General features: G+C 43.7%; 4 protein-coding genes across 4 annotated transcripts; 2 read left to right on the plus strand and 2 right to left on the minus strand.

The window, feature by feature from the left end:
- Positions 1–80,110: 80,110 nt before the first annotated feature.
- On the plus strand, positions 80,111–145,301 carry srrm3 (serine/arginine repetitive matrix 3). The gene is made up of 12 exons (XM_038988520.1): positions 80,111–80,245; positions 80,593–80,697; positions 88,163–88,464; positions 110,220–110,321; positions 119,918–120,034; positions 125,751–125,819; positions 131,958–132,068; positions 132,403–132,580; positions 141,925–142,241; positions 142,901–143,170; positions 143,352–143,474; positions 145,094–145,301. Exons 1-12 carry the CDS (start codon positions 80,111–80,113, stop codon positions 145,299–145,301), a joined length of 2,037 nt encoding a protein of 678 aa, XP_038844448.1.
- Positions 145,302–153,536: 8,235 nt separating this feature from the next.
- LOC120032670 (heat shock protein beta-1-like) lies at positions 153,537–159,348 on the plus strand. The gene is made up of 3 exons (XM_038978871.1): positions 153,537–154,088; positions 157,324–157,387; positions 158,329–159,348. Exons 1-3 carry the CDS (start codon positions 153,626–153,628, stop codon positions 158,546–158,548), a joined length of 747 nt encoding a protein of 248 aa, XP_038834799.1. The 5' UTR covers positions 153,537–153,625; the 3' UTR covers positions 158,549–159,348.
- A 7,182-nt stretch (positions 159,349–166,530) lies between these two features.
- Positions 166,531–184,293, minus strand: LOC120032681 (14-3-3 protein gamma-1). The gene is made up of 2 exons (XM_038978881.1): positions 184,094–184,293; positions 166,531–169,660 (listed from the first exon to the last, which is right to left on the minus strand). Exons 1-2 carry the CDS (start codon positions 184,178–184,180, stop codon positions 169,004–169,006), a joined length of 744 nt encoding a protein of 247 aa, XP_038834809.1. The 5' UTR covers positions 184,181–184,293; the 3' UTR covers positions 166,531–169,003.
- Positions 184,294–191,905: 7,612 nt separating this feature from the next.
- LOC120043920 (scavenger receptor cysteine-rich domain-containing group B protein) lies at positions 191,906–201,240 on the minus strand. Its single transcript, XM_038988521.1, has 7 exons — positions 201,114–201,240; positions 196,465–196,830; positions 194,847–195,161; positions 194,619–194,696; positions 193,670–193,984; positions 192,440–192,514; positions 191,906–192,222 (listed from the first exon to the last, which is right to left on the minus strand). Exons 1-7 carry the CDS (start codon positions 201,238–201,240, stop codon positions 191,906–191,908), a joined length of 1,593 nt encoding a protein of 530 aa, XP_038844449.1.
- Between the last annotated feature and the right edge of the window lie 87,118 nt (positions 201,241–288,358).

Below are 288,358 nucleotides of genomic sequence, written 5' to 3' on the forward strand. Positions count from 1 at the left end.
AGATGAGTAGAGAGGACAAGAGAGGAGACGAGTAGAGAGTAGAGAGGACAAGAGAGGAGATGAGAGAGGAGGAGAGATGAGTAGAGAGGAGATGAGAGAGGAGGAGAGATGAGTAGAGAGGAGAGGAGACGAGTAGAGAGGAGAGAAGAGATGAGTAGAGATGACAGGAGAGGAGATGAGTAGAGAGCAGAGAGGACAAGAGATGAGTAGAGAGGACAAGAGAGGAGAAGAGTAGAGAGGAGAGATGAGTAGAGAGGACAAGAGAGGAGACGGGTAGAGAGGAGAGAGGACAAAAGAGGAAAGAAAAGATGAGTAGAGAGGACAAGAGAGGAGAGGAGACGAGTAGAGAGGAGAGATGAGTAGAGAGGACAATAGAGGAGACGGGAAGAGAGGAGAGAAGAGATGAGTAGAGAGGACAAGAGAGGAGACGAGTAGAGAGTAGAGAGGACAAGAGAGGAGATGAGAGAGGAGGAGAGATGAGTAGAGAGGAGAGGAGACGAGTAGAGAGGAGAGAAGAGATGAGTAGAGGACAAGAGAGGAGACGAGTAGAGAGGAGAGAGGACAAGAGAGGAGATGAGGAGAGATGAGTAGAGAGGACAAGAGAGGAGATGAGTATAGGAGAGAAGAGATGAGTAGAGAGGAGACGAGTAGAGAGAAGAGATGAGTAGAGACGAGTAGAGAGGAGAGGAGACGAGTAGAGAGGAGAGATGAGTAGAGAGGAGACGAGATGAGTAGAGAGGACAAGAGAGGAGACGGGTAGAGAGGACAGAGGACAAGAGAGGAGAGAAGAGATGAGTAGAGAGGACAAGAGAGGAGATGAGTAGAGAGGAGAGATGAGTAGAGAGGACAAGAGAGGAGACGGGTAGAGAGGAGAGAAGAGATGAGTAGAGAGGACTGGAGAGGAGACGAGTAGAGAGGAGAGACGAGATGAGATGAGTAGAGAGGACAAGAGAGGAGACGAGTAGAGAGGTGAGAGGAGAGGACAAGAGAGAGGAGGAGAGCTGAGTAGAGAGGAGAGGAGACAAGTAGAGAGGAGAGAAGAGACGAGTAGAGAGGACAGGAGAGGAGACGAGTAGAGAGGAGAGACGAGATGAGTAGAGAGGACAGGAGAGGAGAGAAGACTGAGGGGAAAAAGAGTGTTTGACTTTGGAGCGTGGTGGAGCACAGTGCACCTCCCCTCAGTGAGCCTCTGAATAATAGAGGAGAGGAGTGTCTGGTTCCAGAGCTCACAAAGCAGGATCAGATGATGACTTTCCTCTCCTGGCTTGGGTTACAGGGAGGGGAGGTACATGATATGAACAGCTGCCGCTCAACTAAACTGTTGAACAACTGATCATCTGTTGTGTTGTATTGAACCATACACGCACACACATACCCTGACCTATTCACACACTGAGTACCTGGAGTACCTGTGAGACGTCACACTCTCATCATCTCCTCGAAGGAGCCATCTACCTGAGAGAGAAAGAGAGGGGGAAAAGAGTGAGAGGAGAAGTCGAGCTTTTATTTACTGTTACGACAAAACTCACACTGAGAAAGCAGCTCAGTCACACAGTGATAATGCTATCATTTTCTATAGTTTGGTGTTGAAGGTATCAGTGTCTTATCCTACGCAGACATAACAGCCATCATGTGGGGTTGCAGTGCCTATTATCAGCTTCTCTACTGACTCTTTACACTCATACCTGTAACCAAGTTGAAAATGGCAGATTTTGGCACTGATAAACGCCTGAATTGGAACGCAGTGGCTGTACCGTGACATGCTTATACATGATGTCAGAGCTCTGGCTCTGCGTTTCACAGCTGTGTGGGGGTTTTGACTGACAGACGCTCTGAACTTGAGCACCTTGTGCGACAAGAAGTTCCCCCATCCCTCCTGCTGATTGGGCAACTTTAGCAAACGTTTTGTTGTCTGAGTGAGGGAAATGCTGTAAAATACGACGACTCGGTGTATTTTGAAAGATGAAACGTTGAGGATTACAATAAATACCGCGCTGATGTCATTAAAGCAATCCAAACACGTGTGAGTCCAAATGTGCACTTCACATTTGCACTTCCCTTCCATATCATACAACCCGTGTAATATACAGTGTCAACATTTATGAACACTATGTTTGACGAACAGTTACAGGGTGACTTTGGCGTCATACCCTGGGTTTGTTCTGAACTGAATTAACTTGTGTTTGTCTATTGTGGAGAAAATTTGACACGGCACACACACCTGAATGCGCTCCTGCATGACTCCTTCCTATGCACACCGAACATTGCATTGTGAAAGCCTAACACTGTAATATCGTATTTTATAACTTGGCTAGTTATGTTGTCAATAGGTCAGGCTTTCAAATGATGCCCGACTGACCCAGATTGTGATCTATAATGGACCGTTTTTTTGGATTGCGTAAACAACAACAGTAATTGTGTGAGGGCGGGGATGCAGGGCTGTGTTCCAAACAAAACAACTACAAGTGTGCTTTGTTCTAGCTCCTCAACGACATAGCTAGGAGAGCGCAAAAAAAGCACCTTATATTTGAAGTCTCTTCTTTGAGTCATAAAAAGTGCATTGATATTACTTAGGAAATGTGCACACTTTGGAGAGGTGTGAGGTCACTTGGAGACTCCAGTAAGTCTCCTCACTCAAACCGTTGTCCATTTTTTTGTCTTACGTTGCACCAACACCACATTTTACAGGAATATGCTTATCATGTTACTGAATGTATTCAGAGTATTTTAAGATTTGGTTATCAACAAATGGACCCAAAAGTACAGTAAATGTAAAATACACATAAAATCAACGGTGTAATGTTTGGATTTAGTCTTGTGTCAGGTGAACGGTTGTGTCCTCACCTTTTGGTTGTGTCCTCACCCATTGTCTCAAAACTGTTCCCTTTCAATTGCGACCATAGTTAGGTATATGCTTTTCATATTTCTTCTGTAAGAAACATTTCACTTTAGCTCCAACCATATAGGCCAATTCTCATGAGTGCAAAGGTTTAATGGCCTGTTTCCAATGGCCTGTTTTGGGAAATTACAAATATAAACGCAACATGCGTTTTCAAAGATTTTACTGAGTTACAGTTCATATAAGGAAATCATTCAATTGAAATATATAAATGAGGCCCTAATCTATGGATTACACTTGACTGGTAATACAGATATATATTTGTTGGTTACAGATAGCTTTAAAAAAAAAAAAAAAGTAGGGGTGTGTATCAGTAAACCAGTCAGTATCTGGTGTGACCACCATTTGCCTCATTCAGCATGACACCTCTCCTTTGCATAGAGTTGATCAGGCTGTTGATTGTGGCCTGTGCAATGTTGTCCCCCTCCTTTTCAATGGCTGTGCGAAGTTACTGGATATTGTCGGGAACTGAAACACTCTGTTGTACATGTCGATCCAGAGCATCCCAAACATGATCAATGGGTAACATATCTGGTAAGTATGCAGGCCATGGAAGAACTGGGACATTTTTAGCTTTCAGGAATTGTGTATACATCCTTGCCACATCGGGCCATGCATTATCATGCTGAAACATGAGGTGATGGCAGCGGATGAATGGCACGGCAATGGGCCTCAGGAGCTCCTCACGGTAGCTCTGTGCATTCAAATTGCCATCGGTAAAATGCAATTGTCTTCATTGTCTGCCATTTGCCCGGTGCAGTTGAAACCAGGATTTATACGTGAAGAGCACACTTCTCCAGCGTGCCAGTTGCCATTGAAAGTGAGCATTTGCCCACCGAAGTCGGTTCCGATGCCAAAATACGGTCAGGTGAAGAACTTGGTGAGGACGACGAGCACGCAGATGAGCATCCCTGAGACGGTTTCTGACCGCAGAAATTATTTGGTTGTGAAAACACAGTTTCATCAGCTATCGGGATGGCTGGTCTTAGACGATCCCGCATGTGAAAAAGCCGGATGTGGAGGGCTGGCGTGGTTGCACGTGGTCTGCGGTTGTGAGGCCGGTTGGACGTACTGATAGAAATAAGCTTGTTGTACATATGGAACATTTTTGGGATCTATTATTTCAGCTCATGAAACATGGGACTAACACTTTACATCAGGGTTCCCCAACTGGTGGCCCGCGGACCGAATGTGGCCCGCGGGTGGTTTTATTTTGCCCCACAAGCTTTCTGAGACAAACAACACGTTTAAAATAAAAAATATGATTATATATTTTTTTATTGACATAAAAGACTGTAAAAATAACAGGAAATCAGATCCAAGTGATTTTTATTTAAGACATCTGTTCCGAAGTACACATAAGAGAGACACGTGATCGTATACAAATATAAGTAAGGTTTGAAATGATTATCTTTAGTCAAACATTAGATCTGTTAGGGCTTCTTGCGGTCAATCAATTTGCAGTCTACAATTTGCGGTCTTGTAATTATGTTCTGGCCCCCCGACCATCCGATCCAGAACATATCGGCCGGCTGCTGAATCTAGTTGATGATCCCTGCTTTACATGTTGGATTTATATTTTTGTTCAGTGTAGTCAAATTAGACCATACACCTCAAGTTGCATAGAACCAACTAACAGTCATTTGTGTGTGATTAGCTAGCCGTTTAACTCAAGTCAGATTAGTGACTAACCAGTTGGCAGTAAGTTTCAGTAACTCGTCCAACATAAAAAATGATATCTGTTGCACCACCTGGGCATAAGTCCTTCTATGAGATACGACTGGGCGTATATTCTACGCAAAGTAGTGAGCAGGCGTAGGGGTGTTAAATTGTGATGAAATAACCAAATGTAGCCTACAGACGGAGATTCAGTGAAACCAAATTATGATTAATTATCAGACAAGTCAAGGGATTTTAGTCGGGATATAGGCTTCTATAATCCACTTGAAAAATAATCCACTAGGCTACATAACATGCTAGCAAAATATTCTGATCAGTGCTAGATGAGCAAACTAGACTAAATATGATATACCGGCCCCTTGAAAATAATGTCTCCACTGACCTTTTCACTCTTTTCTTTCCGGAACAGTCTGGGAATTCATATCAGACCTCTCCTGCTGATCCGCTGTCCTTTCAGACACAGCCAGGATTCAGACTGACATTCTTGGGCTGGATTTCAAACGATCTCATTTTCTGCCCAGAGACTGATAGCCCCACAGTGCAGAGATGAGGGGGGTCCTCGATTGTCTTGTAAATGTCTTCTAAAAACACAATACACCAGCATTCTCATCATCATTCTATCATAGAGCGGTATGTGTGTGTGTTTTGGGGGAGGGATGTTGCAGTTATGCACACACACACAGAGAGACACAGGTTTATAACTGCAACATGTGCGTGTGCGTGTGCACACACGTGTGTGTGTTTTGGCGGAAAGGTGTGGTAGCTGTATGTTCACTCAAGTCTGTCTATAGGTCTGTGTGTCTTGGTTTGTCTGTCTATAGGTCTGTTTGTCTATAGGTCTGTGTGTCTTGGTTTGTCTGTCTATAGGTCTGTGTCTATAGGTCTGTTTGTCTATAGGTCTGTGTGTCTTGGTTTGTCTGTCTATAGGTCTGTGTCTATAGGTCTGTTTGTCTATAGGTCTGTGTGTCTTGGTTTGTCTGTCTATAGGTCTGTGTCTATAGGTCTGTTTGTCTATAGGTCTGTGTGTCTTGGTTTGTCTGTCTATAGGTCTGTGTCTATAGGTCTGTTTGTCTATAGGTCTGTGTGTCTTGGTTTGTCTGTCTATAGGTCTGTGTGTTTATAGCTCTGTGTGTTTATAGCTCTGTGTGTCTATAGGTCTGTGTGTCTATAGGTCTGTCTGTCTATAGGTCTGTGTCTATATGTCTGTTTGTCTATAGGTCTGTGTGTCTTGGTTTGTCTGTCTATAGATCTGTGTCTATAGGTCTGCGTGTCTTTAGAGCTGTGTGTCTCTATGTCTGTGTGTCTATAGGTATGTGTGTCTGAAGGTCTGTGTGCCTATTGGTCTGTATGTCTATTGGTCTATCTATAGGTCTGTGTGTCTATTGGTCTGTGTGTCTAGGTCTGTCTGTCTATAGGTCTGTGTGTCTAAAGGTCCGTGTGTCTATTGGTCTGTGTGGGTGTAGTGTTCAGGTCTTGGCTGGATGGTTCAAACATCCATGGTCCTCTACCATCCGGCCATGCTGAGAGAACTCTGTAAATAATGTATAACTCACTTACCACACAAAAAGAGAAAGATGGGGAATGGTCAGACATGCTAAACATGTACACGCCTTTACACACAGACACATTGTTAGAACCATGAAAGTCCAGGAAAAGCAGCAATATTCATTCCACCCATTGACAATCTCTCTGACTGTGTAAATAGATCGTAATTGGGTGTCATAAATGTCTAAATTGCTCATTGACACTATTAGCCTATATAATGCTAACACAATGGGTAACATGCAATGTATTTATTATGTTGAGTGTATAATGACTAGTGTCTATTGTATACAGCAGTGATGTGTGTCTAAGACAATTTCCCCCAGACAGACTCTGTAGCTGAACCTAGTTCTAGTACTTGGCCTCTTGAGAGGGATCCACAGGTAAAGGACATTGATAGTGAATAGTGAATAATTTAGAGGCTCAGTCAGTATCAGACATTGTCACACAGTGAGCTGGTTGTTTTATCCTCACTGTGGATACATCCTGAACTGTTATGGAAGAAGAGAGGGTTATGATTGCACGCCCTTAGTCGAAATGCTCTATCTCCTGCTTACACTAGATAGTGTTACAGTTGAAGTCAGAAGTTTACATACACCTTAGCCTAATACATTTAAACTCAGTTTTTCATAATTCCTGACATTTAATCCAAGTAAAAATTCCCTGTTTTAGGTCAGTTAGGATCACCAGTTTATTTTAAGAATGTGAAATGTCAGAATAAAAGTAGAGAATTATTTATTTCAGCTTTTATTTCTTTCATCACATTCCCAGTGGGTCAGAAGTTTACATACACTCAATTAGTGCTTGGTAGCATTGCCTTTAAATTGTTTAACTTGGGTGAAACGTTTCGGGTAGCCTTCCACAAGCTTCCCACAATAAGTTGAGTGAATTTTGGCCCATATTCACATAATTGTCCTGCCTCATGATGCCATCTATTTTGTGAAGTGCACCAGTCCCTCCTGCAGCAAAGCACCCCCACAACATGATGCTGCCACCCCAGTGCTTCACGGTTGGGATGGTGTTCTTCGGCTTGCAAGCCTCCCCCTTTTTCCTCCAAACATAACGATGGTCATTATGGCCAAACAGTTCTATTTTTGTTTCATCAGACCAGAGGACATTTCTCCAAAAAATATGATCTTTGTCCCCATGTGCAGTTGCAAACCGTAGTCTGGCTTTTTTATGGCGGTTTTAGAGCAATGGCTTCTTCCTTGCTGAACGGCCTTTCAGGTTATGTCGATATAGGACTCATTTTACTGTGGATATAGATACTTTTGTACCGGTTTCCTCCAGCATCTTCACAAGGTCCTTTGCAGTTGTTCTGGGATTAATTTGCACTTTTCGCACCAAAGCACGTTCATCTGTAGGAGACAGAACGCGTCTCCTTCCTGAGCGGTATGACGGCTGCTTGGTCCCATGGTGTTTATACTTGCGTACTATTGTTTGTACAGATGAACGTGGTACCTTCAGGCGTTTGGAAATTGCTCCCAAGGATGAACCAGACTTGTGGAGGTCTACAATTTTTTTTCTGAGGTCTCGGCTGATTTCTTTTGATTTTCCCATGATGTCAAGCAAAGAGGCACTGAGTTTGAAGGTAGGCCTTGAAATAGATCCACAGGTATACCTCCAATTGACTCAAATGATGTCAATTAGTCTATCAGAAGCTTCTAAAGCCATGACATAATTTTCTGGAATTTTCCAAGCTGTTTAAAGGCATGGTCAATTTAGTGTATGTAAACTTCTGACCCACTGGAATTGTGATACAGTGAATTATAAGTGAAATAATCTGTCTGTAAACAATTGTTGGAAAAATGACTTGTGTCATGTGTAACAGTATAGCTTCTGTCCCTCTCCTCGCCCCTACCTGGGCTCGAACCAGGGACCCTCTGCACTCATAGACAACAGCCACCCTCGAAGCATCGTTACCCATCGCTCCACAAAAGCCGCGGCCCTTGCAGAGCAAGGGGAACAACTACTTCAAGGTCTCAGAGCGAGTGACGTCACCGATTTAAACGCTATTAGCGCGCACCCCGCTAACTAGCTAGCCATTTCACATCGGTTACACATGCACAAAGTAGATGTCCTAACCGACTTGCCAAAACTATAGTTTGTTATTAACAAGAAATTTGTGGAGTGGTTGAAAAACAAGTTTTAATGACTCCAACCTAAGTGTATGTAAACTTCCGACTTCAACTGTACATGCCTTAGATGCACACTGTCAGGTGTGCTTGCAAAACCCAGAGTACTACATCAATCTATGCTCCAAAGAAATAGCTACATAGCTACATAGTTACAGACATAACTGCATTTTGAGTGAGCGAGGTGGATTGGATGTCAGCCTGATTGGTTGTCCTGCTGGCTGGCTGTGTGTGTGTGTGTGTGTGTGTGTGTGTGTGTGTGTGTGTGTGTGTGTGTGTGTGTGTGTGTGTGTGTGTGTGTGTGTGTGTGTGTGTGTGTGTGTGTGTGTGTGTGTGTGTGTGTGTGTGTGTGTGTGTGTTGTATGTGCTACGTGTCATTGGGAGGATTAGTGTAAGTCTACAGACATGCAAAGACAGGCTTCTATTAGTCTGACAGGCAGGCTGCAACACAATCGGTAGCTTGTGTCTAAAGACATTTTAGGGTCTGTGTCACCCAACATCCGTCCCGTTGTGACAGGGCAGGTGTCAGCAGTTCCTTCCCCAACACAATTTCTTAAGTGTTTATCAGTGTTTATCAGTCGTGGTGGCCTGCCCTCCTGATCCGCCTTCTGAGAGGGAAATGACCATCGTCGTAAAACATTACATTCCCAACAGCTATTTTACAGAATACATTTTTTTCTCTGATGTTTGACTGTGCCGATGTTCTAGGGCTGCATTAATCTAATTCGAAATTGTGATATTGACGCGTGCAATATCCATATCGCAAGACGTTCCGATTTTCTCCTTTCTTTGACACTCCATTAATACAACAAAAACTAAACTACGGTACCTCCTCCAATGAGATGCGCTAGAAAAGGAACTTACAGTCATGCATGCATACTTTTATATTTTTACTTATTTGTGGTCCTGGAACTCAAACCAACTATCCTGGCTTTGCAAGCGACATCCTCTACCAACTGTGCTATAGAGGACCACTGTATAATTAAGCAATACGGCCCGAGGAGGTGTGGTGTATGGCCAATATACCACGGCTAAGGGCTGTTAGGCACGACGCAAAGCGGAGTCTTTAAAAGCTCTAATACTAACTAACATTAATTTGTAACATCAACTACGGCAACAGTAATTGCTGTGTGATTGAGCTGTGTAGGCATCCTCTGCTTTCAGCAAGAGAGGGACTATGTGGGGCAGAGAATCAGCAGCATGCAGCAGTACAAACAACCCACTAAAGAAAGAGAAAGCATGATCCATGTGAATGCTGCTTGTGGCCCCTGGCTGCCCCTCTCTATCCAATCTCTTTACCAGGGAATGTTTCTCTTCATTGCTCCCTATGGCTCCCTCCTTGCTCAGAGAATTGGAAATTGGAACACACACATACATAGAGAATTGGAAAAATGTAGGTGGTTGGAGGGGGTGGGCAGGGAGTAGCGTCGGTGGCAGTATGAGGCGAGAGCCCTGTTTATTTTCCTGCGCTCTTCGTCACGGGGCCTAATGACACGCACACGCGCAGGGAGGGCCTGCATGCAGGCGCAGTGAGGGAAGATGGGGATAAAGCTGGACGTTTTAGTATTTCAATTGTATTGAAGTCAGAGCATTTGTCGGCAGGCAATATAGAACTGCTATTTACCAACCGACCTTGGTTATATTACCAGTCTGATAAGAAGAGTCAGCGTGCAGAGACTGAGAACGGCGCCTTCACTTTGCTTTGTGAGGCTCCCAATGTTGTTAAACCACTGATGGCTCTTTTCACCTACAAGGGATGAGATTTGAAGACTTGCTTTCTCAGCAAGACGGGATAGGAGGATAGGCCTATTTTATTTTTCATGGTGTTTTATACCTTCTCCTAGCATCAGCAGTGTTTTGGTTTGAAGTCTTTTATGATATTCCACAGACATTCTATTGGTTTTGTAATCGATTAGAGGCATGAAGAAGGCGTTTTATAATGCTTCTTTGGTTCCCACAGAGACCATGAGCTCACGACTGCATCATTAAGTAATGTAAGTTACTGCAATCAGTGATGCTTCATCTCTGCACGCAGCTGGCTGAATCATGACTCCAAGAATGGTGAGAGAGAAAGAGAGAGAAGAGAGGGAAAGAGTAGGGAGAAGGAATAGAGGGAGAAAGAAGGAGAAGACTGAGGTGAAGGGATAGACAGAGAAGAGAGAAAGATTGAGAGATCGAGAAGAAGAGAAAGCAAGATATGCTACTGTAGCTTAACACCAGGTGTTAACTGCCTCCCTGTCTGCTGTAAGTGTGTGAACGTTTAAACGTTTCAATAAAATTGGGATTAATGTTAAGAAAAATCCCTATCCGAAAAACTATGTTTTTTTGACGTACAGTGAGCTCCAAAAGTATTGGGACAGTGACAATTTTGTAGTTGTTTTGGCTCTACTCCAGCACTTTGGATTTGAAATGCTAAAATGACTATGATATAATGACTACGAGGTTCGGGTGAACCATTTAGAAATTACAGCACTTTTTGTACATAGGGGACAAAAAGTATTGGGACAAAATCATTTATTATATGTGTATTGAAATAGTAAAAAGGTAATTATTTGGTCCCATATTCATAGCACACAATGACAACATCAAGCTTGTGACTCAACAAAGTCGTTGGATGCATTTTCTGTTTGTTTTGGTTGTGTTTCAGATTATTTTGTGCTCAATAGAAATGAATGGGAAATAATGTATTGTGTCATTTTGGAGACACTTTTATTGTAAAGAAGAATATAATATGTTTTTAAACACTTCTACATGAATGTGGATGCTACCGTGGTTACAGATAATCCAGAATGAATTGTGAATAATGATGAGTGAGAAAGTTACAGATGCACAAATATCATACCCCCAAGACAATCTAACCTGTCACCATTACAATAACAGGGGAGGTTAGCATTACTGTTGAGAGTTAGAATAGTAGAATAAACAAGGTGCAATTTTGAAATATAATTTATAGATAATTACAGCCAAAATGACGTTGCTTTCATCCCTGCTATGTAAACAAAGCTGATTTCCACGACAAGTTCACTTCTTAAACTAGTTTTGTTTAGCTAATAAGATGAAAACATTACTTTGAACTACTTTTGGGTACCTTGTTAACATTTCAACAACACGAAATACATGTTTTAAGCGTTGCTACATTTCCAAATAGCAAAGAAAACCTGTAATCTGCTTGGCAAATCCATGTTACGTACCTTACAGATCACAAAGTCAGCTAATTTCCATTCCATTCAAACCCGTTTGATTCATACACTGGCTTGTCTGGCTGTCATGTTTTTATTTTAACCTGCCCTTCCCTTATATACACTGAAATAATATAAATTCAGTAGTCCTCTATTATGATAAATAAATTATATCTCACATAGCTCATTAATACACCCTTGAATACATATGTATCTATTGTAGGTCTTAGGATACAATTAATACTATTGAACTAACTGCCACTTTGTTCTGAGTGTTTGCAGTGCTAGTGTATCTGTGTATCTCACATATTATTTTCCCAGTATAATACAGCAAGCTAACTTTCTTAGGGTGGTTGGTAATGGAGGACATCAGGTGGATCCACGTCTGGTTGTTGGGCAGAACCCCTAGATCCTGGAGAACAGGAGCAGAGTTAAATGGAACAGGGGCGAGACAAAGACATAAACAAGCAAACACACAGGTTACACGTATAATTTTACTGCAAGAAATGCATAAATCGCCTGGAGTTTATATTCTTTTACTCTACATGTAGAAGGTTTTAGGCCGACAGTCAGTGTCCATATTTCAGTTATTATTCCATTTAACCCATATGAACTTAAATTAGGATTTTCTGTTTATTCATGGTTACATGGATACTCGTAAGTGGGATATCAAAGGTGCTTGTAAACAGCTTAAGACCTAAAGCAGGATATGAGTTACTATCCGGAATACTGTGTGCATGTAAACGTGATCAGTGTTTGACCATATGGGGCTGATTCCACCCTACTGTGTAATGGGCTCCGGGACACTTCTGCCGTATTACTCAAATATAGGACCTCCAGATATACAAACACTAACTAGAGACCAATGTCCATTTCCAAGCAACCCTGGCCTAAAGTTTGATTTGGAAATGGACACAAAAGATTAATGGCTAGGGAGAAGAGGACCCGGAAGGAACTGGGCAACTGAACAGTCAATTGAACATTTCAATTTCAATAAATACACTGAACAAAAAATATCAACACACCATGTAAAGTGTTGGTCTCATGTTTATTGAGCTGAAATAAAAGATCACTGAAATTTTCCATATGCACAAAAAGCTTATTTCTCTCAAATTTTGTGCAAACATTTGTTTACATCCCTGTTAGTGAGCATTTCTCCATCCACCTGACAGGTGTGGAATATCAAGAAGCTGATTAAACAGCATGATCATTACACAGGTGCACCTTGTGCTTGAGACAATAAAAGGCCACTTCAAAACATGCAGTTTTGTCACACGACACAATGCCACAGATGTCTACATTTTTGAGGGAGTGTGCAATTGGCATGCTGACTGCAGGAATGTCCACCAGAGCTCTTGCCAGAGAATTAATTTCCTAATTTCCTAATTTCTCGACCATAAGCCGCCTCCAACATCGTTTTACATCCAACCGGCCTCACAAATGCAGACCACGTGTAACCACACCAGCCCAGTTCCTCCACATCTGTCTTCTTCACCCTTCGGGATCATCTGAGACCAGCCACCTGGACAGCTGATGAAACTGTGGGTTTGCACAACCGAAGAATGTCTGCACAAACTGTCAGAAACCGTCTGAGGCAAGCTCATCTGCATACTCGTTGTCCTCACCAGGGTTTTGACCTGACTGCAGTTCGGTGTCATTGCTGAATTCAGTGGACAAATACTCACCTTCAATTGCCACTGGCACACAGGAGAGGTGTGCTCTTCATGGATGAGTCCTGGTTTCAAGTGTACCGGGATGATAGCAAAACTGAGGATGGATCAACAACATTGTAGTTACTCCACAATACTAACCTAATTGACAGAGTGAAAAGAGGGAAGCATGTACAGAATAAAAATATTCCAAAAGATGCATCCGGATTGCAACAAGGCACTAAAGTAATACTGCAAAGCAATTCATTGTCCTGAATACAAAGTATTATGTTTGGGTTAGTCTGCTTTCCACCAGACACTGGGAGATGAATTCACCTTTCAGCAGGACAATGACCTAAAACACAATGCCAAATCTACACTGGAGTTACTTTCCAAGAAGACAATGAATGTTCCGGGGTGACAAAGTTACAGTTTTGACTTAAATCTACTTGAAAATCTATGGCAACAAACAATTTGACAGAGCTTGAAGAATTTTGAAAAGAATAATGGACAAATGTTGCACAATCCAGGTGTGGAAAGCTCTTCGAGACTTACCCAGAAAGACTCACAGCTGTAATCGCTGCCAAAAGTGCTTCTACAATATGTTGACTCAGGGGTGTGAATACTTATGTAAATGAGATAATTCTGTATTTCATTTTTATTCATTTGCATACATTTCTAAAAACATGTTTTCTCTGTCATTATAGGGTATTGTGTTTAAATGTTGAGATAAAAATTATGTATTTAATACATTTTGAATTCAGGCTGTAACACAACAAAATGTGGAATAATTCAAGGGGTAAGAATACTTTCTGAAGGCACTGTAGATGGCTAAATGCTGAAAAATTGTTAAATAAATCCTTCCAGCCATCTAATAGAAGTTAACTATTTAGCTAGCTACTTAACCTGAATAGTGAATTTCTCTGCCCTCCCTACGAATGTTGCGCCTCTTGTCAGGATCAATGGTGCCTTCATGGTACTTCGCCTGGTTGGAAAGATACATAAAATCTCTGAGTGATGCCATTAAAGTGCAAGCTACATAAAAACAGAAAGCCAGCTTCAATAACAGTTAGCTAGTTGAGCATTTCTCCTTTGCCAAGATAATCCATCCACTTGACAGGTGTGGCATATCAAGAACCTGATTAAACAGCATGATCATGACACAGGTGCACCTTGTGCTGGGTACAATAAAGGGTGGCGGTGGGGTTATGGTATGGGCAGGCATAAGCTACGGACAACAAACACAATTACATTTTATTGATGGAATTTGAATGCACAGAGATACCGTGACGAGATCCTAAGACCCATTGTCGTGCCATTCATCCGCCGCCATCACCTCAATGTTTCAGCATGATAATGCACGGCCCCATGTCACAAGGTTCTGCACCAAATTCCTGGAAGCTGAAAATGTTCCAGTTCTTGCATGCTCACAAGACATGTCACCCACTGAGCATGTTTGGGATGCTCTGGATCGACATTTACGACAGCGTATTCCAGTTCACGCCGATATCAAGCAATTTCGCACAGCCATTGAAGAGGAGTGGGACCACATTCCACAGGCCACAATCAACAGCTTGATCAACTCTATGCGAAGGAGATGTGTCACGCTGCATGAGGCAAATGGTGGTCACACCAGATACTGACTGGTTTTCTGATCCACGTCCCTACCTTTTTTTAGGTATCTGTGACCAACAGATGTATATCTGTATTCCCAGTCAAATCAAATTGTATTTGTCACATGTGCCGAATACAACAGGTGTAGACCTTACAGTGAAATGCTTACTAACAAGCCCTTAACCAACAATGATTTAAGAAGTTTTAAGAAAAATAAGTGTTAAGTAAAAAATAGAAAATTAAAGTAAGAAATAATTAAACGGCAGCAGTAAAATAACAATAGCGAGGCTATATACAGGGGGTACCGATACAGACTCAATGTGTGGGAGCACCAGTTAGTCGAGGTAATTGAGGTAATAGGTACATGTAGGTAGAGTTAAAGTGACTATGTATAGATAATAAACAGAGAGTAGCAGCAACGTAAAAGAGGGGTCTGGGTAGCCCTTTGATTAGCTGTTCAGGAGTCTTATGGCTTGGGGTTAGAAGCTGTTAAGAAGCCTTTTGGACCTAGACTTTACGCTCTGGTACCACTTGCCGTGCAGTAGCAGAGAGAACAGTCTATGACTAGGGTGGCTGGAGTTTTTGACAATTTTTTGGGCCTTCCTCTGACACAGCCTGGTATAGAGGTCCTGGATGGCAGGAAGTTTGGCCCCAGTGATGCACTCTGTAGTGCCTTTCGGTCAGAGGCCCGAGCAGTTGCCAAACCAGACAGCGATGAAACCAGTCAGGATGCTCTCAATGGTGCAGCCGTATAACTTTTTGAGGATCTGAGGACCCATACCGAATCTTTTCAGTCTCCTGAGGGGGAATAGGCTTTGTTGTGCCCCCTTCATGACTGTCTTAGTGTGTTTGGAGTATGATAGTTTGTTGGTGATGTGGACACCAAGGAACTTGAAGATCTCAACCTGCTCCACTACAGCCCTGTCGATGAGAATGGGGGCATGCTGGATCCTCCTTTTCCTGTAGTCCACAATCATTTATTTTGTCTTGATCACGTTGAGGGAGAGGTTATTGTCCTGGCACCACACAGCCAGGTCTCTGACCTCCTACCTATAGGCTGTCTCGTTGTTGTCGGTGATCAGGCCTACCACTGTTGTGTCATCGGCAAACTTAATGATGGTGTTGGAGTCGTGCCTGGCCGTGCAGTCATGAGTGAACAGGGAGTACAGGAGGGGACTATGCACGCACCCCTGAGGTGCCCCCGTGTTGAGGATCAGCGTGGCAGATGTGTTGTTACCTACCCTTACCACCTGGGGGCGGCCCGTCAGGAAGTCCAGGATCCAGTTGCAGAGGGAGGTGTTTAGTCCCAGGGTCCTTAGCGTAGTGATGAGCTTTGAGGGCACTATGGTATTGAACGCTGAGCTGTAGTCAATGAATAACATTCTCACATAGGTGTTCCTTTTGTCCAGGTGGGAAAGGGCAGTGTTGAGTGCAATAGAGATTGCTTCATCTGTGGATCTGTTGGGGCGGTATGCAGATTGGAGTGGGTCTAGGGTTTCTGGGATAATGGTGTTGATGTGAGCCATGACCAGCCTTTCAAAGCACTTCATGGCTACAGAAGGGTCGGTAGTCATTTAGGCAGGTTACCTTAGTGTTCTTGGGCACAGGGACTATGGTGGTCTGCTTGAAACATGTTGGTGTTACAGACTCGGTCAGGCACAGGTTGAAAATGTCAGTGAAGACACTTTCCAGTTGGTCAGCGCATGCTCGGAGTACATGTCCTGGTAATCCGTCTGGCCCTGCGGCCTTCTGAATTTTGACGTGTTTAAAGGTCTTACTCACATCAGCTACGGAGAGTGTGATCACACAGTCGTCCGGTCATGTGGAATCCATAGGTTATGGCCTAATAAAATTGCTGAAGATTTGAAAATGTTCTCTAGGCTAAGACCGGCCCTACATGACAGCATTGGCGTTTTTTCTTTATGTTTGGATCAACACGTGATTACAGCTTATCTCACATGAATGCTGCCCTGACTTCCTATCTGCCAAATTATTCTGTTCTTTCACAATAAAAAAGTGATTGTTATGTTAAAAAGAAAAGGTGTAAGATCGGAAAGAATGAAATGAAATAGACATAGAACAGAATGGGATGCTGGTAAACTGAGATATGCCATAAAAGGTGTTCTATGTGTAAATAACAACAAAATATGAAGCTATGTATGTAAAACAGACAGGAAACCAGAACTTTTATTAATGTGATGCAGGTCAACTGTGTTATAAGTAGAAATGTATTCCATTATTTAAAAAGTTGACACACTGAACTAGGCTACTCTTGATGCACTGAATTAGTAATTGATGCACTTAAAATGAACTATTAGCAATTTTTCATTTTAATAAAAGTACTTTATAAGATTGCATTGTTTTTTATACCGGTCTTATGTAGAACATGTCTGGCCCACCCTGTAAATAACCTTTTTCAAATCTGGACCCTGTAAGAATATCGTTGAATAGCTCTGGCATAGTGGGTCAATTTCCGTAAGAGTGAGGCTCAACTCCTCTGCTGTCTTGGTGCCCTGGCACCACGCTGTAAACAGCTGAAGCAAACACGTGCACATGCGTAGATACTGTGTGAAAGGGGAAGTGTTGCATCTCACTCATCTCATTATCCTAACCTATTCATTGATGAGAGGGCCTGCTTTACTGAAGTTGCGTAACATTGCAAGCCAAGAAATTGCGAGATACATCTTTTGATAGCCAATAGATAGGACTATTGCACGGCTATGACTGTCTACCTGGTGGCTGACCTGCCTATACTGTGCCCCTCCCCTCTCTCTCCGTCCCTCGCTAGCTCGCTATGAAAGATGCAAGTGGTCTCAAAAGTACAACAACTAATCAGTCTCTTCCGTTCCAAACATACTGAATTTTAGGACACTCAGAAATGAGAGTTGACACCGGGAGTCGACATGCAAGGAGTCGAGGAATCAATCATTTTTGAGTCAACTCTCCACCACCACATCATCGTTAACAGTTGGAAAAATTGCAGAGAAAGGCAAGTGACAGCAGCAAAGTCCTGTATGATAATGCTTTGAGAAGTTAAATGAGAAGGAAATGCAAACTTTGCGAGGTATAAAGACTCTGTAACCTGTACGCTGTGAGTCGGGAAGCAAGTTCAGGGAGTGTATTTAATAATTAAATTAACATAGAACAGAACAAGAAACATGGGTAGCGTACAGACATGAACACTGGAACAGAAACAATAACGCCTAGGGAAGGAACCAAAGGGAGTGACATATATAGGGAAGGTAATCAGACAGGTGATGGAGTCTGATGAGGCGCTGGTGCGCGTAACGATGGTGACAGGTGTGCGTAATAATTAGCAGCCTGGTGACCTCGAGCACTAGAGAGGGAGGTTACGGGACAGACCCAAACAGTTGCTGGCAGGTGCATTGTGAATTCACATGGAATTTTATGAATTGTTCTTATCGTTTTAACAGATTTTTTTCAGTTTAAACATTAATGTTTCCATTTGTCACATCCCTAGTCTGCCCCACTATCTGCTGAAGCGCACAGTCAGGGTAAATGAGCGTGAAGGGAAGGGCGACCTGGCGGCCATGTTCTCCAGGTGACCTCCGTTCAGAGTGACTGAGTGGGGCGGAGGGGGCCGCATGACCTTTTCCAGCCCAGTGGAGATGGTTGCCCTTGGGCCACGGATGATCTGAGCCCAGCCTCCAGGCCTGGTTATTAACACGGTGGCTTCAATGGGCCGCTCAGCTCGCCTAGCCTTTTGTGTCTGATCCGCTACACAATGCTAGCTGTACGTCAGGAGCTCTGAGCTCTAACAAGGACAGGATGGATGGTAGGCAGAGGGAGAGAGAGAGGAGAGATATAGAGAAGGGGAAGACAGAGAGAGAGGGGGGGGGGAGAAAGAGAGCGAGAGAGACTGAGAGCAGGTTTAATCTCCACAGGATTTCAAAAACAGAAAGAGACAAAGAGGGATGAGAAAGAGAGAAGCAATTTTAGAGGTGTTTATCTCTCCGTCTCTTCTCTCAACTCTCCTCTGTCTGATCAGTATTCTGCCTCTGTCACCCCCAGCCCATCGATTAACCCCACAGTGTATAGTATAGCATCAGATCCTCTGGTGGGTTTAGGAGAGATGGGTGTCGGGGGAAATTTCATGCCGACTGCCCTTTTCCATTAAGGAGGCAGGAGCAGTGGAGTCCACCTCCCTCCTCTAGGGCCCAGCACTGTGACAATTTGTGAAGCGTGAACCCTATAGAGGAAGAGGAGGAGGAGAGAATGAAAGAGAGAGATGGAGAGAAAGAGGGAGGAGGTAGAGAGAGCTTGGGGAGATGGAGGGAGAGAGGTAGTAAGAAACAAAAGGGAGAGAGAGATGGCGGGAGAGCTGTTTGGTGTAGTTAGCTGCAGGCCTCTGGAGAAAGAGGATGAGGAAAGGAGGAAAGGTCAGGGAGAAGGAGGCCGAGTGTTTTTGGATTCTGTAACCATACAGTATTTTATTGACTGATGGGATGGTGCCAGTTTGAGATGACCTTTCCAAAACTCTTCAAAGAAACAGCTACCACAAAACCTTGAGAAACCCTTACAGTAGGAGGCTTACTGCACACTACCTAGGCCAGTGAATCAAAGGATCCATGAGAGGATTGCATGCTGCTACAATATCCCAGTACATTCTCCAGATATTTATCCAGATATGTAGCGAGTAAGTACCTGACATTCTCCTCAATAGTGCATGCTCTGTCTCAGGGATTGGAGGTAGAAGAAGTCAGAGTAAAATTCATTATAAAATAGATCACCTCAAGCTTTCTCAATACTATTATTAATTCATTAATAATCAAAGAACCCATGTGTGTCTATTGCAGCCGTGTACTGTAGTAAGTAGTCAGTCACTAGCCTAACTAGTATAAAACCCTTGTCTTTAGCATTACACTCACTCGCCAAACTGCAACCTGCTTTGTGGGTGTCCATGTTAAAGTGTGGGTCAGGTGGGGCAACTTTCTCTTTTATTTATTTATTTTATTTATTGAACCTTTATTTAAATAGGCAAGTCAGTTAAGAACAAATTCTTATTTACAATGAATGCCTACCAAAAGGCAAAAGGCCTCCTGCGGGGACGGGGGATTAAAAAAATATATATAGGAAAAAACACACATCACTACAAGAGCGACACCACAGCACCACATAAAGAGAGACCTAAGACAACAACATAGCATGGCAGCAACACATGACAACACAGCATGGTAGCAAAACATGACAACAACATGGTAGCAACACAACATGGCAGCAGCACAACATGGTAGCAGCACACAACAAGGGTACAAACATTGGGCACAGACAACAGCACAAAGGGCAAGAAGGTAGAGACAACAATACATCATGCAAATCAGCCACAACTGTCAGTAATAGTGTCCATGACTGAGTCTTTGAATGAAGAGATGGAGATAAAACTGTCCAGTTTGAGTATTCTTTGTAGCTCGTTCTGGTCTCTAGCTGCAGCAAACTGAAAAAAGGAGCGACCCAGGGACATGTGTGCTTTGGGGAACTTTAACATAATGTGACTGGCAGAACGGGTGTTGTATTTGGAGGATGAGGGCTGCAGTAAGTATCTCAGATAGGGGGGAGTGAGGCCTAAGAGGGTTTTATAAATAAGCATCAACCAGTGGGTCGTGTGACGGGTATACAGAGATGACCAGTTTACAGAGGAGTATAGAGTGTAGTGATGTGTCCTATAAGGAGCATTGGTAGCAAATCTGATGGCTGAATGGTAGAGGAACATCTAGCCACTCCAGGGCACCCTCATCTGCCAATCTATAAATTACATCTCCGTAACCTAGCATGGGTAGGACGGTCACCTGAATCAGGGTTCGTTTGGCAGCTGGGGTGAAATAGGAGCGATTACGATAGAGGAAACCAAGTCTAGATTTAACTTTAGCCTGCAGCTTTGATATGTGCTGAGAGAAGGACAGTGTACCATCTAGCCATACTCCCAAGTACTTGTAGGAGGTAACTACTTCACGCTCTAAATCATCTGTGGGGAGAGGGGGATTCTTCTTACCAAACCACATGACCTTTGTTTTGGAGGTGTTCAGAACAAGGTTAAGGGCAGAGAAAGCTTGTTGGACACTAAGAAAGCTTTGTTGTAGAGCGTTTCACAGCCTCTCCACTCAGAGTGGTGTTTCAGTATGATGCTCTCGAGGTCAGAAATGCTGAGCACTGCAATTTTATAAATGAGCCGGAAAAGCAGGGAGCACCATTCACAACTGACTTTGGCCTGAGCGGAGGCAGGAAACAGACGCACACACACACATACACACCCTGCCTGGACAGATTGCTTATTTCAGCAAGCAGCGACAAAGTTTTGTCACGTTGTAATCACGGCCGGGCATTCGTGCGGTTGAATCCGTGTCTGCTGTAAAAGGGAATATGTTACAGCAGAAACGGACTCAACCGCACGAATGCCCGGCCTTTCTGTGTTGTCAGCTGTTCGTTCCAAAGATGAAGATGATTTTATTTTCATGACGGTCTTCATTCATAACCGTCAGTTACACGGTTATATAGCAATTGTTCCAGCATTAACTCTAACTAACTAAAGCACAGTTTAGATGCCAAACTTATGGCAAGTCGAACTGAATAGATATTAAGAGTGGGCTGGCACGGTTGAGAGCTTTTCTTGATGTCCCGATTGGTTTCATACAACCGTTCTCAGCACTGCAGACTTTCTCATTGATTTTAGGTCGCATTCAGGCATCAAAGTACGACCTCTTTTATGTTATAGAAACCACAAAGTTTATTGCACTAAAAAGGCAAAGAAAGACGATTCACACACCTGTGCAGTGCTGAAGTTAATGTTTGAAACATGATCGGTTTAATATATCTCGGTTAATGTAACGTGTCTTCAGATTTCATCACTCCCTTCTAAGGAACCACGAGTGTCCCCCCTAAAATAAACCCTGATATATGTTAGCAATAGCGATGTTACTGTGCAATGTAGACGTTCTATTTTCTCCCGAGATTGCAAAACAATTCGTATGTTGAGAAGTCATGTTTTTACCGTCAGTTGCTGGTTTCCTGGGTCTGTTCTAACGCATCCACCTGCAAATCCATGATTGTGCTTCCGTTGTGGGTGTGGTAGCAAAGCGACATTTATTTACATGCAATTAACATATATTAATATGCATGACCATTTCTCCTGGCAGTGGAAAAACTGCTCCGGTGCGCTGCATGAAACAGAGGCGTGCTTCACCCGCACAGCGCAGAAAAAGCGCCAGAGGCTGCCAAACTATCGGCAAAAGTCCAGCGAGGCGCACCTCGTGGTTTCAGACGGCACTTTATCCAAGCCAAAGAGAAAGTGAAGTATTTTTTAGTTTGGTGCGGCGATGGTGCAGTGTTTGAACTAGGGCTAACGCTACCCTGGACTGGAGGATGGCTGCTGCTGCTGCTCTCCTCACAGCCATTCTGTCACATGATACAGTCTCCTTCAGTGACCCCTGACCTCTGCAGTATAGAGGGGTCAGGACTGCGAGGCTCCAGGAACTTCTACTCTATCCCCTATGCTTGGCTAAAGAGAGCCGGAGAGAGAGAGAGAGAGAGAAAGAGGGAGTGACAGAGAGAGACGGTGGTGGTGGAGAGGTGTGTCCTCTTCCCCCAGTGAGACCACTTTCCAGGTGCAGCTAGCACTATTTTTAGCTGAAGCAGGTGTCCTCATTCAGCTCAGCATGCATATTAAATGACTGGAATATTCTCTCTCTTCTCCTTCTCTCCAACTCCCTCTCTCCTCCTCACCTGCTCCCTCCCTCCCTCCCTCCCTCCCTCCCTCCCTCCCTCCCTCCCTCGCCTCGTCTATTCATCTCACTTGGCTGGGTGGAATATTCTCCATCCCCTCTCTCCCCCTCTTCCTCTCTCTCCCCCTCCCTCCTCTCCCTCTTTCCCTCCCTTTTCCTCTCACCTGGTCTCTGTAGAGGCATCGGGTGATTTTGTCCCCCCCCACCTTTTGCCAAATGTATTTCTTTAAATAAGGGCTGTCTTAGAAGATAGTGTTAGGTTGTAACGGCAGCATCAGCCTAAGTATTGACTTTCTCTGCTGTTTTATTGCATCCCGTGATAATTCTGGCCCCTCTGGTGCTGCAAGGGAAAAGTCCAAACGGAATCTTTGGGATGTCCCAAAGTTGAAATTTCAATGGGGTGACATTAAAGTGGAACTTACAGCGTTTTACCAACATTACATCTTATTAAACTCTGTTCATATACACTCCCAGGAAGAATAAAACATTTTTTTTTTTTTAAGTGAGCACTTAGACATCGTCATTTTCACGTTTTCATAAATTCATAGAATGTTTGGGAATGAAGTAGAGTAAGGCATTTGTGAAATTCTATAGGAATATAGAGTTGGAAAACGGCCATGCGTTTGGACAATTAATAGACACTGCAGCAAATAAAACCTAATAAAAACATGTCTCGTCTATGACCAAGTCTACGCAGTCCGTTGCGCCTTAGCCAATCAGAGCTACAGTAGGCCTTTATGCAAATAAGCCATTTGCCACACGGGCCTGCCATCATTCACTTTGAACTGGAGTGTGTGTTCACAGGCTGTAGCAAAAGCACAACTTTAGATCATTAGATCAATTCTAAACATTCGCCAAAAGCCACAAAATACACCTGAATGGAATTCTGCAAATATGTAAATACCACAGGAGTCCTCTTACATTTGGCAACTTTACAGTCCTATTGATCAAACAACCATGAAAAGGTAGTCTATCTCGCCCTCAACTATGCACATTAACAACAACAAGATCAACAACTAATGCTAGCCAGAGCGAGATGAGATGAACTAAAGTCTAACGAGGGAACATTAGATAAACTTTCTCAAACTTTTTCAGATAGTTGGTCGTCAAAATTGCACTGATAAATAATGGGGAATAGTAGCCTCATCCTTCTGCAGCTTGCCTGCCAATGCATGCTTGTCCCAACCCACCTATTGACAACTGAATTGGAACTTGCCTGCCCGCCCATTTGATCAATGCCAAATACATTTGATTGACAACTAAGGGTGCGTTCATTATTTGCCTCCAGTGTGTCAGAGTGCGCTCTGGATAGTTCGTAAATTCATAGTGTTGTCAGATTGTCTGTTTGTAAATTCAGAGCGTTTCGCTCTCCAAGCGTTCAGAGCGCACACTGCACTATTGACACTGGATGCTCTGGCTGAGGATTAGGGTTGATCCAAGCATTCCTCACAACGGCAGTCAAGAACCCAAGCTAACTGGCTAGAATTGGCTAGCTTGCTAGCTACTTCCAGACGCAAATGAGAGAACACCTCACTCTGGCCATTTTACTTGCCCTAGCAGAGCTGGTTAGGCTGTTTAGATGTTATTTAGAGCATTAGTAACTAACTGTACTGCTTGCAACAATTTAATAACTTTTTTTGCCGACGTTTACTGACACTGATCATATTCAGTGGGTGTTGCGTGTTTGTAAATTCTTCAGTTATTCTGCACTCTGGCACACTCAGACGAGAGTGCTCTGAAATCGGAATAGATAGCAAGAGGGAATTTACGAACGCAAGAGATATGCTAACTGGATAACAGTCGTTCAAGTTCAGCATAGCTAGCTAGCTAGAGCGATTCACATTTTTTGCTAGCTAACCAAATGACACCTGCATCTCTAGCTGTATGAGGGGGAAAAAGTAGGTCACTCAACCACTCCTCCAATGACATGACATCCTCCTAGCTAGCTAACGTTATGCTCCGTGTTGTATCTTGATAAATAAATAGCTACATAAATAGATATACTAGCCTACGTTATGACTGACTTGTGATCATTGCCCTTGCTAGTTTGATTGTATTGACATTCCCAGCCTTAGTTACATTCGTCCGTCTATGTCCACAATATTGTGTCATTGAAACTGAAACAGTGCATCCCAAATGGAGGCAGCAAACAATGTAGCAGGCCAGCTGGGATTTACAACCTGTTAGCAGTATTTTTGGGACTGCCAAGAAATGCATTGGTGAATTATATGAATCATCCATCTTTTCTGCCAACAATTCCTTAGTGTACGTCATGGAATGTTGAGTCACATATAACCTATTTTTAAAACCTCTTATAAAGTTGATTTTGTCGCATAAACTGGGAACTTGATATTGTTGACTGATATTATGATTGTCTGTGTGTTTCATATCTGCAAAGTAGTTAAAACGCTGTCAGTTCCACTTTAAGGCTTACACGGTTAAGGTAAGGGTTAGCGTTAGGGCTAGGGTAAGGGTAGGTTAGGGAAGGATCGTCCCAAGGATTCCGGATAGCAATAATGGTGCCGCAAGGAGCTGGGGATAACCTTTGAGGTGCCAAACTGATAGCTCTTCTAAAAAGAGCAAGCTGCTCAACTGACCTTTAGGAGCCCTCTGTCTGTCCCCTCTCCCCATCCTCACATCTCTGTCTCTCTGTCTCTCTGTCTGTCTGTCTGTCTGTCTGTCTGTCTGTCTGTCTGTCTGTCTGTCTGTCTGTCTGTCTGTCTCTCTGTCTGTCTGTCTGTCTGTCTGTCTGTCTGTCTCAGTGTTGTAACGATGTGCAAATAGTACAAAAAGGAAAAGACAAAACATAAATATGGGTTGTATTTACAATGGTGTTTGTTCTTGACAGGTTGCCCTTTTCTTGTGGCAACAGGTCACAAATCTTGCTGCTGTAATGGTACACTGTGGTATTTCACCCAATAGATATGGGAGGTGATCAAAATGTGATTGTTTTAGAATTTTTGGGGGGGTCTGTGTTATCTGTGGGAAACATGTGTCTCGAATAATGTCATACATTTGGCAGGGGGTTAGAAAGTGCATCTCAGTTTCCACCTAATTTTGTGGGCAGTGTACACACAGCCTGTTTTCTCTTGAGAGCCAGATCTCCCCAGGGCGGGCCTCTCTCAGTAGTACATAGTCTCTCTCTCTCTCTCGCTCCTTCTCTCTCTCTCTCTCTCTCTCTCTCTCTCTCTCTCTCTCTCTCTCTCTCTCTCTCTCTCTCTACTGGCTCCACTATAGCCCCCCCACCCACCATCCTGCCCAGACAGTCCTCTCCTGCCCCTGGCAGCCAGGCTGAAACTGCTGTTGCTGTCCCCAGCTCCCCTGAGTTCTGCCTGACCACCATAGCCTGTCTGTCTGGCTCTGCATTGAAATCCAAATCCACACACATGGATGTGACATTAGAGGGCGACCCACTGGCAGACAGACAGAGTGGATATCTATCTATATTCTAGTGAATTCAGGACTCCGGAGTGTCGCCACTGACTGGTATAGTAGTGTGTAGTAGTGTAGTGTGCAGTAGTGTTACCTAGCCACTGATACCATTGAGCTGTCATAGCACTTTCAGCTCAAGGTCACCTCCAAGGACACCAAAGATTCCAGCAGTTTAACACAAATCCAATCCACTCCCCCTCCTCTCCTCTCTGTCATTGACTCCAGTAGTTAGATCATCCTCAGGCAAGTCACCGGACTAAAAACGACAAGGACTTGATTGACCCATCTGATCCATTAGCATTGTAAAGGAAAGTGAATTTCCACAACAGGATCATTCTAGAATCCCCCTCAAACCAGCTCCAAATGACCCTGCTGCTAAAAAATTGTCTTTATGATGCTCCTGTCTTTTAAATTACTTCTATCTAGTAAATTATGGCTCATAGGGAACCACTGGGAACCACTTAGTATAAGGGTTGAATTACACACAGCAGCTGTGAGTCACTAAAATAATGGATGTAGACTTACATCCTCTATCTATCCTATTTGTTGATCCTGATCATTAAAATATCAAATCAAATCAAATGTATTTATATAGCCCTTCGTACATCAGCTGATATCTCAAAGTGCTGTACAGAAACCGAGCCTAAAACCCCAAACAGCAAGCAATGCAGGTGAAGAAGCACGGTGGCTAGGAAAAACTCCCTAGAAAGGCCAAAACCTAGGAAGAAACCTAGAGAGGAACCAGGCTATGAGGGGTGGCCAGTCCTCTTCTGGCTGTGCCGGGTGGAGATTATAACAGAACATGGCCAAGATGTTCAAATGTTCATAAATGACCAGCATGGTCAAATAATAATAATCACAGTAGTTGTCGAGGGTGCAGCACCTCAGGAGTAAATGTCAGTTGGCTTTTCATAGCCGATCATTAAGAGTATCTCTACCGCTCCTGCTGTCTCTAGAGAGTTGACAACAGCAGGTCTGGGACAGGTAGCACGTCCGGTGAACAGGTCAGGGTTCCATAGCCGCAGGCAGAACAGGTGGACTGGGGACAGGTGGACTGGGGACAGCAAGGAGTCATCATGTCAGGTCGTCCTGAGGCATGGTCCTAGGGCTCAGGTCCTCCGAGAGAGAGAAAGAAAGAGAGAATTAGAGAGAGCATACTTAAATTCACACAGGACACCGGATAAGACAGGACAAGTACTCCACATATAACAAACTAACCCTAGCCCCCCGACACATAAACTAATGCAGCATAAATACTGGAGGCTGAGACAGGAGCCTACAGAAATACAGAATAGGATATTTTCTTCTCTTCCCCTTGGGAATATTCCTGTGGTTTCTATTGACATAGAGGAGTACAGGAAACAGACACACGCACACACATACACATGTATGGCGCTGGAATGTATAGCAGCTGTTTTATGGGCTACTGACCAATTCTGCTCTTTTGTGTGTTTTTTTGCACTGATCTTCACCTTTTTTTGTGCATAATGTTTCCGCCATCATTTCCTATGACCGAAAAGAGCTTCTGGTCATTAGAACAGTCAGTGGAGCTGGACATACTGCTGACCCCAGACCAGGCCCTAATCCCCGAAACTAGGAAGAGAAAGAGACGGCGATATAGAGGCTGACGTGTTCTATTGGCGAATATACAATCGCTGGAGAATAAACTGGACGAGCGCTGTTCGAGACTGTAATATCCTATGCTTCTCGGAGTTGTGGCTGAACAAGGACATGGATAATATGCATCTAGTTGGATTTTCTATGCATCGGCAGGACAGAACGGCAGAGTTGGGTAAACTCAAGGGGGAGGTGTGTGTCTCTTTGTTAACAACAGCTGGTGCACAATCTCTACTATTAAGGACGTCTCGAGGTTCTGCTCGCCTGAGTTAGACTACCTCATGATAAGTTGTATACCATACTATTTACCAAGAGAGTTTTCATCTATATGTTGGCACTAAGACTGCACTCAATGAGCTGTGTAGGGCCATAAGCAAACAAGAAAATTATCATCCAGAGGTGGCACTCCTAGTGGCCTGTAGTGGAGCAGGATGAGAGCTTCAAGTTCCTCGGTGTCCACATCACGAAGAATCTATCATGGTCCAAACACACCAACACAGTCGTGAAGAGATACCAGGCTTTTTTTGCACTCATCACATACGCTGCTGCTACTGTTGACTATCTGTTACTTTATTCCTAGTATATCTTCTTATGGCTGCAAGGGGCAGTATTGAGTAGCCAGTTAAATCGTGCCCATTTCAAACGGCCTCGTACTCAATTCTTGCTCGTACAATATGCATATTATTATTACTATTGGATAGAAAACACTCTCTAGTTTCTAAAACCGTTTGAATTATTTCTCTGAGTGAAACAGAACTCATTCTGCAGCACATTTCCTGACCAGGAAGTGGAATGTCAGAAATCGATGCTCTGTTCAACTTCCTGCCTATACATGGGCATGACACGTAAGAGTCTACGTACACTTCATACACCTTCCCCTGGTTGTCAAGAGGCGGTGAGAGAAGAAATTTCGTGTTTATCTTGGTCTGAGGTGGAATTAAAGCTCTTTGTATGACGTGACCGTCCATTTCCTGTTTCTGGAGCGCGCGAAAGGGGACATGGATTTGCCTTCTGTTTAGCTGTCGTTATGGACGACTAACATCTCCGGTTTAGATTTTATTTGATACATGTGATCATATCATCGTAAAGTATGTTTTTTCAATATAGTTTAATCAGATTATTGAAATTTTTTCGGGAGTTTTGCCATGTTCCGTTCTCTGACTTTGTTGACGTTGGAGAGATCCGTGCCACTTGGCAAGTGCCCATGCTAAATCAAGAGGGAAATTTGCCGTTCCAGATCCAAACAACGACTGTTCTGGACAAAGGACACCTTGTCCAACATTCTGACGGAAGATCACCAAAAGTAAGAAACATTTTATGATGCTATTTCTAATATCTGTCGTGCATGTGAACTGGTCGTGGGCGCCCAAGTGTTTCTGGCTATTGTGGCTACGCTAATATAACGCTATATTGTGTTTTCGCTGTAAAACACTTGATAAATCGGAAATATTGTCTGGAATCACAAGATGCCTGTCTTTCAATTGCTGTACACTATGTATTTTTCAGAAATGTTTTATGATGAGTAATTAGGTATTTGACGTTGGTGTCTGTAAATATTATGGCTGCTTTCGGTGCAATTTCTGATTGTAGCTGAAATGTAAACTATGATTTATACCTGAAATATGCAAATTTTTCGAACAAAACATATGCTATACAATAAATATGTTATCAGACTGTCATCTGATGAAGTTGTTTCTTGGTTAGTGGCTATTTATATCTTTATTTTGTCGAATTTGTGATAGCTACTGATGGAGTAAAAAACTGATGGAGTAAGAAAAGTGGTGTCTTTTGCTAACGTGGTTAGCTAATAGATTTACATATTGTGTCTTCCCTGTAAAACATTTTAAAAATCGGACATGTTGGCTGGATTCACAAGATGTGTACCTTTCATATGCTGTATTGGACTTGTTAATGTGTGAAAGTTAAATATTTAAAAAATATATATTTCGAATTTCGCGCCCTGCACTTGAGCTGGATGTTGTCATAAGTGTACCGGTGTCAGGCTGCACCCCAAACAGGATATGTACATATCTACCTCAGTTACCTCGTACCCCTGCACATAGACTCAGTACTGGTACCCTTGTATATATCCAAGTTATCATTACTCAATGACTCAGTACTGGTACCCGTGTATATAGCCAAGTTATCCTTACTCATTGACTCAGTACTGGTACCCTTGTATATAGCCAAGTTATCATTACTCATTGACTCAGTGCTGGTACCCCTGTATATAGCCAAGTTATCATTACTCATTGACTCAGTACTGGTACCCTTGTATATAGCCAAGTTATCCTTACTCATTGACTCAGTACTGGTACCCTTGTATATAGCCAAGTTATCATTAAAAATCCTGTTAAAAATCCTTCTTTAACCTGTCTCGTCCCCTTCATCTACACTGATTGAAGTGGATTTAACATGTAACATTAATATTCACCTGGTCAGTCTATGTCATGGAAAGAGCAAGTGTTCTTAATGTTTTGTATACTCAGTATATATATATATATATATATATATATATATATATATACACTGCTCAAAAAAATAAAGGGAACACTTAAACAACACAATGTAACTCCAAGTCAATCACACTTCTGTGAAATCAAACTGTCCACTTAGGAAGCAACACTGATTGACAATAAATTTCACATGCTGTTGTGCAAATGGAATAGACAAAAGGTGGAAATTATAGGCAATTAGCAAGACACCCCCAATAAAGGAGTGATTCTGCAGGTGGTGACCACAGACCACTTCTCAGTTCCTATGCTTCCTGGCTGATGTTTTGGTCACTTTTGAATGCTGGCGGTGCTTTCACTCTAGTGGTAGCATGAGACGGAGTCTACAACCCACACAAGTGGCTCAGGTAGTGCAGCTCATCCAGGATGGCACATCAATGCGAGCTGTGGCAAGAAGGTTTGCTGTGTCTGTCAGCGTAGTGTCCAGAGCATGGAGGCGCTACCAGGAGACAGGCCAGTACATCAGGAGACGTGGAGGAGGCCGTAGGAGGGCAACAACCCAGCAGCAGGACCGCTACCTCCGCCCTTGTGCAAGGGGGAGCACTGCCAGAGCCCTGCAAAATGACTCCAGCAGGCCACAAATGTGCATGTGTCAGCATATGGTCTCACAAGGGCTCTCAGGATCTCATCTCGGTACCTAATGGCAGTCAGGCTACCTCTGGCGAGCACATGGAGGGCTGTGCGGCTCCACAAAGAAATGCCACCCCACACCATGACTGACCCACCGCCAAACCGGTCACGCTGGAGGATGTTGCAGGCAGCAGAACGTTCTCCACGGCGTCTCCAGACTCTGTCACGTCTGTCACATGTGCTCATGTGCTCAGTGTGAACCTGCTTTCATCTGTGAAGAGCACAGGGCGCCAGTGGCGAATTTGCCAATCTTGGTGTTCTCTGGCAAATGCCAAACGTCCTGCACGGTGTTGGGCTGTAAGCACAACCCCCACCTGTGGACGTGGGGCCCTCATACCACCCTCATGGAGTCTGTTTCTGACCGTTTGAGCAGACACATGCACATTTGTGGCCTGCTGGAGGTCATTTTGCAGGGCTCTGGCAGTGCTCCCCCTTGCACAAGGGCGGAGGTAGCGGTCCTGCTGCTGGGTTGTTGCCCTCCTACGGCCTCCTCCACGTCTCCTGATGTACTGGCCTGTCTCCTGGTAGCGCCTCCATGCTCTGGACACTACGCTGACAGACACAGCAAACCTTCTTGCCACAGCTCGCATTGATATGCCATCCTGGATGAGCTGCACTACCTGAGCCACTTGTGTGGGTTGTAGACTCCGTCTCATGCTACCACTAGAGTGAAAGCACCGCCAGCATTCAAAAGTGACCAAAACATCAGCCAGGAAGCATAGGAACTGAGAAGTGGTCTGTGGTCACCACCTGCAGAATCACTCCTTTATTGGGGGTGTCTTGCTAATTGCCTATAATTTCCACCTTTTGTCTATTCCATTTGCACAACAGCATGTGACATTTATTGTCAATCAGTGTTGCTTCCTAAGTGGACAGTTTGATTTCACAGAAGTGTGATTGACTTGGAGTTACATTGTGTTGTTTAAGTGTTCCCTTTATTTTTTTGAGCAGTGTACATAAGTATTCCCTTTGGCTATGAGACCCGAAATTGAGCTCCGTTGCATCCTGTTCCCATTGATCATCCTTGAGATGTTTCTATAACTTGATTGGAGTCCACCTGACGTCAATTCGATTGATTGGACATGATTTCGAAAGGCACACACCTGTCTATATAAGGTCCCACAGTTGACAGTGCATGTCAAAAACCAAGCCATGGGGTTGAAGGAATTGTATGTAGAGCTCCGAGACAGGATTGTGTCAAGGCACAGATCTTGGGAAGGGTACCAAAAAATGTGTGCAGCATTGAAGGTCCCCAAGAACACAGTGGCCTCCATCATTCTTACATGTAAGAAGTTTGGAACCACCAAGAATCTAAAATCAAAAATATATTTTGATCTGTTTAACACTTTTTTGGTTATTACATGATTCCATGTGTTATTTCATAGTGTTGTTGTCGTCACTATTATTCTACAATGTAGAAAATAGTAAAAAATTTGAAAAACCCTTGAAGGACTAGGGGTCATAACTTTTGACTGGTACTGTATATATATTTTTTGTTATGCACATTTTCACATTTTGTTCGCATGTGCTGCATAGAAATATAATGAATAGAACAGGCGTCCCCATTCAAGTTAAGGATGGTTGGACGGGCGGCCATTGCGAGTGTACACATAGGAGGAAAGCAGAAAGTAAAAGCAGGAAGTGTATCCATTAATAAGTGCTGTGATTTGTTGATTCACTTCAACTGAAACTACAAAAACGACATTCCATTGCATGAACCATTGCACACCAGTTACCATCATTTGAATGAACATTCTAAATTACCATGGAAACGATGCATCACAATACCAGGCAGCCATTGCGAGTGTACCCATGAGTTTACCAATCAAATTGTAAGGGTTAGAGGTTCCCAGCCCATTCTATTCATAATTTGTCACAATACCTTGCTTGTTTCAGGCAAGAGGCAACAAAGTTTCTTCACGTTGTTCAGAGTCCATGTTATCGCAGAAACGGACTTAACCGCACGATTGCCTGGCCATCCTGTCTTTAGTCAGCTGTTGTCAGATGTTGTTCCCCAAAATTAAAATTAAACGGTTATGACAGTTATTTTATTTTCACAGCAGTCTTCATCCATAACCGTCGGTTGCACGGTTATACGGTAATTGTAATTGTGCCAGCCCTAGTGTCACCGCTCCACTGCTCCTGTGAAGTGTGTATTCCTCTGCGTCTTATCTGTTATTGCTGTTGTCAGAGAGAGAAGGGTGGGTGTCGGGGAAAGACAGAAAGAGGTGTGTCTTGACTACAGACATCACCGTCTGACTCGCCCTCTAATTCCAGTTTGATTTGATAATCTCTCCGTTTATCCAGATACTAAATGCTCCCCATCCAAAACCAGTCATCTGTGAATCTGTGAAATGGGTGCCTTTAATGATACAAGGGCACAATGAAACTGACTTGAGGTGACCCAAGGAGAGCTAAGATGGACAATCTTACCTTGATATGTTGACCTTTTTAAACAAATCAAATCAAATCAAATGTATTCATATAGCCCTTCTTACATCAGCTGATATCTCAAAGTGCTGTATAGAAACCCAGCCTAAAACCCCAAACAGCAAGCAATGCAGGTGTAGAAGCACGGTGGCTAGGAAAAACTCCCTAGAAAGGCCAAAACCTAGGAAGAAACCTAGAGAGGAACCAGGCTATGAGGGGTGGCCAGTCCTCTTCTGGCTGTGCCGGGTGGAGATTATAACAGAACATGGCCAAGATGTTCAAATGTTCATAAATGACCAGCATGGTCAAATAATAATAATCACAATAGTTGTCGAGGGTGCAGCAAGTCAGCACCTCAGGAGTAAATGTCAGTTGGCTTTTCATAGCCGATCATTAAGAGTATCTCTACCGCTCCTGCTGTCTCTAGAGAGTTGAAAACAGCAGGTCTACTTGATATCATCTATTTTACTGTACCTGTGTAAGATATTCAACATGGATTACCCAAATTAAGAAGTAAAACGCCATTTTAAAGATCACTACAATTAAAGGATGATTGATGACTCAATACCCAGTCATTCTTCCTCATTTGATAATAAGCTTCTCCTTAATTCAAAGGAAGCACAGAAAGCAGATACATCTTTTGTACATTTCTTTGCTTAGACAGAGTGACATTTTGCACTTCTTTCTCTATGTTAAATGGAATGTAGCTAGTGTCTGCTGTCGACCTACGTATCGGCTTAATTTGAAATGGAATGTCAGGGTTGCCTTGGAGACATGGTGAAGTGAATCCTTTCCTCCCTGTGTGATGTACTTGTATTGGATGTCTGTCAGGGAGAGAACGGGCATGGGAAGGATGTTAAGGCTACAGAATCAAGAAATTAATTTGTGAGGGTTGGGTGAGTGAGTGAGGGGCTGGGAAAGTCTCTCATTGAAGATGATATTGTAACGACCCTGGTTTTATAAGCGCGGAAATCGACTCTGCCGCACGAGCATGCTTTTGCGGCACAGTCGATAGCGCGCCGGACCTCGGGCTAGAAGGTCGAGGGTTCGAGACCTGCTCCCTGCTGTTTCATTACAATATAGAAGAATGGAGTTGAGAAAGTCATATTCCATTACAAATAGGGTTCAGTCAGGTCATTCATATTTGCCTTCTCAAGGCCAGCACACATTTCATATACCATATTCCATTAAAACAACACATATAGCATACTGCTAAAAATAAATTGTTATATAGAACCTAAAAGGTTTCAATGGCTAACTTCACACATGGCCTTTACAAAGGGTTCTATATCCACCGCATTTTTTAACTCTTTAAAACACGGAAGCACGAAAACTATGGATACAATTTCCAACGCGCTCGTGCATTATCATAATTCATATGCGCGAACTAGAAATCCCTGCATTAGCATGTTTATGTTAGTCGAAACATCCTGACAAAATACTGGTCTTATGTGCCTGGACCTTGTTGACTAAATTGCCGCGAAAAAACACATAACTGATCCAAGTGGTTGCTCAATCAGGCAGGCTAGATGCAGTTATTTCGAAAAGTATACCGAGATGCTTTCATAACGCCAGGCTTTTGAGCGGTTATTCAAATGAGATAGGCTATTCACTTCGGTTTACAGGCGAGACTAAAGTTGTGTACTCACTTGAAAACAATAATGACATTCTTCATTACATTGTGTTGTTGTAGCCTAGGGTAGGATGCATGTCTTGTCTGTAAGAAACTGAAACGTATGGTTGCTTTTCCAACTGCACACCCAGGGACTGGGAGGGAGGGCGCGCACTCAACGCAGCCTCGGGAGCGCAAATAGTGTAGCTACCTATGATTTCGTTATCTGATCAACTTTCCTTCTTTCACTGTGTACATTGACTGGATATATTCACTGCATTATTAATCCTAACATTGACCTTATGAATTATGGTCTAATATGCATAAACTTCAACATATGCTATAGGCTGCATCTCGAGCCTATCTGTCTTTGTTCTGTTGCGCACCTGGCCTCTCCACTGACACAACTATTCCTCATAAATCTTGTGGAGTCTGCGGAAAAAACAGACTACAAAAGCTTTTTGGATACTTCAACCTTTTTTCTTTAGCCTACTAACAGCCTATTGGTGGACAGATGCACGCTTGCTCTTGCCTGCTGAATTTAAAACAGGCTACAGCATTAAGAACGGGCCAGGAATTGGAAAGCAGAAGCCCATATTTTCCTATAGTAGGCCTATATTAAGGCTGCATCCTGACAAAATATATCATATGAGTGGCCTGCTAATGTACCTTCTGGATCTTATAAAATGTTGAGAATAGACCTAAACTGATCCAAAGGGTTGCATAATCAGGCCTAGGTTGTAGGTTCTGATAACATTGTTGCACTGATGCATTGCAAATAGTTACACAGCATGTAGCCTAGATGAATGAGCACAGTGAAAAATAAAGACCCAAAGGAATTGACAACCATTCGAAAAATGGAAATCACTTGCAAGCCACTTGAGCAACGAGGCAATGAAATGCTGTAAAAGATGCACTGGCTCTGCGTTTGTTGTTGAAATGCCTCATTTAAGTTTCTATTTTTTTTTTTAGGCCTACATGTACAGTACATTGAAGTATTATTTACAGTTGTCACTATAACAATGAACACACCCTGAAAGCACTGAATGGTCTGAAGATGTTGACCATCTGTGTGTTAGAGACCTCAGGAATGGTCTTGAGTTACCGCCTTATTAATAGGCAGTGTGCAGTAGGATGCGTCAACCAGTTGATTAACAGGTGCTGGACTGTAGGACGATAAACGGTAAACTTCCCTTTAGTGTGGATTAGAGGTCGACCGATTAATCGGAATGGCCAATTAATTAGGGCCGATTTCAAGTTTTCATAACAATCGGAAATCGTTAATTTTGGACGCCGATTTTGCCTTCTTTTTTTTTACACCTTTATTTAACTAGGCAAGTCAGTTAAGAACACATTCTTATTTTCAATGACGGCCTAGGAACGGTGGGTTAACTGCCTTGTTCAGGGGCAGAACGACAGATTTTTACCTTGTCAGCTCAGGGATTCAATCTTGCAACCTTACAGTTAACTAGTCCAACGCTCTAACCACCTGCCTCACGAGGAGCCCGCCTGTTACGCGAATGCAGTAAGAAGCCAAGGTAAGTTGCTAGCTAGCATTAAACTTATCTTATAAAAAACAATCAATCAATCATAATCACTAGTTATAACTACACATGGTTGAAGATATAACTAGTTTTTCTAGCGTGTCCTGCGTTGCATATAATCGATGCGGTGCGCATTCGCGAAAAAGGACTGTCGTTGCTCCAACGTGTACCTAACCATAAACATCAATGCCTTTCTTAAAATCAATACACAGAAGTATATATTTTTAAACCTGCATATTTAGCTAAAAGAAATCCAAGTTAGCAGGCAATATTAACCAGGTGAAATTGTGTCACTTCTCTTGCGTTCATTGCACGCAGAGTTAGGGTATATGCAACAGTTTGGGTCGCCTGGCTCATTGCGAACTAATTTGCCAGAATTTTACGTAATTATGACATAACATTGAAGGTTGTGCAATGTAACAGGAATATTTAGACTTATGGATGCCACCCGGAACGGTTCTGTATTTCACTGAAAGAATAATGTAACGGCTTTCTTCCTGGGATGAAGGAGAGGACCAAAACGCAGCGCGGCTAGTGTTCAACATGATTTAATAAAGATAATAACGTGAACACTACAAGCAACAAAACAATGAATGTGAAAACCGAAAACAGTCCTATCTGGTGCAGAACACAAAGACAGGAAACAACTACCCACAAATCCCAACACAAAACAGGCTACCTTAATATGGTTCCCAATCAGAGACAATGACAAACACCTGCCTCTGATTGAGAACCACATCAGGCCAATTGACAATCCCCGCATAGAAACACAAAACATAGAATGCCCACCCAGCTCACGTCCTGACCAACACAAAACAAGGAAAACACACACGAACCATGGTCAGAACGTGACAAATAAACGTTTGTTTCCGAGATGATAGTTTCCGGATTCGACCATATTAATGACGTAAGGCTCGTATTTCTGTGTGTTATTATGTTATAATTAAGTCTATGATTTGATAGAGCAGTCTGACTGAGCGATGGTAGGCACCAGCAGGCTCGTAAGCATTCATTCAAACAGCACTTTCGTGCATTTTGCCAGCAGCTCTTCGCAATGCTTCAAGCATTGCGCTGTTTATGACTTCAAGCCTATCAACTCCCGAGATTAGGCTGGTGTAACCGATGTGAAATGGCTAGCTAGTTAGCGGGGTGCGCGCTAATAACGTTTCAAACGTCACTCGCTCTGAGACTTGGAGTAGTTGTTCCCCTTGCTCTGCATGGGTAATGCTGCTTCGAGGGTGGCTGTTGTCGATGTGTTCCTGGTTCGAGCCCAGGTAGTGGCGAGGAGAGGGATGGAAGCTATACTGTTACACTGGCAATACTAAAGTGCCTATAAGAACATCAAATAGTCAAAGGTATATGAAATACAAATCGTATAGAGAGAAATAGTCCTATAATTCCTATAATAACGACAACCTAAAACTTCTTACCTGGGAATATTGAAGACTAATGTTAAAAGGAACCACCAGCTTTCATATGTTCTCATGTTCTGAGCATGGAACTTAAACGTTAGCTTTCTTACATGGCACATATTGCACTTTTACTTTCTACTCGAACACTTAGTTTTTGCATTATTTAAACCAAATGTAACATGTTTCATTATTTATTTGAGGCTAAATTGATTTTATTGACATATTGTATTAAGTTAAAATAAGTGTTCATTCAGTATTGTTGTAATTGTCATTATTACAAATAAATAAAATAAAAAAATCGGACGATTAATCAGTATTGGCTTTTTTTGGCCCTCCAATAATCGGTATCGGTATCGGCGTTGAAAAATCATAATCGGTCGACCTCTAGTGTGGATGCTCACCAACTTTTGGTAGTTATGTAGCCTATAGTTTATCATTATAGTAATCGTTATAGTTATTTGCTGGGTGGAGGCCCTGAACTCTTACACGACATAATTAAAGGAATCATCACAACATTACTACTAGTAAGTCTAGCCAAGTTGGCGAACTTGAATGAAATACATCTAAAATTACATTTACACTTGTTTACTTGACTTTTATAGTCTATAAATTGACTCCTAATAATTTACTCGATCAACTTTGCCACCGGCACACTGCAGTAGGTAAGTAAAGCATAAATTTAATCCATCACTTCTGTTGTTTAGCTCTGCAAATAGCAACGTTCGAAAATGAGATGGATGACTAACAAGATGGCGCCGAAGAACATGGCTGATGTTTTACATTCTCCCAACCAATTGTGCTATTTTGTTATTTTTTTTGCATTTTGTGTAACTTCTTTTTTTAACTTATTGTGTACATAATGTTGCTGCTACCGTCTCTTATGACCGAAAATAACTTCTGGACATCAGAAAAGCGATTACTCACTGCGGACTGGAAGAAACGTTTTCCTTTAACGAGTCCGGCGAGAAGGATATCCTGCTTTCACTGGAACAAGCCCAGATCCACGCCTTTTGCGTGAAGAAAAGACGCCGCAAAAGGGGCCGCAGATCGGGCATCCTTCTGAGAATCCGCAGGCGAGCTAGTAAACTCCCACTGCCTTCCATTCTTCTTGCTAACGTGCAGTCATTGGAAAATAAAATTGATGACCTACGATTAAGATTATCCTACCAACGGGACATTAAAAACTGTAACATATTGTGTTTCACTGAGGCGTGGCTGCCTTTTATGGTCGCTTTGAGGCAAGCAACACTGAAGCATGCACGAGAGCACAAGCTGTATTGGATGACTGTGTGATAATGCTCTCGGTAGCCGATGTGAACAAAACTTTTAAACAGGTCAACATTCACAACATGTACTCAAAGCATGTGTGGACCAACTGTCAGGTGTCTTCACTGACATTTTCAACCTCTCCCGGACCAAGTCTGTAATACCTACATGTTTCAAGCAGACCACCATAGTTCCCTGTGCCCAAGGAAGTGAAGGTAACCTACCTTAATGATTACCGCCCCGTGGCACTCACTTTGGTTGTCATGAAGTGCTTTGAAAGGCTGGTCATGGCTCACATCAACAGTATCCTCCTGGACACTCTAGACCCACTCCAATTCGCATACTGCCCCAACAGATCCATAGATGACACAATCTCAAATGCACTCCACACTGCCCTTTCTCACCTGGTAAAAAGGAACACCAATGTGAAAATGCTGTTCATTGACAACAGCTCAGTGTTCAACACCGTAGTGCCCACGAAGCTCATCGCTAAGCTAAGGACTCTGGGACTAAACACCTCCCTCTGCAACTGGATCCTGGACTTCCTGACAGGCCGTCCCCAGGTGGTAAGAGTAGGCAGCAACACGTCTGCCACGCTGATCCTTAACACTGGGGCTCCTCAGGGGTGTGTACTTAGTCCCCTCCTGTATTCCCTGTTCACCCACGACTGCGTGGCCAAACACGACTCCAACACCATCATTAAGTTTGCTGACGACACAACAGTGGTCACCGACAACGATGGGACGGCCTATAGGAGGAGGTCAGAGAACTGTGTGATGCCAGGACAACAACCTCTTCCTCAATGTGAGCAAGACAAAGGAGCTGATCGTGGACTACAGGAAAAGGCGGGCCGAACATTAACATCGACGGGGCTGTAGTAGAGCGAGTCGAGAGTTTCAAGTTCCTTGGTGTCCACATCACCAACGATCTATCATGGTCCAAACATACCAAGACAGTCGTGAAGAGGGCACGACAAAACCTTTTCCCACTCAGGAGACTGAAAAGATTTGTCATGGGTCCCTAGATCCTCAAAAGGTTCTACAGCTGCACCATTGAGAGCATCCTGACCAGTTGCATCACCGCTTGATATGGCAACTGCTCGGCATCTGACCGTAAGGTGCTACAGAGGGTAGTGCGAACGGCGCAGTACATCACTGGGGCCAAGCTTCCTGCCATCCAGGACCTATATAATAGGCAGTGTCAGAGGAAGGCCCATAAAATTGTCAGACTCCAGTCACCCAAGTTATTGACTGTTTTCTCTGCTACCGCACAGCAAGCAGTACCGGAGTGCCAAGTCTCGGACCAAAAGGCTCCTCAACAGCTTCTGCCCCCAAGCTATAAGACTGCTGAACAATTCATAAAATCCTCACCGGACAATTTTCATTGACCTCCACACCCCTTTTGTACACTGCTGCTACTCGCTGTTTGTTACCTATGCATAATCACTTCGCCCCCACCTACATGTACAGATTACCTCAAATAGCCTGTACCCACGCACACTGACTCGGTACAGGTGCCCCCTGTATATAGCCTCGTTATTCTTATTCTTATTGTGTTACTTTTTAATATTACTTTTTATTTTAGTCTACTTAGTAAATATTTTCTTCTTCTTGAACTGCACTGTTGGTTAAGGGCTTGTAAGTAAGCATTTCACGGTGAAGTCTACACTTGTATTTGGCGCATGTGACAAATAAAGTTTGATTTGATTGATTTGATAAAATCGCAAAGCACCCTTAATTTTAACAGTGAATTACAGTGTAACTGCCAGAAATATTCTGAAGTGTTAATTTTTCCTCATAATTCTCACCCAAAAAGGTAGCAAAAGTAATTTACACGTCCTGTCAGATGTGCTGATGAGGCTAATGAAGGAAGTTTGCTTAATGAATCGTCAGCTCACACTTAAAGAACCGCACTAACGAGCTGCACTTCGTTGTTGTGTTCTATTTCAGTACATCATCATCATTCTGTCTCTAAGGCTTCTTTCTCTTCTACTCCTCTATTCCCATCTTTTCTCATAACTGAACACATTCTCCTCATTAACAGAACATGTAAATTCAGCTTGTTTAGAAAGCAGATGGATGATGCTTAAAGAGTTTTTCTTCTTCTCCTAACTTCCAGATGTCAGAGTAGGCTACCTCTCTCTCTCTCTCTCTCTCTCTCTCTCTCTCTCTCTCTCTCTCTCTCTCTCTCTCTCTCTCTCTCTCTCTCTCTCTCTCTCTCTCTCTCTATGCCTTGCTCTCCCTCGCTCTCCCTCACTCGCTCTCTCTCACTCTCACTGTCTCTCGCTCTCTCCCTCCAGGCAATCATAGCAGTGCTGTAGGGATATCATATGCGGCATATCCCAGTATCTAAGCCTACCTACTTACCTGATTCCCCTCTCTCTGTCACACCTAGTTATCCCATTAACAAGCTGTCTCCCTCCTGCAGCAGGAGTGTTTTGTTCACATTCTTTGGCAGACAGTGTTGATTTGTGTTGATTTTAAATCAGATTTTAAATGGCCTGCTTGGTGTAGTCTAACCGATCAAATATTAAAAAAATTATACATCTTGTTTTCAAAGCGTTTTTTAAATGGAAAATTGACTGCCTCGCGGCTCTCCAATACCCTCCCCCCTCTTTGCCCTCCTCTGCTGTCTGTCTCCCTTTTTCTCATCCCCCTCTCCCTCTCTCTTGCTCTCTTTCTTTCTTTCTCTCTCTCTCTCTGTCATGGCCATCTCACTAAACACCCTCTTCTCTCGCTCCCAATTTTCTAAAAGATGGGCTCAGTCTTTTCTTTATCTCTCTGCCTCGTTGACTGGTTGTAATCCTGAGAGAGACAGAGAGTCTGTAAACTGTCCAGTTTTTTCCACTCTGCTGCGCAGGGAGCCCCTGATACCAGCCCACAATTGCCTGATCTTGTTTGTCTTTGCTTTCATTTTATTTTTCTCATATCCCCTCTCTCTCTCTCTCTCTCTCTCTCTCTCTCTCTCTCTCTCTCTCTCTCTCTCTCTCTCTCTCTCTCTCTCTCTCTCTCTCTCTCTCTCTCTCTCTCTCTCTCTCTCTCTCTCTCTCTCTCTCTCATTTGTTGGGTCTCTTTCTCTGCGTAGCAGCACTCAGTGTTGAGGAATTGGCTGGTTAAGCTCTCTCCGTTGCTCTCTGTCTGTCTTTTTTCCTGTCTGACTGTATTTCCCTCCCCCCCTCTCTCTCTCTCTGTCGTTCTCCCAGTGTGTCCCACTCTCTCTCTCTGTGCCAGCACTCAAATTGAGGAATGGGAGAATGGTTGCTGGTTGGTTTCTCTCTTTCTTGTTGAGCTGTCTGTTGGTTCAGGAAGCCAGGTGGCAGGAGACTGTGTGTGACAGCGGGGCTGTGGATGCCAATAGGGATGGCTGAGTCAGAGTAGCCCCCATAGCTCAGCCTGCTTCATACGAGCTCTGACTCTGGCTGCCTCCCAAATGTTGTCCTATATGTAGGGAATAGGGTGCCATCTGAGACTCAGCCTCTGACTCATGTTCAGTGCTGCAGCAGACTGACTTTAGCAGATGCCTGGGCACAATAGCCAGAGGAGGATGTGGTAAACTGGATGTCATTTCCATAATTACGGTCTGATTAACTTCATCTTCTGAGTGTTTGTTCACTTTGCCTGGCTAGACATACTGTATATTCAGAAGGCATTATGCTCATACACATGCTCATGACACTAAAAGGCTTGCATTGCCAAGGCTAGCCTATACCATACTCGTTTTCCTTGTCGTCTCCATAAGCAGAAGATGTTTACTTGGCATAGGCATTTAGCAGGTGCTTTTATCCAAACCGACTTACAGTTCATACATTTTACGTACGGTGGTCCTGGGAATCGTACCCATTATCCTGGCGTTGCAAACACCATGCTCTACCAGCAGAGCTACAGAGGACCAGATTCTTCTAATCTACAGGGATTGTTGTACCTTCTGGTCATGTCTTTAACCACTATACCACAGAGAGCAAAGAGGGGTGTACATTACCATGCAATCTGAGGACACATCCTGTGGTGTGTGTGTGTCTCTCTCTCTGTGGTTTAGTGTCCAACTGTGACTTATCACTGAGGAATCATCTTCTGCTCCGCTCCTTCCAGCTCCAAGGATTGCTCTAATACCTTCTCCTCCCTCTCTCTACCATCTTTGTGTACAGTTTTCTACTTTCTTAAAATGTCTCCCTGCCCTCTTTCTTCTCTGCCTCTTCCCACCAAAATAAAGTTAGGCTAATTCTGTGACCTAAATCTGAGAGACTCTTTGAACTGAACTGTGGCTGGTAGAGTGTGTGGTAGGCTGACGTGTGAAAGCCTTTTTAGAGATGCAGCCTTGTCTTGTAACGAGAGACTGTATTAGAGGGAACATTTAGTCAGTGAAGTGAAGTGAAGAAGGCCAAGGCCCCAGACTCTTGATCATTACTGGCACAGATACATCTTAGAGTGGACTCAGTGAAGCTCTGGAGAACTAATATGAACCGCCTCATGAGTCCGTCCGTCCGTCCGTATGTCCGTCTGTCCGTCTGTCTGTGTCTGTCAGGCCCTTCAATATGCAGGAGTAAAAATCCACAAAAGAAAAACTGTCTGGTTGACAAGGTTGACAACATTAGCAAAACATCCATATTAAATCTCTTCCTCAAGTCCTTGTAAAAGTTGTTTCACAACCGTTTTGTGGAATAAGATGTGTTATATATTTCCTTGATATCCTTGAGATACAGCCCTCGAAAGAAAATTAAGAGACCACTACAAAATTCTGTTTCTCTGGTTTTACTATTTATAGGTATGTGTTTGGGTAAAATTTACACTTTTGTTTTATTCTATAAACTACTGACAACATTTCTCCCAAATTCCAAATAAAAATATTGTCATTTAGAGCATTTATTTGCATAAAATGTCAAATGGTCAAAAGAACAAAAAAGATGCAGTGTTGTCAGACCTCGAATAATGCAAAGAAAATACGTCATCAGTGTTGTCAGACCTCGAATAATGCAAACGCAACATCCATGGCTGTACTAAATTCTACAGGGACTTCAGGTTATGAAAAAAAGAAAGTATGGGAACTATAAAAAATATCTGAACACTATGAAGTGGATATGAACACACACGTACTCAATTACGTGCTGGCTTACACATACGGACTTATACATACACACACACCTGATCTCGCTCTCTTCTCTCACTCTCTCTTTTCTCTTCTCTCCCTCTCTCTCTATTGTTGAGAACTGTTTTATAATTTAATATGTTTCTTGTTTGTCTATCTTTTTATGTATTTGTCTACAAGTTTATATATGTTTACAACAAGCAAGGGGAAGATATCAGAATAGGGGCATTGGGGAATAATAACATATTGTACGGAATACATTTGTACTGTAGTGAAGCCGTCTCTAGAGTAATGCAAGGTCTCTTTCATGATCACGTGAAACGTCAATTGCTATGGAAATGCAGGGAGGTGTTTTTCAATTATGTTAAAGGTAAATATGATGCAACTATGACGGCGATACGATATGAATTACAATTGTCATCATTAATATTAAGGCTATACGCACTACATGTTACACACACAGACACTCAACCATGCAAATTGGCAGAGTTATTATTTATTTGGACAGCACACATTATAGTGTTACTCTTATACAGACAACGTACACACTCTCACTAAATCATATCCAATGTCATACACATCAACCTACTCAGATTTACTACACACATAATATCTTGTCTCAATTTTCTAACATCTGTGGCATTGGCTCACAGGCAAACAGGCAAGGGAATAAACAAAATATTGCTAGAACCTATTTCTTGAATTCTAAATATCAGACATTTGATAGCTCTAATTTTGACCATCATAATACCTCTGATGGCAGTAACTTTGCAAGCACAAATTATGGTCAATTTTGACTGAGAATAGTGTCTAGTTATGGTAAGGGGTGAACTAAGTATAGCCAGTTATAATTGTAACGGTTTACCAGATTATAAAAAAAGAGTCTTTACGTGGGTAAAAGAAAAGGAATATAACATATAATATTTACTAGGAAACTCACTCTTCACCCTTAGATGAAGTTGCGTGGGAAAAGGAATGGGGTGGTGAAATTATTTTCTGTCATGGAAAAAGGAACTCAACAGGTGTGATGATATTAATTAACAAAAATGTCGATATGAATGTGCAAGTAGTCAGGAATGATTCGCAAGGAAGGTGGATATTTTTTAATATGTAAGTGAACGAAAAAGAGATTTGGCTTATTAATCTATATGGTCCAAATCAGGATGATCCATAATTCTTCGAAAACATTTATACCAATTTATTGAACTTACAGGCAACAAATGACCATATCATCATGGTAGGAGACTATAACACAGTGTTAAGTACCTCAGTGGACTGTAAAGGTAATCACTCTACAAATTATCATCACCGTGCCCTTAAGGTTATCACAAATATTATGGACACATTAGAAATAGTGAATATTTGGAGACTAAAAAACCCCGACCTAGTGAGATATACATGGAGGAGACTTAATCAAGCTAGTCGTCTTGACTACTTTCTTGTCTCTTTCTCTCTTGCATCAAAGGTTAAAAAAGTTTTAATAGGAGACAGAATGCGATCGGATCATCATTGAATTGGCATTCACATAACTCTTATAGATTTTCCACGTGTACGGGGATAATGGAAATGTATTTTTAACTAGGACAAAATAATTTATAACTGAATTTTTCCAGTATAATATAGGTTCAGCAAATCCCCTTGTTGTTTGGGATACCTTCAGAGGTCATTCATTTCAATATTCATCAATAATAAAAAAGCAGTTTCTGGCTAAAGAGACAAGACTAACAAGGGAAATCCATCAACTAGTACAGGTAGATAGCAATAAAAATTATACTACAGAGATGCAAAATAAGTTAGAGGAAAAACAAAAAGAAGTTGAGGAACTTATTCAAGAACGATCTAATGTAATCTATTACAAAAATAAAGCAAACTGGATGGAATATGGAGAAAAATGCACACAATTATTCCTGAATCTCCAATACAGAAACGCTAACAAAAATAATTTGCAGAAACTCTTTACTGAAGACAGAGTCATCTATGATTCTCTGAATAATATTTTAAAAGTGGAAGCTAAATATTTTAGGCAGATGTTCTCTTTTCCGTCTCATCCTCTCCCACTAAATCCTCTCCCACTGAAGATTACGGTAAGGAATTATTTCCAAATAATATAAAAAATGGAAAATTAACTAATGTACAGAAAGATCAGTGCGAAGGCCAAATTACAGAGGAAGAACTTTTTGAGGCTATTAAATTCTTTCAGTCTGGAAAAACCCCAGGGCTTGATGGCATACCGGTAGAGGTATATCAAGCCTTTTTTTATATACTAAAAGCTCCATTGTTAGATTGTTTTAACTACTCCTATAGAAATGGTAGTCTGTCAGGTACTCAGCAGGAAGGTCTGATTTCTCTATTACTAAAACAAGACCCAGATGGCAAATATAAAAACCCAGTCTAAAAAACTGGAGGCCCCTTACACTTCAATGTTGTGATGCAAAAATACTAGTGAAATGCATAGCACTCAGAATTAAAAGGGTTTTACCAGGTATTGTTCATCCTGATCAGACAGGTTTATTACATGGACGATACATTGGAGATAATATATGACAACTACTAGAAATAATAGAACATCATGAAACATCAAAGAAGCCAGGCCTGGTATTTATAGCAGATTTTGAAAAGGCATTTGATAAAGTAAGACTGGATTTCATTTATAAATGCCTGGATTTTTTTCAATTTCGGTGAATCTCTTATAAAATGGGTAAAAAAATTATTTATAGCAACCCCAGGTGTAAAATAGTACATTTCGGCTACTTCTCAGAGAGTTTTGAAATGTCAAGAGGAGTTTAACAAGAGTGTCCGCTGTCACCATATAAATTCATTATGGCCATCGAAATGCTAGCTATTAAAATCGAATCCATATAACAACATTAGAGGATTAGAAATCCAAGGCTTAAAACAAAGGTGTCCATGTATGCCGATGACTCAAGTTTTATATTAAGTCGGCAAGCTAGATCCCTGCAATGTCTCATTGAAGATCTACAGTCGTGGCCAAAAGTTTTGAGAATGACACAAATATTAATTTTCACAAAATGTGCTGCTTCAGTGTCTTTAGATATTTTTGTCAGATGTTACTACTTTTATTGACAAGTACATGAAGTTGATGCAAAGAGTCATTATTTGCAGTGTTGACCCTTCTTTTTCAAGACCTCTGCAATCCGCCCTGGCATGCTGTCAATTAACTTCTGGGCCACATCCTGACTGATGGCAGCCCATTCTTGCATAATCAATGATTGGAGCTTGTCAGAATTTGTGTATTTTTGTTTGTCCACCTGCCTCTTGAGGATTGACCACAAGTTCTCAATTGGATTAAGGTCTGGGGAGTTTCCTGGCCATGGACCCAAAATACCAATGTTTTGTTCCCCGAGCCACTTAGTTATCACTTATGGCAAGGTGCTCCATCATGCTGGAAAAGGCAATGTTCGTCACCAAACTGTTCCTGGATGGTTGGGAGAAGTTGCTCTCGGAGGATGTGTTGGTACCATTCTTTATTCATGGTTGTGTTCTTAGGCAAAATTGTGAGTGAGCCCACTCCCTTGGCTGAGAAGCAACCCCACACATGAATGTTCTCAGGATGCTTTACTGTTGGCATGACACAGGACTGATGGTAGTGCTCACCTTGTCTTCTCCGGACAAGCTATTTTCCGGATGCCCCAAACAATCGGAAAGGGGATTCATCAGAGAAAATTACTTTACCCCAGTCCTCAGCAGTCCAATCCCTGTACCTTTTGCAGAATATCAGTCTGCCCCTGATGTTTTTCCTGGAGAGAAGTGGCTTCTTTGCTGCCCTTCTTGACACCAGACCATCCTCCAAAAGTCTTCACCTCACTGTGCATGCAGATGCACTCACACCTGCCTGCTGCCATTCCTGAGCAAGCTCTGTACTGGTGGTGACCCGATCCCACAGCTGAATCAACTTTAGGAGACGGTCCTGGCGCTTGCTGGACTTTCTTGGGCACCCTGAAGCCTTCTTCACAACAATTGAACCGCCCTCCTTGAAGTTCTTGATGATCCGATAAATGGTTGATTTAGGCGCAATCTTACTGGCAGAAATATCCTTGCCTGTGAAGCCCTTTTTGTGCAAAGCAATGATGACGGCACGTGTTTTCTTGCAGGTAACCATGATTGACAGAGGAAGAACAATGATTCCAAGCACCACCCTCCTTTTTAAGCTTCCAGTCTGTTATTCAAACTCAATCAGCATGACAGAGTGATCTCCAGCCTTGTCCTCATCAACACTCACACCTGTGTTAATGAGAGAGTCACTGACATGATGTCAGCTGGTCCTTTTGTGGCAGGGCTGAAATGCAGTGGACATGTTTTTGGGGGATTCAGTTCATTTGCATGGCAAAGAGGGACTTTGCAATTAATTGCAATTCATCTGATCACTCTTCATAACATTCTGGAGTATATGCAAATTGCCATCATACAAACTGAGGCAGCAGACTTTGTGAAAATTTATATTTGTGTCATTCTCAAAACTTTTGGCCACAACTGTAGATAGCTTTTCTGTACTCTCTGGACTAAAACCTAATTGTGATAAGTGTGCAGTATTACGCTTTGGATCTTTAAAAAAATACAACTTTTACATTACCCTGCAGTTAACCTATAAAATGGGCTGATGGTGAAGTAGTCATACTTGGTGTTCATATCACAAAAGATATAAATAAGCTCTCCACAATGAATTTTAATAGAAAACTTGTAAAAATAGACAAGATCCTGCAACCATGGAGAGGTTAATACCTGTCTATTTATGGACACATTGCCCTGATTAACTCCTTAGTCATATCTCAGTTTACTCACTTATGGCGCTGCCTACTCCTGATGATTTGTTTTTCAAATCATAAGAGCAAAAAATATTTTGCTTTATATGCGACGCTAAACTAGACAAAATAAAGCGTGGCTATCTATATAATGAATATGAATTGGGTGGGGTGAGATTATTAAATATAAAAAACTACCTCTCTCTAAAAGCTTCACATATTAAACCTCTCTCTAAAAGCTTCACATATTCAAAAGTTTTACTTGAACCCTAAATGGTTCTCAAGTAGATTACTATGAAAAGCTCATCCATTGTTTAAAAATTGCCTTTTTGCCTTTGTGCAGATTGCCATGTCTCATTTTCGATTAAACAAGCATTGCAGAGCTGGCTACAATTTCAATTTCATCCCCCTGAAAAGATAGAACAAATATTACAACAAATATTATGGCTGAACTCAAATGTGCTGGTTGATAAAATACCTGTATTTATGGCAAAGATGTTTGAAAATTGTGTTTTGTTGTTAAATGATATTGTAAATTGGAATGGTAGAGTTATGTCCTTCGTGGAGTTATCAGAATTGTTACAGAATTGTTATTGTCTGCTCAATCCAAGAGTACAACCAATTGATTACAGCATTACTCCAAAAATGGAGGAGGCAGGTGGCAGCGGGAGGAGGTAGGGGACTGGTCTGTCCGCCCAATATAAAGGATCCAAACTGGCGAAGGAATAAAAATAGCATAAATAGGAAAGTATACTAGTTTAATTTGAGGTCCAGGATGTTGACAACTGTGCCATACAAATTGAAAAATAGTTGGGAAGAGATTTTTGATGTTTTTGTGCTTTTCAGATAAAATTATTATATAGAATTCTTTCCACCAACAAAATGTTGAATATTTGGGGCATAAAATCATCGAAGCTCTGCAGATTTTTTTGTGAGGATACAGAATCAATAGACCATTTATTTTGGTATTGCCCTCGGGTAGCCTGTTTCTGGTCTCAGGTTTAGGAATGGCTGAAAATGCATAAATCATAGCAAAATTTACCCTAGAAATAGTACTGTTAGGATATCTGGAAAGACCGGGTCAGTCAATTACTAATATACTAATACTCTTAGTAAAGGTATTTATCTACAACTCGCAATCTGTGGATTCTATTCGATTAGATAGATTGAAATTGTACGTTAAACATCACAGCATAGTTGAAAGATATATGTTGCGTAGAAACCCAAAGAGGGTGGCCAGCAGACATAGGTGGGATGGGCTGAGGGAAGCTGAGGGTTGGGATGTGGAATTGGAGACAAGTGGGAGTGGAGTTGCTGTGCAGGAGATAGAATGATGGTCAAAGATAAAAGTCAAAAATAAAGTCAAAATAAAACATAATATAAAGTATGTTTGAATGACACTGAGGGTCAGAGTTTTTACAACTAATGCCGGTTTGCCTGAGGCTGATGCCATGCAGGTGTTTGTACACATGCATATACTGTACACACACTGTCTTTCAAATAAATACACACACTGTGTGTTCACAAAGACAAATCTGCCTGATTCCAGCCTTGCTGAAGCACCCCCAGATCATCACCAATCATCCACCAAATTTCACAGTGACTGCCAGACCTGGAGACGCCTACAAGCCACAGTGTGAATGGACCACAGGCATTATAAAGAATTCTAAAGCAGCCAGACACACACACACACACACACACACACACACACACACACACACACACACACACACACACACACACACACATACACAATATATACAAAAGTACTGTATGTGGACACCCCTTCAAATTAGTGGATTCGGCTATTTCAGTCACACCTGTTGTTATAATGTGTATACAATCGAGCACACAGCCATGTAATCTCCACAAACAAATACTGGCAGTAGAATGGCCTTACTGAAGAACTCATTGACTTTCAAGGTGGCACAGTCATAGGGTGCCACCTTTCCAACAAGTCAGTTGGTCAAATTTATTCCCTGCTAGAGCTGCCCTGATCAACTGTAAGTGTTGTTATTGTGAATTGGAAACGTCTAGGAGCAACAACGGTTCAGCCGTGAAGTGGTAGGCCACACAAGCTCACAGAACGGGACCGCCGAGTGCTGAAGCACGTAGAGCATAAAAATAGTCTGTCCTCGATTGTAACACTCACTACCGAGTTCAAACTGCCTCTGGAAGCAACGTCAGCACAAGAACTGCAACGTCAGTACAAGAACTGTTCGTCGGGAGCTCTATGAAATGGGTTTCCAGGGCCGAGCAGCCACACAAGCCGAAGATCACCACGCGCAATGCCAAGCGTCGGCATTGGACTGTGGAGCACTGTAAATGCGTTCTCTGGAGTGATGAATCATGCTTCACCATCTGGCAGTCCGACGGACAAATCTGGGTTTGGCGGATGCCAGGAGAACGCTACCTGTCCGAATGCGTAGTGGCAACTGTAAGGTTTGGTGGAGGAGGAATAATGGTCTGGGGCTCTTTTTCATGTTTCGGGCTAGGCTCCTTAGTTCCAGTGAAGGGAAATCTTAATTCTACAGTATACAATAACATCCTGGACGATTCTGTGCTTCCAACTTTGTGGCAACAGCTTGGGGAAGGCCCTTTTCTGTTTCAGCATGACAATGCCCCCATGCACAAAGCGAGGTCCATACAGAAATGGCTTGTCAAGATTGGTGTGGAAGAACTTGACTGGCCTGCACAGAGCCCTGACCTCAACCCCATCGAACACCTTTGGGATGAATTGGAACGCAGCCTGTGAGCCAGGCCTAATCGCCCAACATCAGTGCCGACCTCACTAATGCTGTTGTGGCTGAATGGAAGCAAGTCCCTGCAGCAATGTTCCAACATTTAGTTGAAAGCCTTCCCAGAAGAGTGGAGGCTGTTATGGCAGCAAAGGGGTGACCAACTCCACAAGCAGGAGTCCACATACTTTTGGTCATGTAGTGTACACACACACAGAGAAAGAAAAAGTTCAGATAGAATGTTCAGGAGATTCCGTACACTAAACTCTAGTTCTGATTGGGAGTTAGAAAATGAAGGCCTGGTGGTAACTGGTAATTGACAGGTATCAGGTTTTATTTGTGTGGTGATCTCTCTCCTCTCTGACAGCGCTCTCTCTCTCTCGCTCTCTCGCGGGTTTAGATTGCTGTAGGCAGGCATACACTGATTTGGCTCTCCCTCCCTCCCTACCTCGCTCTGACAGAAGAGACGCGTGTGTTGGAATGAGATTTCCATTCTTTCTCCATGTCATCCTGAAATGTCTTTAAAGAGGATAGGTGCCAGTGTCTGGGATATGTATAGAGCGAGCTGTTAAACACTCAAACTAGTGCATCAACTTCAACATGTCTGCAAGGAAGACAAGGGAAAGAGTGATACACCACAGGCATGAGAATAGCATTTTGAAGCAATGCATAGGAGACAAAACAAACACACACACACACATGCACACAGGCTCTCTTCCTCCCACCGTCCCTCCATCCACTACCTCTCTCTGAGAAAACACTGTCTATCTCTGTTTCCCCTCCTCCTCACTGTTTTCACTCCGCAGCACTGGCTGACGTAACCAGTCCGGGGTAGGCACAGTGTGTGCACTGCTGAAGTTGGTTCACAGTTGTAAAAGTGTTGACATAAGGATGTGAAATTGTACGCAGTCTTCAATGTTTGCGTAAATCTCCTTTAAAGCCAGTGTGTCTGGCAGTCTTGTGATGAGTTTTGTAATGGACTGTTGGTTTGGATGAGGGGAAGAGAGAGAGTGGAGGGATGAGAGGAAGAGAGAGAGGGAGAGGGCACCAGGTTTACCCTGCTGGTCTAATCCATAGATACTCACTGTCAGAGAGGAGGGAGGACAGAAGAGGAGAGGGAGGGAGGGAGGTCAAAGAGGGAGCCCACTACTCTATCTCTGTCCTCGGATATAAGAAATTATTTATTTTCCTTTTTTAATTCCACTTTCTAATTTCTGTTGCTCTCAGAGTAAGAAGACGAGTCACACTGAGAAGGCTACTGGGAAGAACTTCTTTAGTTATTAGAACATGAAACAGAAAACTTCCGGAAATGCTTTTGTTTCCTTTGGGATTATTCCTTTCTTTTAGTGAAGAGAGTCACCGCCTGCCCACTTTGTAACCATCTGTCCCATGCATTGTGCCAACTGTAAAGTTTGGTTGAGGAGGAATAATGGTCTGGGGTTGCTTTTCATGGTTCGGGCTAGACCCCTTCCTTCCAGTGAAGGGAAATCTTAACACTATAGCATACAATGTCATTCCAGACGATTCTGTGCTTCCAACGTTGTTGCAACAGTTTGGGGAAGGCCCTTTCCTGTTTCAGCATGACAATGACCCTGTGCACAAAGCGAGGTCCATACAGAAATGGTTTGTCGAGATCGGTGTGGAAGAACTTGACTGGCCTGCACAGAGCCCTGACCTCAACCCCATCGAACACCTTTGGGATGAATTGAAACGCTGACTGCGAGCCAGGCCTAATCACCCAACATTAGTGCCTGACCTCACTAATGCTCTTGTGGCTGAATGGAAGCAAGTCCCCGCTGCAATGTTCCAACATCTAGTGGAAAGCCTTCCCAGAAGAGTGGATGCTGTTATAGGAGAAAATGAGTGAAAATGTGTGAATGGATGTGTAGACATTCTGGACAGTATGTGGATAGAATATGTAGTATATCTGAATAGTACGTAGGATAGAATAGTATATGTACAGCAATAGTTGACTAGAATACAATATATACATATGAAATGGGTAAAACAGTATGTAAACATTAATAAAGTACCAGTGTTCCATGTCTATGTACATAGGGCAACAGCCTCTAAGGTGCAGGATTGAGTAACCAGGTGGTAGCCGACTAGTGATAGTGACTAAGTTCAGGGCAGGGTACTGGGGGGAGGCCGGGCTAGTGATAGCCTTTAGATAGAAGTTGTTTTTCAGTGTCTCGGTCCCTGCTTTGATGCAACTGTACTGTTTCCGCCTTCTAGATGGTAGCAGGATGAAAAGGCAGTTGCTCGAGTGGCTGAGGTCCTTGAAGATCTTCTTGGCCTTCCTGTGACCGGGTGCTGTAGATGTCCTGGAAGGCAGGCAGTGTGCCCCCGGTGATACGTTGGGCAGAGTGCACCACTCTCAGGAGAGCCCTGCAGTTGTGGACTGTGCAGTTGCCGTACCAGGCGGTGATACAGCCCGACAGGATCTTCTCAATGGTGCATCTGTAGAAGTTTGAGAGAGTCTTAGGGGCCAAGCCGAATTTCTTCAGCCTCCTGAGGTTGAAGAGTCACTGCGCCTTCTTCACCATGCTGTCTGTGTGAAGGGACCATTTCAGATTGTCAGTGATGTGTATGCCGAGGAACTTGAAACTTTTCACCTTCTCCACTGCGGACCCGTTGATGTGGATGGGGCGTGCTTCCTCTAAGATCAGCTCCTTTCTTTTGTTGATGTTGTGAGAAAGGTTATTTTCCTTGCACCACTCGCCAGGGCCCTCACCACTCTGCACTGTGTTATCCTCAAAACGGGCGAAGAAGGTGTTTAACTTGTCCGGGAGCAAAACGTCAGTGTCCGCGACATGCCTGGTTTTCCCTTTAAAATCTGTGATTGTCTGGAGTCCCTAACACATACGTACTGATCTGAGCCGTTGAACTCCACTTTCTCTCTATACTGACGTTTTGCTTGTTTGATTGCCTTACGGAGGGCATAACTGGACAGTTTGTATTCAACCATATTCCCGGTCACCTTGCCATGGTTAAATATGGTGGTTGGCGCTTTCTGTTTTGCGTGAATGCTGCCATATATCCACGGTTTTTGGTTTGGATAGGTTTTAATCATCACAGTGGGAATATCATCCCCTATACACTTACGGAGTCTAGTTGATAGGTAATCGACTAGCCGGACTGTTCCCCGGACTCCGCGTGTAGGGATTTGTACAACTTTATTCCTTTATCCAACATATCATACTGAAACAACTTCCTGGTGAACTCAGTCACCGTGTCAGTGTATAAGTCAATGTTATTCTCAGAGACAACCCGGAACATATCCCAGTCCGCGTGATCAAAACAATCTTGAAGCCTGGATTCTGATTGGTCAAACCAGCATTGAACAAACCTTAGCACGGGTATGCTCGATCTGATTGAATCAAGCCCCTAATTTTAGAAAGAAGATAAAAAGGGCTGGAGTACAGCAGGGTCTATATGGACACCACTTATCAAACCAATTTTCTTTTTTGCATGGGTGGAGTTGGCTGGCAGCAGACTGGGCTGTGGGTGAAACAGGCCAGGTACTGGTAGCAGCAAACTTGGTACTGGAGGGAGCAGGTTGGACTGTAATAGGAGCAGCCTTGGTGGGGGTGGCAGCTGATAAGTCAGCAATGGTGGTGGTGGTGAACTCATCCAGAAGACTATGAACGGTGGGGTGCATTGCGTAGTCCTCAAAATCAGTCTCCTCCGAGTCCTTCAACAATCTGCCTGAGCAGGTAGTCCACACCAATCACAGTATATTCATCATATCAAAACACCATATCCAAATTTAAAAAAGAAACAATTGCACCTGAAATATAGGCCTATTTATTAACACTGTTACAAAAGAGAGAGGAGAACATAGGCCTAAATTGAAAATCTGACAAGGAAATGACTCTTTGGCACTTTTTGTCTTCGTCTCTTATTCACCCTACATGTACAGTGCCTTCAGAAAGTAGTCATACCCCTTGACTTATTCCACATTTTCTTGTGTTGCAGTCTGAATTTAAAATGTATTAAATTGTGTTTTTTTCTCACCCATCTGCATGCAATACCCCATAATGACAAAGTGAAAACATGTTTTTATACATTTTTGCATAATATCTCATTCACTTAAGTATTCACAGTGTCAATAAATGTTAGAATCACCTTTTGCAGTGATTACAACTGAGTCTTTCTGGGTAAGTCTCTAAATGCTTTGCACACCTGGATTGTACAATATTTGTACATTATTCTTTTTTAAATTCTAGACTGCCATTTTCAAGTCTTGCTATAGATTTTCAAGACGATTTAAGTCAAACCTGTAACTAGGCCACTCAGGAACATTCAATGTTGTCATGGTAAGCATCTCCAGTGTATATTTGGCGTTGTGTTTTAGGTTATTGTCCTGCTGACTTCCTTCTTTTCACTCTGTCATTTAGGTTAGTATTGTGGAGTAGGCCGGGGTTTGGGGTTTGAGAAGTCAATGAGAGAAGTAAAAAAATATTTATTAGATGTACATTTTCTCAAAATCTAAAGGCAGAACCTAGATTCGAGCCAATGTCTTAAGTAGTTGAACATGTTATTGAAATACATCCACAGGTACACCTCCAATTGACTCAAATTATGTCAATTAGCCTATCAGAAGCTTCTAAAGCCATGACATCATTTTCTGGAATTTTCCAAGCTGTTTAAAAGCACAGTCAACTTAGTGTATGTTAACATCTGACCCACTGAAATTGTGACACAGTGAATTATAAGTGAAATAATCTGTCTGTAAACAATTGTTGGAAAAATTACTTGTGTCATGCACAAAGTAGATGTCCTAACCGACTTGCCGAAACTATAGTTTCTTAACAAGAAATTTGTGGAGTGGTTGAAAAACTCCAACCTAAGTGTATGTAAACTTCCGACTTCAACTGTATATACTCTCTCTATCCCTCTATCCCCTGTCAGTGGCCCTGATAAATCTTCTAGCTTCTTTATGCTAACCGCTCCACTCCAGGACCTATCTCTGCTCTCACACAGACAGACTAGTATGAGAGGACACACTCTGAAGTGTGTTTTGTAGGAATGTGTGCGTGCACACGTGTGTGTGTGTGTAGATCAAGAGTTTGCCAGCTCGCCTGTTAGCTCATCCAGAACTAACCCAGCTGTAGAAATAAAGGAGTGGAGAGAGGAGGATAGCAGACATAAAAGCCAGAGCAGAGAAGCAGTCAGCTGGTCTCTGAGGAGGATTGCTCACAGCCAAGCAGTCTCATCCTGAGAGCTGTTTTCAGCTGGTGTTGTCAACCCTCACCCCCACTTAAAAGTCTGAAAATGTTGCTTCATACTAGACTAGACTAGGTAATTGCCTTTCAGATTGTATCTCTTTCAGAATCTGAAGCCAAAAGTTAGTTTCGGTCACTGAAATGAAACAGAACAGTAGCGGTGGTTTATTTCTTACCCTCTCCCTCTGTCATGTTTGTGTCTTTCTGTCCTTCTCTCCGAGTGTTTGTACTGTAGCCGCTGTGGGTGTTTTTGCACCGGAGGCGAGTGCTGTCCTTTCCCCAGCCTCCTCTCTGATACATGTTGAAAACATAGTTTGTCCTCTACAGCTCTGTGGGTGTCGGGGAGCTAGCTCCAGCTCACCAGACACTACCTTTTCACACAGCCTGGACTCATCATACTAATTGGAGAGAAAGAAAAAAACGTCCCAAATCATAGGAATTGACCTGAGACCAGGTTGCCTCACAGAACAAAACAGAAGCAATAACATGACAGACAGAACCCCAGCTTCACCAGAACCACCTTTGTCAAGAACACTTGATATTTTCATTCCTCTGAGAGGACTTGTATACATTAGTGATGAATGCTCCTTGGTCTAATAGGAGCAATTAAATAATGGTTGTTACCAGCCATGCAAGCAGCACAATCTCTCTCTCTTTATCTCTCTCGCACTCTCTCTCTCCTTCACTCTCTCCCACTCTCTTTTCTCCCTCTGCTTCACTCTCTCTCCCCTCTGTCTCAAAAGGCCTCTCTAGCTACTGCCCACGGAGCGATACATAGCCATGTCTATTACAGCCTCGCATAGCGCTCTGTGCTCCAGCCCTCAAAGGGCCAACAGAAATAAGTGGACCACTTTACAACACTCACTCTCTCTCACTCTCCTTTCTAGGAGAAGGGGCTGAAAAAGAGTCCAAATTGGTATTGTGTAGGTTGGAATAGGACCCATAGAAACCTGAGACCATCATTGAAAACTTCTATAGAGGCAGATTACTCAAAATCCCCATTGAACTCCATTCTGTTTCTGTCTTATTTTATCCAGTTCCCTCACGTTTGATGTTGTTCTATTTAAGCAATAAGGCCCGAGGGGGTATGGTATTTGGCCAATATACTATGGCTAAGGGCTGTTCTTATACAAAATGCAACGCGGAGGTGCCTTATTGCTATTAGATGACGCAGATGCTAAGTTACAGGACTGTTTTACTAGCACAGACTGGAATATATTCCGGGATTCATCCGATGGCATTGAAGAGTATGCCACATTCACCACATTCATCAATAAGTGCATCGACGACGTCGTCCCCACACCAACCAGAAGCCATTGATTACAGGCAACATCCGCAATGAGCTAGGGTAGAGCTGCCGCTTTCAAGGAGCGGGACTCTAACCCGGACACTTATATATATCCCACTATGCCTTCCAACGAACCATCAAACAGGCAAAGCATCAATACAGGACTAAGATTGAATCCTACTACAACGGCTCTGATGCTCGTTGGATGTGGCAGGGCTTGCAAACTCTTACGGAATACAAATGGAAGCCCAGCCGCGAGCTGCCCAGTTACCCTACAAACCTACCAGACAAGCTAAATTAATTATATGCGCGCCTCAAGGCAAGCAACACTGAAGCATGCATGAGAGCACCAGCTGTTCTGGACGACTGTGTGATCACGCTCTTCGTAGCAAGACCTTTAACCTTTTCACATGTGAGTTCCAAATATCTCTAACGGTCGCCCCAGCATGAGTTGTTTTATGCACGTGATGTCTGAATGCACTCACTGTTCAAAAATGTTATTGTTACGCAACAGGACAGTTAACCCGCGCTGCCTGCTAATTATCTATAGATTATGTTTCAACTTGTCAATTACAAATTATTTTCTAACAAAATGTATTTCTAACTACAGTTTGAATTGAGGTGTGTTCCGCCTCCTCATTAATTCACATAGAAGTAGCCCATTTCACTGTTGAGGCTTTACTGAGCAGGACAAACTTCTCTCTTCGAAGAGAGCATAAGCACTTCCCCAGTGTTTCCGCAGATCAAGTATGCAGACATTTGCTCAGTCTTGCACAAACTTTTTCACCATGGCACATTTTCTGGCAGGTGCTCGCATTGCTTTTATTGTTGTTTTCCTTACAAATAATAACTTTGGACGTGTGTGTTCCTATCAAAGTAAGTGCCTTATTTTCTGTATATCGTGTTGTCGTTTCCACTGTAGCATACAGTATGTATGTATGTATGGAGCGTAATGTATTTACAGTTTTATTCACGTTTTCAACTACTGATGACAAATAATGCATTCCAATTACTTCATAGATTGATTGTAATGGACACCTATGATGTGTGTTAAATACTTGTTTGAAGGTTGTACTGATTATGATGAGCTAATGCTAAGCTATTTGCCAGCTATACAATGCATTCTGGGTGTCCCGTAAACATCTGTCAGACCAAAGATGTTATAATGAGAAGAAGGAATGGTTCACTCATCTTTCGAGTAAACTTCTGGAAGTGAATGAAGGGAAGTGAATGATCGTAGACGACACACCCCCTTCAACATGCATACTGTAAACAGACCAAACTCATCTTGTCTCCTCTTCTTATCTTTGGTTGATTTTTTTATTTAATTTAATTTCATCTTTATTTAACCAAGTAGGCCAGTTGAGAACAAGTTCTCATTTACAACTGCGACCTGGCCAAGATAAAGCAAAGCAGTGCGACAAAAACAACAATACAGAGTTACACATGGGATAAACAAACATTCAATAACACAATAGAAAAATATGTATACAGTGTCTGCAAATGAAGTAAGGAGGTAAGGCAATAAATAGGCCAATAGTGGCGAAGTAATTACATTTTTGCAATTTACACTGGAGTGATATATATGTGCAGATGAGGATGTGCAAGTAGAAATACTGGTGTGCAAAAGAGCAGATAAACTAAAACAAATATGGGGATGAGGTAGGTAGCGGATTGGATGGGCTATTTACAGATGGGCTGTGTACAGCTGCAGCGATCGGTAAGCTGCTCTGACAGCTGACGCTTAAAGTTAGTGAGGGAGATATGAGTCTCCAACTTCAGTGATTTTTGCAATTCGTTCCAGTCATTGGCAGCAGAGGACTGGAAGGAAAGGCGGCCAAAGAGGTGTTGGCTTTGGGGATGACCAGTGAAATATACCTGCTGGAGTGTGTGCTCCAGGTGAGTGTTGCTATTATGACCAGTGAGCTGAGATAAGGCAGAGCTATACCTAGCAAAGACTTATAGATGACCTGGAGCCAGTGGGATTCGCGACGAATATGTAGCGAGGACCAGCCAACGAGAGCATACAGGTCGCAGCGGTGGGTAGTATATTGGGCTTTGGTGACAAAACAGATGGCACTGTGATACATCCGATTTGCGAACGATGCGAAAGAACAAACATACTGACGCGCACAAACTACCCATCGTCGGATTACTTTTGATTTTTAGAAAGTGTTTTACTCAATTATTTAGTTCAATGGTGAGCTCACCCGTGATGTGATGATTTATAAATAGTAATTGCTATTAACTAAATCATATTGTTGTTTCTGTCAGCCCAAGAGTTAGCTAAATATGACCGCTTATGTTACGTCAATCTTTCCTCAGTTACCACTAGGAATAATGTTGCCTACATTTTCTTGTTTGGATGACTGTGTTATGCTGTCGCTACTTCTGAGAATGTCTGAACATTAAATACAAAAATAAACTGGTCACATTCAGGATATAACTTTGAAAGGACTGTGTTTGTGCAAAACGTTTCTGTGAAAAAACAGTGTGGCCAGCTCAATCGCTGACTGTTGCAGAAATAAAAACTGGATGTTCTAAATAAGCATTCTAATCAAACCAGTTTGAGCGTACTGTAACGTCCGTCTTGTGGTGATTGAACGGACCAAGGCGCAGCGGGTGATGAATACATACTGAATTTATTTACAACAAGACGAAAACACTAACGAACACTAGAACAAACTACAAAACAATAAACGAAGTCAACAGACTTGAAACAAATGAACTTACATATAGACGAAGAACGCACGAACAGGAACAGACTACCTAAAACGAACGAACAAACGAAACAGTCCCATGTGGAATACACTGACACAGGAACAATCACCCACCAACAAACAGTGAGAACAACCTACCTTAATATGGCTCTCAATCAGAGGAAACGACACACACCTGCCTCTAATTGAGAACCATACCAGGCAAACCATTAACCCAACATAGAAAACACATAACATAGACTACCCACCCCAACTCACGCCCTGACCAATTAAACACATACAAAACAGGTCAGGAACGTGACAGAACCCCCCCCTCAAGGTGCGAACTCCGGGCGCACCCCTAAAACTCAAGGGGAGGGTCTGGGTGGGCATCTGTCCGCGGTGGCGGCTCCGGCAGTGGATGAGGACACCACTCCACCATTGTCTTTGTCCCCCTCCTTACCGTCCTTTGAGTGGCGACCCTCGCCCCCGACCATGGTCCAGGAACCTTCACCAACGCCCCTCTAAAATAGAGGAGACAACTCAGGACAGAGAGGTAGCTCAGGACAAAGAGGTAGCGCAGGACAAAGAGGTAGCTCAGGACAGAGGGACAACTCAGGACGAATGGCAGCTCCGGACTGAATGGCAGCTCCGGACTGAGTGGCCGCTCCGGACTGAGTGGCCGCTCCGGACTGAGTGGCCGCTCCGGACTGGGTGGCCGCTCCGGACTGGGTGGCAGCTCCGGACTGGGTGGCAGCTCCGGACTGGGTGGCAGCTCCGGACTGGGTGGCAGCTCATGACTGGGTGGCAGCTCATGACTGGGTGGCAGCTCATGACTGTAGGGCAGCTCATGACTGGAGGGCAGCTCATGACTGGAGGGCAGCTCATGACTGGAGGGCAGCTCATGACTGGAGGGCAGCTCCTGACTGGCTGGCGGCTCTGGCAGCTCCTGACTGGCTGGCGGCTCTGGCAGCTCCTGACTGGCTGGCGTCTCTGGCAGCTCCTGACTGGCTGGCGTCTCTGGCAGCTCCTGACTGGCTGGCGGCTCTGGCAGCTCCTGACTGGCTGGCGGCTCTGGCAGCTCCTGACTGGCTGGCGGCTCTGGCGGCTCCTGACTGACGGACGGCTCTAGCGGCTCCTGACTGACGGACGGCTCTAATGGCTCGGGACAGACGGGCGGCTCTAATGGCTCGTGGCAGACGGATGACTCAGATGGCGCTGGGCAGACAGATGGCTCAGATGGCGCTAGGCAGACAGATGGCTCAGACGGCGCTGGGCAGACAGATGGCTCAGACGGCGCTGGGCAGACGGATGGCTCAGATGGCGCTGGGCAGACGGATGGCTCAGATGGCGCTGGGCAGACGGATGGCTCAGACGGCGCTGGGCAGACGAGCAGTGCAGGCGGCGTTGAGCAGACGAGCAGCGCAGGCAGTTCAGACGGCGCTGGGCAGACGAGCAGTGCAGGCGGCGTTGAGCAGACGAGCAGTGCAGGCAGTTCAGACGGCACTGGGCAGGCAGGCAGCTCTGACCCGCTGAGGCGCACAGTAGGCCTGGTGCGTGGTGCCGGAACTGGTGGTACCGGACTGGAGACACGCACCTCAAGGCTAGTGCGGGGAGCAGGAACAGGGCACACTGGACTCTCGATGCGCACTATAGGCCTGGTGCGTGGTACCGGCACTGGTGGTACCGGGCTGAGGGCACGCACCTCAGGGCGAGTGCGGGGAGAAGGAACAGTGCGTACAGGGCTCTCAGGACGCACAGGAGGCTTGGTGCGTGGTGCCGGAACTGGAGGCACTGGGCTGGAGACACGCACCACAGGGAGAGTGCGTGGAGGAGGAACAGGGCTCTGGAGACGCACTGGAAGCCTGGTGCGTGGTGTAGGCACTGGTGGTACTGGGCTGGGGCCACGCACCATAAGGCGAGTGCGGGGTGCTGGAACTGGAGGTACCGGGCTGGGGCGGGAAGGTGGCGCCGGATATACCGGACCGTGCAGGCGTACTGGCTCCCTAGAGCACTGAGCCTGCCCAACCTTACCTGGTTGAATGCTCCCCGTAGCCCGTCCAGTGCGGGGAGGTGGAATAACCCGCACTGGGCTGTGTTGGCGAACCGGGGACACCATGCGTAAGGCTGGTGCCATGTACACCGGCCCGAGGAGACGTACTGGAGGCCAGATATGTAGAGCCGGCTTCATGGCACTTGGCTCAATGCTCAATCTAGCCCGGCTAGTGCGGGGGGGTGGAATAACCCGCACCGGGCTATGAACACGTACAGGAGACACCATGCGCTCTACTGCGTAACACGGTGTCTGCCCGTACTCTCGCTCTCCACAGTAAGCATGGGAAGTGGGCGCAGGTTTCCTACCTGCCCTCGCCACACTACCCTTTAGCCCCCCCCCAAGAAATTTTTGGGTGAGCCTCTCGGGCTTCCAGCCGCTCTGCCTTGCTAGCGCCTCATAATGCCACCTCTCCGCTTTAGATGCCTCCAGCTCCGCTTTTGGGCGGCGACACTCCTCTGGCTCTGCCCAGGGTCCTTCTCCGTCCAGAATCTCCTCCCATGTCCATTCCTCCTTGAACCACTGCTGCTGTCGCTGTTGCCCGTTAACCCGCTGCTTGATCCGGGTTTGGTGGGTGATTCTGTAACGTTCGTCTGGTGGTGTATTAAACGGACCAAGGCGCAGCGGGTGATGAATACATACTGAATTTATTTACAACAAGACGAAAACACTAACGAACACTAGAACAAACTACAAAACAATAAACGAAGTCAACAGACTTGAAACAAATGAACTTACATATAGACGAAGAACGCACGAACAGGAACAGACTACCTAAAACGAACGAACAAACGAAACAGTCCCATGTGGAATACACTGACACAGGAACAATCACCCACCAACAAACAGTGAGAACAACCTACCTTAATATGGCTCTCAATCAGAGGAAACGACACACACCTGCCTCTAATTGAGAACCATACCAGGCAAACCATTAACCCAACATAGAAAACACATAACATAGACTACCCACCCCAACTCACGCCCTGACCAATTAAACACATACAAAACAGGTCAGGAACGTGACACGTACGTTACAGGGACCACTGTAGAATGATCACACCCGTTTGTTGGTATGTGTCAAAGTGTTAAACAGGTCAACATTTACAAGGCTGCAGGGCCAGACGGATTACCAGGACGTGTACTCAGAGCATGCGCTGACCAACTGGCAAGTGTCTTCACTGACATTTTCAACCTGTCCCTGACCGAGTCTGTAATACCTACATATTTGAAGCAGACCAGCATAGTCTCTGTGCCCAAGAACACCAAGGTAACTTGCCTAAATGATTACCGACCCATAGCACTCATGTCTGTAGCCATGAGGTGCTTTGAAAGGCTGGTCATGGCTCACATCAACAACATCATCCCAGAAACCCTAGACCCACTCCAATTCGCATACTGCCCCAACAGATCCACAGATTATGCAATCTCTATTGCACTCCACTCTGCCATTTCCCACCTGGACAAAAGGAACACCTACGTGAGAATGCTGTTCATTGACTACAGCTAAGCGTTCAACACCATTGTGCCCTCAAAGTGCATCAATAAGCTAAGGACCCTGCGAGTAAACACCTCCCTTTGCAAATGGATCCTTGACTTCCTGACGGGCCACCCCCAGGTGGTGAAGGTAGGCAGCAACACATCTGCCATGCTGATCATCAACACGGGGGCCCCTCGGGGGTGCGTGCTTAGTCCCATCCTGTACTCCCTGTTCACCCACGACTGCGTGGCCAAGCACGACTCCAACACCATCGTTAAGTTTTCCGACGATACAACGGTGGTAGACCTGATCAATAACAACGATGAGACAGCCTATAGAGAGGAGGACAGAAACCTGGCAGTGTGGTGTCAGGACAACAAAAAGGAGATGATCATGGACTACAGGAAAAGGAGGGCCGAGCACGCCCTCATTCTCATCGACGGGGCTGTAGTGAAGCAGGCTGAGAGCTTCAAGTTCCTTGGTGTCCACATCACCAACTAACTATCATGGTCCAAACACACCAAAACAGTTGTGACGAGGGCACGGCAACGCCTATTCCCCCTCAGGAGACTGAAAAGATTTGGCATGGGTCCTCAGATCCTCAAAGAGTTCTACAGCTGCACCATCGAGAGCATCCTGACTGATTGCATCACCACCTGGTATGGCAACTGCTTGGCATCCAGAGGGTAGTGCGTACGGCCCAGTACATCACTGGGGCCAAGCTTCCTGCCATCCAGGACCTCTATACAAGGCAGTGTCAGAGGAAGGCCCATAAAATTGCCAAAGACTCCAGCCACCCTAGTCATTGACTTATCTCTGCAACCGCATGGCAAACGGTACCGGAGCGCCATGTCTAGGTCCAAAAGGCTCCTTAACAGCTTCTACCACCAAGCCATAAGACTGCTGAACAGCTAATCAAATGGCTACCCGGACTATTTGCATTGACCCCCCCCCCCCTTTTTTTACGCTGCTGCTACTCGCTGTTTACCTCAATTACCTCGACTAACCTGTACCTTCGCACATTGACTCGGTAGCGGTACCCCCTGTATATATAGCCCCGTTATTGTTATTTTATTGGGTTACTTTTTTTAACATTCAGGGTTTTTTGTAAATATTTTCTTAACTCGCAGTTTTCTTAAAACTGCATTGTTGGTCAAGGGCTTCTAAGTAAACATATTCGGCAAGTGTGACAAATTACACAGATTTGATTTGAATTAGCTTAGTAAAAATACATGTTTTGTCATACCCATGGTATGCGGTCTAATATTTGAAGAAGAAAAGGAGAGCCACACACTCTAGGAGTTCAGATGCAATAATTTAATAACCTAATATCCAATATTTCGACAGACAAGCTGTCTTCATCAGGGTATAATGACAAACAATGCGCGTCACTAGTTTATATAGTGTCAAAGGACACATACAGGTGTCTATCATCATGGCCGGGTGTGGCCTGATATCATTGGTTGTAACGTAGGCTAATGTGATTAGCATGAGGTTGTAAGTAACAAGAACATTTCCCAGGACATAGACATATCTGATATTGGCAGAAATATAATAATTTACAGTGGCTATTATAGTGAAAGAATACCATGCTATTGTTTGAGGAGAGTGCACAATTTTGAACTTGAAAAGTTATTAATAAACAAATTAGGCACATTTGGGCAGTCTTGATACAAAATCTTTAACATAAATGTAATGGTTCATTGGATCAGTCTAAAACATTGCACATACACTGCTGCCATCTAGTGGCCAAAATCTAAATTGTACCTGGGCTAGAATAATACATTATGGCCTTTCTCTTGCATTTCAAAGATGATGGTACAAAAAAATACAAAAGAACGGTTGGTTTTTTCTTTGTATTATCTTTTACCAGATCTATTGTGTTGTATTCTCATACATTCCTTTCACATTTCCACAAACTTCAAAGTGTTTCCTTTCAAATGGTACCAAGAATATGCATATGCTTGCTTCAGGGCCTGAGATACAGGCAGTTAGATTTGGGTATGTCATTTTAGGTGAAATTGAAAAAAAGGGGCGGATCCTTAAGAGGATCCAGGCAGCCTCTCGTTTGTAACAATAAATTGTCGAGGGTGACATGTTCAATGACGATATAACATAGGGACGAAATTGAGTTGTTCGCTTACAAAAAGTGGGCCTCAACTGGGTAAGTCGAGTTCCTACACCTAATGGTGCTACGATGCTCCGAGATTCACACTTTTAATTTGCGCTTTGTTTTACCCACATAATTTTTTGCCACAAGGACAAGTTATAAGATAAATAACTGCCTTCGTGGAGCACGTGATAACACCTTTGATTGGGATCTGTTTCCCTATTTGGGGGTGTTTGAAGGATCTACATTTGTAAGTGCCATTGCATTGAGCGCAGCCATTATACTTGTAGTTTCCATCCGGTAGAGGCGCAAATAGAGGGATATTTTGGGGTGGTAAATCAGAGTTTACCATTCGATCTCTGAGATTTCTCCCTGCCAGAATACGACCAAGGGAGGGTCCGAAAACACATTATGCAGCGATACTGTCATCGGATCTTAGAATGTGCCAATGTTTGTGAACGATTCCCTTAATTTGTTCAGAGCACTTTGAATAGCGGGTAGTTAGAACGCAAGAATGCTTCTTTTTGCTAGACTGTCCTTGAAAGAGATCATGTCTCGATTTGTTTAGAATTTTTTCAATGGCTGTATTAATCTGACCATTTTTGTACCCCCTCTCCTTGAATTTTCTTTGCGTCTCAGCCATATTTCTGTCTAAATCATATTGTTTTTTGCAAATTCTTTTAATTCGACAGAATTGGCTGTAGGGCAAACTTTTTCAAGGGAAGCAGGTGACAACTATCAGCCCTCAACAAACTGTTACGATTAGAAGGTTTCCTGTAAAGATCAGTGTATAGAACATTATCTTCACACAAAATCAGAAGATCAAGGAAACTGATTTGACGTGTGTCAGATTGCATAGTAAATTTCAGGTGCTCAGAACAAGAGTTAGTAAAAGCATGGAATGCCTGGAGCTGTTTTGCATCACCCCTCCATAGAACAAAAATATCATCAATGTACCGTTTACAAATAATAATGTTAGACAAGAAAACATTTTTGAGAGGATTGAATATTGACTGTTTCTCCATGTAACCCACATACAAATTAGCATGGTTAGGAGCCATAGGGGATCCCATATATGTACCCTTCGTTTGAATAAAGTAATCATTTAGAAACATTAAGTAGTTGTGTGTAAGTACTATTTAAGCCAATGTTATAATGCATGCACTGGAAGGTACTTCATTGGGGTCACGTTACAGAAGAAAATGTTCCATGGCTTCAATGCCGACCCTCATGTGGGATATTTGTGTATAACGACTCAACATCAAAAGTAACGAACAAAGTATTATCAGGGAGAGGATCAAGAGATTCAGTAATATAGATCATACTGCTGGTGTCACGTGTGCTCCCTCTCCAGCCTCTAGGTCACCAGCCTGCTCGTTATGGCGCACACCTGTCACCATTGTTACGCACACCTGCGCATTATCAGACTCACCTGGACTCCATCACTTCCCTGATTTACCTTCCCTATATATGTCACTCCCTTTGGTTCCTTCCCCAGGCGTTATTGTTTCTGTTCTTGTGTCATGTCTGTGCATTGTTCGTGTTTCTTATTTTGTATTATGTTGTGTTTATTTAGTAAAACACTCGCTCCCTGTAGTTGCTTCCCGACTGGCAGCGCACTCGTTACAGCTGGTGTCCTTTACAAAGGAGGGGAGCTGTTCTGCGAGTGGTCTAATAAAAAAGTCAGCAAAAGTCGATAAAGGGGCCGTCACTGCGTCAATGCCCACAACAATAGGGCGCCCTGGAGGTTTTGTAACATTCTTGTGTAATTTCAGCAAAGTTAAAAAGGGTGTTGAATAGCCAAAAAGTCATGTTCTTTTTTGGTGATTTGACCAGAACTTAAATACCCATCTAAGACAGTAAATATAGTGTTCTGAAATTGGGAAGTGGGGTCACTTCAGAGTTTCTTGTGAAAGGTGTTGTCAAGCAGTTGTCTATGACACTCATTTACATAGACTGTCCTATCCATGAGTACAACCGACCCACCCTTAACAACAGGGCGGGTAAGGACTGACGTGTCAGATTGTAAATCAAGGAAAGCTTGTTTTTCATCCTTAGGTAAATTATGGAAATAAACTCAGCCAAAAAAGAAATGTCCTCTCACTATCAACTGCGTTTATTTTCAGCAAACTTAACATGTGTAAATATTTGTATGAACATAACAAGATTCAACAACTGAGACATGAACTGAACAAGTTCCACAGACATGTGACTAACAGACGTGGAATAATGTGTCCCTGAACAAAGGGGGGGTCAAAATCAAAAGTAACAGTTAGTATCTGGTGTGGCCACCAGCTGCATTAAGTACTGCAGTGCATCTTCTCCTCATGGACTGCACCAGATTTCCCAGTTCTTGCTGTGAGATGTTACCCCACTCTTCCATCAAGGCACCTGCAAGTTCCCGGATATTTCTGGGGGGAATGGCCCTAGCCCTCACCCTCCGATCCAACAGGTCCCAGATGTGCTCAATGGGATTGAGATGGCCCTTCGCTGGCCATGGCAGAACACTGACATTCCTGTCTTGCAGGAAATCACACACAGAACGAGCAGTATGGCTGGTGGCATTGTCATGCTGGAGGGTCATGTCAGGATGAGCCTGTAGGAAGGGTACCACATGAGGGAGGAGGATGTCTTCCCTGTAACGCACAGCGTTGAGATTGCCTGCAATGACAACAAGCTCAGTCCGATGATGCTGTGACACACCGCCCCAGACCATGACGGACCCTCCACCTCCAAATCGATCCCACTCCAGAGTACAGGCCTCGGTGTAACGCTCATTCCTTCGACGATAAACGCGAATCCGACCATCACCCATAGTGAGACAAAACCGCGACTCGTCGGTGAAGAGCACTTTTTGCCAGTCCTGTCTGGTCCAGCGGCAGTGGGTTTGTGCCCATAGGCGACGTTGTTGCCGGTGTTGTCTAGTGAGGACCTGCCTTACAACAGGCCTACAAGCCCTCAGTCCAGCCTCTCTCAACCTATTGCGGACAGTCTGAGCACTGATGGAGGGATTGTGCATTCCTGGTGTAACTCGGGCAATTGTTGTAGCCATCCTGTACCTGTCCCGCAGGTGTGATGTTCAGATGTATCGCTCCTGTGCAGGTGTTGTTACACGTGGTCTGCCACTGCAAGGATGATCAGCTGTCCGTACTGTCTCCCTGTAGAGCTGTCTTATGCATCTCACGGTAAGGACATTGCAATTTATTTCCCTGGCCACATCTGCAGTCCTCATGCCTCCTTGCAGCATGCCTAAGGCACGTTCACACAGATGAGCAGGGACCCTAGGCATCTTTCTTTTGGTGTTTTTCAGAGTCAGTAGAAAGGCCTCTTTAGGGTCCTAAGTTTTCATAACTGTGACCTTAATTGTCTACCGTCTGTAAGCTGTTAGTGTCTTAACGACCGTTCCACAGGGGCTTGTTCATTAATTGTTTATGGTTCATTGAACAAGCATGGGAAACAGTGTTTAAACCCTTTACAATGAAGTGCTTTTAATTTTTACGAATTATCTTTGAAAGACAGGGTCCTGACAAAGAGACGTTTCTTTTTTTGCTGAGTTTATATGTACTCCTGTTTGTTCTTAAGGAGATTACCACGAGTCTGCAATATGTCTCAAAAGAGTGATTGCGATTGGCTGGAGGTACAATATAACTCTTACTTCGAAAAGGAGTCGTAGTATGTGCAAGTGAGCAGCCTACATGATCAGTTGAAATATCACGATTAGGGGAGCTAAAGTATTCCCTTAAATGGATGTTTCTAAAAAATAAAATAAAAAACGTAAACATGTCTACCTTAACATTGAAGTCGTTGCACTGAGTTGTAGGCACAAAATATAACCCTTTATTAAGCAAGGAGACATGGGCAGGGCTCAATATCTTGCTTGATAAATTAAAGACTGTGCGGTCCCCTCTGCCTCTGGTAGTCGTTTCTTCTTAACCCCGTCGGGGTCTAATATACCATGGCTGTCAGCCAATCAGCATTCAGGGCTCAAACCACCCAGTTTATAATGTAATTTATGTAACCATAATTAGTGGGTCTAATTCAATTCAGGTCATCAGTCAGTCAGTCATTGTATCCCCCATAGTCAGGGAGTTATGCTGAACATGAGGAAATGTGCAATTACTGTGTGAAGATGATTTCCTCAATTTTTGAACCCTTAATCAGACACTTCAAATTATGCTTTGTACTGTGTAGGTCTATTCCTACCTTCTTTGGTATTCACATGACTATTCTCAAGAGCTCTGCAATTGGTATGCACTACACACCCTCGGACCCTCGGAGTCTGATTAAAACAAAAGGTTGGCACAGGTCTGGCACCACACAGAAAGCGACACGTGCCTGGAATGAAGAGTTCCAACTTTGAGGATGACAAATACATCCTTTGGGTGCCACACTGTAATAAACAAAAACAGCAGCCTCCAGCCAAGGGTCAGATTAGTATGGAAGATATTGTGAAGGAGAGAGAGGCGGAGGGTGATGAGAGGAGAAACAGAGAGAGGGGGGGGTGAGAGAGAGAGAGACAAACCCTTATGGAAAAAACACATGATTTCACATGTGGAGAATAACATGATTTCACGGGAATTGTTCACATTTTGCACGTGAAATCATGTGAAACCATGTGGTTTTGGAACACTTCAAATGTGATGATATTTCACATGAAGTTTCACGAGAATTTTCACGTGATCACATCACCTTTCACATGTGGATTAAAATGTTCACATGTAAATATTTTTCACATGAGATTTCACAGGTGATGCCCTGCAAACAAAAATGACTCGTTACACGGAACCCAAACCGGCTGCGCGCGTGCGCCATCGTGCGCTATCGTGCATAAATGTATTTTGTCCCCCTACACCAAATGCGATCATGACATGCAGGTTAATATATCAAAACAAACTCTGAACCAATGACATTAATTTGGGGACAGGTCAAAAAGCGTTAAACATGTATGGCAATTTAGCTAGTTAGCTTGCTGTTGCTAGCTAATTTGTCCTGGGATATAAACATTGAGTTGTTATTTTACCTGAAATGCACAAGGTCCTCTACTCCGACAATTAATCCACACGTAAAACGGTCAACCGAATCATTTTTAGTCATCTCTCCTTCCAGGCTTTTTCATCTTGGAACTTATATGGTGATTCGCATCTACACTTTCATAATATTACCACAACAACCGGCAAAAAATGTCACCCACGTGGGTATAACCAATGAGGAGATGGCACGTGGGTATCTGCTTCTATAAACCAATGAAGAGATGGGAGAGGCAGGACTTGCAGCACGATCTGCGTCAGAAATAGGAATGACTTCTATTTTAGCTCTTGGCAACGCAGACGCTCGTTGGTGCTCGCGAGCAGTGTGGGTGCAATAATTGAATAACATATATTCCTAAATTTATTTTGCAACGCTCGCGCACGCAATCAGGGTATTAGGATGTCACGAAATAGCCACAGTGTTTTTAGCTTACATATTTGACACACTGGCATACATGATGACATTGTGTATGTTTACCAACATGTTCCCACTGGGGATTTGAACTCACACCCTTTCAGTTCACGGCATTCCGATCTTTGGTGGCTACACCACCAATGCTGTGTCAATGACTGAATTCACTTGTATTCCTTCATTTTGGACTTCAGATTAAATTTCAGCTTTGTTCAAAATACACACAAGAAAAACTATTATGTTAATCATAGTGATTCAGGAGTAACATTAAACCAGAGTAATATGCCCCACCAACATTAGACAACTATGAAGAAAACCCTCAAATTGATTAAATAAGTAAATCAAATCACTACAGATGGCACTCTTTTGCTAAGTGCAGAAATGTGTTATAGACAGTGGCGATTTTAGCATGTAAATCTTGGGATGCAGGCCAGCAAAGCAACAACACAACACTAAACAATACATTTATTGCACTATAACGGTGACAAATGGTGCCCACAAACTGTTAGGGCCTACATAAAGCTGTCCCAACAGCAGAGTCCCAACAGCAGTACCAACACCTTACCAAAGCTACAGTTCATTCAGCCTCATTTACTGCCTTTAAAAAAACATAGCTGATATGGCTGACTTGCTTAATTAAACAAATGTGGTTTCTAATGACAATTGAGATGTACAAACTATGGCATAAGGGGACGACAAGCGGATAAGAGGCAATCCGTAATTTCGATTAGGACATTAATGAGCGCGAGACGACGGACGTAGTCAATATAGCTATTTGTTCAGCACTTTTGAAATGTACAGCGACAGAATTCAGAACATGGGCCGTTCTTACATATAAACAGACATTGAAAGCTCTTACAATATTCGGTGATTACATTTCTCTAAAACAGATTATAAGCAAACAAGCACACATCGGCCACGAACGATGTGTTTACAATTGTCACACCCTGGCCTTAGTTATCTTTGTTTTCATTATTATTTTAGTTAGGTCAGGGTGTGACATGGTGAAGTATGTGTTTTGGTTTGTCTAGGGGTTTGTAGGTTTAATGGGGCAATGTCTTGTCTAGGTGTTTGTATGTCGATGGCTGCCTAGATTGGTTCTCAATTAGAGACAGCTGTGGTTTATTGTCTCTAATTGGGAGCCATATTTAAGGCAGCCATGGGCATCATGTGTTTGTGGGTAATTGTCTATGTTGAACGTTTGTTGCTTGTCTGTGCACTTACGTTATTTAGCGTCACGGTCGTTTGTTGTGTTTTTGTTAGTTTGTGTATAGTGTTCGTTTTCGTGTTTTTTCTCTCTTTTCCACAATAAAGAGATGTATTTTGCACACGCTGCGCCTTGGTCCAATCTCTCTCAAGAAGACGATCGTGACAGAATTACCCACCAATCTAGGACCAAGCGGCGTGTCAAGCGGCAACAGGACCCACCTACACAGGATTCATGGACATGGGAGGAGATATTGGATGGAAAGGGACCTTGGGCACAACCGGGAGAATATCGCCTCCCTCGTGAAGAGCTGGAGGCAGCTAAAGCCGAGAGGAGGCGATATGAGGAGGCAGCACGGAAGCAAGGCTGGAAGCCCGTGAGTACAACCCAAACATTTCTTGGGGGGGGCCTTAAAGGGAGTGTGGCGAAGTCAGGTAGGAGACCTGCGCCTACTCCCTGTACTTACCGTGGAGAGCGAGAGTACGGGCAGACACCGTGTTACGCAGTAGAGCACATGGTGTCTCCTGTACGCGTGCATAGCCCGGTTCGGTACATTCCAGCTCCACGTATCGGCCGGGCTAGATTGAGCGTTGAGCCGGATGTCATAAAGCCGGCCCAACGCATCTGGTCACCAGTGCGTCTCCTCGGGCCGGCTTACATGGCACCAGCCTTACGCATGGTGTCCCCGGTTCGCCTACATAGCCCGGTGCGGGTTATTCCACCTCCCCGCACTGGTCGGGCGACGGGGAGCATACAACCAGGTAAGGTTGGGCAGGCTCAGTGCTCAAGGGAGCCAGTACGCCTGCACGGTCCGGTATTTCCGGCGCCACCTCCCCGCCCCAACCCAGTACCACCAGTGCCTCCTCCACGCACTAGCCCTATGGTGCGTGTCTCCAGCCCTTTACCACCAGTGCCTACACCACGCACCAAGCCTCCTGTGTGTCCCCAGAGTCCTGTGCGTCCTGTTGCTGCTCCCCGCACTAGCCCTGAGATGCGTGTCCTCAGCCCGGTACCACCAGTTCCGGCACCACGCACTAGGCCTAATGTACGTCCCCAGGGTCCAGCATGCCCTGTTCCTTCTCCCCGCACTAGCCCTGAGATGCGGGTCCTCAGCCCGGTACTTCCAGTTCCGGCACCACGCACCAGGCCTACAGTGCGTCTCAGCCGGCCAGAGTCTGCCGTCTGCCCAACGGCGCCTGAACTGCCCGTCTGCCCAACGGCGCCTGAACTGCCCGTCTGCCCAACGGCGCCTGAACTGCCCGTCTGCCCAACGGCGCCTGAACTGCCCGTCTGCCCAACGGCGCCTGAACTGCCCGTCTGCCCAACGCCGTCTGAACTGTCCGTCTGCCAAGCGCCGCATGAACTGCCCGTCTGTACTGAGTATTCAAAGCCGCCCGTCTGTACTGAGCCTGCAAAGCCACCCGTCTGCCATGAGCCTTCAGAGCCGTCCGCCAGACAGGAGCCGCTAGAGCCTTCCGCCAGACAGGAGCCGCTAGAGCCTTCCGCCAGACAGGATCAGCCAAAGCCTTCCGCCAGACAGGATCAGCCAGAGCCTTCCGCCAGACAGGATCAGCCAGAGCCTTCCGCCAGACAGGATCAGCCAGAGCCTTCCGCCAGACAGGATCAGCCAGAGCCTTCCGCCAGACAGGATCAGCCAGAGCCTTCCGCCAGCCATGAGCAGCCAGATCCGTCAGCCAGCCATGAGCAGCCAGATCCGTCAGCCAGCCATGAGCAGCCAGATCCGTCAGCCAGCCATGAGCAGCCAGATCCGTCAGCCAGCCATGAGCAGCCAGATCCGTCAGCCAGCCATGAGCAGCCAGATCCGTCAGCCAGCCATGAGCCGTCCAGCCAGAATCCGCCAGAGCCGTCCAGCCAGGATCCGCCAGAGCCGTCCAGCCAGGATCCGCCAGAGCCGTCCAGCCAGGATCCGCCAGAGCCGTCCAGCCAGGATCCGCCAGCCAGCCAGGATCCGCCAGAGCCAGCCAGCCAGGATCCGCCATTCAGTCCGGTGCTGCCCCTCAGTCCGGTGCTGCCCCTTAGTCCGGTGCTGCCCCTTAGTCCGGTGCTGCCCCTTAGCCTGGTGCTGCCCCTTAGCCTGGTGCTGCCCCTTAGCCTGGTGCTGCCCCTTATCCTGGTGCTGCCCCTTATCCTGGTGCTGCCCCTTATCCTGGTGCTGCCCCTTAGTCCGGTGCTGCCCCTTAGTCCGGTGCTGCCCCTTAGTCCGGTGCTGCCCCTTAGTCCGGTACTGCCCCTTAGTCTGGTGCTGCCCCTTAGTCCGGTGCTGCCACTTAGTCCGGTGCTGCCCCTTAATCCAGTGGGGTTAAGTTGGAGGGTGGTCATTTGGAGGAGGCTACGAAAGCGGGTAGTGACTATGGTGGGGTGGGGACCACGACCAGTGCCAGAGCCGCCACCGTGGACAGACGCCCACCCAGACCCTCCCCTAGACTTTATGCTGGTGCGCCCGGAGTTCGCACCTTAAGGGGGGGGATTATGTCACACCCTGGCCTTAGTTATCTTTGTTTTCATTATTATTTTAGTTAGGTCAGGGTGTGACATGGTGAAGTATGTGTTTTGGTTTGTCTAGGGGTTTGTAGGTTTAATGGGGCAATGTCTTGTCTAGGTGTTTGTATGTTGATGGCTGCCTAGATTGGTTCTCAATTAGAGACAGCTGTGGTTTATTGTCTCTAATTGGGAGCCATATTTAAGGCAGCCATGGGCATCATGTGTTTGTGGGTAATTGTCTATGTTGAACGTTTGTTGCTTGTCTGTGCACTTACGTTATTTAGCGTCACGGTCGTTTGTTGTGTTTTTGTTAGTTTGTGTATAGTGTTCGTTTTCGTGTTTTTTCTCTCTTTTCCACAATAAAGAGATGTATTTTGCACACGCTGCGCCTTGGTCCAATCTCTCTCAAGAAGACGATCGTGACAACAATACCGTGTTGGTGAAAATAGACCAAATTATTAGGGTGTGGCACATGAGCTACTAACCGCTTACTACACAACATACACTTAGTATTACTTTAGCTACAGTATACATATCTCTCTGGCATCCTATATAATTTATGAAGCAGCATAAGACATTTTTGGACTCCTTCGGGGGCAAATTTTGTCATCAAAGAGATGACGGATTTACAATTCCGAGTTGAATGACCATTCAAAACGTATTTTCCCAGTTGTAGCTAATTCTTCCCGAGTTCCCAGTTGTCTTGAACTCACAGTTAGCCACTGATTCCTTCCCAAACCACTCATTGTTGAATTTGCGATTTCCAACTTGTTGTGTAATGTTTATGTCCATTTGCCGATGAGCACCGAGACATTTTATCTCTAATTTCTCTTCATATGACAAGGATTGAAAATTATTTGATTGTCGACTTGATTCATGGTGACGACTGCTAGCTTGCTAGCTAAGATTTTGAAAGTATGATGTTGACATGATCAGTCCAATCAAAGCTATCACGTGATTTGATGTCATATCTGTGGCCAATGACATTGAGCCTTCTTGGATGGGCACTTCTAACTCTATGGCATTTTTTGAGCTCTAACCTTAGAATTGGGGATGACGTACTGTCCCATGAGTGACAGAAAACTGAGCCAATCATGACAGAAGACTGAGCCAATCAGGTGCAACGCTCTGTATTTTTCTGCTGGCTAGCCCTACCACCACAGAAAGCACTGAGCTAGGCTGAAACACCTGCATTTTGGAGCTGCCTTACTCAAGAAAGCAAAAAAAGAGACCATGTTTGTATGTGGCTTTATTAACTCAATTACATGTTTTTTTGGTACTGTAACGAACGTCGTCGGGAGAAGGAGAAGAGGACCAAGGTGCAGCGTGGTAAGTATTCATAATACGTTATTTTAATAAATATGAACACTCTAACAAAACAACAACATGACAAACGAACAGTTCTGTAAAGTGACGAAAAACACTAAACAGAAAATAATCACCCACCCATATGGTTCTTAATCAGAGACAACGATAGACAGGTGGGCGGGCATTTCACCGCGGTGGCGGCTCTGGTGCGGGACGTGGACCCCGCTCCACCTTAGTCTTGGCCCACTTAGGTCTTGGCTCCACCTTAGTCTTGGCCCACTTAGGTCTTGGCCCACTTAGGTACCGCCGACCCCGGACCGGAGAACCTCGCAGCGGGCCCCGGACAGGATGGCGACACTGGCTGCTCCTGACAGGAGGGAGACTCTGGCTGCTCCGGACAGGAGGGAGACTCTGGCTGCTCCGGACAGGAGGGAGACTCTGGCTGCTCCGGACAGGAGGGAGACTCTGGCTGCTCCTGACTGAAGCCCGTCGCTGGAGGCTCCGGACTAGAGGGCGTCGCTGGAGGCTCCGGACTAGAGGGCGTCGCTGGAGGCTCCGGACTAGAGGGCGTCGCTGGAGGCTCCGGACTAGAGGGCGACGCTGGAGGCTCCGGACTAGAGGGCGACGCTGGAGGCTCCGGACTAGAGGGCGACGCTGGAGGCTCCGGACTAGAGGGCGACGCTGGAGGCTCCGGACTAGAGGGCGACGCTGGAGGCTCCGGACTAGAGGGCGACGCTGGAGGCTCCGGACTAGAGGGCGACGCTGGAGGCTCCGGACTAGAGGGCGACGCTGGAGGCTCCGGACTAGAGGGCGACGCTGGAGGCTCCGGACTAGAGGGCGTCGCTGGAGGCTCCGGACTAGCGTCCTTCGTTGGAGGCCTCGTGCCATAACTCCTCACTGGAGGTTTCGTGCCATGGATCCTCACAGGAGGCTTCGTGCCATGGATCATCACTGGAGGCTTCGTGCCATAGATCATCACTGGAGGCTTCGTGCCATGGATCCTCACTGGAGGCTTCGTGCCATGGATCCTCACAGGAGGCTTCGTGCCATGGATCATCACTGGAGGCTTCGTGCCATAGATCATCACTGGAGGCTTCGTGCCATGGATCCTCACTGGAGAAATGCCTTATGGAACATGTGAACTTTCATGTGCCTTAATAAAAAACTTGTATACCATCTGTAAATGCGAATAAAATTGTTAAATTACAAGCCTAGTTGGATTAGCCACAGAAAAAGTCAGCAACCTTACCGCTAGCCATGATTGGCTGAGATAATGAGTGGGCTGGGCATGAGTTCGGATTGGTCTGTCATATAGCACGCTTCTGTTTATTTGAGCTGGTCAGTATGTGTAGGTAATCCTGTCTAACGCAGCTTTAAAAAAAATTGTTTGCGTAGTAGAAGTGCATAGTAGAACTGTTGCTCTCCACTTTCTGGAGGACAGAGTGTTGAAATCAATGGAATTAGAGTATGATAGCTAAGGATATGGAGAAAACACCTGTCTCCGGATTACATCTTAAAACTAAGGGCAACCATGGCATCCGTGACAGTGAGAAGTGCCCATCCATGATGTATACGGGTAAGATAGTCTGGCTAGCTACGTTTTCAGATATTACATGTTTCTAATTTTGACAGTTTTTTTTCATTTCAAGTTAAAGTGTACTGTTAGCTAGCTAACATTACGTGTATGATCTTATTATTCGTATCTCAGAGCCATTTGCTTTGCTAGATATAGTCTAATGTTAGCTAGCTAACCTTGAACCTGGTTGGTTAGCTACCTGCAGATTCATGCAGGGTAGTAATGTCATGAGTTGGGATAGACGTAGCTGGTAATTTCGCTCTGGCTATCTTCTCCGATTTCCGAGCACTTTCGTCTGAGTGTACCAGAGTGCAGAATAACTGACGAATTTACAAATTATCAACACCCGTTGAAAATGGCTGGTGTCAGTAAATATTGGCAAAATTGTTTCCAGCAGCACAGTCGCAGTCACCAACGCTCTGGATAACATAAAAACAGCCTAACCAGCTCTGCTGGGGCGAGTATAATGGTCAGTGAGCTGTTCTCTTATTTGTGTCTGGAAGTAGCCGGCCAACATTAGCCAGTTAGCTTGGGTGTTTGACTGCTGTTGAAAGGACAGAACACTCGGATCAACCCTTAAAGAGATGGGTGGGGCTAAAGCATAAGAGGGTGTGAACAATGCTGAATGGGTGTAGGCAAAGAAGAGCTCTCCAGTAGGTACCAAAATGTTCAAAGGCCATTTTTAACGTGAGGTTACAGGTTTATCAACTTTCAAAGCAGAATTACTTTCCCATTGTTCCTCAAATGCAGCGTATGATATACAATTTTGTAACTCTGTGTCTCTTCTTTTATCCAATGTAAAAAAACACAATTTCAAATTTTGCTACAAAAGACCAAATCAAGGCATCAAGGCGGTCAGTCACAAATAGATTCAGTGATGATTTCTCCTGCTGTCCTGCCACCTGTTCTGTTCTATCAGTCACACGCACGCAGGCACGCACGCACGCACGCACGCACACACACACACAACCAAAAAGATCCACCCTTCCAGAAAAACTCATCCAATAGATAACCACCCACCCAGGAAGCAGGTTTTCAGATTTTCTTGCTCTATCTCCTGGTATTTGGAGTGTCTATGTCTGTGTCAAGGTCATGCCCCCTGTTACTTCAGCCTGTAATAATCTCAGATCGAGGTGCAGATCCAGTCATTGTGTGTGTCTTTATGCTGCACACACACATGCATGCACACACACGTCAGTGGAGGCTGGTGGGAGGAGCTATAGGAGGACGGGCTCATTGTAATGGCTGGAATGGAATACATGGAATGGAGCAAACATGTGGTTTCCATATGTTTGATGTGTTTGATACCGTTCCATTTATTCTATTCCAACCATTACAATGAGCCCGTCCTCCTATAGCTTCTCCTACCAGCCTCTACTGACACACACACACCCGAGCATGCTTAAAACAAATTGTTCCACAAAATCACCAAGATGTATTCTGACCCACGAAAGGAAAAAACATGCTGGACCATGTATATACAAACATCCGTGACGCGTACAAAGCCATCTCCCGCCCACACTTCGGCCAATCAGATCACGTCTCTCTGTTCCTACTCCCCGCCAACAAGCAGCAACTCAAGAGGGAGCCACCAACATAGAGAATCAATGCTTCAGAACTGTTTTGAGAATACTGATTGGAAATGTAATTAAGAAATGTATCCACCCAGGAATCATTCACCAACATTGAGGAATGTACATCGTCAGTCACAGGCATCATTAGGAAATGTGTTGATGATGTTGTACCCACAATGACAATCCGGACATACCTCAACCAAAAACCCTGGATGCACAGGGATATCCGTACCATGCTGAGTGCCCGTACTGCAGCATTCAATGCCAGCATAACGAACCCCGATGACTCGGTGGCGTGCGACGCATACAAGGCAAGCAGGTACGACCTCTCTAAATGCATTAGGGTTGCAAAAAGACATTACAGACTCAAACTTGAATTGATGTTGGACAACTCAGATTTAGGACACATGTGACTAGGACCACAGACTAACACAGACTACAAAGGCAAATCCAGCTGTGTGGTGCCCACCGAAGCCTCCCTCCCAGATGAGCTTAACACATTGTATGCTTGCTTCGAGGCAGACAATACCGAACCATCCAGGAAGACTCTCGCTGCTCTGGACGACCAGGTAATTTCGCTCTCCGAGGCTGACTTGAGGAAAACTCTCAAAAGAGTGGAAACTCCTAATGGCGCCGGCCCAAAGTGTGTGCTGACCAGCTGGCGGGCGTCTTCTCGGATATCTTCAACCTGTCCCTGTCCCAGGCTGTAGTCCACACTTGCTTCAATGAGACCATCATCGTCACAGTGCCCAAGAAAAACAAGGTGACATGCCCAAATGACATTCCCGTCACATTCACCAGGTCATCATGAAGTGCTTTGAGAGGCTGGTCATGGCCCACATCAAGGCCAGCATGCCAGGCACACTGGACCCACTCCAATTTGCCTACCGCTCCAACAGATCCACGAAAGATGCCATTTCCATCGCTATTCACACGGCCATAACACATCTGGACAAGAGGAACACCTACTCTACATGACCAAAAGATGCTCGTCGAACATCTCATTCCAAAACATAACAGCCTCCACTCTTCTGGGAAGGCTTTCCACTAGATGTTGGAACATTGCAGCGGGGACTTGCTTCCATTCAGCCACAAGATCATTAGTGAGGTTTTGCACTGATGTTGGGCGATTTGTCCTCGCTCGCTGTCGGCGTTCCAATTCATCCCAAAGGTGTTCGATGGGGTTGAGGTCAGGGCTCTGTGCAGGCCAGTCAAGTTCTTCCACACCAATCTTGACAAACCATTTCTGTATGGACCTCGCTTTGTGCACAGGAGCATTGTCATACTGAAACAGGAAAGGACCTTCCCCAAACTGTTGGAAGCACAGAGTCATCTAGAATGTCATTGTATGCTGTAGTGTCACGGATCCCTCCAGAACTGTCATTACGCACACCTGGTCCCCATTTCCTTGATTCGTAATTGTATAAGTGTGCCCTTTGATCACCGTGTTCTTGTTGATTATTGTTACAATGTCCGTTGGTCGTGTGAGTACCTGTGCTGTGTTGTTTTGGCTTTCGTGCCACTTGTATTGCGCAGATGATTACGGGTCTCATCCCATGTGGTATCATTGTGCACTTGTGTTATTTATTCGAGGTACTCCTTGCTCTTTTGTTTGGGTGTCAACCCTGTGTTTTGTATGCGTGTTTGTTTGGTCTTCGTCCCCGTGCCTGTAATTTGGGTATAATAAAAAACCCTGTTACGCATTCCTGCGCCTGTCTCCCGATCCTTCATACCAACGTGACATGTAGCATTAACATTTCCCTTCAGTGGAACAAAGGGGCCTAGCCCGAACCATGAAAAACTGCCCCAGACCATTATTCCTCCTCCACCAAACTTTACAGTTGGCACAATGCATTTGGGCAGGTTGCGTTCTCCAGGCATCCGCCAAACCCAGATTTGTCCATCAGACTGCTATATGGTGAAGCGTGATTCATCAGTCCAGAGAATGCGCTTCCAGAGTCCAATGGCAGTGAGCTTTACACCACTCTAGCCAACGCTTGGCATTGTACATGGTGATCTAGGCTTGTTTGCGGCTGCTCGGCCATGGAAACCCATTTCATGAAGCCTCAGACGAACAGTTCTTGTGCTGACGTTGCTTCCAGAGGCAGTTTGGAACTCGGTAGTGAGTGTTGCAACCGAAGACAGACGATTTTTACACGCTACGCACTGCAGCACTCAGCAGTCCCGTTCTGTGAGCTTGTGTGGCCTACCACTTCGCGGCTGAGCCATTGTTGCTCCTAGACGCTAATTTATGTCACACTGATAGTAAGAGCATGTGGATATAAGCATCTGGTCCTCTGTGCCTCAGTTGGTAGAGTATGGCGTTGGTGCTTGTAATACCAGGATAGTGGGTTCGATTCCTGGGACCCCCGGTAACAAAAATGAATGCACGCATGACTGTACGTCGCTTTTGATAAAAGCGTCTGCTAAATGGCTTTTATTATTACAGTATATTACATGTAGGCCGAGTACGTGTGACCGATATACTTCAGTCTTGCAAGCAACCTTCTTCACCCTTGAAACAATGGAGAAAAATGCCTCCCTATCAGTAATAGATCTCAGATAAACTCCCAGAGGAACAGGACTCACACACAGATAGCTGTTGTGTTCTGCCACCTTATCAGCCCCCTGACAAGCCTCTTTCTGCTGTGACTGTTTCATTAAACAAATTAAACAATTTAGTTGTTAACTTGAGAGAAAGGAAATAGATTTTCCATGGCCTCTCGTGGGAACAACAGGAAATGACCAAGGGCCACCAGACATAACTAACTGGATTTACATGATGTGTTCATGTACCATTATTTTAGACCCAACACCTGGGATCTGTTGGGGCATTTCTGCGGGATTGGATCATCTGTTGTTTTCACACAATTTTATCTTTGACATGTTCATTTTAATGTAGTTCCAGTCTGTTGTCGTCCGGACAGACTCCGGTACAGAGTTGCAGTCACCCAAGTCATAAACTGTTCCCTCTGCTACCGCACGGCAAGCGGAACCGGAGCGCCGAGTCTAGGACCAAAAGACTCCTTAACAGCTTCTACCCCCAAGCCATAAAACTGCTGAACAGTTAATCAAATGGCCACTCGGACTATTTACATTGACCCGCCTTTTTGTTTTTACACTGCTGCTACTCGTTGTTTATTATCTATGCATAGTCACTTTACAAATTACCTCCACTAACCTGTACCCCCGCACATTGCCTCGGTACCGGTACCCCCTGTATATAGCCTCATTATTGTTATGTAATTTTCTTTTGTTACTTAAAAAAAAAAAAATGTTTACTTTAGTTTATTTAGTAAATATTTTCTTAACTCTATTTCTTGAACTGTGTTGTTGGCTAAGGGCTTGTAAGTAAGCATTTCACGGTAAAAGTTCTACATCTGTTGTATTCGATTTGATATGATTTGCAGGGAGGACACATGATCGTGTCAGCGTTGGAGTGTGTGGCCCCCCATGGTGCTTCAATGAGATGAGGTGATCTGTTCGTGTTTGTGTGAGCGTGCGTGTGTGTGTGTGTCACCTGGGGCGACCCAGCGGCTCAGACATTTGGGCCATGGTGCACGTGAATAGCATGGGTAATGGCATCCAGCATCCATCATCTAGCCCTGTCTCCTCTACATTGCAGGCTGATGTCAGAGACAGACCCAGGCCTGGTCTGCCCCAGGCTACTGGCAACAGCAGACGCAGTAGACTGATTGTAAAACAAGGAAGGATGCTGTTATTTAGTGAAGACAGGACAACATAGGAAGATTGTCTTGTTGTTGTGTTGTCTACCTAATATAAAAACAGTTATGGTCACTCAACACAGTCACAATTTATTTACCGGTGTAGGATCTTAATTTGACCAGTTTCTCACAGCTGGATTCATGCAGCAACAGGAAATGTGAATAATTGTGGGAATTATAATTAATGGACATTTTTGTTGGGGTTGATACATTTTTAGTTAGGGCAAATCTTGTCTGAAATTTAAAGTGGAAATTGCTAACTTTAGAAGCCTTTTTAAATCTCGAATACACTACAAGTTTGCATTTCCTGCTGTACAGGACATTTCCTGCAACATCTGTATTCTCATATCTGTCTTCAACGCCAGCGTGCTTGTCCTGTTCCAATCCCGCTCACCATACGGCAATTACAGGACCGTTTTACCAAACAAACAGACAAGAGTTCATGTCCTCCTTGGAATCTTCTTCAGTGCAAGTGAGTGTGTGTGTGTGTGTGTGTGCGTTTGCGTGTGTATGTGTGTGTGTGTGTGTGTGTGTGTCTGTCTGTCTGTCTGTGTGGATGAGAGAGGACTGTCACAGAATATCAAGTGGTGATTCAGTGATGATTTCTCCTGCTGTCCTGCCACCTGTTCTGTTCTATCAGTCACACACACACACAGACACACACAGACACACACACACACACACACAGACACACACAGACACACACACACACACACACACACACACACACACACACACACACACACACACACACACACACACACACACACACACACACACACACACACACAGTTAACAGAGTCATGTCACTGTGAATTCACAACACAGCTTGTTTACCAACGCACAGCTCCCCAAAATCAAACATCATCACTATAATGCTACTTTACCCAGCAGAATCAGAGACAGAATCAAGACTCACTGTTGTCTCTCAACAACGAACGAAACACATCACTATATTCAGGAATGCTGTTTTACCCAGTCAGTGACACACCAAAAAAATCCATTGGAGGTTATACATACAACTTCCTTTATACTTGACGAGCTTCTTTCCACAACGCTAACATTTTTATTTTCACGGCAAGGGGCTGTTCAATGACTGTATTTTTTTTTTGAATCTCTCAAAAAAAGCATGTTTTTTTTGTGAAAAGCTATATCGTCACACTCAGATCATTTTTTTTATTTTATCTTAATGGGCAAGTCAGTTAAGAACAAATTCTTATTTTCAATGACGGCCTAGGAACAGTGGCGGCCTTGTTCAGGGGCAGAAAGACAGATTTTTTACCTTGTCAGCTCAAAGATTCGATCTTGCAACCTTTCGGTTACTAGTCCAACGCTCTAATCACTAGGCTACCTGCCACCCCAAATAAGGAGTACTCCTAGATTTTACACAGTCAAATGTAACAAATAACTACAAATTTTACATACAGTATGTGACATCAATATTTAATCAAATGTAAAAATGTAAAACATTTTATCAATACAGTAATATGAGATCTGTATGTAAAACATTTAAATTTGACATTTAAGACATTTAGCAGATGCTCTTATCCAAAGCAACTTACACTATTCATCTTAAGATAGCTAGGTGAGACAACCACATACATTCAAATATAAAGTATTCCATTCCAGCTAAACATATATAGCATTTTTCAACCAAAAAAAACACACATTTTAATAAACATCTCCAATCTATGAATACAACATCTGAGAACACTAATATTTTACTCACTCGTGAAGGTACCCGTAAGAAATTATTTCTGGTGGAAAAAAAACAAATGTGAAAAATTGGTGGATTTAGCGTTCTGAAAATAAACCCTTCACTTGCTGCAGTCTCTCGTGACATACTTTTTTCCATTCAATGGTACTGTAGCTGACCAGCAAGCACGCGAGATTTGTGTCTGGGTGCCAAGATTACTCACTGTTGCTATGCTTATTGTCGTTGAAGGCTAAAACAACAGAGCTTTGGACAGGGATTGGGCACTCAGAGATGATGGTCTACTCTGACTCAGAGGAAGTATTACGTCATTCTCATCCCCTAACTCTCCCATCCCAGGCTGATCACTAGAAATACACTTCTATTTTGTACGTTTGAAAAGGCCCTGAGAACGTCGATATATGCCTTCCGCTGTGCTCACCAAAAAAAGAACAACTATTGCCCAGCACTGGCACGAACTCATGATGCTCAGAGGCAAAGTGCACTGCTCAGACTGAAATGTGCTGTTCTGTCCACTGCGTCACAGCAGTTCACAATGCTCTAGCAAGCCTTTCCCAAACCGTAGCCCCCCTAACTTGACCAATCGTAATTAATACCTAAACTTAACCCTTTGAGTTGTTTCTGTTTTAGCCCTGTAACCTCGCGGAATTAACATTGTAACCACGCTCAATTAATGCGTCAAAGATAGACAATCCATAATGCACAGGATTTCGAAGTGAAACTATGAGATCTTGTTACCCATCCTCCCCTAACTCTCCTATCTGTGACAGTGATGAAGTGCCCTGGCTGGGCTTTTCTGACTCCTCAGTGAAAAATGAAGCCATTAGTTTTGCAGGACCGACCAGTGCTGGGGTAGGGAGGGAAGATGTATGTGTGTGTCGTGTGTGTGTGTCTTGGTATGTGTGTGCTCTTAGGCATCACACGCCTGCATCACTAACCTATCCATCTCAATCACAACCCCAGCCTGAGCCTAGCCAGAACAGGATAGCATTCAGATGTGGAAATGTATACATCCACTTGTATTGTGAATGGAACTTTGGCAAGTCACATTGATACTTAAAGACATGTTCTGGAACTTTGGCGACTACAAAATAAAGTCTCCCGCTTTGGGCTGGATTTGTCATGCATGCATAATCTATGAGCAGAATTAGTCTTACCTCAATTTACCACAAAATCCCTAGTTTGAAAGCAACTGTTTTTTTGGAAGCTGTGCTGCACCATTTTCTCTACATTTCCACTTACGTGGGCCAGCCCCCGAGCAATTCGAGTTCTAGCCAATTAACTTCAACCCCTCGCCATTTGAGAGGCAGCTAGCAAGATAGCTCTGCTAGAGCAAGAGCAATAATGTGGTGCACTTATCTGCACATTTGTGACGTAGCACGCAATTTTTCGGGGACCACTTTTGGCTTGTGAGCGCTACTTTGACTGGCTAAAAAGGCAAAAAAAGTATACAAATGTACAGGATAATCACTTTAATACAGTATTTGAATCTAGCTTTTTGACTACAGCATAGCGATCCATTTTTGTTTATATTCAGTCTTTGTTGTGTGTTCAACACATGTCCAAACGTCCATATTGTCCTGGTGTTATAGTGTGTGTGAGTGATTTTCAATGTCCTCTCACTCACTGCAGGCAAAGCCAGGGCCTGTATCCACAAAGCGTCTCAGAGCAGGAGTGCTGATCTAGGATATGTCCATGCAATCTTATTCATTATGATCTAAAAGTCAAACTTGATCCTAGAGACTCTTTGTGGATACGGGCCCAGGTCTCTACACAGTATGTCCTGAAGGGAGTCAAATTTCCCCAGCTTTCTCCTCTCCTCTCCTCTCCTCTCCTCTCCTCTCCTCTCCTCTCCTCTCCTCTCCTCTCCTCTCCTCTCCTCTCCTCTCCTCTCCTCTCCTCTCCTGTCCTCTCCTGTCCTGTCCTCTCCAACTCATCTATTAGGCTATACTTTGTTTATGTGACCTTGATCTACAGTGTGTGTACAATCGGTGTCACGAGACTTGTTTGTCCTACAGTATAGATCTGTCAGCTACTCTAGTGTTGACGCATGCATGGACCAGAGGCTGCTGCTGCGGCTGCTGTCGGCGGCCGGTTCTGTTGGTAGTGATGCATGTCGACATGTGCCTACGATCCAAAATAACCCTGACTGTGTGTGAGAGAGTGTGTGGTGTTGCTCAGTTAAGGGAAAAATACTTCATCCTGTCCAGAGATGTAACCATCAAAACTACCACAGCAGCAGCTCACTTTTCTGTGATGAGGAATACAGTATAGTATATTATTTGCATGGTTGGCTTAACAGTATGTGTTATGAGGGCTCAATAAGCCAAAAGTCTGAAACAGATAATGAGGGGCTTGTTAGGAACGTCCAGGATCAGCCTATTGTTTGCCATCTGGTGAGACAGAGTAGTTTAGAAAAATGTGATCCTCTCTCACCTCAGGAGCCTGCCATCCCAGGTTCTGTTACGCTTATAACAGGCCGCGACCTCCGACCTCCCCCTAATCATCCCCCACCCCTTATCTTAACATACCTACATTAGCTATTGTAACAGAGTTAGAAATGCATCCTTATACAGTTGGAAATGCAAATAAATGCATTTGTGTGAAATATAAACTTACAGTATATGCCAGGTAAACAATTGAACTGGTCTCTCTCTCTCTCTCTCTCTCTCTCTCTCTCTCTCTCTCTCTCTCTCTCTCTCTCTCTCTCTCTCTCTCTCTCTCTCTCTCTCTCTCTCTCTCTCTCTGTCTCTGTCTCTGTCTCTCTCCTCCTCTGTCTGTCTCTACAGAGCTTTGTGGCCATGTACGATGGGGCGAGGGTGCCTTCACCCCAGGACAGTGTCAACGGTGTGCCCCCTGCTGCCGTGAACCTGGCAGAAACAGATGCGGGGTCAGGCGGGTCAGCGTCAGTGCCCACCCCGGCCGTGCAGCCCAAGTCAGAAGAAGAGGAGGGGCCTGAGGTGGAAGAGGAGGAGCCCAGACCAGAGCCTGTCCTGGTGAAGAAGGCCCATAGGGAGATCCTAGACCACGAAAGGAAGAGGAGGGTGGAGCTGAAGTGCATGGAGCTGCAGGAGATGATGGAGGAACAAGGGTGAGTTAAGTTTGGAGGGGTACAATGTACACTGGGTTTACATTTAGAGGGATACACCCTTGTTTGGATGGTCTCTCATGTAGACACACGCTAGGCTAGTTTGGTGGATACACAGCATAGGTTATGCCTTGGTTAATGAAGATTTTTACATTGACAGGAATACACATTTGAATCTTAAAAAGCAATTTTTACATGCTCACTACAGGTTACACGATGAATTAGACTCCTGATAACAATTATACATCAAGATGCTCTAGCATGGAGAGAGAGAAACCAAAAATACCAAACAGAGCCTTCAGTTTCTACCCTTTAATAATGATCTATCATGCAGCATTTGATGCACATTACCATTCTAATCGAAAATCTCTGCACTTAAAGAAAATGACAAGACAGCACTTCTTGCCTCCAGTCAGTAATGGCTGCCAGTCAGCCTGAGCCAGAGAGCTCTGAGAGTCATTGGAAGACACAGCCACTCTCATTAGCATGCTATCACTCCTCCAGAGCTAAATAAGAGAGAGCCTTAGCGATACACTAACAGCTAAGAGGCTGGCTCTACGCTATCTACACTACTACCATGGTGGATTTGTGTGGTGACTGGCATCTGCTCTAATCCTCCTAAGGCTCTGGCTGGCTGTGGCTCATCCATTCAGCCTGTGTGTGTGTGTGTGTGTGTGTGTGTGTGTGTGTGTGTGTGTGTGTGTGTGTGTGTGTGTGTGTGTGTGTGTGTGTGTGTGTGTGTGTGTGTGTGTGTGTGTGTGTGTGTGTGTGTGTGTGTGTGTGTGTGTGCGTGTGTGTGCATGTGTAAACAGGCCTTCAAGGCAGATACTTCAGGCTAGCAGACCAGCCTCATGGAGGGTACACTAAATAGGTGTTCCAGGGACAGGCATACTTCTCCAGTCTAGCTGTGACAGTCCTTAAATAAGGTGTAGTGTGACCTTGTGTCTGGCTGTGAGGTGTGAACAGAGTTATCCTCTGAGACGACTGCACTGTACACAGCCCTGGTGGAACTCACAGAGGTTTCACACTTCACATTGTTGTGTGAACTAGAAAACGATTGAGCCTCGTCATTTCTGATAGAGGTTTACTGTGACGTAAGTTATAGCATCATAATGTTTATGATGGTAGACACTTAAACGCAGAGATATGGCTATTATTTATGAATAGAGATTTTGGATGACACAGCAGCTGGATGGCACAGCAAAGCACACTGTTGACACAGCAATGTTACTGGATGGATAGCAGTATGCAAAAATGCAGACCTTGGAAAAAAGTTGCCTCAGTACAAAGTGTATGCTACTCCCAGTTAGCAGCAGTGGTGTATGTTTGAATTGCAGGATAGGATAAGCATGTTCGCTAGTACTGCCAAACAGCATTTCTAACATAAATTTGATCATCATGCCTACAGGAAACGCTGAGTGTACAAAACATTAGGAACACCTTCCAAGTACTTAGTTGCACCCCCACTTTTGCCCTCAGAACAGCCTCAATTCATCGGGGCATGGACTCTACAAGGTGTCAAAAACATTCCACAGGGATGCTGGCCCATTTTGACTCCAATGCTTCCCACAGTTGCTTCAAGTTGGCTGGATGTCCTTTGGGTGGTGGACCATTCTTGATACACATGGGAAACTGTTGAGCATGAAAAACCCAGCAGCTTTGCAGTTCTTGACACAAATCCCTGCGCCTGGCACCTACTACCATACCCTGTTCAAAGGCACTTCAATCTTTGCTCTTGCCCGTTCACCCTCTGGATGGCACACATACACAATCCATGTCTCAATTGTCTTAAGGCTTAGAAATCCTTCTTTAAAAACCTGTCTCCTCCCCTTCATTTACACTGATTGAAGTGGATTTAACAAGGGACATCAATAAGGGATCATAGCTTTCACCTGGATTCACCTGGTCAGTCTATGTCATGGAAAGAGCAGGTATTCTTAATGTTTTGTACACTCATTGTATATTCTCTGGCAGCTGTATTCCAGTGTGTAGAAGGGTCATTCAAACTGTCCTTTAGGTGAGTCACAGTGAATAGATTGGGTAACATGAGATGCCTAACTGTCACACTTAGGTGTATTGTATGAGAAGTGCAAGTCTAGCCCTAACCCTAAGCAGGATAAAGGGTTTTGAAGTGCATCCCCACTCCTCCAGAGCAATGAACTCATCCATGGCCCCTGCCTGGGGGTCTAGGATAAGTAGGGTCGGTTGCGTCTTAGCAACATTATCATATGTGCCTCTGCCTGGAACCCTCTTTGCTCCCCTTTCAGCCCCCCCATCCCTACCCAACAGTAAGCAGCCAACCACCCTCCCTCCCAGCCCTCCTCTCAAGTGAGGAGCCATGCTGGAACCTGGCCTCAGCCTCATTAGGGCTGATAGTTAATGGCGGCTGGAAGGCCAGGCCTGGCTGGGCCAGATTGATGTGGCTGATAGGGAGCTGGCTGCCTGGATGTCAGCAGCAGAGGATAGGAGAGCGGCACCACTGCCATCTGTCAGGCAGGGAAGGGCCCTCTCTATCTGGGCTCCAGACTGTCCTCTCCAGGCTCTGGACTAATTGCCTCCGGTTTGGTAAATGGGCCATATGTCCAATGGAGAGCCCCAGTGACAGCTATTATAAAGTAGAACCCCATGACTACCAGTTTGTTTGTTAAGTACGATAGAGCCACATGTTTTTATCCCAGCCCTCCATATTCCTCCACATTCAAACAAGGCCACTTTAAATGAAAAAGAGTGGGAGGGATTGGGGAGGAGGGGATAAATGGATGTAGAGAGGGATGAAGTAGAGGGAGATAGAGAGGGAGAGGAGCGCAGGGCTCAGGCATTAGAAGCAATTAAAATGGTGTCAGGAGTCTGTTTTCATCTGCTAGTGGATTAAAGCCACCGGGTCACCCTCTAACCTCCTAAACACACACAGACACGCGCGTACGCGCACACACACACACACACACACACACACACACACACACACACACACACACACACACACACACACACACACACACACACACACACACAGGCACCCTCCAAGGCCATGGTCAGGGATTAGAATAAAGTGACAGGTTGAATACCAACCCCCCTCTAACAGCGCCCCCATCAGTGCAACTTCCCTACCATCCCCCTCTCGCCCTCCCTCCCTCCTCCCTCCCCATCCAGGATGTATTAAATCAGTGGATTAATAGTCTGCCGTGTGTTATAGCCTCACAGCATCACCCTGGGAGCCAATTAGAACAGCCAGTCAATTAAAGGAGCCTGCTCATTAAGCTATCTGAAGCCTGCCAGCCTCCCCCATTTACTGGTACTAAAGGCTTCCGCATGTTTCGGTTCGGCTGATGCCTAGCCGAACGAGTGTGCTCGCGTACCTTCGATCTTAGCTTGAAAAGACCTTCGCCTGAAAAACAAGAAAAAATCGGCAATAGTAGAGTTTGTCCATCTTGAGATGACATAGCCAGTATACACTTCCTCAAAATAGTCCGATTTAATCTATTTTATTTGGATGTTTTTGCCGAGGATAACTTAGTTGCGCAATTTTACATCTAACTAGGATGTTTTGAGCAGTATTTCTCAAGTAAAAAAATGGGCATTAAAACACTTAATTGAAGAATCCCTACTGTTGACCACTGACGAAGGGGCGTAGACTTGCTTTAAGACATTTTTTTGTGTGCATGAACACACAAAAAAAAACATGCAGAAGGCCAAAACAAATAAAAACATTCCAAAATGTCATCATAATATACAGTACCAGTCAAAAGTTTGGACTCAAATCAAATCAAGTTTTATTAGTCGCATGCGCCGAATATCAAATCAAATCAAATGTATTTTATATAGCCCTTCTTACATCAGCTAATATCTCAAAGTGCTGTACAGAAACCCAGCCTAAAACCCCAAACAGCAAGCAATGCAGGTGTAGAAGCACGGTGGCTAGGAAAAACTCCCTAGAAAGGCCAAAACCTAGGAAGAAACCTAGAGAGGAACCAGGCTATGAGGGGTGCCAGTCCTCTTCTGGCTGTGCCGGGTGGAGATTATAACAGAACATGGCCAAGATGTTCAAATGTTCATAAATGACCAGCATGGTCAAATAATAATAAGCACAGTAGTTGTCGAGGGTGCAGCAAGTCAGCACCTCAGGAGTAAATGTCAGTTGGCTTTTCATAGCCAATCATTAAGAGTATCTCTACCGCTCCTGCTGTCTCTAGAGAGTTGAAAACAGCAGGTCTGGGACAGGTAGCACGTCCGGTGAACAGGTCAGGGTTCCATAGCCGCAGGCAGAACAGTTGAAACTGGAGCAGCAGCATGGCCAGGTGGACTGCGGACAGCAAGGAGTCATCATGCCAGGTGGTCCTGAGGCATGGTCCTAGGGCTCAGGTCCTCCGAGAGAGAGAAAGAAAGAGAGAATTAGAGAGAGCATACTTAAATTCACACAGGACACCGGATAAGACAGGAGAAGTACTCCAGGTTCGACAAACTGACCCTAGCCCACCGACACATAAACTACTGCAGCATAAATACTGGAGACTGAGACAGGAGGGGTCAGGAGACACTGTGGCCCCATCCGATGATACCCCCGGACAGGGCCAAACAGGAAGGATATAACCCCACCCACTTTGCCAAAGCACAGCCCCCACACCACTAGAGGGATATCTTCAACCACCAACTTACCATCCTGAGACAATGCAGAGTATAGCCCACAAAGATCACCGCCACGGCACAACCCAAGGGGGGGGCGCCAACCCAGACAGGAATATCACGTCAGTGACTCAACCCACTTAAGTGACGCACCCCTCCTAGGGACGGCATGAAAGAGATTTGTACAACAGGTGTAGACCTTACAGTGAAATTCTTACTTACAAGCCCTTAACCAACAATGCAGTTAAACTTTGGTTGAGCTAACATAGGCTAATGCGATTAGCATGAGGTTGTAAGTAACAAGAACATTTCCCAGAACATAGACATATCTGATATTGGCAGAAAGCTTCAATTCTTGTTAATCGAACTGCACTGTCCAATTTACAGTAGCTATTACAGTGAAAAAATACTATGCTATTGTTTGAGAATAGTGCACAGTTTTGAACATGAAAAGTTATTAATTAACAAATTAGGCACATTTGGGCAGTCTTGATACATTTTTAACATAAATGCAATGATTCATTGGATCAGTCTAAGACTTTGCACATACACTTCTACACTTCTTTGCACATACACAAAATCTAAATTGCACCTGGCTTGGAATAATACATTATGGCCTTTCTCTTGCATTTCAAAGATGATGGTACAGGTTGTTTGGGTATGACATTTTAGGCGAAAATTGAAAAAAAGGAGCCGATCCTTAAGAGTTACTCCCCACCCCCAAAAACAAATAACCAATCTAAAATAAAAATAATTGGCAAAAATTTAAAATACTCACCCTACTAATTTATTTTCACTATTTTCTACATTGTAGAATAGTAGTGAAGACATCAAAAATATGAAATAACACAAATGGAATCATGTAGTAACCAAAAAATTGTTAAACAAATCTAAATATATTTTATATTTGAGATTCTTCAAAGTAGCCACCCTTTGCTTTGAACAGTTGATGTTGAAATGGGTCTGCTACTTGAACTCTGTGAAACATTTATTTTGGCTGCAATCTGAGGTGCAGTTAACTCTAATGAACTTTTCCTCTGCAGCATAAGTAACTCTGGGTCTTCCTTTCCTGTGGCGGTCCTCATGAGAGCCAGGTTCATCATCGCGGTTGATGGTTTTTGCGACTTCACTTGAAGAAACTTTCAAAGTTCTTGAAATTTTACAGATTGACTGACCTTCATGTCTTAAGGCACATGAAAGTTACCATGTTCCCGAAGGCATTTCTGCCAAAAAATGCATTTTGATAAAAAAAAGAAAAACTTTCAAATGGCTCTCCTGTGAAGTCGTGACTTGCGACATATGCATAGTTTCCTGAAACGGGTCACATATTCTCTCTGACCTCAGTTTACCCTCTCGGTCAGGTTGGTCTGAGGATGGTAGGCCGTGGTCAGTGGGTACATAGCTCTTTGTCAATTCATGAGATGAACCTCGTCAGAGAGAAGATGATCTGGAATTCCAAATCGGGTAAAGATCTCCCTTCGCAGAATGAGGTCAGCAGTTCATCTCAGGAATCTACAAAGAGCTATGTACCTACTGAGGTGTTGTTGCCAAACTGAAAACGGCAAACCATCCTCAGACCAACCTGACCGAGATGGTATAACTGCACCCTGAAGGGGATGATTGCTTCATTTGTGGGGGATCAGCACACAAGCCAGAATCATCTTCCAGAGTTCCACTTTGCGCTGAACTCTGCTGTCCAGGAGACTTCCGGGGTCACTCATACCGAACTAAACCTGGGAAGACCACTGAAAGACCGATGGACAGATACTTGCAAAGTAACAACGTTTCACCTGACTGCTCTGCCTTTGTTGCAGTCCACCACCACCATACCTTGCTAGCCAGAGTGGAGGCCAGCATAATCAAAGCCAAGCAGTGATGGTGCAGAAACTATGGCAAACATAGATGAGCTGTGTGTTACCCACCCCAGTCTTGTGTCTGGGTCCGTTCTCGTCTTCTGTCAAAGGTGGCCAAACAGTTCACTGCAAAGCTGGCTTTGAGATGGAAATTCTCTGGAGAACACTGGGGAAGATGTTCGGATGGTACATACTGTTGACCTAAAGCCCTGCTACCCTATGGCAGAAGAGCTGGATCGCAGGCAAAAGCAACGCCAGCAGGAACTCTTCTTGGAGAACTCTGATGAGTACTTCCCTGGTTTTGCTTAGTATGAACCTAGCCTACCAAAGCCTGCATCCTTTCCGTTTCTACAGGCATTGTTTTTTCATGGGGGGAGGAGTGTGGCAAAATCCTGGACGGAGCCTACACTGTGCGCTGCCACTTTAAGAGTGCACCGTCTGTCAGGATGAAGTAAATATGGCTCTCCTAAATGGGTGTGAGAGTTCTTGGTCAGCGTGACCGTTTTCAATGTGTGCGCAACCAATTGCAGAAGCCTTGGTCATTTTCAGAGTGCTTAGATTATAAAAGTTTTGTGTTTGATCGCCTGTGTTATCGCTCTACTCCTGAAGTGTTTGGAACCTGTTGTGGCTGTTCAAACCTTGGATCTCTTGGATTACTAGCACCATTGTTGTGAAGCTTTGTCAAACAAACAAATGAAAATGGGAGTCCTGGAGTTGGCCTACAACAACTAAGACCCTCGCCTCCTTCTCTTCTCCATCTCCTGTTCTCTGACTTTGGAACATTTAAAGGCCTTGTTTTGTTTTGGCATACAAATACACCCCCCCCCCCCCCCCCCCCCCCCCCCCCCCCCCCCCCCACGCGCACACACACACTTACACACACACACATTCATGCACCAACTCACTCTTCACTGAATGAATACAGATTATTGCAAATCATCTAATGTTGATAACTGGGTTCTTTATTGTCTGTTACCTCTATGAAATTGCCTCGGAGTTGCTCTAATCATTAATATTGTATAAGATATAATTGGTTGGTTTACCCCGTGCTGTGACTTGTGTTTATATGGTGTGTCTTATCCATTCTCTCCACTTGCTATCTGGTAAACAGGCGACACTCTAGGCAGTATCTTCTGCTGATGTGTGTGGGTCTGGTAGCAGTACTCTCTCTATCCTACTCTTTTCACATCGGCAGTGTAAATACCTGCCTGGCGCCCCGAACAAAAATCTGTATCTTTATCCCTCTCTAACAACTATGCTACACACTGACTTATACTCAACCAAAGTGCTACTCCCTATAGCAATGTGTTTTGGGGTATATATACAGTGCCTTCAGGAAGTATTCATACCCCACTTATTCCACACTCTGTTGTGTTACAGACTGAATTAAAAATGGAGGACTTTTTTCCCCCTCTCACCCAGCTACACACAATACCCATAATAACAGAGTGAAAACACAGAAATATGTAATATACATACGTATTCACCTTCCTGGGTAAGTCTCTAAGAGCTTTGCACACCTGGATTGTACAATATTTGCACATTATTATTTTTTAAATTCTTCAAGCTTTGTCAATTTGGTTGTTTATCATTCCTAGGGAGCCATTTTCAAGTCTTGCCATAGATGTTCAAGCCAATATTAAGTCAAAACTGTAACTACGCCACTCAGAAACATTCAATGTCGTCTTGGTAAGAAACTGCAGTATATATTTGGCGTTGTATTTAGGTTATTGTCCTGCTGAAAGGTGAATTTGTCTCCCAGTGTCTGTTGGAAAGCAGACAGCACCAGGTTTTCCTCTAGGATTTTGCCTGTGCCATTTCTTTTTAGCCTAAAAAAACTCCCTAGTCCTTGCCGATGACAAGCATTTCATAACATGATGCAGCCACCTTCCTCTCTGGCAACTGAGTTAGGAAGGACGCCCTTATCTTTGTAGTGACTTGGTGTATTGCTACACCATCCAAAGTGTAATTAATAACTTCACCATGCTCAAAGGGATATTCAATGTCTACTTTTTTAAAATTATTACCAATAGGTGCCCTTCTTTACGAGGCATTGGAAATCCTCACTGGGTTTTGTGGTTGAATCTGTGTTTGAAATTCAATGCTCGACAGAAGGACCTTACAGATAATTGTATGTGTTTTTTCACCTTTATTTAACCAGGTAGGCTAGTTGAGAAGAAGTTCTCATTTACAACTGCGACCTGGCCAAGATAAAGCAAAGAAGTGCGACACAAAAAACAACACAGAGTTACACATGGAATAAACAAACATGCAGTCAATAATACAATAGAGAAAGTCTATATACAGTGTGTGCAAAGGAGGTAGGATAAGGGGGGTGAGGCAATAAATAGGCCATAAGTGGCGAAATTATTACAGTAAATAAAATAAATAACAATATGGTGATGAGGTAGTTGGATGGGCTATTTACAGATTGGCTATGTACAGGTGCAGTGATCTGTGAGCTACTCTGACAGCTGGTGCTTAAAGCTAGTGAGGGAGATATGAGTCTCTAGCTTCAGTGATTTTTGCAGTTCGTTCCAGTCATTGGCAGCAGAGAACTGGAAGGAAAGGCGGCCGAAGGAGGAATTGGCTTTGGGGGTGACCAGTGAATATACCTGTAGGGTACAGAGATGAGGTAGTCATTAAAAAATCATGTTAAACGCTATTATTGCACACAGAGTCCATGCAACTTATTATATTATTATCAGGAGCGGCAGGTAGCCTAGTGGTTAGAGCGTTAGATCGAATCCCCAAGCTGACAAGGTAAAAATCTGTTGTTCTGCCCCTGAACAAGGTAGTTAACCCACTGTTCCCTGGTAGAACGTCATTGTAAATAAGAATTTGTTCTTAACTGACTTGCCTAAATAAATTGTTAAATAAAAATATATATATGTGTTCTTAAGCACATTTATACTCATGATCTTATTTAGGTTTGCCATAACAAAGGGGTTAAATACTTTTTTACTTAATTTTTTATACATTTGTAAAAGAAAATCTATAAACATAATTCCACTTTGACAATATGGGGTATTGTATATAGGCCATGGACATTTTTTAATTCAGGATGTAACACAGCAAAATATGGAAAACGTCAAGGGCTGTTAATACTTTCTGAAGGCACTGTATGCTAATATCATAGTACAATGACTCCACCAAAATGCTACTAACAGTGCACAGTAGCAGTGTGTTGTTGAGTGTTATTCCAGGAAGTAATTGAGCTGTAATGAGCGTTGCATGATTAGTCCCTGTGGAGAGCCCCAGCCTTTCCTCTGTCCTATTAATGGGGTACGTAAACGAACAAGGACACATTACCTCACCTAGTTAAAACTACGCTACATACTGCTGACTGAACTCTGGCTTGGCTAGGTCCTTCATCCACAAAGACCTACAGCATCACCCACTTACTTAGTTAACACTCGCCTTTCACAACGCTACGCTCACTTAGTTAAAACTACACACTGCTGTATGCTGGCTGAACTGAGGCTTGTCTAGCTCCTCCATCCACAACACACTGATGGGCGATTTTAGAAAAGCTGTGATAAGACTGAGGATAGTGGTCCTTTCACCTCCCTAGCCTCCTCAGGAAGATGAGAGTATTTGCACGCGGAGCTTCAGGGAAATGGTATTTGTTGTGTAAAGTAGGATTATACACAGACAGGGAAAAACACGCATACACTCTTTGAAAAAAAGGTGCTGTCTAGAACCTAAAACAGTTCTTTGGCTGTCCCCATAGGAGAACCCTTTGAAGAACCCTTTTGGTTCCAGGTAGAACCCTTTTGGGTTCCATGTAAAACCCTTTCCACAGAGGGTTCTACGAGGAACACAAAATAGTTATACCTGGAACCAAAAAGGGTTCTCCTATGGGGACAGCCAAAGAATCATTTTGGAAAAGGACACACAAGAATACACATGGGATATTTGCAAACGCCTTTAAACCATATGAAGCCATCGTATTGCAAAGCCAATTTCATTACAGGAGTGTAGGCTATAGATTGTGTGCTTCATATTCAGAAACTCATGATATTGTATTCAATTTTTGTTTTATATGTGGCCCGGATTGTTTTATAATTTCCTATAAATATCATACTATTTGAAACTATATTCAAAAACGTATTTCCAAATACATTATTTCAAATATCAAAAAGACCTGGGTTGAAAAACATGCAGTATTGAAATATTTGTATTTGAAAATATGGGTATATATCCAATACTGTCCAAGTGTATTTACAAATATATTCCTATAATCAACTACTTGTATTCACACCCCCACCCCCAAAAAATACAATAATAATACTTACTTCCAAATGTCTTTTGAAAGTAATTTTAATACCCTAAATAGTATTTGAACCCAGGACTCTTAAGTCACTTAACATCCTGAATGCCTTATAAGGTTTACTTTAGTGTAGAAAAAGTGGGGTCAGACAGACATCGTCATTGCATCAATAATACATTCTACACTCAAACTTTTTTCATTATGTAGTCCATATTTTTTATGGATGTGGTCAAGAAACTTCACCTTTTGCTACTATTTCTGTCAAGTCTACGCATACAATTTAATGCATACGTTGGATAAATCCAACTTATGCACCACACAGCACACAGAATGCACTGCAACTGCCTCTGCAATACAATACTGCAAGGCAAACGCAGCTTTCCATTGGAAATGAATGTACAGTTGAAGTCGGAAGTTTACATACACCTTAGCCAAATACATTTAAACTCAGTTTTCACAATTCCTGACATTTAATCCTAGTAAAAATTCCCTGTCTTAGGTCAGTTAGGATCACCACTTTTTTTTAAGAATGTGAAATGTCAGAATAATAATAGAGAGAATGATTAATTTCAGCTTTTATTTCTTTCATCACATTCCCAGTGGGTCAGAAGTTTACATACACTCAATTAGTATTTGATAGCATTGCCTTTAAATTGTTTAACTTGGGTCAAATGTTTCAGGTAGCCTTCCACAAGCCCATTCCTTCTGACAGAGCTGGTGTAACTGAGTCAGGTTTGTAGGCTTCCTTGCTAGCACACACTTTTTCAGTTCTGCCCACAAATGTTCTATAGGATTGAGGTCAGGGCTTTGTGATGGCCACTCCAATACCTTGACTTTGTTGTCCTTAAGCTATTTTGCCACAACTTTGGAAGTATGCTTGGGGTCGTTGTCCATTTGGAAGACCCATTTGCGACCAAGCTTTAGCTTCCTGACTGATGTCTTGAGATGTTGCTTCAATATATCCACATCATACTCTTTCCTCACGATGCTATCTATTTTGTGAAGTGCACCAGTCCCTCCAGCAGCAAAGCACCCCCACAACATGATGCTGCCACCCCCGGGCTTCACGGTTGGGATGGTGTTCCTCGGCTTGCAAGCCTCCCCCTTTTTCCTCAAACATAACGATGGTCATTATGACCAAACAGTTCTATTTTTGTTTCATCAGACCAGATGACATTTCTCCAAAAAGTACGATCTTTGTCCCCATGTGCTGTTGCAAACCATAGTCTGGCTTTTTTATGGCGGTTTTGGAGCAGTGGCATCTTCCTTGCTGAGCGGCCTTTCAGGTTATGTCGATATAGGACTCATTTTACTGTGGATATAGATACTTTTGTACCTGTTTCCTTCAGCATCTTCACAAGGTCCTTTGCTGTTATTCTGGGATTTATTTGCACTTTTCGCACCAAAGGACATTCATCTCTAGGAGACAGAACGTGTCGTTTTCCTGAGCGGTATGATGGCTGCGTGGTCCCATGGTGTTTATACTTTTGTACTACTGTTTGTACAGATGAACGTGGTACCTTCAGGCATTTGGAAATTGCTCCCAAGGATGAACCAGACTTGTAGAGGTCTACAATTTCTTTTCTGAGGTCTTGGCTGATTTCTTTTGATTTTCCCATGATGTCAAGCAAAGAGGCACTGAGTTTGAAGTTAGGCCTTGAAATACATCCACAGGTACACCTCCAATTGACTCAAATTATGTCAATTAGCCTATCAGAAGTTTCTAAAGCCATGACATACTTTTCTGGAATTTTCCAAGCTGTTTAAAGGCACAGTCAAATTAGTGTATGTAAACTTTTGACCCACTGGAATTGGGATACAGTGAATTATAAGTGAATAATCTGTCTGTAAACAATTGTTGGAAAAATTACTTGTGTCATGCACAAAGTAGATGTCCTAACCGACTTGCCAAAACTATAGTTTGTTAACAAGAAATTTGTGGAGTGGTTGAAAAACAAGTTTTAATGACTCCAACCTAAGTGTGTGTAAACGTCCGACTTCAACTGTACTTCTGGTGTACCAAAATGCAATGATGCTGTCGATCTGATCGAGGTGTTAGAGACAGACAGGATGAAATAGAAAAATCAAGGGAGGAATATAGCAAGGAAGTCTTGTTAAAAGAGGGGACGGTGTCTAGCTACTGTCACATGAAGTTGTATAGAGAGAGCGAAAGATCTTTCTCATTATGAAGAAGTCTTCTGAGGAGAGTGTTTTCCACCGCCAAGTAGGGACAAGCTCTTTGTAAAGTCTGCAGGGATTAATCCCCACCAAGCAGGAGCAGGAGGGATTTACTAGGCTAAGAGAAAATGCTCCTCTTATTCAATGTCACCAAGTTCAGCACTAGCCCCAGAACTGTTTGCTCTGTCTTGCCAACGCCACATGACAATGGCATCAAATGAGTTGGCAAGACAGCACAAACACAACTGGGACTCAGGCTATAGTTGCCTACCCTATGTGAATCTGACTTGAATCTGCTTTGGACCACCTAACCACCGTGTTTATTCCCCCAAATGTTGTTCCTATTGGTCAAGGTCTTAGTGAGGATGAGCAATCAGAAAGAGAGGCAGAGAATTGGTGCACTGTCATGTCATCCGCGGATCTGCTTATCCTCCTAGAGCTGCTGCTGTGTGGGAGATGTAGAGGGCAGCTTTGTGAAGAAATCCGGTAGTCTCCTCTCTCCACACACCTCTCTCTCTCTCTCTCTCTGCTCTTTCTCTTTCCATCTTCCTCCCGCTCTCTCTGCCTTTCTCGACTCTACAGTATAAGCACATCTCACTTGAACATGTGCAACTTTATAATTTGTTATTCAATTAAATTCCTGATTAAAATTTTCTCCTCCACATGAGAGTTGAACCATTTCATTATGAAGTTGTTGCTGGTCTTTTAATTTGGTCTCTGAAATTGAAATCAATATCACTACCCCTCTTCACCAAACCCAAAGCCACTCAATCTTACTAACTACATCATATTGGCATAAACTTATTGCACAAGTATTGATGGCCACTGCCTTTGTCCGACGTGTGCTACGGCTGCACCTGGGGATGTGAGTTGAGACGGTGTAAGAACAGTCTCTCTCTCTAGCCCAGAGACATAAGCTGTGTTCGAATACCCATACTAACATACTGTATACTACCTACTTAATGAGTATATACTGCATACTATTAGTTCATTTTAGTATACTATAAACAAACAGTATGCTTTCAGTTGAGTGTACTAGCTCTTCACATGTCTACCGGAAGTTGATGCTGTTGCTATGCAACCTCTTGGTAGCTAGTTAGTTAGCATAAAAAATGACTAGTTTGACATTTTACGACTTCGGGTGTGTTCTTTAAATTCAATCTGGAGTGCGAGAGTGCGCTTGTAAATTCAGAGTGTTGTCAGATTGTCCGTTTGTAAATTCAGAGCGTTTTGCTCTTGGAGCGTACACTGGAAGCTCGGGCCGAGGAGTAGGGTTGATTTGAGCGTTCTGACCTTACAACGGTAGTCAAGCACCTAAGCTAACGTTGGCTAGCTACTTCCAGACACAAATGGGACCACTCTGGCCATTTTACTCGCCCTCGCAGAGCTGGTTAGGCTGTTCTCATGTTATCCAGAGCGTTGGTGACTGTAACTGTGCTGCTTGCAACAATTTAATTACGCTTTTTTGCCGACGTTTACTGACACTGGCCATATTCAACGGGTGGTGAGCACTCGTAAATTCATTATTCTGCTCTCTGGTACACTTAGACGAGTCCTCTGAAATCTGAAATCGGAGTAGATAGCCAGAGCGAATTTACAAAAGCACCCGAATGTCCATTGAGAATGCACAATGTCTATACCATTTAGCTAAGCTGAGAATGACGGGAATAGTCAAGTCAATAAATGTTGGGTGGGTAGTTAGTTAGCCTATAGTTATTATACTGGCAAGTTTGATGTATAAGTAGCCAACTAATGTTAGGTAGCTAGCTAACGACATACCGGTACATACTGCTGTAATGATACGCTATGTGGTTCGTAAGGACAGCGTAGCTAACAAATTGTCAGGCACTATAAGGTGTAAGGTAACTTATTTTAAAAGTCATTACTTTATTACATTGCTCAACATTCTTAACATTTGTCATAATTAGTTAAAGTAATGAATTTGTATCCGCTCTCGTTGTACTTCAACTACATATTTCCCACCATTTTCTTCAAATCTGGAAACGATGTGAAGCCACGCCCATTTCCTGAAGAATTGCATTATGGACCCTAAAGTACGGAAAAAGTGTCCTCTACGTGTATACTTCATATTTTGTCGAATTTTGTACGACATCGGGGAACTTCTGGCATACTATATCCATACTATGACCAATAAGCATACTATAATACTCAACTGACATCACAAATACACTGCTCAAAAAAATAAAGGGAACACTTAAACAACACAATGTAACTCCAAGTCAATCACACTTCTGTGAAATCAAACTGTCCACTTAGGAAGCAACACTGATTGACAATAAATTTCACATGCTGTTGTGCAAATGGAATAGACAAAAGGTGGAAATTATAGGCAATTAGCAAGACACCCCCAATAAAGGAGTGATTCTGCAGGTGGTGACCACAGACCACTTCTCAATTCCTATGCTTCCTGGCTGATGTTTTGGTCACTTTTGAATGCTGGCGGTGCTCTCACTCTAGTGGTAGCATGAGACGGAGTCTACAACCCACACAAGTGGCTCAGGTAGTGCAGCTCATCCAGGATGGCACATCAATGTGAGCTGTGGCAAGAAGGTTTGCTGTGTCTGTCAGCGTAGTGTCCAGAGCATGGAGGCGCTACCAGGAGACAGGCCAGTACATCAGGAGACGTGGAGGAGGCCGTAGGAGGGCAACAACCCAGCAGCAGGACCGCTACCTCCGCCTTTGTGCAAGGAGGAGCACTGCCAGAGCCCTGCAAAATGACCTCCAGCAGGCCACAAATGTGCATGTGTCAGCATATGGTCTCACAAGGGCTCTGAGGATCTCATCTCGGTACCTAATGGCAGTCAGGCTACCTCTGGCGAGCACATGGAGGGCTGTGCGGCCCCACAAAGAAATGCCACCCCACACCATGACTGACCCACCGCCAAACCGGTCATGCTGGAGGATGTTGCAGGCAGCAGAACGTTCTCCACGGCGTCTCCAGACTCTGTCACGTCTGTCACATGTGCTCATGTGCTCAGTGTGAACCTGCTTTCATCTGTGGAGCACAGGGCGCCAGTGGCAAATTTGCCAATCTTGGTGTTCTCTGGCAAATGCCAAACGTCCTGCACGGTGTTGGGCTGTAAGCACAACCCCCACCTGTGGACGTCGGGCCCTCATACCACCCTCATGGAGTCTGTTTCTGACCGTTTGAGCAGACACATGCACATTTGTGGCCTGCTGGAGGTAATTTTGCAGGGCTCTGGCAGTGCTCCTCCTTGCACAAAGGCGGAGGTAGCGTTCCTGCTGCTGGGTTGTTGCCCTCCTACGGCTTCCTCCACGTCTCCTGATGTACTGGCCTGTCTCCTGGTAGCGCCTCCATGCTCTGGACACTACGCTGACAGACACAGCAAACCTTCTTGCCACAGCTCGCATTGATGTGCCATCCTGGATGAGCTGCACTACCTGAGCCACTTGTGTGGGTTGTAGACTCCGTCTCATGCTACCACTAGAGTGAGAGCACCGCCAGCATTCAAAAGTGACCAAAACATCAGCCAGGAAGCATAGGAATTGAGAAGTGGTCTGTGGTCTGTGGTCACCACCTGCAGAATCACTCCTTTATTGGGGGTGTCTTGCTAATTGCCTATAATTTCCACCTTTTGTCTATTCCATTTGCACAACAGCATGTGAAATTTATTGTCAATCAGTGTTGCTTCCTAAGTGGACAGTTTGATTTCACAGAAGTGTGATTGACTTGGAGTTACATTGTGTTGTTTAAGTGTTCCCTTTATTTTTTTGAGCAGTGTAGTATGGTTACTGCGGTTAGTATGAGTATTCGAACACAGCTCTAGATTTTTTTTTTATGTGTATCACTTCGCTTTGACAACACTGACCTTGTCATTCATGCCATTTAAAGCATTTTGAATTTGATTTCCCTGAGCCTCTAGCTAATGGAGACTCTTTCTCTCTCTCTAGCTTCTGTCTAATTACTTCAATCAGGCTGTTTAATCGAGGTGATTTGTCAGGGCTGTGCTGGCGGGACAGGAACAGGGAGCCAGTCTGTCTGATATACTGTATGCCCCAGTCAGTCACCGTGACTGTGTATGTTGAGGGCAATGGGGCTGGCAAAATTGGCCCTCAACTCATCTAGCGTATCTATCGCTGCTGACTCTCTACTGTATGGACACACACACACTCGCACACACACACACAATCCACACTCAGTTTAACATTAATTTAAACAGGTGTGTGTGTGTGTGTGTGTGTGTGTGTGTGTGTGTGTGTGTGTGTGTGTGTGTGTGTGTGTGTGTGTGTGTGTGTGTGTGTGTGTGTGTGTGTGTGTGTGTGTGTGTGTGTGTGTGTGTGTAAACAGGCCTTCAAGGCAGATACTTCAGGCACAACAGCACTAATTAACAGACAGAATCAGAGATGTGAAGTTTGGCTGCTAGTCCACTAATAGCCCCTGAAAAAAAACTCAAAACATCACCATTTATGCACAATGATTTTAAGTTTAGAATTGACTTTTTTTTACCACTCTAATGCAACTGAAAAAAGCAAGCTCACATCTGAGAGACCCAGAAAGGACAGATTTTGTTGTGTTACGGAACTGAATAAGGAATAATTCCCAGTAGCTATTTGTCTGTGAATAGGCTCTAGTTTACCATGAATACATTTAGATCGCCCTTTTTTAGAAAAGAGGTGTACCCCTGCACATTGACTTGGCACCGGTACTCCTTGTATATAGCCTCGTTATTGTTATTTTATTTTGTTACCATTTCCCCCCCAAAAATCGTATTTTCCTGTTTCTTTATTTATTTTTGACTCTGCATTGCTGGGAAAGGGCTCGACAGCATTTCACAGTAAAGTCTACACCTGTTGTATTCGGCGCATGTGACAAATAACATTTTGATTGATCTTTGTGTAACCGGTGTGAAATGGCTGGATAGTTTGCGGTGCGCGCTAGTGGCATTTCAATCAGTGATGTCACTCACTCTGAGACCTTGAAGTAGTTGTTTCTCTTGCTCTGCAAGAGTTGCGGTTTTTGTGGAGCGATAGGTAACGATGATTCAAAGTCGACTGTTGTTGATCTGTGTAGGGGGTTCCTGTTTCGATCCCAGGTTGGGGCGAGGAGAGGGACAGAAGGAATACTGTTACATTTCTGTCTGAAATGAAGAGAGAAAAAAGATAATCAAAATGCATAACCTCTGCAGAGAGGCCTGGAATCTCAAACAAACATCTTCTGGTCAGTAGATCCACAGGTATATTCTAGCCCCACAGCACATCAACCTCAACCCCGGTGTTGTTGTAAAACCACAGCCGTTACACGCACCGTTAAGCGTACGCCCACTGCCCATGGTTAGCCAATCCCCTCAGACCATCCCGCAGGGTAGAACAAACGGGGAGAACGGAGGTGTCTGACTTTAGGCTTGGCTGCGCCACAAAACCATGTGAGAGGAGTCCAGAGAGGGAGGAGACTGTCGTGTATATTCTACACAGGGACACTTGAAGTCAATTTTAAATGAATCATTGTATAGTAACAGCAAGCTTGAGAGGTCACAGTCAAACTTAGATGCATAAAGTACCAGTCTGAAGTGAGCTCCACCAGGGCAGTCCCGTTAGTTCTCTTATATACTGCTTACACAGACAAGTTATATTTGCATGATTTAGCTTATTCGTCATTAATTCATCATTAAAGTTTGGTTCATGCATGTGACCGACCAATACCTCACAAGGCTTCTTCTCTCCAAGCTGAGACCTTGAAACGGAGATATCCTTTCATTCTCAAAACAAGGTTCTGTGCGTACTGCCAAATTGCAGATACTGATGGTGAGGATTCGTTCAATCAGAAATTGGTTATTAGAAAAGCACAAACATAACATTTTCCATCACAAAACGGTGGAGGAGGAGGAGCCAGGAGGGTGAGGAAGAGGAGACAAGGGGAGGAATAGGAGAAGAGAGGAGGAGGAGGCGGACATTACAGTACACTATAACTATCCGTTCCACAGAGCTCTTATAGCTTCGGGTTGTGAGTCTGACACCTTATTTATGTCTTTACACGAGCTGTCAGTAAACGGAGCGAGTGTCAAGCGTTAATATACCTCAGCCTGCTATCATCAGGACAGTGAAGTGTGAAGGAAGGAGAGCGCCTAAAGCCAAGCATTTTGTTTTGGTGTGTGAGAGCATTAGTGCACAATACGAGCCTATTCTATTTGAAGGCTTTTCACCTCTTTTTATAGCACTGTCAAGGCATGGTAGGGTAGAACACACTGTAGAACCCACACCCAGACATAGTATATATGTCTAGTGACTACAGTGATGCACACAAACACAGTAAAGTAACATTACGTATGGTGATGGGGCCGGCCTCATGCATGGAAAGATATAAATATAAAGTGAGTTGAGTTCTTTGCCACTCTGCTGTGTTTGTGATGTGGCTGACAAGCCCTGCTAGGCTGAGAAATTACTAGAGATTGCTATAGAGCTGGGAATGACTGGTGTGGTGTCTCACACACACACACACACACACACACACACACACACACACACACACACACACACACACACACACACACACACACACACACACACACACACACACACACACACACACACACACACAGAGATTACAGTAGAGCAGGGAGTGACTAGTGGTGGTGTCACACTGGGCTGTCTCTGTTCTGTACTGTCAGACCTCCTAGACCACTACCTTAATCTCCTGTCCCTAGCCGCGGTACTGATAGCGCTGGGCAATTCTGGGATAAATGGACACAGCACCTACACAGCTTTCTGGTCTGGTTCAGACTACTGCTATTATTTTCACTATTTACTGGGATTGGTGCCGTGACTGACTGGCAATGAACAAAGAGAGTCTCTTTTACTGAGTGGGAATGTGTTTCAGCACCAACCACCAGTGGACAGCTCCCGCAGTGTGTTCAGTTCAGCAGCTTTTGAATGTGTTTCAGCACCGACCACCAGTGGACAGCTCCCGCAGTGTGTTCAGTTCAGCAGCTTTTGCTACACCTACAGAGAAAGATAGTGCCATTGAAACAACTGATAGAGAGAGCATGTTGTAAAATGCTAAGTAGCAGATTGACAAATACTAAAATACAAGATATTGAACAAAAGGAATCATACAGACGGTCGTCCTTCATTCCTTCCACAGCTCTCTCTGCATTTGACCTTGAGTTGTGTTCTAAATAGCTCCTCTGTGATGCTCGCTGAACAGTTTTCCTTCTCAGAGACTGTGTGCTCTGTGTTCTTCTGGCAGTCCTCCAATAGAACTAACTGGCAGGGAGTCATGACTCCCATCCAGAACTGTACAATCTGTGTGTGGACATTGGAGCGGTTGTCAGTGGTAATGTCTGAACGGGTTTGTTACTTGTTTTCCACCCACATACAAATACAGTATATCTAGCACTGCATTAGTTAACTTGGCCACAAAACATACATTCAATAGGCAATTATCCCACTCAGGTTCTTCTAACATAAAGTATACGTATATACCACAGCAATCCTATTAAATTACTAATATGTCAATCTGAGTTTTACCACAGAGATCCTATTAAATTACTAATATGTTAACCTGAGTTTCACCACAGAGATCCTATTAAATGACTAATATGTCAATCTATGAGTTTCACCACAGAGATCCTATTAAATTACTAATATGTCAATCTGAGTTTCACCACCGAGATCCTATTAAATTACTATGAGTTTCACCCCCACATGATGGTGACCCACAGGATTCTAGCCAATGCTGATAACGTTGAGAAATTGGCTAACAGGATTGAGTGTATTGATGTGTTGTGTACCACTGGCGTTTCTAGTGAGATCCACCCCTATTTCTGCTGTCAGAATAAAACATGGCATGTAGAAAGGGGCATCAAGGAATGACTCTGGGGAATTGGTGATCTAGCAAAGTGAATCATCTGACACATGCGCACGCCACACGCACGCATGCCCACACACCGAGAATCATCTCTCTCTCACATGTGTGTACACACACAAACACAGGGGCCGGAAGGAAGGACTAGGGAGATTTTAAGTTGAGCTGGCACAGCAAATCACCTGCATTTCCTTTCCCAAGTTGTGTCGTGTATCAATTAAGCCATACTAAGGGAAACACATTCCACTACATATGGTTTCTGGCCAGCCATCTTATCCCCTTCTGGTCAAGCTGTACATTTATGCCCCCCGTTTGGAGATGACGTGGCGTTACACACGCACCAGCGCCCGTTGTGACAGATGGCGATAAGCCTTGCTGCTCTCTCTGATAGGACGGGAAACGTGTGATATTGAAAATGACTAGCCGTGTGTGTGTGTGTGTGATGCTGTTGCTGTCTGTGCCTGGCTATATTCTCCATCTCCTGTCTATACCATGTCTTAGTCACTAAGACTTAGTGGTTCCCATATTTTGCCTTCGCCATGACAGTTAGCCATCACTCCACCTCACTGCCTTGCAGTCCTGCCCTGTCTGCTCTGCTCCACCGAGTAAATCAACTGTGTGTGTGTGTGTGTGTGTGTGTGTGTGTGTGTGTGTGTGTGTGTGTGTGTGTGTGTGTGTGTGTGTGTGTGTGTGTGTGTGTGTGTGTGTGTGTTAATATCCTCATGGGTACCAGAAGTCCGAGTAAAACAAGGTAAGTTCTCACTCATTTCCCACATCCCCACGAGGACAAAAGCTATTTTAAGCTTACAGGTTAGGTTTAGGGTTAGGGAAAATAGGATTTTGAGTTGAAATCAATTTTAGGTCCCCTCAAGGATAGTTAAACATATTCTGTGTGCGTGCTTGCGTGTGTGCCTGCGACTGTGTGTGTCTCTGTGTGTGCCTTGAGTGTGTTGTTGGTCTACTCCCACTGAGTATGTGTTCTCTCCTGTAGGTACTCTGAGGAGGAGATCAGGCAGAAGGTCGGCACCTTCAGACAGATGCTGATGGAGAAAGAGGGTGTAATCACCAGAGAGGGAACACACACACGCCCACCGTAAGTCACACTCTCCTCCGTATCGCTCTGTTGCTCTCTCTTTCTCTCTATATCTGTTTCTCTCTCTGTCTCTATTTCTGTCTCTCTCCCTCCTTTCAGGCTGTATCACAACCAGCCATGATTGGGAGTCCCATAGGGCGGCGCACAATTGACCCAGCGTCATCTGGGTTTGGCCGGTATAGGCCGTCATTTTAAATAATAATTTGTTCTTAACTGACTTGCCTAAAATAAAGGTTAAAATGTATATACAGTTGAAGTCGGAAGTTTACATACACTTAGGTTGGAGTCATTAAAACTCGTTTTTCAACCACTCTACAAATTTCTTGTTAACAAACTATAGTTTTGGCAAGTCGGTTAGGACATCTACTTTGTGCATGACACAAGTAATTTTTCCAACAATTGTTTACAGACAGATTATTTCACTTATAATTCACTCTTTCACAATTCCAGTGGGTCAGAAGTTTACATACACTAAGTTGACTGTGCCTTTAAACAGCTTGGAAAATTCCAGAAAATTATGTCATGGCTTTAGAAGCCTCTGGCTAATTGACATCATTTGAGTCAATTGAAGGTGTACCTGTGGATGTATTTCAAGGCCTACATTCAAACTCAATGCCTCTTTGCTTGACATCATGGGAAAATCAAAAGAAATCAGCCAAGACCTCAGAAAAAAATGGTAGACCTCCACAAGTCTGGTTCATCATTGAGAGCAATTTCCAAACGCCTGAAGGTACCACGTTCATCTGTACAAACAATAATACAAAAGTATAAACACCATGGGACCACGCAGCCGTCATACCGCTCAGGAAGGAGACGCGTTCTGTCTCCTAGAGATGAACGTACTTTGGTGCGAAAAGTGCAAATCAATCCCAGAACAACAGCAAAGGACCTTGTGAAGATGCTGGAGGAAACAGGTACAAAAGTATCTATATCCACAGTAAAACGAGTCCTATATCGACATAACCTGAAAGGCCGCTCAGCAAGGAAGAAGCCACTGCTCCAAAACCGCCATAAAAAATACAGACTACGGTTTGCAACAGCACATGAGGACAAAGATTGTACTTTTTGGAGAAATGTCCTCTGGTCTGATAAAACAAAAATAGAACTGTTTGGCCATAATGACCATCGTTATGTTTGGAGGAAAAAGGGGGAGGCTTGCAAGCCGAAGAACACCATTCCAACCGTGAAGCATGGGGGTGGCAGCATCATGTTGTGGGGGTGATTTGCTGCAGGAGGGACTGGTGCTCTTCACAAAATAGATGGCATCATGAGGAAAGAAAATGATGTGGATATATTGAAGCAACATCTCAAGACATAAGTCAGGAAGTTAAAGCTTGGTTGCAAATGGGTCTTCCAAATGGACAATGACCACAAGCATACTTCCAAAGTTGTGGCAAAATGGCTTAAGGACAACAAAGTCAAGGTATTGGAGTGGCAATCACAAAGCCCTGACCTCAATCCTATGGAACACATTGTGGGCAGAACTGAAAAAACGTGTGCGAGCAAGGAGGCCTACAAACCTGACTCAGTTACACCAGCTCTGTCAGGAGGAATGGTCCAAAATCCACCCAACTTATTGTGGGAATCTTGTGGAAGGTTACCCGAAACGTTTGACTCAAGTTAAACCATTTAAAGGCAATGCTACCAAATACGAATTGAGTGTATGTAAACTTCTGACCCACTGGGAATGTGATGAAATAAATAAAAGCTGAAATTAGTCATTCTCTCTACTATTATTCTGGCATTTCAGTCTTAAAATCAAGTGGTGATCCTAACTGACCTAAGACAGGGAATTTTTACTAGGAATAAATGTCAGTAATTGTGAAAACCTGAGTTTAAATGTATTTGGCTAAGATGTATGTAAACTTCCGACTTCAACTGTATATATATATATATATACTGTATATATACAGTGGGGCAAAAAAGTATTTAGTCAGCCACCAATTGTGCAAGTTCTCCCACTTAAAAAGATGAGAGAGGCCTGTAATTTTCATCATAGGTACACTTCAACTATGACAGACAAAATGAGAAAAAAAATCCAGAAACTCACATTGTAGGATTTTTAATTAATTAATTTGCAAATGATGGTGGAAAATAAGTATTTGGTCACCTACAAACAAGCAAGATTTCTGGCTCTCACAGACCTGTAACTTCTTCTTTAAGAGGCTCCTCTGTCCTCCACTCGTTACCTGTATTAATGGCACCTGTTTGAACTTGTTATCAGTATAAAAGACACCTGTCCACAACCTCAAACAGTCACACTCCAAACTCCACTATGGCCAAGACCAAAGAGCTGTCAAAGGACACCAGAAACAAAATTGTAGACCTGCACCAGGCTGGGAAGACTGAATCTGCAATAGGTAAGCAGCTTGGTTTGAAGAAATCAACTGTGGGAGCAATTATTAGGAAATGGAAGACATACAAGACCACTGATAATCTCCCTCGATCTGGGGCTCCACGCAAGATCTCACCCCGTGGGGTCAAAATGATCACAAGAACGGTGAGCAAAAATCCCAGAACCACACGGGGGGACCTAGTGAATGACCTGCAGAGAGCTGGGACCAAAGTAACAAAGCCTACCATTAGTAACACACTACGCCGCCAGGGACTCAAATCCTGCAGTGCCAGACGTGTCCCCCTGTTTAAGCCAGTACATGTCCAGGCCCGTCTGAAGTTTGCTAGAGAGCATTTGGATGATCCAGAAGAAGATTGGGAGAATGTCATATGGTCAGATGAAACCAAAATATAACTTTTTGGTAAAAACTCAACTCGTTGTGTTTGGAGGACAAAGAATGCTGAGTTGCATCCAAAGAACACCATACCTACTGTGAAGCATGGGGGTGGAAACATCATGCTTTGGGGCTGTTTTTCTGCAAATGGACCAGGACGACTGATCCGTGTAAAGGAAAGAATGAATGGGGCCATGTATCGTGAGATTTTGAGTGAAAACCTCCTTCCATCAGCAAGGGCATTGAAGATGAAATGTGGCTGGGTCTTTCAGCATGACAATGATCCCAAACACACCGCCCGGGCAACGAAGGAGTGGCTTTGTAAGAAGCATTTCAAGGTCCTGGAGTGGCCTAGCCAGTCTCCAGATCTCAACCCCATAGAAAATCTTTGGAGGGAGTTGAAAGTCCGTGTTGCCCAGCAACAGCCCCAAAACATCACTGCTCTAGAGGAGATCTGCATGGAGGAATGGGCCAAAATACCAGCAACAGTGTGTGAAAACCTTGTGAAGACTTACAGAAAACGTTTGACCTCTGTCATTGCCAACAAAGGGTATATAACAAAGTATTGAGATAAACTTTTGTTGACCAAATACTTATTTTCCACCATAATTTGCAAATAAATTCATTAAAAATCTTACAATGTGATTTTCTGGATTTTTTTTTCTCATTTTGTCTGTCATAGTTGAAGTGTACCTATGATGAAAATTACAGGCCTCTCTCATCTTTTTAAGTGGGAGAACTTGCACAATTGGTGGCTGACTAAATACTTTTTTTCCCCACTGTACATACTGTATATAATATATATAATTCACACATGCTAACCCACTTCATATCGCTACGTGTATTTTCAGTAAAATTTTCCCTCTGCCCCTTCCCTATGCCCCATGCATCAATTGAAATAGAATATGAGCATAGCCAGAAGGTTATCACTGAGCACCCTTCCTATTTTATAGGCCTGTCAGATCAGGTTCTCCAGTCCTGTCGTCCCATCTCAGAGCTAATGATGTGGAATGTTTCTGATGCCCCGTATCATCACAGAGGGCTGACTAATGACTGTCTCTCTCTGGCATGCATTGTCACCTTGGCTGTGACCTGACGTTTGCCTATGCATCAATTCTGAGAGAGAGAGAGTGAGAGAGAGAGAGAGAGAGAGAGAGAGAGAGAGAGAGAGAGAGAGAGAGAGAGAGAGAGAGAGAGAGAGAGAGAGAGAGAGAGAGAGAGAGAGAGAGAGAGAGAGAGAGAGAGAGAGAGAGAGAGAGATGAATTTGGCCCTGTTCCTGAGGCATAGACATAATTCTCCCTTCTGCGGCATTCAGAGCTCAGGAAAGCCTTGGTGTGGAAAATTGAGACAGGAGGGTAGCAATTAGCAAAAGAGTTTGCTCCTTTGAGCCAAGTTTACTGACTCTCACTGTTTCTCACACACACATACGCACATTTTAGTCATTTAGCAGAAGCTCTTATCCGGAGCGACTTACAGTAGTGAGTGCGTACATTTTCATATTTGTTCGTACTGATCCCCTGTGGGAATCAAACCCACAACCCTGGCGTTGCAAGTGCCATGCTCTACCAACTGAGCCACACAGGACCCAAACACACACACACATTTTGAATTAGTGTCTTGGAGACTTTATAACTTCCTCCTGTGGTTTCCATGGGGATAAGGAGCAGCAGGGTGCAGTAGTAGCAGTTTGCTTGTCTGTTGTTTCATGCAGGACCATCAGAATGCTACTGCTCCCATAGGCAATAATGTCTGCTCTGCATTGACCAATCATGATCAGACCTCAGCAAAAAGCCTTCCTCATTAGTGATTCTGACCAGGAAGAACACGCACAGATTCTGCAGAACATGCAATAACCACCACCATGTGACAGTCTTTATCCCTACTGCCAAGTGTTCCTCGTATTTCAGTTCCACCATGCTCCTCCATTGATTTCAGCCTGAGCTCAGGGGATGGTAGGATACGAACACAAACTCTCTCTCTCTCTCTCTCTCTCTCTCTCTCTCTCTCTCTCTCTCTCTCTCTCTGCCTCTCTCTCTCTCTCTCTCTCTCTGCCTCTCTCTCTCTCTCTCTCTCTCTCTCTCTCTCTCTGCCTCTCTCTCTCTCTCTCTCTCTCTCTCTCTCTCTCTCTCTCTCTCTCTCTCTCTCTCTCTCTCTCTCTCTCTCTCTGCTTGTGTCTGTCTGTTTTGTATGTAATTTGCAAAATCTATGTAGGCTGAATTCTAATATACTCTCAGTATGTTTGTCATATTTTTGCTGTTGTAAAGAGAATAGGAAATGCAGATGATTTTGGTGTTGGGCAAGGCTATGTATGTCTGTGCACATGGAAGTCAGTGATTTATCTTTACTGTAGGTTAATGAGGTAATACAAATGTGATGTGACTGCAATGTGACAAATTATTAGGCCCTTAGTTGACTAAAATGGCCCACAGACAATAACTAGATGAAATCATTAATCAAATGGCAAAAATGTGACTAAGACCTAATACTATTTTAGTCAAATAACTAAGACTAGACAAAAAACTAAAGGAGTGCCAAAATTCACATTGCTTCAGAGACCCTAAAATGGTTCCCCTATGGCAGGGGTGTCAAACTCCAAGGAGGGCAGAGTGTCTGTGGGTTTTTGGGTTTTCCTTTCAATTAAGACCTACACAAACACGTGAGGGGAGTTGCAACAATTTCAACGATTTTACGGAGTTACAGTTCATATATGGAAACCAGTCAATTTAAATAAATTCATTAGGCCCTAATCTATGGATTTTACATGACTGGGCAGGGGTGCAGCCAGTCTGGGCTGGGCTAGCGTGGTTACACTGGGTCTGCGGTTGGGAGGCCAGTTGGACGTACTGCCAAATTTGCTAAAACGACGTTGGAGGCAGCTTATGGTAGAGAAATTAACATTAAATTCTCTGGCAACAGCTCTGGTGGACATTCCTACAGTCAGCATGCCAATTGCATGCTCCCTCAACTTGAGACATCTGTGGCATTGTGTTGTGTGACAAAACGGCACATTTTTATTGTCCCCAGCACAAGGTCAGGTGGCGGGACTATTTTGGCAAAGGAGAAATGCTCACTAACAGAGATGGAAAGCTTTTTGTGTGTATGGAACATTTCTTTTATTTCAGCAAATTGTTTTATTTCACCTTTATTTAACCAGGTAGGCCAGTTGAGAACAAGTTCTCATTTACAACTGCGACCAGGCCAAGATAAAGCAAAGTAGTGCGACAAAAAACAACAACACAGAGTTACACATAAACAAACGTACAGTCAATAACACAATATAAAAGAAAAATAGAAAAATCTATGTACAGTGTGTGCAAATGTAGAGGTAGGCAATAAATAGGCCATAGAGGCGAAATAATTACAATTTAGCATTAATACTGGAGTGACAGATGTGCAGATGATGATGTGCAAGTAGAGATACGGGGGTGCAAAAGAGCAAGAGGGTAAGTAATAATATGGGGATGAGGTAGTTGGGTGTGCTATTTACAGATTGGCAGGTACAGTGATGGCAGGTACAGGTACAGTGATCGGTAAGCTGCTCTAACAGCTGATGCTTAAAGTTAGAGAGGGAGATATAAGACTCCAGCTTCAGAGATTTTTGCAATTCGTTCCATTCATTCCAGTCAGAACTGGAAGGAAAGGCGGCCAAAGTAAGTGTTGGCTTTGGGGATGACCAGTGCAATATACCTGCTGGAGCGCATGCTACGGGTGGATGTTGCGATCGGTAGGATAGTCAGTTTTATGGTTGTATGTTTGGCAGCATGAGTGAAGGGGGCTTTGTTGCGAAATAGGAAGCCGATTCTAGATTTTATTTTGGATTGGAGATGCTTAATGTGACTCTGGAAGGAGAGTTTACAGTCTAACCAGACACCTAGGTATTTGTAGTTGTCCACATATTCTAGGTCAGAACCGTCCAGAATAGTGATGCTAGTCGGGCGGGAGGGTGCGGGCAGCAATCGGTTGAAGAGCATGCACTTAGTTTTACTAGCATCAAAAGCAGTTGGAGGCCACGGAAGGAGTGTTGTATGGCGTTGAAGCTCGTTTGGAGGTTTGTTAGCACATCACCAGAGGAACAGAGGAGTAGGATAAGAGTACGGCTGAAGGCTAAAAGAACTGGTCGTCTAGTGCATTCGGAACAGAGAGTAAAGGGAACAGATTTCTGGGCGCGGAAGAATAGATTCAAGGCATAATGTCAGACATGGTAGGATGTGAGTACAGTGGAGGTAAGCCTAGGCATTGAGTGACGATGAGAGAGGTTTTGTCTCTAGAGGCACCATTTAAGCCAGGTGAGGTCACCGCATGTGTGGGGGGTGGAACAAAAGGGCTAGCTAAGACATATTGAGCAGGGCTGGAGGCTCTACAGTGAAATAAGACAAAAATGACTAACCAAAACAGCAATAGACAAGGCATATTGACATTAGGGAAAGGCATGTGTAGCCGAGTGATCAAAGGGTCCAGTGAGTAGCTAGGCGAGCTGGAGGCACGGCGATTCAGACTCAGGAGGACGTCGCAACGGGAGAGCCTGTTGAAACCCCCTCAGACGGTTACGTCGGCAGACCAGTCTTGATGGATCGGCGGGGCTCCGTGTTGGCAGCAAAGGGTACAGGCCAATTGGCAAAAGAGGTATTGAAGCCCAGGAATTGTCTGAAGGTTCTCTTCGCCTAGCCGGGAGATGGGCCTTGCTCGAGGCTAGCACCAGGCTAACTGGTGCTTGCTTCTGGACAGAGACTTTAGACAGGAGTAGCAACTCGGATAGCAGCTAGATAGCTGCAATGATCCGGAGTAAAGGTAGCTTGTGGTAGGAGCTTGTGGTAGGAATCCGGAGATGTGGTAGAGAAAAGCAGTCCGATATGCTCTGGGTTGAAATCGCGCTGTGCAGACTGGCAAGAATTGACCGGGCTGAGGCTGGCAGATGTCCGAGTTAACGGTGATGACCGCTAGCAGTGGCTAACTGACTACTAGCTAGTAGCTAGTTAGCTGGCAATCTTATGAAGGGGGTTCCGGTACTAAAGTATAAACAAATAGCAGGTCCATACCACATTGGGTGAGGCGGGTTGCAGGAGAGTATGATTAGTCCGTAGATGGAAATTGAGATTAAAAATGTTACAAATATATATGAACTATATACGAAGAAAAACGATATATACACAGGACGGGACAAGACAATCAGAACAGACATCCCACTGCTACGCCATCTTGGAAATGGGGACCAACACCTAAAACCTGGGACAAACCTGGACAAACACTTTATATGTTGCATTTATATTTTTGTTCAGTATAACTATTGACCTTAATTCATCAATAAAGTACAAGGGTGGAGCGAAAACCCGCGGACACTCAGCCCTCTGTGGAATGAGTTTGACACCCCTGCCCTATGGTATCGTTCTCAAGAACCTTATTTGGTTCCAACTTGCACCTTTATTTTTAATTGTACATTGAAAACCCAGAGCATCCATCTTCATTCTTCTTAACTCTGATGTTGAACTCGCTCTCACACCAACACTACTTAGTACTTACAGCTAGCTGTCTTGTCTATTTCCATCTCCTTCAGCTTTCAAGGGAGTTCTTGTTTTCACTGATTTGAAATCTCTTCAGATTTCAGGCTGAAAATTATCATACCTCTCTAACTAAATTAGACCAGGGCATGCATCTATCTCTAAGGTGTGCATGTGGTTATTTAATATTTGTCTGTTATGCGCTACACTATTGTGATCAGTGGTGCTCAGACAATTAACAGGTTTGCTGTCCTCCTCTCCCAAACGAACAGAGCTACGAAAGGGACCGCCTCCCCCCTTCATTGCAAAGGATGAAACATGTTTTATTGTCACATACACAGGATAGGTGCAGGAAAATGTGTTGTTTTACAGGGTCAGCCATAGTAGTAGGGTTAAGTGCCTTGCTCGAGGGCACATTGACTGATTTTTCACCTTGTCGGCTCAGGTATTCAAACCAGCGACCTTTCAGTTACTGTCCCAATGCTCTAACCGCCAGGCTACCTGTCGCCTCAACCCCTCACACACAAACAATTGTGACAGGATTATTAATAAGAATGATTCGAACATGTTTCAACTCTTAAATGTTATGGAATGTTGCTATATGTTCCTGCTGTATAGCTTATGTAATAGCCTAACATGAAAGAATTGACAGGTCAATTACTTTTTTACATTTACCTAATTAATGTAGATCCAATAAACAATGTTATAATGTGGTTAATGTGTTGTGTTTATATGCAGGCATTATAACCCCCACCTTGACAGATGATAAACAATGCAGGGGTCCAGTTAGGACAGTGAATTTTATACTGTGGAGTTAATTCCCTTAAGGCAGCTGTTTGGAATTGAATTAATCAGACGTTAACACGTTGTTGTTATAAATAAACTTCGTTGAATGGTAATCTTTTAAAATGTTCACGCGTTCACACGTTCAATGGCTCATTTATGGCATTCATCACCCCTCATATGCGTGCGCGTGTTCCATGTGCCCTCCTCTCTCTGTGTGGGTGTACTGTTCTTGGCCAGATGAGATGGATCAGCAGAGGGCACATGGTGCAGGCCAGGAAGGGAAAGGGATGGGGGGATTAGGGGGGGGGGGGGGGGGGGGGGGGGGGGATTTTAGATTTTAGTTATTTTATTTGTGCTCCGACAATAACATTTGGACTCGGATAAGTAAAAGATTTGTGTTCGAATAAATGATTTTGTAGCACAGAATGTTTAGAAAATAGGGTTAATTTTCGGAGTCGTTCTGAGCCGTATGCAGCTGCAGTGTTCCTCAGTTCTTGTCATTCTTACCACACATACACCCAATTCCTGGTCCCTGGTCTCCCATTGGCTGCTTCCAGTGACCTGTGACCTGTGTTTTCCCTGTAGGATCAAACACATAGTCCATGGAGAGCATGGTGAGGAGCAGACCGACCCAGCCCTGGCTGAAGGTTACCAGGAGGACGCAGACAGGCACGGAGACTACTACGATAAAGACGGTTATAGGTATGGAACAATCACACGTATTCTCACTCATACAGACACATGTATACTACACACACATTTATATTTGCATGTACGCACGCATGCACACACACAAAAACACAATCACACACACACTCGCTGACCAATAACTGAGAATGGTCTTGGAGGGGATGGCTGCCGTTTTGCGTGCTCCTAAACAACTGTGCTATCTTATTCGTTTTTTCACATGTTTGTAACTTATTTTTTAAACTTATTTTGTACATAATGTTGCTGCTACCGTCTCTTATGACCGACAATAACTTCTGGACATCAGAACAGCGATAACTCACCTCGAACTGGACAAAGTTTTTTTCTTTAACGAGTCCGACGCAAAGGATATACTGCTTTCTTGAGAACTGGCCCAAATCCCTTTAATTTGCGTAAAGAAAAGACGGAGAAAAAGGGGACGGAGGTCGGGCTGCCTTCTGAGAATATGTAGGCGAGTGACTTAACCTCCACTACCATCCTTTCTATTGGCCAACGTGCAATCATTGGAGAAAAAAATAGATAGTGGAGGTTTAATGTCCCGTTAAACTGTAATATCTTATGTTTCACGAGTCGTGGCTGAGCGACGACACGGATAATATAGAGCTGGTGGGATTTTCCATGTATTGGCAGGACAGAGAAGCTACGTCTGGTAAGATGAGGGACAGGGGTGTGTGTCTATTTGTCAATAACAGCTGGTGTGCGATGTCTAATATTAAAGAAGTCTCAAGGTATTGCTCGCCTGAGGTAGAATACCTTATGATAAGCTGTAGACCACATTATCTACCAAGAGAGTTCTCATCTATATTATTCGTAGCTGTCTATTTACCACCACAAACCGATGCTGGCACTAAGACGAGCTGTATAAGGCCATAAGCAAGCAAGAGAATGCTCATCCAGAAGTGGCGCTCCTAGTGGCCACGCTCCTAGTGGCCACAATCCGTTTGACCTCATTTCTACCAGCATGTCACATGTGCAACCAGAGGGAAAAAAACTCTAGACCACCTTTACTCCACACACAGTGATGCATACAAAGCAAAGCTCTCCCCCGCCCTCCATTTGGCAAATCTGACCATAATTCTATCCTCCTGATTCCTGCCTACAAGCAAAAACTCAAGCAGGAAGTACCAGTGACTCGCTCAATACGGAAGTGGTCAGATGATGCAGATGCTACGCTACAGGACTGTTTGGCTAGCACAGACTGGAATATGTTCCGTGATTCATCCAATGGCATTGAGGAGTATACCACCTCAGTCATCGACTTCATCAATAAGTGCATTGATGACATCGTCCCCACAGTGACCGTACGTACATATCCCAACCAGAAGCCATGGATTACAGACAACATCCGCATCGAGCTAAAGGCTAGAGCTTCCGCTTTTAAGGAGTGGGACACTAATCCAGACGCTTGTAAGAAATCCCGCTACACCCTCAAACAAACCATCAAACATTCAAAGCGTCAATACAGGATTAAGATTGAATCCTACTACACCAGCTCTGACGATCGTCGGATGTGGCAGGGCTTGAAAACTATTACGGACTACAAAGGGAAACCCAGCCATGAGCTGCCCAATGACGCGAGCCTACCAGATGTGCTAAATGCCTTTTATGCTAGCTTCGAGGCAAGCAACCCTGAAACATGCATGGGAGCACCAGCTGTTCCAGACGACTGTGTGATAACGCTCTCGGTAGGCGAAGTGATCAAGCCCTTTATACAGGTCAACATTCACAAAGCCACGGGGCCAGACAGATTACCAGGACGTGTACGCAAAGCATGTGCAGACCAACTGGCAAGTGTCTTCACTGACATTTTCAACCTCTCCCTGACCTAGTTTGTAATACCTACATGTGTCAAGCAGACCAGCATAGTCCCTGTGCCCAAGGAAGCGAAGGTAACCTGCCTAAATGATTACTGCCCCGTAGCACTCAGGTCGATAGCCATGAAGTGCTTTGAAAGGCTAGTCATGGCTCACATCAACAGCATCATCCTGGACACTCTAGACCCACTCCAATTCGCATACCGCCCCAACAGATCCACAGATGACGCAATCTCAATCGCGCTCCACACTGCCCTTTCCCACCTGGACAAAAGGAACACCTATGTGAGAATGCTGTTCCTTGACTACAGCTCAGCGTTCAAAACCATAGTGCCCACAAAGCTCATCACTACGCTAAGGACCCTGGGACTAAACACCTCCCTCTGCAACTGGATCCTGGACTTCCTGATGGGCCGCCCCCCAGGTGGTAAGGTTAGGCAACAACACGTCTGCCACGCTGATCCACAACACAGGGGCCCTCAGGGGTGTGTGCTTAGTCCCCTCCTGTACTCCCTGTTCAACCTCGACTCCGTGGCCAAGCACAACTCCAACACCATCATTAACTTTGCTGACGACACAACAGTGGTAGGCCTGATTAGCAACAACGATGAGACAGCCTACTATAGGGAGGAGGTCAGAGACCTGGCAGTGTGTTGCCAGGACAACAACCTCTCCCTCAATGTGAGCAAGACAAAGGAGCTGATCGTGGACAACAGGAAAAGGCGGGCCAAATGGATCTCCATTGACATTGACGGGGCTGTAGTGGAGCCAGTCGAGAGTTTCAAGTTCCTTGGTGTCCACATAACCATCAAACTATCATGGTCCAAACACATCAAGACAGTCGTGAAGAGGGCACGACAACACCTTCAGGAGACTGAAAAGATTTGGCATAGGTTCCCAGATCCTCAAAAGGTTCTACAGCTGCACCATCGAGAGCATCCTGACCAGTTGCGTCACCGCCTGGTATGGCAACTGCTCGGCATCTGACCGTAAGGCGCTACAGAGGGTTGTGCGTACGACCCAGTACATCACTGGGGCCAAGCTTCCTGACATCCAGGACCTATATACTTGGCGGTGTCAGAGGAAAGCCCCAAAAAATGTAAAAGACTCCAGTCACCCAAGTCATAGACTGTTCTCTCTGCTACCGCACGGCAAGCGGTACCGGAGCACCAAGTCTAGAACCAAAAGGCTCCTCAACAGCTTCTACCCCCAAGCCATAAGACTGCAGAACAATTCATCAAATGGCCACCCGGAATATTTACATTGACCACCCCCATTTGTTTTTACACTGCTGCTACTTGCTGTTTATTATCTATGCATAGTCACTTTACCCCTACATGTACAAATTACCTAACCGGTACCCGCGTACGTTGACTCGGTACCGGTACCCACTGTATATAGCCTCGTTATTGTTATTTTATTGTGTTACTTTTTATTATGTTTTACTTTAGTTTATTTGGTAAATATTTTCTTAACACTTTCTTCAACTGCATTGTTGGTTAAGGTCTTGTAAGTAAGCATTTCACGGTAAGGTCTACACCTGTTGTATTCGGTGCTTGTGACAAATAAAGTTTGATTTGATATGGTACCATTTTAGCCGGGCCGGTGAAATGTACCTCCATTTACGTTTTTGGTCATCGCTTCCCCTATGTTGTGTCTACATGGCCCCAAAACAGCTTAACATTTTTGTATTTGTTTTGGCAACACATTTAATCAACTACCAAAACCATATAGCCTTTTGTTTATGATTACAAAAATTTGGAAAAAACGCCAACATTTGCAGTAAAATGTTGATATTTTCACTTTCAAAGGGTTGTATTAAATACAACGTTCTTTTTTACACTCTAAAAAAGCTATATGCGTTTTCCCTAAAGTCTACTGATTACAATAATACATATGATTAATACATATGATATTATTTACTGTGTCACTTTTAAGAAATGTCAGGAAGCCTGCCCCATACACCACTCCTACACAGCACATGTGTGCCACAGATAGGGGAGCGGAGGTGGGAGGCCTGCCAGTACAGGAGCTTACCTCCAAGCCCTCCGGAGAGGATGTAGTCCATGCTGTCAGCGATTAAGGTCTGCGGTACACACACACACACACACACACACACACACACACACACACACACACACACACACACACACACATGCACGCGCATAGACAGACACAAGTACAGACAAAGCTCGCACGCACACACACTACCCACCTCTTGAGATGGAAATCCAATCAGCCTTTACCTCATCCTCTCCATGTGGCCTTTGCCATTTCATATACACTAAATATACAAAAGTATGTGGACACCCCTTCAAATTAGTGGATGTGACTATTTCAGCTACACCCGTTGTTGATAGGTGTATAAAATTGAGCACACAGCCATGCAATCTCCATAGACAAAACTTGGCCAACATCATTGCCCGACCTCACTAATGCTATTGTGGCTGAATGGAAGCTAGTCCCTGCAATGTTCCAACATCTAGTGTAAAGCCTTCCCAGAAGTGGAGGCTGTTATAGCAGCAAAGGAGGGACCAACTCCACATTAATGCCCATGATTTTGGAATGAGATGTTTGACGAGCAGGTGTCCACATACTTTTGGTCATGTAGTGTATATGCAGATTAGATAGATATCAGTTGAAGAGGGCTCTTCAGACCAAGTGCTATAGCCTTCAGAATGCACCCCCACACAAATACACACACTCAGTACAGGGAATTCTGACATACACTACACTACATTGTTGTTTGTCTTTTGAAGTATAGCCAATACACCATGGATTCATTAGAATGTATTATCGGAATTACATTTTCCCAGAAATTAATAATTGTATGCCAGATTGCCAGAGGCAGTATGAAGTGGTACGCTCCCATGCACTTGCATGCACAGTATGGATTGTCGCATCACTCAAAGGAAATTAAGCTTGCTCGCCTGGAGAAAATCTTGCCACCAGCTGATCAATTTATTTGTGACTGAAGATTACTGTAATGACAAACGCTTGTATGTTTCGCTCACTGAACACTCCCCCCTCCAACTCTCTCATTTCTCTTTCTCTCTCTCTCTTTCTCTCTCTCTCTCTCTCTCTCTCTCTCTCTTTCTTTCCCTCTCTCTCTGTCTCTCTCCCTCTCGCTCTCTGCCTGGCTACCATAGAATGAAGAGGAAATCTAGCAGCTCTCCATCTCCTCGACCAAAGAAGAGGAAGAAAAAGAAATCTGGTCGCAGAAGGAGTCGGTCAGTGGCCTCAATAGATGTAGAACTATTCTTCCTCAGTGATGAGATATGCATTATGCTGTTGTTACATTGCATTTGAATCGTTGCATATGTATTGTGTGTGTACTCCCTTTAAACCCGAAGATGGGCAGGGCCGTGGACACCGACGTGATGGTAGATACAGATTGGAATTGAAAAAGAGTAAGACAGCTCCCTGGTTTTCCATCAAGGGAGTGAGAGAGATTGGTCTGGATGACAGACAGAGAGAGAGAGGCAGTGCTACAGATGAAAGCGAGAGACCGACTGTAGGGAGAGAAGGACACAGGTGACTAGAGACATGTACGACACATAGAAATCTCTGGCCGCTCTCAAGGACTCTTGGTGAGGAGAACTGGCAAAGCTACTAGAGGAAATGTAATGATGAAATGTAAAGAATAGAATGGAGGACTGGGTTCGTTGTTCGCTTTGACAGTACAGACAATTCTCTGAAGAAATCATGTATGAGTGGCCCTGCTATATCATTCATAGTGGCAAGGTTAGAGGTGTGCTTTGCGACGTTTTCTTAACAATCTTTCAATTCCTTCTGGATAAGCTTTATTGTGTAGGACTGCTCTTCTTTCGCTCTCTTCATCTCTTTCTCTCTCTCTCTCTTTCTGAGCTCTCTCTCTCTCCCCATGTCTCCTCCAGGTTCGACAGCTCCTCTCCCTCCCGCAGAGAGAAGAAGAAGAAAAGTGGAAAGAAACACAAGCGAGACAGGTGTGTATGCGTGTGCATGCACTTTTCATGAACATTCATCCTCTAGGTTACTCATAGAATGTGAGCATACCCTGATGCTTTTCAGCCGGTTTGCGTAACAGGTGAAAGGTGCTCAGCTGAGGGACTTAGGGATAAAAAAAATCACAGCATAACTATCACAGAAAAAGAAAGAGGAGCACTCAGTTTCACCGAACTCAAGCTATGCCATTACTCAGTACTGTACTTTCACTACTCACTTTCCTATAGGCCAAAATAGTATAGGAACCACAAATAAGCTATGTTTTCTAGAAACAACAGACTATATATGACTGACCTGCTCGATTCGGTCTTATGTAGCAACATTTGAAAATGTGTTTATTACATTGGATAAAAGCAGAGACACAGAGCTGCAAAATTGTATGTCATACACTGCATTTGAGGAACAATGGGAAAGTAATTCTGCTTTGAAAGTTGATAAACTTGTAACCTCACTTTTGAGGAAATGGCCCTTGACTATTTTGGTAAACCTACTGGAGAGCTCTTCTTTGTCTACACCCATTCAGCATCGTTCACACCCTCTTAAGCCTTAGCACCACCCTCCTACGGATTCACATGTAAGGCCATGTACTAAACAACCAAAGATTTCAAGACTAAAAGCTGGTTTATACTACATATATCGACAGTTGTCGCAGTGTTATCATGAACATTATATTGTCGTCCGACATCAAACTTGTCGTTGTCGTTATGAAAAAGTATAAACACGAAAACTACAGACTGCATGACATCAGCAGCCTGGTGGTCCAAAATAGCTTCACTAGTATATTTTAACACCAATGAACCCACCCGTTTAAAAAATTAATTGAGTATATGTCAATCTAGCAAACCAGGCAACTATAATCAACTTTCTAAACAATGTTTTGGTCTGTTTCTAGCTTGATAGCTAGCTAGCGAGCTAATGTTAAGTTAGCTCATAATGACCATAATCATATAGCTGACAACGTCTTCACTGTAGCTCATTTGTCTTCATTATTACAGGAAAATAAATTCACAACAAGATCATAATTTCCAAGTTAATAGCAATCCAATTGAAGAAAATAGCTTACGGTTGTGAGTGTGACGAAATTAAAGCATTCTACTAGAGAATTTTTTAACTTGGACACTGTCTCGTTGGCCTAACGTTATGTCCTAATTTGACTTTGGTGCAGGTCATGTTCTTCACATTACCGTCTCTGGTAAACACATACTATATCAATTAAAATCAAGGTTTATTTGTCACATGCACAGGATACAGAAGGTGTCGTGAAATGGTTACTTGCATAGTGGAGTCTTTTGTTTAGACATGTAGCTTGCTAAACAATTAACCATAATTCCAACTCATAACTTTACTACCCTGCATGAATCTGCAGGTCGCTAACCAACCAGGTTCAATGTTAGCTAGCTAGCTAACAACCGGCTACAACTAGCAATGCAAATGGCTCCTGAGATAGGAATAATATTACTACAAAGATCATACATGTAACGTTAGCTAACGAGCCAGCCAGCTAACTTTAGCTAGCTAGCTAACAGTACGCTTTAACTTGAATTGAAAACGACAAAATTAGAAACGTATAATATCTGAACATTTTGCTACCTAGACTATCTTACGGGTATACATGGATGGACGCTTCTCCCTCTCTGTCACGGATGCCATGGTTGCCCTTAGTTTGAAGATGTAATCCGGAGACAGGTGTTTTATACAACAGCCTTCTGGGTGTTCTCTTTTCGACTCCCTCTGCATATTTGCAATCAAACACCATCATTTTCTCCATCATAATCTAATTCCACCGGGCATTCCACTGATTTCAAAACTCAGTCCTCCAGAAAGTCGAGAGTAACACTTTTGCAGGTCTACTATGTGATATCTTTCAAAAAATCTGCGTTAGAAAGGATTACCTACACATACTGACCAGCTCATGTTATAGACAGAAACGTGCTACATGGCAGACCAATCCAAACGTATCTCTCGTCATGTCCAGCCCATCCATTATCTCAGTCAATCATGGCTAATGGGAAGGTTCCTGACTTTTTCTATGGCTAAACCAACTAGGCTCGTAATTTAAAACTTGTATTAGTATTTACAGATGACGTACAAGTTTGTTATTAAGGCACATGAAAGTTCACATGTTCTAGATGGCATTTCTTCCAAAAAACGTAGTTAAAAAAAAAAGTTTATGTTCAAATGCCTCTCCTGTGAAGTAGTGAAGCGTGACATACGCCTATGTTTCCTAAAACGAGTCACATATTATTGATAAGGATATTGATACTCAAAGTGAGAAGTAAGATATTGGAGAGGATATTCTTCCAGCGCATTCATTCATTATTGATGATGTGTAATAATGTTGCTTATACTTTTCTTACGAAGCAATCCTCCTCCTCCGACAATAAAGCAATAATTATAGTGTCAGCACAAAATGAAAAAGAGAATGGATAGAGAGAGAATGAGAAAGAGAGCTCAGCAGAGAATAATACTGCTTCGCCCAGGGATATCATAAGGACAATAAGCAATTCTAAATAGCACATCCCTCCTCCTTTTTTTTCTCGCTCTTTTATTCTCCTTCTCTATTTCTCTCTCCCTATCTCTATCTCTCTTTAATTCTCTCTCTCTTGTGGGGGCTAAACTCATTCCTCTAATAACCAAACCTGTATGTAGCTGGAAAACAAGAAAAATGAGCCTCTGACCAAATTGCTGAGCATCGCTGTGCTGCCCCCCCCCCCCCCCAAATAAACCCCCCCAACACCCCTACCCTCCTCACACTTATAAAACTCTCCTCCTCCCCCCCTCTCCCACCTTTAGCCTCTCTCTCTCTCCCCTCCTCAGATTTCTCCAAACATCCACTGCATTGCAGGTATTGTCTACACATGAATAATGTATGGTTAGATAGGGGGAAAAGGAGGAGGTGGGTGCGTCCCTAGAGTTAGGTAGCCTCCTGTGATATGCTCTACTGTGTGTGTCTGTTGGGGCATTGGAGAAGGCGGTGGAGGGGAAGGGGAGCTTTTTCAAATGCAGTTGTAACAATCTGAACTGTAAGCTGCTATGGTGTCCACCAACCAATACTCACTTTACTACACCGCCAACATAGAAAAGTCACTTTGTAACAACAGAAGATTACATTTTCTTTGGTTTGGGCTCCCATTTGAAGTATAGCATAGCATTGTATATTCCTTCAATTAGGAGAAAAGGAGGGAGGAGAGCGATAGAGGAGGGTGTTAATAATGTAGGGTTCTAAGACTTGATGGTATGAAGATAGTCAAGAACAAAAAAGACACAGACTTGAAAACAAGTTCAGGTTTTTTAATAACGACTGGTCATGGAAAAGAGCATTACAAGCATAGGCTTTTGTCTGAACACACTATATAGAGGAGGCTCTCCCTCCTGACATCCTGTGGGATCTCTGCCTAAACAGAAGCATAAATTACAATAGGCCAACCCAATGTATACATTAGACCCACATTCCTTGTCTTACGAGGGTGGGTATTTCTAACACTGATGTCCCCCCCAGCTAAATCTCTCTCAGTTCAGGGGCGGCAGGTAGTCTAGTGGTTAGCCGAAAGGTTTCTGGATCGAATCCCCGAGCTGACAAGGTAAAAATCGTTCTGCCCCTGAACAAGGCAGTTAACCCACTGTTCCCCGGTAGGCCGTCATTGCACATACGATTTTGACTTGCCCAGTTAAATAAACGTAAATAAAGGTAAAATTAATAAAAAATAAAAAATAAAATAACCTAAGCCATAATGGTGGTGGGCTAACAGACTACCAAAGGCCCCTTGACTCCTGAGGGTCGACCGGCATTCCTCCAATAGACTGAACAACACAAGGGCACAAAGGCACAGAGGGTGTAGTCTACATGGTAGACTGTATGGTTAACATAGGCTACTATTTGGTTATAGCCCTATAATAAGAAGAGCACTATCAGGGGACATTGTGTTTGACAATTGATGGGAGTAAAATAAATGAAAGGCGAAGCCTCCTTAGAGCCCCCAGTCTGTTCTCTCTGGTGGAACAACAACATGGTTTACATCCCAAATGGCACCCTATTCCCTATTTAGTACACTACTTAAATAGGGAATAGGGTACCATTTGGGAGACCATGTGGTCTCATAGCCTAGACGCCACAACAATTCTTCACTGGCCCTATATTACTCTGACAGCTTTATTAGGATCTTTCTCTTCACTAGCACAGACCTGACATAGTTTTTGTGTTCCTCTCTCCTTGTGGTACATGTGCCAGGTGTATTATGTGTATGTGTCTATGTCCACATAAGGTGAATACAGTGTTGTGTAAACAGAGGGAAAATAAGAGCTTTTGTTGTCCAGTCTGACTTATCACCGTGGCAACAGTAGTGTGAACATACTAAGGACTTTGAAGTACTGTATGTAGTCAGTCAAGCATATATCCCCTCATTATATATCCCCTTATTAAGGTCTAGAGAGATGGTCAGGCTAACTGGAGTTCAGTGTGTGTAACAGAGGTTTAATAATTTGAATAAAAATAACATATGCCATTTAGCAGACGCTTTTATCCAAAGCAACTTACAGTCATGCGTGCGTGCATTTTATGTGCGGGTGGTCCTGGAAATCGAACCCACTATCCTAGCATTGCAAGCACCATGCACTACCAACTGAGCTACAGATGACTCAGGTTTCTCTTTCTCTGTAGGTCGACGTCTGGTTCCAGGAGAAAGAGGAGATACAGGTGGGGATACAACCACATCACATAGGTTTTACAGTCAGGGACACTAGGTCAATGACTGCTTGTTACAGTGCACGTACCTTGTTACCTGTTTAAAGAAGATGCATCAACGTGTTTCCCTTTTCAGATCCGGTAGCCCAAAGAACAAACAGAAAGACAAGAACAAAACCAGAAAGAGGTAATGATCCCTCTTTTTCATAATCTAACAATAATGGACCCTGAACTGAAAAGATCTGACTGAACTGAGAAGATGTTAGATGTTTCGTAGACTTTAGATGCGTATACAGTTGAAGTCGGAAGTTTACATACACTGAGGTTCTACAAAAATAGAACTGTTTTGGTCATAATGACCATCGTTATATTTGGAGGAAAAAGAGGGATGCTTGCAAGCCGAAGAACACCATCCCAACCGTGAAGCACGGGGGTGGCAGCATCATGTTGTGGGGGTGCTTTGATGCAGGAGGAACTGATGCACTTCACAAAATAGATGGCATCATGACGAAAGAAAATTATCTGGATATATTGAAGCAACATCTCAAGACATAAGTCAGGAAGTTAAAGCTTGGTTGCAAATGGGTCTTCCAAATGGACAACAACCCCAAGCATGCTTCCAAAGTTGTGGCAAAATAGCTTAAGGATAACAAAGTCAAGGTATTGGAGTGGCCATCACAAAGCCATGACCTCAATCCTATAGAAAATTTGTGGGCAGAACTGAAAAAGCGTGTGCGAGCAAGGAGGCCTTACAAACCTGACTCAGTTACACCAGCTCTGTCAGGAGGAATGGGCCAAAATTCACCCAACTTATTGTGGGAAGCTTGTGGAAGGCTACCTGAAACGTGTGACCCAAGTTAAACAATTTAAAGGCAATGTTACCAAATACGAATTGAGTGTATGTAAACTTCTGACCCACTGGGAATGTGATGAAAGAAATAAAAGATGAAATAAATCATTCTCTACTACTATTCTGACATTTCACATTCTTAAAATAAAGTGGTGATCCTAACAAACCTAAGGCAGGGAATTTTTACTGGATTAAATGTCAGGAATTGTGAAAAACTGAGTTTAAATGTATTTGGCTAAGGTGTATGTAAACTTCCGACTTCAACTGTAAGTATAATATTTGAAAGAAACAGACAGTATCTAAATAAATGTATGCATGCCACAAGCTTGAATGTGACATGGTGTCAGTCTTGTTTCATTGAAAACGCTTCAATAGATTTCATGACTGAGTTGCTGAATGTGTCTGTATGTCTGTCATTGTGCGTGTGTGTGCTGGCAACTTTGTTGTGTATGTGTACATTTACGTGCGTTTGTGTGTGCTCGTGTGTGCATGCATGCATGCGTCTGTCTGAATGTTTTTGTTTGTGTGCTTGCGGGCGTGTACTCGTCTGTATGCGTGTGTGTCTCTGAATGTACGTGTGTCCCACAGGTCCCCAGTAGAGTCCCCCAGTAGGAGGTCTCAACGTAGAGGCAGCTGCTGTAGCTCCCGAAGTGCATCACACTCCTCCACAGGCCACAGCCCCTCCAAGTCCCCTGGCAGGTAGGACTCCCATTACCCCCCCCCCCCCCTCCCCTTAGATGCATGCCTTCACTGTTTCACAAACCCTTTAATCATACTCTTCTTGGTCTATTGATGTAACACTGATTCAAGGTTTGCAACAGCTTTGCTAGAGATCCATGATTATTATTTGATCAGAATGTAGTTGACTGTAGTTCAACTCATGACTGACCAGTTGAAAAGGTAATGATAGCCTAGACTATACTGTTGAGTCTTAAACAGTCTATACGTAGCTGGTATAGTATAATATACTCTTGAGTCTGTGTCATTTCAGCAGCTTGGTTCAGTACTCCTGTTTGTCCGTCTGTCCCTCCAGGCCCAACTCCAAGCACAAGACAGACGGACACAAGGCCTGTGTGAGCCCGTCCCCGTCTCCCGGTCCTGGCGGTCCTGTCACGTGGCACAACGGGCACCACCACCAAGACCACGCCCGCAACGGCAAAGCTGGCAGACTCAACCACAACCACGTGGCCGAGGGCAACAAAGGGCAAGATGTATGTAGTCTCCTCTATCTCGCCCCGCCACCTCCCTAACCCCCCCCCACATTCTAATCTACACTCAAATGGTAACCTCCACACTGGCTCCCTCTCCTATGAACATGATTTATTTTCTTTGTGTCAGTTTGTGACATTATCTCCTCTTTATTTGGTACTATTATAGAATGACTCTTCTTTTAGTTGTTCCTGTTTTTGCAGGGTAGTTTTACTCTGTATATCTTCCAACCACTTTTGTCCTCCTGTGCAATCTTGCTGCCACTAATTATTTCTGGCATTACTTTGATACTTATACCATCTCAACATTCCTTTGACGTAACTGGTTAGAGGGAGGGATGGATGTTTGAGTCATACATACGTAAGAATGAGTTTGCTGTGGCCTCATCCCAGATCTGTTTGTGCTGCTTTGCCTCCTATGGTCATTTCCACGCCAAGACAGCACAAACATGTCCACGCCAAGACAGCAAAAACAGTTCTGGGACCAGGCTAAGTTTGCTGGAGATAAGAGAAAAAAAATTAAGACTGACTATGATCAATTAATCTCTGGCCCAAGTGAGTGTTTGCATGGCACATGTTATGTATCGTACAATGATAATATGGAGGTTTAGTATTCGGGTGTGTCCTAAATGACACCAGATTCCATACAGTGCATTTGGAAAGTATTCAGACCCCTTGACTTTTTTCACATTTTGTTACGTTACAGCCTTATTCTAAAATGTTTTTTTCCTCATCCATCTACACACAATACCCCATAATGACAAAGTGAAAACAGATTTTTAGAAATGTTTAAAAATGTATTAACAATAAAAAACAGAAATACCTTAAAAACAGAGTCCACTTGATAAATTAAATTGATTGACATGATTTGGAAAGGCACACACCTGTCTATATAAGGTCCTACAGTTGACAGTGCATGTCAGAGCAAAAATCAAACCATGAGGTCAAGGAGGTGACCAAGAACCCGATAGTCACTCTGACAAAGCTCCAGAGTTCCTCTGTGGAGATGGGAGAACCTTCCAAAAGGACAACCATCTCTGCAGCACTCCACCAATCAGACCTTTATGGTAGAGTGACCAGACAGAAGCCACTCCTCAGTAAATGGCACATGATAGCCTGCTTGGAGTTTGCCAAAAGGCACCTAAAGACTCTCAGACCATGAGAAACAAGATTCTCTGGTCTGATGAAACCAAGACCAAACTTTTTGGCCTGAATACCAAGCGTCACGTCTGGAGGAAACCTGTCAGTATCCCTACGGTGAAGCATGGTGGTGGCAGCCTCATGCTGTGGGGATGGTTTCAGTGGCAGGGACTGAGAGACTAGTCAGGATTGAGGAAAATATGAACGGAGCAAAGTACAGAGATCCTTGATGAAAACCTGCTCTCGAGCACTCAGGACCTCAGACAGGGGTGAAGGTTCACCTTCCAACAGGACAACGACCCTAAGTACAAAGCCAAGACAACACAGGAGTGGCTTCGGGACAAGTCTCTGAATGTCCTCGAGTGGCCCAGCCACAGCCTGATTGAACCCGATCGAACATCTCTGGTGAGACCTGAAAATAGCTGTGCAGCTATGCTCCCCATCCAACCTGACAGAGCTTGAGAGGATCTGCAGAGAAGAATGGGAGAAACTCCCCAAATACTGGTGTACCAAGCTTGTAGCGTCATATCCAAGAAGACTCGAGGATGTAATGTCTGCCAAAGGTGTTTCAACAAAGTACTGAGAAAAGGAATACTGAATACTTATGTAAATGTGATATTATTCTTTCTTTTTTAATAAATTAGCAAAACTGTCTAAAAACCTGTTTTTGCTTTGTCATTATGGGGTATTGTGTGTAAATTGATGAGGGGAAAAAATGATTTAATCCATTTTAGAATAAGGCTGTAACATTACAAAATGTGGAAAAGGTCAAGGGGTCTGAATACTTTCCCGAATGCACTTTATATACAGGATAGTGCACTACTTTTGACCAGGGCCCATATATAGGGAATAGAGTGCCATTTGGGACGGAGCCTCAGGGTTTGCTAATGAACTGGAAACTCTTTGGTTTTTGTTAGGCAGCAAGCTCCTGCAGTGATGAAGTAGTGAGAGCTCACTTCTGAATCAGTTTAGCCAGGGAAAGGAAACAAATAATAGCTTTAAAGTTTGCTTTTGCTACAGCTCCCCCAAATGTAATAAAATATGAAACAGGAGGATGCTTATTTAAAAAGTACTTATTAATAGTTCTCCACTGTTTTATTTCTTTGATATGCTATAGAGTTTAGGACATTTTGTAAATGTTAGTCAAAAGTTGTCATTTGATCATGCTGATGGTAATGCTTGATAACAGCCATCAATGAAACCATCTGTAGCTGACTGATCTAACAAACAAAGATGGATGTAAAAATGTAGGTCTCAACTATGCTATTTTTACATCTGAACTCAACCAGTTCTATCTTATGTTATATGAGAATGATATTATCTGGTTTGGCCTGTGAGATTGTGTGGTGATTTGATCTGAACCTAATTTATGAAATGTCCAATACTTCTAGTTTACACACGTGATTGGTTTCAGTTTGGTTACGCGTTCAACTCTAGTGCCACCAAATGCCTCAGTACAGTCACTAAAGTAGATACAATTGCTCAGAACAGAGTGAGCGACAGAGAAGTCATTGCTGTACTGGTACAGTAGCAAGAATGATAGGTGTATAAAAAGTGAATGTATAATTGCTAGGTATTTATCACTGAAACTAACCAGACATCTTGTCTAGTTTACTCAGAATTGATTTTGTCTTCTGTCATTCTTATTCCTCCCTAACTGTCTCGTTTGGAACTGTTTCCATGCTTTGGCTCCTTTGAAAACGGTAACCCCTCCTAATCTGCTTTATTTTGATCTATCTGTGAAACAACCACAAAGAACGACAGACTGACTGAACTGTTATGTTTTAAATCACTATCTTTCAGTCGTCACCATAATCTCCCTACTATAGATGGCTCATTAGAACTGAGGTAGCATTTTGCGTTTGAATCTAACTGACCCTAACTACAGCGCCTTGCCAAAGTATTCACCCCCTTGGTGTTTTTCCTATTTTGTTGCATTACAACCTGTAATTTATATGGATTTTTATTTGGATTTCATGTGATGGACATACACAAAATAGTCCAAATTGGTGAAGTGAAATGGAAAAATTATTTGTTTAAAAAAATTATAAAAATGTAAAACGGAAAAGTGGTGCGTGCATATGTATTCACCCCCTTTGCTATGAATCCCCTAAATAAGATGTGGTGCAACCAATTCCCTTCAGAAGTCACATAATTATTTAGATTGCATACAGGTAGACACTTTATTTAAGTGTCACATGATCTGTAACATGATCTCAGTATATATACACCTGTTCTGAAAGGCCCCAGAGTCTGCAACACCACTAAGCAAGGGGCACCACCAAGCAAGCAGCACTATGAAGACCAAGGAGCTCTCCAAACAGGTCAGGGACAAAGTTGTGGAGAAGTACAGATCAGGTTTGGGTTATAAAAAATATCAGAAACTTTGAACATCCCTTGGAGCACTATTAAATCCATTATTAAATAATTTAAAGAATATGGCACCACATCAAACCTGCCAAGAGAGGGCAGCCCACCAAAACTCACAGAACAGGCAAGGAGGGCATTAATCAGAGAGGCAACAAAGAGACCAAAGATAACCCTGAAGGATCTGCAAAGCTCCACAGCGGAGATTGGAGTATTTGTCCATAGGACCACTTTAAGGCGTACACTTCACAGAGCTGGGCTTTACAGAAGAGTTGCAAGAAAAAAATAAGCAAACATGTTTGGTGTTCGCCAAAAGGCATGTGGGAGACACCCCAAACTTATGGAAGAAGGTATTCTGGTCAGATGAGACTAAAATTGAGATTTTTGGCCATCAAGGAAAACGCTATGTCTGGCGCAAACCCAACACCTCTCATCACCCCGAGAACACCATCCCCATAGTGGTGGCATAGTGGTGGCAGCATAATGCTGTCGGGATGTTTTTCATCGGCAGGGACTGGGAAACTGGTCAGAATTGAAGGAATGATGGATGGCGCTAAATACAGGGACATTCTTGAGGGAAACCTGTTTCAGTCTTCCAGAGATTTCAGACTGGGACGGAGGTTCACCTTCCAGCAGGACAATGACCCTAAGCATACTGCTAAAGCAACACTCGAGTGCTTTAAGGGGAAACATTTAAATGTCTTGGAATGGCCTAGTCAAAGCCCAGACCTCAATCCAATTGAGAATCTGTGGTATGACTTAAAGATTGTTGTACATCAGCGGAACCCATCCAACTTGAAGGAGCTGGAGCAGTTTTGCCTTGAAGAATGGGCAAACATCCCAGTGGCTAGATGCGCCAATCTTATAGAGACATACCCCAAGAGACTTGCAGCTGTAATTTCTGCAAAAGGTGGCTCTACAAGGTATTGACTTTGGGGGGGATGAATAGTTATGCACGCTCAAGTTTTCAGTTTTTTTGTCTTATTTCTTGTTTGTTTACCAATAAAAAATATTTTGCATCTTCAAAGTGGTAGACAAAAATCTATTTAATTCCAGGTTGTAAGGCAACAAAATAGGTAAAATGCCAAGGGGGTGAATACTTTCGCAAGCCACTGTAACAGTGTGCTCTGCTAACAAAACAACAGACATCATTTAGACCAAAGGCAATAGCCATTACTGTTTCACTTTCACTGCTGACTAAGCAACTAAATGGGGTGTAGAGCAGCGTCCAAAAACATTCTGTCTAGAATAATGAATGACAGATGATGCTATCTCCTTCAATTTCCTTTCCTTCTGAAGCTTGCATGTGTTTATGAGAGGTCTCACCTGCTCTATTTGTCTGTCTGTCTGTCTGTCTGTCTGTCTGTATGTGTATGTCTGTCTGTCTCTCTCTCTTTCTCTTACTGCTTGAATTCATTTATGACTGTTTTATATCCTGCTTTTTATCGATTTGAGTAGTATTTACCCCATGAAATAAATGCCCAATGCTCCTTTTCTGTCTCGTTTATGTAAAAAGCACTCATATGCTTTGGAACTGGACCAAGTAGGTTAACTGGGTATGTGTACTACTAGTTTTTCTTGTCAATACAGTCTTTCTAAAGCACAATGTTTTGCTCAGTGATAGTTAGCCCCTTTCTTCAGAAGTCTGAGAGAGCTCCCAGACATCAGGTGTACAACAACCCCTTCTCTCTCGCTCTAGTCTCTCTATTTTCTCTATTCACTTCCTGTTTACTACTTACTGTTTACTGTATCATGTGACCTACATGTTGCCTCTAGGTGACAGTATCACTTCTGTCAGACTTTCCCTGATGTTGATATGCAGTATATTCTATATCTCTATGTGTTCCAAGTCAATGGGGATTGGCAAGGGGAGTCTCATGTGCCATTGTTGCATAATGAGGCTCAGTGTTTGAATATTTGAGCTAATCGGTTGTGTTGAGGTGAATCTAGAATTGCTAGGTGTTTATCACTGAAGCTCAAATCTGTCAACCTTTTGACAGTTCATCCTATACTATCAGCCTTAAACAGGTTTTTGGTTCATGAGACCTCTCCTGTCAATCGCCACATACAGGGGAATTATTGTGTCTCTCCCTTGCTGACAATTCATCAGCGCTCAGACACCATGTGTATTTGGGAGGTTGCTCGCTCAATATTGTTCATTTTGGATACTAAACCTTTCTGGGAGATCATAGATCCAACAGAGGCTAGATAATACTGTAGTATCTCTATGGTTAGCACATGTGCAGCAGCAACTTGGGTCTTGTCTGTCTCTTCTATTTTTACATCTCGGTTTGTCCTTCTGATTCTGTCTGTAGTTTTCTTGTCCAGGGTAAATTTATATCTGCTAACACACAAAAAACAGTGATACAAATGTTGAAACTAAATAGGACCACACACACAACATTTAGTAACATTGGTATTTTAAAGGGACCCAAGACACTTTTGAATGCGAGTGCCGTATTTAATTTCCCCTTTGTATTGATATTGATATGTTCAGTACCACCCTCCCCAAGGCTCACTGTACTATTCGATTTCCAAGGCTTTAAATTCACAAAGAATCACCCTTTTATTCTGCCTTAATAACAATCGCCTTGTACTAACTTGGGGCACTGTAATGACCCTGGTGCATTGCTGAGCCCAAAAGGAATATGTAAGAAGTGAAAGAGGCCACAATGTGCTTTCTGAGACGGATTCGATAGCTTTCGTAAACCACAATGGGTATTGTTCTCTTGTTGAATAATATATTTTCCAAAATGTGACTGGGGTCCCTTTTAAATGTGCTGACTCTACTAGTTGTCCATTCTAGCGGTGACTGCCCCGCCCTCAGCTTCCCCCTTCCAAAACTCATCCGCTCTATCTGTCCCATCCGTGTTCTGTCCATCCGTGTTGTGTGTGACACATCTTTCTCGCCCTCCGTTGTCCGGACATGCTCTTCTCCCTTCTTCTCATCTGTCATATGCCAGCTCTGCCTGCTCTTCCTTCTCTCCATCCATCCATCCCTCCATCCCTCCTTCCTTCCTTTCCTCTAGCAATTCTATCTTAACAATGGATTTCATTTTGTTTCACGAATCACTCTATTCACTTACCCAACCTTTACCCACCTCTCCCTTTTGATGCAACCATGGCTGCATTCGAACAAGCGAAAAAGACAGCAAATCATTTTAGTTTTTAGATTCATTTTTTTACCTTTAGTTTGATTTTGATTTTAAGTGTTGGTTTTGTTTGTCCATTTTCTTTAGCTTTTTTGTTGGTTTGTTTACCTTCTCCTCCTTAGTCTCTGGAAGAAGTTCGTAGCGTTGATACTAAAAGAGGTTCATTGTCTTTTTCCCATTTCGCTGCGGAGAACATTCCTTTCTCCTTGTTTTCTTTTTTCTTCCTTTCCTTTTTTTTGTTGATATTGCATACGTGTCACTGATTGAAATGGAAGGTAGGTAACGCTCTGCCTTGGCACGTGGTCTTTCTTTTATGCAGAAATGAGAATGTCAGAAGCACCCTCTATCTTGATGTCAATGTTTCTGTGTCTCTCTTTCTATGATTTAACCACCAGGGAACTTTAGCTTTAGGAAGTTTATTTTACCGTTCCTTTTTTTTCTGTTATATTTTGCTTTTAAGATTTGGATTATAGTTGATCCTTTTTTCTCTATCCTTCTTAAATGTTCATACTGAATTCAGTCCAGTATCCCACCTGATATATATATCAAGAAGGCCCATTTCTTTGTATACTTCTTTCTGTTTTGGTAGAATGCATTTATTCCTGTTTGTCCAGCATCTCTCTGTTCACTTGGTGAAATAGTTACATTCGTCTTATGATTTGATCATGTTTATTTCCTCGGTGGCTGTTTCTAACAACTGTCATCATCTGCGTCAGTGGTTGTGTGTTTTCTTATATCTACAGCTCAGTCTTTTGTTTGTTTTGTGGAGAAGGTTTTACTATTCTTGTTGTTTTCAATGAAGAGTCTCTGTTTTAGTCATAGTTCAGCGGTCAGCGTTTACAGGGGAGAAGGTTAATGCATGCAGGAGAGCTCGCTGTGTTTTGATATTTACCTGCTTTGACATTTGATCTGCCTTTATATCCCGGAGACACACACAGCCATGCAATTGCTCCACACAAACATCTGCACTCACAATACTTTGTGAAACCCCTTGCCCTGTGTACACTGCTATTACAGAATATGCCTGCGTCCTAGTTCAATGTCCTCAGCATACCTTATCTCTCAACATCGTCCACTTGCTTAAAAGCCTCCTACTGAAGTTGATCTACCAAACACATTTGTGTTTAAAATGAAGCTGTAGTTTTAAGAATCCCATCAATAAATGTCTAGAAGTACACAAAATTTGCAGAGCTTCTGTTCTCGCAGAGGACTGTTGCTTTTGCTAGAGTTAAATTCAATAGTACAGATTTTTTCATATTAATGGATATTATTAAAACAGAGAACTAAAACAGAGATCTCAACAGAGCCAATTAAAATGTCATATGCCTGAGGCTTACAGGGGAAGCGCAACCCAACACTGACAAGAAATGCCTTGGTTTGAACAAACTGTAACCTAAAATACAGTACCTGGGGGTTGAACTCCTAAACGTCACTCTTTGGAAGCCCTAAACTTAAAGGTAGACTCAGCAAGATGACATTGCCACGAGCACCACCGCAGATATTGAGATGAGCGAGATGAAATACTTTGCTCTCACACAGTCACACACAGTATCTGCGCATGGGCACGGGTTCGCTTCACACTGTTTACAGAGTGGTCGCCAGGGCACCAAAACCTCAGAAGTTGAGCCTCTCGCTCCAACGCTCTTAGTTGTTGCAGAAATTGGTCCACTATGCTGTTTACTTTCTGCATCTATGTCATATCGCTGAGACTACTTTTAACTCAATGGTCATTCACACAGACTGTCTGCCCTGCCCTCTGGTGGAGTGGGCTGGGCAGGAGAATGAATGATCTGGAAGATGTAGCTACTCTCGGTGTGAGAGGTTCCCTGAACATTGTGGTGTGTTCCTTCCTCTTTTTCTTTTTGATTTAATTTCAGTTGATTTCCATGCATTGTCTGATGCCTCACTCTGCCAAGGAAGGGTTTTGTGTCTTTTTCTCTTGCATTTTGTGAAATCTAATGATGCACTTATGTTGCCCCACTTTTCCCTTTTCTTCATACCTTACCTACTAAAGGAGGGAATGCCACTTTATTGGTAAGTGGATGTTAACCAAAAGGGAGTTAAACAAGAGTAACGATAAAAAAAAATACAAAAAATGGGTCGCTGTTCACATCTCAGCAATTGTCTACTACAGGGAAAAAAATCCACAAAGAGAAAATTATTGAGTAGCAGACGATTAGTTTCTCTGATTCGATTTGACTCTATAATTGTTCCTTGACTATTTTATTTTGTTCCTTCCATTTCTGTGATGTTCTGTCAAGTTGTCTACTCTTTTTTTTTCATATTTGTTTTTTACCATTACTAAAACTTGAAGAAGTCCTCCTTTTCTACTCTACAAATTCTGTAGCTCTATACTCTCTTTTCTCTCTGCTCTTTAACTTAATTTGGGTCATAATACAAATAAAAAAATCCCTTTCTCTTCTAGTTTTTTTCCGTTTCTTTTCGGGATTATGATTTCTTCGACTCATTATGGTTTTGCATGCCAAGTATTGCATGCGCTGCACCATAGAGGACTGTCTATAAGCCATATCGAGAAAAAACCTAGATCTTTTCTTTTAGATGTTGACCCTCTTTTGCCAAGTACACCGTAGCGCTCAAACACTTCACTGTGACAAACTCTAAGGCCCTTTTTCTATTTTTTTCCCTTTTTTTTTCTTTTTTCTTTTGTTGGTTATCATTTCTCTACAGAAGCTGAGAATGCTGACTGCTGCTACTCCGGGAGACCAGTCGACCATGATGCTGCCTCAGCTGAGAGGAGGAGAGCACAAGACCCACAATGCCCTTTACACGACCCCAGGAGGAGGTTCTGCAATCCAGGCTGGACAGGCTGGAGAGGCCCTACATGGAGAGGAAAGGCAGACGATAGGGTCGTCGGGCAGACGGGGAGGTCACAGAGGTCACAGAGCTCATGGGAAGAGCTCCCATTCGCCAGCTCACAGCAGTGACTCCGCCCACTCTCAACGTAACCTGCATCCTCACAGAGGAAAAAGCTCTCACCGGAAGAAGTAAGCAGAGAGATTCGACCTTCCAGACTGACATAACCTTTACCTGTTCTGTCCTTCAATCAATTAAATAAAATATATTTATAAAGCCATTTTTACATTAGCAGTTGTCACAGTGCTTATACAGAAACCCAGCCTACACCCCAGAGAGCAAGCAATGCATATGTAGAAGCACGGTGGCTAGGAAAAACTCCCTAGAAAGGCAGAAACCTATGAAGAAACCTAGAGAGGAACCAGGCTCTGAAGGGGTGGCCAGTCTTCTAATCCAGGTGAAGATTATAAGAATACATTAAGGCCAGATTGGTCTGGGACAAGTTCCGGGACAAGGTCTTCGCCCCTTCTTTTATGTCCACTGTGTTTGGTGCTTGGTCTGCTGTCCAGGGCACAGTCCTATGCACTTCCCTCTCCACTCTATTTCTCCTGGCTTGTGCTATCCTAAGATATGCTAATTAGAACGAAAACAGGCTGATCGCTTTGAGAACTAAACAACCTGTTTGGTGATCTTCTGATGTGGCACATCACAAAACATTAGTGATGCATTTATTTGCCTCACTCTCCCATTTCATCATACATTATCTACTAAAGGTATCCAACAATCCTGACCCCTATCTTTCCTCTGTTACCAATAATCAATTGATACTCATTTATCCATCTACCTCAAGGACTAAAGGGGGCCACTCGTCCAAGCGGCACCACCATGGGGTTCGGGGACAGGCCCATCACCAGAGCCAGTCTGGCTCCCCGGGGCGGCACCGCCACACATCTGGGTCAGGCAGGAAGAAGAGTGAGTCTCGGGGGCGCGGTGGCATGGGGGTCCGACAGCGTAGCAGCTCCTGGAGCTCCGGACGCTCTTCATCACGCTCCGGCTCCAGAGAGAGAGGCCCCAGCAAAGCCAAGTCCCCCCACCCCCATGCCAGACAGAACAACTCCAGGTGACCGCTTACCTGACCCGGAAGGCCAGATAACACTCGTTTTGGATTAACTAGAAACTTTTGCAACTGTTCTTGCTATCCAGTGATTTATTTAGACACAAACATTACTTTTCTCATATATTCATTTTTTCTTTCCAGTACATGACAATTTGATGCGTTTATTTTTTCCTTTCCCCACCAGGGAGAGAGACAGCCCTCACCACTCTGATGCTGACCGTGCTCGCCGTCGCTCCAGGAGCTATTCTCCCATCAGGAAGAGGAGACGAGACTCTCCCAGCTTCATGGAGGCTCGTAGGATCACCAGGTAACAGAGGCTCTATCTAACCATGCTCCCTCAGTGAAAGCAGAATACAAGTGTAACACTGACATCTATGGGAGCGTTTGTCAAGGTTTCTTCCTCAACAATTTTATTGTGAATCCTCAGGATAATTACTGTAAATGTGGGGTGTTTATATGTTCTCTAATCTGACATGCCATAGTATTTAGTGTATGTGTAAATGTGAGTGTCTGTTGTATAGTACCATCCAAGTGGAACTGAACACGTTATATTATTTCAGGTGAAATGTTTTTATATCACAGAAGTGTACAACCTTTATCACCGATTGAATTTGCCACAGCTGAGTGATGCCACACTGTAGCAATAATATGATTCCATTGTATTTCCCAGAATGTGTGTGTAGTGGTTTCCCATAAAATGCAGGTGAAATGTTCTGTGACACTCCTCTCTCACTCCTCCTGTACGAAGGAAGGTTCCCCCATCTCTCTCCCCCCCCGAAGCCAAGACAACGGAATACTGCTGAGCTGCAGGCTAGGTTACCGTGGTAACAGTTGCCGTGCAGCAGGACTCCCCTAGTCCTCCTTGCTGAAGCCTTGTGAAGCAGTTAACCAACCGAACAGATTTCCCTAGAGTAACGCTGCACCCTCCCCTTTCCTCTCGATCTCCCTCTTTCTATCCATCTTTCTTTTTGTAAATCCACATTCACCTGCACTAGACAAACAGTCACTGATGTGCACTAATGCTGTAACACACGTTTTTGATAAAGGCGCTATCAAGGTTCGTCAAACGATGTCTGTCTGTAAACCAGAAATTGTGGTTCTATATACATTCTTTGGGATTCTGTATTTGTGATCCACAACTACCACATTTTTTTTGCAAAACATCCCCATAGGTAGTGAGCACCTTGATAGCGCTGACGTCCTGCCTCTAGATTAACTCTCCTGATTCCTGGGTGATGGCTAACCTTCAGATGATTTTCCGTCTTTTTGCAGCTAACAGCTCTCAATTTACCGGCAGCAACCTCTGTGGGCACTTAAGTTGCACCTTGAGGGTGCTCACTAACAAGGCAATCTCAATGCTCCTAACCCTTTTGAAATGTGTGTGTGTGTGTGTGTGTGTGTGTGTGTGTGTGTGTGTGTGTGTGTGTGTGTGTGTGTGTGTGTGTGTGTGTGTGTGTGTGTGTGTGTGTGTGTGTGTGTGTGTGTGTGTGTGTGTGTGTGTGCGCGCTTGCGGACTCCTACTAACTAACACATGGAGCCGCTCTCTTTCAGCACTTCTCAATTTGACTGCCGCACCTAATAACTACTATGCCACATTTCTGGCCTGACCCTTGAAGACAGCTGACCCAGACCCTTTTGGCTGACCTCTATTATGTTCCAAACATGACCCTCTCATGATCTTTTTATGCGATTATAACATTTGACGAAGTATAGTTGAAGTACAAAATATTTTGGGAATCAGAAAAGCATATGATAATATTGCAAACCTACAGTATTCCCTTTGGAGTGTACTGTACAATGCAGAGGCATGCCAAAAGAGCAGCTCTCAGATCAGCTGTCAGAGTGGTGGTCCTCCTCACACTAACTGGTCACAAGCCTTTTATACACTGTATAACCTTCTATCCCTCTATCGTCTCCTCTCCTCAGCGCTCGGAAGCGGCCTATCCCGTACTACCGTCCAAGCCCCTCCTCCTCCAGCTCCATGTCTAGCCCCTCCCACTCGGAGAGGAGTCGCAGCCATGACAGCTACAGCAGCTATAGCCGCAGTCACAGCCGCACCAGGAGCCACAGCCGCTCCCGCAGCCGCAACCACAGCTACTACAGCCGCAGCAGTTACGAGAGCCCCGGCTTCTGAGGAGAGAGAGACAGAGAAAGAAAGGGGGAGGGAGAAAGAGAGGGAGCGAGGGGGTAGATAGAGAGGGAAACAGAGAGACAGAGACAGAGAGAGAAAGATAAGATAAATCATGTTATGTATTCTTATGTCCCTGAATGGTTCAAACACAGGGCCAGACCTCTGGTCCATTTTTACCCTCAGTCTTCATCTCTGTATACTTCATGTTAACCCGCAAGTATGGATAGCTGCTGCCCATTATGGCGACCGGAGTATGGGCATTGGGTGTATAGAAAGCGAATAATCGAATTGGGCAGATCTGTTGCCACTCAAGACCGTTTTGCGTGGCTGATTGGGCTGCACGAGGAGTCAACCAGTGCACCGGTGTTGTATCAACATGCCTGCTGACTTGAAGTGCTTCCTACTCGGTATCACGGTCGTGTTGCTGACGGTATCTTACGTGGAAATTTTTTTCACACCGGTGCAGCCTTGACAAGAAATAGCTAATATTGATAACCATCTAGATGTCACCTTGATGCAGTCTACTACTCAATGGGAAGGGCGTGAGCGTCAAGAACATCTAGTAGGCAATATCAGGGTGACAGTCACAGTAAGCACACGTGTACAACGCATGAAGCAACAGTACACCCATCATCAATACCTTTAATCTAAAATAAACAATCGTCAGTTTTCTAACTGAAAATTTACAATTATTTGTGTAAAACTAACAGTGAAATACGACTCAGACTCAAGCAGAAGTACAAACTCTCGCGGTATGGTAGGTCAGTGTACGGCAGTTGCGTGGTAAGAAACGGAACCCAAAAAAAACGGCTCAGTCAAAACCTTCTAACCTATAGCAGAGCGATTTCGACACACCCACTCCTTTCCACACGCCCACTACTTTCCTTTCGACACACCCACTCCTTCCCACACGCCCACTACTTTCCTTTCGACACACCCACTCCTTTCCACACGCCCACTACTTTCCTTTCGACACACCCACTCCTTTCCACACGCCCACTACTTTCCTTTCGACACACCCACTCCTTTCCACATGCCCACTACTTTCCTTTCGACACACCCACTCCTTTCCACATGCCCACTACTTTCCTTTCGACACACCCACTCGCCCATACTCCAGTCGCTTTATTGCTACCCCTTTCTCTTAACCTGAGCCTGGATCAATGGAAGGAAGAGGGAGGTTTTTAATATTATAGCACATTCATTTGAAATATCCCCAAAAAAATCCACAAGTGGGAGAAAAAAAAAGTGATATTTCAAATGAATGTGCTATAATATTAAAATGGATGCAACACACTGGTAATTATTTAAAATACAATTTCTCGGATCATGGTTTTAGAAAATAAATGATAAAGCCTAAAGAACAAGTCTGTAAGCACTTTCTCCATAATCTTCCACGGAGAAAAAGTAACCAGAAAATAAGTTGATATTTTATTTGATGTATTCTAGCATTGGGACACTTCATGAGTTTGTGGAAGAAGAGGAAAATAAGAGACACAAATGGAAAAGAAGTCAAATTAAATCAAACAGTACGGGGACATTTTTTCTCCAATGTCATTACATCATTTCCCCAAAGACACTAATGCTCTATTTTAGGAACTTGAGAGATCAAGAGAAGCGATAAAGAACAAAACAAAAGTCGGCTGACAATTTAGCACACAGAAGGGAACTGATGTATGTTTTTTTAAAAGGTTGTAGCATATATGTCAGGATATATAAATGATTCTAAACTGTAAGTTCTGGCTTGTAAACTATGCACTGTATATTCCATGTGATTTTGAAGAGGATTGTTATTTGATGGTGACTTAGTATGATGATGCACCAGGAAGGAGGAAAGCTGCTGCTTGTACCAGAGAGCCCTGCTGGCTGCCACTATAGGTCCCAGGGTGCATCTGTCACGGACACTACAGCACTACAGGTCCCAGGGTGCATCTGTCCCTGTCACTAAAGTACTACAGCTCCCAGGGTGCATCTGTCCTCTCTCCGCCCATTCTGATCTGTATTGTATGTGACGTACCGGACCTGTAATTACACACAGAGGCAAGAAGGGATATAAAAACCAATGTATTATTATGTACTTTTCCTCTCTTCCCTATTCCACTATTTATTGTGTTCAAACTATTAAAGCTGCAATATGTACATTTTGGGGCGGCCTGACCAAATACACATAGAAATGTTAGTTATAGATCTGTCATTCTCATTGAAAGCTTGTCTAAGAAGCAGTAGATCTGTTCTATGTGCGCTATTTCTATTATTCATGTCCTTAGGTTTCGTTTTTGCATCTTTTACTTTCGGTTTTGTACACCAGCTTCAAACGGCTGAAAATACAATGTTTTGGGTTATTGACAATATATTTCACAGCGGTTTAGCTGGTACAATGATTCTCTACACTATGCATTGCGTGTTTTGTCATGTAAACTGAAATTAGGCTAACTATTAGAATTTCTGCATACTGCACCTTTAATGTAGATACTACTGTACCTCTTCTGCAATGACCAATGAGGTGAAGTCGCTCTGTAAAGATGCTCTTTCTTAAGATACTTCAGAAACCTTCTGCAAAAGCATCCATGTATTCTTGTGGTTCTATATTTTATCCACAGCTATTTATTAAATTATTTATTCCAATTATCTATTAAGTTATTTATTGTTTATTTATTTGATAATATATTTGTTTTGTCTCATCAAATGTTTTTAAAGCAATTTGAAGAATCGTGTCATTGAGATACTAATATATCATGGGAGAATTGCTGCAAATGTATGTATTCTCATCTTTGAATATACAGTATGTCCATTGATGTTTTAACCCAAATCCTTTTTATTTGTGATGAAAGCTTCTGCTTCCTTTAAGAATAGGGGAGTGAGCTGAGTTGGCGTTAGCTTGTTTCTATGGCGGTGTTCCCTTACCTGATGTATTTTATAATGCTCTTACACAGGGTTCATTACAGTACTAGAACAGTCCACAGAGACCATGTATTAAAAGTTTGTGTTGATGCAATCTGTTATTCTTCTGCCTGTCTGTTTCCTGGTGCAGGGGATACATAGTTAAAGTTACATAGAGGGGCTGTTACTCTGCAGGGCTCCAAATGTCCACTTCTACCAACTCCTTCTGTCCAAAACATTGATCAGGCCTGGATTATCTCCCTCCAGACATAGACGTGTTGATTGGGCTAGTTTGTTGTTGGTCTAACCAATCACATTGCCCCTGCTGTAACAGGCTGGCCCTATCCCCTGCACCCCTGCACCCTGTAGTAACTGACTCTGACCTGGCATGAGGTCTCAGACAGAGGGTCTACTCATTTTGCAAGCCGGTGGTCAGCTAAACTACGTACGCGGCAAATGCCCCTGCTTTCAAAAACGCTTGAACCCAGACACAGGTAGTCCCACAAGAAGCCCATCATGTTCCCTGTCTCAGTTTATTCCTCTGTGCTGATAGGACAGCTGCTGGTGATGATGCAATCAGGGAAACCCTTCAGTCTTCCTTCCCATTCGTCAAGCCTCCTGTCACTCATGCAGTGTTACATTAAAAATGTAACCAGAGTTACTGTAACCTAGTATGATATTAAACAAAACTTGTTCCGATATTAAGAGTACAGCGCTAAACCTTTGGATTGTATAAAAGTAATTTAGTTGTAGTGTAAAAGTTATTATACAGGACAATAAATATAAACCAATGAAAAATGAGCTACTTGTGTTGTCTTTCGATAGATACTCTTTTTGACATGGGAAAAAAAATTGTCACTGAGGTCTACACGATGTTCATACTGTAATACGTGCATGTGCTATTTGTAGGTACCACCAACAGAGGTTGCTAATGTAAATATTTACTTTATTTCATAGTGAAACTGGAAACCTCTGGCCTGAGAAAAGGACTGGAATATTCTGTAACCTGGTGTACTTTTCCAACTCCCTGTTTATCTTTCCTCCCAAGTCCATAAATTCAACCTATGTTATGTAACCTGTGAATGAATACAGGCCGCATCGCTCTCAGGAAATTACAACGTTATTGTTGTATCTGTCTGAGTCTGAGACACAGTCTGATGAATGAATGAAAATGCATTAACCTTAACCTGAACCACAACCCTAACACTAGGCTCTGTACTTTTGATCTATACAACAACAGGTATCCTTTGACATGAGTTGGCAAATTAAAAAAAGCCAGCTCATGTACAGTGTGGCAAAAAAGTATTTAGTCAGCCACCAATTGTGCAAGTTCTCCCACTTAAAAAGATGAGAGAGGCCTGTAATTTATCATAGGTACACTTCAACTATGACAGACAAAATGAGGAGAAAAAATCCAGAGAATCACATTGTAGGATTTTTTATGAATTTATTTGCAAATTATGGTGGAAAATAAGTATTTGGTCAATAACAAAAGTTTCTCAATATTTTGTTATGTACCCTTTGTTGGCAATGACAGAGGTCAAACGTTTTTCTGTAAGTCTTCACAAGGTTTTTACACACTGTTGCTGGTATTTTGGCCCATTCCTCCATGCAGATCTCCTCTAGAGCAGTGATGTTTTGGGGCTGTTGATGGGCAACACGGACTTTCAACTCCCTCCAAAGATTTTCTATGGGGTTGAGATCTGGAGACTGGCTAGGCCACTCCAGGACCTTGAAATGCTTCTTACGAAGCCACTCCTTCGTTGCCCGGACGGTGTGTTTGGGATCATTGTCATGCTGAAAGACCCAGCCACGTTTCATCTTCAATGCCCTTGCTGATGGTAGGCTTTGTTACTTTGGTCCCAGCTCTCTGCAGGTCATTCACTAGGTCCCCCCGTGTGGTTCTGGGATTTTTGCTCACCGTTCTTGTGATCATTTTGACCCCACGGGGTGAGATCTTGCGTGGAGCCCCAGATCGAGGGAGATTATCAGTGGTCTTGTATGTCTTCCATTTCCTAATAATTGCTCCCACAGTTGATTTCTTCAAACCAAGCTGCTTACCTATTGCAGATTCAGTCTTCCCAGCCTGGTGCAGGTCTACAATTTTGTTTCTGGTGTCCTTTGACAGCTCTTTGGTCCTGGCCATAGTGGAGTTTGGAGTGTGACTGTTTGAGGTTGTGGACAGGTGTCTTTTATACTGATAACAAGTTCAAACAGGTGCCATTAATACAGGTAACGAGTGGAGGACAGAGGAGCCTCTTAAAGAAGAAGTTACAGGTCTGTGAGAGCCAGAAATCTTGCTTGTTTGTAGGTGACCAAATACTTATTTTCCACCATAATTTTTTTTCTCATTTTGTCTGTCATAGTTGAAGTGTACCTATGATGGAAATTACAGGCCTCTCTCATCTTTTTAAGTGGGAGAACTTGCACAATTGGTGGCTGACTAAATACTTTTTTGCCCCACTGTATGTTCAACCATGCACTGCACTCTTGAGTCCGAGTTAAACCTGTGCGCTTGATTTATCTTGCCTGGCAAATGAAGTGTGTACTTTTGGAACTATTCCATTGGTTTCATTGTGCCAAACCAAATACACATTGAGAATTTCAAATATTTGGACTGTGCATTCAACTCAGTCTAGTCTGAGTTAATGTGATGGAATATTGACTCCCATCCAGTGCTGCTCTTTGGAAGAGACACAAGGCAATATTACCCCTCAATAAAACCCTTAAATAAGATGGATGAACTGTCAAGTTAGTGGTAGTGCTGATTCAGCAAAGACGAACACCTGGCTGTGCGGTACAGTATGCCAACAAATAGTATGGTAACATGTAGACCCATAGTGATGTAAAGACTGCCAGGCTCACACAAGTCTGAGGTCCACCCAAGCAGTAGCTCCAACTTTACACAGTAAATCACGGCGACATTTAAGAGTTAAACATTTAAGAGTTAAATTGACTATACAGGAGTTATTTTAACTCAACAGAGTGATACGCTCCCCGGAGTTAGTGTTGCTAACTGGAGTTGATTGGGACTGAGTACTTTTAACTCCAATAAGAGTAACCAGAGACAGGGAGTTAAATCTATGGCGTATCCACATATGTGAGGGGCCTCATTGTCAAAGAATTCCCATCATGCTCTGTTGTAGGTTGATTTTTAGAATTGTTTGTAACAAATGTGTCTCAACTAAACTAATCTTTAAGTGGTTGGATTTATTGCAACAGTTACTGTGATGGTTGTTCCAGTTTACATGACATACACTCTTAGAAAAAGGGTTCCAAAAGGGTTTTTCGGCTGTCCCCATAGGAGAACCATTTTTGGTTCCAGGTAGAACCCTTTTTCGTTCCAGGTAGAACTCTATTGGGTTCCATGTAGAACCCTCTGTGGAAAGGGTTTTACATGGAACCCCAAAGGGTTCTACCTGGAAACAAAAAGAGTCTAAAGATCTACCGCTTCAAAGGGTTCTCCCATGGGGACAGCCGAAGAACCGTTTTAGGGTCTAGATAGCACCTTTTTTTCTAAGAGTGTAGGTAGTCTCAAGCAACAGTATTGTCCTCCCTGCTCTGACATGCAGTCTGAATGTAAGTTGTGGTTGATGTAAAATGGCTGGACAACCTCCCTCTAATTGGATTCCAATAGACATTGGATGTCACATGGCAAGCCACCATAATGTGACACATTAAGAAATATGCAAATGAAACTTAAACACCATTATACCTCAAATGGGACCATATTAACCCCCAAATTAGTGCTGCATTAGACTCCATAGGAGTTGAATTAGCTCTTGCGATTTTACTGTGAGAGTAAACAAACTGTGAGAGTAAACACTGATCAACACTACAGGGAGTTTAAAAAGAAAAAGTTATTTTCAATTAATACTTTACAGAGTGAAACGCAATGATGCAGAGTTAAATATCAAGACTAAATTGAGAGAATACAACTCAGAAAAAAATGACTCTGTTGCCAGAGTACATTTTACTCTTTTTAGACTGGGACTAAAATGTTATCTGTGGCATAATTCTATTTTCTTCAGTCAGACTTAGATTTACTCTCTCATTTTTACTGTGAACTCTATTACACACTGGGACACGAAATGTGGCGCTGCATCTCTGATGTAACCTGTACAGGAACAGTATTGATACCATGGACTAAATAGACATTAGTCCTAACATTCATCCACATTTTCTGAAATCAATATAATGTAGGCTGAGCACTGAAAGGTGCATGCCAAAACCAAGTCCTTGTTCAAGATTGGTAAAAAAAAGAATTATTGGAGCCAAAATACCACAGGGCATAGAGACAGCAGTGGAACAGATCTGAAACGAAACAGGGTGTCCATGAGATTAGTGGGATGCCATTCTGTAGGTGACTTTACTATCAGAAATAGATATAGGATCTATATCAGTATCAACCCCTGTCTAACTAAGCTCTGGTTCCATGCCTCTATATCAGGAGTAACTCATATCACACCAAATACCTCCATGTTTGTGTGCATTCTCTGTGTGGGTTTGTGGGTGTGTACTTTATGCAAGCATGCTTGAGTGTGGGTGTGTGTTGTCAGTGGTGTCTGTGTTGTGTTTTGCTTGTCCGAGCTCCTAGGATTACAGTGCGCATTCTAATAGCACGTATGTGGCTGGTTGGCTTGTCACATAATGTCCTGTCCTCTACCAGCCTGTGTGTTAGAAACAGCATACGTATGTCTCCCCTCTATGCAGGGGGGCTCTAGTTCTGCTGAGCAGGGCTGTCTGCTTTACAACAGACTCTCAGATTCCTCTAGCCCTGTGTCATGGCTAGGATGGGCTCAGAGGGGGATTACAATTGGGAGGAAGGGCGGAGGAGGGGGTGAAATGGAGTGCTGGGCAGTTGTTAGTGGGGTAAAGGGGAGGGCCTTTGCACTGGCATGGCACACCCCGTCATTGTCCCCAGGCTTTGGGAGTCGCAGATAGCATATGAACACGTCATATGCCATGACAATTTTAGGGGGAATAAGAGGATATTAGCTTTAAAACTGCTAAATGTTCTCTCAGCCTCATGGCAAAATGTGTAGAATAGCAGGAAATGACCTCTAAAACAGCAACATTTTCTCTCTAAGCCTCATGGCAAGTATGTAAAATAGCATGAGATTAACTATAAAATCCCAGCGAAACTGCTCTACGCCACTGCCTTGGACTTGGATTCCATTCTAGTGCTATGTCTGCCACGAATAGGCCTAGTTCATTCTATAAATATCTGTCCAGGGAGGGGGGAGGCAGATGGGGTGAGAAGGCAGTGTCAGTGACAGTGTTGACTAGAAGTGGGCGGTGGCTGTGTGTATAAAAGCCCTCTGCCGAGGAGCAGACGTTACTTTCGGTGGAAGTTTGAGAGAGAGACACCAACCAAAGGCATCTATAGCCAGCCAGCTTCACAGCTCTACTACTGCAACAGTACTATTCCTCTTCTTCCAGCAAACATGACAGAGAGACGCATCCCCTTCAGCCTGCTCCGCACCCCTAGCTGGGACCCCTACAGGGACTGGTACCAGGGCAACCGACTCTTCGACCAGTCCTTCGGTATGCCTGCCCACGCAGAGGGGTTACCCTCCTTCTCCAGCACCCACTGGCCCGGATACATGCGCCCCGCCCTCAGCCACGACCTGTCCTCTGCCGGCTTCATGCCCTCTATGATGCCCCACCAGCAGAGTGCAATGATGCCCTTAGTCCCAATGATGCCCCAAGCCCCAATGATGGTCCAGGCCCCCATGATGGCCCAGGCTGGGGCAGCATCGTACGCCCGCGCCCTATCCCGCCAGCTCAGCACTGGCGTGTCTGAGATCAAGCAGACCCAGGAGGCCTGGAAGGTCACTCTGGACGTCAACCACTTCTCCCCTGAAGAGTTGGTGGTCAAGACCAAGGATGGCGTGGTAGAGATCACTGGTAATAAACTCATATCTCTATCTAGCTTTGGCTCTGTCTCTGGCGCTGTTTCTGTCTGTATCTTTCTCTCTCCATAGCTGTGTTTACACAGGCAGCACAATTCAATTTTTTTTCTCACTAATTGGTTGTTTGACCAATATGATCATCGCTGAAAAAGAACTGATGAGAAAATATCTGATGTGAATGGTCAAACGATCAGAATTAGGCTGCTTCTGTCTCACTGGCTCTGTCTCTGTCTGTCTCTTTCTTTCTGTGTGTGTCTCTGGCTCTCCCTTTCTCTGTATCTGTCTCTTTCTCTCCCTGTGTCTATGTGTCTGTCTCAGTAGACAAAATCAGTAGAACTTTGTAGCTACCACTGTACATTAAATTGACTTCATAATATGCAGAATTTGTTTATGTGGATCAAAACATTTTATTTTATTAGAATGAATACAGCATCTGTGTCTAGCGGAGCTGGTTTCAATGTTTTATTTAACCTTTATTTAACCAGGTTAGTCTCATTGAGATAAAAATCTATTTTTCAAGAGAGACCTGGACCTAATGAGTTTTAGTGGGTATATGTTACACATGCATTTAACGATGAATGAGGCACATGAGATGTCTCACTTACTAAATACTACTAAGCACACTATAGTGCTTCACTTGTAAGTGAGTTGTTGCTGTGACATGGAGGACAGTGAGAGTAACACTTGTTGTTTTATGTGAAAGGCTTAGCCCAAAGTCACATCACCTAACATCACAATATATTACACAGCCATGGTCTCTGTAGACCAGAGGGCTGGAAGGAGGGGAAGATGGACAGAGGGAGAGAGGGGAACAGAGCCCATAGATTCCTGAGACATTATTCACATTACAACAACAGAAATATGTATTGTACTGTACACTAGTGGAAGTAGACCATTACAACAACATCAAGTGGGTTTAACGTTATGTCCAAACCCATTTTATTGTGTTATATATGCTAGTTTTGAGTAGACTATTACAACAATAACATTGTTTTATAGTGGGGACTTGGGCAGTATGTCCAAACTGTAAACTAGACTTACAATAAGTCTCCTAGTGGTTAAGAGTGTTGGGCCAGTAATTGAAAGGTTGCTGGTTTGAATCTCTGAGCCGACTAGGTAAAAAATCTGTGCCCTTGAGCAAGGTACTTAACCATAGTTGCTCCCGTAAGTCGCCCTGGATAAGAGTGTCTGCTAAATGAATCAAATGTAATAAGGACCCTGTATTTTATGTTGAAGTATAACATACCCTGTTAGGGTTAGGGTGTACAAACTATAGATTGGACTTAAAATAACACTTTTTCATCTTGGCATTGAATATCTTCCCTTACTTACTTGTTGATTAGTCTGGAACAGAAAGTACTTTCAAGGACCTGTATTAATAATGTCGGAGAATAGTTAATGATATCATCAAATCCATGAGAGAACCCAGACCCTCTCTGGTACCATATCCACTCAAAGAGACAGAGACAGAGACAGAGACAGTCAGAGACAGAGACAGAGGGAGAGGGAGAGGGAGAGAGGGGAAATTTATCCATGACTCACTCTCGCTGTGTCTCTGATCTGCTACTTTAAATGGGCTGCTGGTCCAGTTCCAGAGCGTATTCTTGTTCTCTCCTCCTCTAGCGGCAGACGGCTATGATCAACAAAGCTCTGACACTGGGAATGAACACTGCATCCTTGTATAGTTCCTTATAACACTTGCACGCTTCTCATGTTCCTATCAAAGCTGAGAAACTGGTGTGGCTGTTTATCAGTGTTTGATAAATGCCTGGTTAAAGGCCCTTTCACAGCGTTGTAGTCCTGCAGGAAAGGGGACTGGTCCCTGTGGCAAACTCCTATTATCAGATCAGCTGTTGTCATAACATAATCATAACAAAAAGATATGCTGTCAGTATTTCAAGCCTGTCATGTGTATTTGTAGGAACCTGGTGAGAGACATAGAGATATAAACCAGTTGGCACATACACTCAGTGGACAGTTTATTCGGGTCAAGAAAATGGATCGCTCCTACTGACAATGAGTCACTTGGCTGTGGCTTGCTATATAAAGCAAGCAGACAGGCATCAAGGCATTCAGTTACTGTTCATTGAACGTTAGAATGGGCAAAATGAGTGACATAATAGACTTTCAATGTGGTATGATTGTCGGTGCCAGGCACGCTGGAAAATGGTCGCCCTCCTGGGCTTTTCACGCACGTCAGTGTCTAGGGTTTACCGAGAATGGTACAACAAACCAAAAACATACAGTCAGCGGCAGTCCTGTGGGCGAAAACAGCTCATTGATGAGAGAGGTCAAAGGAGAATGGCAAGAATTGTGCAAGGAACGCACAATTCAATCCTTGTCACGGATGCAGCAGCAGAACCCACACCGGGTGGATTCCACACCGGGTTCCACTCCTATCAGCTAAAAACAAGAAGAAGCAGCTCCAGTGGGCACGCGATCACCAACACTGGACAATTGAGGAGTGGAAAAACATTGCCTGGTCCAACGGATCCCGGTTCCTGTTGGGTCATGCAGAGTCAGGATGGCAGAGTCAGGATTTGACTTAAGCAGCATGAGTCCATGGACCCATCCTGCCTGGTGTTAACGGTACAGGCTTGTGGTGGTTGTGTACTGGTGTGGGGAATGTTCTTCTGTCATACGTTATGTCCATTGATACCAACTGAGCCTCGATTGAAAAACACAGCGTATCTGAACATTATTGCTGACCAAACCCAATAGAGCATCTTTGGGATGAGATGGAATGGGATTTTGAATGTACCGCCGTCCAATCTGTAGCGACTGCGTGATTCCATCGTGTCAGCATGGACCAACATCCCTGTGGAATGTTTCCGACACCTTGTAGAATCCATGCCTCGAAGAATGCAAGGTGTTCTGGATGCAAAGGGGTGTCTGACCCGATACTAGATGGTGTGCCTAATAAATTGGCTACTGAGTGTACATCACACAGGTAACATGCTAGGGAACGTGTCAAAGGGGACATGCATTTACAGTACAGACACCAGGCAGGGGGACAGGGACAGGGACATGACATCTATTCTCAGCCCCTTGTCCAACAGAAAATAAGGTTTTCCTAAAACAACGCTCCTTTGATAGTGATGAAGTATCAAGGAAGCTTGTGTTTTTGCACAAAATAACATTTATACACAGTGGTCATGGCACATGAAGTGACTGCAGTCTCCAGTGTGAGACAGGGCTAAGACTGACCCGTGTGTGTTTTGTGTCCACAGGCAAGCATGAGGAGAGGAAGGACGAGCATGGATTTGTGTCCAGATGCTTCACTAGGAAATACACGTAAGTAACACAACGAATAACCCATTGTTGCAAAACCCGTCATAGCAATTTTGTCACCATGCTGAAAAAGGCATCATAAAAATGTGTGTAGTGTCTCTGTCAATGACTGGCCAAAATAATGTCTCTCCCATTTGTTTCAATGTTGATTTCATCAACAACAAAAGTCTATTTTCACTGGAGGGTTGATTAAAGCTACTTCAAAGCTATTCCTAAATCTTCTGCTACAGAAATTGGTTGCTTATGCTACTTCATGGCAACTTTTGTCAGCTTTCCGTCATATGCTGCATGCTCCAGGATTAGTCCAGACTCCAGTGATACTGTTATCATGGGTCTGGTCCTGTGAGCCTCTTTTGGTTGATTGGTCAAGCCTGCAGAGGGTTGAGTGTAGCGGAAGGCTGAGCAAAGCAACACCGGCGGCGACTGACTGTTTGTATAGTACAGCCAGCCGTCCTCCCTCTGGGCTGAGCTCCATGGGTCTCTGTATCGCCATCCATGGGCCACTACATATACCATTACTCTGACAATCAATACTGCCCCACCGGCAGACTGGAAAGCTTATAATAAATGAAGGTTCTATCAAATTACATTTCAAGAAAATGAAGATGTCTCAGTAAAGTATTTTATAGGCAGCATCCAAATAGAAGCCTTCCTTACTTGCTTAGGCTCATACTTCCCCTGGAGCATAAGCCATCGATAACAGCTTTCCAGCGTATCTGGTCTTGTACAGTAACCTGACTGTGCTGTTATCTCTCCTCCCTGCTCCAGACTGCCCCCTAGTGCTGAAGCTGAATTTATACACCAGTGATTCTGAAAATAAAGTTGATATCAAATTACATTAAAGATACGGTATATTGCGAGATAAAAGCACTGTCTGCCTCAGTAAAGTATTTTTGTACTGTACAGTAGCCTGACTGTGATGTTTCCTTTCCTCCCTGGTCCAGACTGCCCCCTATGGCTGACGCTGAGAAGGTGACGTCCACCTTGTCTCCTGAGGGAGTGCTGACCGTGGAGACTCCTCTGAACAGGCAGGCCATCAAGGCTGCAGAGATCTCCATCCCAGTCACCATGGGCAGCAGCAAGACCAAGCCCTACGACATGACGATGAGGAAGGGAAGTGGCAATGGGCACCATCATGATGAGCATCATGAAGAAGAGGAGTGAAACTCCAAACATAAACACACACACTCACACTCACACACACATAGTAGACACAGATGAAATGGTTAGACAGAAAGAGAGAAGGTAGGCAAAACTGTGCTAATTCCACACCTATTGTATAGTTACAGTAGGCTCTGGAAATGCATATATAACGTTATACGTTTCACGTGTGCTCACACTAACACCACTTGCATGCTCTATCCCACACTGCAGTAATTACTATCTGCATTTGAGTCAAGCAACAACAACAAAAAACAGTTACACACACACACACATACACACACACTCTCCTCATTCCTATTATGCGCTTGCTAGGAACTGAAAACGATTAGATCTGCAAACAGTGACTGCAGCCCTGCTGTTACATCATCATTCTGTGCTTGCTGCCTCTCTCTCTCTCTCTCTCTCTCTCTCTCTCTCTCTCTCTCTCTCTCTCTCTCTCTCTCTCTCTCTCTCTCTTTCTGCTTACAGACATTAACACAGCCAAGAAGAGCCAGGACACCAGTGATACTGTAGCCTAGTCCCAGATCATTTTGTTGACAATGACCATAGGAGTTGGAAAGACTGTACAAACTGATCTGGACCAGGCTAGTGATACACACAGAACACCAAAGAACCAATGGGCCAGCACATGGGCCTCTGACTATTACACTCATAGAAATTCTATTCATTCTTTTTCTATGATTTCACCATCCTCTGACTGTTACTGGCCAATCACTGTTGTTAAAATATGGTCTAAAATACTGGTTTGTACTGTAGTTGCATTTGGAAAGCTGTACCCACGTATAACGGTGAATAAAGAAAAATCCTAATAGCTTGGGCCTCCTTTATCTGTTATCTCTTCTATTTAGGTAAGATGCGATCTGAGTGATGTAGCACAATTATTAACATGTTGTTTTGAATAATATGATATCAATTATGTCATGTTTTTGTTGTGGCGGTGGCATCAGTAGCATCTGACAATCTACCATGTGTTAGTCTGAAGATAAATGCTGTAGAGAGAACGAGAGAAAGGAGCGATAGATATCAGGTAGATAGATGGCCAGACCGGAGATTGAGCAACACTGCGGTAAATCACATCCCAATACACATGATGGGGTGTGATGATCACTGACTGTGTCACACTTTGTCACACACCTGTTTCCATGGTTGCAGGTACAGTAGAGGACTCACACAAAGTGTTGATCAGACCACTGTGGAGAAACACAGGACTGGCATTAGAAAAGGAAATTGTGAGAGGAAGTGTTAAAATCCCTACCGCCACTGTTCCTACATGGTTATACCATGCCTTAGTACATATACACACACATATACACACACCCACACAGTCACTGTCCCCTCCAGCAGCATGCTATTACCTAATGCCATCTACTGAAGTTCCTGTGGTAGTAGGCTACATGTATAGCTCCAAATGTAAGTCTATGCTGTAGATTTGCCATTCTGACATTTTCCCTAAGAGGCTGAATTAACTTACTACTACAGTTGTTTGGTTTTCTCCAACCTTCATCCCAGTTGGAAAGGTCTGTCTGAGTTGGCGGTGTAGTAGAAAGAGGCTAGTTGTTGTTTATTTCCAACTTTCATTCTCTTCCACTTGAAACCCAGGAGGTGTACTAATGCACACTAATGCACTATAAATAGCTCTCCTCGATTGCTATTTATAGAGTAATAGGACTGCTTTTTATTCTCTGCGCTTCCGGGCAACTTCTCTGACTACACTAGGAAGAAATCTGATGAGCACCAGGATTTTTTTTCTTTCACTATCGAGTGAAAAGTTGTTGACCCTGACCACACGCCAGGGTTGGGCGGTATCCAGATGTTCATACCATCCTACCATTTCTGTACCATACCGGGGTATACAGTATTAACGGAAGTGCACACAAATGACTCTATTTCGAAAAAAAACGAAACAATTTAGACATCAGGGATTTTGCAATGAGTAGGTCCGGAGACATGTTGGACAAAACCCAATGAGTCGATGATGGCTCCGAAAGCCTTTTGGAGTGGGTCTATGGACTTTTCCATGTGAATATTAAAGTCGCCAAAAATTTGAATGTTGTCTGCCATGACTACAAGGTCCGATAGGAATTCAGGGAACTCAGTGAGGAGCGCTGTATACGGCCCAGGAGGCCTGTAAACAGTAGCTATAAAAAGTGATTGAGTAGGCTGCATAGATTTCATGACTAGAAGCTCAAAAGATGAAAATGCAGTCACTTTTGTTTTGGTAAATTGAAATGTGCTGTCGTAAATGTTAGCAACACCTCTGCCTTTGTGGCATGCGCAGGGGATATGGTCACTAGTGTAACCAGGAGGAGAGGCCTCATTTAAGACAGTAAATTCAACAGGCTTAAGCCATGTTTCAGTCAGGCCAATCACATCAAGATTATGATCAGTGATTAGTTTATTGACTATGACTGCCTTGGAAGTGAGGGATCTAACATTAAGTAGCCCCATTTTGAGATGTGAGATATCACAATCTCTTCAAAAATGACAGGAATGGAGGAGGTCTTTATTCCAGTGAGATTGCTAAAGCGAACACCGCCATGTTTTGTTTGCTCAACCTAGATCGAGGCACAGACACGATCTCAATGGAGATAGCTGAGCTGACTACACTGACTGTGCTAGAGGTTATAATTAACTAAGCAGTGGCGTAGCATGCAACACCGCAGCCCTGAGGTGAGGGTCAACCATGTTATGGTCAACCATGTTAATTTATTAGGCACTTAATAGGCACTTACTATAGTCATTCTATAGTAATTTTAACCTCTTGAGATGAGAAAACATGTTTTTTAGGAAGTTGAAGCTCTTTATGATCATGTTAAAATTAGGCAAAATCAAACGTTTTTGGGGACCAAGTTATACTTCTGAAAAGGCACTGAATTGGTTGAATGACTCATTACAGTATTTACTGCAGAGGGAGCTTTGTGGAAGTTCTATTTCAAAGTCACTGATAGGGCAAGACACTGAACTTCAGTCTTCTGCTTTTTTCTCGTATATGACTTACCATTCCCATTCCATTTTAATGTCTTGTTAAATTAGCAATCTCTATCTCATCTATCCTATCCAGCTGCAGCCACCCAGCCAACCCTAAGCCAGAGGTATTCAGGGCTCGATCTCCATCTCTCAGCCCTGTGTGTGAGTGTGTGGGGGGGGGGGGGGGGGCACAATTAGCAATCGGCCCTCTTATTGGCTGCTTCATCCCCCGGATCCCTCTCCATCCTCCCCGATCCTCCCTCCATTCTCCCTCTATCCTGGCAATTGGCAATTGAGCCTTTTTGGACTGCACTACACCGCACCACCACCAATCGCCTATAACTACATTTAACAGGCAACATAAAGCCACAGCACCTGTTCACTGTAACATATAACTGTCAGGTAGAGGAAAGGCGAAGACAACCAGCGTCCACAGATGATGCCCCTTTCACACCCAATAAACAAATAAGTTCCTCCCTGAACTCACTCACCGCATAGGACAACATCACCCTGAGAAAATTGATTTCAGAATGTTTGTGAGAGGCTGCACCATCAGCAGTACTCTGTGACCAAAAGTGAACACTCACTCCCAAGATCAGATGGATACACTCCAGCAGAGATGTCTGAGAACACAGGGTCACAGAAGCCAGTCGGGACGCACAGCAGCCTGCAAGACATGAGGACAGGAGACACCTTCCTTATCTGGGAACAAACCAAGAATCCTCTTACCATATTAGTTTGTGACATGATGATGTATGGGGTCTTTTTCTGCTTGGAGGGCTGAATCCCTGTTGGAAATGCAATCGCATCAATCCTGTGTCTCAGACAGTAACAGGCAAAGGTAACCCATGATGACACTGACTGTGCCATGTGCCCCGTTGTTAAAATGTTTTGAACGTGTAAAAGTATGGTTAGGCCAATGCGTTTAAAATGGTCTGATGGCTTTGTAAGATATATGCCATGTGTGTGTGAGAGAGATATATGAGAGAGAGAGAAAGACACACACACACACATACACACACATATCATATAATGCACTACTGTATCTGTATTAGTCATTCTCCCTCTTGCTGTGTATAATATAATGCATACCAGCATGCGTGTCCTCATCTCTACCCCTCACTCCATCCCTTACTATATACGTTTATGCCCCCTCCTCTGTTTGTGCCGCTGTGAGGAGAGAAAAATGAGTAAGCAATCCTGCTCTCTGTGATGAGGGCACTTCTTCACAGAATAGTGTGAAGTGTAGGATAATGAGTAAAGGAGCAAATGAGAATGGGAGCAAAGGAAGGAACAGCTGCATCAACCAATCCCTGCAGTTTATTATGGGCATCAACCAATCACTTCAGCAGGTTGTGGGCATAAACCCATCACATCAGCTCGTTGTGGGCATCAACCAATCATGTCATTTGTCTAAGAGACCCCTTTAGATAGGCTTCTAGTGTATAGGAGGGTTGTATTTAAATCAATGGTAAATCCATCAGACAAATGCCCTAAGTGTTGTGTGTAGGATAGGACTTTTAACGGACAGAAAGACATCCCAGCTCAGCTATGCTGTCTCTGAGTAGCACTTGGATGGAGGCCTTTGTGTCGAGCAGAAGTTATGTCATGAATGAACATCAAATCCTATTGAGAAAGTGGCTGTGGAGGAGGGACATGAGGATGAGCCTTTTGTTATGTAATTATCATCTGCAGACTTTGTACTTTCAGATTTTTTAAATATTTTTTTTATATTATACTTTAAAAAAATATATATATCATTCTGTGCATTTCCAAGCACAGAATGATAGATTATTTGTTTCAACTGTATCTTTCTGTTTCAACAGATAACCATTTCAGCTCCTGCAACAACTAGACATAAAGAGCACACTTCCTCCCAAATTCCAAATGAGCTTCAACACATCTAGCTTTTATCTCCAGCAAAATGGGGATGAGAGAAGTGTATGTGTCTGGTACAGTAGCCCTATAATGAGGAGGGCTGCTGCTGAGAGTGGGGGATGCGTATTCTAGCCTTAGCAACAGCAACTGGATTGGTGAGTGCTGATGCTCTAGCCCGGCTACCATTGGCTAAAGCTTTTACTGGAGAACAGTGCATGATAATACATCTTCTGAAAGAACTTCTTTGAAAAGAAACGGCTTAGTAGCAGAGCCAAGTGAGGATGCATGTGTCATTTCATGCTTCACCCTTTCTCACATGAGTAGTCTTTTTCCCCCCAATGGTAGGTAATGAATTTGATTGTCATCATATGAGAAGATATGATGGATATTTACAGTCATTTGCATCTGATACATTTTCAGTCAGTAAAGTGTAGCAATTTCAAAAACAACTGGGTATGTGCACTGATAGATACACGTTTTATCTGGCAAATATGAAAGCTCGGTGCCATTGTAATTTACTGGTAGCCTATGTGATGGGCCCCTTGTTTTCTGTCCATCTGCTGTTCTGGAATAGCCCTGCTCTACCGGAATCGTCTAGTGTTTCATCAAGGGCTTTTCTCCTTCCCCGTCTTCGATTGACTGTGGAGGAACTGAGCCTGTTACCAAAATCAATAACTACTATGGGGAATGAACACAATCTGCTTACAGATGGCCTATTGACTCCATTTTACTCAGCCAGATAGATTGTGCTTTTGACTTTGGAAAGGGGGTAGGGGTGGGGTTGGATGGGGGCTAGGCCCGGTTCAGTTCCTGAGGTAACGTTTCTCCCCTTCAGCATGAGGTGCTCTTCTCTTTCTGTCATCCAGAGCTAACGTAAGACTTAATTTCACCTAAGTATCAAGTCCAGCCTATACTATAACATATACTGAGGCGAAGCCTGGCTCGTGTGTGTGTGTGTGTGTGTGTGTGTGTGTGTGTGTGTGTGTGTGTGTGTGTGTGTGTGTGTGTGTGTGTGTGTGTGTGTGTGTGTGTGTGTGTGTGTGTGTGTGTGTGTGTGTGTGTGTGTGTGTGTGTGTGTGTGTGTGTGCGCATATGCCCATCAACCTTGCGTTGAAAGAAATTGTATTCAGATGTACTTTCTATGAACCAACAGTTTTATTGATACATACCAGTGTTGCATTTGTTGGAAGAGAAAACATTGGGTTTCAGTCATATGAGGCATCTTAACCTTCAGCCAGGTCAGGGGCGATCATAATATTAAGGTACAGAAGAGTCATACTTTTGGAATAAGATTTTAAAATCACATTCATATCTAAATGAATGTGAATTCATATTTAAATTCATGTCACATTCACATCTAATACTGTTTGCCGATTGCATTATAAATGTATTCATCAATTGTGATGGGAAACCTGCAGTATCTGCCATAGTTCTTTCTATCAAGATTTATTTGTTTATCTATGTTCATCCGTAATGTCCCCGTGACAAAATAGGTGTATATGGAGAATAGGCAAAAAATAGAAATAAGCAAACAAACAAATAAATACAATTACACTTCACTGTCTTAGCAGGGCAGACAACCATAATCATCACTGTGTTTCCAGGTCAGCTGAACAGGTCACAGTTTGATGATGTCACACTGAGGACAACCAGCGGTTTGGCTTTCAGGATGTGACATAGGCAGATGTTACATTAAACCGACCTTGTGTGGTTGGATAAGCGAGTAACCAGCTTTCAAACTTCAGTTGAGAACTGTTGGTGCCAGATGCTAGATTAGATGCAGCATTAGTTAAGAGGCCCTCAACAATCTGAGAGATAGCATTGGGTGGCACTGGAGGAAGCCAGGACCAAATGCTGCTTTTCAACATGACAGTACACTACAACACAATCTTAGTTAAGTTACTGCAGATTTTCCCCAGCAGAGCAACTCAGTGGCTTGCTGTTTCTTATCCAAAATGTATGTTATAATTTGTTAACACCAAACTATAAAAATATATATCTAGCTACCTAACTATGTACCTACTTACAATATCTATCTATCTATCTAAAATCTACCTACCTACCTACCTACACTTAGAAAAAAGGTGCCATCTAGAACCTAAAAGGGTTCTTTGGCTATCCCCATAGGAGAACCCTTTGAAGAACCCTTTAAGTTCCAAGTAGAACCCTTTTTGAGTTAGATGTTCAACCCTTTCCACAGAGGGTTCTACATGGAACCCAACGGGGTTCTACCGGGAACCAAAAAGGTTTATCCTATGGGGACAGCCAAAGAACCCTTCGTGTACCTACCTACCTACAGTACCTAGCCATCCACGAACAACTGTACAACTGCATTGACAACAGATGCAACAGAGGTGTTCACAATATATGATAAATATCTCATTATATACTATATAAAATGCACATGTAACTATATTTAGTGTACAATCAATGTATAATTATATCTATCCATCTATATCGTCCTTCCTTCCTACCTACCTACCTGTAGTGAACAACAGGTATAACAGTATAACATCTGCCTCTTTGTACTAAAACAGTATCCATTATATTGCCATGACAAAAATGGGAATCTAAGGAGCCCCTTTAGATTCATCAAGAGGAAGTAACATTGTAAGAACACAAAGCAAAACAGCATCAGAAAGTCATCTGAAAAGGCCAAACACCTACTGCTGTATATGACGATAGGAATTCAACAACAGCAGCACGGAAATGTGGTTAGAAGAGCTATGTAATATTTGAATGAAGTTGTTATTATCATTGTTGTTATTATTGTTATTATTTTCTCTTGTGCAACCGCTACATTATTCACATTTAAGATAGCAGAAGACAGATGAAAGTAAAAATGGTATAAAAAAAACTATAATAATGTTTCATGAAAAAGCAAACACTGTTCAATCTTGACTATGTCACAGCATAATGTGACATTAAAAGCACAAACAGAAAGGCGACTCAAATAAATGAACAATTTTACAGTGTGATCATTCTACATCTACACTATATGTCACTATGACAAAACCTCCAGACGGTAAGGTCAAAGGTGGGGGTTTTTCTCGGCTTTTATTATAATTGTTTGGGATCCTCCGGCCTTTTGTTATGCAAAAGCACAAATACAAGAATTGCATGTCACTATAGCAATGTCCGTTACAGATCAATTTATTGTTAACAATCATTGTTTTGGCATAGCGTACTTTCAGCAAATGGAGTAAGGGAAACACAGATTCAAATAAAATGTCAACAATCCAATATAAAGTATAAATAGAAAATAAATCAGATTGAAGTCTAGTCATTTCATGTTCATATGAATACGTAACATCCACATTATAAGTTAATAATAATAAAGTCAAGCTACTGTATATAAATACATCACCAGCATGCACAATATTATATTATCGAGAATATTAGAGCAGTTATCATCTTACACTGAAGAAACAGTTTAATAGGCAAGTGCATTTCTTCACAATTAAAAAAGTGAACACAAAAAGAAAATCCACAAACCTCAAATATGCTTTTAGATTGGGAGAGGCTATACACACATTCCTTGTGCCCAAAACTGTCACGCAGCGAGAGTTGAGTGGGAACAAACGGATTCGGTCCAGTCATTTCAGTCAGGCGTCCTAATGAGCTTTTCCCAGCTAGCTAGTTTATGCTTGTGGCTAGAAACTTCAACCAGAATTTTTAACTTGTCTGCCGAAGCTGGGACTTGGGAGTGTTCAGAATCATTCTGTTTTTAACAGGAAATAATTGTTCTTTTTTCAACAACAAAAAATGTACTTTTGGTGAAAATCATTACAATAACTGTGCTTTAGCTGTCACCCGGCCTGATATTGGCTAAACTATCTAGCTACTTTCCTCTCCTTACAGCAGGGCAGCAGTGCTCAGCAAGTGGGGTGAAGGACACACTGTGCCCCATGTTGTTGTGTTGCCGGCTTGCAGTGCAAACTCTCCCCATTGAGCAGAAGACTGTATCGCGGTGACATCCAGATGGTTACTATACTACCAATAAGTTATTTCTCGTGTTAGGTGCTATCCTACTCTAAATATAATGAAGTGGGATGGAACAAATAGCTACTGCCAGCGAAAATGTGTTACAGCTGCCCGGTGAAACAACTTCTGGCCAGCGGGAAGCAACAGTGGGAACTGGGAAGTACCTCGATACAACACTGTTGCACTGGTCATTCACACCAGCGTGTCGTTACGTTAGCTAATTGGCATGTCACGGTGACATCCAGATGGCGATCAATACTACAAGTTATTTTGTCCGTGGAAATAAAAAGCACTTTCTTTTACAAGTTATAACTAGTGCCATGCTGCTGTTGTTGCCAGCTAGCCAGCATAAACTAGCTAGCTGGGAAGGGCTCATCAGGACGGCTGACTGAACTGACTGTCAGTACCGAATCCATTCGTCTCCACTCATAGCTGTGTGACATACGTCATCAATTTTGGGCACCAGGCGTGTCCATATAGCCCAGGTAATGTGTATTTTGTCCACTGAGTGGTGGAGTGTGGTTCCAGTCAACTCGGTGTCATGGATCCAAGATTGGATCCAAGATGGATCCATTTCATAATCCAAGATTGTTGTAAATATGAATATACCGTAATTTAGGACAAAATATTCTGTTGTCTTACAATATCAAATGATCTCCTCTGCAAGATAATTGTGTTTGTTGTTTTAGTGATTTTCTTTGTATTAGCATAGTTTGATATTCTATTAATATGGCACCCTTGACAACCTAGGTAAGGGGAGAGTAATAATAATAATAACCAGATGCTTGAAAATGTTTATGTATGTATAGCATATCAGCGCATTAGAGGGCTGTACTGGCTGTGTATTTACTACTTTAGTTACAGTAATATAGTTTGTGACTGAGTACAAACACATTCCTGACATCATGGGAACAAAACATTGGTTATGTATGTTCAATAATCACAGAGGATACCTGCTTTCACACAACGATTACCATTACAGGGTGATGCACACCTTTTAGATTCCATGTTGGTAAGTCTGAAGTGGTTAGCTAGAGGTACGATACCTATTTCTCCCTCTCTGGAACCTATTTGCAACTCTTTCTTTTTGCGAGGCGATGACATTCAAGTTTTTTTTTTTTTGCACAAGCTTCTATCTCCCCTTACGATTTTGAATGCTCCTCCTCCCTCACCACATCAGTTAAATAAGAAGCTCCATTTCATTTTAGTGCCGTAAGAACAGTCTTTATGCCAGTGTGATGGTGTCATTTCTAACCCAATAGCCAGACTCTACTTCCTGACTGACTGTTTGAGACACAGAACTTCTTCCTCTTAAGTGGTTTGGCAAATGTCGCAGAGGTAATCAAGAAGGAAGGGGTTCAACTATTTATTTTTTAACTATATTAAAAACTAAAATCATCTCCCCTCCTACTCCTCTTTCAATTTTTTCTTAACTTTTTAAATTTGTGTAAAAATTAAGAACTGCAGCTGCGGTAGTATCATCAACGGCAAAAGTGGTTGCCAAAGTTCCACCAGCCAAATCATTTATTTCTAAGATCTGGTTTCATATTTTGTTGTGATTTGTGAGGGAGCGGGGTGTTGTGTGTATTGGCTGAAACAGGACACAGGGGTCTCTTTAGGGACTCTCTAGTTGTTGGTCTCACCACCCTCGTCATCCTGCTGGTCGCTGGTCCAGAGTGTCAAGTTGTCTCGTAGCAGCTGCATGATGAGGGTAGAGTCTTTGTAGGAGTCTTCGTTCAGGGTGTCCAGCTCAGCGATGGCGTCATCGAAGGCGGTCTTGGCCAAGTGGCAGGCCTGCTCAGGTGCATTCTGGATCTCATAGTAGAACACGGAGTAGTTGAGGGCCAGACCCAGGCGGATAGGGTGGGTGGGCTGCATGTGCTCCTTGCTGATCTCATGGGCCTCGCTGTAGGACTTCTCAGAGGACTCCACCACGCCGGCCCTCTTCTCGCCCGTGGCCACCTCGGCCAGGTAGCGGTAGTAGTCGCCCTTCATCTTCAGGTAAAACACCTTGCTCTCGTGCTGCGTCTCGTTGCAGTTCTTGATCAGGAAGTTGTCCAGGAGGTTCAGCACGTCCTGGCACACGGTCTCCAGCTCCTTCTCGATTTTCTCGCGGTACGCACGCACCATCTCGATCTTTTTCTCGTTGCCGTCTGCTGAGGTCTTCTGCTCGATGCTGGAGATGACACGCCAGGATGAGCGCCGCGCCCCTACCACATTCTTATAGGCCACAGAGAGCAGATTCCTCTCCTCATTGGACAAGGCCTCGTTCAACTCTGTCACCTATGAGACAAAGAGGGAGAAAGAGGGACATCAATGTTTCAGAGTTGCAGTTTACCTTAAAACAGTATTTTAATCTTGTAAATTACTTTTATTGTCAGATTTGAAAACTTGGCCGCAATTTTTTGTTAGGCCAATATGCAATCATTCATTGATGGCATGTTCTCTGATTTCAGCCAACATTATGGATAGGAAAGGATATAGTAATGCCATGCCATGTGTTCACTTGCTAGCTGAAATATCCTATTATATTGATATAATCTAAATAGCTATTCACATTTCGTCATTCATGATTCACAACGATTGAGGTCAGAGATGGGCTAACTCCCATGATCTTCTACACCACTGATCATGGCATCCAGAGGCTGCAGGCTGGGGTTGGACCACGCCTGCCTGTAGTAGGCTGACATCATCCCCTTGTCTCTGGCTTCTCATTGGCTTTCTCCTGCTCTGAAAGCTTGTTTTGTTTTGTTTCCACAGGCCTGTGTCTGTCTGGCTAGAGGATTTAATCCTTTATACCCCCACGAGAGGAGACCATGCGGTGCCGCACGCATCACAGCCATCTTTACATACTTAACCCTCTGCTCTGAATATAAAGCCAGCTACTCTCTGGTTGCATGTCCCAAATGGCACCCTATTCCATTTTATAGTGCACTACTTTTCACCAGGGCCCAAAGGGCTCTGGTCAAAAGTAGTGCATATGGACACAGCCTCTGTTTCAGGGCCTAAATTCCCCTCCAATCCCATCTCTCCAAAGCAGAGCATGGGGCCCTGGCTGTGGCAGTATAGTTCGCAGCAAGCCCCCTTTGTCTGATGATAGCCCTACTGAATGTGTTGTCTATGAAGAAAAAAAAAATATTATATTCTTAACCTCCCGAACTAGAGAGATTTTGGTGATATTTAAATACACAAATTTCAGAAAAGCACAGAGCTAAACCCACTTGATTGCTTGCTTGCTTTAAGCCGCTTTGCTCTCTTGGCCCGTTGGCCGAGGGGTCCAGAAAAACAATCTACAGCTAGCTGTTTGATGATGTCAGCTTGGGAACTCAATGATAGTTTACTGCCAAAGCTAAAAGCATTGCCTTGAAGGTATATATTGTCATTTTCCAGTGCTGTTAGAACAACGGTTAAACTTAAACTTAACCTTAATGAGCAGTTGCTTTTCAACAGATAAGTTTGTTAATAGTATGACCATATGTAGAGCATCTACAGATGGATAATCCGGACAATTCAAATAAAGTGTGACACTTTGCTCTACTATATTTCTAATCAGAATCCTCAAAAGTATAACGAGAACAGGGTACTTTTTGAAACTTTTCTCAGCCTGGAGGTTCTGTAAGTCTTTCTCCAGTTTTGAGAGCATAGCACATCCAAGGGGCAGATAGTAACTACACTCCCAGCCCTCCCTTTCCAGTGACGTCTAGGCCTAAATCACTCCTTTTATCTTTCCATGTCAGCTGTCATTTGATTGAGTAGGAAGAGATTGTTCACTATCATTTATTCTCTAATCTTTCTCTCTTTCCATTCATCTCACTCTCTCTCTCCCCATCTATTTATCTATCTATAGTCTGGAACATATCCCTTTCCCAGTCCCTTTTTCTGCTTCCCCTAACCAATCAAGAGGGGTTCCACTCTCTCCTCCGACAAATTCTGTACATTACAGCTTACAGTACATGTCCAGAATCAGAGCAAGTCATCTATGAGTCATAGCTCAATCTAATATTCCAAGCCGCTTATGATGATTACAGCCCTCGAATTGAAGAAATAAAGAGATTACTTTGCTGTCAGTGTTTTCTTCTGCTACACATAAAGCTTACTAAATTGTCCAAGTGGGAGTTGTTATTTTCGTTCCCACATGCTTGGAGCCTTGCACTGGCTATACAAGGAACTTTTTATTCCTGCAAAAATTTAATATATGCTGATACCTCTCACACGCACAGGTGTATCCTCCAACACACAGAAATGTTATCATATAGGAGAACACTGATTTCCCCCCTAACTCTTCCATAACACTACAATCCTTCATAGATCAACTTCCTTCAGTGATTCTTCAAAGTCAAAACAACACACAATTTTTTTACATTTTTTATTTCACCTTTATTTAACCAGATAGGCCAGTTGAGAACAAGTTGTCATTTACAACTGCGACCTGGCCAAGATAAAGCAAAGCAGTGCGACAAAAACAACACAGAGTTACACATGGGATAAACAAATGTACAGTTAATAACACAATAGAAGAAAATCTATATACAGTGTGTGCGAATGTAGTAAGATTAGGGAGGTAAGGCAACAAATAGGCCATAGTGGCGAAATAATTACAATTTAGAATAAACACTGGAGTGATAAATGTGCAGATGATGATGTGCAAGTAGATATACTGGGGTGCAAAAGAGCAAAAATAAATAACAATATGGGGATGAGGTAGTTGGGTGGGCTATTTACAGATGGGCTGTGTACAGGTGCAATGATCGGTAAGCTGCTCTGATTATTAAGTTCATGATTAGGGCTAGGGTAAGTGGCTAGTTACAACCAGCCAATCCCAGCCTTCCGCTCTGGCCAGATGACTGGCTAGTGTCTACCTACTGTAACAGGGAGGGGCAGAACTCTGAAAAGCAAAAAAGATCTATCCATCATGCTATCTTCAGTTTCCATGGGAACTGACTGAGAGATCTGCTTTGTTTGGGACCACCAGATGTTCTATCTCTACAGCCCAAGGACAGGATAAGGAGAATGGCCAGTGGAGGGAGTGGATTGGGGTATAGTGTGGTAGTGGGTCAGGGGTAGGATCTGCTAATACACACACACACACAGTCCACAAATAACTATGTCAAAGACAATCCTATGGGCTAATTCATAGTATCTCACAAGGAATTACCTTTTCACCCTATCTGTATCCACTGCTAAAACAACAGATCCTCTTCTTAAAATTTGATTTCAAATGATATAACAGTAGAACAACTAGCATCTCTCTGACACACGCTACAATTTCTATGTTTCCAAGACAATAATTGACACATTATCCTACTGACCTTGAGTTACCTTCATATAATGCAACGTATTGCATCATAAAGCATCATAAATTGAACAATGACCATATAGATGACCTCTGGACTGGTGTTGTTGTGCTATTACTGAAAAGGTGGGAAAACAGATAAATGCGCATGACCAACAGAACAAACACTTGACACTACTTTTCAAACACACACACACACACACACACACACACACACACACACACACACACACACACACACACACACACACACACACACACACACACACACACACACACACACACACACACACACACACACACACACACACACACACACACTAAGCAGGCCCTGGGCTGGCTTTGTAAAAACATGGCTGCCTTTATTTCAGCAGCCTAGGGATGAAACAGAAAGGACTGACGGAAGCTGTGGTGTAGGGATCACAATAGAGCCCTCTGTCTGCCAGTAAAGCTCATCAATCGCCCTGGCTCTCTCGTGACTCATCCCCACTGGCTGCTGTCAACTCCCAAACATCTGTGTGTGTTAAACGATAACAAAAGCAACAGGAAACCAAAATATAAATTATTTCTCTCTGATGGCTGTCTACTGTGCATCATGTCTCAGGCCCACTAATGTCTAATGTCTACAGAAGGGAAGGCGTGTAGGGGAGGAAGTGAGGTTGGTTAAAGTTGGAAAGGGTGCGGAGTGCCACCACACTCATTTTGTTCCACCTCTGCAACCCATCATACCTACTTGAAGGCCACACATGGATGCAGCGCTGGGTCATTCCTACAATCTGGTTCCTTTTGGACCGATATGTTTGACTTTCAAAAAAAGATATTTGTCAAACTCAGGCTCTTAAATCCTAAAAATTATAGGTGGATAGTTTACACAATGAGATATTTCCACCCTGTTAGGGATATACAACAAATTCGTATCTACAGTTGAAGTCGGAAGTTTACATACACCTTAGCCAAACACATTTTTCACAATTACGGTTTGTAGGCCTCCTTGCTCGCACAAGCTTCTTCAATTCTGCCAAAAATGTTCTGTAGGGTTGAGGTCAGGGCTTTGTGATGGCCACTCCAATACCTTGACTTTGTTGTCCTTAAGCCATTTTGCCACAACTTTGGAAGTATGCTTGGGGTCATTGTCCAGTTGGAAGACCCATTTGTGACCAAGCTTTAACTTCCTGACTGATGTCTTGAGATGTTGCTTCAATATATCCAAATAATTTTCCTGCCTCATAATGCCATCTATTTTGTGAAGTGCACCAGTCCCTCCTGCAGCAAAACACCCCCACAACATGATGCTGCCACCCCCGTGCTTCACGGTTGGGATGGTGTTCTTCGGCTTGCAAGCCTCCCCCTTTTTCCTCCAAACATAACGATGGTCATTATGGCCAAACAGTTCTATTTTTGTTTCATCGGACCAGAGGACATTTCTCCAAAAAATACGGTCTTGTGCAGTTGCAAACCGTAGTCTGGCTTTTTTATGGCGGTTTTGGAGCAGTGGCTTCTTCCTTGCTGAGCGGCCTTTCAGGTTATGTCAATATAGGACTCGTTTTACTGTGGATATAGATACTTTTGTACCGTTTTCCTCCAGCATCTTCACAAGGTCCTTTGCTGTTGTTCTGGGATTGATTTGCACTTTTCACACCAAAGTACGTTCATCTCTAGGAGACAGAGCGCGTCTCCTTCCTGAGAGGTATGACGGCTGCGTGGTCCCATGGTGTTTATACTTGCGTACTATTGTTTGTACAGATAAACGTGGTACCTTCAGACGTTTGGAAATTGCTCCCAAGGATGAACCAGACTTGTGGAGGTCTACAATTTTTTTCTGAGGTCTTGGCTGATTTCTTTTGATTGTCCCATGATGTCAAGCAAAGAGGCACTGAGTTTGAAGGTAGGCCTTGAAATACATCCACAGGTACACCTCCAATTGACTCAAATTATGTCAATTAGCCTATCAGAAGCTTCTAAAGCCATGACATCTTTTTCTGTTATTGTCTAACCTTTTTTTCGGCACAGTCAACTTAGTGTATGTAAACTTCTGACCCACTGGATTTGTGATACAGTAAATTATAAGTGAAATAATCTGTCTGTAAACAATTGTTGGAAAAATGACTTGTGTCATGCACAAAGTAGATGTCCTAACCGACTTGCCAAAACTATAGTTTGTTAACAATAAATTTGTGGAGTGGTTGAAAAACGAGTTTTAATGACTCCAACCTAAGTGTATGTAAACTTCCGACATCTCTGTATATACACATCAAATATAAATATATTAGTCAGTTAATATCTTTTCTAACAACATTTCCACCCTGTTAGGTGCGTAATCCTAATAGGGTGGAAATGTGAAGCCTAAATTGTCTATAGCTCTGTGGGTGATTGATGTCCATTGCTGGCAGATTGGCAGATTTTTTATGGAATATCTACATAAGCGTACAGAGGCCCATTATCAGCAACCATCACTCCTGTGTTCCAATGGCACATTGTGTTAGCTAATCCAAGTTTAGCATTTTAAAAGGCTAATTGATCATGAGAAAACCCTTTTGCAAGGGAACAGCTGAAAACTGTTGTTCTGATTAAAGAAGCAATACAACTGGTCTTCTTTAGACTAGTTGAGTATCTGGAGCATCAGCATTTATGGGTTCGATTATAGTCTCAAAATGGCCAGAAACAAATAACTTTCTTCTGAAATTAGTCAGTCTATTCTTGTTCTGAGACTTGAAGGCTATTCCATGGGAGAAATTAGAAAACTAGAAAGAGGATTGGGAGGCCCCGGTGCACCACAGAGCAAGAGGACAAGTACATTAGAGTGTCTAGTTTGAGAAACAGACACCTCACAAGTCCTCAATTTGTTTCTGGCCATTTTGAGCCTGTAATCGAACCCACAAATGCTTATGCTCCAGATACTCAACTAGTCTAAAGAAGGACAGTTTTATTGCTTCATTAATGAGGACAACAGTTTTCAGCTGTTCTAATGTCACGCCCTGCCCATAGAGAGCCCTCAGGGTTCTCTATGGTGTAATAGGTCAGAGCGTGACTAGGGGGGTTTCTAGATAGTATATTTCTATGTTGGTGTATGTGTATGGTTCCCAATTGGAGGCAGCTGATATTCGTTGCCTCCAATTGGGGATCATTGTCACGTTCGTCGTAGTGAAGAGATTGGAACAAAGATACAAAACGAACGTGAAGCTATAAACACTGAGTGCTGACATGCAACTACACATAGACAATAACCCACAAAACCTAAATGTAAAATGGCAACCTAAATAGGATCCCCAATCAGAGACAATGATAAACAGCTGTCTCTGATTGGGAACCAAATCAGGCCACCATAGACCTACAATATGCCTAGACAAACAAACACCCCTAGACATACAAAAACCCTAGACAGGACAAACAAGCATACCCACCCTCGTCACACCCTGAACTGACCAAAATAATACATAAAACATAGAAAACTAAGGTCAGGGTGTGACAGCACCCCCCCCCCCCCCCCCCCAAAGGTGCGGACTCCCGACCGCAAACCTGAACGTATAGGGGAGGGTCCGGGTGGACATCTACCCTCGGTGGCGGCTCTGGGTCAGGACGCCGCCCTCCTCCTTTACACTGAGTCCGCTCTTGTAGCACTGACCCGTGGATCATTGCCGGAGGCTCTGGACTGCGGATCCTCGCCGTAGGCCCCGGGCTGGGGACCCTCGCTGCGTGGATCATCGCCGGATGTTCTGGACTGGGGACTGTCGCTGGAGACCCCAGACTGGAGATCGTCGCTGGAGGCTCCGGACTGGGGATCGTCGCTGGAGGCTCCGGACTGGGGATCGTCGCTGGAGGCTCCGGACTGGGAATCGTCGCTGGAGGCTCCGGACTGGGGATCGCCGCTGGAGGCTCCGGACTGGGGATCGCCGCTGGAGGCTCCGGACTGTGGCCCGTCATTGGAGGTTCCGGACGGTGGCCCGTCGTTGGAGGTTCCGGACGGTGGCCCGTCGTTGGAGGTTCCGGACGGTGGCCCGTCATTGGAGGTTCCGGTCTGTGAACTGTCGCCGGAAGCTGTGGACTGGGTACTGTCGCCGGACGCTCTGGACTGGGTACTGTCGCCGGACGCTCTGGACTGGGTACTGTCGCCGGACGCTCTGGACTGGGTACTGTAGCCGGACGCTCTGGACTGGGTACTGTAGCCGGACGCTCTGGACTGGATACTGTCGCCGGACGCTCTGGACTAGGTACTGTCGCCGGACGCTCTGGACTGGGTACTGTCGCCGGACGCTCTGGACTGGGTACTGTCGCCGGACGCTCTGGACTGGGTACTGTCGCCGGACGCTCTGGACTGCCGAGGCGCACTGTAGGTCTGGTGCGTGGTGCCGGAACTGGTGGTACGGGCTGGGGACACGCACCTCGGGGCGAGTGCGAGGAGCAGGAACAGGGCGTACTGGACCCTGGAGGCGCACTGGAGGCCTGGTGCGTGGTGCCGGAACTGGTGGTACCAGGCTGGGGACACGCACCTCAGGGCGAGTGCGGGGAGGAGGAACAGGGCGTACTGGACCCTGGAGGCGCACTGGAGGCCTGGTGCGTGGTGCCGGAACTGGTGGTACCGGGCTGAGGACACGCACCTCAGGGCGAGTGCGGGGAGGAGAAACAGGACGTACTGGACTCTGGAGGCGCACTGGAGGCCTGGTGCGTGGTGCCGGAACTGGTGGTACCGGGCTGGGGACACGCACCTCAGGGCGAGTGCGGGGAGGGGGAACAGGATACACTGAACCGTGGAGACGCATTGGAGATCCAGAACATAGAGCTGGCTCAATATGTCCTGGCTGGATGCCCATTCTAGCCCGGCAAATGCGAGGAGCTGGAATAGAGCGCATCGGGGCTAAGAATGCGAACTGGAGACACCATGCGCATCTCTGCATAACACGGTGCCTGACCAGTTACACGCTCCCCACGGTAAGCATGAGGAGTTGGCTCAGGTCTCCTACCTGACTCAGCCAATCTCCTCGTGTGCCCCCCCCCAAAATAATCTTGGGGCTGCCTCTCGGGCTTCCGTGCTAGCCGTGTACCTTCATATCGTTGCCGTTCCTCTATTCTCCGGTATTTTTCCTCGTAGTATTGCCGTTCCGCTTTCGCTGCCTCTAACTCCTCCTTAGGACGGCGATACTCCCCCGGCTGTGTCCAGGGTCCTGCTCCATCCAATATTTCCTCCCATGTCCAGGATCCTTTTCCGTCCAAAATCTCTTCCCAAGTCCATAACGTCTGCTCCTCTTTTTCACGCTGCTTGGTCCTGTTATGGTGGGTTATTCAGTCACGTTCGTCGTAGTGAGGAGACCAAGGCGCAGCGTGATTGGAATACATTCTTCTTTTAATGAAGAATAAACACAAAACAAACTAACAAAGATACAAAACGACCGTGAAGCTATAAACACTGAGTGCTGACATGCAACTACACATAGACAATAACCCACAAAACCTAAATGTAAAATGGCAACCTAAATAGGATCCCCAATCAGAGACAACGATAAACAGCTGTCTCTGATTGGGAACCAAATCAGGCCACCATAGACCTACAATATGCCTAGACAAACAAACACCCCTAGACATACAACAACCCTAGACAGGAAAAACAAGCATACCCACCCTCGTCACACCCTTAACTGACCAAAATAATACATAAAACATAGAAAACTAAGGTCAGGGTGTGACAATCATACTTAGTGTTTCCCTTTTCCCACCTGCATTGTGGGATATTGTTTTGTTTAGTGCCTATGTGCGCTACGAATGGCACGTTCGTTAATTCTTTGTTTTGAAGTTTCACTGTAATAAATATGTGGAACTCTACTCACGCTGCGCCTTGGTCCACTTATTTATTCAACGAACGTGACATCTAACATAAGTGCAAAAGGGTTTTCTAATGATCAATCAGCCTTTTAAAATACTAAACTTGGATTAGCTGACACAACGTGCCATTGGAGCACAGGATCAAATCAAATCAAATGTATGTATATAGCCCTTCGTACATCAGCTGATATCTCAAAGTGCTGTACAGAAACCCAGCCTAAAACTCCAAACAGCAAGCAATGCAGGTGTAGAAGCATGGTGGCTAGGAAAAACTCCCTAGAAAGGCCAAAACCTAGGAAGAAACCTAGAGAGGAACCAGGCTATGAGGGGTGGCCAGTCCTCTTCTGGCTGTGTAGGGTGGAGATTTTAACAGAACATGGCCAAGATGTTCAAATATTCATAAATGACCAGCATAGTCAAATAATAATAATCACAGTAGTTGTCAAGGGTGCAGCACCTCAGGAGTAAATGTCAGTTAGCTTTTAATAGCCGATCATTAAGAGTATCTCGACCGCTCCTGCGGTCTCTAGGAGTGATGTTTGCTGATAATGGGCCTCTGTACACTTATGTAGATATTGCATAAAAAATATGCTGTTTCCAGTTACATTAATCATTTACAACATTAACAATGTCTACACTGTATTTCTGATCAATTTGATGTTATTTTAATGGACAAAAAATGTGTTTTTCTTTCAAAAACAAGGGAATTTATAAGTGACCCCAAACTTTTGAACGGTAGTGTATATTTTTTATTAATATTAATTTAGCCTAACAGGGTGGACATTTATGAGTGACACAAACAGAATAACTCATGAAATATGGAAAAATATATAAAACAGTGTGTATATTTATTTAGCTTTGCACCGATGTTTTCACAGTCAAAGAATTATGACACTTCCTGAACGTTATGTCATTGTGGGAATGGGCTGTTTTTTTTAAAGGGGAATTACAACAAACTAACAGGGTGGAAAGGGAAATCAGGGACCTTAAATACAAGAATAACAAATACAATAATCATGAACATTTTAAGTAGGGTTATAAAATAATGAAGAAAGATTTTGAATACTTTACTTTCTAATGGCTTATATCTCTTATAGAAGTTGGTGAATAGCACCCGGGGACAATGCGAAAATGCCTACATCCACTAAAAACAAAGTGCATAAAATCCCCTTTGAGATCCATTTCTTTGTGTTTTTATGGTAAAGGACACATAACTTTATCTTTAAAGCCCTGTGGAAGCCAAATTTGACTCTAAATAGAAGGTGATACGAGGTGATATTTCCTGGGGACAGAAAAGGCACCAGATTGTAGGAATGACCCGGCTAACACAAGAGTGGGCTCAGTCTACATGTCCCTAGCTCCTGATCTCTTCATCGCTTACACCCCCCACCTCTGTTTCTCTCCCCATCTCTCTCTCATCCTTACTGTCATCACTTTCTCCTCATTCCCTTGCACTTCCTCCCTTGCTTTCCCTCTCTCTCTAACTTAAAGTGACATCTCTCCTGCCTACCCTCTCCCTCTATCAGGCTGCAGAGCACAGAGACGACGTGTGCTAGCGCTACCTGACGTCACTAGATGTGAGAGTGGTGCGAGCGTGGATGGCTGGTTAAGGCAGAGAGAGGGAGAGAGAAAGGGAGAGAGGAAGAGTGGAAGAGAGAGGGCGTGCTGCTGGGAAAGGGGGATGTGAGGGAGTGTGTGTGTGCGTGTGCGTGTGCGTGTGCGTGTGTGTGTGTGTGTGTGTGTGTGTGTGTGTGTGTGTGTGTGTGTGTGTGTGTGTGTGTGTGTGTGTGTGTGTTAGTGTGGGTGTGGGTGTGTGTGTGTGTGTGTGGGTGTTTCAGGGAAGGGGGTTGCTTCAAGTAGCTCTTTGTTGTTATATAACCATACATGACTGCAGTTTTTCATAGATGTTTTTCTCTCTCTCTGTCATTGCTGCTGCGGCCGGCTAATAAAAACACAATGCGTAAAAGGCAAGGAAAAAACACGAGTAAGTAACTGCATTAGTATGTTTTTTAAAGCCAGGTCCATGTTGGTAGTGAGGGTGATAACCTTCTCTGCCACAATACAGAGAGTGAGGAGGGTACAGTATTCAAGATATACAGCATCAAGGCAGGATTTACAATTTGACACATTTGAGTAATAGCCTACTGTCATTCAAAATCTGGAGAATGTTACCTTTCATTTGAGATCAAGCGGTATAAAATAATTCATAAGGTGCCAGTGAAAGGAGATGATCACAAAAGCTCTGACGACGGTTCGGGGGGAAGGAAAAGGATAGGGGGATCAGGTAGCTCCCGAGTGGCACAGTGGTCTAAGGCACTGCATCTCAGGTTCTAGAGGCGTCGCTACAGACCCTGGTTTGATTCCAGGCTGTATCACTTTGTTCACCATGGTGTTGTCGATTATTGTTCCCATGTCCGTTGGTGCGTGTGAGTACCTGTGCTATGTGTTTTGGGCTTTCGTGCCCTTGTGGATTGCGCAGATCATTACGGGTCTCGTCCTGTGTGATAATCATTGCGCGCTAGCGTTGTTTATTTGAGGTAGTCCTCGCTCTTTTGTTTGGGTTTCAGCCCTGTGTTTTTGTTACGTGTTTGTTTGGTCTTCGTCCCAGTGCCTTTATACGACACGCCGTAATTTGGGTAAAATATGAAACCCTGTTTGACAGGTTTGGCCGGGGTAGGCCATCATTGTAAATAAATAAAAGCTGCCTATTCAGCAGCGTGATGGTCTTTACTTTCTAAGATGGTAAAGTAGGACAGACGCTAAAGGAAACATCACAGGGTGACACTGGATGCAACCCTCCTCCCCCCACTTCTCCCCATTCTCTCTCCCCCAAAGGATGAATGAACTGCCTCACCTCAGATAGAAGCCCAGCATGTGAACCATTTCTGACTCAGATTCTGAGTTACAGTGCAAGGGTTCATTCACCCGACTGATGAATCAAAAACATGTTACATCATCAGCCCAACCACATATGCTTTGCTGCTTTGAATTGAGTAGCTGTTAAAAATCCTGCTTATAACAACGTTACATACAACACTCAGTGCTTAAATTTGGCAAATTCACACGGGGCAGGCACCTCTACATATCTACTGCTCTAGCCTAGTTTATTAGGATCCCCATTTGCTACTCTTCCTGGGGTCCTCGCTCTAGTACCACAACCAGAATAATTGCTCTAAAATATCAATACCAGTATTGTAAAAATGTCACCAGGGTGAAGGAAAATGTCATTATTGAATGCCATCCAAGCATACATGCATCACATGCTCTTTTGACACGTTAATGGCCGACTAACTGGCTGACTTTAGAGGAGGGATCCTCTGTATGTGGGTAGTGACAACGAAGTAGAATGCCCGCATACCACTACTGACAACCACTCGTCATTTCCCCCAAAAATGTAACTGATAGCCCGGGAATCCCTTGCCACTGATGCCCAGTGGAGTGGCAGCGAAATAAAAAATCAGTCAGACACACCCTGATACCCACTGCTGCAGCACAGCCAGGGCTGGAGCTGGTGTTGGCGAATGGCTCGGGCTGCATGGGGCTGGATATAGGGATGGGGCTGCATCTGCAGGGGAGTCAGGCCGGGCTGGGGCTGGGGCCGGGGATAAGGATGGGGGTGGACTTCCTCCGTCTCTGACTCAGCATCATTTAGAGGGAGGAGCCAAAGCCCTTCTCCCCTCTGACATTATCACCACCTGGCCCTGAAGCAGCCTGCTTTCCTGAAGAGTATGATTCATGACTAATACTACTGCCAGCTTCTGTAATTAAATCTGTGTCTGTGTTATTACGGTGTACTAAAGTAACCCCTCAACAACCCACCATTCAACATTATAGTGCACTATTCAAGGTAATTATACCATGCCTTCTATATAGTAGTCTGTGACAGAGCATTTTCTCAGAGGTGGACATAGACAATTTATTTAGGATGTTCTACTTAACGTGGATCGCCTACTATACTCTCTTCCTTCTATTCTATTGATGTAATACAGTTTGCTTTGATGCCTATTCTGAGTTTGTAGAGACTGAATATGCTATTGGGTAGATGGTAGGCTACAGTAATTGGCATTTATGTTTTTTGGGGGTCAGAATGAGGATGAGAGATAGGCTAGACAGGCAACCTCAGTGGATAGATCCCAGGAACACCATACTGGCCTGGCCAGATCATATCATTGGAGTAAGCCTCCATATCATATACTTCCTCAGCTATTGTATATACAGTGAGTAGGCGATATCATCAATGACATAATTCCTGCATTTCTGAATTGTGGGCTACAGATAAATGGGCTGAGTCTGATTCTGAAATGGTGCAATACGGGTACTGCACCTTGGCACACTGCGACACGCCTAGTGCAAGAAACTGCTATGCCTTCCTTTTGAGGGGGTCGAGGAGGACGCACGTATAAAGCATTGGATGCTATAATGTGTCTTTGAGATTGAATTCAGAACCCTGACCATTCGAACACGTTCTAGTCTGCACATTGAATCCACTGCAATATGACAACCACAGAACGTTCTGGAAGGATTTCTGCTGCCACCCACGTTTCACGTTCCCAGGATCATATTTTATGGGGATATTGTGTATTGCCCAAATCGATATCGGCTACGACACTAACGTTTGCGTTAGGCCTATTCTACACAGGTGGGTAGAATTTATGACATTGTGTGTGTGCGTAAATTGATTTCCTCACAATGTTAGATGAGACTAATAATGCATCTTCGCGGGAGATTGTCATGTTTAGGGAACATCATCACAATCAGGGAATGAGACATTCTTATCTCCAACCCTGCTGTCACTCTCATTGCAGTAGCCTACAGTAAACCTAGAGTCGGCTACCAGTAAATTGCTTTCCCTCTGGTGTCTACCCAAATGTTCATCATTTTACGAGAAGATTCCACTGCCCCTCCCTGCCAATTTGATCTGTCCTTTCAATTTAATTCAGTTAGATCAACAATTAAACAAACAGGTTTCATCTCCAGAGCAAGGTGCTTTGTCGGTTATTGCCCCCTATCATTATTGCCATGCTGTCTAGCTGATTAAAAAGCAACCTAGCAAAAGGCACCGCCCTAAGATCACACAGTCCGCATTCGTTCGCTGTTTTCATCATCTGACAGCCGTATTTCACATTGACAACCCATTTCTGCTAGGCTATGAGGTAATAATTGACCATAGCTCAATGTTTCAATAAACATACCTTTCATAAAGATATGAATAATATGATAAAGATAACGAACGGTGAGCAAACAATCGCTGGATAAAAAATAAAAAACAGATGTCGAAAGGTATGGTGAAAGCCTACATGGGCCTTGCCAGTAAAGTTCCAGAAAATGTCACTGGCATGATATATTGGCTTTCCCCTGTCTTATTCCAGTTGAAGGTTTTGACATAATAATGGTCTTTCATGGCATGTTTAATACACCAAATATGGAACACTACAATAATCAGGGAACGATAATTGCCATAGGACACACCACAGTTATTCTTTATGTAGGCCTAACTACATGTATATATCAAACAAAACAGAAAAAAATGAAAGTGTAAGTATTAGAAAGTGGAGGTTATTTATGATTCCTTATGATACTCAGAAATAGGATTCCAAAGCAGAACTTACCGATTTCATGGCTGCTGCCATATCATCATATCTTTCAGCCTGTTCGGCCAGCCTGGCTTTCTGCACCAGTTGCTCGCGATCAACCATTTTAGCTGTCGTTAATACAATGTTATTCTAGAATTGTTAAAGTTGAAATGGTAATATGTCACTCTCAGCAATGCAGTGAATGTTACCAGAGGTCCTCTTGCTGCAGCTGCTCCCTGCTGTCTGCGCGTGCAGACGGGACACCCCCTCCCCCTCCTTACCACTTTCCCTGGATTGCGTCACCACCTGAAAAGGCGTGTCTATGCGAAGTGATGTAACAATCCTTATTGGGAGAACAGTCAGTGCCTGATACCGGTAACAAATAGGATTTTACCGTTAGAATCAGACGCTATTTACTCTGCGCAGGGTGCTGTGGGAAATGTAGTGGTTTAGGCTGCATCTTTCATTCTAAACCATCAAACACACTATAATTGAACAATGGTATGCATATAATCAATGAATGTGTTTCTGCCTGTAAAGAGAGAGGGTTATTCTTATACAAATTCTGCCACAGAAGGTCTAGTATAGCCTTCAATAGGGCCTTTATGGTGGAACGTGTAGGGCCTAGGCTACCTTTCATATTTGAGTCACTTTGCAAAGTAAGTGCTATCATATAGAATATAATATTGCAGTCATTTATTAGCCTCTATGTTAAGCAGCAGAGTGCAGGCCTGTAGGCTACTGAACTCATCCACCAATAGCCTGTGTTCAGAGCGCTGCCCATGCAGCTTGACCATGTCAGTCAACCAGCCTGGCCACAGCCTGGCCACAGTGAGCAGCTGTTTGGATGAGTGATGCTCTTGGCTCTGGTAATAGAGAGCACCAAATGGCTGCTGGGTGGGTCGCCTGGTAATCCAAGTAAGGCCTGTTCCTCCCTATAGCAGCTTAGCTCTCAGAGAGTGACTGGTGGGTGGTGGCAAAGAGTGAGTCCGGTCCTACATACAGATAGACCCTTGCTTCGGCACCTATTGCCTAAAAGCTTGAACCTCAACACTATAGCTAGGACTCTGTGTCAATTCAAGTTTGTATTGTCACGTGCACAAGTACAGTGAAATGCCTTTCTTGCTTGCTCTTTCCCCGCAATGCAGTAATCAATATCAGTAGTACTATACAAAACAAATAAAACACGTATGTAGAACAAAATCACATGAGAAATAGAAATAAGAACATGAGAAAGTAAGTCAGCTATATAGAGGGTCAGTTGCAGGGTCAATGCCAATACCTTATTAACAATGTGCAGGGATTCGACTGGAGTGGTAGGATTAGATACCGTATGTAAGTTGATATACGATAAACAGAGTAGCAGCAGCGTATATGATGATTGTATGTGAGTGTATGTGCATTTGTGTAGAGTCAGTATGAATGCGTGTGCGTGTTATGTGTGTGTGAGCAAATTAAGTGGTGTGTGTGTGTGTCTGTGAATGTGTGTGTGTGTGTGTGTGTGTGTGTGTGTGTGTGTGTGTGTGTGTGTGTGTGTGTGTGTGTGTGTGTGTGTGTGTGTGTGTGTGTGTGTGTGTGTGTGTGTGTGTGTGTGAGCATATTTTTATAAAATAGAAGGGTCAATGAAGACAATCCATATAGCCAATATTTTGGCTTGGGGATAGAAGCTGTTAAGGAGCCTGTTGGTGTCAGACTTGCTCCGGTACCGTGTGGACACAGATGACTGGAGTCTTTAACAATTTTCCGGGCCTTACTTTCACACCTACAGGTATAGAGGTTCTGGATAGCAGGGAGCTTGGCCCTGGTGATGTACTGGGCTGTCCGCATCACCCTCTGTAGCGCCATACAATCGAGGGCGGTGCAGTTGCCATGCCAAGCAATGATCCAGCCAGTCAAGATGCTGTCAATGGTGCAGGTGTATAACTTTTGAGGATTTGAGGGCCCATGCCAAATCTTTTCAACATCCTGAGGGTAAAGAGTTGCTATCACGTCTTCTTCACGACTGTTTGCATTTGTGAGGACCATTTTAAGTCCTTAGTGATTTTGACACAGAGGAACATGAAGTTCTCGACCTGCTTCACTGCAGCCCCACTTTCGATGTGGACTTCACGATCAGCTCCTTGGTCTTACTGACGTTGAGGGAGAGATTATTGTCCTGGCACCACACTGCCACATCACTGTCCTCCTCCCTGTATACCACCGTCTTGTCGTCAGCAAACTTGATGATGGTGTTGGAGTTGTATGTGGCCACGCAGTGGTGGGTGAACAGGGAGTACAGGAGGGGACTAAGCACACACCTCTGTGGGGCCCCCTTGTTAAGGGTCAGCATGGCAGAGGTGACGTTGCCTACCCTCACCACCTGGGGTTGATCCGTCAGGAAGTCCAGGATCCAGTTGCAGAGGGCGGTGTTCAGTCCCAGGGTCCCAAGCTTGGTGACAAGTTTAGAGGGGACAATGGTGTTGAACGCTGAGCTGTAGTCAATTAACAGCATTCTCACATAAGTATTCCTCTTATCTAGGTGGGTAAGGGCAGTGTTGGAATAAAGAAGGCTATGTGTCACTCTGATGCTGCTTCAGCACTGTCAGTGCATTTAAATTTGTACAAATAAAATGTTCTGATTTGAAGAAAGGTTGAGGACGCGGGAGGGCCTTGTATGCTTGCTTGTGGGTAGAGTAGCAGGACTTTATCGGCCCTAGTGACGGAGGAGACGTGTTGATAGAAGTTGGGCATTACGTGTCTAAATGACACAAAATTAAACTCACCGGCAACAAGGAAAGCTGCCTCTTGGTGCATGGCTTCCTGCTTGTTTATAGCCTCAAACTGTTCGTTAAGTGCCAGCTTATTATTTTTCTGGAAAATAGGTGGAAAATATGCAGCAATCATGATAACAGCTGAAAACTCTCTCGGGAGATAGAAGGGTCGACATTTGACCATCAGGTACTCCAAGACCGGTGAACAATGGGTCGAGACTTCCACTGCGCTTGAGTCAGCATACAATTTTCTGTTGATGAAGAGGCAACCCTTCCCCCTCTCTATTTCCCTAAATCCAATGTCCTGTCTACTCGGTGAATGAAGAATCCATCGAGTTGGATAGCCATGGGGGTTATCTTGTCCAAAAGCCATGTTTCAGAAAAGCTGAGAATATTGCAGTTAAGAGTGTCCTGGTGATCGCAAATCCGCGATCGGAGGTCATTCTTATTATTATCAAGAGACAGTACATTGGCCAATAGAATGGAGGGAAGAGGTGGCCGTTTTTCCTTTCGCCTTAATATCGCCAGGGCTCCCCTCTCCTGCCTCTTTTTCGCTGGTGTTTCCTCTTGGATAGCCCAAACATTGCTTCGGAATTACACAAAGAGGCCAGGGCAGATGATTCAAATTCGAAGTTGAAGCCAGAATTGAGGTAACTACCGATCTGATGAAGTGATAGCGAATACATTTTGCGAAACAACAAAAAATTGCAAAATAATCACAAAATAGCAAAGTTGGGTCACACTCGCAAGACAGCAGGCATACAGTTCGGCGCCATTTTAGGAGACATGGCAAAATGTCGTTATAATGATGATGATTATTATAACATTTTATTTGTACACATGTTTATGGACTGACAATGCTGAAGTAGCATCAGAGTGACACATAGCATGCTTTATTCTCAGTTAAATATATCACAAACACCACCTCACAGTAACATCTCTTCACTTTAACATAGCAGTCAATGGTTTAGCTGTATAAACACCACTATTCCGCTCACAGGTCCACAAATGAGGGAGGGAGGAAGATCTACAGGATCCTCTTATCTTTACTGATCTATTTTTTAAAATTGTTTTAATGAAAGTCTACACACCCCTTGCACAGTCTTCACATTTTGCTGCCTTAAAATTGAATCAAAAAATGTATTAAATTAGATTTTTTTTCTACCTATGTACACAACCAACTCCACGTTTCCAAAATGAATGAAAATGTATTTTTTTTTAAATCTGTATAAAAATACAAAAAAAATATGTCTTGATTGCGTATGTCTTCAACTCTTCAGCAACATACAGTGCCTTCGGAAAGAATTCCGACCCCTTGACTTTTTCCACATTTTGTTACATAACAGCCTTATTCTAAAATTGACAAAATGGTTTGTTTTTTTCTCATCAATCTAAACACAATACCCCATAATGACGAAGCAAATTTATTACAAATTAAAAACATCGATAAAAGTTGCAGACCCTTTATTCAGTACTTTCTTGGAGCAGCTTCGGCAGCGATTACAGCATCGAATCTTCTTGGCACACCCGTATTTGGGGAGTTTCTCCCATTCTTCTCTGCAGATCCTCTCAAGCTCTGTCAGGTTGGATGGGGAGTGTTGCTGCACAGCTATTTTCAGGTCTCTCCAGAGATGTTTGATCAGGTTCAAGTCTGGGCTCTTGCTGGGCCACTCAAGGACATTCAGAGACTTTTCCCGAAGCCACTCCTACGTTGTTTTGGCTGTGTGTTTAGGGTCGTTATCCTGTTGGAAAGTGAACCTTCGCCCCAGTCTGAGGTCCCGAGTACTCTGGAGAAAGTTTTCATCAAGGATCTCTCTGTACTTTCCTCCATTCATCCAGATGTGATGCTTGGCATTCAGACCAAAGAGTTCAATCTTGGTTTCATCAGACCAGAGAATCTTGTTTTTCATGGTCTGGGAGTTTTAAGGTGTCTTTTGGCAAACTCCAAGTGGGCTGTCATGTGCCTTTTACTGAGGAGTGGCCAATCGACCATAAAGGCCTGATTGGTGGAGTGCTGCAGAGATGGTTGTCCTTCTGGAAGTTTCTCCCATCTCCACAGAGGAACTCTAGAGCTCTGTCAGAGTGACCAACGGGTTCTTGGTTACCTCCTTGACCAAGGCCCTTCTCCCCCGATTGCTCAGTTTGGCCGGTTGGCCAGCTCTAGGAAGAGTCTTGGTGGTTTCAAACTTCCTACATTTAAGAATGATGGAGGCCACTGTGTTCTTTGGGGACATTCAATGCTGCAGAAATGTTTTGGTACCCTTCCCCAGATCTGTGCCTCTACACAATCCTGTCTCGGGGCTCTACGGACTATTCCTTCAACCTCATGTCTTGGTTTTTTCTCTGACATGCACTGTCAACTGTGAGACCTTATATATACAGATCTGTGGCTGTCTATAGAGTCTCATAGGAAAGGGTCTATATACTTATGTAAATAAGGTATTTCTGTCTTAGTTTTTTAATACATTTGCTAAGATTTAAAAAAAAATGTTTTCGCTTTGTCATTATGGGGTATTGTGTGTAGATTGCTGAGGATTATATATTTTTGAAATCCATTTTAGAATAAGGCTGTAACGTAACACAATGTTGAAAAAGTCAAGGGGTCTGACAATATCCATTGTTTTTTGTCAAACTCGTTCAAGCTCAGTAAATTTTGTTTTGAGTCGTTGATGGACAGCAATATTCAAACCTTGTCTCTAATTTTCAAGCAATTTTGACACTGGACCATTCAGAATCACTCAACATCGTAACGAAATTAACTTTTTTGCCTACCAGTAAATAAAAACTACATGCTTGGATCAAATCCAATAGAACACAACACAGAGTGAACCCCTCTGTATTTTCAAGTATTGTGGTGGCAGCATCATGTTATGGGTATGCTAGTCACTGGCAGGGACTGAGGAGTTTGTTAGGATCAAACAAAATATGAAATCTGAAAGGAGCAAAGCCCAGGATAAAGTTGGAGGAAAACCTGTCTCAGTCTTCTGATTTCCTAACCCTGGAATGTTTAAAGTCAAAGGCAAACCAGAATGACTTTCTAACAGGTGTTGAGTGTTCCTGAGTGGTCCAGCCTCAGTCCTGACTTAAATTTGCTTTAAATTCAGAGACACGGTTTGACTATACTGTAGCTGTCCATCAACGACTCCAAAGCAAATTTACTGAGCTTGAGCAATTTTGACATAAACAATGGATTAATGTTGCCCTAAGAGTTTTGCAAAGTTGGTAGAATCTTATCCAAAATTATTCACAGCTGTAATGGCTGCCAAAGGTGGTTCCACCAAGTGTTAACTCTGGGGTGTGTATACATACGTCATCAAGACAACTTCGTTAAAAAAATGTAACAAATTTTGAAAATGTTCTGTATTTTTTCAATAACTTTGAAAATGTGGAGTAGGTTGTCTAGGAAAAATCCAATGTATTCCCTTTTGAGATTAAACTTTAAGGCAGCAAATGGGAAGACTGTGCAAGGGGTATGTAGACTTTCACTAGCGACTGTACATAACATTTCGCACCAATTTCGCACCATGCCATACAGACTCTGGAATAACTTGGTGAGCCTACACCTCAATTCATTCAGATTAATTTCCTGACCCCATATAGTTGAGGCATTTCGTTAAACCTGAGAATCGTTGTGCCACTCATGGCAAGAAGCTAACTATTATTTCTGATGAAGGCTAACCGATTCTTGTGCCCTCCCTCTCAACCCCATTTATGGTGTTATTAAAGTAACATTTCCCAATCATTCATTCCCCATTTCGACTTTTTCAGATTCAGATTTAATCATTGCAGTGACAGATTTGAGTAATCTGACTGCTGCCATATTGTAATAATTCCCCAATCAGTGTACATGTCACTGACTGTATATACTGTACACACACATTCACAAACAGTACAGTAGATCTGACTCACCTGCCAGACACACAAATATTAACTCACAGACACAGAAGCACAGATCCTTACACACTGAAATGAAATGTACACCTTGCAGTGCGAAATGTCTGATACAAAATACAAAATGAAGAGGCACGAGCAGATAATTGAAGATAACTCATTTCACATTAAGGATGTAGCTAAGGCTTAGATCATATGCCATACTCCACCTGAAATAGCACTGTGTCTGACAGAGAGAGAGAGAGAGAGAGAGAGAGAGAGAGAGAGAGAGAGAGAGAGAGAGAGAGAGAGGGGGAGAGACAGTGAAGACAAGCAAGCCTTTTCCAAAACCAGACATCAAAATACACAAGTCAGACAGAAAATAATGGGTCATCATGTTTCATAAGAGGGGAAAAAATAGAACACAAGCTAGCTAGGGTGATTATTTACACAATAAAGGTGTCAAATATAACAAATATTTCAGCAAAATAACCAAAATACTGGGGCTTTGGAAGTCATCATGTTCAGATTTCAGATACACATCCACCTCTGCTCAGGAATAATACATTAAAAAGCTTATCAAATTAGGAAGCATGTGCCAAGAGCACTACAGTGTCATGTACATGCACTGTCCATCTTTCTGCCTATGTTCAAACAAATAGATTTGGCCATAGAAATACATAGCTTTTTCTATAGATAGTCTATAGGCTCTATAGAGTCTATTTCTATAAGTTTGGCTTTGGTATTGTGGGCCTGGATTGTTGTTGTTGTTGTTGTTGTTGCTCACCATGCCCTGGTACAGTACACTATGGCTGTGTGTGCTGCTAGTGAGAAGAGGGTTAGTGGGTTAGTTACCTCTATTTTAGCATCTTGATAAAAAAAGAAAAGAGCCAGAGAGACAGAGAGTCGGTTAAAAACTTTGGTTTCCACTGTTTATCAAATATATAAAAAATGTGTACAGCGTATTTTATATCATATATATTTATAAAGTGCTTAATAGGAATAGATTATTATAATATTTAATCATCTATCATCATATGTTAGTTTGTTTTCTTTGCTTGTTTGTTTGTTGTTGTTGTGGTCTTCCTTATGTTTGGCATTGGGATGAGCTGTTATTTACATAATGTTTACAAGTCCCGGGTTGTGCTACCCATGGTGCCCGTCCTATTAGTTGGCAGTGGAGTTGGGAGGAGTTTGGCGGCTCCATGGTGGCGAATCACTGCTGGAATCACGACAGTGAGCAGGTGACGCCGGCGTCTTCAGAGTGGTCACAGTTGTGCACTTCCCAGGATATGTGGGAGCACTGCTGGAGCGAGGCCTCAGAGCCGCTGCACTTCAGATTGTCCAGGAGGATGGTGCCGCTGCCAGGCCCAAAGAAGGCCTCCCCACGGGCCGCAGCAGCCTCCCCACAGCCCAGCTGGCGACACACCACCTGGGCATCAGGCATGTCCCAAGCATCGTCGCACACCGTACCCCATTCCGCCCCTGAGAACATCTCCACCCGGCCCTCGCAGCGGTGCTGCCCGCCCACCAGCCTCGCCAGGCCTAGAGGGAGAGACAGGGTAGAAACAGTCACATATACTGGAGCAAATAAACATTAAACACTAGAGACACATATCACATACCTGATCCTAAGACATGATTTAAGTATGATGCATTACATAAGACTGCCTCTGACAAGTGATGCTGGGAAGGTGTGTTGATCTTTGGATACCGTGAAACCCAGAACATGTAGCTAAACCTCAACAGGTACAAGACTCACCTTCACTTGGTGGTCTAGTGGTGGGCGTTCTCTCTGTCATCCCGAAGTCATTTCCAGGTCCCACAAGCTGAAAGGCTGGAGAAGGAGAAGGAGGAGGAGACAGTATGAGACTTTAATCTGCTGTGTATGTTTCCCAAGGGAGTGGTCATCTACTTGAGAACAACTGTTGATACAGTCCTATCAGAACAGTCTGGAGCACTCAAAACATTGTAATGAGTTAATCAATTGATCAGTTAATCAGACATATCAGACGAAAACTGCTCCAGAAGTCAACTTAGTGATTCCCTTATCATCTCACTCAGAAATCAAAGGTTCACTGAGGTTCACTTGTTCACCTAGTCTGCTCTACTAACCATGATTTGATGTAGACCTGAGTAACAGGAATGAAGTCTTTGTCTCTTTCATTCTTTCTTTCTCTACTGTTTGTCTTATTTATCCTTAAAGAATGGAGGTTTAGCCTGCAGGCTTCCAGTGAGGCTAATGACCCCTGACTTCTCCACTCTATATTTCATGCCACCCAGCTACTCAACCCTGCACCTTAGAGGCTGCTGCCCTATACAGTATACATAGACATGCAATCACTGGCCACTTTAATAATGGAACACTAGTCACTTTAACTATGTTTACATACTGCTTTACTCATCTCATATGTATATACTGTTTTCTATTTTACTGTATTTAGTCAATACCACTCCGACATTGCTCGTCCTAATATTTACATATTTCTTAATTCCACTTTTACTTTTAGATTTGTGTGTTGTTGTGAATTGTTAGATACTACTGCACTGTTGGAGCTAGGAACGCGAGCATTTCGCTACACCCGCAATATCATCTGCTAAATATGTGTGTGATCAATACATTTGATTTGATTTGATGCACTTTGGACCATCTGGACGGGTGCCTGCTCCTCAGAGACCAACACTCACACAATTAAATGCACCAGCTCAGCAGGGAAGAGGAGAGATGGATGACTGTGGGAATAGTGACTATGGGGTGACTGTGTGAGTAACTGTGAGCGAAAGCTACAGAGGATTTTTGTGTGTGTTCATTTGAGTGTGTGTGTGTGTGTGAGTGCGTGAGTGTATTTGTGTGTGTGTATTTATTTACTTGACTATGTGCCTAGCTGTCTCAGTCTTAACAAGTCACTACTGCCTGCAGCAGATCAACATATACATTTCTGATTCACATCGGACAACAAAGTTATATTGCCACAGTTCCAGTCGGTCTTACGTGTACAGATGACTCCAGCGTCTTCATGATGTCCACAGTTGTGCTGTCCCCAGCCCAGGTGGAAACAAGCCGCCAGCTCCCCTTCACTGCCCCTACAGTCCACATTGTCCAGCAGGATGGGGCCCGAGCCGTAGCCGAAGTAGGCCAGGACCTTGGCAGAGATGGCAGGGCCACAGCCCAGATGCCTACACACCACCTGGGCATTGGGCAGATCCCAGTCATCGTCACACACCGTGCCCCACTGGTTGTTGTGGAACACCTCCACACGGCCCTGGCAGCTGCTGTTACCATTCACCACGCGGATGGTGGTCCGCTCTAGAGGAGGAGAAGGAGAGACAGAGGGGTATGAGGAGATGAGAACATAATTCATGGAGAGGTTCATCGAAAATGGTGGTACTATGCCTCCCTGTTGCACAATTTAATATTTGTGAATAATAAGCCAATATTATAATAACTGATATATGAGTTTAGAGTGCATTAGCGGGAGTTTATAATTATCACATGGGGGTGCAACATCATTACCTCTTGTTGTCATGGCAACCGTTGTCACAGCCGTAGTTGCTTCGGTGACTAATTCTGTTTGGTCGGTTACTAGAATAATAGGAGAAATGCATTAGAATCAGAATGATGAGTCAGTTTACACATACGCAAGCTGATGCCTGCAGTACACAGCAGAGGGTTTTCCATCCTTTGAGATGAGAGACTGGGAGGAGAGTGGGTGGGGCGACATGATTTACTTGCTCCACTACCACCATTGATTGAGTGGCGCTGCTGAGTCACAGATTAAAGACAGAGAAACCTATAGGGGAAACAGCACCGTCTGTTGCTCATAGGATAGAGGTACAGCAGTGTGGCCTGATGATCTGGATCTGATGAGGGCCTACACTGCAGCTGTTATTGCTATTGTAGTACTGCAGTACATGAAAACGGAAATGACTTCAACAATTACCTGCAGTGCTGGCAGTCTGAAAGAATCCCTTGCCCATGGTGTCAGTGTTCATAGGAGGAACGGTAGTGGATCCTGAGCCTGCACAGATAGAATAGACATGAACAGCAGATATTAAAAATAGTGTTAAAAGCCATTAGCGACACGAATTTAAGGAAGAGAGAGCCAGAGTGAAAGTGAGAGAGAGAGAGAGAGAAAAAGAGGCAGAGAGAATAAGAAAAAGCTTCTCACCTGAACAGACAACCCCGGCGTCCTCATGATGTCCACAGTTGTGTATCCCCCAGCCCAGGCTGTAGCATTTACTCAGCTGGTTCTCGTGGCCATTACAGTTGACGTTGTCCAGTAGAATCAGGCCTGTCCCGTAGCCAAAATAGGCGTTGGTGGTGGAGGAAACGGCATGGCCACAGTATATCTGCTGGCACACCACCCCTGCGTCTCTCATACCCCAGTCGTCATCACACACCGTCCCCCAGCTGCCACGGTAGTAGACCTCCACCCGTCCCTGGCAGTAGTCCAGTCCACCAACTAACCGGATCGTACCATCTCCTAAAATATAGGAGAGGGGAGGGATTCATCACCATTCCATACATCTTTTCAGTCAAAGCCTGGCTTCATTCTGACATACAGTACATGATGGCATAAAATCCTTCAAACTGAATATCTCTCTGTTTCACTATTTAGCTTGGATTCCAGGCTAGATTTATTGAGATCTTGTGTGCAGATGTTGTCTTTATACAACACATTGAATAAACACTCTGTATTGAGCATGTGTGTTCATTCTTTTTCAGTTCATTTTCTGTCCCTCTGTGACAGTGTTTGTAGACGGGTTGGCTGGCAACATCACGAAAATTGAAAAGTTGAAACAATACCAAAGTGTCCTCCCTGCCACTGTTTTGGTAAAAGGCTGAGGGATGGGGCTGGAGAAGTATAACCACTCTCAAATCCATATATAGCAAAATTATAGTTTTAAGGCCCTGTGCAGGCAAAAACAGGATTTTCCTATGTTTTATATATTTAAACACTACGAGGTTGGAATAACACTGTGAAATTGTGAAAATGATGATAATGCCCTTCATACGCAAGAGCTGTTTGAAAAGACTGCCTGAAATTTCACGCCTGTTTTGCTGCGATGGAGTTTTGGCCTGACTGGTAACATCACCAGGAAGTAAATTAGTTAATAGACCAATGAGAAAGAGAATAGAGTTTCAAACCTCTGTGCCAATAACAGCTAGTTTTCAGTTTTACCCTCCCCACTCAGACGACTCCCAGACAGTCCTAGCTAAATTCTTGATTGAGAAATTGCTCTTTGCTAAGAAGCTATTTTTGTTTATTTTTTTACCATTTTAATTGAAAACATTAAGAGTAAGGTACTTAAATGTTACCTAGAAATTATTTGATATTGAGATAAAAACCTTTGACCTTTGAACATGTTTTGAGACTATACGGTGTTTGTTTCCATTTTGAAGTTATATTCTTCAAGAATGAATGAGTACATATCATTGATTTAAAAATGGATGTAGCAACTGCAGATTGGTCCTTTAAACCTATTAAGTGAATAAAATAAACTCTTCTTGAATCAATTTTGTTCACTTATTTTGTGTTTGTGTTTGACTGAAATTAGAGAGAATTAAATGAAATGATCACCTACTTAACCCTGAGTTTCTCCTAGACGGAGTGGTGGGCTCGCCCATGCCCCGTGACTCCAGCACTGATGTATCTGAGGAGAGATGAGGAAAAAAAGGAGTGAAAATTTATGTTTTTATTAGTGAAAATATATTATTTTATCAGTCACCAGGGATATGTCCCTCTTAGAGATCTTAGAGATCCTTATAAATTGTAAAGACCCTACCTATAGAAAAGGAATTAGAACAGTTACAGACTAGATTTGTATATATATCTCTATGGGCCCTACCTTTACATGCGACAGACACGTCCTCATAGTGGTAACAGTTGTGGATGCCCCAGCCCAGACTTCCACACTGTCCCAGGTCTGTCTCCCCTCCTTTGCAGTCTACATTGTCCAGCAGGACGGGCCCTGAGCCCTGGCCATACTCTGAGATGCTGCCCACCGCCATGGCCAGACCACAGTCCAACTGCCGACACACCACGTTGGCATCTACCATATCCCAATCGTCATCACACACTGTGCCCCATGTCCCGTTGTGCCAAACCTCCACACGCCCCTCACACCTGTTACGCCCGTTCACCAGACGCACTGGAGAGGAGAGGGAAGAGAGATTCAAAGATACACGGTCAGCGAGATACAAAATAATATTACCAGACGCACTGAAGAGGAGGGAGAGCAAAATACAACATGGTCAGAGGATTCACAGAGGAATCAGCAATCAGGACAGCTGACCTCCCTGCTCCCTCCCACTCCAATGCTGATGTCATGAATGTGACTGTAAGTGTGTGATGTTGTCATATTATCCTGTCAGGAGGCTGGTTTCTAGATCTCATTTAAGTTCATTCAAACCTTGTCCTTTTACTCACTTTGACTACACGCTAGCCACTCTTGTTGTGTTCTACATGTGCCACACAACATAGAACAAAAGTATGTGCAAGCACATAAAAAGCCTACTGTCTGTGGGACAGTATATACAGTGTGTTACTGTCTGGAAATATCACTATCATATAATGATAGTTAATAGTGACAAGAATCCGTTTAGAATAGCTTGTGTAATCCCTTCCACCTTCCAATTTAAGGAACAAAATAAGACTAAACAAGCCACATGAGAGAGAGAGGGAGAGATGGAGAGAGAGAGATAGAGTGAGGGATAGAAGGAGATGGCGAGAGAGAGAGAGAGAGAGAGAGAGAGAGAGAGAGAGAGAGAGAGAGAGAGAGAGAGAGAGAGAGAGAGAGAGCGAGAGAGAGAGAGAGAGAGAGAGAGAGAGAGAGAGGGAGATGAAGCACACACTGTAGCAGAATAAGTAATTCCGGGGGATTAGGTAAATTGAGAGCAAAGGGAAGTGACCTTGTTGTAGTGTCCCTGGGGCACTGATCTATCTCTCGCTCTCTCCTTTTCCTTCCTTTCCCCTCCCTCCTTCCCTCTCTCTCGCTTCACAAGTTAAGTTTGATAGTCTTTTATTCCTGAGTTGGATGTGGACATGTATTTGTTGAACATGGGTACTTCAGACAGACAGAAGGTGTGGTGGATGTGGTGAGAGTTGGCGAGAGCCCAGCAGCGCATTGCCAACCTTGAGAATGCGTTGTCTTCATGGCAGTCATCGTCGTCGTGCTATTGGCTGGAAAAAGAGGGAGGAAGGAGAGAGAGAAAGAGGGAGAGACTTTGGTCAAATTATTTGTTGAAAGGAGGTTCTTGGCCCTCCATAGTTACTGTATTCTGTATCTACTATATCTATCTTCCTGTAATCCGAGACGCAGCTTGAAAACGCAGCAGGAAGCCTGTTTAAACCATGTAGCTAAACCAGCTAAGAAGTCTACATAGAAATATGTACTAAAGGTTGACACATTCCAGTTTGTGAACTTTGGGGGTTATTGTTTTGAGAATGGAAACATAAAAGTTACCAAAATAATACTGTCTCTTTTATTTTTAATAAGATTGTCAGGTTTTATTTTGTTAAAGTCACTGTAGAGTTGGATGTGGAACTGGGCACTCCAGGAGAGGTTTGGGAACACTAGTTTAAAATAATCCCTCAACAGTGCATTTGGAAAGTATTCAGACCCCCACATTTTGCTACGTTACAGCCTTATTCTAGAATGGATTCAATTGTTTTTCCCCCCCTCATCAATCTACAAACAATACCCCATAATGACAAAGCAAAAATAGGTTTTTAGAAATTTGAAAACTGAAATATTTACATAATTATTCAGACCCTTTACTCAGTACTTTGTTGAAGCACCTTTGGCAGACATTACAGCCTCAAGTCTTCTTGGGTTTGACGCTAGAAGCTTGGCACATCTGTATTTGGGGAGTTTCTCTCATTCTTCTCTACAGATCCTCTCAAGCTCTGTCAGGTTGGATGGGGAGCATCGCTGCACAGCTATTTTCAGGTCTCTCCAGAAATGTTCGATCGGGTTCAGGTCTGTGCTCTGGCTGGGACACTCAGGGACATTCAAAAACTTGTCCAGAAGCCACTCCTGCATTATCTTGGCTGTGTGCTTAGGGTCGTTGTCCTGTTGGAAGGTGAACCTTCACCCCAGTATGAGGTCCTGAGTGCTCTGGGGCAAGTTTTCATTGAGGATCTCCCTGTACTTTCCTCCGTTCATCTTTTCCTCGATCCTGACTAGTCTCCCAGTTCCTGCCGCTGAAAAACATCCCCACAGCATGAGGCTGCCACCACCATGTGTCACCATGGTGGGGGTGGGATGTTTCCTCCAGACGTGACTCTTGGCATTCAGGCCAAAGAGTTAAATCTTGGTTTCATCAGACCAGAGAATCATGTTTCTCATGGTAATTTTCCTTTAGGTGTCTTTTGTCAAACTCCAAGCGGGCTGTCATGTTCCTTTTACAGAGGAGTGGCTTCCTTCTGGCCACTCTACCATAAAGGCCTGATTGGTGGAGTGCTGCAGAGATGGTTGTCCTTCTGGAAGGTTCTCCCATCTCCACAGAGGAACTCTGGAGCTCTGTCAGAGTGACCATCGGGTTCTTGGTCACCACCCTGACCAAGGCCCTTCTCCCCCGATTGCTCAACTTCTTTAATTTAAGAATGATGGAAGTCACTGTGTTCTTGAGGACCTTCAATGCTACCAAATTATTTGGTACCCTTCCCCAGATCTGTCCCTCAACACAATCCTGTCTCGGAGCTCTACGGACAATTCCTTCGACCTCATGTCTTGGTTTTTTCTCTGACATGCACTGTCAACTGTGGGACCTTATATAGACAGATTTGTGCCTTTCCAAATCCTGTCCAATCAATTGAATTTATCACAGGTGGACTCCAATCAAGTTGTAGAAACGTCTCAAGGATGATCAATAGAAACAGGATGCACCTGAGCTCAATTTCGAGTCTCATAGCAAAGGTTCTGAATACTTATTTAAATAAGGTATTTCTGTGTTTTATTTTTTATACATTTGCTAAAATCTCTATAAACTTATTTTTTTTCGCTTTGTCAATATGAGGTATTGTGTGTAGATTGATGAGGAAAAACATAAATTTTATCCATTTAGAATAAGGCTGTAATGTAACAAAAACTGGAAGTCAAGGGGTCTGAATACTTTCTAAATGCACTATATGTCTTTGACTACGCATTAACCAAACATCTGATAAAAGTCAATACAGATATAATGATTGAACACCTCTTCTCCCATCATTTAGCAACCACACATTCTATAGGGTTGGGCTGTGTTTAGTACTGTGTTGACAAACTTCTAAGCCTCATTCACTTGGCTATATTGGTATGACTGTGAGAAATCTGGAAATTGAGATTGTGCTCTGTATTATTCCTCAGGTTCCTTTACTGGGATTTGTTGGCCTGTATGTCTTGGACCATAAAGTTTGAGGACATCAACTGTGTCTTATAGGGGAAGTATAAAGCCACTGAAACTGTGGTTTATGGTTACCTGCCTCACAAAAAGAGAAGAGGAACCTTTCTAAACATTATGCCAAAAATAGGTAAATTGAAGACTACCTGGCTCATTGAAACTAAAGGCCCTAAACACGTTAACAGTTATGTTATGTTCGTTATGTGAGTTAGTTATTGAAAGCGTCCTGGTATTAGAATATGGTGTTTCTTTGTTTTGTCATATGTATTCATAAGTGACGTAGGACTGAAATCTGGGGTGGGAACAGTAACGTTACGTGCATTTCAGAAAAGATGAGTCAGTAAAACGAGAAGAGATTGACTTGGAAATATACTCACTGGATATGGCTCGTCTGCTGATTTTGGTCATATCTTTTGAAATCAGAAAATAAAGAGTAGTATGTCAGCCACAAAGAGATGTCTTAGATACACATTTGAAGTTTGTAAACATGTTCTATTTTTAATGTCCAAAGTAGTATAATCAATAACTACTCAGTCACTCCCCGACCGTATCCCTGTTCCGAATAACTAGCAGAATGTTTGTACTTCAAAGCCTAACTGGGTAACAGCTACTAGAGGCAGGCAGTCCTACGGGGACCAATTCCTCTGTCCCAAGTACACCCAGGTACACCAGGTTCTCTAGCTCTGTAAAGGTTACATATACATGTCAATGTTCTGACTTATTCAGCTCATGACTAGGAAAATCATGACAGATCTGTCTCTTTGCAGTACATATCAAAACTAATTTCACCCACCAATTTATCTGCAAGGAGGGAGCATTCCTTGAGCTGGTGTAATGTTGGTTAATTCACCCACCCCCCAAAGCCCTCTTTTGCCCCCACACACACCCCAAACACCACCCCCCCCCCCCCCACTCCTCCCCCAACCACCCTTTCCACCCTCACCCCCCAACCCCCTCCACACACACAGCCCAGACAACTATGGGGTTTAAAAACGATAGTCTCCCAATTCAAAATGAGTAGCGGTGAAATAGCACGCACACGTACACTCACCGATCTGCAGAATCCCACTGATGCCCACCAGTAGCAGGGAACCTAGCAGGGACAACAGCAGCCAGACAACCACTGTCCAGCCTCCACATGGTCTACGCACACAATCTGCTACACGCTGCCCTCGCATGGCTCGCTGTCTGACTGACGCTCCAATCAGTCTGGGTGCCTGGTGGAACACACACTTACACAAACAACCAATCAGTGCACTGGACTCTCTATCTCCGTCTCCGTCTCCGTCTCCGTCTCCGTCTCTGTCTCTGTCTCTGTCTCTGTCTCTCTGTCACTCTCACACACACTATACCTACCTTCCTGCCTTTTTCTGTTTCTCTTCACTACTGAAACAGTCCTGGACCCCTAATACTGGTACTCACTGCCCACCACTAGTCTACTACTACTATTCATAATCAATAACCATTGTATTCTCAACATAGTATTGGATAGTCGTTTTTAGTGCAACCCCCTGCAGCCAAATGACTATACAGTAGTGGGGAGTTAGTATCGATGATAGTATCAGGCAAGTGAAGCTTATGGTTGGTAGTTGGAACATAAATAGTTTCCAAAAACCGTGCGCTGAACTGAAACCGGTGTGTGTGTGTGTGTGTGTGTGTGTGTGTGTGTGTGTGTGTGTGTGTGTGTGTGTGTGTGTGTATGTGTGTGTGTGTGTGTGTGTGTGTGTGTGTGTGTGTGTGTGTGTGTGTGTGTGTGTGTGTGTGTGTGTGTGTGTGTGTGTGTGTGTGTGTGTGTGTGTGTGTGTGTGTGTGTGTGTGTTCCAGTGATGGAGAGGAGAGGTGTGAGTGGGCACGCCATGCTGTGTGTCTGTGTCCACTCCAGATTGATTGGCACTAAAACAACTCCCAGTGTGCCCCAGGACCTGCTGGAGCATGAAGCCGACTGGCCCATTTCCCCAGGCCAAAATGGCTGCCTAGCTGCCTACTACACTGCCACCCCACCCCACTGCACACTGGCTGGCTGCTAAAACACTGGGCACAGAGAAACTGTTGTGACCTGTGGTGAGCATGCTGGTACAAAATGGATACCAGTGCCATGCATCACCCAGGTGGCAGTGAGTGGACATGTGCCACCGCTACCCCAACAGAGTGGCAAACATTCTATTTTCTTTTCAAATTTGTCTATTCTGTACTACGGAGGGCAGTAAGTAAGGGACACCAGTAGTTATACAGTATGTCTAGAAGGCGTAGACAGTACAGGTGCATCAAAGCTGGGACTAAGAGATTGATAAACAGCTTCTTTCTCCGGTACCCTGCCCTGAACCACCTGCTATACTAGGAAGCACAAAAAACGTGACCAAAGAATCTGGTTTCATAGGGAGCAGCAAGAAACATTGCAAACTGCCGCTGCTGCTTGATTTCTCTTGATTTTGCCAACAAACAGCTCTTGCCTGGAGGGATGCTTGTTTTTAAAAATAGGTCTGACTCCAGTAATAAACTCTTTAATTGCATAGAACTATTGTCCTGAAATCACATCCTCATGCTCATATTTATCCACTGAATTCTGAAGAAAAGTTTGGTTTGTATAATTGTTTGATAAAGCGGTAAGCAATCTAAATGTGAAATATTTTCAAACGTCTTTTATTGAGGAAAATGCTTGTTTTGCCTATGTCTGATCAGACTTTTGGGTTGGTTGTTTGTCTTTGTATTGGACCAAAAGCCTCATTGACCTTACAGAGGAATGTGTACTAGTTAGTTTGGGGACTGGGGACGGATGATGAGGGGAGAAGGAGAATATGATATTGGCCCCTAGAGATAGTGGACATTCCGAGCCCAGGGGCCAACAAAAAGACATTTCTGCTGTCTGTGGTCCCGATCGTCAGGCCTAAACGCTGCTTCCTGCAATCTGTCACTGGAACTCTCCGAAACGCTTAGGCAGCCGATGACACCACAGGGGCGCCTCTCGGCTCCTGGGAGAATAGGAGGAGAGGGGGGTAAGCAGCAGCTAGAAGGGGAGGGTGGCAAGACCAAATTCACCTGCTCCTCTACCTGTAGATATGTGTCCAGTTCAGTTGGATTCTGCCCATATGGTGTAGTATAGTGTAGCTACACTGTATATTACCATAGCAGATGCTGTAATGTACTGTAAATACACTGACAGGTCAGCGAGGCCAAGTATCCTCCTCTAACACCCTTCAGCACCAATCAACAGCTTAACAAACCCGCTAACCTTGACCCTGTTCAACTACACTAACCCTGGCCAATGCATTTGGAGCCTCTACCCTGTGTTATTTAATTTAATTGTATTGACGGCCATATTCCATGTATGGAAGGCCATGACATTGAGTTGAAAGGTGAAAGGCAGGAGGGAGGAGGTTGTGGAGAGCAGAGGCAACCAGAGGTCATTGTGCTGTCCAATTAGGAAGCAGGGATTTTAATGCGGAGCAGCCCAGCACCATGGCTGTTCCATTGGGCACAGCATGCTAACAAACCGCTCGAAACCCTGGGACAAATGGTTCAGTTATGAGGGATGAAAAATAATCTAGTCCCCAATGTTGTATTTTTCAATACTCCATTCATAACGGGATGTAGCGCAGATCCGCCGGGGAATAATGTTGCCTTTTGTGTCGGCTGTGCTTCCCCTCCCTCCTCTTTGCCCCGCGCCCATGAGAAATAGCTGAAAGATCCTCTGCCCCATGAAAATACCCCTGAATGTCCGAGATAACCAGGAATATAACACTCTGACTCTCTCTCACGGTCACTCACACTAAAAGGGAGGAATTTTGACCCCTTTAAATTCAGATTCTTTGCGTCGGTCGCCAGGTCTATCTGCCCCTTATCCATTTCCATGGGTAACATCATCCCCGCATTGCATATTTCTTGTTCTTTGCCCATTAAGACGCAGCAAATAAGACAGAAGTCATATCTTCAATCAGTTATTGACAAAAAGAAAATCATTTTCATGCTAACATAGGGTTGTAGAGTTATAATTGGTTATAATTGTGATATTGTTTTGTAATTTTCCAATTAAAATGCCACTTTAGAAATCCCTCATTATTTATGTTCTTGTTTCATCCACTGAAATATTATTTGATTAACTACAGAGTGAATATAGTTATACAAAACCACTGTGGTGAGACATTCAAAAGGCACATTTCACACTACTTTCCAATCACTGGCTTGAAATATAATATCTATTTAAACTAAGAGTTAGGATAATGTGCAATTTGAAAAATTTACAAAACATAAAGAAATTATAATAATTTTCAAAGATACCTGGAATAAAAGTTGCTCTCTTTTCCCACAGGATAAATAAAATAAAATAAATTTCCAAAAATATCTACAAACAAATTGTCCTTCGATTTTCTGATGGCAGGTAGCTCACAGAACAGTTCCCCAACTCTCGCAGCAGAAAAACATAGGAACTTTGTGTGGAAATAGAGGGAGAAAAAAACTGTCGTCCGGCTCTACATGTACCAAGCTGTCTTTCATCTCCTTCACCTTTCCGGGATTATAAGTACCTGGCTTCAGTGACAAGGATTACTTAAAACAATAAAGACAACAGCATTGTATGTTAATATCCTAATGCCCCGTGACTGCCTATGGTTAGAAGAAGCAGAAGAGAAAAAAAGGAAATGTTGAAAGCCAACCCTTCACATGTACATCTCCAGTTTCAGCTAGCGCTCATTCAAGGTGCGGTCATCCTCATCTAAGGGACTGTACAGTCACAAGGGGAGAATATGGAGGAGAGGGCAGTGGCTGTGGCTGTGGCTGTGGCCGTGTGTGTGTGTGTGTGCGTGCGTGTGTGTGTGTGTGTCTCCCACCCACAGTCACAATAGTAAAGTAACACAGTGTGAAACTGATTCAATGTTTCAGGTTCAGAGATTTGAAATAGAATTGCACCTTTAGTGTTTTTTTGTGAAAACAAAGAAACAAAAACGGACTCAAATATGATTGCAACAGCATTCAAACATGAGACACATCTACAGGGTACTGAGAGAGGTATATGTTTTTGTATAAGAGCACAAGCATGACATGATAACTGCCAGGTCTACAAAATAGAAGTTTCCATGAGTTGTGAGTTCAGGTACGCCTCCGCGCAACAGCAAACCAAGGAAAGTAAGAGCGGTGTTCGACAACAATGACAAAATCCAACAAAAGGGCTTACCATGAATAACTTGCAAAAGGTCTAATTCGAGGCGGAAAGGAGTTGGAGCACTCAAACAAAAACAGCAAAAGTCAGAGATTAATTTGATCCATTGTTTAGGATGAGTACAGGTGACTGATGCTTCCTTCCTCGAATAAGTCCTTTTTCATGGTAAGTCCATTTGTTGGATTCCCATGATGTGTCTTTGGTCACACGATACTTCCAGCACTCACTGAAATATACCTAGCATGTTTGTATAGAATAACAACATGCAGGGAAAATAGAGCAGTATCGAGTAGACCCCCCCCCCCCCCTCCCCCCGGCCACAGCCACTGTGTGTTTTTTGGGGGTTCCATTTTTCTCATAATCAGAATAATTATTTTGAAGTCATAAGACACAGCACACAGCACACCTGCTGTGAGGTCAATACAGTACTTGACCTTTTTACTGTACTCTCAATACCTCTGCACATAAAACCATTCACAGTATACTGTATCATAAGGAACTTTGTTGATATCAGTGACAATATTATATTAATTTGAAGAACTGAGGTATTGACGGGGTGGCCTGTTACAATAAATCACAAAACAACGCAACCAAATATAGCTCTTATCTCTGCTACTGGTCCGGTGCATTGCTACAAGAACAGGAAGGTTGAAAAGATTATAGTAGCAGTAACCCTACAGTCATACAGTACACGCCGAAACAGGAGGCCTCCATCCTCCAATTGCGTATTTCTCACACAAGAAAAAGCCCTGAGCCCCCCATCCCTCGGCTGAATTGAATTGAGCCTCAGCAGAAAAACGTGGCTAGCTGCTCAGGCTCATTGTTAAGGTTCTCAAGGGCCAATTCAGGGCGCCTTCCTATGTTGTCACCGGAGTCATCGGATGAGCCACAATATACAGGAATTTTGTTTCACAAGGCTAATCCTCTATAGTCTGAACCTCCAGGATTGGAGCCCAAACAAATTCTCTAACTGAGATATTAGCTACACTGTTAGTCGGATCATTTCGTAACCTGCTTGTGAGAGAAAAGGAAAAGCTAGCAAAAGCTAAAGCAACATGGTGCCATTATAAACACCATTACCCTCCTTGATCACTACTTCTCTTAATGCCACCACTGACTACAATAATAACAAATGCTACATACGACAACTACCACTGATAATCTATTCATATAACATACATTCACCCCATTATTGGAGCCCTTGATAAAGATGAGCATAAAAGACTGTAAAAAATAAATTATACAAATACTAAGCTATACCGTATGCTCAAAAAACTAGATTGTTTTATACTAATACAATTGCTCAGAAAAATATTAATATTTTATTTTCTAAGAAAGATAGGTGTCAAAATGATTGCGCACCCTCCTCTTGCTAGGATGACGCAACCTAGTTTTTTTTCTATATATAATGTTTTTGAGATCGGAGAACCTATTGGAAGGGATCTTAGACCATTCTTCCATGCATAATCTTTCTAGATCATTGATATCTTTTGGTCTGCGCTTACGGACTGCCCTCTTCAATTCAAACCACTGATTTTCAATGGGGTTCAAGTCCGGAGACTGAGACTGCCATTGTAAAAAAAATATTTTGTGGTCAAATAACTATTTCTTTGTGGATTCTGACGTGTGCTTAGGGTCATTGTCTTTCTGGAAGATCCACTCGCAGCTAAGTTTCAGCCTCCTGGCAGAGGCAACCAGGTTTTTGTCTCAAATGTCCTGGTACTTGGTAGAGTTCATGATGCTGTTGACCTTAACAAGGGCCCCAGGATCAGTGGAAGCAAAATAGCCCCATAACATCAAAGATACACCACCATATTTTGCAGTAGGTATGAGGTCATTTTCTGCATATGCATCCTTCTTTCGACGCAAACCCTCCACTGGTTTGCATGGCCAAAGGCCTCTATTTTCTACTCATCTGGTAAATAGCACCCAGTTCAAAACCAAGTGCCAATGCCGTTTAACTCCAGGAGTTTACACTTGTTGATTGCTCTCAATAAAGCCTTTTTTCTGGCAACCCTTCCAAAGAGCCTATTGGCATGGAGGTGGTGTCTAATTGTAGATTTGGAGACATTGTGACCCTAAAATGCAAACAAATTCTGTAATTCTCCAACTGTGGCCCTTGCCTCCTGAACCATCTTGCTCACTGTGCGTCGGGACAAGATACACAGGCATCCTGTTCCAGTGGTTTTAAACTTCTTAATTATTGCCCTAATGGAGGTAAGTGGTATATTTATTTGTTGCTCTTTTTTTACCCATTGTTGGATTCATGAAGGTCAACAACCATTCGTCTCTTTTAGTTTTTAAGCTCTTTGCCTTTCCCCATGGTGATGGATGACAAATGATTTTTACATGTGTAATACCTCATTTTTAAACCTCAGTGAGACAGGAAGCCATGGAAGGCCACAATACAGTTCCTTAAAGTAACTGCCCAGTGATAATCCAAGCCATATAGTGTTCTCTCTGCTACTGCACGGCAAGCGGTACCAGCGCACCAAGTCTGGAACCAACATGACCCTGAACAGCTAATCCAATGGCTACATGGACTACCTGCATTGATCCTATTTTGCACTAACTCTCTTGCACATTGGACTCTTCCCACTCACCCCAACACACAAATAACATTTTATTTGATTCTATTTGATTTATTTGTGGCCAAAGCATAAATTGGAGAAAAAACACTTCAAAAACTTCATCTCAACTTCACTAGTATCTCAAACAGACCGTTTTATGCCATCTCCCTGAGGAGGATCAGCTGGCCAATCAGTGTGGGCTAGAGGAGGATGAGCTGGTTAATAAGCAGAATATTTTTTATGACTGGTACAGTATATGTCCACACCATTCTGTTGTTGGAGTACACCCACACCATTCCAACATAGAAAAGCTGCTTTTTAACATACTTAATTACCATTTTTTGGAAGGAAAACTATTTACCTCATATGTGACTCATTTCAGGAAACTAGGTGTATGTTGCGCCTCACTACTTCAAAGGAGAGCCATTTGAACATACATTTAACAAAAAAACTAAATGCGTTTTTTTTTGCCGGAAATGCCTTCTGGACAGCTGCCTCCTCTCTAACACAGCTTTTTTTGAAAGATATCATGTAGTAGAACTGCAAAAGTGTTGCTCTCCACTTTCTGGAGGACAGAGTGTTGAAATTAGTGGAATTAGAGTATGATAGCTAACGGGATGGAGAAAACACCTATCTCCGGATTACATCTTCAAACTAAGGGCAACCATGGGATCCATGACAGAGAGGGAGAAGCATCCATCCATGTATACCCGTAAGATAGTCTAGGTAGCTGCATTTTCAGATATTACACGTTTCTAATTTTGTCAGAAAGTCGTTTTCATTTCAAGTTTAAGTGTACTGTTAGCTAGCTAGCTAATGTTAGCTGGCTGGCTCGCTAGCTAACGTTACGTGTAGGATCTGTGTAGTAATATGATTTGTATCTCAGAGCCATTTGCTTTGCTAGTTATAGCCTAATGTTAGCTAGCTAACACTGAACCTGGTTGGTTAGCTACCTGCAGATTCATGCAGGGAAGTATAACATCATAATTTGGGGTTATGGTTCATTGTTTAGCTAGCTAGCTAAGCTAGATGTCTTAACAAGAGACTCCACTATGCAAGTAACCATTTCAATAGAATGTGCATGATGTCACTGTGACAACTGTTGATAGACGTAGCTGGTACATTTGCTCTGGCTATCTACTCCAATTTCAGAGCACTCTCGTCTGAGTGTGACAGAGCGCAGAATAACTGACAAATTTACAAACGCTCAACACCTGTTGTATATGGCCGGTGTCAGTAAACGTTGGCAAAAAGCGCAATCAAATTGTTGCCAGCCGCACAGTTGCAGTCACTCTGGATAATATAAAAACAGCCTAACCAGCTCTGCTAGGGCGAGTGAAATGGTTAGAGTGAGCTGTTCTCTCATTTGTGTCTGGAAGTAGCTGGCAAGCTAGCCAACGTTAGCCAGTTAGCTTGGGTGCTTGACTGCTGTTGTTCGGACAGAACGCTTGGATCAACCCTACTCCTCGGCCTCACATGCGAATCCTTAAAGAGAGGGGTGGGGCTAAAGCTTAAGAGGGTGTGAACGATGCTGAATGGGTGTAGACATTCAGGCCATTTATCCATTTTCTCAAAGTGAGGTTACAAGTTTATCAATTTTCAAAGCAGAATTACTTTCCCATTATTCCTTAACTGTAGTCTATGATATACCAATTTCTAGCTTTGAGTCTCTATACTTTTATCCAATGTAAAAAACACGAAAAACGCAGGGATGTCACTAGCTTACCCCAAATTCCCCTGTAGTAAGCAGTGCAAGGGCATTCTGTAGTGTTGACAACACAATGTAAGAACACAGCCCAAGTGGCCAGGTCCACTCTCTCTCTCGCTCTCTCTCTCGCTCTTGCTCTCTCTCAACAGCTCAGGACTGCCTGCCAGGAAGGTTATGTAAAAAATGAGGGGAAAAAAGATAGAACAAACAAAAGCCACAACGAATCAGAAACGCTCTTGATTGTGTGCCGCCGCAGAAATGTGCAAGATGATACAACGTCCAGAATAGGAAGGCACACACAGTGAGAAAGCCTGTGATTGTCTGATAGGAAAATATACAGTTTAATTAAAAAGAACCACTCAACATTTAACTAATGGAGAAAAAATATATCAGTTGTGGGGGAAATAATCTCCAATCAAACTAGCACTGTTCCCCATTCACTAGTCATACTGCCACATGACAAAATCTGGAAAGCCTGATCTTGAATATTATTGTATGTGCACAGATAATGTAGAATCAACCTCCATTCAGATTTTCAATCCAACAAATCTCTTGATTGATAGAATTGTTATATGAAAAGTGGTGGAGATGCATAATGTATACTTTCTAGATATCTCAATGTTCTAGTTGGAATGAAAACATTGTTTGTTCTTTGTTACCAAAAGGTGCTATGTTTTCTATAAATAGTTAGTTTTCTATAAAAAAAGACACTGATCTAACCCTGTCACAGCTATCAAATGCACATCAATGTACATCTATGTACTATCAAATGTACCTATCACATGTATCATATACAGTACAGCAATAAACCATTCAACCAATCATGCCAGTCCTTCCTCAATCTCAGGCCTTTTGTGTCAGATCAAAAGGAATGCTTATATCACACCAGAAAATATTATTCCTAAAACAAGCTTCAGTTGGCATGAATGCTATGGAATTTGGCTGAGATCAAAATCAATCATCTTATTTCTGAAACCTCACAACCATCACCATTCATGCCAAACCTTACCCCATTTCAAGTCGTGGCCAAAGATATTGGCACCTTTGCACTTTTTAGTAACTCACAATTTTCCCTAAAAATAAGTTGAAATTTACCAAAGTATTTGTTCTCCACAATTCTTTATTTCACTGTTAAAGTTACAGAGCCTTTGTTTTTGATTCAGAACTTAATATATCCATTTAAATCAGAAAATAAACAGAAATGGCATCGACAACATTATTGACACCCTAGACTTAATATTTGGTAACACAGCCTTTGGTCAAAATAACTGCAATCAAGCACTTCCTATAGCCATCGATGAGCTTCCTGCACCTCTGTACTGGCAGTTTGGCCCACTCCTCTTACGCAAAATGCTCCAGTTCTTCCAGATTTTAAGGGTGCCTTCTCCCAACTGCTGTTTTTAGATCTCTCCATACGTTTATAATTGGATTTAGATCTGGGTGCTTTTTGAAGTGTGTTTGGAGTCATTTCCCTGCTGGAAGATCAATGACCTTTCGACGGAGATCCAGCTTTCTGACACTTGATCTGATATTGCGCTCCAAAATGCCTTGGTATTCTCCTGATTTCATGATGCCATGCACACGTTAAAGGCACCCAGTGCCAGAGGCAGGAAAGCAACCCCAAAACATCACTGAACATCCTCCACGTTTGACTGTAGGGAAGGTGTTCTTTTCTTTGAAGGCGCTATTTTCTTTTCTGTAAATGATGGTGATGGTGTGCTTTACCAAACAGTTATAATTTGGTCTCATCGGTCCACAGGACATTCTCCCAGAATAATTTTTTTCAGGTGTGTTTTGGCAAATTGCAGTCAGGCTTTCTTATGTGTCTCTCTCAGCAGTGGGGTCCTCCTGGGTCTCCAACCATATAACCCCCTTTCAATGAGTTGGCGACGGATGGTGCGAGTTGAATTGTCGTACCTTGTGACTGAAGGTCAGCTTGAATCTGTGTGGCACTTGAACAAGGTGCTTTTTCCACCATTTGAAAAAAATCCTTCGCTGCAATCTTCCATCAGGTTTTCTCTTGCGGCCATGTCCAGGGAGGTTGGCTACAGTGACTTGAGCCTTAAACTTCCTGACAACATTACGTACAGTGGAAACAGGAACATCAAGGACTATGGAGAAGGACTTGTAGCCTTGAGATTGTCCATGCTTGGCTACAATCTTGTGTCTGACCTCCTTGGATAATTCTCTGGTTTTCTTTATTTTCTCTATGCTCTTTGCAGTACACACAGCGACACAAAACAGGAGAATGAGTCCTTTTCTCTATTCAAACTGGTTGAATGAGTGATTTTTATATTGCAGGCACCTGCAACTCACTACAGGTGAGTTCAATTCCAAAGTAAAGGAGAAGCACCGGCTTGAGATCTAATTATTTCGAATACTTTTAAAAGGTGCCAATAATATTGTCCTGGCCATTTTAGGATTTCTTTGTGGAATAAGCTAAGATTTAATAAACTATTCCGATTTTTTTTTTTGTTCAACTGCAAACCAAAGACATACATATGTGGATACCAAAATATTTTTACATTTCAACAGTTTTCTGGAAGAAATAGTGTGTTATTTGAAAAAAGTGAATTGTATGGAATTTGACTGCAATCAAAACCCGTTATTATATTTGAGTTGTTCTAATCCTTACGCAACTGCTGTATCTTATGCATGCCAACACCTACAGATGCCCAATCTTGGCCCATCTCAGTCCTATTGTGTCTGATCAAAAGGTCGCTTACTTTTTTTCTTTTTTTTTTCTTCTCCTTTGCACCCCAGTATCTCTACTTGCACATTCATCATCTGCACATCTATCACTCCAGTGTTATTGCTAAATTGTAATTATTTCACCACTATGGCCTATTTATTGCCTTACCTCCCTAATCTTACTACATTTGCACACACTGTATATAGACTTTTCTATTGTGTTATTGACTGTACGTTTGTTTATCCCATGTGTAACTCTGTGTTGTTTGTGTCGCAGTGCTTTGCTCTATCTTGGCCAGGTCGCAGCTGTAAATGAGAACTTGTTCTCAACTAGCCTACCTGGTTAAATAAAGGTAAAATTAAATAAAACATTTAATTAATAAATAAACATACTTTTCTCTCTCTAAAATATGTTTTAGCTGAAGTCAACACCCATTTTCTTATCTGAAATATTCCCCTCTCAGGCCTATTGTGTCTGGTGTGCTTTTAAGCCTTATTGTGTTACATTCAAAGACATTGTTAACCCAGTTAGTGTCCTTGTTAGATATAGAATCCCACCTCGGCAGCAGCCTGCAGTAAGAATGACTGTTGAAAAGACAATTCATTGCTATCTCCCTCATCCCTCTTTCCCTCTCTTCAAACTACTAGCTGTGACTGCCCAGCATGTGTCTCAGGGTTCGCATGTCGCCAGACGGTGGACGCCATTCATGGAGGTATCTCTCAGATTCCCGGCTGGCGCTGGTGCAGGAGTCCCACAACAATGATGGCTGAGATGGTCACTAATGATTAAGAAGGTATTAACTTAGCCTCATTTCAATTGCAATCTATGGGACTGAATGACCAGAATCCTACAGTGTTATCTCTTCATCTAACATTTGACATGTTGACACAAGTTCGACAAGAACTGTATAATCTGTATAATCTGTATAATGGATGGGTCAATAAAGATGTATTGTAGTATTGAATCTTACTGTCTTATCTGCTTCATCAAGGTGACTCACACCAAGTGTGGTAACATTTTACATTATGACGCATCGGAAATAGGGGGCAATCCCTAGAGAACTGATCCCTTTATATAATATTGCTCTAGAGACATTATGACTAGGGCCCTGTGTTTTGGGCTATCATGTCACATGAATCAGATTTTAACCTAAACTAATTGTCTGAGGAAGGGACAGTTTATTAAAAAATCCAGGTTATGTGACATGATTGCCAAAAACAAGGTGGACAATCCCTACACAGTAAGGAACAGTCCCTACAGAATTGAACAATAAGAAACCCTGCTCAACTAACTTACTATATATTACAACAAAATTGCCATACTACAATATACAATGCTGTTACTAAAGTCATTACAGCATTACTACACAGGGATAAGAGAAACCTAATGTACAGAAAAGTATGTTATCCAAAGAGAGCTCACACTGGTCTCCAACTAAATGTTTGTAACTGTGGTTGTGATAGAATAGTCTTTATCTACCTATGCCATGACTATTTCAATGAAGAAACAACATGTACTTTTTTGTTATACTTTAGTAGAATCCAGAGGAGAGAGTCCAATATAAATGGGACTGCTTTTTCAAATACTGTATACACTATCTACAGTTTCATGGTCTTGTACTGTACATGGTACAAAATGTCTCCTATATGCTATTGTTTATCGACAGGAGACCAGCACTGTGAACAATGATGATCCTCATGCAAAAGGAGCAGCCAGTAATGTTAGAGACAGTACCACCTGTCCACAGAGACACCTTTACTCAACTCCTGATAGCTCTAAGACAATAGTGACACTACCGCCCACCTCTCTGGGTGTGAGACATACCAGTACCCACAAAACAATTAGAGAGAAAGAGATGGATAACCCCCATGACATAGTTTTACATAACACTGGACAATCTTAAGGGAGGCTATTACATCCTGTGTTATGTCATTGTGTCAAAGAGAGAAATTGGTTATGGTTCTATGGGTTCTCTGTACCTTTTCTCTAAATGTTATGCAGCACCTTGATTGTTGAACATGACAAAATTCTTAGCTATAATATCCTGTCACCTTTGTCATGCAGAACCATCCTAGTGGGCCATCACGACATTACAAAGTTCCCAACCAGCTGATCTTACATGTACAGTAGGTCTGTAAAAAAAAAGAAATGTGGTAACATACACATGTATACACACTACATTAACAAAAGTATGTGGACACCTGCTCGTCGAACACCTCATTCCAAAATCAAGAGCATTAATATGGAGTTGGTCCCCCCGTTGCTGCTATAACAGCATTAACTCTTCTGGGAAGGCTTTCCACTAGATGTTGGAACATTGCTGCGTGGACTTGCTTCCATTCAACCACAAGAGCATTAGTGAGTTTGGGCCCTGATGTTGCCGGATTAGGCCTGGCTCGCGGTACGCGTTCCAATTCATCCCAAAGGTGTTCGATGGGGTTGAGGTCAGGGCTCTGTGCTGGCCAGTCAAGTTCTTCCACACCGATCTCGACAAACCATTTCTGTATGGACTTCTCTTTGTGCACGGTGGCATTGGCATCCACGTTCAAAGCCACTGCCACATGAATCTTATGTGTTGTGGTGGTTAAAATATAACAACAACTGCTAAAATCTTGTATGTGGTTTTTGCTTTGCAGGTAGTTCAATAAAGTAGGTAATAGAGATCACGCGGACTGGGATATGTTCCGGGATGCCTCTGAGAATAACATTGAAGAATACACTGACACCGCGACTGAGTTCATCAGGGAGTATATAGGGGATGTTGTTCCCACTGTGATGATTAAAACCTACCCAAACCAAAAACTGTGGATTATGGCAGCATTCACGGAAAACTGAAAGCGCAACCACATTTAACCACGGCAAGGAGACTGGGAATATGGTTGGGTACAAACAGTCCAGTTATGCCCTCTGTGAGACAATCAATACAGAGACAAAGTGGAGACAAACTGCTCAGACATGAGATGTATGTGGCAAGGTCAACAGGCAATCACGGATTTTACAGGGACACCAGCCACGTCGCGGACACCGACGTCTTGCACCAGGACAAGCTACACCTTCTTTGCCCACTTCGAGGGAAACAGTGCTGCTGACACAGGCCACAATCACTCCCGTTGACTGTGAGCTCTCGTTCAACGTGGCCGACGTGACTAAAACATTTAAGCGTGTTAACCTTAGCAAGGCTGCCATCCCAGACGGGATCTCTAGCCGTGTCCTCAGAGCATGCGCAGACCAGCTGGCTGGAGTGTTTACGGACATATTCAATCTCTCCCTAGCACAGTCTACTGTCCCCACTTGCTTCAAGATGTCCACCACTGTTCCTGTACCCAAGAAAGCGAAGGTAACTGAACTAAATGTCTATCGCCCCGTAGCACTCACTTCTGTCATCATCATGAAGTGCTTTGAGAGGCTAGTTAAGGATCCTATCACCTCCACCGTACCCGACAACCTAGACTTACTGCAATTTGCATACTGCCCCAATAGATCCACAGATGACGCGATCACACTGCACACTGCCCTATCCCATCTGGACAAGAGGAATACCTATGTAAGAATGATGTTAATTGACTACAGCTTAGCTTTCAACACGATTGTACCCTCCAAGCTCATCACTAAGCTTGGGGCCCTGGGTCTGAATCCCACCCTGTGCAACTGGGTCCTAAACTTCCTGACAGGCCACCCCCAGTACCTCCACCATACTGATCCTCAACAAAGGGGCCCAACAAGGGTGCATACTCAGCCCCCTCCTGTACTCCCTGTTCACCCACGACTGCGTGGCCAAACACAACTCCAACACCATCTTTAAGTTTGCTGACAAAACAACAGTGGTAGGCCTGACCACCGACAACGATGAGACAGCCTATATGGAGGAGGTCAGAGACCTGGCAGTGTGGTGCCAGGACAACAACCTCTCCCTCCATATGAGCAAGACAGGAGCTGATTGTGGACTATAGGAAAAGGAGGGCTGAACAGGCCCCCATTAACATTGAAGGGGCTGAAGTGGAGCATGTTGAGAGTTTCAAGTTCCTTAGTGTCCACATTACCAACAAACAATCATGGTCCAAACACACCAAGACAGTGAAGAGGGCACAACAACACCTTTTCCCCCTCAGGAGACTGAAAAGATTTGGCATGGGTCCCCAGATCCTCAAAAAGTTTTACAGCTGCACCATTGAGAGCATCCTGGACGGTTGCATCACCACCTGGTATGACAACTGCTCGGCATCTGACCGTAAGGCGCTACAGAGGGTAGTGCGTACAGCCCAGTGCATCACTGGGGCCAAGCTTCCTGACATCCAGGACCTATATACTAGGCGTTGTCAGAGGAAGGTCCAAAAAGTTTATTTAGTAAATATTTTCTTAACTCTATTTCCTGAACTGCATTGCTGGTTGAGGGCTTGTAAGTAAGCATTTCACTGTAAGGTCTACCTGTTGTATTCGGCGCACGTGACAAATACAATTTGATTTGCACAGCAATAGTTAAATAGGATAGACCTTTTACTAGAACACAGTATATATACTGAACAAAAATATAAATGCAACATGCAACAGTTTCAACGATTTTATTACAGTTCATATAAGGAAATCAGTCAATTGAAATAAATAAATTAGGCCCTAATCTATGGATTGCACATGACTGGGCAGGGGTGCAGCCATGGGCGGGCATTATATATTTTATTTAACCAGGCAAGTCAGTAAACAACTAATTCTTATTTACAATGACGGCCTAGCCCGTCCAAACCCGGACGATGCTGGGCCAATTATGCACCACCCTATGGGACTCCCAATCACGGCCGGATGTGATGCAGCCTGGATTCAAACCAGGTACTGCAGTGACACCTCTTGCACTGAGATGCAGTGTCTTAGACCACTGCGCCACTCGGGAGCCACTCGGCATAGGCCCACCCACTTGGCAGCAAGGCCCACCCACTGGGGAGCAAGGCCCAGCCAATCAGAATGAGTTTTTCCTCACAAAATGGCTTCAGAAATACTCCTCAATTTCATCAGCTGTCCGGATTCCTGGTCTCAGATGATCCCACAGGTGAAGAAGCCGGATGTGGAGGTCCTGGGCTTGCATGGTTACACGTGGTTGCGGTTGTGAGGCCGGACGTACTACCAAATTCTCTAAAGGCGGCTTATGGTAAAGAAAGGAATATTTAATGGCAACAGCTGTGATGGACATTCCTGCAGTCAACATGCCAATTGCCCGCTCCCTCAAAACTCTGTGGCATTGTGTTGTGTGACAAAACTGCACATTTTATAATGGCATTTTATTGTCCCCAGCACAAGGTGCACCTGTGTAATGATCATGCTGTTTAATCAGCTTCTTGATATGCCACACCTGTCAGGTGGACGGATTACCTTGGCAAAGGAGAAATGTTCACTAACAGGGATGTAAACATATTTGTGCACAACATTTGAGAGAAATAATATTTTTCTTTATTTGAAAAAATTCTGGAATATTCTATTTCAGGTCTTGAAACATGGGGCCAACACTTAACATCAGTGGAGGCTGCTGAGGGGAGGATGTTTCATAATAACTTCTGGAACAGAGTGAATGATACCATTCCACAGATTCCGATCCAGCCATTACCAAGAGTCTGTTCTCCCCAATATATATATACACTCTGGGCTCCGACATTGCTTGTCCTAATATATCTTTATTTCTTAATTCCATTCTTTAACTTTTTAGAACCTTGTGTATTGTTGGAGCTAGGAATACAAGCATTTTGCTACATCCGCAACATCTACTAAATGTATTTTTTATTTAACATTTAACTAGGCAAGTCAGTTAAGAACAAATTCTTATTTACAATGACGGCCTACCCCGGCCAAACCCTAACCCATTTTGCTACATCCGCAACATCTACTAAATGTATTTTTTATTTAACATTTAACTAGGCAAGTCAGTTAAGAACAAATTCTTATTTAGAATGACGGCCTACCCCGGCCAAACCCTAACCCGGACGACGCTGGGCCAATTGTGCGCAGCCCTATGGGACTCCCAATCACGGCCGGTTGTGATACAGCCTGGAATTGAACCAGGGTCTGTAGTGACGCCTCTATCACTGAGATGCAGCGCCTTAGACTGCTGCACTCAATGAACTGGATGCGGTAACATACAGTACACAGGAGGCCAGGCCTCTGTCTTTTTGTCTGTGTGTGTGTCTCTCTATCGTTCTGTCTGTCTCTCACCCTATCTCTGTCTGTCTCTCTTTCTCTCTCTCCGATTCTCTCTTTGGTGCCAGCTGTCTGCCACACGTGAACAGGTAGAGATGGGAATGAGAGAGGGAGCGGCCCAAGGACACCCTGATAACAAAGAGGAGTGTGCAAAACCACACTCTTTCTCTCTTTTTCTCTCTCTTTCCTCAAACATAAAATTGTACTGAATCACAAGTGGACACAATCATATTCACTCAGTATTTTATGTTTTTACATCATCAAATGTTGTGTGTAAAGCTTGGTTCTAAGTAGTTAATTTCACCAGGCTAATGGAGTTTGTTGGTGTAATTACCAGAGTAGCGTAGATAGAAGACAGTCATTCTCCACATCATTTCCTTGTTAGCTCAAACTCCCTCCAGTGGCTAAACAAGATACAGTACATACTCCCCTGGAGGACTTGGCACAATGGAATTGAAAAGATATGTAGCATACCTCAGGGGATTTAATCCATTCAATATCACAGGAAGTATTTTTCCCACATATTTATGCAATCCCAGGTATCATGTTATATGTTCCTGCTGGTCTGGACATATTCTCATGTAATAGTGCAATACCTGTGTTATTCTACTCCCATAACTCAAAGCATGCACAAAGACCTATTTATGACAGATACAGTTGTCTTCTTTAATGATGAGTGGGGGTCATGTCAGATTGTGATTAGGGAGCTGAGGTCACCAGGGTCCTCTTCACTTTCATCTGGGGTACTGTACTATAGATATAATCTGGTTAAAAAACGGTGTTCAATCTGGTTTAACATAGCTACTATAGACATGCCCCTAAACATGTAGCTAGTTGAGGTCACCAGGCCTTTTTCACTGTGGTGTACTTGTACCTTAGAGACCTGCCCCTAAAATGTGAAACTCAACCCTTCTCATGTTCCTCTCAGTGACGTTTAAGGTAGAAATCAAATCTCAAGGGTTCAGCTGTCACAAAGAAAACAAGGCAAAAACAACATTGATCAACAAAACAATGTAATGCTTCACAAAACTGTTTTTCTCCCTTTCCGAGATTTGGTCACGTGTGGAGCTGGAGGGCAGGGACAGCTTCCTCCTCTCAGAGTTTGGAGATCAGGGCATCAGGCCAGCATGAGAAAACATTTAGAAGAGAGAGAAGATTTTGAGGGGAAAAGAGTGAAAGAAAGGGAAGTTCACAATGATGTCTCTTTTCCCCAGTGTCTCAACCTGTAGAGACACCTGACACTACTGAGTGAGTAAAAGCATAACCCTGTGATGGCAGCAAGGAATACAACAGCAGATAGTAGCAGAAGGTTGAGTGTGAGAGGAATGTGCAGAGACAAATAGGACACAAACGTTTCTTTGTCACAACAGACAGAGACACAGAGGAGGGACAGTCACAGGGCACAGCACACAGTCATCTCTGCCCGGGGTAGGCTGTCATTGTAAAATAAGAATTTGTTCTTATTAACTGACTTGCCTAGTTAAATACAGTTAAAATTATTTGATAATGATGTTAGTTCTGTGTGTGTTATAGACCATAGTTACAATGGTGAGGTGCCTGTGTTGAACCAGTTATATTTACATTTAAGTCATTTAGCAGACGCTCTTATCCAGAGCGACTTACAAATTGGAAAGTTCATACATATTCATCCTGGTCCCCCCGTGGGAATTGAACCCTGGTCCCCCCGTGGGAATTGAACCCACAACCCTGGCGTTGCAAGCGCCATGCTCTACCAACTGAGCCACACGGGACCATTTAGAATCTAATAATAGATAACAGTTATTTGTCATTTCAAATACGACTCTGCTAAAAACTTACAGCCTCCCTTCTTCACATTTCAACATGTGAACTCGTTTTTTAAAATCAGCCTTATAAATAACGGGCCATATGCCCTTGCATGTGCAAGCCACTAGTTGTCGCTCGACTTACGGTCAATTATCTTTGGTCCACTTGATGACGGGGCACGCTTAAGTGCTCGTCCAGAGATACTTAGAAAGGAGTAGGATACTCTACTGAAGCAACTGGTCCTCCCTTGAGATGCGGGTTTTGACCGAGGCCACTACGGTAGCTCGAGTAAATAAAGAACGGTTGTCTTACGTGGGCACCGGTTGAGGGCTTGTTCTAACTTTAAATTGTAAAAGGAATGGCTAGTTATTTTAGTAGCAACCGACTGGGTTATAACGTTAGCTATCTAAGTTTGTGTGTTGCTGTAGCTACCATTAGCTAACTGGTGAGAGGTGAGTTTGTAATGCTGTTTGTTATGTTTCGTGCCTTGATTGTCATCCACGTGTGGCTACTGGTTTTTAATTAGCTCCCGGACTAACTAGCAGTCAGCTGATTAACTAGCTAGCAAGTGGCAGATTAGCCTAGGCAGCCGATAGTGGCTAAGCTAGTACAGTAGCGGATGCAAGCGAGACGTTATCTCACTCTTCACATGTTTGTTGTCAATTATAGCCTCTTCGCTCCAGGATACCTGTACACACAGCTCCTGGAGCAGAGGCTATGCCAATTCTAGTTTTGGGGCACGATGACGTCAATTCCAAACATGGCCAGAGAACTGTCCATGTAACGTCAATGAGCTAGCTAGCGAATGAACATTTTATTAGGCTAAAAACAAACATGTTATTCTTGCCTAGCTATACGGCATCAACTTTGCTCACGTTGCATTGTATGAAGCCACTTGTTGCATTCCCGACATTTTCTTGCTTTAGTATGCATAATCAACTAGCTTAGCTAGCATGCATTTGCTAACATTTCATCCTTCACTGTGTGTGTGTATGTGTGTGTGTGGATCTGAATGACGTCTGCTGCACGTGGGCAGGTAGCTAGGTAGGAAGATAGTTACACAAATTGAGTGACACATTCCAAACCAGTTTGTAGGATCAATGACCAGTCATTTGTCATGCATGTGTATGGAATTTAACTTTTGACAGCTGTTTTCTCATCTTTTGTGGACATGCAAGCAAAGAGTTCCCTAGTCTCACTACATCAACTACCAACCAAATCTCATGAAAAATAGAACATAACAAATGCAATCACAGTGCTTTGACATCCATCAAACACTGATTTGCATCCTGCCATCTGATTTCCTGCCATCCATCCCCTCAACTTCTTTACAGTGATCTGCTGTGTTAACTTCATGCTGCTTGTTTGATAAGTATCACCCCATTACATCTCAACCTCCTGCATGACTCCCCCCATAATCATCTGGCCCTCAGTCCAACTGCATGTGTCCTCCCCTTGCCTGAACTGAGTGGGCCTCCACTAAACTGCATGCGCTCTCCCCTGAACTGAACTGAACTGAGTGGGTCTCCCCTCGGCGCGCCTGCTTTTCTTTGAGTGCTTCACTGACCATGGGGAAGGACAGGGGGGGTAATGCTATGGTTCTGTCGTCGAAGAGGCCGTGCCACGGGTGGGGGGACCACGGTCGCGACCTGGAAAAGCTGCGTTCGGCCCTGGAGGCAGAGAAGTGCCATAACCATCAGACTCACCAGAGGTTCTCCCTGGAGCTGCGTCGGCTCCGCGAGGAGGCTGAGAGGGAGCAGCAGCGGGCCCTGAGGGAGCTGACTGCCAGGCACGAGCGACAGAAGGCCCTGGAACTCCAGCGGCTACAGGAGGTGCTGAGGAGGGAGCAGGCTGCTGAGGTGAGACACCTGCTGAGATACAAAGGACAGGAGTTAAAGGCAGTAGGCACTGGGCTGGAGAGGGAAGCTGCCACCAGGCAGGCCAGGGAACTGCAGCGCCGGCTGGCTGTGGAGGCCAACACAACCATCACCAAGTCTGGGTGGAAGAGCAGGGGGGAGAACATAGACAGAGAGCCTGGTTGTGTCTGCAGCGGTGCCAGCTACCGTAAGCTGGAGCAGCTGCTGGTGAGGCTGCAGGTTACGGATAGAGATGGAGAGCAGGCTGTGTTCCTCCAGCGTCTCAGACAGGAGCTGGACCTGGAGAAGGACCTCTACCTCGGCCAACTGCTTGAAGTCGACGGACATGGACGACGACTAGGGACCAGGGAGGTGAAGGAGAGGAACCAGAGCTCCTCCAGGGCTCTCAAAACCAGGCACAGGTCTAAGAGCTGTGTCCATCTCCTCAGCAGCACCACCCAGGACCAGGAAGACCACTCCCATCGCAGTGGGCCTCCACCACTGGCCCGCTCCAGGTCCCTTTCCCAGAGCTCCAAGAGTCCCTCATCCCCTCCACCCAAGAAGAGAACCAGGAGAGAGCATATGAGCGTGGCTTCAGGAAGGAACCTCAGTGCAGCTGCCCGCTGCTCCTCTCCCCTGGCTGGGGACACCTGTCGAAGCTCCAGCCCCCCTCAGACCACATCCTCACCCCATGCAGGCTGGGACCTCCAGTCTAAGTCGCCTGGGTCAGACAAGTCCTCGCCCTCCAAATACTCTGACAAAGACAACATGGAGGACAACATGGAGGTAAGCTGCTTCATATTTGCATTTTCTCACCCCTCTTCCCTTTGACTATAGGTTGATGAGGTCATTTGAGGTCACCTTTCTGGTCTCATTATAGCAAATGCCATGGCTTCTCACTTTCTAGTTTGCAAATGCATTGACTTTGATGATGTAATGTGTTTCTGATTTGTTATTCAAGTCATTTGGGCATATGCTTTAATAATGCCAGCACAGGCTTTAGAAATGCAACCTTGCATATTTTTATTTTGCTCAATGAGATATGCAGATAAGATATGCAGTATAAAGCAAAAGCAATCCTTATAGTCATCGTCTTGGAAGGAGATTCAGATAAAAGCTCAAGGAAATTGGATTAGGTCCGCTGGTCATAAACACCATGTCATTTCTGCAATCCATGACACCCACCATCACATATTGTTCTGAAATAGTTTATTGTAGTTAGAAACAGGTAAGATTAGCATTCCTGCAGCATTATTTTGTTAGCTTAATTTCTCAGATAAAATTAAATGAAATGATTGCGCCCAAATTTGCCCTTTTTTTTATTTATAAGATTCACATAAGATTCAATATAGTACCCAACATCCAATGTTAGCCAGGAGTAGCCACTCGGATTGCAGCTAGCTAGCTGCGATGATCCGGTGCAAAGGTCCAGAGCTTGTGGTAGGAATCCGGAGATGTGGTAGAGAAAAAGCAGTCCGATATGCTCTGGGTTGATATGTGCAAACTGGCAGGTATTGACCGAGCTGAGGCTGGCTGGTGTCCGAGTTAACAGTGAAGACCGCTAGCAGTGGATAACTGACTACTGGTTAGTAGCTAGTTAGCTGGCTAACTTCTGATGGGGGGGGTTCCGGTTCTAAAGTATAAAAATAGCAGATCCGTACCACATTGGGTGAGGCGGGTTGCAGGAGAGTATATTCAGTCCGTAGATTGAAAGTGAGATTAAAATATATATATATATATGAAAAAAGAGAAACTATTTACACGGGACAAGACAAAACACACATCCGACTGCTACGCCATCTTGGGATGTAGTCTAACTAGTCTAAAGCAGGCCAGTTTAATTGCTTCTTTAATCCACACGACAGTTTTCAGCTGTGCTAACATAACTGCAAAGGGTTTTCTAATGATCAATAAGCCTTTTTAACATGATGATAAACTTGGATTAGCTAACACAACGTTCCATTGGAACACAGGCGTGATGGTTGCTGATAAATGGCCTCTGTATGCCTACAGTGTCTTGCAAAAGTATTCACCCCCCTTGGCGTTTTCCTATTTTGTTTCATTACAACCTGTAATTTAAATGGATTTTTATTTGGATTTCATGTAATGAACATACACAAAATAGTCCAAATTGGTGAAGTGAAAAAAATAAAAAATAAAATAACTTGTTCCATAAATTTCATAAATAAATATGGAAAGTGGTGCGTGCATGTGTATTCACCCCATTTGCTATGAAGCCCCTAAAAAAAGATCTGGTGCAACTAATTACCTTCAGAAGTCACATAATTTGTTAGATTGCACACAGGTGGACTATATTTAAGTGTCACATGATCTCAGTGTGTGTATATATATATATATATATATATATATATATATATATATATATACTGCTCAAAAAAATAAAGGGAACACTAAAATAACACATCCTAGATCTGAATGAATGAAATATTCTTATTAAATACTTTTTTCTTTACATAGTTGAATGTGCTGACAACAAAATCACACAAAAATTATCAATGGAAATCAAATTTATCAACCCATGGAGGTCTGGATTTGGAGTCACACTCAAAATTAAAGTGGAAAACCACACTACAGGCTGATCCAACTTTGATGTAATGTCCTTAAAACAAGTCAAAATGAGGCTCAGTAGTGTGTGTGGCCTCCACATGCCTGTATGACCTCCCTACAACGCCTGGGCATGCTCCTGATGAGGTGGCGGATGGTCTCCTGAGGGATCTCCTCCCAGACCTGGACTAAAGCATCCGCCAACTCCTGGACAGTCTGTGGTGCAACGTGGCGTTGGTGGATGGAGCGAGACATGATGTCCCAGATGTGCTCAATTGGATTCAGGTCTGGGGAACGGGCGGGCCAGTCCATAGCATCAATGCCTTCCTCTTGCAGGAACTGCTGACACACTCCAGTCACATGAGGTCTAGCATTGTCTTGCATTAGGAGGAACCCAGGGCCAACCGCACCAGCATATGGTCTCACAAGGGGGCTGAGGATCTCATCTCGGTACCTAATGGCAGTCAGGCTACCTCTGGCGAGCACATGGAGGGCTGTGCGGCCCCCCAAAGAAATGCCACCCCACACCATGACTGACCCACCGCCAAACCGGTCATGCTGGAGGATGTTGCAGGCAGCAGAACGTTCTCCACAGCGTCTCCAGACTCTGTCACGTCTCTCACATGTGCTCAGTGTGAATCTGCTTTCATCTGTGAAGAGCACAGGGCGCCAGTGGCGAATTTGCCAATCTTCGTGTTCTCTGGCAAATGCCAAACGTCCTGCACGGTGTTGGGCTGTAAGCACAACCCCCACCTGTGGACGTCGGGCCTTCATACCACCCTCATGGAGTCTGTTTCTGACCGTTTGAGCAGACACATGCACATTTGTGGCCTGCTGGAGGTCATTTTGCAGGGCTCTGGCAGTGCTCCACCTGCTCCTCCTTGCACAAAGGCGGAGGTAGCGGTCCTGCTGCTGGGTTGTTGCCCTCCTACGGCCTCCTCCACGTCTCCTGATGTACTGGCCTGTCTCCTGGTAGCGCCTCCATGCTCTGGACACTACGCTGACAGACACAGCAAACCTTCTTGCCACAGCTCGCATTGATGTGCCATCCTGGATGAGCTGCACTACCTGAGCCACTTGTGCGGGTTGTAGACTCCGTCTCATGCTACCACTAGAGTGAGAGCACCGCCAGCATTCAAAAGTGACCAAAACATCAGCCAGGAAGCATAGGAACTGAGAAGTGGTCTGTGGTCACCACCTGCAGAACCACTCCTTTATTGGGGGTGTCTTGCTAATTGCCTATAATTTCCACCTTTTGTCTATTCCATTTGCACAACAGCATGTGAAATTTATTGTCAATCAGTGTTGCTTCCTAAGTGGACAGTTTGATTTCACAGAAGTGTGATTGACTTGGAGTTATATTGTGTTTAAGTGTTCCCTTTATTTTTTTGAGCAGTGTATATACCTGTTCTGAAAGGCCCCAGAGTCTGCAACACCACTAAGCAAGGGGCACCACCAAGCAAGCAGCACTATGAAGACCAATGAGCTCTCCAAACAGGTCAGGGACAAAGTTGAGGAGTACAGATCAGGGTTGGGTTATAAAAAATATTAGGAACTTTGAACATCCCACAGAGCACCATGAAATCCATTATTAAATAATGGAAAGAATATGGCACCACAACAAACCTGCCAAAAGAGGGCCGCCCACCAAAACTCAGACCAGGCAAGGAGGGCATTGATCAGAGGGGCAACAAAGAGACCAAAGATGAAGCATCTGCAAAGCTCCACAGCGGAGATTGGAGTATCTGTCCATAGGACCACTTTAAGCCATACACTCCACAGAGTTGGGCTTTACGGAAGAGTGGCCAGAAAAAAAGCAATTTCTTAAAGAAAAAAATAAGCAAACACGTTTGGTGTTTGCCAAAAGGCATGTGGGAGACTCCCCAAACATATGGAAGAAGGTACTCTGGTCAGATTAGACTAAAATTGAGCTTTTTGGCCATCAAGGAAAACGCTGTGTCTGGCGCAAACCCAACACCTCTCATCACCCTGAGAACGCCATCGTCAGGGACTGGGAAACTGGTCAAAATTGAAGGAATGATGGATGGCGCTAAATACAGGGAAATTCTTGAGGGAAACCTGTTTCAGTCTTCCAGAGATTTGAGACTGGGACGGAGGTTCACCTTCCAGCAGGACAATGACCCTAAGCATACTGCTAAAGCAACACTCGAGTGGTTTAAGGGGAAACATTTAAAGGTCTTGGAATGGCCTAGTCAAAGCCCAGACCTCAATCCAATTGAGAATCAGTGGTGTGACTTAAATATTGCTGTACACCAGCGGAACCCATCCAACTTGAAGGAGCTGGAGCAGTTTTGCCTTGAAGAATGGGCAACATCCCAGTGGCTAGATGTGCCAAGCTTATAGAGACATACCTCAAGAGACTTTCAGCTGTAATTGCTGCAAAAGGTGGCTCTACAAAGTTTTGACTTTCGGAAAGTATACAGACCCCTTGACATTTTCCAAATTCATTTTTTTCCTCATCGATCTCCACACAATACCCGATAATGACAAAGCGATAACAAGTTTTTAGAATTTTTCATATTTATAAAAAAAAAAAAAAAAACTTTCATAAGTATTCAGACCCTTTGCTATGAGACTCAGAGCAAAAACTAAGCCATGAGGTCGAAGGAATTGTCCGTAGAGCTCCGAGACAGGGTTGTGTCGAGGCACAGATCTGGGGAAGGGTCCCCAAGAACACAGTGGCCTCTATCATTCTTAAATGGAAGTGAGAACCCAATGGTCACTCTGACAGGGCTCCAGAGTTCCTCTGTGGAGATGGGAGAACCTTCCAGAAGGACAAACATCTCTGCAGCACTACACCACTCCACCAATTTGGCCATTATAGTAGAGTGGCCAGATGGATGTCACTCCTCAGTAAAAGGCACATGGCAACCCACTTGAAGTTTGCCAAAATGCACCTAAAGCACTCTGACCATGAGAAACAAGATTCTCTGGTCTGATGAAACCAAGATTGTTCTCGTCTGGAGGAAACCTGGCACCATCCCTACGGTGAAGCGTGGTGGCAGCATCATGCTGTGGGGATGTTTTTCAGCGGCAGGGAATAGGGGACTAGTCAGGATTGAGGGAAAGATCATCCTTGATGAAAACCTGCTCCAAAGCACTCAGGACCTCAGACTGGGGCGAAGTTTCACCTTCCAACATGAAAACAACCCTAAGCACACAGCCAAGATAATGCAGGAGTGGCTTCGGGACAACTCTCTGAATGTCCTTGAGTGGCCTAGCCAGAGCTGTTCAGCAACGATCCACATCCAACCTGACAGAGCTTGAGAAAATAATGGGGGAAAAACTCTCCAAATACAGGTGTGCCAAGCTTGTAGCATCATACCCAAGAAGACCAAGGCTGTACTGAGTAAAGGTTCTGGATACTTATGTAAATGTGCTTTGTAGAGGTCGACCGATTTTATGATTTTTCAACGCCGATACCGATTTATTGGAGGACACAAAAAAAAGCCGATTTGTATTTATTTATTTGTAATAATGACAATTACAACAATACTGAATGAACACTTATTTTAACTTAATATAATACATCAATTAAAATCAATTTAGCCTCAAATAAATAATGAAACATGTTCAATTTGGTTTAAATAATGCAGAAACAATTTGTTGGAGAAGTAAAAGTGCAATATGTGCCATGTAAAAAAAGCTAACGTTTAAGTTCCTTGCTCAGAACATGAGAACATATGAAAGCTGGTGGTTCCTTTTAACATGAGACTTCAATATTCCAAGGTAAGAGGTTTTAGGTTGTAGTTAATATAGTATTTATAGGACTATTTCTCTCTACCATTTGTATTCCATATACCTTTGACTATAGGATGTTATTATAGGCACTTTAGTATTGCCAGTGTAACAGTATAGCTTCCGTCCCTCTCCTCGCTCCTACCTTGGCTCTAACGAAGAACACATCGACAACAGCCACCCTCGAAGCAAGGGTTACCCATGCAGAGCAAGGGGAATAACTACTCCAAGTCTCAGAGCGAGTGACGTTTGAAACGCTATTAGCGCGCACCCCGCTAACTAGCTAGCAATTTCACATCGGTTACACCAGCCTAATCTCGGAAGTTGATAGGCTTGAAGTCATAAACAGCGCAATGCTTGAAGTGCGGGTTGAATGAATTTTTACGAGCCTGCTGCTGCTTACCATCGCTCAGTCAGACTGCTCTATCAAATATCAAATCATAGACTTAATTATAACATAATAACACACAGAAATACGAGCCTTAGTTTCCGGATTCGACCATATTAATGACCTATCATTTAGAATACAAAACGTTTATTATTATCGCGAATACCCTGACTCTGCGTGCAATGAACGCAAGAGAACTGACACAATTTCACCTGGTTAATATTGCCTGCTAACCTGAATTTCTTTTAGCTAAATATGCAGGTTTAAAAATACGTACTTCTGTGTACTGATTTTAAGAAAGGCATTGATGTTTATGGTTAGGTACACGTTGGAGCAACGACTGTCCTTTTTCGCGAATGCACACTGCATCGATTATATGCAACGCAGGACACGCTAGATAAATTAGTAATATCATCAACCATGTGTAGTTAACTAGTGATTATGATTGATTGTTTTTTATAAGATAAGTTTAATGCTAGCTAGCAACTTACTGCATTCGCGTAACAGGCGGGCTCCTCGTGAGGCAGGTGGTTAGAGCGTTGGACTAGTTAACTGTAAGGTTGCAAGATTGAATCCCCGAGCTGACAAGGTAAAAATCTGTCGTTCTGCCCCTGAACAAGGCAGTTAACCCACCGTTCCTAGGCCGTCATTGAAAATAAGAACGTGTTCTTAACTGACTTGCCTAGTTAAATAAAGGTGTAAAAAATTATTATTATTATTTTTTAATCTGCCAAATCGGTGTCCAAAAAGTAACGATTTCTGATTTGTTATGAAAACTTGTAATCAGCCATTCCGATTAATCAATCGACCTCTAGTGCTTTGTCATTATGGGGTATTGTGTGTAGATTGATTAGAGGGAAAAAACGATTTAATCCATTTTAGAATAAGGCTGTAACTAGAAAAGTCTAGAGGTATGAATACTTTCTGAAAGCACTTTTAGATGTCTCATGGTAGGGTGGGATATGCAAAAGGGGTCAAATTTGAGAATGTTTATCTCTTGAATGTTTTGGAATTCGGGTCCAAAAAGTCACTTTCTGAGCACTTCTACAATGGGCAAATATGTATGGAAGGTTTCATTAAAATCAAAATGGGCGCTGTCAAAAACGATTCATGATGATTGATTTACCCAGTTGTCTTGCATGTTTGAACTGCTGCTGGCTGACACTCTGCTCTTTTTCTCTAGCTGTTGTTTTCCTATCAGTGCTCCCCGCCCCCAGTCGGGTTTCAATTAAAGATTTAAAGAGGTCGGACGCAGAGCGGGTGGGAGATTGGGGCTGTATGAGAGGAGAGCATGTTAGGGTTGGTTCCATTCATTGCCAAGGTCACGCTCACCCCAGTGCCGTGTAATTAAAGTTTTAACTGATGAGAAAATGGGGTGAAATGCAGTGAGAAGGAAAGGGTGTATCTGTTCTGTCTTTGTCTGGAGAGGGATGTTCTCTTGCTCTCCCTTTCTGTGCTATAGGCCAGGGCATTCACTTTCCATTTTCTTGCAGAGGCGGTTAGTTATGACATGCAATAAACATGTCTCCTACAGTATTTGTTGTTTGCCAGGAGGAATGATTGAAATGATTTAGCAATGTGCCTCAGGCCCTGCAATGGTCATGACCAGGATGTACAGAATGAAGCAGAGAAATCCTTGTCATCATGACAGGCACCTCTTATCCTCCTGAGGGATTTAGGCTACCAGGGTTGGTGGAGCATGGTGTGGGGATCTGTGGAAGGAGTGATAAAGCATTCTGTTTAATTGAAACAGTGACCGGAGTCTTAAAACTTGGCTTCAGACAGAGGTCGACAGGCCTCCATTTTCATTTTGATTACTCAGTCAGGTGCCCAGAAATAGATCTGCTTTAATGGGATGACACGCTCACTCACCCTCCCTAATACTGGAGAGTGGAGAGACACACGTGCAAACCCATGCTGCTGCGTATTATTACTACACATCTAAATGCATGGGTTCTCTAGCCAGCCAAGCTCCAATCTGTCTGCTCCAGCTAGCAAGAGCAGCTAAAAGTGATGCATACACTATCTATTACAGTGCTGAATTTCCCCTTTTTATAGCTTCTGTTAAATTGCACAGACCAGAATACATGATCAGTCACTTTGGAAGGAAGGCTCTTATTTTTAAGGCAGATTCTAATTTCTCTAGCTGGAATATATGCCCAGCCTTGCCTCAAAATAAAGTGCAGATACCCAGGAGAGGGTTGAATTAAGCAGCAATTAGCTAATACATTATTGAATTACTAATAAGTTAAATTCAAAACCAAGACAAATATTGCACCCTAAATTCACAACTCCTTTGTGCGAGGCTACAGCAATGTTATGTTTATAAGCTGGTCGGCTACACCACTATTCCAATGTTTTTTGTTGTTGACATATTTCAAGATGTTATTGGTAGATAATCTCTTTACGTGCGCTCTAAACGTGCCGACCCTATGGCATGCTATGTAAACCAGTGGAATCAATCCTTAATGGGGTGATTTGACCTGCGGTCACGTCTCCTTGTTTGAGTTGCTTGGGGATGGGAGAGTGACAGCGTTCTGGGCCAGGTTATAGGTCTGGTAACTGATCATCTGCTGCTTGCAGAGTACTATTTAAACAAGGAAGGTCTGCAACTCAATGTGGGGGAAAGACCTGATATTGCTCCATCATTCAGTTAGAAATCCCTATCTGGAAGGAGTCCAACTTTGATATGTCATTTCCTCCTCATGGAATGAGATTCATATTCATTGGACGGCCACTGCAGCATTTACAACTCTCCCCTCTGCCTAGCTACAACTACAGTACGTAAGTCAGTCAGCAGGTTGCTGCCTGCTATAAACCAGGACAGGGTTTTGGCTTCAGCAGCTCACCCCAATTTGTCTGGACTGACTGTATGGTTAGTTCATGCTTGGCTATGAGTCTGCCTAGGTTTGTGTTCATCTCCCTGGGAGTACTGTCTCTCCCTCTGTTTGCACGATTGAGAAGCAATTAGTAGAGTAGCTGAATGGTCTGACTCTCAGCTTCGATAGATATGAATCTCAGCCAGCTGAGCTGCAGGATCATATGACAAGTTAGTTCGCAAGACACCTGGGTGTGACGGTGACGCTGTGTGTATGTTGGTATTTGTGTGTGTGTGCACAGTATGCCATCGCTCTGCCTTCAGCCAGCCTTCCTGTGTAGCAGTGTGTGCCTCCTCTTCGACAATCAATAGGCAAGCAACATCATTCCAGCGTCATCTCCGTGGAAACCAGCTCGAGCTGCAGTTGTGATTGGCCACCTCCCAGAGGCTGTCTTGATGTGATAGGAGGATAGAATCCCTTTCTTCCCACCCCCTCTCATGAACACAAACGCACACAGTCACACAGTTTGTTTTTCCCCTTCAGTTGGTCATCATCTTCCTTCACCTTAATGTTGTTATATGGGAAACGGGAATTAGACAGTTAATTGAGCCTCGTTGTTTTTAGCAGCAGCGTCAACAAGGAGACCGGCACAGCTGGAGACCACTTGCATCTCAGCCAGCAGAGCGGGAGAGAGAGGACTGGAGAGGAGGTTGGACCTGTTAGTTAAACCAGTAATTTTCACCTGATCTTGTTTGTCTTCACACACACAATATACCAGCAGTGCTTCTTCTGTGCTGTCGTCACAGAGAGCCAGAGTCAAGCTCATCTTCTAAGTGACGTACGAACTGCTAATGACTAGGCTTTCCTTTCCTGTTCCCGTTTTGTGGATGAGCAACAATGACAGATCCATCCCTCTGTGGCGTACGGAGGAGTGGGGAGGCAGCCTCCCTCAGTCAACCTAGCAAGTAGGACCCGGACTCAATCTGCACGCTTCACTGTTCTTATTAAATAGGACCACGGGGAAGTACATGCATGATCATTGCATAATTTCTACTGCAAATGCTTCATTGTTTGGTGTCTGTGCATGGACGTGCTATAAGAAGTGTTTGTCGTGAGTACACAATATCCTGCAGTATTTGAAGACTGTTTTTTTGTGGGAGACGTCATTGAGGGCATTTTTCCAGCCCCCCCTAAAAGTTCAAATTTTAAAGGAGCTCTTTGGATTTTTTGTCTTGAGCTGGTTTTCTCTTGGAAATGTTGTAAGGAATATTTTATAAAAGGAACCGAACGAGGCAGTCTACCACTTAGTGCTATTTCTGTCACCGTGAAAGCGCCATCTTAGGGGTCCGACTAGCTACATTAACAAACTTATGAGGCGGCTGTGTTCTGTTACTGATAAGCCTGGTAATTACATCGCTGAGCTTACTGATCTTTTCGTGTCGGACACTTAAACTCAGCTCAGACCAAGTTACTACACCCCCCCCCCACCCCACCCCTTTTGTGAACTTACTGAAGATCAAGGAAAAGAAAGAAGGGGACAGGAGGGTGTCAGGGTAAAAAACAATTATCCTTGGTGGAGGCTGATCCATGATAACCTCCACCCCCCCCCAGCAGTGAATGACAAGATTGTGTCGCCCTTGCCCCCCCTGTTGGGCCTATTGATTTCTGCTGCTAATACACTGCCACTGCCTGCTTGTGACAGTAGAGAGTAATGTATGACCTGTGCACCAGGACCGAGCAGCCACCGGAACCTGAACCGGAGCCTGCGTCTGCAGTGGATACAGACATGGAAAGGAGCAGTCGTGGAAAGGCTGAGGCCCCAGGACAGCAGAACAGGGAGAGGGATACTACGACAGAGGAGCAGCCGTATACTACTTCTACCAAGGGTGACTTAATGGACAAGGAACATCTAGACCGTGCCACTGTGACACCCACAGCATTGCTGGGCAAGAGGCATCACTCGCTCTATGAGAACCTCAACGACTGCGAGGTGGACCGGTTTCGCAAGGTAAGTCCTGGACTAGAGTATGTTGTGATGGTGTACCTGTAACCCATCTCTACCTTTTTAATCCCTGAAATAGTTAAAATTCCTCCAGAAAAGATACACTGGACCTGTAGGACCCCCTAGAGTTTTGCGGTACCGCTGCAAAGTATTGGCTGTTGCATGCATGGATGGTCTGTTAATTAGATTGAACTGCTTATCTGACGCAGATTTCCTGCAGTTTGAAATGGGCCAGTTCTCTCGCAACTCTGCATAGGAACTTGTATGAGTATGTTGTCAGTTAAGCCTGTATGTTTAGGTTGTCATTGAACGTCCTGATCTGATCCTGCTTGAGTGCTATCGTAGGCAGCTCTGTTTTAGGTTGTCTGTCAATGAATGAACTGCCAGTTTGAGTACTGGTCTGAAGCAGGATTGTTTACAGTGGGAGAAAATGAAGCATTATGGTCAGAACAAGCAAGGAGGTGGGCCAAGCATGAGCTAGCAAGATCCTATTGGCGCATTGTAGCATGTATTTGCATATTTCCGTTAGGGAATGCCTCCTGAAGTGTGCACAATCTCAATTCTAAATTCGACCTTGCAGTCCTGCTAAACAACAAAACAAATGTAAAATTTTGGCAAAGCGTCATGTCTCCAAAACGTAGTGCACTATATTCGTAACAGATTCTTGTAGCTTTGGTAACTGAAACATTGAGATCAGATGTTTCATTGATGAAAACATTTGCAGAATGTCGGCCCAGTTTCACTCAGTTCCGTCCTCTACCACTACCGTCGACTAGACTTCCTCTCACTACCGTAGTTGGTGATGAGAAAACGTCTAAACGGATGCTTCAGCTTTATAGCCCCTGTGACGTGTCAGGGTAACCCTATCTGTCTGTGACTTCACTGTTAGTTTTATACTAGTTTGGTTGAGAATATAACCATCGGAATGGAGGTAGCCTATTAAAAATCACTTACAGTTGAAGTCGGAAGTTTACATACACCTTAGCCAAATACATTTAAACTCAGTTTTTCACAATTCTTGACATTTAATCCTAGTAAAAATTCCCTGTCTTAGGTCAGTTAGGATCACTTTATTTTAAGAATGTGAAATGTCAGAATAATAGCAGGGAGAGTGATTTTATTTCAGCTTGTATTTCTTTCATCACGTTCCCAGTGGGTCAGAAGTTTATATACACTCAATTAGTATTTGGTAGTATTGCCTTCAAATTGTTTAACTCGGGTTAAACGTTTCGGGTAGCCTTCCACAAGCTTCCCACATTAAGTTGGGTGAATTTTGGCCCTTCCTCCTGACAGAGCTGGTGTAACTGAGTTTGTAGGCCTCCTTGCTTGCACACACTTTTTCAGTTCTGCCCACAAATGTTTTATATGATTGAGGTCAGGGCTTTGTGATGGCCACTCCAATAACTTGACTTTGTTGTCCTTAAGCCATTTTGCCACAACTTTGGAAGTATGCTTGGGGTCATTGTCCATTTGGAAGACCCATTTGCGACCAAGCTTTAACTTCCTGACTGATATCTTGCTTCAATATATCCACATAGTTTTCCTTCCTCATGATGTCATCTATTTTGTGAAGTGCACCAGTCCCTCCTGCGGCAAACCACCCCCACAACATGGTGCTGCCACCCCCGTGCTTCACGGTTGGGATGGTGTTCTTCGGCTTGCAAGCATCCCCCTTTTTCCTCCAAACATAACGATGGTCATTATGGCCGAACAGTTCTATTTTTGTTTCATCAGACCAGAGGACAAAAAGTACGATCTTTGTCCCCATGTGCAGTTGCAAACCGCAGTCTGGCTTTTTTATGGTGATTTTGGAGCAGTGGCTTCTTCCTTGCTGAGCGGCCTTTCAGGTTATGTCGATATAGGACTTGTTTTACTGTGGATATAGATACTTTTGTACCTGTTTCCCCCAGCATCTTCACAAGGTCCTTTGTTACCTTCAGGTGTTTGGAAATTGCTCCCAAGGATGTGCCAGACTTGAGATCTACAATTGTTTTTCTGAGGTCTTGGCTAATTTCTTTAGATTTTCCCATGATGTCAAGCAAAGAGGCACTGAGTTTGAAGGTAGGCCTTGAATTGCATCCACAGGTACACCACGACTCAAATGAAGTCAATTAGCCTATCAGAAACTTCGACATCATTTTCTGGAATTTTCCAGGCTGTTTAAAGGCACAGTCAACTTAGTGTATGTATATTTCTGACACACTGGAATTGTGATACAGTGAATAATAAGTTAAATAATCTGTCTGTAAACAATTGTTGGGAAAATGACTTGTGTCATGCACAAAGTAGATGTCCTAACCGACTTGCCAAAACTATAGTTTGTTAAAAATATATTTGTGGAGTGGTTGAAAAATGAGTTTTAATGACTCCAACCTAAGGGTATGTAAACTTCTGACTTCAGCTGTATAATTCATTTGTTGCCATCGTAAGGTCATGCACTACTCATAAAACACGAAGAGCCTTTCTTGTTCAGAAACATAAACTGTCTCATACTGCCATACCGTCCCAAAAAATGTATACTTAGCAAGAGAGTTGACCTCAACCCATATTTAACACCACTGCAGACTTCCATTGAAAGTCAATGAGGGGAAGTTTGGAACCCAGAAGATCTCTCTCATAATTGGCATCTACTCGCAGCAAGTTGACTGTAACTAGTAGGATGAGTGACATGGTGATAAAGTCAGTTGTGTTAAAAACGGGGGCACGTGTACGTTGTTTATATTTTAACTTTATTTAACCAGGCAAGTCAGTTAAGAACACACTATTATTTTACTATGACAGCCTACCCTTGCCAAACACTCCCCTAACCCGGACGACGCTGTGCCAATTGTGCACCGCCAAATGGGACTCCCGATTATGACTGGTTGTGATACAACCCGGGATTGAACCAGGGTCTGTAGGGTCGCCCCTAGCACTGAGATGCAGTGCCTTAGACTGCTGCGCCACTCTGGACACCAAGGGTTGTTATGCACACTCATACACACAGTCTAGACACACTAAGTGTTTTCTTCTATTGTGCGTGTCACCTTTCTGTGTCCCTACATTTCTGAATATGTACTAATAGGTTATTAGCGTAGAAAGAGATTGGATTCTGGGGTTAGCAGCAATTGCAAAACAAAACGTGAGAGAAAATAACTCGGCTCTTTCCAAGCATCAGTAGCCTGTTTTCATATGGAACTGAATTGCTGTTGGTGTTTTTTTATTGAACTGTAGTGTACTAGAAGGAAATTGCATTTTATGTGGAGAGATTTAATGGGTAGCTTACATGATTTTGATCAAACACAAAACAACACTTGCTGATTTATTTAGGGAAGGATGGGGCAGAGATGGGAGGGCGAGAGGGATGGATAGAGGAAGCAGGAGGGAGGGAGAGTCTTCCATGTGAGTTCCCCTGAGACGGTCTGTTTTGATGAGCAGAATATGAAGCTAGCTTTCGCGTGTGGCAGTCGTGAGGTAGGACAATCCCCCGCCCACCTCAGCTTGACCCCACTATGACATCTCTCTCCTCCCTCCCAAATATCTGCTGAGAGTAACAGAAGCACTCCGTCTCCCTGCAAGGGGAGTGAAACCAGACTACTCAGCTTTTGGAGGAACATTCATTCATATTTAAAAGCCCATTGTACAAGTACATCAGGTTAGCTTTTTATTTTTGGTCTTAAAATCGTGTTGGGATTTTCTGAGTATTTCAGAGCTAAAAAAATGATCTGTCAATGGGGGACGTCTGTTGCGCTCTCTCAGGATACTGGATGCTGGCCACTGGCCTCTCTGCCATTGCTTATCCTCATAAACAAAGCAATTAGGTCTCAATAGAAAACAAATATACTGCACCACAGACACACACACACATGGTGGTAGATGAATGGCCATCTGGCCACAGGAGCTGAGAGGGAGGGAGCATTTAAATGATGCATTAGCAATTATCTGATAGTCCTTTCAGCCCACTGGGGGGTGATCCCCAAGTATTGTTAAGATGGGAGGTTCTGTCAGTTTTTTTTTTAGAGATTACTATTTATTTTCTGGTTACATGTGGTGCAGAGTGGGCAACCTAGTGCGTGTCCTTATTCCCCTTTACCATTTCCAGCCTTGTGTGCGGCGTGTGACATTATAGCCCCCAACCCCCACCCAGCTGTTACAGCGGCCTATTATTCAGGAGGTGTGTAGAAAAAGGAGTCTATTGTGTGAGATGATGCTGTCGACGTTCCTTTGGATCTCCAATAAACCTCTGGGCTGTGATCAAATGTTTCATATGAGGCAACAGTATAGAATGTCACCTTCTTATTTGAATAATGATGCGTGGAAGGGTACAGAGGTATAAATATCATACACCCCCCCCCCCCCCCAAATGCTAATCTCCTGTGTTATTGGTAATGGTGAGAGGTTAGACTGTCTTGGGGGTATGATCTTAGTGCCTCTATTCATGATTTTCTGTAATCATGGTAGCATCCACATTATTGTAGAAGTGATCAGAAACCTATTCTATTGTTATTTAGAATAAACGGGACTCCAAAATGACATACATTATTTACCATTCATTTCTATTGAGCACAACATCTGAAACACAACCAAAACAAACTGCAAATGCATCCAATTAGTTTGTAGAGTCACAAGCTTGACGTAGCTTTGTCATTGCGTGCTAGGAATATGGGATCAAATACTAAACTTTTGACGACTTTAGCACACACAGATGTGAATTTTTTCCAAATACTTATGACACCTTCCAATAATGGGACTAGATACAGAAAGTGCTTACATTTTCTAAATGGTAAAACAGATATACACTGCTCAAAAAAATAAAGGGAACACTTAAACAACACAATGTAACTCCAAGTCAATCACACGTCTGTGAAATCAAACTGTCCACTTAGGAAGCAACACTGATTGACAATAAATTGCACATGGTGTTGTGCAAATGGAATAGACAAAAGGTGGAAATTATAGGCAATTAGCAAGACACCCTCAATAAAGGAGTGATTCTGCAGGTGGTGACCACAGACCACTTCTCAGTTCCTATGCTTCCTGGCTGATGTTTTGGTCACTTTTGAATGCTGGCGGTGCTCTCACTCTAGTGGTAGCATGAGACGGAGTCTACAACCCACACAAGTGGCTCAGGTAGTGCAGCTCATCCAGGATGGCACATCAATGCGAGCTGTGGCAAGAAGGTTTGCTGTGTCTGTCAGCGTAGTGTCCAGAGCATGGAGGCGCTACCAGGAGACAGGCCAGTACATCAGGAGACGTGGAGGAGGCCGTAGGAGGGCAACAACCCAGCAGCAGGACCGCTACCGCCGCCTTTGTGCAAGGAGTAGCACTGCCAGAGCCCTGCAAAATGACCTCCAGCAGGCCACAAATGTGCATGTGTCTGCTCAAACGGTCAGAAACAGACTCCATGAGGGTGGTATGAGGGCCCGACGTCCACAGGTGGGGGTTGTGCTTACAGCCCAACACCGTGCAGGACGTTTGGCATTTGCCAGAGAACACCAATATGGGCAAATTCGCCACTGGCGCCCTGTGCTCTTCACAGATGAAAGCAGGTTCACACTGAGCACATGTGACAGACGTGACAGAGTCTGGAGACGCCGTGGAGAACGTTCTGCTGCCTGCAACATCCTCCAGCATGACCGGTTTGGCGGTGGGTCAGTCATGGTGTGGGGTGGCATTTCTTTGTGGGGCCGCACAGCCCTCCATGTGCTCGCCAGAGGTAGCCTGACTGCCATTAGGTACCGAGATGAGATCCTCAGAGCCCCTGTGAGACCATATGCTGACACATGCACATTTGTGGCCTGCTGGAGGTCTTTTGCAGGGCTCTGGCAGTGCTACTCCTTGCACAAAGGCGGAGGTAGCGGTCCTGCTGCTGGGTTGTTGCCCTCCTACGGCCTCCTCCACGTCTCCTGATGTACTGGCCTGTCTCCTGGTAGCGCCTCCATGCTCTGGACACTACGCTGACAGACACAGCAAACCTTCTTGCCACAGCTCGCATTGATGTGCCATCCTGGATGAGCTGCACTACCTGAGCCACTTGTGTGGGTTGTAGACTCCGTCTCATGCTACCACTAGAGTGAGAGCACCGCCAGCATTCAAAAGTGACCAAAACATCAGCCAGGAAGCATAGGAACTGAGAAGTGGTCTGTGGTCACCACCTGCAGAATCACTCCTTTATTGAGGGTGTCTTGCTAATTGCCTATAATTTCCACCTTTTGTCTATTCCATTTGCACAACAGCATGTGCAATTTATTGTCAATCAGTGTTGCTTCCTAAGTGGACAGTTTGATTTCACAGAAGTGTGATTGACTTGGAGTTACATTGTGTTGTTTAAGTGTTCCCTTTATTTTTTTGAGCAGTGTATTAGAAAATGCCCTCAAATAAAAGGTCACATTCTGTACTGTCGCCTCAAATGAAACATTTGATCTCAAATCAAATGCTGGAGTATAGAGCCAAATTATACGTTTTAGCTTCACTGTTCAAATAAATATGTATAGCGGCTGCTGTTTTACGGGCTCCTAACCAACTGTGCTATTTTATTTTTTCCCCCATTGTTTGTAACTTATTTTGTACATAAAGTTGCTGCTACCCGTCTCTTATGACCCGAAAAGAGCTTCTGTACATCGTAACATCGATTACTCACCTTGAACTGGACTAAGATCTTTTTCTGGTGCGCAATGTGTGATATTAAAGAAGTCACAAGGTATTGCTCGCCTAAGGTAGAGTACCTCATGATAAGCTGTAGACCACACCATCTACCAAGAGTTTTCATCTATTATTCATAGCCATCTATTTACCACCACAAACCGATGCTGGCACTAAGACCGCACTCAACGAGCTGTATAAGGCCAAAAGCAAACAAGAAAATGCTCATCCAGAAGTGGCACTCCTAGTGGCGGGGACTTTAATGCAGTCAAACTTAAATCTGTTTGACCTCATTTCTACCAGCATGTCACATGTGCAACCAGAGGGAATAAAAAACTCTAGACCACCTTTACTCCACACACAGAGACATATACAAAGCTCGCCCTCCATTTGGCAAATCTGACCATAATTCTATCCCCCTGATTCCTGCTTACAAGCAGAAATTCGAGCAGGAAGTAACAGTGACTTGCTCAATACGGAAGTGGTCAGATGACGCGGATGCTACTCTACAGGACTGTTTCACTAACAGACTTTTCCGTGATTCATCCAATGGCATTGAGGAGTATACCACCTCAGTCACCGTCTTCAACAACAAGTGCATTGACGTCGTCATCCCCACAGTGGCCGTACGTACATATCCCAACCAGAAGCCATGGATTACAGGCAACATCTGCATCGAGCTAAAGGCTAGAGCTGCTAGCTTTCAAGGAGCGGGACACTAATCCGGACGCTTATAAGAAATCCCGCTATGCCCTCAGACGAACCATTGAATCCTATTACACTGGCTCTGACGCTCATCGGATGTGGCAGAGCTTGCAAACTATTACGGACTACAAAGGGAAACCCGGTGACGCGAGCCTACCAGACGAGTTAAATGACTTTTATGCTCACATCGAGGCAAGCAATACTGAAGCATGCATGCGAGCACCAGCTGTTCCGGACAACTGTGTGATTACGCTCTCCGTAGCCGATGTGAGCAAGACCTTTAAACTGGTCAACATTCACAAGGCCGCAGGGCCAGACGGATTACCAGGACGTGTTCCTCAGAGCCTGCGCAGACCAACTGGCAAGTATCTTCACTGACATTTTCAACCTCTCACTGACCGTGTCTGTAATACCTACATGTTTCAAGCAGACCACCGTAGTCCCTGGGCCCAATAATGCGAAGGTAACCTGCCTAAATGACTACCGCCCGGTAGAACTCATGTCGGTAGCCATGAAGTGCTTTGAAAGGCTGGTCATGGCTCACGTCAACACCATCATCCCGGAAACCCGAGACCCACTCCAATTTGTATACCGCCCCAATAGATCTACAGAAGACGCAATCTCAATCGCACTCCAGACTGCTCCTTCCCACCTGGTCAAAAGGAAAACCTATATGAGAATGCTATTCATTGACTACAGCTCGGCGTTCAACAACACTATTGCCCTCAAAGCTTATCACTAGGCTAAGGACCATGGGACTAAGCACCTCCCTCTGCAACTAGATCCTGGACTTCCTGACGGGCCGGCCCCAGGTTGTAAGGGTAGGCAACACAAACAAAGTTCAAATGCCTCTCCTGTGAAGTCGTGACTTGCGACATACACCTAGTTTCCTGAAACGGGTCATATATACAGTACTAGTCAAAAGTTTGGACTCACCTACTCATTCCAGGGCTTTTTTTATTTAGACTATTTTCTACTTTGTAGAGAATTCCAAAAGAGTGCAAAGCAGGATTTCTTGTAAGATTCCGGGTTAGAGTCCCGCACCTTGAAAGCGACAGCTCTACCCTTTAGCTCAGTGCGAATGTTGCCTGTAATCCATGGCTTCTGGTTGGGGTGTGTACGTACAATCACTGTGGGGACGATGTCCTCGATGCACTTATTGATAAAGCCAGTGACTGATGTGGTGTACTCCTCAATGCCATCGGAAGAATCCCGGAACATGTTCCAGTCTGTGATAGCAAAACAGTCCTGTAGTTTAGCATCTGCTTCATCTGACCACTTTTTATAGACAGTCACTGGTGCTTCCTGCTTTAATTTTAGCTTGTAAGCAGGAATCGGGAGGATAGAGTTGTGGTTGGATTTACCAAATGGAGAACGAGGGAGAGCTCTGTACGCGTCTCTGTGTGGAGTACAGGTGATCTAGAACTTTTTTAGTGCACCAGCTGTTTACAAATATGCACAGACCGCCCCCCCTTCGTCTTACCGGAGTGTGCTGTTCTATCTTTCCGGTGCAGCGTATATCCTGCTAGCTGAATATCCATGTCGTCATTCAGCCATGATTCTTTGAAACATAGGATATTACAGTTTTTGATGTCCCATTGGTAGGATATTCGTGATCGTACCTCGTCTAGTTTATTGTACCGTAATTTTGACGGTAACGGCAGCTTTCCCACTCTCCTTTTCCGGGTCCTGACCAGGCATCCGGCTCTTTGTCCTCTGTGGCTGTGTCGCTTCCTCTGGCAAATAACGGGGATGATGGCCCTGTGTTTGGAGAATGTCCTCTGCGTCTTGCTTGTTGAAGAAAAAATCTTTGTCAATTCCGCTGTGAGTGATCGCAGTCTTGATATCCAGAAGCTCTGTATGTACAAAATAAGTTATACACGACGCGAAAAAAAACACATAATAGCACAATTTGTTGGACGCCTGTAAAACTGCTGTGATTTCTTCCGAGGCCATCGGAAAAAGTAGAAGCAGACGATGTGAAACGTAATTTTCAAACATTAAATTTTTCAGTTGTCAGATGAACAATGTTTCCTCCGACACATTGGTGATTCTGGGTTAAGCGGGCGGTTGTTAACTTCTTGACGCACAGATCCCTTTAGCGGGACCATTTTCGTAAACAACCGCTGAATTGCAGAGCGCCAACTTAAAAAAAAATATTTATAATCGTGAAATATACCAAAACACAGTTTAGCTTGTTGTTAATCCACCTATCGTGTCAGATTTGGAAAATATGCTTTACAGTGAAAGCAATCCAAGCGTTTGTGAGTTTATCAATCACTAGACAAAACAGTAAGAACAGCTAGCCGCAAATTAGCTTGGTCACGAAAGTCAGAAAAGCAATAAAATGAATCGCTTACCTTTGATTATCTTCGGATGTTTGTACTCACGAGACTCCCAGTTACACAATAAATGTTATTTTTGTTCGATAAAGATTAGTTTTATAACCAAAAACCGCCATTTGGTCTGCGCGTTATGTTCAGAAAACCACAGGCTCGTTCCGGTCCTGAAAGGCAGACAAATTCCAAAAAGTATCCGTAATGTTCGTAGAAACATGTTAAACGTTTTTTATAATCAATCCTCAGGTTGTTTTTAACATACATAATCGATAATATTTCAACCGGACGGTATACTACTCAATACTACAGAGAAAGAAAATGTCGAGCTACATCTCTTGCGCGCAGGAACTAATCAAAGGACACCTGACGCGTTTTGATAAATCTCGCTCATTTTTCTAAATAAAATCCTGAAACTATGTCTAAAGCCTGGTCACAGCCTGAGGAAGCCATTGGACAAGGAATCTGGTTGATACCCCTTTAAATGGAGGAGGGGCAGGCAATGAAACAGGGATTTTTCCAAATAAAAGGCACTTCCGGGTTGGATTTCCTCAGGTTTTCGCCTGCAAAATCAGTTCTGTTATACTCACAGACAATATTTTGACAGTTTTGGAAACTCTGGAGTGTTCTCTATCCTAATCTGTAAATTATATGCATATTCTACAATCTGGGCCTGAGAAATAGTCCGTTTACCTTGGGAACGTTATTTTTCCAAACATAAAAATAGTGCCCCCTAGCTGAAAGAAGTTAAGGAGCGTGGTTTGGTGGTTCATGTTTCGGAGGACGCGTGACTCGACCTTCGTCTCTCCAGAGCCAATTGTGTTGTTGCGGCGACGGGACAAGACATCACGAAAAAGGGGTAAAAGAAAAAAAAATTGGGTGAATCTGAAGATGGAACAACTAGGATGAGTTGCTAATATGAATAGGATTGTGCATTTGGTTTCTGGACAATTAAAGAATGTTATGAAAACCAAAAGAAGAGGAGAAATCCAGATTTCAATGGCATATGTGACTGACCGGCTCAAATCGATGTTATGTAGTAACATTTGAAATTGTGTCTTTTACTTTGGATAAAAGTAGAGACTCTTGGCTACAAAATGGTATAGCATACACTGCATTTTTAAGGAACAATGTGAAAGTAATTCTGCTTTGAAAGTTGCTAAACTTGTAAACTCACTGTTTAGAAAAGGGCCTTTGAATGTTTTGGTACCTACTGGAGTGCTCTACTTCTGTCTACTCCCATCAGCATTGTTCACACCTTAAGCCAGCCCCACCCATCTTTTTAAGGATTCACATGAGGTAATGTGCTGAGTAGTGTAGTAAAGATTAAGACTAAAAGTAGTAGCCTACAATAAGGAAAAATTCCAGGTAAATTTTAGATGATGCTTACCCAGACACACTTGTCTAAATTTATGAGTCATGTGAAAGAAATGCTATAACCCCCAACCACATCTTGCTAAGTGGATGGGTCTCCACAGAAGGTGTAAACGGTACAGCCAAATGGTTATTTGTACAGTAGCAATAACAGAAACATTTAAAATAATATACAGTATGTATAAGAACAATATCAATAACAATATCAGTGATAGTTGAGGTAGTTATATGCATACAATCAGGGGTAAAGTGGCTGAGCTGCAGGATAAAAAAAAAATAGTAGCAGCAACGTATGGCGTGTGTATTAGGAGAGAGTCATTTGAATAGAGGCACTGCAGATAGTGCGATGTCGGAGTTGCGCAGCATTTGAAACCTGGTCTCGACTGAGGTCGAACGCTCCTTGGCGACAACACCACCAGGCTCCAGATTATCGAAGCCGTAAAACAGGAAATAACCAAAACAATGTAGAAGACATTACAACCTTGCATGACATCAATTCACCTCCCAAGTTTAGATTAGAAGAATAACCTCTTACAATGCAATGAATATGATATTCACCTGAAGTGCTGGTACTGCTTGAACTGTGGCAGTAGCCTGAAGTACTGTCAGGTGTTGTTGCCAGCCATAGCTTTCCACTAGCACCGTACCATCCTCCAGTCCAACTAGCTGTGGGATGTTGACCCCTGTCACAGTGTTGTCCTTCACAACACCAGCAATCTCAGACAGTGTTCACTCTGGTCTTTCTGAAGCGCTGCTTGATGAGGCTGAAGCACCAGTCGGGGGAAAACCTGTGCATTGTCCGCCAGGCACAATACCAGAGCACAAACAAGTTCTTGTTTTGGCCACTGCCGTTATCACTATTCAGGTCCACATGTGTTTCCCCAACTCTGTAGTTGGTGAAGAAATGGTGCATGTAGTTGATGACTGCGCTGCTGCCTTTGCTGGATGACATGCCTTCGTCAATCAAGTAGTTGACTTGTGGTATTCCTTTACAGCAGACACCAAACAAGCCACACTTGCAAGGAGTTAAAAAGTAGATGGGACCTGGCTGCATAGGGTCAGGAGGATAGTGCACCTGCAAACAACAAAAGAACCTTAACATTATTTAGTGAAAAGAAAATGTTTTAAAAAATGAATGCATAATTATCAGGTAAGTTTCACTTACCTACAAATGAGCAGAGCGGCAGTACTGCATACAGAAACATCATCCTGGAACCAGAATAGGCTCTGTATGCTGTGCGTATGTGATAAATAAGATACATGAAGACTAACAGAAATACACAGGCCAATTTAATTCCACTAAATTAACCTATAAGCATGTGTAACTGATGTGAAATGGCTAGCTAGTTAGCGGTGGTGCGCACTAATAGCCTTTCAAACGGTGACGTCACTCGCTTTGAGACCTTGAAGTAGTGGTTTCCCTTGCTCTGCAAGGGCCGCTGCTTTTGTGGAGCGATGGGTAACGATGCTTCGTGGGTGACTGTTGTTGATGTGTGCAGAGGGTCCCTGGTTCGCGCCCGGGTCGGGACGAGGGGACGCTCCTCTGACTGAAAAAGTAGAAATGTAATTGTAGAGTTGATTTGAATTCTCTTATGTTATTGACTATCCTCACATAGGCATTGCCTTAAAAGCTTACTTCTTCTCAGAATATACTGCAGAAGAGATGCAGAGGTAAGGCTTAGCATAATCACAGAATGTAATGACGTGACACATTATTATTATATATTGTTTTATCAGAGGCAGTGGTGTGAGGTGTTAAGCGAGTGTGTGACTGATGCCACAGCCAGCCCTACAGGCAGCTCTCCGCTGACCCACTTTGGATCCATGGGAAGAGAAAAGTAGAACGAGGCTCCAGAACTTCCTCTCTCTCGCTCTCTCGCTCTCTCTCTCTCGACACACAATTACCCCACCAGACATGCCACTAGGGGTCTTTTCACAGTCCCCAGGTCTAGAACAAGTTCAAGGAAACATACAGTATTATAGAGAGCCATGATTGCATGGAACTTCCTTCCATCTCGTATAGCGCAAGTGAACAGCAAACCTGGTTTCAAAAAACAAATAATGCATCACCTTACGGAACAAAGCCTCTTCCCCATGTGACCTACTTTTTGTGTTTATGTACTGACGTGGGTAACTGATAGATGCACACGCACACTACATGTTAATGTTTTTAAATGTATGTAAAGTATTTTGTCTGTATTTTCTGTTATGTTTCGGAACCCAGTGAGACTAGCTGTCACCATTGGCGTCAGCTAATGGGGATCCTAATCAAATAAAAACTTCTCTCTCTTTCTCTCTTCTCCTGTCTCTTCTCACTTTTTCTCTCCTCTCTCTTTCATCTTTCCTGTCTCCTCTCTTTTCTGTCGATTTTTTTTTTTTTTCTTCTTCTGCCTCTCCCCTCTATCTCTCTCTCTCTTGCTGCTCTGTCACCCTCTGGCCTCCCCTGCTGCTCCAGTGCTTTCCCTACACATTTTTGGTGCACTACTTATTTATCAAACTTTTTTACTGGTCCTGGTCAGTCCCTGGATGGGAGACCAGGTGCTGCTGGAAGTGGTGTTGGAGGGCCAGTAGGAGGCACTCTTTCATCTGGTCTAAACAAAGATCCCAATTCCCCAGGGCAGTGATTGGGGACACTGCTCTGTGTAGGGTGCCGTCTTTCGGATGGGACGTTAAACGGGTGTCCTGACTCTCTGAGGTCATTAAAGATCCCATGGCACTTATCGTAAGAGTAGGGGTGTTAACCCCGGTGTCCTGGCTAAATTCCCACTCTGGCCCTCAACCATCACGGTCACCTAATAATCCCCAGTTTACAATTGGCTCATTCATCCCCCTCCTCTCCCCTGTAACTATTCCCCAGGTCGTTGCTGCAAATGAGAACGTGTTCTCAGTCAACTTACATGGTAAAATAACGGATAAATAAAAAATAAAATAAAAAACACCACAACCAGTGCCCGTTAGATTTGAGAAAAGTTTGCAGAACCTTATTTAAATGAAAGATGACCAGTTGTCTTTGAAAATGTTACATTTCACACACTCAGTGTTCTTTTTCAATATTTTGGTGGTATTCTCGTTGAGCAGTTCCCAAACTAGAAATGTTAAATGATTGAGAATCCTCATGGTTTATCGATCCCACCCCTCGTCATCGTACATAACTAGTTTCCGGCTGCGCCTCACAAAAGGACAGTTTGAAATGCGGCAATTAAGATTATACTTTTTATTACAATGTGTTCATAGGCTCTAGTTGCTTTATTGGAATAGCCTGACTTTTTGTCCAGCTCAGATTTACTTGAGGCATACAACGCAACGTACGAATATGTGTACTGTTAAACCCTTAATAACCATAGCCTCTAGCCTGGGAGTTGGGCCCTTCAGATCAGTATCGCCATACATGCTGTCCTGTTCTTTTCCCATGATTTATAAACCCCTTATCATATGATTCACTCTGCTTTCAAAACATCAGGGGATAGGAAATGCTTGTCTCTGGGTTGTACTGCACCATCTTTTTCAGGTAAGAGTCCCGCCCACACAGTCTCCAATGTAATTCATTGCTGGAGCTTGTAGGTGTTGGCACTTACAAGCTATACAGAGACCTTAAAGGCTAAGAAATTTTTCTATTTTATCCAACAGTGATTATTCCGAACAGTGTTTTTAAAGTCTTTTTTGTTGTTGTTATTTAACCAGTCCTCTTACATAGTCTAGTCTTTGTGGGTTCATACTATACATTTCAATCACCTCGTCCTATGACTTAAGGGTTAAGGGCAGACATCAATACAGTCTAGCCCACCCCACATGTGCCAGGGTGGGGGTGAGTGAATGTCTTATGGCAGTCACAAGGTTTGTGTTGTGAGACATTTTATTGGTCACGTTCCAGGTTTTCTTTTTGCAGTCGCGCGCCCATATCAGAAGATTGCTGTAGCATATCCAATGTGGTTCCTGAAAAGTCAAACACTTCTCTTGCCATTTTTAGATCTGCGGGCCTGCAATAAAGACAACCTGGAACCTACCATTCCATTGTGTTTGCCCAGATGTGGAGACTAGAGACTTTTTGTTGGGCTGTAGGAGGTAGATTAGGTTTGTCTGATGATAAAGTAGATAAACTTTTGGTTTTATCACTCCGTTTGGTATATCCCTGAGGGATGGTGACTTGACACGATCCTCCTGTATATCCCATCCCAGCAGTTCAGATGAAATCCCCTGGCCCCTGTATACATACACCCTTCACCCCCAATGACCTGTGAGCTCAGGATGAATGGCCTGTCTCTGTTTCCTAGTGTAATACATCTTCCACACACAAACACTGTTCTGCCTCATCATAATTAACGTGTTACAGAGCCCTTTGTATGCTTGGCCATTCACTTGCACATATGGTGATGTTTGGTGCAACAACACCAGGCCATTTGTCTGGAACAAAATAACTGGTGGTGTGCGCTTATGTGTGGATGTTTTCCTACACTATCCTACAGTCACTCAGTGGTGGAATAAATTCAACTACGCATGTTTGTTTCAGCACAAAACCGGAGGACAACATCTGTCCATTGAAGTCCACTAAGCAAATATTGCACGTAACATGACCTGCAGCAAGTTAATGTTTTTGACAGTTTACTAAAAAACTAGCTGCTGAGTTTAGAACCACCTGAGTTTTACATTTTAACCTTTTATTTAACTAGGCAAGTCAGTTAAGAACAAATTATTATTTACAATGACGGCCAACCCCGACCAAACCCGGACGACGCTGAGCCAATTGTGCGCAGCCCTACGTGACACCCAATCACATCCGGATGTGATACAGCCTGGATTCAAACCAGGACTGTAGTGACGCCTCTTGCGCTGAGCTGCAGTGCCTTAGACCGCTGCGCCACTCGGGAGCCTAAATCAGCACAAAGACAACAGGAGCACTGCCTCTGCTATTCCAGCACTATTTCAACTTAAACCTTTAAACATCATCAAATCAACAATGCTTAGATTAATACACTGAAAACAAACTTAAAGATACCAATGTGAGTGTGTTGTTGACGCAACATGTTTACTAGCCTGAGTTACAATACTCTACACCATCATACATGTTTCACATCGTGAATTTTGCAAACATTCAAATGAATTGTGTGTTTGTTGTAGGTTTACCTTGGCCTGGCGGTTTTGATAGCTGTGTAATTCTCTCTCTGACAAGTTGAGAATTCCCTGTCAAGTAGACACACGGAAGCTTAGCTAGCCTAGCCTGTAGCCTCAAATGGAGGACTTTAACAAATGTTTTCAACACTGCAGGAGCATATCCTTATTTTGCTTTATTCCAGGACAATGTGGACCACCCGAACTTTCAATGTAGCAACTGTTTGCTTGCAGAGGACTACAGGGGCGACGTGGCTACTCTTAGCAAACAAGTAGAAAATGTACACAAGCTACTGGGGAATGCACGCTCGCCTACTTTTTTCTTTCTCTTCTACCCCAGTAGCCGGACGCCGCTCTGGCCTGGTGGAAGTGTCGCCGCTGTGTCGGCTCTCCACGGCCGACTGGTCGGTGCTCTGCAGGGATCGCTCCCCAAAGGGGTCTCCCCCTACCCTGGAGAATGGAGTTAGTAGGATTTCTCTGGATGACTTGGTGGATGTTACTGTTCTCGATACTAGCAACCAGTCATGGAGATATGTCACTCTCAGTGGAAGTCGAAAACAGTGACCATTGGCAACGGGGGCCTCCTTGGCAAGGGCTAAGGCTGTGGCAGTCACAAAATTTCGTCAGCTGGTGATTGTCAAGCAAATAACTGTCAGTCTCACAGTAATTGACCGTTAATTAACATAAACACATTTAGCATCTCCTGGCTTCCACAAAAAATCCCTTCAATATGGCCTACACCTTCACAATAAATCAATTATTTATTTTAGACAGGTCTGAAGAAGCATGATATTATTTTTTTTTTGTCTATTTCAGAAGAACAAAATAGAATACTCTGAGTAGTCCTTATGTTAGGTAATGATCTGGCTATGCCAAATGTCTGTGGCTACACTAGTTAATTTAGCAGACAAGATTTGCTTAGAATTCCATGGCATTATTTTATAGTATGAAAAATACAATTGAACAAAGTTGAATAAAATATCAATATTTTCTACGAATGATTTGAGGGGGTGCGCACATGCAGCTATTCTTTGTTGAGTGGTTAACAAAGAAATAGGTACTCCTATATGCTTAATTTTAGAGTTATTCATGTAACTTTAGTTCTACAAACGTTGGGCTATATGTTTTGATTATTAGATTGGAAGGCTGTATGATGCGACTCTAATGATGATTTGAAAAAAGCTGCTTTGTATTTTTGCACAGGCTGTGCAGTCGTGGCCAAAAGTTTTGAATGACACAAATATTAATTTCCACAAAGTTTGCTGCTTCAGTGTCTTTAGATATTTTTGTCAGATGTTACTATGGAATACTGAAGGATAATTACAAGCATTTCTTAAGTGTCAAAGGCTTTTATTGACAATTACATGAAGTTGATGGCAAGAGTCAATTTTTGCAGTGTTGACCCTTCTTTTTCAAGACCTCTGCAATCCGCCCTGGCATGCTGTCAATTAACTTCTGGGCCACATCCTGACTGATGGCAGCCCATTCTTGCATAATCAATGCTTGGAGTTTGTCAGAATTTGTGAGTTTTTGTTTGTAAAACCCGCCTCTTGAGGATTGACCACAAGTTCTCAATGGGTTTAAGGTCTGGGGAGTTTCCTGGCCATGGACCCAAAATATCTATGTTTTGTTCCCCAAGCCACTTAGTTATCACTTTTGCCTTATGGCAAGGTGCTCCATCATGCTGGAAAAGGCATTGTTCGTCACCAAACTGTTCCTCGATGGTTGGGAGAAGTTTCTCTCGGAGAATGTGTTGGTACCATTCTTTATTCATGGCTGTGTTCTTAGGCAAAATTGTGTGTGAGCACACTCCCTTGGCTGAGAAGCAACCCCACACATGAATGGTCTCAGGATGCTTTACTGTTGGCATGACACATGACTGATGGTAGCGCTCATCTTGTCTTCTCCGGACAAGCTTTTTTCCGGATGCCCCAAACAATCGGAAAGGGGATTCATCAGAGAAAATTACTTTACCCCAGTCCTCAGCAGTCCAATCCCTGTACCTTTTGCAGAATATCAGTCTGTCGATGTTTTTCCTGGAGAGAAGTGGCTTCTTTGCTGCCCTTCTTGACACCAGGCCATCCTCCAAAAGTCTTCGCCTCACTGTGCGTTCAGATGCACTCACACCTGCCTGCTGCCATTCCTGAACAAGCTCTGTACTGGTGGTGCCCCGATCCCGCAGCTGAATCAACTTTAGGAGATGGTTCTGGCGCTTGCTGGACTTTCTTGGGCGCCCTGAAGCCATTCACAACAATTGAACCGCTCCCATTTGAAGTTCTTGATGATCCGATAAATGGTTGATTTAGGTGCAATCTTACTGGCAGCAATATCCTTGCCTGTGAAGCCCTTTTTGAGCAAAACAAGGTTGATGTCACGTGTTTCATTGCAGGTAACCATGGTTGACAGAGGAAGAACAATGATTCCAAGCACCACCCTCCTTTTGAAGCTTCCAGTCTTTTGAAGCTTCCAATCAATCAGCATGACAGAGTGATCTCCAGCCTTGTCCTCGTCAACACTCACACCTGTGTTAACGAGAGAATCACTGACATGTCAGCTGGTCCTTTTGTGGCAGGGCTGAAATGCAGTGGAAATGTTTTTGGGGGATTCAGTTCATTTGCATGGCAAAGAGGGACTTTGCAATTAATCTGATCACTCTTCATAACATTCTGGAGTATATGCAAATTGCCATCATACAAACTGAGGCAACAGACTGTAAAAATTAATATTTGTGTCATTCTCAACTTTTGGCCACAACTGTACACACTTCATTAGTCTGTCATTCTCAATTTGACAAGCACTTAATAATGACACAAATAATAACAACGTGTTTGATTTTAGATTTTCGAACACATTTGAATTGATGTCAAAGCGATTCGAGGGACAATGGCTGAGTACCAGGCAGTTAGCAAGTACTAATGACCATCAGCAGCATCAGAGCTTGGAGAAGCCTAATTACCGTGACTAAACGGTCACATGGAATTTGATGTCCTTCATGACTCATAAATGCCGGTGTGGCGGTAATATGGTCACTGCAACAGCCCTAGCGAAGGTAATCCCGGACCGGACATAGTCTAGAAATAGCTTTGCCGCCCTGGATCCAGAGGTTCTGGCGCCTTTTTTCCCTGGGAGCTTTCGATTTGAGATCAGATCCGGAGGTGCCTTCGTCCTCTGTTCTGTCTCTCTCTCCAGTGGCTTCTCAGAGCTCCCCCTTATCGGATCGTGAAGCTGTCTCAGACTCCGGCCGATTCATCATCCAAAATGGATACTACAGCTGGCTCGGGTCCATCGGCCCTAATGCCCTTCGGTCCACGGAGTTTGTGAAACCACTCGGGGTGAAAGAACGGCCGGACCTCCTCGGCCACTGCACCTGCTGTTGTCGTCAGCAGCTTTATGGTAAGAAATATCTCAGTACCTGTCTCAAAAACCCTGTGCTATCCTAGAGCACGAGTACAGGACATAACAAGGCTGCTTCCAACGCTGTCGTAGTCCATGTGGTATCAAACGACATTAGGAGGGCTAGCTCGGAACTGCTGAAAATGGTTCTGATTCCTTAAAGCGACCATTATTTCAGGTCCGGTACCATTGTTGGGCCGTGGGTGTGAAAGATTCAGCAGGCTAATGGCATTACACACCTGGCTAAAATATTACTGTAGCTCTGTTGGAATAACTTTTATTGATAACTTTGACAACTTCTGGACACAGAAAATGCTCTGCAGGGATGATGGAGTCCATCCAAATTATCTTGACACCTGGACATTTCAAGTTTGTGTTGAGACATTGACTTATCAATGACCCAAGCCCAGTTCAGATAATTCCTACCATTGTGTCGCTGAATTGTAGAAATTCCAGGGGTGTTGGCAGTCACAATGTAAGTAACCTAATTTCCGTCCCTCTCCTCGAATGCCTCTGTTGATCCTACAGCTATTGTATACTGTAATCGTGTGCCTATGAACCAGAGTTATACTGTTAGCACTGAGGCGGTGTGTCCTAATCAAATTGTATTGGTCACATACACATGGTTAGCAGATATTAATGCGAGTCTAGCGAAATGCTTGTGCTTCTTGTTCCGACAGTGCAATAATATCTAACAAGTAATCTAACAATTCCACAACTACCTAATACACACACATCTAAAGGGTTGGAATAAGAATATGTACATATAAATATATGGATGACCGAGCGGCATAGGCAAGATGCAAAAGATGGTATAAAATACTGTATATACATATGAGATGAGTATGTAAACATTATTAAAGTGACTAGTGATCCATTTATTAAAGTGGCCAATGATTTCGAGTCTGTATGTAGGCAGCAGCCTGGCTGTGCTAGTGATGGCTGTTTAACAGTCTGATGGCCTTGAGATAGAAGCTGTTTTTCAGTCTCTTGGTTCCAGCTTTGATGCACCTGTACTGACCTCGCCTTATGGATGGTAGCGGTATGAACAGGCAGTGGCTCGGGTGGTTGTTGTCCTTGATGATCTTTTTGGCCTTCCTGTGACATCGGGTGGTGTTGGTGTCCTGGAGGGTAGGTAGTTTGCCTCGGTGATGCGTTGTGAAGACCGCACCACCCTCTGGAGAGCCTTGTGGTTGTGGGCGGTGCAGTTGCCATACCAGGCGGTGATACAGCCCAACAGGATGCCCTCAATTGTGCATCTGTAAAAGTTTGTGAGTCAGGTGCCAAGCCAAATTTCTTCAGCCTCCTGAGGTTGAAGAGGCGCTGTTGCGCCTTCTTCACTACACTGTCTGTGATGTGTACGCCGAGGAACTTAAAGCTTTCCACCTTCTCCACTGCTGTCCTGTCGATGTGGATAGGGGGGTGCTCCCTCTGCTGTTTCCTGAAGTCCACGATCATCTCCTTTTGTTTTGTTGACGTTGAGTGAGAGGTTGTTTTCCTGACACCACACTTCGAGTGCCCTCACCTCCTCCCTGTATGCTGTCTCACCGTTGTTGTTAATCAAGCCCACTATAGTTGTGTCGTCTGCAAACTTGATGATCGAGTTGGAGGCGTGCATGGCCATGCAGTCATGGGTGAACAGGGAGTACAGGAGGGGGCTGAGCACGCACCCTTGTGTGGCGCCAGTGTTGAGGATCAGCGCAGTGGAGATGTTGTTTCCTACCTTCACCACCTGGGGGTGGCCCGTCAGAAAGTCCAGGACCCAATTGCATAGGGTGGGGTTGAGACCCAGGGCCTCAAGCTTAATGATGAGCTTGGAGGGTACTCTGGTGTTGAATGCTGAGCTGTAGTCAATGAACAGCTTTCTTACATAGGTATTCCTCTTTCCAGATGGGATAGGGCAGTGTGATGGCGATTGCATTGTCTGTGGACCTATTGGGACGTTATGCAAATTGGAGTGGGTCTAGGGTGGCAGGTAAGGTGGAGGTGATATGATCCTTGACTAGTCTCTCAAGCACTTTATGATGACAGTAGGATGTCCACTGTGTGCCTCTCACCCTGCACTATCAGCTCAAACATAAATCATATTTTCATGTCTTCTTTTGATAAGCTTCCGAGGGTAAAGCAATAAATAATCACGCATCTCAGAAAAGTGCTAAAAATAGCTTACATTAACATATGTAGCCTAAGAAACAAGGTTCAAGAAATCCCATTGGCTAGTAACAGATGACATTCATATTTGGATTATCTCTGAAACTCACTTCGATAATACCTTTGATACATTGGTAGCAATACATGGCTATAACATCTACAGAAAATACATAAATGGCAGTGGGGGTGGTGTTGCGGCCTATATACAGGTTCCCTGTCTAACAGAACACCAGAGGGTGTTTGTGTTTCTAGTTCCTTGTTTTTGTAAGAAGTATTGACATGCTGAATGCACCGAGCTGTTTGTTTTGAACTACTAGCACGCAGCTCGGACACCCATGCATACCCCACAAGACATACCACTAGAGGTGTCTTTACAATCCTAAAGTCCAGAACAGACTGGGAGGCTCACAGTACTACATAGAGCCATGGTTACATGGAACTCTATTCCACTCTATTCCACAACATGATATGACACGCACTCTACACATATGTACACATGGATTTTGTATTTTAGATATGTGGTAGTGGCCTGAGGGCACACACAATGTGTTGTGAAAACTGTTATGAAATGTAATATTTTAAATTGGCTGCAGCTAGTGGGGATCCTTAATAAATACAAAAAATAAAAATACCAAAATCTATTTAGTCCAATCAATGTTGCTCACCTCCCTGACCAAGGCCCTTCTCCCCCGATTGCTCATTTGGCCGGGCAGCCAGCTCTAGGAAGAGTCTTGGGGGTTCCACACTTCTCCCATTTAAGAATGATGGAGGCCACTGTGTTCTTGGGGACCTTCAATGCTGCATAAATTTTTTGGTACCCTTCCACAGATCTGTGCCTCGACACAATCTTGTTTCGGAGCTCTACGGAAGATTCCTTCGACCTCAGTGCATGTCAGAGCAAAAACCAAGCCATGTCAACTGTGGGACCTTTATCTCCAATCAATTAAATTTAACACAGGTGGACTCCAAGTTGTAGAAACATCTCAAGGATTATCAATGTAAACAGGGTGCACCGGATCTCAGTTTAGAGTCTCATAGCAAAGTGGCTGAATACTTATGTAAATAAGGTATTTCAGTTATTTTTATACATTTGCAAACATTTCTAAAAACCTGTTTTCGCTTTGTCATTACAGGGTATTGTGTGTAGATTGATGCATTTTAAAATATTTAATCAATTTTAGAATAAGGCTGTAACAAAATGTGGAAGAAGGGAAGGGGTCTGAACACTGAATGCACTGTATCTCGCTCTCTCAATTCTCTCTTCACCCCACTCCATCTCTTTCTCCCTCCTCCTCTTCTTTCTCTGTGTAGTGTTGGCCTCATTACATGCATCTTGTACTCCCACCTCGGTCCTCAGACTCCCAGACAGGCTCTGGTTCAGTCGGTCTCCTCTGTTCCTCTGAGGTTTGACTCCTTGCCCTCAGACCTACCCTCTCGACGCTCAGAGAGATGGGACCTATGATTATTGTTAATCTACACAATGAGAAACACTGTGAGTGGGGTGAGGGAGTGGGGGTTGGCCCGTGTTACTGAGAGAGCTTTTCTGAATGTCAATTGCTCTAGCTATATGTGACCCTAAGCTGAGGAGGTAGCTGGGTTGTAATTAAAAAAAATATTATCTGGGAATATTCGTATCATTGATCTGGTTGTACTTGCACATCATTGTAATACTGTACATGTCTGTTTTGCTGTTATTATAAGAGGGAATCTTCTCAAGATAAGAAACCTTATTGTTAAGATTCTTTTTGAAAAACACATCGCCGCTTTGGGCATATAAATGATGATATTCCTGTATGTTATTAAAGGGATATGATGTGACACAGTAAAGGAAGAGCTGACATTCCCCGTTCCTCTCCAAGGCTCTGAGGCACACTCCGAGTGGTGTGTCCTCTGTTGTCTGGAGTTCCTGTCTGGCATGTCTCAGATTGATGGTCCTGGCAACTCCTCCAGTCCCAGTCTCCCTGCCTCTCAGCCAGGCTGAATATGCTTTAGGGACCCGGCTCGCTCTGTTTCAGGAACATTCTACTCCTTTAGACACTCATGTTCTTCTCTCTCTGCTGTTTATCCTCGATGCTCCTTCATAATGTGTTGGGTGGAAACATTGAATATCTTATAGTCAAACCCTAATGTAAAAGCAGGTGAGCTGGTTCTACTCTTTTTGGCCGTTTTGTGTTGGTAACTGAGCGAGTCGTAACACGTCAACCCTGTTACCTATGGATAGACAGGCTAGAAATGTTTTAACAATACATTTTTTGTGTGAAGCTTGCATACAATTGCCCCTCCCTGTTGCACATAACAAGCTTCCCTTTCCCCGGTCAAAAGGGGATTCATGGATGATTTAAGATGAAATTGCCAACCTGTTACAATCAACCCTGTTACTTTACTTGGCACTTAATATAGTCATGTTTTTTTATTTAACCTCTTGAGATGGGAAAACATGTTTTTATTAAGTTGAACATGTGCTCTTTATGACAATGTTAAAATGAGGTGAAACTGTTTTTTTGTTCACCAGGTTACAGTACTTGGTGGAACGACCCAATACATTTCTTATCTGAATTACAATTAAGCTGCCTAGTCAGTGTTTTTTCCCAACCTGATATAACCAGTCAGGAGCCTGGTGAGGACTTGGAGGGGAGGCAGTGGTGTATAATGTAGTGATGGCGTAGTAGCACTTCCGGTGTACTCAGTGAAAACGTTGCTGCTTCTTTATGGGACCAAACTCTTTCTAAATTAATTGACGTCCTATATGATTTGCTCCAAATTTGTTTTGAGTACAGTATACTGCCATCCATTTGGTATAAGTCTATAGTGATTACCATTTCCAAAACTTCAAAAAATGACCTGAGTGTGCCACTGAACTATAGAGCCATACGTTTATTAAGTAAGGTCTATAAATTATATTAATATATCCTCAACAATAGGCTAAACATTCTGGTGGAAGAACTATGTTTTTTGTAAATCCAGAGCCTGTAAAGATCATATCTTCTCGGCCTGTACAATGATCAGAAATAGATTGCACAAAGAGAATCCTACTTTTGCATGTTTCATTGATTTCCAGAAAGCTTTTGATTTTGTAAATAGGGATATTTTAGCCTATAGGGGTTGATTGGACATTTTATCTCGCAATCCAGTCTCTTTACAAAGTACCAATTGCTTGTGTGCGTGTTAATGAATATCGTACAAATTGGTTTCCCACCCCCTCAGGTGTAAAACAAGGAGACGCCTTATCACCCACTTTGTTTGCTCTGTTTTATAAATTATTTGGCAAAGAAATTAAACTGTTAAATATGGGAGTAAGATATGATGATGAAATGCTAAGTATCCTTTTATATGCTGCTATTATTTTGATGGCAGAAACGGAACAAGACCTGCAGAACATGTTATTATATGCAGTCAATTGGTGTATAAGATGGAGACTCGTGATCAACGAGACAAAAACACAGATAATGACTTTTAGAAAACCAGCTACTAAAAGAAGTGTTTTTCAGTTTTGTTTTTGGTGAACACATTTTTGAATTTACTAGCATTTATAAATATTTGGGTATTTTTATTGATGAACATATTACCTTTCTATATGCAAAATCTGCTCTGGCTGACTCAGCAAGTAGAGATCTTGGGGAAGTTACAGGATGAACAAAAACACTCAAAGATATTGGTAATGCTACGTATTCCAAACTATATCAGACATGAGTGTGTCCTGTTCTGGACTACTCAGCAGGGGTGTGGGGTGCTAAGAGGTATTTTAAAAACGAACATGTCCATAACAGAGCAGTACATTCATTTTTAGGTGTCTACAAGTCTGCACCTATGCTTGCAATAACTGGGGACATGGGCTGGGAACCTGTGAGGTGAGATGGAATAGACTGTTGGATATGCCAACTGCCAGAATAGCTAGTAAAGTTTTTCAATGGGATTTATCCATAGGGCGAGCCTGGACAACTGAAAGTCTTACCTTTTCCAACAGTCTGACTAAACATCTGTACGAAAACCAAATTAAGGGAGATGTACAGTTGAAGTCGGAAGTTTACATACACTTAGGTTGGAGTCATTTAAAACTCGTTTTTCAACCACTCCACAAATTTCTTGTTAACAAACCATAGTTTTGTGAAGTCGGTTAGGACATCTACTTTGTGCATGACACATCATTTTTCCAACAATTGTTTACAGACAGATTATTTCACTTATTATTCACTGTATCACAATTCCAGTGTGTCAGAAATGTACATACACTAAGTTGACTGTGCCTTTAAACAGCCTGGAAAATTCCAGAAAATGATGTCATGGTTTAAGAAGTTTCTGATAGGCTAATTGACATCATTTGAGTCAATTGGTGGTGTACATGTGGATGTATTTCAAGGCCTACCCCCAAACTCAGTGCCTCTTTGCTTGACATCATGGGAAAATCTAAAGAAATCAGCCAAGACCTCAGGAAAAACAATTGTAGACCTCCACAAGTCTGGTTCATCCTTGGGAGCAATTTCCAAATGCCTGAAGGTAACACGTTCATCTGTACAAACAATAGTATGCAAGTATAAACACCATGGGACCACGCAGCCGTCATACCACTCAGGAAGGAGCCGCGTTCTGTCTCCTAGAGATGAATGTACTTTGGTGCGAAAAGTGCAAATCAATCCCGGAACAGCAGCAAAAGGACCTTGTGAAGATGCTGGAGGAAATGGGTACAAAAGTATCTATTTCCACAGTAAAACAAGTCCTATATCGACATAACCTGAAAGGCCGCTCAGCAAGGAAGAAGCCACTGCTCCAAAACCGCCTTTAAAATGCCAGACTACGGTTTGCAACTGCACATGGGGACAAATATCGTACTTTTTGGAGAAATGTCCTCTGGTCTGATGAAACAAAAATAGAACTGTTTGGCCATTATGACCATCGTTATGTTTGGAGGAAAAAGGGGGAGGCTAGCAAGCCGAAGAACACCATCCCAACCGTGAAGCATGGGGGTGGCAGCATCATGTTGTGGGGGTTCTTTGCTGCAGGAGGGACTGGTGCACTTCACAAAATAGATGACATCATGAGGAAGAAAATTACACTGCTCAAAAAAATAAAGGGAACACTTAAACAACACAATGTAACTCCAAGTCAATCACACTTCTGTGAAATCAAACTGTCCACTTAGGAAGCAACACTGATTGACAATACATTTCACATGCTGTTGTGCAAATGGAATAGACAAAAGGTGGAAATTATAGGCAATTAGCAAGACACCCCCAATAAAGGAGTGATTCTGCAGGTGGTGACCACAGACCACTTCTCAGTTCCTATGCTTCCTGGCTGATGTTTTGGTCACTTTTGAATGCTGGCGGTGCTTTCACTCTAGTGGTAGCATGAGACGGAGTCTACAACCCACACAAGTGGCTCAGGTAGTGCAGCTCATCCAGGATGGCACATCAATGCGAGCTGTGGCAAGAAGGTTTGCTGTGTCTGTCAGCGTAGTGTCCAGAGCATGGAGGCGCTACCAGGAGACAGGCCAGTACATCAGGAGACGTGGAGGAGGCCGTAGGAGGGCAACAACCCAGCAGCAGGACCGCTACCTCCGCCTTTGTGCAAGGAGGAGCACTGCCAGAGCCCTGCAAAATGACCTCCAGCAGGCCACAAATGTGCATACATAGTGTGTCTCCCACACACTATTCAGTCAGTGGTTTCCAATGAGGTTAGTTGAACTGCTCTACTAGCAGTTCAACTTCTAGGCAGAGTTGCAAAGAAAAAGCCATATCAGACTGGCCAATAAAAATAAGATGGGCAAAAGAACACAGACACTGGACAGAGGAACTCTGTAATCGAACCCACAAATTCTGATTCTCCAGATACTCAACTAGTTTAAAGAGGGCCAGTTTTATTGCTTCTTTAAAATCAGGACAAGTTTTCAGCTGTGCTAACATAATTTGAAAAGGTTTTCTAATGATCAATTAGCCTTTTAAAATGATAAACTTGGATAAGCAAATACAATGTGCCATTGGAATACAGGAGTGATGGTTGCTAATAATGGGCCTCTGTACGCCTATGTAGATATTCCATTAAAAAGCAGCCGTTTCCAGCTACAATAGACATTGTTAACGTTGTAAATTACTACACTGTATTGCTGATCAATTTGATGTTATTTTAATGGACCAAAAATGTGCTTTTCTTTCAAACTTAAGGACATTTCTAAGTGACCCCAAACTTTTGAATGGTAGTGTGTGTATATATATATAAAAATACACTTAACATTAGAGACCAAACCAAAGAGGCTCATGGGTGGAAAAGAGGGGAGCTCTTAACAAAATCACATTCTAAATGGCATGGGGGGGAAACTAGTGGCGATATGAATCATATACATCATTGCTCTCAACTATCAGAAAGTATGAAGTCTCGTAGATCGATGCGTTGCAGTCTTTGTGTTTATAAAGCCCACTTGCATAAACTTCCGTCCCACCTTACTTCATTGTTAACCTACAGACGTACGCGCTACCTGGCGCTGTCTCAGAAATGGCTAACTGTGGAGATCCCTTCAATCTCCATTGAGTTAGGTAAATCTGCTTTTGTTTTTGCACCTTGTGTGGAATAATCTCCAAAGCTCTCTAAAATTGGAAGAGTTGGTGCCTCTAGGGAAATTCAGTCAGCTGATTGAGGACCTTTTTACTGACGAATGTGTATGTTTTATATGATTGTGTATTGATGTATATTGATGAGTATAGCGTAAATGGATGTGTATTAATGTGTATATTTGATACAGGACTCACCAGCATGACTCCCTGTTAAATAAAAACTAAAACAAATGGGAGATTTTGGTGTACACTAACTCAAGGTTAAAGTACAGTGTAATTCAAGGGACAAATCAGTTATGTACAAGTAGTATAAAGTAGGTGTTTTCGGCTTATGCATCCTCCTGTCTTTATTCATACTGTATGTGACAGGGGAGAACATAAACCACTTTCTACTGGAATCCTGTTATAATAAAAGACAGAATTCCTCATACCATCTTCAGCCAATGACAAGTAAAAGTGAAGTTCAAAACATGTTGCAGGGCTACTTCTAGACAAAAAAGTGTGTGAGAAGGCACTGAGTGGATTTCTTTCTCTCCTCTTTGTTACCATCGATCAGGAAGTGATATTTACATTTAAGTCATTTAGCAGACGCTCTTATCCAGAGCGACTTACAAATTGATATGAAGTGATGAATGGTGGGATAGACCCCCGAAACAGAACCTTTGACGATCCCACTTACTCGTTAAAACTGCAGAAGTGCCAGGGAGGGAGTGATGCAAGAATGTTCTGTTCCCTCTTCTTCCCTCCCAAGAGTGGGAGTATTGTCCTCCAACACACAAAAAAGAGAAACTAACCATCTCTGACCTACATCAACACTGTACAGTTACAGACTCACAATGACCAGAGAATGGAAATGACAACTGCAAAAATGTACTTAGATGTTATTCTGCCATCAGAAGAAGTCTTATTTTAACACATTACTCTATTCCACCTCAGTTCAAAATGTAATTGAGCTTTTGCCATGGTGCATTCGATGGGAAAACGAACACATTCTGTCTGATTTGTTAGGGAAGATCAATGCCCAGAGACCTGCCATCTCTTTTCCAATTAGCCAACGTCTCTTATTTCACTTAACCGAGTGCTGAGAATAGTCCCTGTTTATAGCCCGTTTTCCTGAACATCTCCTTTATTTCTCCCTATCCATTTTGGTTTCCTCATTAGAAGCACACTGACAGACCTCACCAGCCACCGGCCTGTAATCTTGGTGTGGTGTGCAGAACTTCAGCGGTACCCAGACTACAGTACCCACAATCTACCTGTCCCGCAAAGTCCTTACTATCTGCTGAAACAAGCTGGACTAGAGCAACACAGAGCTCATATCAAAGCACAATACTCCTGGGTGTCTGAAATCACAACGGCACAAAAGAGAGGAGCAGAATGGAGAAAAATCCTAGACTTTTAGTTTCATCCTTGAACTAAACTGACAGAGTCAGATTATCTAAATTCAGCAATTTGTCAACACTGTTAATCAAGAATCTGGGTCATTCACTTCCAGCATTGGGTTATAATACATGTATTTGTTGTCATTGCAGAAAGCATAAATGGCATCCCCAGTTTATGGGCTTGTATTGTTGGATGTTGTGAAATAAAATGAACAGACTGCTCTATTAGGATACATAGAAAATGTAAAAAAAAAAAACTTAAAAAAAAACTCTCAAATTGGATGGCTGGCATTCAAGAAGCGATGCAACACTCGAGTGGCTTCTTCTAGAACACTTCATCAGCTTGACTTAGTACCATGCTCAAGTAGAAGTAGATCTCCATGTAAATGAATAGCCAGTTGGGGCAATGTTTCCTCAGTCTCCGGTGGTACTAAGTATACTACTGTGTCTACAGCACTTATTTTTTGGCAAATCAAGCTAGATAAATACTCCCAAGTTAATATCGGCATCTTGTTATAGCACTTGTACACTTAACCTCTGCCTCGTTAATTGAATTCTACAGAAGACTGGGACTACGTACAGTGCAAAATCCTAGAGAGAAAAAATGAATACGCCAGAACTAGCCTCAGCAGACTCTATAGATTTAATTTCCCAGGATCTTAATTTAGATTTATGAGAGGGAAACTGGTAGCTGGCTAGTCTAAAACACAGCTTAATGTCTCCCAAAGAAGCTGTCGAATCTCAATAAAGATCCAGAGAATGAAACGACAATATCTGTCTGCTGAGGCTAGTTCTGACTGTGGGCTCTGTCTGAGGGGTGATTTAATAACAGCAGCTCTCCCCCCTCTCTCCCTGGCCCTCCACTCATCTATTAGTTATGAAACAACCCTTAAGTGTCCTCTCCAATCCCATCCTGCAGTTGTCACCGATCCATCGCCGCCGGACACTTTATGATGAAAGATTAGGGGGGTCTCAGCTTGCGCGCCGCAGACGAACAAAGAGACCCCCCACCAAAACACTCCCAATGTTACACACCACACACACTCCCCCAATAACACCGCTGTTACCCCAAACACACACGTAGACACAAACGCACACTTGCCCAGAACTCCCCTTCTCTCTCTATACTAAAGACCCTGTGGGTCATTCTGTTAATACTCCCCTGAGGCACTGCCCAAAATTAAAAAAGGACAGTCTGGATGTGGCCCCCAAAGCTGCCAGTCTGTCTGCCCTCCATATGCTGCTAACGGAAGGATCTGAGACACTGAAGCTCTGAGGTAACATGCGAAGAGCCTCTGTCTGGCTCTTAACTTAATCTTAACCCAGGTCTAAGCTAAATCAAATGGTTGGGTGCTGCTATTGACATGTTACTACATGTTTTAATGGATGATGAGGTTGTTTTGTCAAAAACATGAATTTTGCTCTCATGCTAGCTAGCAATTTCATTCTATTCTAGGTAGGAATTCGTAACAAATTGGCCAGGAAAGCCAAATCAATCATGTGACATACGAACCCCTCCCCAACCCCCCTCATCACTAGCCATGTCATGTTTTACCTGCCCTTTCCAAAGTGTGATCTTAGCAGCTCGTCGTCCCATCATCCTCATAAATCTCCTCTCTACTAAAGACCGGCTCAGATTTTAACCCCTCAATAACCTCTCTGCTCATTGGCTTTACAGCAAGAGTATAGTAGTTAAGACTGACGCCGCCACTCATCTCATAGCCCATGCATAAAATACATAAACCAAAGCCAGGGGTCGGGTGTGTGTGTGTGCGTGCGTCTGCTAATGTGTGTGTGTTTCTGAGGAGGTGTCAGACATGCAGAGGACATTGTCTGGCCTTTTAAAATTCAAAAGATGGGGGGGGGGGGGAAACATCAAGGCTCACCAAATTATTCAATGTAGTGCATTGTCAGCACAAAATAGGGTTGTCTGCACTCAGGTAGCCTAGAGATGATTTGTCTACCCTCCCTTCATCCCTCCTCATCCCACTTCCCTCGATCCTCCACCAGAGCCTAAATCCTGGCTGCTTCAAAAGGATATTAAGCCTTAATCTCGTCAAAGAGAAATGCATATTGCAAATGCACATCAACGCCTCTGCTTCCCACCCCGCCATCACCCTCACTTCAGTTGGTCACAACTTCATTAAGAACGGACAATAGACTACAGATTATGGTAAAATGTAACCAATACAGGCAGAATTTGGGAGATTCAAAATCAAATCGTATGTCACGTGCCGAATACAACAGTGAAATGCTTACTTACAAGCCCTTAACCAACAATGCAGTTAAGAAAATATTTACTAAATAAAATAAAGAGCAACAATAAAATAACGAGGCTATATACAGGGGGTACCGGTAAAGAGTCAATGTGGGGGGGTACACGTTAGCCGAGGTAATTTTGGTAATATGTACATGTAGGTAGGGGTAACGTGACTATGCATAGATAATGAACAGCGAGTAGCAGCAGTGTAACAAAGGGGGGAGGGAAGTCAATGCAAATAGTTTGGGTAGCCATTTGATTAGCTGTTCAGCAGTCTTATGGCTTGGGGGTAAAAGCTGTTAAGAAGCCTTCTGGACATACACGTGGCGCTTCAGTACTGCTTGCCATGCGGTAGCAGAGAGAACAGTCTATGACTAGGGCGGCTGGAGTCTGTTTTTAAGGGGCTTCCTCTGACACCGCCTGGTATAGAGATCCTGGTTGGCAGGAAGCTTGGCCCCAGTGATGTACTGGGCCGTACCCACTACCCTCTTTAGCATCTTGTGGTCGGAGGCTGAGCAGTTGTCGCAACCAGTCAGGATGCTTTCAATGATGCAGCTATAAAACGTTTTGAGGATCTGAGGACCCATGCCAAATCTTTTCAGTCTCCTGAGGGGGAATAGACGTTGTCATGCTCCCTTCAAGACTGTCTTGGTGTATTTGGACCATGATAGTTTGTTGGTGATGTGGACACCAAGGAACTTGAAGCTCTCAACCAGCTCCACTACAGCTCCGTCGATGAGAATGGGGGCGTGCTCGGCCCTCCTTTTGCTGTAGTGCACGATCACCTCCTTTGTTTTGATCACGTTGCGGGAGAGGTTATTGTCCTGGCACCACCTGGTCAGGTCTCTGACCTCCTCTCTATGTGCTGTCTCGTCGTTGTTGGTGATCAGGCCTACCAATGTTGTGTCGTCTGCAAACTTAATGATGGTGTTGGAGTCGTGCCTGGCCATGCAGTCGTGAGTGAACAGGGAGTACAGGAGGGGACTGAACACGTACCCCTTGGGAGCTCCAGAGTTGAGGATCAGCGTGGCAGATGTGTTGCTACCTACCCTCACCACCTGGGGGGCAGCCCGTCAGGAAGTGCAGGATCCAGTTGCAGAGGGAGGTGTTTAGTCAATGGGTCCTTAGCTTAGTGATGAGCTTTGAGGGTACTATGGTGTTGAACGCTGAGCTGTAGTCAATGAATAGATTCTCACATAAGTGTTCCTTTTGTCCAGGTGGGAAAGGGCAGTGTGGAGTGCAATAGAGATTGCATCATCTGTGGATCTGTTTGTGCGGTATGCAAATTGGAGTGGGTCTAGAGTTTCTGGGATAATGGTGTTGATGTGAGCCATTACCAACCTTTCAAAGCACTTTATGGCTACGGACGTGAGTGCTACGGGTCGGTAGTCATTTAGGCAGGTTGCCTTTGTGTTCTTGGGAACAAGGATTATGGTGGTCTGCTTGAAACATGTTGGTATTACAGACTCAATCAGGGACATGTTGAAAATGTCAGTGAGACACCTGCCAGTTGGTCAGCACATGCCCGGAGCACACGTCCTGGTAATCCGTCTGGCCCCGCAGCCTTGTGTATGTTGACCTGTTTAAAGGTCTTACTCACGTCGGCTACGGAGAGCGTGAACACACAGTCATCCGGAACAACTGATGCTCTCAAGCATGCCTCGGTGTTGCTTGCCTCGAAGCGAGCATAGAAGTGATTTAGCTCATCTGGTAGGCTTGTCACTGGGCAGCTCGCGGCTGTGCTTCCCTTTATAGTCTGTAATAGTTTGCAAGCTCTGCCACATAAGACGAGCGTCGGAGCCGGTGTAGTATGATTCAATCTTAGCCCTGTATTGACTCTTTGCCTGTTTGATGGTTCGTTGCAGGGCATAGCAGGATTTCTTGTAAGATTCCGGGTTAGAGTCCTGCACCTTGAAAGCGACAGCTCTACCCTTTAGCTCAGTGCGAATGTTGCCTGTAATCCATGGCTTCTGGTTGGGGTATGTACGTACAGTCACTGTGGGGACGACGTCCTCGATGCACTTATTGATAAAGCCAGTGACTGATGTGGTGTTCTCCTCAATACCATCGGAAGAATCCCGGAACATGTTCCAGTCTGTGATAGCAAAACAGTTCTGTAGTTTAGCATCTGCTTCATCTGACCACTTTTTTATAGACCGAGTCACTGGTGCTTCCTGCTTTAATTTTTGCTTGTAAGCAGGAATTAGGAGGATAGAGTTGTGGTCGGATTTACCAAATGGAGGACGAGGGAGACCTCTGTACGCGTCTCTGTGTGTGGAGTACAGGTGATCTAGAATTTATTTCCCTCTGGTTGCACATTTAACATGCTGATGGAAATTTGATAGAACTGATTTAAGTTTCCCTGCATTAAAGTCTCCGGCCACTAGGAGCGCCGCCTCTGGGTGAGTGGTTTCCTGTTTGCGTATTTCCTTATACATCTGACTGAGTGCGGTCTTAGTGCCAGCATCTGTCTGTGGTGGTAAATAAACAGCCACGAAAAGTATAGCTGAAAAAGCTCTAGGCAAGTATAGTTTGGCTTGCAATTTATCACAATATACTCTACTTCAGGCGAGCAAAATCTAGAGACTTCCTTAGATTACGTGCACCAGCTGTTGTTTACAAATATGCACAGACCGCCCCCCCCTCGTCTTACCGGACGGAATGTGCTGTTCGATCTTGCCGGTGCAGTGTATATCCCGCTAGCTGAATATCCATGTTGTCATTCAGCCACGATTCCGTAAAACATAGGATATTACAATTTTGATGTCCCGTTGGTAGGATATTCGTGATCGTATCTCGTCTAGTTTATTGTCCAATGATTGCACGTTGGCGAGTAGTATTGACGGTAGCGGCAGCTTTCCCACTCGCCTTTTCCGGATCCTGACCAGGCATCCGGCTCCAGAGATGATGGCCCTGTCGGGTGTTTGGAGAATGTCTTGTGCTTCTTGCTTGTTGAAGGAAAAAATCTTTGTCTAATCCGAAGTGAGTGATCGCTGTCCTGATATCCAGAATCTATTTTTTGCCGTAAGATACGGTTGCAGAAACATTATGTACGAAATAAGTTACAAATAACGCAAAAAAAACACATAATAGCACAATTGGTTGGGCGCCCGTAAAACTGTTGCCATTTCATCCGGCGCATGTAGTAACCAAAAAAGTGTTAAGCAAATCAAAATATATTTGAGATTCTACAAAGTAGCCACCCTTTGCCTTGATGACAGCTTTGCACACTCTTGGCATTCTCAACAAGCTTTATGAGGTAGGCACCTGAAATGCATTTCAATTAACAGGTGTGCCTTGTTAAAAGTTAATTTGTGGAATTTCTTTCCTTCTTAATGCGTTTGAGACAATCAGTTGTGTTGTGACAAGGTAGGGTTGGTATACAGAATATAGCCCTATCTGGTTAAAGACCAAGTCCATATTATGGCAAGAACAGCTCAAAAAAACAAAGAGAAATGACAGTCCATCATTTCAGCATTGAATGTCCCGAAGAACACAGTTGCCTCCATCACTCTTAAATGGAAGAAGTTTGGAACCACAAAGACTCTTCCTAGAGCTCCCCCCCCCCCCCCCCCCCCCCCGCGCCAAACTGAGCAATCGGGGAGAAGGGTTTTGGTCATGGAGGTGGTCACTCTGACAGAGCTCCAGAGGTCCTCTGTGGAGATGGGCGAACCTTCCAGAAGGAAACCCATCTCTGCAGCACTCCACCAATCAGGCTTTTATGGTAGAGTGACCAGACAGAAGCCACTCCTCAGTAAAAGGCACATGACAGTCCACTTAGAGATTGCCAAAAGGCACCTAATGACTCTCAGACCATGATACATTTTTTAGAATAAGGCTGTAACGTAACAAAACGTGGAAAAAGTCAAGGGATCTGAATACTTTCATAAGGCACTGTATATACATACATAACATATAATACAGAAAATGAAACAGAAGGCATTTGAGTCAGGCACAAAGAGAATGTGGGACACAAGCCTATACACAATATGAATATATACACACACACGTGCCATTTACCACATAGAAGCTAAATATTGTTTCTAATTTAATTATAGGTAGTCCTTTTTCTTTTATTGCAGGCTTTATCTAAATATTCCGCAAACGGAAATACACAATGGACAAAAATACATTTCAGTTTCTCCTCATCGCTCAGCCACATAATAACAGGGTATATCTGGTGTGCTTTCTGGAATAAGAGCAATCGTATATTGTGTTAGAAAGGTCAGTAGAGGATGAAATGAGATTCATTCTCTATTTCTTCGAGGTCACAATAGTTACATAGCCTTTCCTCTTCCATTTCACCACAACACTGACCTGTTTCAACACACAGAGGAAATATCCCTGATCTTACCCGTTTCAATACGCAGAGGCAATATACCTGATCTTACCTGTGCATATAGCGATCTCTTGCTTTTATGTAAGTTTTACATAATATACAGTGCATTCGGGAAAGTATTCAGACCCCTTGACTTTTTCCACATTTTGTTACGTACAGCCCTATTCTGAAATGGATTAAATAAAAGTTGTTCCTCATCAATCTACACATAATACCCCATAATGACAAAGCGAACAGCTTTTTGGACATTTTAGCAAATGTATTAATAATAAAAACAAAAATTCCTTATTTACATACGTTTTCAGACCCCTTGCTATGAGACTCGAAACTGAGCGCAGGTGCATCCTGTTTCCATTTATCATCGTTGAGATTTTTTGTACAATTTTATTGGAGTCCACCACTCCTCAGTAAAAGGCACATGACAGCCCACTTGGAGTTTGCCAAAAGGCACGTAAAGGACTCAGACCATGAGATTCTCTGATCCGATGAAACCATGATTGAACTCTTTGGCCTGAATGTCAAGCGTGACGTCTGGAGGAAACCTGGCACAAACCTTACAGTGAAGCACGGTGGTGGCAGCAGCATGCTGTGGGGATGTCTAAAAAAACAGTGTTTGCTTTGTCATTATGGGGTATTGTGTGTAAATTGATGAGGGGAAAAAACAATTCAATCAATTTTAGAATAAGGCTGTAAAGTAACAAAATGTGGAAAAAGTAATGCGGTCCGAATAATTACGTAAATTAGATATTTCAGTTTTTATTTTTAAAACATTTGCAAAAATGTCTAAACAGTGTTTTCTTTGTCATTATGGGGCATTGTGTGTAGATTGACAAGGGAAAAAAACAATTCAATCAATTTTAGAATAAGGCTGTAATGTAACAAAATGTGGAAAAATTCAAGGGATCAAAACCCTTAATCAAACAAAAGGTTCTCAATTTGTATTCATGATTAATCTCCTCCACCCAAATGTTTTTCATTATCGCGTCAACAGTTGTTTTTTAATGATATCTACAGTTGGAGTCGGATGTTTACATACATCTTAGCCAAATAAATTTAAACTCAGTTTTTCACAATTCCTGACATTTAATTATTGTAAAAAATTCCCTGTCTTAGGTCAGTTAGGATCACCATTTTATTTTAAGAATGTGAAATGTCAGAATAACAGTAGAGAGAATTATTTATTTCAGCTTTTATTTCTTTCATCACATTCCCAGTGGGTCAGAAGTTTACATAAGCTCAATTAGTATTTGTTAGCATTGCCTTTAAATTGTTTAACTAGGGTCAAACCTTTCGGGTAGCCTTCCACAAGCTTCCCACAATGAGTTGGGTGAATTTTGGCCCATTCCTCCTGACAGAGCTGGTGTAACTGAGTCAGGTTTGTAGGCCTCCTTGCTCGCACCCGCTTTTTCAGTTCGGCCCAATTTTTTAAAAATAGGATTGAGGTCAGGGCTTTGTGATGGCCACTCCAATAACTTGACTTTGTTGTCCTTTGTTGCCATTTTGCCACAACTTTGGAAGTATGCTTGGAGTCATTGTCCATTTGGAAGAACCATTTGCGACCAAGCTTTAACTTCCTGACTGATGTCTTGAGATGTTGCTTCAATATATCCACATAATTTTCTTTCGTCATGATGCCATCTATTTTGTGAAGTGCACCAGTCCCTCCTGCAACAAAGAACCCCCACAACATGATGCTGCCACCCCCGTGCTTCACGGTTGGGATGGTGTTCTTCGGCTTGCTAGCCTCCCCCTTTTTCCTCCAAACATAACGATGGTCATAATGGCCAAACAGTTCTATTTTTGTTTCATCAGACATTTCTCCAAATATTACGATCTTTGTCCCCATGTGCAGTTGCAAACCGTAGTCTGGCATTTTAAAGGCGGTTTTGGAGCAGTGGCTTCTTCCTTGCTGAGCGGCCTTTCAGGTTATGTCGATATAGGGCTTGTTTTACTGTGGATATAGATACTTTTGTACCTGTTTCCCCCAGCATCTTCACAAGGTCCTTTGTTACCTTCAGGTGTTTGGAAATTGCTCCCAAGGATGTGCCAGACTTGAGATCTACAATTGTTTTTCTGAGGTCTTGGCTAATTTCTTTAGATTTTCCCATGATGTCAAGCAAAGAGGCACTGAGTTTGAAGGTAGGCCTTGAAATACATACACCTCCAATTGGCTCAAATGATGTCAATTAGCCTATCAGAAGCTTCTAAAGCTATGACATAATTTTCTGGAATTTTTCAAGCTGTTTAAAGGCACAGTCAACTTAGTGTATGTAAACTTCTGACCCACTGGAATACAGTGAATAATGAGTGAAATAATCTGTCTGTAAACAATTGTTGGAAAAATTACGTGTCATGTACAAGGTAGATGTCCTAACCGACTTGCCAAAACTATAGTTTGTTAACAAGAAATTTGTGGAGTGGTTGAAAATTAGTTTTAATGACTCCAACCTAAGTGTATGTAAACTTCCGACTTCAACTGTATGTTCTCTGAGAACTAAACTGGAAAATACACACAAACACACACACACAGGGATGCCATTGATTAGTCTCTCTCTCTCTGTCTGTCTTAACGCTTCATTGGTGTCATTGTGTAACGCCGGTCTGTGGTGCTGGTTCCCAGATTAATGGAATGCAATTATAAACCAGTCTGGGGTGAATATTGTTCTTGCCCCTCTCTCTCCCTGCTATCGTAATTAAAAACGGGGGGAGCGACTTCATTTTACTGTGTCGTTTTGGGGGATGGAGGGGAGACGTAGAGGTTTCAGTCTTGCCAAGAGCTGTGCACACAAAGTGTCCCAGAGTAGGAGTGCTGATCTAGGATAATTTTTACTGTTCTGGGATCTGTTTTGCCATGTAGATTATAATGAATAAGATTATATGGACATATCCTAGATCAGCACTTACTCTGAGATGCTTAGTGGATACGGGCCCAGGCCTGTATTCATTAGATATTTTGTTCAGATGCAGCAGCAGACTTCATGGCTCATTCAGGGTTATGAACTCTGGAAGCATTCACACGTAGGCTCTAGTTTACTAATGTTGCATTTTCCTAAATGAATCGGAGGTGAGCTATTACTTAAATGCAGATGGCTCACCAACTGTCACGGATCCCTCTGGAACTTTCATTACGCACACCTGGCCCCTATTCCCAGTGATTAGTAATTGTATAAGTGTGTCCTTGGTTTGCCGTTGTCCTGTCGATTATTGTTACAATGTCTGTTGGTCTTGAGTACCTGTGCTGTGTTTTGGCTTTCGTGCCCTTGTGGATTGCGCTGATGATTTCTGGTCTTGTCCCGTGTGATAATCATTGTGCGCTTGTGTTATTTATTCGAGGTACTCCTCGCTATTTTGTTTGGGTTTCAACCCTGTGTGTTGTATACGTGTTTGTTTGGTCCTTGTCCCCCTGTCTTTACACGGCACGCTGTAATTTGGGTAAAGAAATAAAAACCCTATTGCACATTCCTGCCCCTGTCTCCCGACTCATTCATACCAACGTGACACCAACTAGGCTACCTTAAAGGTCCCGCACAGTCATCCTATTTCCCAAGTAAAAATAGCCTTTGAATGACCAAAACATCACCCATAATAGTTTACACTATTAAAATGCTCAGATTTGAAGTATTGGACCTTTTCTCTCATCTCTAACTATCAGGAAGCCTGAAAGAACAGGCTTAGTGGCAGGGAGTTTATATTCTAGAGCTCACCTTGACTGACAGCTCTTTGAAACACCCTTTTGGTTGTAGCCAGGTAACAGTGTCAATGATGATGGCCATTGATGACCAGGTAAACAATGGGCCACGTCATTCTGAGCCTAAACAAACTCAGCAAAAAATGAAACATCCTGTCACTGGCAACTGCGTTTATTGTCAGCAAACTTAACATGTGTAAATATTTGTATGAACATAAGATTCAACAACTGAGACATAAACTGAACAAGGTCCACAGCTATGTGACCAACAAATTGAATGTGTCCCTGAACAAAGGACTGCACCATATTTGCCAGTTCTTGCTGTGAGATGTTACCCCACTCTTCCACCAAGGCACCTGCAAGTTTCCAGACATTTCTGGGGGGAATGGCCCTAGCCCTCACCCTCCAATCCAACAGGTCCCAGACGTGCTCAATGGGATTGAGATCCAGGCTCTTCGCTGGCCCTGGCAGAACACTGACATTCCTGTCTTGCAGGAAAACACGCACAGAACGAGCAGTATGTCTGGTGGCATTGTCATGCTGGAGTGTCATGTCAGGATGAGCCTGCAGGAAGGGTACCACATGAGGGAAGAGGATGTCTTCCCTGTAACGTACAGCGTTGAGATTGATCAGTCCGATGATGCTGTGACCCTCCGCCTCCAAATCGATCCGAATCCGCGAATCCGACCGTCACCCCTGGTGAGACAAAACTGTGACTTGTCAGTAAAGAGCACTTCTTGCCTGTCCTGTCTGGTCCACCGATGGTGTGTTTGTGCCCATAGGCGACGTTGTTGCCGGTGATGTCTGGTGAGGACATGCCTTACAACAGGCCTACAAGCCCTCAGACCAGCCTCTCTCAGAAATTGCAGACAGTCTGAGCACTGATGGAGGGATTGTGCGTTCCTGGTGTAACTCGGGCAGTTGTTGCCATCCTGTACCTGTCCCGCAGGTGTGATGTTCGGATGTACCGATCCTGTGCAGGTGTTGTTACACGTGGTTTGCCACTGCGAGGACGATCAGCTGTCTGTCCTGTCTCCCTGTAGCGCTCACAGTACGGACATTGCAATTTATTGCCCTGGCCACATCTGCAGTCCTCAGGCATGCTGCAAGGAGGCATAAGGCACGTTCACGCAGATGAGCAGGGACCCTGGGCATCTTTTTGTGTTTTTCAGAGTCAGTAGAAAGGCCTCTTTAGTGTCCTAAGTTTTCATAACTGTGACCTTAATTCCCTACCGTCTGTAAGCTGTTAGTGTCTTAACGACCGTTCCACAGGTGCATGTTCATTAAACAAGCATGGGAAACAGTGTTTAACTTCACAGATCTTAATTGTAAAGGGTTTATTTGGATTTTTAAGAATTATCTTTGAAAGACGGGGTCCTTTTTTTTGTTGTTGCTGAGTTTAGTATACCTCTCTATATTCTCTGCCAAATGCTCTCGTGGTCAACAGAGCTGATCATGGACTGTTGGATATCAGACAAACAGTAATACACAATTGCGTTTATTTTTTTGTAAATTACAGAATACAGTTCATTTCTTCACAAGAATTAGTAAAGTTTGAGTCACCTTAGAAGCAAGGGAAGGTATGTGAAAACAGCATACTGGACAATTTATTGGTTCCCTCTGTATTAGCTATAAGGGTACAAGGCCAGACCCAGATGCAGATGGTTTGAGTCTTACTTTATTCCAAAAGGGGTAGGCAAGAGAATGGTCGTGGACAAGCAAAAGGTCAAAACCAGTTCAGAGTCCAGGAGGTACAGTGTGGCAGGCAGGCTCGAGATCAGGCCAGGCAGGCGGGTACAGAGTCCAGAAACAAGCAAGGGTCAAAACCGGGAAGACTAGCAAATGAGAATAGAAAAAGCAGGAGCACGGGAAAAAACACGCTGGTTGATTTGAACTGGCACAGAGAGATAGGAAACAGGGATAAATACATCAGGGAAAATAAGCGACACCTGGAGGGGGTGGAGACAATCACAAGGACAGGTGAAACAGATCAGGGCGTGACATTAGCATTATAAATTATAGTTATGTTCAGAGTTTTATATTCAGACATTTACAATAGGCCAACATATCCAAAATATTTATCGACATGAACACTTATGAGAAATAAAGGTCAGCAATAATGGTGAGACATCAATTGACAGAAAATGAATTAGAGCCATAAGCCTAATATAAGCACCAGGCCACCCCATTGTGTGCTGCACCCATTGATTCGTACAATTTGTAACACTCATCTCACGTAAAAGTGAATTACTTAGGCTTTAGGAAATGCAAACTAGAGATTGATGGGGAGCGGAACCCATGTACCCCGCTTCAATTAAGCAGACCTCAGTCAACCCCAAGATTGAAGCGGGAGACAAATCCAGCTATGGCCTCCTTATCAGGTCTCTCACACTAGGCAGACAAGGGTCCTGGGATGGACAGATCTCACAGCTTCCCCACATACAGCACTGGATCAAGGTTGACCTCTGCATATCCCCCCCCCCCCCCCCCCCTTTGGTCAGGCTTCACAGCATATCCCCCTTGTTTGCTTTTGGGAAAGCTGATTTTGTATCACAGCATTCCTGCTGCGGTGGTTGCCTGTGCAGACAATAGATGTATAATTTTGTAAAATGTCTATAATTCTAGCTTGATGATAATGGAAAGTGAAATAGTTGATGAGCCCCAATGATAGAAGCTACAACAACCCACACAATGGAATTGCAAATGTGATTTTCATGGATAAATTACAAATACTATACACACCACATCTCCTTTTGTGGACAATATTCCTCCATTTCAGCTGTGTGCTGGGAAGTTCTCAGACTCATTGTAGGGGGCTTAGGGATTGTTACGCACGCCTCTGAAGAGGGAACGCAACACCCTGCTACAACTCAACTCCCCGTGAAGTGAAAGAGGTATGGGACTGTAGGTGTGAGTAAGGACGACAAAAGGCAGAATTGACCGCTTACTAGGATTTATTTCCTTTACACAGTAATATGGGGAAAAGGGGCTGGACGGAACCAAAGCAAAGAAAGTAAATATCTAAACTGCCTACCCACTACTTACCTAACTTAGCATCACCTGGTGCACTAATCAAAATACAGGGGGGGGGGGTCCGCCCAGGTCTTACCTAGACATTGAATATACTACGGGTATATGTTTGCCCGCGGGCCTCTTGCCTAAGCACTCCCTAGGTGCCTTCCCCTTCCCCCCTGGGAACAAATGAAACAGAATATTAAACAATCCACTTCACAACAAAACTGAGAAAAAAAACTCAGGCCATTAAAGCTCTGACAAAGCAACAAACACAGAACATACCAAAGCTGTTACCAACAACAACTAACATAGTACATACTCACGACCAACATGCTATACCCCTCAGCCATCAACCTTCTCTCTCAGCAATGATCTATATCACATTCAATCTCAGCCAGCAATGATCTCTCTCTCCTGAACAGAACACTGGCTTTTATAGCTTCAGGTGGCAATGGTGATTAGAAACAGCTGTATCTTGACGAGGGGGCGGGGTCAGCTCTCCAATCATCAATTGGGGCCGACCAATCAGCTGGTTGGGGAGAAATTCCAGGAAGCCATCTCCTGAAACACACACACTCAAATACAAACTACAATACAGAAACTGGGGAATGTAACAGGGATGGAAGAACAAAAACCATATAGTGACTATCAGGTGTTACAGAAAATATACCGTCAAAGCAGCCACAGTTAAAGCCACAGCCACCGTGTCAGACTCATCAAACTCTGATAGTCACATTATGGTCAGCGTTGGCAAGGTCCACTGATCCACTGTTAATGATGGTGTCTTCAGGATTAGCTTCCTGGCAACACCTATCAAATGTTCTCCCCAATTGATAAAGCAATGTGGACTGCGCACACGTGACATGATTGTAATTTTTGGTGCAGCCTGTCCGAAATGAATAGCAGCCACTGCTGTCGGATGTCTTCATTCTTCTGGAAATAGTGTAACGTTAAATTAACACTATGGCATCCAGTCACAACAGTGTTTTATTTTCGTCATGCTGGTACGTAGCTTGCTAGCTTGCTCACAACACAAAAAGGGGTTTGTTACCAGTTTCGTTCTGCTTGAATACAGTTTGTAAACAAAGCCGTATGATGTGCACCTGTGACGTTTTTAAGGCGTTACATATTTAAATTGAGATGATTTAAAATCTGGCATTACGTGGCGTTGCATAATGTTTGAAGTAATGCCTGCCTATTAAATCCAAGTGTTTGACATGGGTGTGAGGGGGCCAGTAACTTTATCATTAACTTTCTCAATGTACCAGCTACAGTCATTTTTCATACTTGGGTCAACCTACCATTTGCTTCATGCAGCACAATAAATCTGCTTTGCATAAAGTTGATCAGGCTGTTGGCTGTGCAAAGTTACTGGAACACACTGTTGTACACAAAGATCCAGAACATCCTAAATATGCTCAAAGGGTGACATGTCTGGTGAGTATGCAGACCATGGAAGAACTGTGCCATTTTCAGCTTCCAGGAATTGTGTACATATCCTTGCGACATGGGGATGTGCATTATCATGCTGAAACATAAGGTGATGGCGGTGGATGAATGTCACGACAATGGGCCTCAAGATCATCATGGTATCGCTGTGCATTCAAATTGCCATCGATGAAATGCAATTGTTTTTGTTGTCTGTAACTTATGCGTGCCCATACCATAACCCAACTGCCACCATTGGGCACTCTGTTCAAAAAGTTGACATCAGCAAACCGCTTGCCCACACAACGCCATACACGATTGATGTCTGCCATCTGCCCGGTACAGTTGAAACCGGGATTCATCCGTGAAGAACACACCTCTATTGAAAGTGAACATTTGCCCACTGAAGTCGATTACGACACCGAACAGCATTCAGGTCAAGACCCTGGTGAGGACAACGAGCATGCAGATGAGCTTCCCTGAGACGTTTCTGATGGTTTGTGCAGAAATTCTTCTGTTGTGCAAACCCACAGTTTCATCAGCTGTCCGGGTGTCTGGTCTCAGACGATCCAGCGGCTGAAAAAGCCAGATGTGGAGGTCCTGGGCTGGCGTGGTCACACGTGATCTGTGGTTGTGAGGCCGTTTGGACGTATTGCCAAATTCTCTAAAACAACGTTGGAAATGCAGCTTATGGTAGCGTAATGCACATTACATTCTCTGGCAACAGCTCTGGTGGACATTTCTGCGGTCAGCATGCCAATTGCACGCTCCCTCAAAACTTGAGACATATGTGGCATTGTATTGTGTGACAAAACTACACATTTTAGAGTGGTCTTTTATCGTCATCAGCACAAGTGTAATGTGTAATGATCATGCTGTTTAATTAGCTTCTTGATATGCCACACCCATCAGGTGGCTGGGATCTTTTATTTCAGCTCATGAAATATACGACCAACATTTTACATGATCGCGTTTTATGTTGCGTTTATATTTTTGTTCAGTATACATGCATAATGATCTGCATGTCATTTTGGCAGTAAGGGGAAAACACTGCATGAAACCTTCTACTCTTCAGTTAACAGACACACACACACACTCTCCCTCCCTCACACACACTCCCTCTCTCTCATAAACACACATCACTCTCGCTCTCACAAACGCACACACTGCTCCCAACTTTAAAAACGTTAGGCATCAAACAGAATGGAAAGAGGAGCACCAGAAAGAGAGAGATCTTATGTATAGTTAGGCCTATATGAATCCTACCTTTTTGAAGCACATCTCATTAGTAGCAGACCCTTTTTTTCCTTTCTTCCTGGGCCAATCAAATTTGCCTAGACCTACTGTCAAGTTACCAGGTTGTTAGCTAGCTAGGTAACATGACTGAACAACGTTGTTTGTTATCAAACCAATAATTAGCAGGCCAGGATTAGTACAAAAAATGGCCGGTCACATGGTTTGTGAAATTATATTAAATGCACGTGAAATCGTACAGGAGGAAAAAAAGGTAGCCCCTGTTATGAGAGTCATATTATTATTATTTTATAATTTATTTAACCTCTTTTTCTCCCCAATTTTGCGATATCCAATACAGTCTTGTCCCATCGCTGCAATTCCCGTACGGATTTGGGAGAGACGAAGGTCGAGAGCCATGCGTCCTCCGAAATATGACCCTGCCACACTACTCGCTTAACCCGGAAGCCAGCCACACCAATGTGTCGGAGGAAACACCGTACAACTGGCGACCGAAGTCAGCGTGCATGCGGGATGGGACAAGGACATCCTGGCCGGCAAAACCCTCCCCTAACCCGACACAGCGACACAGCCTGGGATGCAGTGCCTTAGACCGCTGCACCACTGGGGAGGCCAAGAGTGATATTGTTTTTAACAATTTGAGCTAGACAAGCCGTTTTCTTTGCTGTAAAACTGCAAGCATGCCTGTTGCGAAGCTGGCACTGCTGCTTGACAGTGAACTTGCAGAGCCTATACTCAGATTGCCCTGTGCTCTTGGTTATATCAGGGATGAAATTATATACAATTGATCAACTTTGCTCGCTGTGCATGCTGCTCCAATGTTTCAAATGTACCAATGTAACAACAGAAGACTGATCAAGGTCTCCAGGATGGCTAAATTATATTTAAAAGACTAATAGAGGATTAGATGCGCAGCCAGAGCAGAGTGATGAGTGGAAGAGTGATGGCTGGAAGAGGATGCAGTTGGCGGATTACAGCTGCCACACTTGATATGCGCATAAAGGTGAAGTGGGCATTATTGGACTGGTGCAGACAAGATGCTAGTTGCTTTTGCTTAAAAAATGTAACTGAACCTATAAACATTTTATAACAAGCTCCAGCCAGCGGGTTTTTTAGATTGGTAGGGCCGAAAAAGTATGGGTAGTATCATGTATTATGACGTTTTGATACCGTGACTGTCACGTTCCTGACCTTATTTCCCTTGTTTTGTATTTATTTAGTATGGTCAGGGCGTGAGTTGGGGTGGGTTGTCTATGTGTGTTTTCTATGTTGGGATTTTGAGTTCGGCCTGGTATGATTCTCAATCAGAGGCAGCTGTCAATCGTTGTCCCTGATTGAGAATCATACTTAGGCAGCTGGGGTTTCACGTTTGGTTTGTGGGTGTTTGTTTCCTGTGTCAGTGTTTGTGCCACACGGGACTGTTACGGTTAGTTCGTTTGTTATTTTGTATCGTGTCTTGTTTTCGTGCATATTAAAATCATGGAAACTTACCACTCTGCACATTGGTCCTCCGATCCTTCTCGCCTCTCCTCGTCCGATGAGGAGGACGAAATAGACTGCCGTTACAGTGACATTTCCTTGGTACCGGTATACCATGCAACTCTAAACCAAATATCATCACATTTTTACTGTTTGGGATGCTCATTGCCATTAGATGATGTGATGTCTGAATGAGGCAATGTTTTGGGGATTTTAAACATGTTCCTATCCTGTTGAGAATCTCAAACAGACAGGCAGAATGTTGGATGTTTGATAATTTAAGGCAGTGAATAATTCTGTTCTATAGATAACCACATTTTCTTAAGGATGTTCTTCTGTCCCATTTCTGAACAGTTTCTAGCACTACTTCCTTCTTTGATTGGGTAAAAACCTATCCAGCTGTGACCTTCCGGCTCCAAAGATGAATCTCCTCCATTCTCCGATAGTTAAGAAGTCAGGACGTAACTAGTGAATTGATGGCCCACATCCCTAGCTATTCATCTTAAAACATACATTTTACATGACATGCCTTCTGCTTTTTATAAGAGGGAGAACAATGGGATAAACCCTAGCTTGGGTAAGCCTGTGTAGATAGATGAGGCAGTTATTTTCCACCAACAGTTCCATACCCATAGAAATATAATCACATTTCTATGTTACAGAATGTCCCGGTGGGATCGCAGGTGGTGTTCAGGTGGCTCTGTGTTGTTACCATACACAGAGTGTACAAAACATTAACAACACCTTCCTAATATTGAGTTGCACCCACTTTAGTTTTCAGAACAACCTCAATTCATCAGGGCATGGACTCTACAAGGTGTCGAAAGCATTCCACAGGGATCCTGGCAAATGTTGACTCCATTGCTTCCCACAGTTGTGTAAAGTTAGTTGGATGCCCTTTGGGTGGTGGTGTAACGATAGTCTATGTCGTCCTCCTCATCGGACGAGGAGAGGCGAGAAGGATCGGACCAATATGCAGAGTGGTTAGTTTCCATGGTAATTTAATAACACGAAAACAATATGCGATACAAAATAACAAAATGAAACTACCGTTACAGTCCCGTGTGGCGAAACACTAACAAGGAACAAACACCCACCAAACACACGTGAAACCCCGGCTGCCTAAGTATGATTCTCAATCAGAGACAACGATTGACAGCTGCCTCTGATTGAGAATCATACCAGGCCGAACACACAAAACCCCAACATAGAAAACAACACATAGACAACCCACCCAACTCACGCCCTGACCATACTAAATAAATACAAAACAAGGGAAAACAGGTCAGGAATGTGACAGGTGGACCATTCTTGCTATGTACGGGAAACTGTTGAGTGTGGAAAAACCCAGCAGCGTTGCAGTTCCTGACACGCTCAAACCGGTGCGCCTGGCACCTACTACCATACCCCGTTCAAAGGCAATTTAATCTTTTGTCATGCCCGTTCAGCCTCTGACTAGCGCACACACTATCCATGTCTGAATTGTAGACTTTTACTACCCATCCTAGTCTGGTTTCAAGAGTGTAGGGTCCACTACCCTGACTGTTGATCTACATTTTCTTTCACATGCAAAATGGCTCTAACAGATATGTTCGATTAGTTGATACTCAGTACTTTTTACCCCATCCCTAGTTTGAAGCTGTTTGCCGTTCAGTAGACTGTCCTGTGGTTTGTTTGTGGTCTTAAGCTGTCGTGGGGTCTTCTGTCTGTCTGTCTGTGGCTGAACAGGTGCTATACGCCAGCCTCAGAGAAAGTGCACACTGCCCTTTCACCTGTGTGTCTATAAGAGAGGATATCTGAGAATCCTAAAGGGTTGAGATGAGAGGGGGAGAGCACTACAGAGAGGGCCAGAAGGCTTCGTCAGCAGCAGTATTCCTTAACACTCTCCCTGTACCTCTGTGGTGGTGGCGGAAACCATACACGCTATAGTGCTCCTGGGAACACGCTATCAAGAAAACAGGCCACTTTGACCTAGATCGTACTGACGTTTCTCACAGCACATGAAAGCATCACACACACGCGCCGCATCACACACACACAGACATACCAGCACCTGTCAGGGTGATGTGCAGGTTGTGCGTGTTCTTCTGATCCATTGTCTCCTCTCTCATCATGACTCCTGTCAGCTTCACTACAGTATACCAGGAGTCATACAGAGGCTAGGAGGACAGGCTTCGTCTCAATGGGATGTTTTGGGGGGTTTTACAACGCTGTAATGGGTTTCCGTTAGAATAGGCCTAACCATCAATTCAATTCTCACAAGAAAGGCCATTTTTAAAATACCACCTTGCATTTTTTATGAAAATGAATTAAATTATTCATTCAGCTTTGTAATATTCATATTGTATCCTGTCTACCCCATTGATGCACCATTTGATTCTGTTGTGTTTTTTTTGAAACACCTATACAGTAGTAACTAGGTCAAGTCTCTGAGTCTGCTAAGATCCATTTTGAAACGGCAACATCTCAATGGTCTTTTAAATGACTTCTGTCTGCTGAGTGAAAAACAACCAGGTTACCATGGCAACCAGAGTTGGCCCAGGCTGGTGATGTCAGCGTGTGTTTTGAAACAGAGAGAGAAAGAGAAGGACGGCCTTCAATTATCTCTGTTTGCATCCAGCCTGATTATGGACTGACTGGTGCAGGTCACAGCCAGGCGGGGTGGAGTTTGTGTATGTGTTGGGTCTCTGTCTCTGTGAGTGTGTAGTATGTCTGTGGTGTGTAGAATGTGGGGTGGGCCAGCCTCACCTCGCCTCAGGCTTATTACACTCTCTATCTGGCAAATACTGGTTCAGGGACACCTGCTCTGCTGCTGAGTTAAATCTGCCTGCCAGCTCTGCCTGTGTGTGGGTGGATGGGTGGGGGTGGGTGTGTAAAGCTGAGAGTTAGAGGAGCAGTCTGAATACTAAACCACTGGCCCTGCGCGTACGTACCTAGCCTGATAGACAGCCTGCAGCCCCTTCTGTTGTCTGAGAGGGGTCACCATGACCGTTTGTGGAGGGGAACATAAACAGATCACAAACACAACAGACCACACACGGGGCGGCAGGTAGCCTAGTGGTTAGAGCGTTGGGCCAGTAACCAAAAGGTTGCTAGATCGAATCACCGAGCCGGCAATGTAAAATGTGTCGTTCTGCCCCTGAACAAGGCAGTTAACCCACTGTTCCTAGGCCGTCATTGTAAAGAAGATTTTGTTCTTAACTGACTTGCCTGGTTAAATAAAAAATGGCACCCTATTACCTATATAGTGCACAACTTTTGACTAGAGCCCATAGTGCACTATATAGGGAATAGGGTTCCATTCGGGAACACAACCATGAAGGGACCTACACCACCACTCTGCTAGAAGGGAAAAGAACAGGCCACTACACCACTCCTAAAATAGAGTCTCCAAAATCAAATCCAAAATCAAATCACATTTTATTTGTCACATGCGCCGAATACAATAGGACCTTACCGTGAAATGCTTACTTACAAGCCCTTAACTCTATTTCTTGAACTGTATTGTTGGTTAAGAAAATATTTACAAAATAAACTAAAGTTTCAAAAATTAATTAAATCAATAAGTAACACAAGAAAATTACATAACAATAGCGAGGCTATATACAGGGGGTACCGGTACCGAGTCAATGTGCGTGGGTACAGGTTAGTCTAGGTAATTTGTAAAGTGACTATGTATAGATAATAAACAGCGAGTAGCAGTAGTGTAAAAACAAAGGGGGGGGGTCAATGTAAATAGTCCGAGTGGCCATTTGATGAATTGTTCAGCAGTCTTATGGCTTGGGGGTAGAAGCTGTTAAAGAGCCTTTTTGTCGTAGACTTGGCGCTCCAGTACCACTTGCCGTACGTTAGCAGACTCCAACCAATAGGCCTCCTAGTGAACAATGACACCATTAGACATCAGTATAAAGACCAGGCTGAGGCTGAGCTTATTCTGTCAGGCTGGGCTGGAGCAGGGCTACATCTGACCTGATAGATTGGGCCTTAGTGGAGTGGAGTTCTCCACTGAGTCATACCAGGACACTAGGACACAATTAGTCTGGTCCCAGATCTGTTTGTGGTGTCTTGCCAACTCGGCAAGATGGCACTAACAAGGATACAGGGACTGTGGCTGGTAAAAACCGACGGGCTGAAAATATCTCAAGGACACAGTGCTTCACCACTGAGCTCGATAGCTAGGCCAACTCTTCCGCTGGCACTTGCTGAGAAAAGCAAATAAGTGGGCTTAGTCTTAAGCCTGTGTACGGTGAAGTAAGGCCGGCACAATTACCGTATAACCGTCTAACTGAAGACCGCCATGAAAATAAAATAACCATCATAACCATAACATACAGCTGACTGAAGATGTGAAGTCCAGGCATTCATGTGGTTGAGTCCGTTTCTGAGGTTACATGGACTCTTCACAATATGATGAAACTTTGTTGCTCCTTGCTGAAACAAGCAAGATCTTTTAGCGAACGAGTCTTTGGTTGCCTAGGCAACACCCTATGTAGCAGCAGCACACATAGAAATAGAATGGGCTTCAAACGTCTAACCCTGGCAATTTGCCTGGTAAACTCATTGGTCCACTCGCAATCGCTGCCTGCTATTGTGATGCAATAATTTCCATGGTAATGTAGAATGTTAATTCAAATGATGTTAACTGATGTGGCTCATGCAATGGCATGTATATTTTGTAACGTCAGTTGAGTTGAATCAACAAATCACAGCACATATTGATTGGTACTCTTCCTGCTTTTACTTCCTGCTTCTACTTCCTGCTTTGCTCCTATGGGTACACTTGCAATGGCCACCAGTCCACCCATTATGTCATCAATGAGTTGAATGGAGATGCCCATTCTGTTGATTCTATTTCTATGCTAGCACATGCAGTCAGAGGCAAAAATGTGTCTTAAGAAAAATCGAAATGTTAATTTGGCTGACCAATAACTGTCATGTAAAATGTGCATACCTTCATTCTCACATCTATCTGCCTTAATAGAAAACTGCTAGTGCTTAGGGCTGAGAATTCCCAGGGACCTCATAATATGATATTATCACTACACTTAGGTACTTATACGATATATATTGCGATTCGATACTGCGGTTTAATTACGAGTTGATGTTCCAAACATATTGCTCACTATACACTGAGTGTACAAAACATTAAGAACACCCGCTCTTTCCATGACAGACTGACCAGGTGAAAGCTATGATCCCTTATTGATGTCACTTGTTAAATCCACTTCAATCAGTGTAGATGAAGGGGAGGAGACAGGTTAAAGAAAGGTTTTTAAGCCTTGAGACAATTGAGACATGGATTATGTATGTATGCTATTCAGAGTATGAATGGACAAGACAAAAGATTCAAACGCCTTTGAACGGGGTATGGTAGTAGGTGCCAGGCGCACCGGTTTGAGTGTGTCAAGAACTTTCACGCGCTACAATTTCCACCACCCGAAGGACATCCAGCCAACTTGACACAACATTGGGAAGCATTGGAGTCAACATGGGCCAGCATCCCTGTGGAACTCTTTCGACACCTTGTAAGAGTCCATGCCCTGACGAATTGAGGATGTTCTGAGGGCATAGGGTGGTGCATCTCAATATTAGGAGGGTTCCTAATGTATGGTCTACTCAGTCTGCTGCAGAGAGACGAGAGCATGAGAAAATTAGATTCTTTTTTTTCAGTCATGGAAAAAAACGCTACCTAACAAAAAATGTCAGTATCGCTATGTAACTATCGATCATTACTAGTATAACCACTCATTTGGGGAGTATTGGAGTTTTTAGAATAGATTTGATATTCCGGTAGCAGTACAACTGTGACAGACATCCATTCCTGTAGTCGGTGTATCCATCCATCCATCCATCCATCCATCCATCCATCCATCCATCCATCCATCCATCCATCCATCCATCCATCCATCCATCAATCCATTCATCATCTTTAGCAGGGCTGCCAGCACGAGAGAGGACCATCATTCATTTCTACATCAGTTTCAGCTCTGCCAATTCATCCCCACAAACTGAATCTGAATTATTTTACAGGAAGATGTCATCTAAAATGGATGGCCAAACATAGGTATCTGTCTGTTGGGTTGTTTCGGTTGAGGCGTACTGTAGCTAAACATTGCTGTTATCATCACCAGATAAGACCTGTTGAGAGCACCAGTCCAAATGTTGTCTGCTTTCACCCAACAGCATCTGTGGCTTCTGGCACCACCAATCTGCACTGAAATGTAAATGTAAATGCCTGGCTCTCCTTTAGAGAGCTTTATATAAATAAGGTATTTGTTTTTTATTTGTTATAAATTTGCTACAATTTTTAAAAACCTATTTTAGCTTTGTCATTATGGGGTACTGTGTGTAGATTGATGAGGGGAAAAAAGTATTTAATCCATTTCAGAAAAAGTCTGTAACGTAACAAAATGTGGAAGTTAAGGGGTCTGAATACTTTCCGAATGCAATGTAAGTCAACACTAATGACCAGCTGTTTGACTGTCTTTCCAGCTGATGCTCCTATGTGTTTCTCCTCCTAGGATTCTTCCTTCTGTAACCTATAAGCCAGGCTGGTCTGGCTTATAGGTTACAGAAGGAAGAATCCTAGGAGGAGAAACACATAGTATTCAGACCCTTTGCTATGAGATTGAGCTTAGGTGCATCCTGTTTCCATTGATCATCCTTGAGACGTTTCTACAACTTGATTGGAGTCCACCTGTGGTAAATTCAATTGATTGGACATGATTTGGAAAGGCACACGCCTGTCTATATAAGGTCACACAGTTGACAGCCATGAGGTCAAAGAATTGTACGTAGAGCTCTGAGACAGGATTGTGTTGAGGCACAGATCTGGGGAAGGGTATCAAAACATTTCTGCAGCATTGAAGGTCCCCAAGAACAGAGTGGCCTCTATCATTCTTTAATGGAAGAAGTTTGGAACCACCAAGACTCTTCCTAGAGCTGGCCCCCCAGCAAAACTGAGCAATCGGGGGAGAAGGGCCATGGTCAGGGAGTTGACCAAGAACCCTGCTGGTCACTCTGACAGAGCTCCAGGGTTCATCTGTGGAGATGGGAGAACCTTCCAGAAGGACAATCTCTGCAGCACTCCAGAAATCAGGCCTTTATGGTAGAGTGGCCAAATGGAAGACACTCCTCAGTAAAAGGCACATGACAGCATGCTTGGAGTTTGCCAAAAGGCAACTAAAGACTCAGACCATGAGAAACAAGATTCTCTGTTCTGATGAAACTGAACTCTCAAGAGTCACCTCTGGTAGAAACCTGGAACCATCCTTACGATGAAGCATAGTGGTGGCAACATCATGCTGTGGGGATGTTTTTCAGTGGCAGGGACTGGGACTAGTCAGGATCGAGGGAAAGATGAATGGAGCAAAGTACAGAGAGGTCCTTGATGAAAACCTGCTCCAGAGCGCTCAGGACCTCAGTCTAGGGAAAAGCTTCACCTTCCAATAGGACAACTACACTAAGCACACAGCCAAAACAACGCAGCAGTGGTTTCGGGACAACTCTCTGAATGTCCTTGAGTGGCCCAGACAGAGCCCGGACTTGAACCCGATCTAACATCTCTGGAGAGACCTGAAAATAGCTGTGCAGTGACACTCCCCATCCATCCTGACAGAGCTTGAGAAGATTTGCAGAGAAGAATGGGAGAAACTTCACAAATACAGGTGTGCCAAGCTTGTAGCATCATACCCAAGAAGACTCAAGGCTGTAATCACTGCCAAAGGTGCTTCAACAATGTAGAGTA

This window comes from Salvelinus namaycush, chromosome 3, assembly GCF_016432855.1.
Source record: "Salvelinus namaycush isolate Seneca chromosome 3, SaNama_1.0, whole genome shotgun sequence".
In the NCBI taxonomy this organism is placed as follows: Eukaryota; Metazoa; Chordata; class Actinopteri; order Salmoniformes; family Salmonidae; genus Salvelinus; species Salvelinus namaycush.

Coding starts and splice junctions, on each gene's coding strand:
- LOC120043920 (XM_038988521.1), bottom strand. CDS start 201,240: ATGCGAGGGCAGCGTGTAGCAGATTGTGTGCGTAGACCATGTGGAGGC. Junction 196,831..201,113: donor CAGTGGGATTCTGCAGATCG/GTGAGTGTACGT, acceptor TCTCCTCTCCAG/TGCGTCTGGTGAACGGGCGT. Junction 192,515..193,669: donor CGCTGGAGTCATCTGTACAC/GTAAGACCGACT, acceptor CTCCTTCTCCAG/CCTTTCAGCTTGTGGGACCT.
- LOC120032681 (XM_038978881.1), bottom strand. CDS start 184,180: ATGGTTGATCGCGAGCAACTGGTGCAGAAAGCCAGGCTGGCCGAACAG. Junction 169,661..184,093: donor TGGCAGCAGCCATGAAATCG/GTAAGTTCTGCT, acceptor TTTGTCTCATAG/GTGACAGAGTTGAACGAGGC.
- LOC120032670 (XM_038978871.1), top strand. CDS start 153,626: ATGACAGAGAGACGCATCCCCTTCAGCCTGCTCCGCACCCCTAGCTGG. Junction 154,089..157,323: donor TGGCGTGGTAGAGATCACTG/GTAATAAACTCA, acceptor TTGTGTCCACAG/GCAAGCATGAGGAGAGGAAG. Junction 157,388..158,328: donor TGCTTCACTAGGAAATACAC/GTAAGTAACACA, acceptor TCCCTGGTCCAG/ACTGCCCCCTATGGCTGACG.
- srrm3 (XM_038988520.1), top strand. CDS start 80,111: ATGACAATCCGGACATACCTCAACCAAAAACCCTGGATGCACAGGGAT. Junction 110,322..119,917: donor GGAACACACACACGCCCACC/GTAAGTCACACT, acceptor TTTTCCCTGTAG/GATCAAACACATAGTCCATG. Junction 143,475..145,093: donor GAGGCTCGTAGGATCACCAG/GTAACAGAGGCT, acceptor TCCTCTCCTCAG/CGCTCGGAAGCGGCCTATCC.